This window comes from Hyalella azteca, unplaced genomic scaffold (genome assembly GCF_000764305.2).
Source record: "Hyalella azteca isolate HAZT.00-mixed unplaced genomic scaffold, Hazt_2.0.2 contig10992, whole genome shotgun sequence".
Classification (NCBI taxonomy): Eukaryota; Metazoa; Arthropoda; class Malacostraca; order Amphipoda; family Hyalellidae; genus Hyalella; species Hyalella azteca.
Genome location: NW_025941005.1, coordinates 1 through 288,358, shown reverse-complemented (window position 1 = coordinate 288,358; position 288,358 = coordinate 1). Strand labels below are relative to the sequence as shown.

At 38.3% G+C, this 288,358-nt stretch overlaps 6 protein-coding genes across 13 annotated transcripts; 2 read left to right on the top strand and 4 right to left on the bottom strand.

Moving 5' to 3' along the window:
• Positions 1-5,779: 5,779 nt before the first annotated feature.
• LOC108669798 (ETS-related transcription factor Elf-4-like) lies at positions 5,780-9,858 on the top strand. Its single transcript, XM_018157207.2, has 6 exons — positions 5,780-5,852; positions 6,965-7,076; positions 7,596-7,791; positions 8,046-8,396; positions 9,005-9,242; positions 9,749-9,858. The coding sequence occupies exons 1-6, from the start codon at positions 5,800-5,802 to the stop codon at positions 9,846-9,848; spliced, it is 1,050 nt and encodes a 349-aa protein (XP_018012696.1). The 5' UTR covers positions 5,780-5,799; the 3' UTR covers positions 9,849-9,858.
• Positions 9,859-16,986: 7,128 nt separating this feature from the next.
• LOC108669823 lies at positions 16,987-51,407 on the bottom strand. Its single transcript, XM_018157240.2, has 5 exons — positions 51,304-51,407; positions 31,575-31,675; positions 26,443-26,571; positions 20,156-20,296; positions 16,987-18,720 (listed from the first exon to the last, which is right to left on the bottom strand). Exons 1-5 carry the CDS (start codon positions 51,304-51,306, stop codon positions 18,714-18,716), a joined length of 381 nt encoding a protein of 126 aa, XP_018012729.1. The 5' UTR covers positions 51,307-51,407; the 3' UTR covers positions 16,987-18,713.
• Positions 51,408-68,052: 16,645 nt separating this feature from the next.
• On the bottom strand, positions 68,053-76,821 carry LOC108669819 (E3 ubiquitin-protein ligase RNF185-like). Its single transcript, XM_018157234.2, has 4 exons — positions 76,448-76,821; positions 73,873-74,004; positions 71,763-71,971; positions 68,053-69,587 (listed from the first exon to the last, which is right to left on the bottom strand). Exons 1-4 carry the CDS (start codon positions 76,669-76,671, stop codon positions 69,505-69,507), a joined length of 648 nt encoding a protein of 215 aa, XP_018012723.1. The 5' UTR covers positions 76,672-76,821; the 3' UTR covers positions 68,053-69,504.
• Positions 76,822-152,772: 75,951 nt separating this feature from the next.
• Positions 152,773-258,783, top strand: LOC108669814 (voltage-gated potassium channel subunit beta-2). Of its 2 annotated transcripts, XM_018157223.2 has the most exons (13): positions 152,773-153,027; positions 154,186-154,251; positions 161,316-161,324; positions 231,325-231,378; positions 232,737-232,915; positions 234,234-234,441; positions 238,472-238,599; positions 239,070-239,276; positions 239,625-239,719; positions 241,185-241,253; positions 243,246-243,461; positions 244,387-244,533; positions 252,264-258,783. In XM_018157223.2, the coding sequence occupies exons 1-12, from the start codon at positions 152,933-152,935 to the stop codon at positions 244,486-244,488; spliced, it is 1,428 nt and encodes a 475-aa protein (XP_018012712.1). In that variant the 5' UTR covers positions 152,773-152,932; the 3' UTR covers positions 244,489-244,533; positions 252,264-258,783. The 2 variants fall into 2 exon arrangements, with proteins under 2 accessions (XP_018012712.1, XP_018012713.1); XM_018157224.2 differs by lacking the exons at positions 241,185-241,253; positions 252,264-258,783 and having other exon boundaries at positions 244,387-246,406.
• Positions 258,784-259,591: 808 nt separating this feature from the next.
• On the bottom strand, positions 259,592-278,383 carry LOC108669816 (gastrula zinc finger protein XlCGF57.1). 6 transcript variants are annotated; one of them, XM_018157229.2, is made up of 6 exons: positions 278,191-278,383; positions 277,031-277,178; positions 276,572-276,658; positions 274,276-274,363; positions 272,256-274,001; positions 271,857-272,114 (listed from the first exon to the last, which is right to left on the bottom strand). In XM_018157229.2, the coding sequence occupies exons 2-6, from the start codon at positions 277,148-277,150 to the stop codon at positions 272,026-272,028; spliced, it is 2,130 nt and encodes a 709-aa protein (XP_018012718.1). In that variant the 5' UTR covers positions 277,151-277,178; positions 278,191-278,383; the 3' UTR covers positions 271,857-272,025. The 6 variants fall into 6 exon arrangements, with proteins under 6 accessions (XP_047738614.1, XP_047738613.1, XP_018012719.1 ...); XM_018157228.2 differs by having other exon boundaries at positions 272,046-274,001; XM_047882658.1 differs by lacking the exons at positions 271,857-272,114; positions 272,256-274,001; positions 274,276-274,363 and adding an exon at positions 259,592-261,727.
• A 5,911-nt stretch (positions 278,384-284,294) lies between these two features.
• LOC108669826 lies at positions 284,295-286,674 on the bottom strand. Of its 2 annotated transcripts, XM_018157243.2 has the most exons (4): positions 286,431-286,674; positions 286,099-286,202; positions 285,597-285,727; positions 284,295-284,919 (listed from the first exon to the last, which is right to left on the bottom strand). In XM_018157243.2, the coding sequence occupies exons 1-4, from the start codon at positions 286,461-286,463 to the stop codon at positions 284,861-284,863; spliced, it is 327 nt and encodes a 108-aa protein (XP_018012732.1). In that variant the 5' UTR covers positions 286,464-286,674; the 3' UTR covers positions 284,295-284,860. The 2 variants fall into 2 exon arrangements, 1 of the variants encoding a protein (XP_018012732.1); XR_001930684.2 differs by lacking the exon at positions 285,597-285,727.
• Between the last annotated feature and the right edge of the window lie 1,684 nt (positions 286,675-288,358).

The following is a 288,358-nucleotide window of genomic DNA, read 5'->3' as shown; positions in this document are numbered from 1 at the left end:
GGTCTGGAACCAACAGTGCAACCTCGACCAACAACCCTCATTACAATAATAATGGCTGTACCCATCCACCCAAATCATCCGCTATTGTTTTTTCTGCCTGGCTAACAACTACAAATTTTCTTTAATCACGTCGCGGGCAGTTAACAATCTCCCAGAAGGATGAGCTTGGAGAAGGATATTCCTGACAGTACCAGGATCTTCATGCAGTGACGTCATATAGACGCAATGTGTATGGCGTATTAGTACGGCATCCTACGATTGTTGTCCCCGGCTGTGATGATCTGTTGTCAAGTTTACAGTTTACCATATACGTTAATGGATTAATTGATTTTAACTGCAGAGATTCGTGTAAACTGCGAATAACTTGTGTACGCCGATGTTTTTTTTCATTAAAATATTATATTCATAGTGTATGTCGATGCATTTTATTAAGATATTAAATTCATATTCGTTCCCTTTCATAATATATTGCTTGCCAAGTATACCATTGCAATGTGCAGATGACACTTAAATTTCCATTGTGGCTATGACCGCTCAGTGTTACCACCTAATATGTTGCTATAGCTTATGTTATTAATCCTACTGAATCCATATATTTCTCTATCGTTCGTTACTGTGTATGATTACAGAATTTATGATACCAAGGTAATGTTACTGAGTGAGTATTAAAGTTGTTACTGTGAGCTGTGTAGTCGTTCACCGTGCGACGGTCGAGGCCCTCGCTTATGTAAAAGGGAGCGTTTCCTTTCACACCACTCGCCTAATATTTATATATATAACCCGAGGTTGGTTCGGTAAGTTTTAGTGATACGAGGATAAATGAAGTACAGCGTTACTGTTCATTGATAGTATTGTTTAGAGTATTATTGGAATTAGAGTATTGTTTAGAGTATTATTGGTCAAACAGTACAATACAGTTTATTGAAACTGGTAACCAATAAGCAATAACAAAAAACTTTAATAAACCACGGTAACAATAAACTGTAACCATACTGGTTACAGTTTATTGAAATAAAGGCTTAAAATTAATGTCGGAGCTTCAACACTACAATCATGGCAAATCTATCGCTCTCTACTCCCGACTCTAGTTGATTTTACTATCCTTTTAACATGGGAAGGAGTAAAGGCTTACACACGACTGTTCTCGCCTAAGACTGCAGTTCCTGGTTAAGTTCAGCTAAGTTTTTCAAATTTATTTATAAAATATAAAACGTTTATAATTTAGGTGCTTGGGATCCTGTTGCATGCATAGATGACGTCACAAGAGCGGGAGTCGCACCCGGGTAAATGGAAAGAGGATAAAAATGAGGACGATTCTATGGATATATTCCAATCAAGGGAATTACCTTCCAACAAGTTATTAATGAGGACATATCCAAGCTCGAATGACGGTAATAATCATCACCTGACATTTCTTCCCTACCGGAAGATTTCAGATCGTCCCCGATCTTCGCTTACAAAATCAAGAAAACATCTAATTCTGATTCCATGCTTCTCATACCTTAAGCATACTGTAATAAAAGTCGTTAAAATAATTGATTAATATAGGAGACAGTTCCTTCACTATGATGATTAATGCAATAGAAAATGTCATGAGACTCACTGCACCTGTACCTATTATAATACAGCCTTTTAGATCGCAGCCTAAACAATAATTAATAAACGACCTAATTAAGAGTCTCCACGTAACGTTGTAGTGACTTGATAAAAAATTAACTATATTGTACCGTGCATTGCGGATAGAAATTTCGCGAAACAAGCTTCAATGTTGCCAATTGTATATCATGAACATTTTTAATTAGTTGGTTAGTATATAATCTTACATATAGAGACAAATTTAATTAGTAACAACACCTCAAGAAATAATAAAATATTCGCAGTTTTCATTTGTTAATAATTGCAGAGAATGTAATCGGGAGGCAACTCAGTAATTGTTATCTGTCCCAGCAACGTCTGGTAATCATGCAAATTCTAAATAAAGTTATGAGTCCTTCCTGTTAATAAAGTCGAATTATGATATGTCTTAGAATATCAACAATAGAAAATATTTTTCTATGCAATGCAAAATGTTCCAGACGTTTGGCCCTTTGAATGGTAAAAACAGCGTCAATTTTTATGCATTAGTTTTGAAGTTGTATCTATCTCACCGAGGAGAGTGATGTAACGAATTAGTTATTTATTTCGATAACTACGGAATATTTTTTGCAGGCCATATTAAGCCATATAAAATATAACTCAGTACTCACTGCAGTGAATGACAGAGCGCGAATTTTCTCGTCGGCGAAAACGTGAAGTCACGGACGGACAGACGGACAGACAGACAGACGGACAGACAGACAGACGGTCAGACAGACGGACCGACAGACGGACTGACGGACATGGCGAGCACCGTAGCGCCTTTGTTTCTATAAATGAGCGCGAATGCGCTTAAAAGGCTAAAGACGGCTTAGAGCATTTCTACTAACTCAAACTTTGATCGTCTGTTACTTTGTCTGCCTTGCACACTGATATTTGATTAATAATTTATTATTAATCCATTTCTGAGGAATAGTCAATGTATGAACATGAATATCCGCGATATAAGAACTGGTTATAAGACAACGAGTTTTTTCTAGATACATTTTGCCACTTTGAGCTAATTGTATTGCGAAAGATGAAGGCGTTCAGTGCGCTCAGCAATATTTTTCTAATAATACTCTCAGTTTGATGACCAAAATATGATTAATTATATAAATACAGTGCGTGCAACTAAGCCGGAATTAATTCGTGGAAAGATTTCCCTCTTGTAGCCCTATGTGTTTGCTGGCATTCCAGGAGACTGTATCCGTACTGGCATTGTCAACTACATGCGCGAGCCACCTGAATCTGACCCGAAATTAAATTACTCCTGTAATAGGCATAGGTGTTCCTTAGCTGCGCGAGGAATTGTTATATTGATTCGCAAACTTTGAATATGCATATGACTAGCTAATAGAGACGAGTTAATTTGTTCAGAACCGCGAGACTATTTTCATCGGTACATAATTTGCATGTAAACTGACTGGTCGGATATCAGCTATTTCAAAATCGTTAAAATCGTTAAAATAAATAGTTTTTAATGCATTTTTACTCATTCGAATAATAATTCGCATGAGTAAAAATATTTATTAATAATATTTTCAATGGTCATATGAATTCTAGTTTCGGAAATGAGCCAAAAGAAGTCGTACAGGTGAACCTTGCTTTTGCGAATAGCTTCGGAAAACATCAACGACTTGGCACTCATTCAATTTAATGCTAATCTTAAATCCCATGACAACTCTAAGCTCTAAACAGCGTAAAGATTTTTAATATAAAATGTAGCGAAGATTACTTTTTCGCTGAACTCGGACAAAGAATAAGCACGTTTGGTATAATAAAACGCAGCTGAAAACCCAGCAAAAATCTCAATTGTATATTAATTTCCTTCGACTAAACGGGATTCTAATAAAATGATGTGCGATAGCTGAAAACACAACAAACAAACGTTCGCTTTCCCTTATTGCGTCATCAGGAATTAAGTATCATACAGAAACAATTTCCTACAGTATCACGTGCATAAATTAGTCAAATTAATACTGGGTAAGAAAAAAATCGCGGAATTTAGTCTTTAAAATAAATATGTTATGTTATGTTATGTTATGTTATGTTATGTTATGTTATGTTATGTTATGTTATGTTATTTTATGTTATGTTATGTTATGTTATGTTTTGTTATGTTATGTTATGTTATGTTATGTTATGTTATAACTGTATTTAGTCTTTAAAATTAACGTGAGTAGACGAGCAATTCAACCAAAGCCATCCTTATTGCGCCTGGCAATAAGGACAACTGATCAGCGAGCGAGGAAAGTCTTCAGACTGAGGAAGGGGGAGAGTCGGGGTATGGCGGTGTAGCGAGAAGGAACTACATCTAATATCTTCAAGGTCTCGGTCAACTGACCCTACGGTTCGTGCACGATTGAAACGACTAAAGATGAAGTTCAGGTAGATGTTTACTTGCAGAAATTAACGACACTTGAGTGGTCCAAATGACGTAGAACGTTAAAAAGGTGTTCCACTATAAATACAGCAATGATGAGCAAAGAAAACTGCGTTGTAACACATCCACGCGACAACATTTCTTCTCGCTTCGAGTCACAAACAAGCGCGGAACAGCCTCCCTGATAGCATCGTTGACGCTCCGAGTATGAACGCCATCAAGAACAGACTAGACGAAGCTATGCAGGAGCATATGTTCAGTCTTAAAATGCCTAGCAAATTACGGACCAGGCAATAAGTCCAGCAACTATCTCAATCAATCGTCAGCTATGGAAAGATCAGGTTCCAAAGGCCGGATCCCTTGTCACGAAAAGTACAAGAACCGGCAACAGGCCGTGGGCCAATTTCTTCAGTGCCGACACTTCTATTCTAATAATGGTGATGATGAAGTGACTACAGACTATGCAGAGTCCGACTACTTCCGAACACAGTTCGACTATGCATATTTTTCTCTTCACTCGTCTCGAGGAGTGCGGCAGCTTGAACCCTTGTACACGGGATTACGTATAGTGGCTGTCACTGAACGGCGCTGTTTTGTCGGGCGTTTTCTCAAAAATCGTGAAGAGGCCAGGCTGTGTGGCCTCTTCATAGCTTAACACAGTTTGGCTGTTTAAGTGGCCATTGTTTTGTGGCTTGATGTTATCTGGCTCACTGATTCGATTCCATGAAATTAAAAGGCACTTAAAGTTTAAGCACATAATTTAACGGGCTACTATGCCCTCTAGCATGATTACGTTCGGAAAGGAATAAGTATTGAATTATGGATATGGTCAGTGCAGGCCTTTATCATGCATCCCAATTCGAACAACTTTATTAATTTCCTCTTCAGTAATTAAAATAAATAATCGGGATTATAATACTTATACTTATAAATGATATATGGAAGCTATTCGGGTTGATTAAATGATTCAGTTCTACACATCACGCACGTTCCGCTTATGGGACCGAGTACCGAACGTTTGTTCAGGTCGTCTTCGTACGAACTCTGCCGGCACAGTGCAAGCCGCGGTATTTTCCCCTAGCTATTCCTTAGTTGTTCGCACTTCCGTTACTTATTGCAGCAGCACGTCTCGCATCAATGTCAACATGTTGCGCTTTCACGAAGAAAACTTTACCGTGTGAAGGCAGGATGTGGAAGATTTGTAGTGGTATATATTCATTCCACATTCGGAGAAGTTATTTTAAAATCTGGAGCTGAGTCTGAAACTCATACATGTGTAATAGTTATGATTCATACAAACAAAACTCGTGTGGGATTTTATATATTATAAATCCATGTGAATGAGTGGTCAATATTCATATCTTAACATATCTTAACATATAACATTTATGAGAAAATTATTAACAGCACGAAGCTTGGCTGCAACGTTTTTTTCAACGCCATTCACGATATTTAAAGTTATGAATGAATGAGTCTTGATTCTCTAGTAAAGTTCCCGACCAATCGCAATGCAGGAGAGGACTTGCCCCGCAAGGTTACGACCAATCAGAGGCGGCGCTGCTGTGACGTCAGACAATGCAACCGTTCCTACAGGATGCTAGGTCGTAGTTCCTGTCCTACCGTTCGCGTCTTCGTTATCTAAGATTAGTTCCTGAGATTTAGCAGTATAAATGGTCGTGTATAGTAACAGTGCCTCAGTCGAGCACTATCTTTGGTTCAAGTGACATGCCCTCTTGTGAGACCTGCCTCAACTAAGACATATCAACCCGAGACAAACAATTAAATATTTTTTAGACATCATGGCTGCATTTAATAATAATTACTGGCCGAGCGACTTGGATGATGTTGAGCCGTAAGTTGTATATTTTGATATCAAAAACATTTAAAAATATTTAATTCATAAGTTGCTGTCATAATATTATTATAAAATTCGTTTGTTTCACATTGTGCTCAATATTCTTCATCGAATGTCAAAGAAAATATATTTTCTACGGAACGTTAAACAAAATCCTAGAATTTATCAGAAAAATGGTTCTCTGATTGTACGAATTTTCAAATGGCCTCATATAAAACTGCCAGCAGGTTCTACAGTTCAACACATGTTCATTGCATTACGATTATTATTGCACCATTGTTTTACTGCTAAGTGCTATTATGTTATCCTGTGTGCAAAAAAATTATTATTTTTTTGTGGTCTGACTCAAGTTTTCTATTGCCTGTTCTGAGTTGTTCACGAGAAATCTTCAGTACAATTATTCAATCATTACAATTAATTGGTAATTAAAATTAATCATTACAATTAATAGATCTTTACAATCACTTGAACCCTTCGCTCAGGGATATTATGGGATATTTAATATTTATCTAATATTATGGGATATTAAATACGGAAACAACACAATCACATTCGTAAAAATCTTGACCGACACATGAGTGGCTATTGATTTAGCGAAACATTAGTGAAAACTTTTATACGATTGATTGTTTTTAAATAGCACTGTTTGTTCACAACAAGGTTACACTCTCATGTGCATCTTAACTCTTTGGGTCCGGATTAATTTAACGTCATTAATGCTATTCGTATATAATGCATGGAAAATAAAGGTCCCGTCAGTACATGTAGAGTTAAGAGTTAATTGAAACTGGTAGCATTAAAGTCTTAGCATTAAAATCTTATGTTAATTAGAGAGTTAATTAGAGAGTTAATTAGAGAGTTAATTAGAGAGTTAATTAAAGAGTTAATTAGAGAGTTAATTAGAGAGTTAATTAGAGAGTTGATTAGAGAGTTAATTAGCGAGTTAATTAAAGAGTTAATGAGAGAGTTAATTAGAGAGTTAATTAGAGATTTAATTAGAGAGTTAATTAGAAAGTTAATTAGAGAGTTAATTAGAGAGTTAATTAGAGAGTTAATTAGAGAGTTAATTAGAGAGTTAATTCAAACTGAAATCTGCTATTCATCCCCAGGTTCAGCGATGCGCCGAGAAAGCTTGATTTCGGAGAGTCCTCGAAGACCTCGTCATTGGGACGGATGTCCATGAGGTTCAAAACGAAGAAATTGTCGGAATGGAACAGGGAGGTGAGATCTGAAAATTATAGGGAAAAAGATTTCATTTAGGGTAAAATAAAATCGGGTAAAAGTCAAAAAAGGGTAAAAAATGATAGGGTAAAATATCCCCCGGAAAAATAATAGGGTAACAGAAACAAGATATCTATAAACCTGCTAGTGGCTTGCGCATCAGTACAGGCAAGATTCGATAAAAATGTCTGAAATCTGGGGGTTTTCCCTGCTTTCGTTAATCACGTTTACAAATGTTTCTACCATTCCACTATTCGCCAGTCCTAAGATTTCAGAAGTGACAGTGATGATTTTAATACAAATAAAATCAAGCTAAAATAATACTTTATTACAGTGAAATTTATTAATTTTTATTACAGAAAAAAATTAATTGTGTTAATGTATATTTTCAATTCAACTAAATTAATCTGGAGAATGGTTAAAAAACATAAAGGATAAATGAAGCAACTTAAAATTTCCCGGATTTCTGTTCCGGATGTAGAAAAAAAATAGCTTATACTAAAATTATTCCCTCTCCAGGATATCGTTGATTGGGTCCTGAACACATGCAAAGTAAATCACATCGAATCTGATGCCGTGAACGTCTTCGGTATCGCTACCCTCACCGGAAACCAGCTAAAGGAAATCTCTGAAGACCGACTGATCGACATAGAACCTGTGTATGGCAGAGAGCTTTACATGGCATTGCGGCCGTACCAACACTGGCGGACATCAGGTAATTAAATATGCAAAAAAGATCATTTTTTATTCGGGAAATACCCGTTTTGTTTTGTCTATGAATTAAAATATCGGTATTATAGTCATAGACAGCAAGATTTCATAACATTGTCTGTCATTTTGCAGGTGGGAGGCTGATTTCAGAATCAAGTGTGTTTAGTTCCATTTCTGATTCTCCACACATTTTCTTTGATCAATACTCAAACAATGGATACAGTGAGAACTCCTACAGCAACAATATGTTCTCGTTAGACGATTCTCAAGGCTTATCCATGGACTCTACAAGGAATAGATACTTTGTCCCAAGCCCCAGCAGACTTCTGGAAGACTTATCGTTATCGAACTGCGGCAGACTCTCACCATTCCCACAATACGATCCCCCTCTTGAACTTCTAAGGAACGAAGACTTGTCCATGTTAGACACATATGAAAACATGGACGACCTCACTCCTGACTGGGATTTTCTAGGTTCTGGCACCGCTCACCAACAAGGATCAAGTCCTTCGCAACTCATGAACTTGGCCCAAGTTTCCGCAGTACAAGGCGCCTCAGCAGTCGACTCACCAACTCTACCAGCGTGCAACTCTGATGCGACTTCTGGTGGTGAGTCGTGGTTCTTCATTCAGATGCAGTTTTACTTTTATTGCATAAGTCCTAGGTCTTGGTTCCGAGTTCTAAATGACATCACCCAACTTTAAGATTATAATTGGCTATCCTCCAGATAGAACTGTTCATTGCGCGTTACTTAATATATCTTAATTACTTAATTAGGAAAAGACTAAATCACAACGTCATTATAGGGAAGAGTTTGATAACAATGGTATACAGTTGGATTATTATTTTTTATGTCTAGACGTTCGAAACATCGAGCAGTCTGACCAGTCGCTCCACTTTTACTTTCGATTGAACGTTCTCGGGGTTACTTAACATAACTTTGCTTTAGAGTTAAAATTTGGATACAGTACCATAGTTCGGCCAACTTGATGAATTAATTGGTTTCATAATCGGCCATGGAACCCAATCTTTTAAAAGGCCTTATATCATGCATCGTTTGATTATGCCATGTTTTCTCTACAATAATTACCTTTTCGAAAAATCAAATTGATGTTGTTGTTGTTGTTGTTAATTATAATGAAAAGAATTTTTCGATAAAATAATTCTCCAGTTTCATAAAAAATTTATCAACTAAATCACACACTATTTTCTCGCAGCAGACAAGAGACGCCGAACCCGAAGCAGCACCAACAAGCCCCGAGAAAGAGGCAAGAAAGTCTGGGAGTTTCTCTTGGACTTGCTGATGGACCCTAGCACCAACCCCTCCTTGATCCGCTGGGAGGACGAGGCACACGGCGTCTTCAGGCTTGTCGAGCACGAGCTTGTAGCTCAGAAGTGGGGCGCTCGGCGAGACCGTAGTGATCTCTCGTATGATTACTTCGCTAGAACTATGAGGTGGGTCTAGTAATAGATATATATGAGTAACTAGATATGTATGAGTAATTGGATATTTATGAGTAACTAAATATTTATGAATAACTATACATTTGTGAGTAACTAGATATTTGTGAGTAGATTAATATTTTTAACTATATATTTATGAGTAACTATATGTTTATGAGTGACTAGATATTTGTCAGCTACCAGATGTTTATGAGTAAACATTTGTCCAGCAATTCATAACCAGAAGTATGAGGCGAGTCAAACCTCATCGATATTAATGAGAATCTTAACTGCAACTAATCGTAACATGATGATAAAAATGCCTGAGAGTGCAATGCATAAGAAAGCTCCCATATAAGATATTCTAGGCTGAAAAGATACAACTATTACCTAGATATAGTATGACGTGAGTGATTGTTTAGTTTAGCGTTAACTCTAATCGTTCATATTTCCGTAGGTTGAGCTCTAGCAATCATTAATATTGGCTCCCTGAATGATAACAATTGTTTTTTTTCCAGGTATCAGTACACTACAGGAATGCTGGAATCTGTTCCAGAACGCAAACTTGTCTTCAGATTTGGACCGAAAGTTCTTAAGAAACTCAACCATCAAATGTAAAAATAATGATCAAACCATGGCCATACCACGTTGGTTATTAGGTGGGATGAAGTTACCGTTTAATTTAATACCTCAATTCCAGGCTTAGCTTTAAATGCACTTTTTAATGCAAAGTCAAACTTTAGTATATTCATCTCAGTTAACTTGCCCGTTAAAATATGTATTTACTATGTATTCGAGTGGACATGGAAGTTTTTTATGCATGGATCACTTGCGGGTAAAACCCTAGAGTAAACTTAATGCGTAAGTAAAGTTTACTCTTTATCATAGATGCAAAAAATCTGATAAAATCTCTAAAATAATTTAACTAAATCCGATGCAACGATTAAATCCGTGCCTCGAGCTCTTCGTTGCTTTTTAGGAGGTGTATTGAAACAATGACTGTGAATTGTAATTTGACAGCGAACTGTAAAGAATTATTTATGAGTTATTATTACGTCTCATTAAAGGTTATTACTCCTTACAGTTGATAGGATGACCGTTAGTATTAAGACTACGATTAAGATTACGGCTGTTAACAATTATCTCCTTGTTATTATTACGTCTTAAATAGTGCAGGGCACTTGATAGCTTAAGGAAGGCCAATAAAGATATTAAGTTTATGACTGTAAACAATAATTTCTTTGTTTTTATCAGGTATGCTCTAAGTCATTACTCTGACAGTCAATAGCTTAGGGAACACAAGTATTAGGATTATGGCTGTGAACTAGTCAGATAAGTTTGTTATACTCTATGTGTTGTGCAATAAAAATATTTTATCTGTGCTCATGACTTTTAAATTTCCGAATGGTTCATAAAACCCATAAAACATACTACGTCACACAATTATTTTCAGCGACTGCCCGGTGATAATAATGTAAATAAGTGCAATTTTGTTTACATTTTAGAAGAGAAATCAGTTTTCCGAGCCAATAATGAGCGATAAAAAGCAGTTTCTATCTATGTGTTTAGCTTTGTTGGTCAATACTGATTTAAAGATTACGCTTGTCTATGTTATGCTTATGCTCGAATTGAAAGCCGTAAATACTTCGCCGCTATAATAAGCGATCGTATTTAACTACAAATGAAGTAAAATTTCATAAAGTTACATGAGCTGATGCAATTTCCTTTGGTTGCGCGTGTTTCTATATTGCAATACACATAAAATCATGAATTTCCGAGGCATTAACCAACAATATTGTGCCGTTTCCTTTTAAATTGCAAAACGTTTGTCAATAATATACATCAAGTCATTAATTTATTTCCGCATCTAAAAATCCTTATTGATTTACATATTCTTATTAATTTTCTTAATATGTCTTCATATAAAGGCCGGTCATAATCTTGTTATCCTTGAAACCGAACTTAAATTCAAACGTCATGATAAACTTTAATAAATAAAAATTTAAATTGGACATTTGTTGCTGTAATAATTTAGCCATGATGCTTGGAATTGGACAGGTTTTATATTTTTAATTTTGTATTTTTGTTTTTTAGAGGAAGTTTGGTGTAGCCTTGGCTGAATTGTGAAAGCGAATGCCTTCCTAGCAATGAGGAAACTTTTGGCTTAGCGTTATAATCAATGCAGACAAGAAGCATTTTTTTCCATTTCAATAATATTGCAAAACGTGATCCATAGTCAAGTTGTATCTCGAATTCGTAAAGAATTATAATCAAGCGCTGTCTACCTCAGAGGCAGCAACGATAAAATCGCGTTCGGGGAAACTCATTAAAGAAATAAAATCAATCAATTAAATCAAATCCTTAACTTCTTTCATGCTAAAAACGTTGGTTTTGAAGCCATAGATAAAAAGCGAATAATTTGCGACATTGCCAATGAGAAAGTAATTCGCGTTGCGTGAACTCTCTGCAAGCCAAAGGAAATCCTTATGAACGAAGACCTTTTCCTCATACGACTTTTATTATACGGACATTTTCAGCACACGTTTTGCAGCACTTCTTATGTAGTCAAGTTCTCATACTTTATTGAGGTATACACATTTGTTTTTAAGGTCAATTTGATGTCACTTGGTTCATTTCCAGCGCGCCTACAAACTGCCAACTTTTCTGATACTTTTATCAGTTGGCTTACTTTGTCAAAAAAATCCTTAAAAATGATCCGGTAAACATATAGCAATCATCTCCCAAAATGAAAATGTTTGAAATATCTATAACTTTATACAAAACTTTTGCCAATGGCTGCAGAATTTGTTAATTGTTAACAGGTAACCTCAATGCAATAGCTAATAATAATTAACGAAACCACAAATGAAGAGGAGCTGGAAAAATCAACGGCTGCGCCGAGATTCTCCCGATGCGACCTTTGGCCCTCGAACCTGTCGGAATAACGTATGCAACATCCTCGTGCATACGTTACGTTACGTGCTACTGGCGAAAGCTGAAGCCCTCGTTATAAAGAACGAGTCTTCAGCTGTCAACCTACAAACTTCCGGATTCGTTCGAAGGTTGAAATTAGTTACTAAGTAATTTTCAGTGAAAAGCATAAGACTATAAAAACAATACCTCGAGCGTGTATTTATATCATATCGGAATCTCATTTTTAAGCGTTACAAAGACTTAATTAACTTAATAATGAATGTTGTATATACAAAACGTCGTAGTATATTAAAAATGTTTCGTATACGAAACATGAAAATAAAAAAAAAACCTCTATTTGCCAAGGCCAGCAAAAAATATTAATGGAACCATCGGAAAACGAGCAAGGAAATCAATAGCAATAAACATTCTCTACCAAACCTGCTTATGTAAACATGTATATCTAATGCATCAGAGTACAGCAAAAAACAACGTCAACAAAAAACAACAGAGTGCAGCAACTTTTTCAAACAAAAAAGTGCCAAGGTACACAAATATAGATGCTTTATTGTGATAGCAATTCAGCGGTTTCACTTAGCAATAAACAATGCTTGATTATCTATAGCCGCAGGCCAGGGAAACTGAAGAGCTTATAATTATCCTAAAAATTGTTAATTCTGCATGTGAATAATACACCAACACGTTGCTCACCCACAGATCATTTAATAAAATAACGATTTGAATTAAGTAAAATACTCTTGACTTATTACAGCTGTTTCTTACTGAGCGTTACCAGCAAAACTATTCTTTTGTAACTGGAATAAATCAGAAAATATCTCATTAGGAAAATATCAGTTCACTGATGTGAGGAACTTACAACGAGCTTTGCATGCCTGGCGCATCTGCTGTCATCTGCGCACAAATACCGTATGCGCATTTTTTAAGGGAATTATTTTGTAATAAATTAAATTTTTCACGTACAAACAATAAAATGTGTGGTAAAATTTTGCTTGCAGAATTGGACTGATTTTTTTCGCTTCGGGACACATACACTGACGTCACTGAGCGATCATCCTGCATGTCTGCATAAGGACTTGTTATTAAGATCTATATTTTCTCAAGGGGTTTGATCCCTGAGTCCACCATTAAAGGTATTCGCGTTTTTCGTTCCTGTTGTTCCAATAAAGTATCATTGGTGCTGAGGTGTTCTTTCCAACCTTCACAGAGGAATTCTCAAACGTTTTTACTTCCATGCTGCTAAAAAGTGAAATTTAAATAGAATAAATAACCGTTGTTACTTAATGCATTTTTTTTCAAATTACAATTAAACTATTTCAAAAACAAACATTAGACCAGTAATGACTTAGTTATAGCTCATGTACCATAGTTATCATATTCTAATATCTGGTGGAGGGCTGCTATTCATATAGAAAGGGTATCCACAAGGAATGTGACTTCGCCAAAATAGTGATGCACTTTTTGCCCCAAAGTGGGTCATCTTGATTCAATTTAACCAGTAAAAAATATAACTCAGTACTCACTGCAGTGAGTGACAGAAAGCGCATTTTGTTGTCGACGAAAACTTGAGGTCACGGACGGACGGACAGACAGACAGACGGACATGGCGAGCACAATAGAGCATTATTTCCATAAATGAGAAAATGCGCTAAAAAGACGCACCAATGCTGAACGCAGAGAGTTTGTCAATATTTCGACAATTTGACACATCAATTATATTATCTGTGCGTGTTATTGTTGATTGAAAATAATTTCTTTTGGTTTAGCTGCAGAAAAATTTCTAGTTTGCGTACTCATGTCTTGCTTCAAAGTTTTAATTAAATTATTACGAGAATATTTATGCCACGCTTGATCTCATCGTCACTGGAGTTCAGCGAGTAAGGCTCTGATAAAACATCTGCTAATCAGAAGTTTGCGTAGAATTTTTCCATTTAAGATTTAAAAAGAATTCGTAGTACTTTTCGATAAACTCTGAAAGTGTTTCACAGCTTGACTTAAGTTGGTGATATTTTACCATGAGAACTGTGCACAAATTGGGCGCACGTGTATTTTCCAACCGGGCTAATATGATAGAAAAATTTGAAATTCATTTCATTGCAATTGTTCTTTTTAGGCATAGGTAACTAAATGCGGGGTAATGTAATGATCAAATATTATGTTAAATCTGACAAAGAGATGGTTTTTAACTTCTATAAAATAATGCATTACAGCGTATAGACATGAAAAACGTAATAAAATAACTTAGGAACGCTTTGTTCAAATTCAGTACGTACCTTTAACCTTTGTATATAAAAGTGAAGTAAGTAGAACATGGGCGGAAACCACTGATCTTTTCATTTTAGCCCCGGAAATTTTGGCCAACTCGACGGTGTGATTAAGAGCTTTGTTTCCTAGGCGAGATGCTGTTCCGAATTGCCTGTCAAGTGAGCCTCATTGAGAAATCCGAGTAAATCGCTCCGTAGATTTATTCGTTTGCGTACCTGATCTCGAAACTTTTTTCTCACACCAGAACAATAAATACGCGGCGCCGGAACAAACGGTTTAGAAAAACAATTCAATTTAGTCATATTAATTCTATTTTTTAAACTTATTCACTGTTTCAATGATTTTGAATCCAAGTTCGCGCGAATGTTGAATTTACATATAGTGTGATCTGTGTTTTACGGTGAAATTGTGAGCTTGTTAGCGAACTTAGTTACTAAAAATTTTATGAATATGAGTCTACAATATGCGTTTCCTATATATAACGATGTTGATCACAACTAATAGATATCGCTCGCTCATTGAATTTAAGAGCAATTAAGGTTCAAGACCCAAAGAATAAAAATAGCAACTATGCTTATCCTAACAAAATTTAGATGCGAACCCGACTCTTAAACAGGTGCTGCCCAGGGGTCATAATTCAAAAAAGTTAGGAGATCTTAAGTTCATCAGCCAATCATTGACGGCCTTTCAAGCAAAATCCATCAATCATAGACAAGAAAATAAAGCGTAACTACTTACGTTCACTTAGCGAATTTTGAAAGTATGGCCCCAGGACTCGGGGAGCTCCTAAATCAGCCGCTATTATGATCGCTTCGGCTCTGGGTTTGAAGGGGAGTTTCTCGGCAGCTTCCAAGCTCGGTATGACTCGGTTCGGCAAATCCTTCTCATACTCTCACCCAGTAAAAATTTTCAGACGCGGCAGCTTCTGATTTGGATTACCAGAAGCTGGGGCAACTCTAAATGTTGTTACCCAGTGAAAATTTACAGACGCGGCAGCTTCTGATTTGGATTACCAGAAGCTGGGGCGACTCTAAGTTTTATTAGGGCAGGCAGCGATAAAGTTGGAAAGGAAATTCTGACCAGAAGTTGATGTCGATCGGGTGCACAAGCAGAAACAGGATAACTTTAAACTGTGAGTGGCGATTACTGGGTAGAAGCCCAGACGGTACCCGAATTTTGTTAGGAAGTCAACCCCGGAAATTACAACTCGTGATCTTGGCATGAGCTCTCTGAGAAATTTAATTGCATTAAGGAAGGGAATAAATGCTGAACATTTTGGGGTGGGGAAAAAATATTACAAGCTCGCTGGACCATTACTCCAAGCATTAAAGAACCCAAACTTTCGCAATTCATGTTTGAAGGCTCAAGAGAACTGCATTCAACCTTCAAAAACATATTTCCATTGACAAAGTTTCGATAAAAGTTTGAACTTGGAAGTAGTAAGTTAGGAATAGTTCCGGAGCAGGGGCAAATATTAGTATTGGAGCCTTATTATTTTAACCGATTAAACTTCAACATTGCAGTCCATGTGAAGCAGTCCATGAAGCTGGACTGCTTCACAAAATTTGAAGCAGTCCATGCAACTTTATATATGAATTTCCAATGTTGAAATTCAAAATTGCGATTATAATAGAATAATATTATCATTTTAATTTATGCTAATTAATATTACATGGATGATGCCAAGGTAATTCTGAGCGCCTCGAGGTAATGCGTGGAATAAACCATGGAATTCCTGGATGAAATGTTTTTCTTTCAAGCGACTTTAATCTTTAAAGAAGATGAATTTCGTCGCTTGAAGAACTTTAATGTTCTTCAAGCGACTTATTTGTCTCCCTCTAGTAGCTTCTTTAATTTGCCTGCACTCGATCAAAAAATCAAAAGATATTTTTTTACAAATTTGCCCATGTATGACCATAAATTCTTACGAATGTTTATTTTAGAGGCCAAGATGAGATTTTTGGCATAAACCGGGTTCTGTACACATTCAAATACATTTTAATTTCAGCGAAATTATCTGGAAAAACAGATTAACTTCGATAATATTTTGAATAAGATGAATTTTTAAAATAAAACACACAGTCAGCCTTACTCGTTTTATTTTCAATAAATATTTCTTTTCGTAATTTTTGATCACATTTTGATTGGAAAAAGGCGGCGCATGATATATCGGTCTTGAATGTGAAAGTGATGGGTATTTGGGAGATTCCTTATAGTTTATGACTTGAAGATGTTTAGGGCATTTTGTAGAGGATAATTTCCTGTGATTATTGAGAATGCGTAAATGAAAACTTTATTCTCGAAGCCTCATTGATAGAGACATAAAATAAAGGGCTTGTGAATGATTATTAATCAAATGCTGATTTTAAACGGCACTCGAATTACTGCATTATGATGTATAAATATAAAGCATGTTATTAATAAGTTAGAAAGCAATGAAGACGTTAAGATTTGATCTCATCTGAATAAAGATCTCTATTATGAATAACAAGTCGAATTCTCCAGGCTTCTTCTCAAGCAATAACTAATTATTTTGCTTTGCTTATCCCCCAAAATCTAGGAGTTTAGCAAATTTTAGGGTCTGCTCTTGAGACATACTGAGTTCAAGTCGGTAAATCCGGTACAATTTTTAAAGGTTAACAAACTTCGCTCTCTAAACAGTCACTTCATTAGGACAAGTTCAGAACAATAATTCTATTTAGTTTGCAGACATCAGACGTTCAGAACGCTACAGGTCCAAGTCACGCAGACTGCAATCATGAACTTCTTATGAAAAATTAAATACTCAAGATATTGCTGAACTGTTTCATTCTGTCAGATGCCGATAAAAATTCAAATCCCTCACATTAAAGGATTTCTTGCGAAGCTCAGGGCAATTAAGGCTACGGAATTTCTTTCGCAGGCTAAGGCCTCGGAATTTCGCCTTAAGGTCTTCCTCGAGCCGCTGCAAATTTCGAAGAAACCGTGCCTGCTTTTTCGCCACACGCTCAACACTTATTATGAACTAAGTCAAATATGATGGTGGAATTCAATTAGAAAAAAGCTAACGAGTTGTTTATGAATTTCTAATCGCATTTGGCAATGATTTCCATGACAAAACCCATCCTTTGTATTTCCAAGGAAATACAAAGGATTGAATCCTAGGGCGCTAAATAGAAACGTATGCAATAACGTTATGATAACATATCATGTACATTGAACCATGTACACTTTTGTTCTTCTTGTAGTTCTAGTTGATACTGCACCAGTTCTTTGCCGGGTGAATAGTCATAAAAAACTGCATCCAAATTCAAACAAGATTGGAAATAAATTTTCAATTTAGGGGCATGAATCATCACTGCACGTTTCAAACTCGATCAACAGCATCCAAACATGATACTCATGTGGTGAACTAATATCCAAAACCGGTAAATATTTTAATTCATTTTCACTAGCTGCAAAAAAAATTGACAATGAAATTCTGTCGGATAATATTTGTGATTATTAGGCCGATTTCCATATGCATTGGGGACTGGAACAGATCTTGACAAGTATCGTTTGTGTCACTGGCTGTTAAAATTGATAGAAACTTGCAACGAAATTCCTTTTAAGTGCCTTGCATGTCATGTATGCTAAAAATAAACGTCTGATAATCATAGCAACAAATTCTAATGTTTGATGAAAACAAAAGAAAGACAAGAATAATAGCCCCCAAAATATCTGGACAAATTCATTGATGAATGTTCTTAAATATGCCTGGAGATTTTAAAAGCAGTTTAAGAGGTCGAAGTGAAGAATGAAGCATGTGGAGCGAGTGGTGGAGTGATTGGCAGGTGGAGCGAGTGGTGAAGATGTCAGCTAGTGGAGCAAGAATTGAGCACGTGGAGCAGATGGTGAAGATGCCATCACATGGAGCAGGATGCATCACGTGGAGCAAGAGGTCTTCACGTGTGGCAAGAGATCATCACGTGGAGCAATAGGTCATCACGTGGAGCAAGAGGTCTTCACGTGGGGCAAGAGATCATCACGGGGAGCAAGATGTCATCACGTGGAGCTAGAGGTCATCACGTGGAGCAAGATGTCATCACGTGGAGCAAGAGGTCATCACGTGGAGCAAGATGTCATCACGTGGAGCAAGAGGTCATCACGTGGAGCAATGTCATCACGTGGAGCAAGATGTCATCACTCGTAGCAGGGCGCCGGCTATATCACTACTTCTACAGGAGGTACAGGGTGCGGGGAGTTAAAGTTACACAACAGATTTTGTTTTGGCGAAATGGAAGATTGGCACTATAGGCGACGCGCGTTTCACCACCTGCAATGGAAAATAAGATTAATTCATATTTCTAGAACATTTGGTCAATTTACGATTCCAAAATGGAATTTGGTGTAACTCCTAAAAAACATAAAACGCAAAAAAATTCTTAAAATTACCGTTGAAAAGATGATTTTAAATTATTAAGCACTCACGAATAGAAGGCATTTTACAAATTATATTTATTTTATCAGAATTTTGAAACACGGAGAGCAGTCTAAAGGTCCAGATAATCTTAACTGAATTTTTTAATTAGAATTATATTCCTTAGTAAAACCCGTAAGATGAACGACTCCATATTACATGAGCAAATCTTCGAGGTCGTAAATCATATGTAAAAAAATTAAGCTATATAATATTTCAACTTTGATTCTTTTCGAATTAATAAATTGGAGGCATAGTTTTTACATGCAAAACAATAATCATTCGTCACGTGTGAATAATAGTAAATAAATAATGTCTAATACTGAAAGAGAATAATCCTAAATAATATAAGAAAAATAAATAAAAACAAATGAATAATGATCTATCCGATGAATTCTGCCATTAACGTTATTCGTACCATATTTTAGGCTGGGCACCTCTACCCTCCTACACCACGGTGCCCCAGGCTGGGCATCACTACCCTCTTACTCCACGGTGCCCCAGGCTGGGCACCACTACCCTCCTACACAACCGTGCCCCAGGCTGGGCACCACTACCCTCGTACTCCACGGTGCCCCAGGCTGGGCATCACTACCCTCCTACTCCACGGTGCCCCAGGCTGGGCATCACTACCCTCTACACCACGGTGCCCCAGGCTGGGCATCACTACCCTCTTACTCCACGGTGCCCCAGGCTGGGCACCACTACCCTCCTACACAACCGTGCCCCAGGCTGGGCACCACTACCCTCGTACTCCACGGTGCCCCAGGCTGGGCATCACTACCCTCCTACTCCACGGTGCCCCAGGCTGGGCATCACTACCCTCCTACTCCACGGTGCCCCAGGCTGGGCATCACTACCCTCCTACTCCACGGTGCCCCAGGCTGGGCACCACTACCCTCCTACACCACGGTGCCCCAGGCTGGGCACCACTACCCTCCTACTCCACGGTGCCCCAGGCTGGGCACCACTACCCTCCTACACCACCGTGCCCCAGGCTGGGCACCACAACCCACCTACACCACCGTGCCCCAGGCTGGGCACCACTACCCTCGTACTCCACGGTGCTCCAGGCTGGGCACCACTACCCTCCTACTCCACGGTGCCCCAGGCTGGGCACCACAACCCACCTACACCACGGTGACCCAGGCTGGGCACCACTACCCACCTACACCACCGTGCCCCTACCCAGTGAAAATTTACAGACGCGTCAGCTTCTGATTTGGATTACCGGACTGGGTGACTCTAAATTTTGTTGGGGTAATTACGTCGGTGAATTACCCCCACTAACTTGGCCATGGAGTCCTGCTGGTCGTCCTGCTGGGCGTAGGAGCTGAGCACCTGCTGCAGGTTGCTGTACGCGACAGGGTTACGCGACAGCTCCTGCAGCAGCGCATCCGACAGAGGGTGGAGGGATCGCTTGCGGCGGCCGCTGTGTCCCAAAATGAATTTTTTTTAATTAGTTTTCATACAACATATACACTTACATCACGGTGTAGGTGTATATGTTGTATAATGTCACAGCGGCCGTTTGCGGCGGCCGCTGTGTCGCAAAATGAATTGATTTTTTAATTAGTTTTCATACAGCATATACACCTACATCACGGTGTAGGTGTATATGCTGTATAACGTCACAGCGGCCGCTTGCGGTGGCCGCTGTGTCGCAAAATGAATTGATTTCTGAATTAGTTTTCACACAGCATGTCATTGAAGTGAAGTTTATCATTATGTGCTCAAAGTAATCAAATCTCACGGGGAAGAAAGGGAGACTTTACTGACTGTGTTGCGATGAGAGACCAGTGTTTTTAGTGGACGTTTTATGGATATTTTGAAAAAGGGAATTAAAGTGCATGCATGAAGGTAGATATTGTTGTGAAAAAACCGGTCGTTTTAGTCTCTTAATGTCAGTTATAGAGCAACAGAGAAATTCTGACAACATTTGCTGCACAATATTTTCCTTCCTCGTAAAAATTTATGAATTTAGTGAGCCAATTTTGTTATCCGAAGAGTTTAATCCTGATTTCCAAAAATAACTTCCCATCACAAAGGTGAGAGACATTTAGGTATTGAATGCATAACTCAATTCTTGACTGAACTACCGTCGCATACAGGAATTCGGCATGAATTAAACTAGCATGAAACGTCTCACTTCAAAAGGCTGTGCTCAGTACTCCAGTTTTCTTGGACGTGAAGTTATAAACATGAGTGAAAAGTGAACGTGGAGTGAATGTGCATGGGCTTTCAAACGTCCAAGCAAGCAAATAGGCAAACATTGAGGCAATTCTGCCGACTGTTTACTCATTGCAACATTCAAGAGGCAGGTGAATTGCTGTGCAATAATTTATGCTGCTGAGAAAACGAGTGCGTCTCAAGTTGACTTTGGAACTCTGGAAACTTACTACGTCCAAATTTGCGACTTTAATTTATGTTTGACTTTCACATTACTCGGAAATTATCATTTCCAAGCTGTAAGTTGGAAGTTCACGTTCCATAAAATCATGTATTTGATTGAAATGACGAGGAATTGTGTTGATTTATATGATGTTATTGATGTATGAATAAGTTTTAGCATGCATTGAAGAGTTTGTAAATGATTTAAGTTCTACTGTGTAGGGTAACATGGGGCAGCGAGCCCACTGCGGGTCATGGGCCCATAGCGGGTTTCTCGCTAAGTTATATCAGATATTGGTCCGTGTTCTGTACCGCCGGTAGACAGTTTCACTGGGATGAAGTGTACGGATTTACGATTTGCTAAGAGTTTGCGTTATTAAGTTATTTGTGAATAACTGTTTTAGCCAAGATAAATTTTTTTTGTTGCAAAATAAAACTTTTTTGGTTACTGTAGATGAAGCTTTTGAAATTACTGTGAATTGTATTTGAAAGTAATATTTATAGGGATAATTTTGAGATCAAGTTTAGACTATTAGCTTTTAAAATAAAAATGTTGACTCGATATAAATTGAAATGATACCTAGTGGGGCAACGGGCCGCGCGTGTAACGGGGCAAAGCGCCCATGGTGAAGTCTTGTGTTATACATCATTAGATTTGTCTCAATGACCTTTTCAAAACTATGACTAGCTTTTTGAATTACAAATTACACTTCATATCGCATGATTTTTTTATTTGCCACCTCAAGGCAGCAGGTTTAGTTTCTAGTTATGCGTATTTATGACCCCTTATCGAGTTATTGACTCTTGCCTTGCCAAAAGTTAATTTCAGTCAACACAAATGAGCTAAAAGTTGATGAGTTTTTATGGCATTGGCTGAAATCACGATTAGGTACTAATTCTCTGCACATAATATCTGGATTATGGACGAAACTGGAACGAAGTTTTTTTAGTTTCATTCAACTAAATATATTTTTTCTAGTCAAGGAAACATTTTTTCATGTCAAGGACAAATTTTTTATCGCAAGGACATATTTTTCAAGTCAAGGATATATATAATATTTTTATATCAACGAAATATTTTTCTTCACGTCAGTGATAGATTTTTTAAGCCAATAGTATATTTTTCAAGTTAAGAATATGATTTTTCGAGTTGTTAATAAATGAATGAATGTCATATTTTATTACATTTTTCTTATTTTTAGCTGTAAAGTGTTGCTTTATCATTTTTAAACAAAAAATATGCAATTGTGGTAAAGGGACCAAGGGTGGGTGCCTTGCCCCAAACCCATGGGCCCATTGCCTCAGGGGTTAGGCAATGGGCTCATTTTGACACCTTTTACAAAATAGTGTTTCATTAAAAATTGAATGAATCTATAGGTGTCTAATTCACATCATACATTCCTCATTAGTTGCACCTTTAAACAAAGCAAAGAACCACCACGTATCAATTAAAACTTCATCAAAAATTTAGTTTAAAAAAAGTGGGGGGGCGCTGCCCATATTGCCCTACTAAATTTTTAGGAATGTTAAAAACGTTCTAGAACTCGCAAAATTTCTTCGCAAAAATGGGCCCCAACAATGCATGCAATACATTTATTGATGACGAGTTGGCAATCGGGGGCAAACAAGGACACGACGACATGACTGGAACTCATTCATTCGTTTTGACTGGAACGCATACATTCGCCTAGAACGGAACTAATTCATTCGCCTTGACTGGAACTCATTCATTCACCTTGACTGGAACTCATTCATTCGCCTTGACTGGAACTCATTCACTCATTTGCCTTGACTGGAAGCCATTCTTCCGCCTTGACTGGACCCCAACCTTCCGTCTTGACTGGAACTCATTCATTCGCCTTTGTAAGATGACAATGTTGATACCATTTGTCCCTGGATATTTCCTGATTGATGTCTTCCTTGTTGAAAGATAAGATCCTTCACATGCGATATGTTCATGAGCATTTCCTTGTATTAGCCTTTCCTGTTTATCAAATCACGTCCTTGGTGACGTCAATTAGCGTAGCTATATGAGCTCTGCCCAAACCAGGAAACTCAGTCTCGGGCCGAGAACCGTCGTGTATACGCCCATACTCCTGTCCCTAACAATCAGGACAGTAACTCTAAATTAATGTCAGAGTAGAAGATACACTCTAGACTTATCCCTACTTCAACTGGACGCCGAAGACATCTGTGTTAAAGCTCCAACTTATAAACTTATTAACTGATTATCCTAACCTGTAAGCCGAACTATAATCCTAAAAGTATATTATATAATCGTTTTCGCTGTCCCTCTATATCCTCGGATCCAGCTACAACCGAACCACCCTCAGGTCATACTTAATTACAATTCATATAAGGGTTGCATAGAAAAGCAACCTGTTACAGTACGGTTACCGACCAGTTAACAACACCGTACACTGCATGGCGCCCGAAATCGTAACCTTTTACACCTTGACTGAAATTCATTCATTCGCCTTGACTGGAACTCATTCGTTCGTCCAGACTCATTCGGGTAATGAATGAACTCATTCAGGTAATGCGCGTTAGACGGCAATTCGATGCTGCGACATCACATAGGATTGCCCAGGGCGCACATAAAAAGCTGCTACAACTGCTCTTAACGTGCCAACATCAATGTCTCAAATAAATATTTGAGATGCTATTGTTGTCGATATTGCTTAAATGAATTACTTAAAATTTGTAATTGAAAGTATTCATAATTCAAACATACCATATTAGTCAAAAAGTACAGAAAAGATACGTCGGCATGGCTGTAAAAACTCAGATATTGCAACACAGGCAGCGGTGCATATTATTTGCATTTTTTGTATTTCGATTCCTTCTTCCATTCTTTAGTATCTGCAGAAATAAATCTTACGATGCAAAATACGCAAGTTAAGGACGATCATATTAATTGATGGAAATTAGCAGTGACCACGGAAATGGAAACGAATTTAATCAATAAGGCCAGACTGGGACTCGGATCTAAGTCTTTTGTACATCAGGTAATGCAAAATGAAATGTATTGTTGTCCCCAGTTGAATGAAAGTGCAGCAAAATAAGAAAGTTCAAAGCACAGCAGCCTGTATCAGAAAATTCATCTTATGTTTCGTATAACCATATATAGCTATGCAACTTATATTATATGGGATGTCCAAATAATTAATTCTTACTATTATCAATTACTTGCGCTCAACCAACGTTCAGTCTTTTAATCAACACGTTACTTAACAAACTATTCCAAATAACATTGATTTGCATACAAAAATGATTTTCGCATGTTGCATCTTTACAACTGCGCAATTTCAATTTTAAGAACAAGGTTGCTACGTAGCCATGAAGCATCACCAAACTGTTCACAATTTGTGCATTAATAATTTCCTGTTACCTTACTTCTGCAAACCAGCAAGCACAACAAAGGCACTTGTAGCGAGAACAAACATGGGGTAAAAGTTGTAGCGAGAACAAACATGGGGTAAAAGTTGGCCCCTAACAGCAAGGCTTCCAGCGCGATACTTCCCCTGAGATGCTTTCATTGCGAGACAAAAGAGCTCCTAGGGAAATAATCGATCCCATTTGCTCCCAAGAACTCCAAGGAAACTCGCCGGGTGGAATTTTTCCCCGATAAATAGGGAAAGGAGTCTTGTTTTGGCACGGTGATTAGTTGAAATTTCTTCAGGCGACGAACGTTTTATTTATTTTCCGGTGGTATTACCAGCAGATGTTCGCTCGTTACATTTCTCATGTTTCGTGTAGTGCATTTTTAATCCAAGTAAATTTTGTCTTAAATAAACAAGCAGCTTTAAAAATTCCAATAATTTCTTATCTATCGTTGCTCATCCTCCGATTGGAGTCATCGTGGCGCCAAAATTTTATTTATTGAGAATCAATGATAAAATGTACTGTAAATTTTGGTTTTACATTTACAATGCTTCACACAGATTCGAACTCGTTACAGCACTAATTTTAGTTACATAACTTCGACTTCAGGAAACCAATGTTATATGCTATCCTTCTGTTCGCAAGCTCGTATCTTCTTCGCAATTTCTCGATCGCTGATTATTTGTTTGAAGGCCGGAAGACAAATATTGGTTCAAAGGCTTCTTTTTTTCGCTGCTGTCAACCTAGTGCGTCTAATCATCTAACAAGCAAGAGAACTCAAGTTTTTCGCAATTGGCATTTGAAGTTTGATGCTCATTTGTAGAGGATGAAAATTTTTTTTCTTTCATTGCACGAGTCACTCGTCAAAGAAGGTAAGCCTCGTCAGTTAGTTGCTCAAAATTGCAATAATTCGCCTTCATAAGAACTTATAAGTCGTCGCATCTGTGCAGGAACTTTATTTTTAATTGCATAATTCTAGTTGACTTTCAATTCTGTCAAAGATTCGTCATATCAAGAGTAAAATCAATGACTGAAACTCGCTGTTAGAAAAGATGACGTATTTCTTTCGCGTAACGTCTTTATATTCCTGCTTCTTTCTTTGCGCAGCGTTAAAATTATTATTGTATTTTACTTATTTCAATTAATTTCAGTTTGATTTATGTAATGTTTGAAACACGTAATCACGGGGGAAGTAGTTGTAAAACAATTTAATTTTTTTTCCTATTTTTACGTCCTTTCTAAGAGAAGCCGTTTTCGATTATTACTCAAACGTAGCTGGCATATTTAGTCCTAAGGTCCAAAGATTTCAAAATATATTTTAAATTCCTATCAGACTCTCGCTGCGAATATATCACTATAAATTATTGCATATATATAATACCATACACGAAATTTAATGAAAATGTTCCAGTCCCATGGTCACTGTGCCGTATTATCTCTTGCGCTTCTAACCATGTCATACTCATATCAGTGACTCTATACTACTGAACCATAAAATTTGTAGCGATGTTGGCAGCTGACTCATAAAGCCATCAGACCGCAATATAATAATCCAATAACAATATAATAATCCAATTTCTTTACACATAGCGCAAGCAAAGAGCGGACGTAGCACTGATACGCCCTTTTCTACCGGGCCAAACTGGATCAATCCACACAAAGGTGAAGAAAGTACATCGATATTTGGACAAAGCCTCCCTCATGTCACTGAGTGTAGACCAACAGGCAGCAACACCAAACAGACTTTATATAAATTACTAATAAATAAATTGAAATAAATTATTGTTATTAAGTTATTCTCACATGGCATGGGGGTCGATGAGTCCGAAGCCAACAGGCATCTCAGCCATCCTGCGGCTGTTGACAGCCATTGCCAGCAGCGTCTCGAGCTCTGCCAGGCGCTGGTCACTCACGCGCTTCTCTAGGGCGAAGCTGATGACAAAAATATTAATAATTACGTCATTGTCGAAGATAGAAGACTAATATTTACGAGCTAAATGTTATTTATGATAAATTGTTAGGATTAAAAATTGTTATTTGAAAATTAGTCGCTTGACCAGCGCTTGTCGCCAAGCGCTGGTCACTCATGCGCTTCTCTAGGGCGAAGCTGATGACAAAAATATTATTAATTACGTCATTGTCGAAGATAGAAGACTAATATTTACGAGCTAAATGTTATTTATGATAAATTGTTAGGATTAAAAATTATAATTTGAAAGTTAGTCGCAATTTCAATTCAAAATTTTTTTGAGATCAGCTCCAATAATCATCGAGAATGTTTCGGAGACATCGAACTCTCGGATTTAATAAAGTAAAATTCATAAGGGTACAATGAGGCTAAAGCTCCTGTAGCCTGTTGTCTGCACAAGATAGCCTTCGCTGCCGAAGGCTGGAATAATGGAATTATTGGCGTAGGATGAAGGAACGTTCCGGCGGATATGTTGAAGTCATCAATACATTTTCATGAAACACGTCCAAACAGTTACTTATTGAAATAATAATAATAATAATGACAATAATATTTATAATTATTACCATAATAATTATAATAATAATAATAATAATTTTGGATAAATTTGTTGATTATATCTAATAATTAACTCTAAATTTTCAAAATAAGTGGTGCATAAATGGCCAGAATTGTTCAAAAAATTATAGTAATGTTTGGTCGTTGGTTGAACTTGAAAGAAATTTTGTAATGTCTTGAAAGCAGCAGAATAAGTTATTAAAAATTACATGAGGTTTCCATTTCTTCCATGTGCACTGGAAATAATCATCTCACTTACTATCATATAATGTTGAGTTGTTAATAAACTAATGTCGCTTCACGAGCTATTCATTTAAGGCTTAAAACAGCTATTAAAAAATCTCTTTGTCTTTTCGCTTCGTAAATTCGAGCAAAACGAAGAGTAAATGCAAAACACTTAATTTGTAGAGTATTAATTAACTAACATGTCATTATTATCCGCACTTTAACATAACAAGTTATTATACATTATTATTATTATTATTCATAGTGAAGTTAGCATTGGCAAGGAGTACGTGTTGTTGGTAGTTTCATGTAGTGCGGCTGCTACGAGAGACGCTTACTAACATGATACGTTCCTAAAACTAATACATTAAATATAATAATCTAATAAACATGAATTATAATGAGTAAGCTTTATTCATTGCACTTTACCAACCCTACATTCTGAAATATGAATGGGTCATTTGCCCAAACTGCGACCCACTTCATACGCATAGCATTTTTACGAACTTTTGCCGACTCAAATATGAGTCAGGATGACCCACAGAAGTGCAATGAGTGCATCGCTGCTGGGACAAAGTCTCACTTATTTACCCGAGTGTACTCAGTAATTTGTACCTCGCGCACGACACGGCAGCTCTGGAATGGCTTGGCCTCATCGAATGGGAATTCAATCGAATATGTCAGTCTGCCCGCCATTGAGTGATGAACGCTGCCGATGTCCAGCGTTAAATTTATTTTGTCATTGGACGGAATTCTGCTTTACTGAATTTAATATACATCGTTTGCTTGCAATTTAATAGATATTGAGCATCCGGTCCCTCGTTCATATTGAATGAACGCAGCAGTGCGGATATTTTAATTCTGAAGTATTGGTTAGTATTTGCTGATATGCTTTTGTTGTCGAGCTCTAATTTTTGAATTGTTCGAAAAAAATTTAAAGAAGATGCGCTCTGAATAAATTATTTTAAATGTTATTCTATTCATAATTATTAAACAAGAAACATTATTAATTATTAAACATTTTAATTAGTCAAGTATTAAGTAAATATACGTGCGTTAGTTTAAATGCCGCTGCACTGTTCAGGCTGCGTTTACCAGATTAACGACAGCATCACCAGGTTTAATAGGAGGCTCTTGAGGAATCGATCTCGACTTAATTGTTACGGTCTGACTTGAGAAGGTCGTCGCTTTGCCTGTTCTTGTTCATGACAGCTCCAGTGAGGCGACATGTTTCTCACAGCCAAAGCCTTGCTCAGTGATGAATAATAGATGGATAATCCAGACTTGAATTTCCTCGGTTAGTTCTCGGAAAACCTTAGCAGCACTTTAAGAATTTTGTATGCTGAAACATAAGACGAAATAGCTTTGCAATGTCCTTGAATTTGAAGATTTTCATATTTGCTCGTCGTGAATGACAGCAGTAATGCGGGAAGAGTTTAAGGTGAGGCAGATCAATATAAAAGTGCCTCAACAACCTGAAATTTATGTTCTTTATTTGCAATAAAATCAAATTATTTAATTTCCGCTTTTACATAAAACTGAACCGGGATATTGATGAACAGTGTCGTCATTGTGCCTAGCAATAAAAGATGACAACGTTTGGTCTCAAATCTTTTGTCATTCAAAAGTGACCACAGAGTACCCGAATTTCAGAGAAATCTTGAATAATTCAATGCCTCTCAATAATGATTTTAAGGGACCCCTTGATATTGTTCCTCAATAACTCATAAAATTGCGTTTCATGTCCATCAGAATTTTAAAAGTTTACAATTTTTCCAGTTTCGATACCAGGATCAACATAGATTTAAAATCCACTTCAACTTTAAACTCTAACAACTTAACTTAGGAACTTTGAAAATAATCTAACTACTGCAGATTCTCACATCACTTGATAATAATCACTCGCGTTGTAATATTACAAGTGCAGTGACCCTGTTGTGGAACGTCGCTGGCAATAAATTATTCAGATCCAGCTGTAGGAGTTCTGGCAAGACCTCCACTTCAAAAGGAATTCATCGCGCTCGGCTTCATGACGCTGACCGCTGGTCACAAGTTTGCTTGGCTGCGCGACTTGATTTGTCTCATACGACGGCAGTTGAACTTTGATACTGAATATCTTCTCCATATACGCTATATGTATTCATTGTTGCTTCCCCATGAATATAGAATTTATAATTCTAATAACTCGGCGTGATGGCTTATGAGTTAACAAGATGACAGGCTGAAGAGTTAATCGCTTAGAAACTCAGTTCGTTTCAAGATCAAGTTTACTCACATCCCAGCTTCACATGGACAAAATTTATTTTCGTACTGTCATTATTAAAACTCGAGACAAGAGATTAAATCCAAGATCTCGATTTTAAAATATAACAATACCATTTTTATAAAATTTTCTTTACATATTTCATCATATTTCAAAACGAATGAGAAATTTACAGATGGCTCTATGGTACAACATATGAGCGTAGTACTGTTCTTTTAATAAGTTTTATTTCCTAAAGAACATTATCATTCAAAATTCATTTCAAAATTAATCAAAATGTTCGCTAAATGTTGCCTCTCTTCGTTCCAATATGGCCCAAATGCCCCGGATTATTTTGCATGGCCGGAAAAGCTTCTGAGTTCATCACGGCCGTAGGCAGATACTGGGGAAAAAATGACCTGCGCCGAAAGTCTAAGAATTCGAGCAGCCAGGCCAACAACAAAGGGCTGCCGAATTTTTAATCGGCCAGTTGATGCCGGAAGCTCGAAATTATTTCACTTCAAAAGAGACTGAGCTATCACGATAGCCATTATTATGAAAGAACATCTTTTGAGAAATAATAGTTAACTTTATTTCTTCTTTGAGAAGATTGGATGCTTTAAAGTTTACACCGTAATCGAGCGTGACCTTCATCGTACATTGCATATCATTAAGAAGCTCCAAGCCTGTCACGGAACTTTAACCGGAATTCAAAATATATTCACGAATTTCTTTCCACCTTTTCTTTTAACCTCAGTCCATTCTGTAATCAGAGGTCAGATATTATTATGATCGAATTATTCTAGTTCATATATATTAAATAATTCACTTTATGACATTATAGCGGAATGATTCCCTGATCTGTAATCTAATATACTAACTTAATTACCGAGTTTGAAAACGAAGCGCTGCCTCCTTCGAAGCCTTGCGCGTTATCGGCGCTAAATTTCGTTAGCACTTCAATCTCGCGTGCCGATAACCGCTCGTGCTGAGCTCGCGTGTTTCCTTCACAATATCCACTTTAAGGTTCAGGTATATATAAAATATTCTGTAACTTAAAATAATATACAATATGGAAATGAACACTCGAGCCTTGGATTTATCAACGTCATTATACGTGACAATAATATTTATCAAGGATGAAGTATGAGGTATTTTGTTTAGTATTATTTTATCAGTATTTTATCAAATATTAGCGGTATTAGGTAGTAATTAATCACATAAAATTGGTAGTAGACAGTATTTATTATTTGCTAGCCTTAGTAGCCATTTTTCATACGAATCTAAGCGGGAACTGGTCACCATTTTTAGCGCATTTTCTCATTTATGGAAAAAATGCACTATTGTGCTCGCCATGGTCGTCCGTCCGACTGTCTGTCTGTCCGTCTGTCCGTCCATCTGTCCGTGACCTCAAGTTTTCGCCGACGAGAAAATGCGCTCTCTGTCACTCACTGCAGTAAGTACTGAGTTATATTTCTTATGATTCAAGAAAACATATTTTTTGGAAGAATACTTTCATTTTTTTTCATTCCTGTTAAGTAATTTCACACAAGTGCAGTCCACGTTCCTTCGTGGTTTTACTATCTATTTAACATCATCCATTCCCGATTGCTTGAATTGATAGCAAATTTTTTTCGCGTTCTATTCACAACTTAATCCTCATTTACAATGATAACATATAATTTTATTTCTACGAACTGGCGATGGAGCTGGACTCCGAAACGTTTTCTATAAAGATATGAATTTTTGTGGACTATTCTTTACTTTTAAATTTTTAGTTAACTTGCGATTTTAGCAAATAAGTGGCATCAATAATTTTATTGATCATATACTTACTATACCAATACATAAATTAAATTAATTTAAATGAAATTAAATTAATATTAAATCGCTTTCAATGCAATTTTACTAGATTCACCCAATGTCTAAGTTGAAACTCACCCTGACTGCGGTCTGGCTGCGGCAGGCGGCAGTAGCAGCGCACAAATGAGCGCCGCGGCGACGACGGCAGCGGCGCTGGTGCCGGCAGTGCTGGAAGAAACCTGTAACCCCAGATGTGTTACTCGTATGCACGGTCATTCATATTAGCAAATCATTCATATTATCGAATAATTCCCGGTGCCGCAAATATTTAGTAAATCGTGTTGAAAAAATTATCTTATTAGTTGTCATTAAAGGGTGATTTAGTGTCGACTATGTGATTATCAATCTCATCATGATTGTAAAACAAAAGTTGCGTGTCGCATAAAGTTTTGTTCGCTGCATATTGACGGACTATCTAAGCTAAAGAGCAGGTTACTCATTCAAATAGATTATTATTTAAAGTTTAGAATACATTCAAACCTCTAGAAGTATTGAACTAATTGATTTTGGAAATACCCATGTTGCCGGCTCACTTGCGAGCGAACATCATTAATTTCAATTTTCAGTACGGGGACTTTTCGGGACAAACCTCTAAAGATATTTTTGTCCACTGCATGACCGACCATTCATTGCCACCATCACCTGTTAAGATATCAATCAACCTCGATATATACTGAAGTATTTGAATTTATTCGGCCACCTTCTGTAGTTGAATTTGGTCTCCTGCCCTGAAAAAATTTCATCATTGCACGAATAAGAACAATTTTCAATGAATTTAAATTGATTTGCGATCTCGCTTTTGTTTACTCGTTTGTGTGAGGAAGTTCAAATTCATCGCAAACTAACAATAATCGCAAGTACAATGTGCCTGAAAAATACCCTCGCCATGCAGTACATTATTGCATACATACACGATCGAAAATGGAAAAAAATCGAACAGCCCGTGTTTGCAAAAAAACTCTATCTAGATTTATGCTTTTTGATTGCCAGTCCCGGTGTTTTATGGCCAATTTGCCTGTTTCCGACCGAGTTGCCAATACTGCCACAGACTGGGCTGAAGTATGTCGCTAATGTTTGCCGTGAACTCAATTGTTGGAAATGTTAACGTTAGTTGTTCATACTGTGAGCACCGGCATATCAGATGCGGTATTAGCGCTAGAAACGAGACCTCAATTTAACTCTGCTAATTTAATTGCAATTCAGCGTCAATAGACACATAGGGATTCATGTTCCCAAGACCAAACAATAATAATTTTAACTTTTTCAAGTTACAAAAGTTAAAAAGAAACTCATTTTCAAAATTATTCCTAAATTTCAGACAATTCTGTGGTCAAATTTTTATTTAATATACTTCTTTACATTGATTCTTCAATGTTGTAAAATGAAAGTGCCTAAGTAACAGAAAATGACTGCATCAGATTAAATCTCCCGATCCTCCAAAAAAAGAAGTTCCTATGGATAGCTGTTCTTCATAGATTTTGGCATCACTTTCAATCAATGAATTTTGGTCGTAAAGCTCATGAAAAGTCTGTAAAAGGTTGGCAAATCACATTTCGGAATCGAATCAAAGTTTAACAAACCTTATTCCATCAAATTTTTATTACCAGCTCTCCAAGCATCAGCTCTGTCCTTTAATGTAAGTTTTTGCTCTCATACTAAGGATGATTGGCGCAGCATTGACTGCATTTCCCTACAAACGAGCAGGTGGAGTGCCTTTTAAAGTGCCTGTTAAACTCGTAAAAAATATTGGCGATCGGACCCTCGTGCCTCCTTGATGCGTGGTCACGAACTGCTCGATGAGGAGAGTCTTGGCGTGTATAACGAGTCGCATGTGGACAAAAATTGCACAGGTAAATATCAGAAATCTTTTCATTGCTCCTTTGAAGTCTGTTGAAAGAACCGAGCCTCTAAACTCTAATCAGAAACGTGGCCTGCAGCAATATTTTCAGAGATCAATGCTACGAAGATCTTCGACTTCTAAAGGATCGTTACATGTAAATTCAACTAAGTTTGGAAAATTAAAAAAATATATCTACTTACATACGACGTATGCAAGTAGTTCATTATTAGCTACTAAGTCTTTGACCACCTTGGTGTAGTACTAGAAAAGCTTGAAAAGCGTAGTATTGAATGTTATATGATAAATTTATAAATTTGTATCATCATTTCTTTGTCTGATTTAAGCAAGGAATGAACTACTATTGTTGTTTTCAATATTCAGAATGAATTATGCGTTGCTTCTGTCAAGAATCGTAACATTGTAAAAATTATATGAGAATAAATTTTGTACTCTGTCATCTTGATCTTAGTTTAGATTGACATCTAATAACCGCATTGGAAATTGAAATAGGAGAGAACCATGCTAATAACACCCCATTAAAACTATTGAGAACGGAGGAAACTATAGCTATTCTGCGCTCGAAATCTAATCAAGATATTGTGTTAAATAATTTGGGCTGCATAGAACGTTCTGAAGGAAATTGCGGCCATTATCTCTTGAAATGAATGCAGTCGCCCACCCCCACCGTATTAAGACGATCACGGCCAGATTAAAAACGCTGCGACTGTTTCATTATGGCCGACATGATGGAATTTAGAATCAAAATTTACCTTAATTTTTCACATGGACGAGCTTAGTTGTGAAAAACAGCGATTTTATGAAGTGGGCGATAGTTGAATATAATCTTCTTAATAAATGATTGTCAATAAAAATACTCCTGGAAAATAATGAGATAAGTGACTGTAAAATGAAATGAAAGCTTACTTTGCAATAATAAAAAAGCGTTTATCTCAATCAATTCACTGTCGAGTATCTTTCGTAATTTTTGGGTGCATTCCTTCTCATTAACTAATTTTAAAAGTAAGAAAGAATGGTTTTCTTGAATATAATTCGAGCAAGACCCAGGCTCGTGCGAATGCCAATGAAACTTATTCAAACTCTGCAATATTTGTACAGTTCTTATCGGCCAAAATACGACGCTATTCTTTTCTGCACCAAGTGTCCTGGCATGCAAATCTCTCTGTGGTTGCGTGCATATCCTTACGCGATTTTGGGAGCCTGCCACAGCAACGCACGCCACCTGTTAATGCAAAAGGGTGGCGGACAGCTAATGCTAAAAAAAGGGTGGCGGACAGTTAATGCAAAAGAAAGCTGTGGCTACCGAGCTGTCCGCGTGGTGTGCTGGTATATTGGCCTTTGCTTATGCTGCAAGCGACACGCATATTTATATTTGCTGCTTGGCTGGAGCAGAAATAACCGAGCGAGTACGCTTTTCATGTCTAATGTATGACCTAGAATAAAAGATATGGGGGAACTGTTTGCATTACAGGACTATGTATTTCTTAACGTGGACGATACAATATCTGAATTTCCAAGTACAATGGCTTGGTCACTTTCACAGCTAATAAGCTTCTCTGCAAACGTATGGTAGTCTTTTACTAAAGAAATGGCAAGTATAAACTCGCAATTCAACTAGCCATTTTTGCAAGAACTGTTTCTAAGCCAACAACAATTCAATTCAGCACCAATCCAAAAAATAATAATTTCATATCCTGGATCCTCAATTGATAACATGTAAATTTGGAAAACATTCATGCATTGCATTGGAGATGTTTTTAAGAGCCTTGTCCTTTACACGGCTAGTAAGAAAACGTGCTTGAACGGCTTCATGGTTGCTGTTTACCACTAAATTTATAACGGCCGAGATTATAAAGGCCCAGTCAGAATGCATGCAGTTCATTGGATTCATATGTGACGGGAAAATTTAATTGTGGCGGATCGACGATGTTTTCGATCATTTTCAAGTGTATTTGGTGATGGGGAGCGAATGCAGGGGCATATTTTGTTTGGTATTCAGAGGGTCGCAGGTAATTTGAAGATTACACATGCTTGAATTAAGTAGCATAAGCAGAAAGATTTTCAAGTTCAACTTATGCCGGGACAAATGATTATGCTATATTGTTTCTCCATTTTGATTTTGCACATTTTATGTTTGCAAGCTAGTTGGCCCAGCGTGGCTCGGGCTACATTTAAAATCCCTGCAATTTTAGCTTCAGTTATCCCAAAGCGCCTAATTTTCAATTTCTTGAATCCCGTTAATAGTAGTAAAGCTAATGTATCAAAATTATAGAAGACCCCTTATACTCACATTTCAAATAAAAATTTTTATTTGACTTTTATTTGACTTTTGTTTGAAATTATGCAAAAAGATTTCATTGTTTAAATTAAATGTATACACACCCATTTATACTATCAAATTACGGTCAGTTTTGAAATGCTTTACCATTCTTCCACTACGAATAAATTTTCAGGTCCAGCTAATATCCTTACATGGTGAATATCCTGGATACGCACCCGAACCGCCTCTACATATTCGTGAGGCTCCAAAAACACACAAACTTTGTTAAATATACAAAAGAAGTAGTAGGCAAGATCTAGAAAGTTGCGAAAAATATAACCGTACACCATACATATGTTCTTTGCAAAAGATCGTTAGAAACCCCAATGTTGAAATAAACAGATTTAGAACACCGCAGAAAGAAAATTCGGAAAAAGTTAAATGTTCTTGGTATTCTTTTTCTTCTAATTTCGAAAGAAACCTGTTGTAAAACGGAAGCAGAGAAAAAATGCTTTCCTTGATCTCCGAACCGGAAAACTTTCAACACAAGCAAGCGGATCGACGCCATAACAGCTCCATTCGGCCGAATAAGAGGACGGTCCATTCGGGGGCTGAACTGTGACGTCAACAAAGAACAAGTGAGGAATTTGTCTGCCGAGGAGACACATGTCGGCTGGAGTTCAAGCCTGAAGCCTAGAGATGTAAAAATCCATGGTTGGGTCATTCAAGGCAAAGAAATGACTGGAAACAGGAGAAGAAAGTAAAAAGTGGTGATAATTCAACACATTATAACTACTTATTGCAGGAAATATTAATATTATTTGAAAAAATTGTTAAAAGATGTGATTATATTTACCAGAGTACGGCAAATGATTTTCCTCTTGATGCGTAAACCCCATTCAAAGTTTAGAAAATAGCAGAAAGAAAATGTCTTCAACCTTACATCGTTCACCTATAAAAAATTTACAAACATTCATGTAAAGTTTACACAGTTGTCTTCAATATTTTTTTCTATTGTATCCATAAAATCTTAAAATAATAATCTAGAGCCTAGCTAACTTACGGAATGTTTTCCGCAGACTCTTCCCCACTCATCAAATCTTCAAAGAGTTCATCCAAGCATCAAATCTGCATCACAATCGAGCGTATAAAGACGCCCACTCAAAACTCAAGCCTCACTCAGCCGGAGCGTCTTCCCTCGCTAAGCTCTCCATCTCACAATCGCAGGTAAGCTATCCTCGCCTAAGCATTACAAGGGGCATTTCCGAGGCATATTTAGGACGAAGCAATTACATCAGAAAATTTAACTCGCATTTAACTCTCATCATTACTCTCATCGTTACTCTCATCATTACTCTCATCATTACTCGCATCATTACTCTCATCGTTACTCTCATCATTACTCTCATCATTACTCCCATCATTACTCTCATCATTACTCTCATCATTACTCTCATCATTACTCTCATCATTACTCTCATCATTACTCTCATCGTTACTCTCATCATTACTCTCATCGTTACCCTCATCATTACTCTCGCGTAGCCTGCATGCTTGCTTCAGATGTTTTAGTTACGCAAAATATACAAATGATGTTAAATAATTTAGTTCACAATAAGTGAACTATGATAGATTATATACTTGGTTACCGCTTCAAGCTTTAAGAAATATATGACCGAAAATAATCTAAATTTATGTTTAAAGTAGCTATTGCTAGTTTCCTAATCAGTTTTAACCAATCATTCTCTTGAATGACTTCTTCATCTCTGTTATTTGTTCTTTACCGTAATGACAAGATAGTCTTTGTGTTAGTTTAAATTCTAATGAAGGCAGAAACTTCTAATATTGCTGCACTTAAAAACCTTTGCTACTGATTAATTTTTAATTCGTACTAAATTGGTCATCTACTCAAATTAACGTGCAGCTCTAGGTTCATTTTAGGCTTAGCCCTTTACAGATGAAACGGGAATTTCGCTCAGCCAATTTAGTTGTTATTCTCTGCTCATGACGGCTTAGTAGCTGGAAAATAATCATCCACAATACGAATAGTTGCGGCGTTTTGAAGTGAAAACAGATTGAGAAATTCATGCATAAATCAGACTACAAACATTTTTAATGTATGGTCCCTATGCTATAGTATTTTGAATTATATAATAAATTTCAGATGTTTAGTCACTGCAACGTAATATGTATTGAAACTATATTTAAAAAAGACTTAGTATCAAAATTCCCTGGTTGATGCCTGATTACTGACCAAAATATTTACAGAAATGATTTAAATATTTTTACAGGCACTGGGATTATAAATATACTTGAATGTTAGTGCCAATTTCCGTAGAGTTAATGAAAAACTGCAAACCGACCACCACGTGTTTCTACCAATTTGTTGTGTTTTTTAAATCAGGACGTATTGCAGCTTTGTGATTTTTGGGCCATTTTTTTCTCAGAGAGATTTTGATGGATTCCATATAAGGAATTTACGTCATTTTCAATTATATTTGTGAGGTATTCTCAATTTACACTGTGCATATTATTTGAATTTTCTTGAGACAGCGCAAAACGCACGCGTTACATTGACTGAATATTATCATTGATCTTTGGCTAGAACCTTTCATGGCTGTATCACTTGTTGCTCAGATGCTGAAATAAAATTTGATCTGTCGATTAAACATGAAGTTGAATATTGGTAAACTTTTTGAAAGTTTCGTTAGACATTTTAGGACTCTAAAATGCCCTGACAATTTAAATGATTTTACATCTATTTGTTTTCATTTTTATTATAGTTAAAGCTTTACCAATTAGCGAATGATTGCGATTGGCGTGCCATCTATTTTCTTATTTGATTTCCAAGCTCATGTACAACAATTTTAGCATTAGCAACGAATTTATAAAAAATAAATAAATAAAATACAATATAGAGATAAAAAAAACAGATAATAAATGAAAATTTAACCCTTATTAGCTTCAATCACAGGCAAAATTTAACCATCTCGTCAAGTTATTCGAAAACACGTGGGAGAGTTTGGACTCAAAGCTTATTTTCTCTAGATAAATTTTTCCAAAAATAAAGAATAAGTGGCTCTTCTAGCCCCAGCTAAAGCACGATCAGGAAGTTCAGAGGAGAAAGTAAAAAGTTTTCCCTCTGAATTATCAGATGTCTAATGTAAGTTCAATGAAAAATTATAACGAGATCAGATGTTTTCTCCTGCATATCTCTTCTTGATCCGAATGTTTTTCTCAACAGTGATCCTCCAAAGACATTAAAATATTGCTAACTTTCTAAAATGGAGCAATGTTTTACATTTAATATTGTTTTCAATTTCTGTACATACTTTTACTTGTTGTTTTGAGAGCATACATCAAACGAACTGTTGTTACTAAGAAATTTTCCTCACATTCTTTTTCATATTTAGTAGGAGTTGAATTCACAGAAACCTAGCCCACTTAAAAACATTTATTTCTGCAGAAAACAAAAACGTATTCACAAGACGCGAAACTTCAAAGGGCTTTCCCGAACAAGCCATAACTCAGACCAACTGACGTCTCAAATATCTACGTTACATTCCCGTTCCGACATAGCAAGTATCCCCCAGTATTTCTGTGGTACATACGACAGCAAACACAGCCTTGCTTCTCCACGGAAATACATTTCGATACGCGCCTCGTCCTGGAACGAGGTTAGAGCTCACGCCCCTTTAGCAAAACGAGTTACGTGGATGTCAAATGTGGTACAGATTAACGTTTTCATGACAAACTCACATCTTTTGACCCTGCAGATTATTATATGGTTTTGTACAGTATGTAGGATATTATCTTTATTTTTGTAATTGAATGAGAAACCTATTCCTAATGTGAGTTTAATTTAGACTTCCTCTTATTAACATAACTTCAGTTTAATCAATGAAATGAGTGCACATACATATTAGTAATATAATTAAAATTTCTAATTTTTTTCCGGGACCATGATGCCAAGCCTATTATCTGGGTTTGAAAAGTGAAAAAACAATTTGTATTGAATAAATAAACAAGACTGAATATGAACGCGAATCTCCTCGGCAGAAACATTTACGATAAACATTTATTCAATTTTACAGACATGCAATATAGTAATACAATAGAATGTATAATGTGCTTATGTTAACTTGATAAAATAAAACTGGCACTTGAAACCTTGTAAAGATGGCTACTGACGTCATGTAAACACAATGTTACTAAAACGTGATGCTCATTACAGTGAAAAATTGGACTAAATATAATGAGGGTCTCAGTCCTGAGCCCTGACTTGTTAGCCAAACAAACATGCATATAATTCAACAACACAACATTTCTGCTCTCATTACGGCTGCGTGATTGCCGGATGCCAACTGGCTTGGATTTACACGAAATCCTTCACCATCGAAATCAAATTTAATCACTATTGACTTGTAGGTTATGAAGAGTATTTAACTCTGAACTTCAGCCCACGAATCATCCATTTCTTAACAGAATTTAATTCCTGACTGAAAGATATTTTATGAAAAATCATTGATGAAGTCAAACATTTTTAAGTCGGCTAACTTAATATTTAACTTTCCAGCTTTAGCCATACATTACATCCTCCCAAATTATTTGCACCAGACACGCATAAAAAATGCTTCATGTATCTAAACAGCCTTTTTCATAGTTTCAAGAGACAGCTACTAATGCTATTCCTCGTATAAACGATGAGAAATATTAAGATTTTGTTAATATTTATGTTAGCTTCTGGTTTTTCTGCTATGTCCTGAAAGTATGATACTTATTATTATTATGCCTCGGTTGATGCTCAAATGTGTTGACTTATAACACTAATTAATTTCTAAAATTAAAAATTTTGCGGAAAGGCACTAAAAACGATTGAACTATAACGAGATTACGTTTTCCAAATTAATTCATTACCTCTGTCAACTGTCCTCTAATTGGAAGTCCACATAGAGCCACAAAATTAGGCAGGCAAACGCGGCCAAAACTTAAGCGTTTATTCTTATTGTTTCAAGGGCACCAAATCCAATCACGAGACTACGAGCTAAAGGTGAAATTTTGCGTCGCCGTTTCGAATTTCGAATCTCAGTCTGACATTGATTGGCCTCGTAGCAGTTCCTCGAACGCTAGACTGCCTGTTGCGGAACGGATTCGAACTCTAACTTCAACTCAATGCGAACATAGTAATTTTTTATCAGTGTTATATATATATTTCTGTAAATAACAATGGTTTGTTCACAAGAATTTGTGTTTCGATATTTCAGTGGATTAATTTAATATTAGATAGGTAAATATTTTGTTGTGTATCATTTCAGATTTGTTTGTTCGAAGCCACGAACTGTACCAGCCGCAGCTAGGCGATGGACCGCTCAGATGAAACTATGCATAAATTTTACGCTGACGGCAGGCCATCACAGACGTTCGTGGATAATTTCAATCCTAAAAATCTTGATTGCCTGAAAATATTCCTCTATTTACAAATCTCGTAAATGATATTGAGGTAAGACACCTGGTGCTGTAGAGCCATAGGAGCGAGGCCAATATATCATTTCATTTCATTTCTAATTACACACAATGTATTTTCTAGTATTTTTAGATAAAATAATCTGCACTAAGAGATCAAAATATCCCTCTCATTCAATTATCAATTGTCTGTGGTATTTACCACAGGAATATTATAGCCTACATTACAATATAATCTTCACTGGGAGGCCAATAGATCTTTATCATTCAACTCCCAATTACTTACAGTATTTATCCCAGTACTTTCGGACGACATTATTTGCACTAGTAAAAACAATATACCCCAGTCATTCACGTGCCAATTGCTTGCGCTATTTATCCCAGGAATTTTTACGACATAATCTGCATAAGGGTGACCAAGATATCCTTATCATTCTATTGAAATATTTATTATATTGAATGTAATATAATCTATATTTATTGCATTATGATTTTTATATTATATTTTACAAGATTTTTAGACGACGCATACTGCACTAGAAGACCAATATATCCCTGTCATTCAATTGCCAATTGTTTGCTGTATTTATCTGCGTAATTCCAACAACGTAATCTGCACTAGCTCGTCTCTTGTGCCCTCGAACAGCGGATCGCATTGCGACGAGGGCACTCGAAGTTGTGGGTTGTTTCGCTTGCAAAATGTCCACATTTTTGACCGGAATTGTACGCTTCCGAATGATATTAACTTCATGCTCGGACTGCAGTGCTCGCTACGCCTCTGCCTGGTGAAGCTTACTAACTGTAATGGAGGGATGCGTAAATTGTGGACAGTCAAATTTGAAGGATGAAAAAAATGATCTAATTATTTCAGGTGCATTTGCCTACACAAGGGCTAAAACTGTCACATGTTTTTTAGCTCTGATGCAGTAATGACTACATATAACGAGTAATGTTCTTCCCTGTGAAATTATGTAACCCAAATTTATTTGTAAAGTAGCCAAAACATCTTATGTTTTAATTATCCTCCCTACGTTTGAACAAAGAGGAAAAGCTAGGAATTCAATGTACATATATACCTTAAAAGTATCATAGGCGCATATCGTAGTCGCGCCTTTGTGCGATACATATGATTTATTTCAACTATGACTCATTACACCTTGAATTTAAATACTGGACCAACCACTCGTATAGGAGTGGATCATCACTAATGGATTCTGATAAGTAAAGTCAAGTTTGAAGTGCAGTGAAATCAAATTTTAAATCGTGGCACCTCTTCAAAAAGATAAGAATAAACATTCGGATCTATTGCTAGAACGTCATTTGCAATTGCAGTTTTATAACATCATTATGTTGGGTTTTACTAGCTAATGATCATCATTCAGCAGGAATAAGAATTTTTGACACCCGATAATCCAACAAAACGTCGTATTTTTTCCGACAGGAAGCGCGCGTTTCTCAGCATCCGAGGCAATATATTATGTAGCCGCCATTCTTCTGGAATATTTCGAGCTATGAAACCTTACGGCAAAGCGAGGCTTTAAGTGAGCGCTCTTCAAATCCTGGACTTACAAGTTGGAATCTCTCTGGAGGATATTCAGAAGATGATTCTCTTGAAAAGTTCGGTGATTAAAGACGCGAAGAAATCCTAAGACTTTAACTGCTGACGATAAAATAGATGCCTTGACAAACTTGTTAAAATTCGTCATAAAAAGATATTAGTAGCTCAGGCCTTGTTCAATATTATTTGGAAAGAAACCCTGAGACATGAATCCTTTTTATGAGGAAATTATAAAGACATGTATTCGATTTAAAATACGAAGGTATAATATTGAATAATCGTAGCGATGTTTCGAGTGTCCAAAGACGTCAAACGTTACCTCTCAAACTTTATTTAGAATCGTACAAAAGAATTGTTCCTTTCAAGCATCGAAAAAGTTAACCCAGAAAGTGCAGGAAGTTTATTTTTAAGCATAAGTTTCTACGAAGAAGGAAGATGATGAACTCGAGAATTCTTTTAAATTTTCAAAAACTTTGGACACTTTCCTTCGAGGTCGTTATCCGGTTAGTAAAAATCCTGTAATTTTATAACGAGGCGTAGGTAGGAATGTTTCCATGTGGAGAAATCAGCATTTGCAAGCCTTTCCTGAACAATATTAAATTCTGCCCATAAATTTGCATGTTAATAAATAACTCAAATACTGAGGACGCTTCCGTTCATGCGAATGCAGTTAATTTTTAACTAAAATCTAAAAAATTTGATTAAATTTATAATAGAATATATGGATAATTTGTGCATATATGTCATTCATGACGAGGTTTACGTAAGTTTGGCAGTAAATGAGATTTCACTATAATATATTCTAAACGTTTTCTGCTGAGTGGAAGGAAAATTGTAGAGGAATTTTCCATCGGATGACTTTCTTCTATTGCCTGGTGCAGTTGAATAGAACATCATGAGCGACGTTCACTTATTGATTAATTTAAATTTTGTTTGAGGTGTCAATTTTACTTCGTAAAAGTGATTTTACTAATATAAAATGTAATTAAAAGGTTACTACAATATATATTAAATAGAAATACTTGCATTAATATATGAAATGAAAATGGTCTCTCTTTTTAGCGCATTTTCTCATTTATGGAAAAAGGGCGCTATTGTGCTCGTCATGTTCGTCTAGCTGTCCGTCCGTCCGTCCGAGACCACGTTTTGGCCGACGAGAAAATGCGCTCTCTGTCACTCACTGCAGTGAGTACTGAGTTATATTTTTAACTCTGGTTTATTGAAAGTCAAGACTCTTCCATTTCTCTGTTGTCTAGACTGCGGCTCATACGATCGTTCTGCCACCACCAAACATATTCTACACGCACTCGCCAACAATTATAAACATCTGGATATGAATAGTCCAAAAAATGAACGTCTATATTGAGACGCGGTTTTACTCAAAACGTTCTTTGAGGCAGCAATGAATACAACATGTACGACTTGCTTTTCAATAACTTGTGCTTCAATATGCCTAGAAAATATCAGTTCCTTGTCGACATAAACTCCGAAATTTTTTTCCACACTAGACTTTTCAATCATTACTCTCTCGTTGCAACCATGCACGGCTTCTCGTGCTGCAATATTGTTGTTCATTATTCCTGTCGTGTAACTTTACACTTGTCAGCATTGAAACACAGCTGTCATGCAACAGCCCAGTTAACTTAACTATCAAGATCATCTTGCAGTTGCACTTTGTTTGGCGCATCCTTAACTGTATTCTAAATTTTTATGCCGTCAGCATACATCGGGCACACGGTAGCTTATAACAGATCGTTAATAAAAGCAACAAACGTAACAGGCCCAATAACGCTTCTTTGTCACGTTAATACTAACACGTACGTACCTTATAGAAAATCTGTGACCCGTTGGAGTACATTTTCCTCTGTTACAGAGTACATTCTTTATCGCTCGGAAGCGATAATTATAGGATCGGGATATCACCAGGGTATGAAGTTTTATTCATTTTCGCGAGAAAATTTTGAATAATTAGAAAACATGAAAAGAGAAATTTAAAGATAATTGTGCATTTTTTTTCGACATATTTTCTTAGCAAAATTCAAAATTTAACTCCCTTCAAACTTGAAAAACAGGATTTGAACGAGAATTTCCCCGTTGCATGTGGGTATGACTGGGTCTTCCCATAATATTAAATGTATGTATACTGTATAATAAAATAGTTCAGGGAGATCAAATTTTAAAATCCAGCGGAATCTAAATCTCAGGGATTATCTCCTCCGGGCAACGCCGGGCTAGCCTGCAAAAAGATTATAAGAGGTACACCAGCGTTTGTTTCTTCCTCAGCCATAGAATTATAATTCAGTACCATTTTTAGTCACCAATTAGTGACATATTTTGACTTTCGAACATTCATCACATTCATTTATTACAAGTACATATGTAATTAAATCAAATTCGACCAATAAGAAGCAGTTTTTTTATTTATTCGTTTTTCACCCATAATTCATGACTGCACCGTTTAAGCAACTCAAAAACCGCTCAAACACGATAAACATTTGAAACTTGTGACGACCAAAAGATATGCTTTTGATATGTGATATATGTAATTCAACCCATTCCCATATAAAGAGTTACTTTAAAATTTGATAGCAAGTTTGCAATTCAACGAGGCCAGATAAACCAAATCGTCTCTCTGAATGACAATGCACTGTAGCGGTCTGACTTTCTGACTGTCGTTCTCACACTTCTTCTCTCTTTCCGACGCATTACTCGAAACTGAAATTGAACATGAGCCCTGTGTTGGCTCACTCTCGATTGAGCCTCCTGCCTGGACGAGCGTGGCAGGACACAGTAAATGGTCGGCAAGTAAATACCTTGGATCTACCTCCGATGCTGCTGTCAACCATTCATTTAAAACAAAGCTCTTTTATTATGGTTAGTTCATTCGTCGGTTATGGAAATTGCTCGGAGTATAGAGTACCAGTCTCAAAACGGTAACGCTTCCGGCGCTGTACGTCGCATGGACTTGGTCGTTGATTTGAACATCTGTCTTCCCACTCATGGAGCAGTGTTGAAGGAAGCTGCAACTTGATGGCAACGTTGGATAAGAGTCCCGGCGTAATCTCGGCAAGCACTGCGCGCTCCTCCGCTAGATTCCCACACTTTGAATTGATTTGACTAAGGCGATCTTCGCTAAAGTGACTTCCTCTTGGCGACAACACCGATGACGTATATGGATGGGCCCAGCCGAATTAAATGTTCAACTTTACATTTCTGGTCTGGTAGCTACGGATTAATGATGTACCGCTCATGAATTAGATTGTTCATTTAATTATGTTGTTCATAAAATATGTTTTTAATGCTTTCATTTATATAGTTTGTTCATTCTTTCTCACTATCCCATTAGGGTAGCTCATATGTGTTGCGCCATCTCCAGTAACAGCACAATGAGCCCTTTCCATTGAACATATTCTATTACTACAGGAAACCAAAAATTCCTATTACGAGTTAATTTGTAAGAATCATTAAACCTTTCACGTAATCATCACACCCGATATATAAATCATTGAGATCCTCGCACATGATACAATGCTTCTCACGCCTCACACCAGTTATTGCATGACCGATCGTAAAAGCCTATAATTGCGCGGAAGAATGCAAAGGTTTTATATCCAAACTGAAAAAAATCCATTGGCTAATGCCTCTGATAAATTTGAAAGCAGGCTTGGAAATGCGACAGGAGAAAATGATTCTATTTTTTTGGATTCCGGTAACCATTACCGTGAAATTCGGTGTTGGAGACTCGCCTCGGTTTCTGTGACAAATTTGGCGAGAATCCAATAATTATATGAAATGAAAGCTGATCATTCAATCGGATTTTCTTTCTAATGACGCTAATAGAATGGAAGATTGTCTGCTTGGAGGTTTTGACAGAGAATTTAAAGTTAATTTGATAAATGATGCGGTAACGAAATGAAACGTTCCGGAAATCCTAAACTCCGCATCTAAGAACCTTGTCGATAGAATGGATTCAGTCAAAGTTCATCAACTTTGCAGAAAATTACATTTGCTAGATCATACATTTTACTTGAAAAAAATAAGCTTGAAAAATATATATATGAAAAATATAAATAAAATATAAATATAAAAGAATGACGGTGGATATTCTTACGGCTCTATTTTCCATTCTAGTTTATCTATTCCAATTTCCATTTTAATTTATAAACGAACTAATTCTATTAATGTGCATAAAACGAAATTATTTCTAGTATGACGTTAATTAGGGAAAATGTTGAGAAGTTTTTGCACAAAGACGAAAAAATACCCTTGCGAACACTAACACGCGTTTCATGGAGGAAAAAACAGGCTCCTATTAAAAAGGTGTAAAATGTTGTCCTGAAAAACACGCAGATCCAATTAAAATTGAGTAAAAAATAAAACTACACCGCCCGCCGCAGAATCACATGACTTAATGAACAATTTCCGACTTAAAAGGACATTTCAGAAACAGGCTTATAATATCACTGCCCCTGTTTAACCTTTGTCGCCTTTTCGGGACAGTGAATGATTAATTTTGATAAAATTCCCCATGTTCTTAACTTTAATTAACCCAATGTACGTTTAATTATTGGGCCTTTCAAATTTTGACTTTGTGGAAAAATCTAAGATTAATATTCCTGTACCAAATGCGCCAACAAGTTTTTTTAATATAACAGCGCAGCAAATTTTTTAATTCCCGAAAAAGCTATAACAAGTCGTGCTTCTTATTGAAAGACTTCGTACTTGGTGAGAGTGCAACATATTAGTAAAACGTTTTTCCTAAATCGCTTCGTTTAAACGTCCGAATTCTTCAAGTTAATTTAAAATAGGTTTGAATAAATCTATTTATTGTAGTTTGATAGTCATTGTTTTGCCGAAATTCTCATATGCCTTAAATAAAGAACTCGCTTAAATATTTATGTATTGAACAATCGTAAATTTGCCGTGGAATACCGATCATCTTGGACTGATGTTTAGAAATATTGCGACGCTAAACTCTTCCATTTAAACTCGCGCTCCCTTTAAAATATTTTTAAATTTTTTTCCAAATTCCCATTCCGAACCCTTTAAAATATTTTATGTCGTAGTTTGGAAAGCAGCTTAGCCAGATCACCAGCCAAAAGATGCGTGAATAAACGTGACAGATTATCCTTCTTGCATCCTGGGCCTGTGCTCGAAAGGATATTTTTAGTTGTTGTCAGAGGTGTTTCGGTGGTTTTAGGAAAATGTTTGAATTAATTCACAGAACTTTAATCCCCTAAAATCTGCCTAAGTCGTTGTTCAGGGAAGTAATATGTAAAAATAAAGCCAATTTAAAAAATTTAACGATTCTTGAAGTAGTTGCGAATTAAATAAAAATCTAAATTAAGTTTTAATTTGAGGTTTCAATTCAGTAACATTAATAACTTTTAATTACCAATGCTATTAATATAAAAAATTATATATTTAAAATGTTGCGGTTAAGGTTATGATGTGTTCGCAAGCTTGTTGACGTTTGCGACAACTTTCTTGAAGACATGAATAAATAATTCATAATCTATGAACACATTTCATTACAGATTCTCTCGATTTTCAATTAATTTGTCAAAGCGTTACTACCATGAGTTTCTAACGTGCGAGGCTATATGCGTATTTCATAGTAATTGCCAGTCATTTTTCATCTCATCAGTGTTAAATTCATACGACGATTTATCTCATTCAAAATATTTTATCATATTTCAGTTATACTGACCAATGAAAATTAACAAAAAGTTATACTTATCGTTCCTGATTACCTTTAAATATTGAAATTAACTATATTTTTAGCTTGCCGTCTACGGAGCTCATAAACTTAACTACAGAATCAAGACCGCAATGAACATTTTACATCATTAATCAAAATGACTTCGGAGTTATGGACATGTAAATTCAAGAGAGTTTGCGTGCCTCCAACGCGCAAACGCTGCTTCATTCAATGAGTAACACAGAGCGCATTCAGTGAATGCTCTGAGCTTTTGTTTACATGAAGCGTGGCTACAGTACTGCTTCATTCACTGAGTAACACAGAGCGCATTCAGTGAATGCTCTGAGCTTTTGTTTACATGAAGCGTGGCTACAGTACTGCTTCATTCACTGAGTAACGCACAGCACACCACATGAATGCTCTAAGCATCGAAGTCAACGAAACAAATTGAAAAAAAAAAATGAATGAAATCTTGATTTAATTGAAAAGGCACCGATAAATGACAAGGATCATCAACAAAAATGACGAAGAATAATTTGCCTAAATTGAGCAGATGGAATCTTTAGCGAGTGTGGCGGTATACAACGATTATGAATATTCATTCTATCTAAACAAATTCGTGAAACATTCTCGATGCATAAATACTAATTATTTAGTAATTTTCTCAGTGGAATAAATTTTATCTGTATATTTTATGTACATATAAAAATGTGACTAAAATGCACGGAAAAAAAGAATGATCGATTTTCAAATGTATCATGGTTCGGTTAAAAGAAAGAGGACTAGTTTCTTATCAATCATAAGCGAAAAAAACATGTTATTGTTAAGAAAAGATCTTTTTTACGAACGCCATGACATTTTATTGCTATGGCTGCTTGCCACGATCCCTGCAGGTCGGTATATCTTCACGTAGGAATTATAAAGAAATAAAACGTCTTTCCTAGAAAGGACCAAGTGCAGGTGTGGTAGCTTGGAGCGACTTGACTTCCGAGTTCAACGTAAAATGTGTGTTTGAAACGGTCCTTCTTTAATTGGCAAACATAAGCTTCATTAATATTAGCGCGACCAGGACGAAATTTGCATTGTAATCTCGAGTAACCCGGTAGTATCCTGTTATTTATCTGAAACTGATAGATAAAACTTTAAGCAGATCCGATTACCTCTGAAGCGAGACTCCTCAGCACACATTGGAAATCTCGTTAAAGCTATAATATAGACTCTAGATCATTATTACGCCAATTAATTTTACATTATTATTCAAGTTTGCTAGCCAAACTATCATCATTCTCATGCAACCTATACATGAGATGGAATAAGAAAACCTCGTCAAACGATGCAACTTGTTCAGCAATTGATATATCAGTCAAGTGGTAAAAGTTAGCTTAGATTTTATTAGTTATTAATAACTAAGTGCATGTTTAAAGTGTATAGTCATTGGGTGAATTTAAATATTTTTACACCTAGGTTTTTAAAACAATCCGTAATTTTTTCTAACTGAATTCTAAAATTGGAATATAAGCGTAAGTATACGAGTGCGACAAAATAAACCCCTTATATCCGCAAACCACCTGTCAATGATTTTAATCAATTTATCCATGGTTATTCCGAGTAATATTTGTTATACAAAATTGATCTCCAGCCACGCAAAAAAATATAAAATTTCCGGCACTTGATGGTTTCATTTCTTAGCTATATGCATTCATCAGAACGTATCGCTGTGGTCAGTTCAACAGATGTAGTTTTCAGCTGCGTCGATGCATGACGACTCTTCGCACATCGATTGATTCGGCCGATGGTTAAGTACAATATAGCAGACCGAGTCTACAATATACAGACTAACAATATAGCAGACGACTGAGTCTACAATATACAGACTGACCATATACAATATTGCAGACTGAGGCTACAATATACAGACTGACAATATTCAAAATAGAAGACTGAGTCTACAATATACAGACTAACAATATAGCAGACGACTGAATCTTCAATATACAGACTGACAATAAACAATATAGCTGACGACTGAGCTTGTAATATACAGACTGACAATATACACTATAGCAGACTGAGTCTATAACTATAATACATCGACTGACAATATACAATATAGCAGACGACTGAGCTTGTAATATACAGACTGACAATATACACTATAGCAGACTGAGTCTATAACTATAATACATCGACTCACAATATAGCAGACCGTGTGCACTCAGATAATTTGAGGAGGCATATTATCCCAATAATGACCCATTCCCATACTCGCAGCGCGAGCAGAGAGCGGGCGTAGCACTGATACGCCCTTTTGCAGGGACAAACTGCGTCAGGATGAACAGCACGTGCAAAAAAAATATGTCGATATTCGGACAAAGTACCATTAATTTCTGAGAGTGTGTAATGACTGAGCATAATCCTTTTTTTATCAATATTAGCAATAAGCTGGTGAAAATTGTGCATTGAAAAATGACATATTCATCTGAATCGCACATGCAACTACATCTTTATTTTCGAAGGCAATTAATATATTTATATGTTTTGCATATGTGGAATCCTTGAATGTTTATAAATAACGAAAGTTATTTTCAGAGACGTATATCATTCAAAAAACATTCAAAATCATGTATCTCTTTCCCCAGATTATAAAATTATGAATAGAATTAAAATGTTGCAACTGTAAGGTCCATTCAACCTATACTATTTCTGTTTCTAATAGATTGCAATCGTTCCTTATCAATTTATCAGCTGGTGTATCATATTCACTATAAAATTCAGTGCTGAATACACACGTTAAAAATATCTTAACATTTCCATTTGATCAGAATTCCGTAACACTTTTGATGTTTTTTGACAAGTCGGATAATTTTTAGCAAAATCCTTTTTTAAACAACAATTACTGCTAAACAGAAGCTCTAAGAGGCGAAAATTAGGTATTTATTAACTGGTGAATTCAGCCTCAGTACTCACCATCCTTTCTAGGTCCGTTTAAGTTTTCGAGGATGAACAAAAATTAGCGTTGCAGTGAAGACAAAACTCCACGGGATGCAGACAACACGTTTCGCTCGGCGTTGCTCGTGCAAATGGGACGCAATCGTAGGATGCCTGCGACTTTATATAGATCCTGGACACCTGCGATGACGTCACCAGGTCGAAGGCGGATCTCGACCTCCATTGGCTCACATACATGAAACAGGCAGCCATTCACGGACACGTCGGCGAATTTGGCCAAGTTCAATGATAATTTATTTGTGTATAAAATTTTATCTTGTATAAAATACATATAAGCCATAGCATCATGCGTTTCCGATGAAATGGCAAAGGAAAACGATCTATATATATTTTTATGATACACTATGCATAGGGAACTCCACTTATAAATTAAAAAGTTATAATCCACCTATAAAAAAACGAAAATATATTTGCGAATATATTTACGTTGACAATGCCGCTTTATACGGCAATTCACACGCTATAATTATCGCCTGTAAAAGTTATTCAACATGATTTAGCGTGCGTCATCATTCAATGCAATTAACATTTCTTCGGTGCACGTCCCAGCTTCTTTTTACAACACTTCTATTTAACTTCACTTTTTGTTGTTTATTTGTCTGCTACAAATCTCATTATCGATATTTACCACACTACTTTCAGTTCAATCGATTTGAAATTTTGTGCACTTGCGTAAAGTCGGAGAAAATGCACCAATCAATTGACAGAATAAATAACTTATATGATAAGTGTAACATCGAAGACACTGCCCTCTTTAGAAGTGTTGTCTTTAAAAAGTAATTTTTAAACGCATATAATTATGTATTGCTGGCAATCCAACCTAGTTTCTGCCATGCAATCTCATTATTACCTATGGGGAATTTTGATAGACATCCTCTGCAATAACGTATCTCTGCAATAACGTATGCAATAACGTAACGCCCGTATAAAAACTGTATGATATATTACGAAATTGAATCACGTGATTCTAGAGTCATGTGATTTAAATTTTCTTAGAAATTTCGTCTTTATTTTCCCCTTAATTTGCCGCATTCTCTGAATCTTTCTTAAATACTTATCAATTGCGTTCGACTTGAATTCATTTTACGAGGTGGCAATATGTGTCGTTATACTAGAAATTTGATATTAATTTGAAAAGCTTGGTACCGCAACACATTCCGAGTGTGGCTGATAAAAGCTTACGACCGCGGTGAAAATAAAGTCAAATTCGTGCGTAGTCGATCGTCTGCTTTGATGAATTTATTCAAAAAGCTCGTGTAATTTCTCATTATATAATGAATTTTTGCCTCATTAAGTCCCAAGCATCTCACGAGTGGCGGAAATATTGAAACTGTTCAATAATTTTCGCCAGTTCGGAAGGGCAAGATTTAGAGTTAAAAATTACGGCCCATTGACCCTTGATTTTGCTTTTCAATGAACATTTATTAATTCATCATACGAATAATGAAAAAATAATAATGAAATGAATAATTATACTCTAAAGTCTGTGCACACTGAGGGAGGCGCCTGTCTTTTGTACAATTAAAGAGAGAATGAATGTTTTTTTTTCAACTTGGTGCAATTTTATTACAATTATGAATCGAAATAAATTCCAAAGGTTGCTTTTATTAAAATCTATTCAATAATTTGCCTAATCAATCATATTCATGTGTTTCTCTCAAACACTCTAAGAGGATAATACAAAATCATTTTCAATACAAAATTATGGATAATATTATGCATATTCATGCCAACCTTAAAAATAACTTTATGATTTGGAATGTCCTCAAATGCTTATTAGTGTCGGCTGCAATGCCATTGTAGTTAAATAATTGAGCGACCATAAATTGAACAGAAAACGAAATAGGGTAAAAAATTTGCACTATTTGTGATTGTTCTCTTTTAGGCGGTCAGCCTAAATAGAGCAAGCGTTGTGTTGGTGCAGGTACTAAAATGATTTTTTTTTTGCAATTAAATAAATTTACATTCCAACATAAATGTAAATCTCGCAGTGGATTGCAAATAAATGCCAATTATCTCAGCTGCATCAAATCTTTAGGGCTTACAATACTATATTTATGTTATCATATTTTGTAGATTGGCTAATTCGATCGTTGACTTTCGCACTTTAATAGTTGATTATGTTTAACACCAGTTTCAAACATTAATGCTTCAACAATGTTTCAGTAAAAAATTTTCATATTGTATATCAAATACTGGAAAAGCTTGTAAAGAATTTCTAAAAATCTTCAAGTTTTTGGGTTTCAAATGTGCACGCGGAGATAATCAATAAAATTTATAAATTGAGATACTCATCGAAGTATCACTACTCTAATGATAGTCAATTGGACCTACTAACAATATAACATATTCTTCTTGTTTTCCTCTTGTGTAATTTTTCCTGCAAACGTAAGATCATTCGAGTAATCTGCATCACACACCATCAATCGGAATACCGAATCTTATAGGCGTTTTTGCAGCGTGGGTGTTAATAATCGATTAAATTCGAAAATTCATGCATACATTATAATTTTACGCTAGATATGTGGAGACTCTGTTACCACAAACTGAGTCTTTTGTAAGCTTATAATCAAGCCTGAGAATGCGAGGGTGCTTATAATCTAGCATGACAAGCGTGGGTTTTTATTATTAATTTAATTATAAAATTTGTGCTTACATTTTAATTTTACGCTAAGATTCGTAAGAACTCTGTAACCACAAGCGGAGCCTTTTGGACGCTTATAATCAAGCTTGACAAGCGAGGGTGTTTATAATCAAGCGTGACAAGAGTGGGCTTTTATAATTAATTAAATTCGAAAATGAGTGTATACGTAATAATCTTTCACTAGATACGGAGAGACACTGTAACCACAAGCTGAGTCTTTTGGATTCTTATAATCCAGCTTGACAAGCGAGGGTATTTATAATCAATCGTGGCAAACGTGTGTTTTTATAATCAATTAAAAGCTAAAATGAGTGCACACGCTATAATTTTGCGCTACATGTGTAGAGACCGGCCCTGTTGCCCTGAGCTCAAGTGTAAGAATACACGTGTGTGCAAAATGGACAATGCAGCTGCTGGAAGAATTTACTTCATCAGCGAAAACGGCCTCTCCGCGACGAGTGTTTAAGACTTTGCTGAGCGCTGTTTGCATTCGCGAATCACAAGCGCGTTTTGAGGAGCTTTTTAGCCACGAAAGTGGAAAACTTGGGGTGCAAAAAGAGCAATTTTTCAGACCGGTATGACTAGAAACATTACCGAAACTTTTGAGGGGCAAAGTCTTGCCTAGCGTTCATTTCGGTGGCGTTAGTGACACGTATATGTGAACTTGCCTGGATAATGCTTACTATTTTTCTGAATTAAGAAATAACTACATTTATATACTGAAAACAAAGTAACTATTGTTACATAGAATACATTGACGACACACGTGTCAATCTTAGCAATAAAAAGTATAAATTGGGATTATTATTTGAGGATTAAATTAAGCTCTCAGTTCAATTAATTTTTAGCGACAATTAGCGTTATAATTGTTTGGTACAGCAAAAACTTTCCATGAAATTACGTTAGATGACAAGTAAAAATAATAAGTCAGTTTGAATATCTAAGCCAGGTCCAAAATGTCCTCTAACCCATCATTCATTGTCGTAAGCTTCAAGCGTGTGATACTTCAGCGGACCGCGTAAATTTGATTCTGTACCAGATTGATGCCGAACAATCGATGAATGTCAGGGGTTATTCTAAGCCAAAACATTTGATCCGGTGGGCTAATTGGGAAAAACGTCATTTATAAATGTCGGGTTAATTGAGACTGCCAAGTGATAGTTCAAACAAAAGATATGGCCAGTGAATATATTTTTGTCAACGAGTATTGATCGACCGTTACTCTGAATTGTATCGTTAAAGCCATTCTGCGTCGCATATTAGACTTCGGCCACGCCTACCGCAACTCCAGACCACATTTATATATTCTAGGTGCGTAGGTGCCTTCACATAGAATTAAATATTTATGAATAATATTTATAAGCCCAAAGTTAAATTTTATTCTTTAAAAAAAACTAACGATAAATTGAATGCTAAATGGAAAATTGTGTCTGGGAATAAAATAGAAATATTTTTCTGCCGTGTCAGCTTTTCCGAGTTCATTATCGTATTTCTCTCTTAACGACGATTGCTTCTTGCCCATCAATCGCCAGAATATCATTATTTTTTCGTATCTCTCATTAGAAAAATAGCGTGCAGTTTCTTCTTCTAGAGAGGAGCACGGAACGTTTATCCTTCACTCCAGCACTTCCACAACACGGAACGTTTATCCTTCACTCCAGCAGTTCCACATCACGGAACGTTTATCCTTCACTCCAGCCCTTCCACAACACGGAACGTTTATCCTTCACTACTTCACCCCAGCACTCCCACATCACGGAACGTTTATACCTCACTTCAGCACTCCCACATCACAGAACGTTTATACTTCACCCCAGCACTTCCACATCATGGAACATTTATACTTCACCCCAGCACTCCCACATCACGAAACTTTTATACCTCACCCCAGCACTTCCACATCACGGAACGTTTAAACTTCACCCCAGCACTCCCAGATCACGGAACGTTTATCTTTCACCTCAGCACTCCCACAACACAGAACGTTTATACTTCACCCCAGCACTTCCACATCACGGAACGTTTATACTTCACCCCAGCACTCCCATTTCACGGAACGTTTATACTTCACTCCAGCACTTCCACATCACAGAATGTTTACACTTCACCCCAGCACTCCCACATCACGGAACGTTTATCTTTCACCTCAGCACTCCCACGTCATAGAACGTTTATACTTCACCCCAGCACTTCCACATCACGGAACGTTTATACTTCACCCCAGCACCCCCACATCACGGAACGTTTATACTTCACCCCAGCCCTCCCACATCACGGAACGTTTATACTTCACCCCAGCCCTTCCACATCACGGAACGTTTTGAACGTTTATACTTCACCCCAGCACTCCCACATCACGGAACGTTTATACTTCACCCCAGCACTTCCACATCATGGAACGTTTATACTTCACCCCAACACTCCCACATCACGGAACGTTTATACTTCACCCCAGCACTCCCACATCACGGAACGTTTATCTTTCACCTCCGTACTCCTTCATCAAAGAACGTTTATTATTTGAAGTCCCTATCAGGCGACGTACATACACGCACTCTACATCACGGAACCCTACACCCTACGTTGTGCTGGACCGTAGTAGATGGACCGTAGTAGAGAGTAATGGTGCGGTATGGTGCGGAATTGAGTGGTCTGATGCAATATGATGCGGTAAGATGCGGTATGATGCGCTATGATGCGGTATGATGCGGTATGATGCGGAATGGTGCGGTATGTTGCGGAGTGACGCAAAATAAACCGGCATGGTGCGGTATGGTGAGAAATAATGCGGAACCGTGCTGTTTGGTGCGGTTTGGTGCAAAATGGTGCGGTATGATACGTTAGGATGCGGCATGATTATGGTGCGAAACTGTGCGGAATGGTGCCGGACTGGAATAGTGCAAATAGTGCGGTATGATGCGATATGGTGTGGAATAATGGTATCCATCGTGGAGAGGCGGCGATCCATCGTGGCCTGGGACTGCTATGTCCCAAACAAGTACCAAGATTACCAAGAATGGTGCGGAATGGTGCTGGGCTAGAAAAGTGCGTAATGCTGCGGTAGGGTGCGGAATGATGCTGTAACGGAATAGTGCGGAATGCTGCAGTATGATTCGGAATGGTGCGGAAGTGTGTGGAGTGGTGCTGTATCGTACGGAATGATGCTGAACCAAAATTGTGCAGAATGCTGCGGAATGGTGCAGTATGGGCGGTATGGTGCGGACGGTGCGGTATGGTGCGGAATGGTGCTGAATGCTTCGGTATAGGGCGGAATTGTGCAGAATGCTGCCGTATGGTACGGAACGGCGCAGTATGGTGTGGTATGGTGCGGAATGGTGCGGTATGTTGCGGAATGATGCGGTGTGATGCGGAATGGTGCGGTGTGATGCGGACACGTAAACAAATGGCGGGGAGTGGCTTGAAGTTAGCTGCCAGAGCTCAGTCCTGGGCCTCTATATCCTGCCTGGATCAGTGGCGTAGCCTTCCCATATTGCAGCCCCTGTTGGTAGGCCTATTTTCTTAGGCCTGTTTGTCTGCATATGCGTCTTGATGACGCGACATAATTCAATTGTGAATATTTGCGTAGTTCCTAAGTGCTTCCGCTTAAAGATTAAGTGCTTAAAGCCGCTTGCAAGAGAAATAAATATGCTTGCATTTATTACCCGCACTCGTTTTGTTTCAGAACAAACAAAAATTATCGTTCTTTTCTTTGATACTCGCATATGAGTAGTTTCTTTGCTTAATTTCTAGCCAAAACAGAAAGGAACTACGGATAATTATTATTAGCAGTGTGAAATCACATTTTAGGACTCTAAATGTTAATAGAAATTAAAAATGTTTTGTAGGTCAACCAATTTATCCGGTAAGCCTCCCATGAAAAAGCGAGGCAATTTTCCAACACTCGTCGAGCGTTCGATGGCGTCTCTCTGCCGCCGCTTGAAGGCTCTTCAACAAATTACTTCGCAATTGCTGCGGGCGTTGCATTCACAGTTTAAATTAACCATAATTCACACAACGATGATTGAAGAGCTAAAATGCATTAAGAATTTTGACCGGTTCGTTTTGAATACCAATATTTAATGAATTAGTTCAGAAGTTTTGCGTATCATTTGCGCTAAAAAAATATATACATAAGTTGGAATTAAAATAATTTTAATAGCCGGATGAAGAAAAAATTACTTTTAAATTTATGCGACATGACCTATGAAGCACAGCAAGCACCCGGGATCATGATGTATGATTTAGGTCATGAAAATTAGCGTGTTTAAAATAAGATAGAATAAAGCATCACTGAGGAAAATCGATAAGGCAACGTTTGAAAACTACTCACGTCACTCAAGGAATAACTCGAAAGGATATCATCGAAAGGATAACTGTGAAGGAATGATTAAAAATAGAAAGTGAATTATAGATCGAGGTTGAGCGCATCTGAATTTAATTTCAAAGTTACGATAGGCTTAATTGTGATTTGCATATTTTTTTAGTCTCGCGGTCGAAAAACCGAAAGTCAAATTATAGTCAAATTATAAATTATACAAAATTATAGATAATACACTACGTCCCATACAACTTCCAAGTATTTTTTTAATCGAGGAATAATTTTTGCTATACTCTGGTTTTCTTGACTGAAATTGACCAATGCTTATTTGCGCATTCACTGTCAATTCAAATCAGATTTACTAAGACCATCTTTAAAACATCACAGTCCTGATTATTCAGACTTGACCATCAAGGCCGGACCATCTTTAAGTATCACAGCCCTAATTATCAGGCACGATAAAACATGCATTTGCAATATCTAACTGTGAATTAGTCACGGTGTCATATCAAGCAAAAATAGAACTCTGCGATTCATGCATGCATCCACAATATGGGGATGAGATCACTGTACAGTGAAGATACGACACCATGTTCCAGTCCGGTTAGAGGATATATTAAGAAAGCAAATCAGTGGGTTCCTAGAATCATTCATAAACAAGGATGAAGAAGAGGATGTGAATAACCAATGCACTACAAGCGGTAAAGTGTTCAATTTTTGTTGCACGGAAGAAGTATTTAGAGCTATTTGTCAACATCTCATGAAGGACAGAAGCTGTGCAGTTGGTTAATGTTTTTTCAAGATTTCACATCAGAAAATCAGAAAAAGAATAAATAGTCTGGAGAATAAAGAAGGCAGATGTTTCAATAATTCATTTCATTCCGTGAACGACGCTCGACTGGCAGGTCGGGAATCCAACACAAAAGGCCGCTCTCATCGTAGGCGACACCAGCAGTGAATGATAAGGTGAAGTCATAATAAAAGCCTGAATCCCATTAAAAATTATATAATAAACGGATATTTCCAATTATAATGCTCAAAAAAATATTTTAAATATTTTTTATAAATATTTCCAATTATAATGCTCAAATTTCCAATGCTCTTTTCTTTCCGGATATAGATAGTCTTCCAATAGAAAAATGACACAGGACTTGCTGGCAAAACCTCTAAGAAAGAAGTTAAGGATTCCGTGCAGATTGCATGGTGGAGAGCCGAAGTTGTCCTTCCAGCTTAGGCCCTCACCAGGGTCCAGTGAAGTGCTCTGATGAAATGCATTAATAATTATTTTATGAAATTTCAACAATCGTGGCGCTCCGGCATACAATCATGTAGTGTTAGCTCGAAGCAGTAGACAAGCAAAGATCACCCCTTCAAAAATGTAATGTACCAGTGCGTAAGGAAGGTTATTTAGAGGTAAAGAGCACACATAAAATATTCCTAGGTCTGTGACTCCATACAACTGACATATTCTTAGCTAAATAAGTTATAATCTTCAAACATCAGCTTCATTTCGATGCATTTTTCGAAGAAACTTTACAGCCCTACTCAGTAAAAATGTTTCGACACAAGAATCGAATAGGTATTGATTGTGTAATTTTAAATATCCAATAATTTGAGAGAGTGAGAAGCCCCCAAATGTAGCAAATTCTTCCGACACCCGAATTTGCCTGATCAATTTTAGCAGCACAAGTGCTTCCAAAACTTTTTCATAAGAAAACTAGATTAGGACAATTATTAATTATATCAGCATTAAATATCTGACTTGCACATAAAATGGTACACCTCATACCGGAAATTTCAAAACTTTATTTTATTACATTACTCGTCGGGGTCATTTACCTGAAAGTCTTCTTGTGTGTGACATATGCTGAAATGAATTGTTTACTCAATTTCAAGACTCAGTGTAAAATGAGATGCTCCGATGCTTGTTCTATCTCTCATTTATCTGTACATCATGGCGCTTTGATGTCAAATTCATCTAAGACTTAATTAATCAACCGGATCAGAAGACACGTTCCGAAGCGCAATTTCTTGTCAGGTAATTTCCTTTTGAACTCACCTTTTTACATCAGCTAAAGTGCGTTAAACACATTTGTTGGTGCAATAATGAAATACTTAACTTACTTTCTTTCAAGAATTTATGCATATCAACCAAGCCTTGCATGAAATTAAATTAAATCAAAAGAAACCGTGAATTTAAATATATTTTCGGTTTTACGCAAAACGGGTTCAAATAAACATTTAGTGCAAATAAAAAATTCATTAATCGAAACCAGTGCAATTTTGAGTGGAGAAATTCAATTTGTTGGATTCAATTCAGTACAAATAATTATTGCCAGTGTACTCGGCCGAATTAAACAACGCAAACGTTATTCATTAAAGACAATATCTCTTCCGATGAAGGGAAGCAGGTCAGACTTGGATATGTCAGAAAAATATCCGGCAGAATTTACAGAATTCAAATTATATGCAAATGTCGTGCCTAATGTCAGTAAATAATAATAAATAATTTAAAAAATAAAATAAAATAATAAATTAAATAATAGATAAATAAATTAAATAATAAATAAATAATTTTAACTCTATTATTAATTCAGGTTTTTATAAATAATTAAGATTGTGAAGTGTGAGAAATGCTTACCGAAAGAACGAGCAAGAAGCAAAAAAAATAAATAAAATTAGGAAACAGTGCCCTATGTTCAATACCAATAGTGAATTATTCTCATTCACTCAAAACACCAAAATGTTCTTGTACAAAACCAACAAGGGACTGAAATATGTATGTTGTTATTTGTTCTAAATCGGATTGAATTATATTTTATATTATTTACTCTCGGTAAAATTTTGAGTGCCAGAACTGGATGCAAATTTTCAGTTTGTCAATGTCATACCATGTGTCTCTATGCTACCGAAAGACGTTACGTGCTATTTAGGTATTGTACAGTTATTTGAATAAGTTGAATGATGAATTTCATCAGGTGAACCTTGTCATCCTACAGTGCAATGGTGAGCTTTCGAGGATTCCAAATAATTAATTTGAGAGCTTTCGAGGCTTCCCTGAAGGACCTTCTTAAGGATGGACTTGTGAGTTGGTTAAAACTTGACAAATGAATCATAATAGATGAAACGCTGTCTTGGTAAAAATGTGATCCTGTAATAAGTTGAAAAAAACATAATGATCGTTGGTTATCACCCAACAAGCAGAAACATTGCTTATCATCGAACACGCTTGGTCAGCGCACTCTTTCGTAGCTTCCAAACTTTATAAAAGGGATTATATAATAGCTGCGCTTTTAAAGACAATCGCATAATGCACATAGCAGACTGAATCATATCGGAAAAAGTTTCTTCGTTTGTCATTTTTAAATGGCTGTCTTTTGTGACTCATAAAACTTGTCATCTTATATTTCTCTTTCTAATAATAGCATTAATTATTCATATTGTAACTTTATACACTTTTTATAAAGAATTCTATGGTCTTTCCCAGCGTGAAAATCTGGATGAGAGCCCTGTGTTTAATTCCGGATGAACTCAAAATAATGTCCGCGCGATGAACTTCAAAATAATGGCGGCTGATACCGCTTGAATCCGGTACAATAATTGCTGAAAGCAGCAAAACTACGCACTGATTTTCCAGCTACGCCGCAATCAGCGGATACAGCTTACTTTATTAAGAAACAAATCCTGTAGATTATCGGATCCAAACCTACTTCCCGCTGAGCAGTTTGCTTGTCAAAACTGAGTTGCTGGAGCACCCAAAATCCGGCGCAATTAGCCTGGTCCGGAAATTGCGTGCTGATCTACGGCGCTGCATAGGGACAACCATAGGAAATGACATGATGATCTACTGCGCTGCATAGGGACAACCATAGGAAATGGCATGATGATCTACGGCGCTGCATAGGGACGACCATAGGAAATGACATGATGATCTACGGCGCTGCATAGGGACAACCATAGGAAATGACATGATGATCTACGGCGCTGCATAGTGACAACCATAGGAAATGGCATGATGATCTACGGCGCTGCATAGGGACGGCCATAGGAAATGACATGATGATCTACGGCGCCGCATAGGGACGGCCACAGGAAATGGCATGATGATCTACGGCGCTGCATAGGGACGACCATATGAAATGACATGATGATCTACGGCGCTGCATAGGGACAACCATAGGAAATGACATGATGATCTACGGCGCTGCATAGGGACAACCATAGGAAATGACATGATGATCTACGGCGCCGCATAGGGACGAATGAGATTGTCAGTGTCTTAATCATTTAATTGTTTCATCAGTTGTTTAATTAATTTGAAATGAATCATTTTCTAACCTCGACGCGAGGACCTCGTATATGGGCGGAAGATAGCCTTTGGTTCTAATGAACAATATTATCGAGGAGGGTATTTATCTAAATATTTTATTAAAACTTTCGAAAATTTTCAATTTATCTAAATTCATCAAGGTTCGTTTTAAATGTAATTTTCAGGGCCTTATATGTCTCTGCAATCGGTGTAATGAAAAATTTACATATTTAATAATGAAGTTTGGGTGATGGGATCATGACACTAAATAGTAAATAATAGGTTAGTTGGAATCGTCGCAATACAATAACCTTTAACTTAGATATATGATCAAATGCCCAACTGAATGTCTAGTTTTGCGGAAACCTTTTTGCAGAACCTATCATTTTTTGCGGAGCACATCAGCCAAAATTGCGTAGTAATAATTAAAAAAATTTTCAATAAGGATTCAGCAAAGATAATGAAACAAATGTCATTAATGTTCTTGATTATATCTTTAATTTTTTTGTTATATGCTAGGTTCTTTTCATCAAATTTTTTGTATCATCAATCATCAAGGATTGCCGGGGGAGTATGGATAAGTAATTGAAATTTTTAGGTTGTATTATAATGAATGTCTAATCATTTTTGTTCCAAATGAAGGTAAAAATTCCCAATGAAAAAATTACTGTGTTAGCTCGATGCTTCCAGCGTTTGCCTTCCAGCAAAAGACGCTTGCTGTCAGCAATGATATTGGAGCTCAACAAAAGGGATGAAAGAAAATACAACTGTTACCACTTACCACGCCCAGTAAATTTCATGCATGCACATTGCACAACCTTTAAGAAATTTACAGACTCAGCACGATCAGTGCTAATTTTATTTGTTGGTGTGGCGGATGATGGAGGTTGAACAGATGATTTATCAGAGGAATGAATTGTACTTAGGTTCTTAAAGTCATCCACAGTTATGAAAAAGTTTATCCACACGAGAGAGACCGGACAAAAACACAACACACAGATAAGTGAGGCAACTTGAATTCATTGTGGATAATAAGCCTCCTTTAGATTGACTGAATTAGGCAGGTAGGCTAGTCCGAGCTACACTACTACATACAGGCTATGGGCTCAAACCGTAGGTCGTACTCTCGGGACAACGTGAGGTTCCAGACAGTCGGTAAGATGAAAACTCGTGGATGTTCTTTCTCTGGAGAAATTTAGAATTAGAGCAGAAAATGATTTCAACGTTGGACCTCGCATGAATGGAATAAGTCATCAGTCTCTTCAGCTAAGGAACTTCCCTGCATGCGCGTATTTGCTTAGCTCCCCCCATGAATAAGGAGCAGGGTGGCCCAGTGCTTACAGTTCAGATTACCAAGATTGGAGCAGAGAGGCGCGGGTTCGATCCCAGCTCTGTGCGCCAGTTTCTGGTCAGAATCGGCAAGGAGGCCGGGCCGTTAAGCACAGCAAAATTGAAGCAGTGAGTTAGGCGTTTGAGACCGCAACAAGCTGTGAATGTTCTGCGATGTTAAGAATCGGCGACAGGCCTACGGCCTAATAAACGCTGAAACCGCTATTATTATTGTAGTGAACTATCCCCTTGTTGATGCAGTAATCATCATTCATTGCACTGTTAATTGCCACCAAATCGTCACAGGTTGAAGGAAGAGAGCGTCTTCTGAACATCCATTCACGTTGAATATCTTGGCAAATCGCTCTTCTCTTTATTTAACCGTATTATCATTGACATTCTTTTTGGGAAGGAGGAAAAAAAATTTTTTTAGTCCGAGCTGCTGCCTTCATCGTACTCGCAAAATCCATATCGGCTACAAAACTTGGATCCGGAACGCGGAAACACGCGCACGTCGCACGGAATAATTGAATGCCAAAAGTTTAAAGTTGTCGTGCATTTTTGAATGTGAAATACCGAACGGGATTCTGAAGAAAACAGACCCAATACTGGACTTTAGCCAGCTATAAATGAAAAAAAGCACAGGAAAATTGAAAACTGTCGAAATTTATTTTCTGTGAATGGAAGAGCAATGAAACGAACCACGAAAAACCTAACCGCAACACGGCTGAGACATCATCCACAGAAGCATCATCTAACTGCCTCCATATTGCATTCCGTAATGTAGTACTTGATAGCCTCCGTAAGAATTCAATGGAGTGAATATATTGCATATATTTGTTGCTACACATACACATATGTACACATATGTATATGTGTAGAATTCAACTGCACATATGACATATGTGATGTTGATATAAATGAATTCGGGAGTTCACTATTATGATCACTACGGACGATGACACTTGTGAAAAAAATTTACTCCCAGCAACACATTTAAATCCAAATATATCGAATAAACAAAGTAGAACTTTAGAAATTGTGATTGATATTTTCAAGATAAATTTAACCTTGTCACTTGATCAGTACCGAAATTCTAGCTAAAAAATATAATAAAAATTTAGTTACAGATTTTAGATCCTATATATATGCACTAGTTAATTTATAACCCCCTCCTGAATTTTGCTCTATGGATAAATATCCTAAGAATATCCTAGAATATCGAAATCCTAAGATATTGTGGAAAATATTGAGGCAGGATCTACCTCCATGAACGAAAAATAAACGTGCACACCGAAGGCGGCGGGAAAATAAACGTTGAAGGCGGCGCATCAGCGTGACCTTGGACTACGAGGTCCTAAACTCATCATAAGGTCATAAGGCAAGTACCTCGGCTGCTACGATGATCATTATTTTATTCTAACTTATCGGTCAACACCCAGGGTAATGATTACACTTTTGTGTAACGTGCCATCGAAGTTCGTTTGAACCTGACGCCAAGATTACTGCTTTGTAAAATAATTAATAATAATAATAATAATAATGATAAATGCGCATGACGTTGTCCAAATAGAACTGCACATTGTGTCCTTTTGTGTGTCATCCTTTTCCAGTTTGGCCCGGCAAAATTCAATTCTACTTCCGCTCTCTGTTAAAAGAGAATAGAAGTGTCGGCACTGAAGAAATAGGCCCATGGCCTGTTACCGATTCTTGTACTTTTCGTGACTTGATTCAACAAGGGATGAGGTCTTCTGAACTCGATTGTTCGTACTGTGGGTAAGCCAGTGTGTGGCTGTTTGGACAATATTACCCATTCGTTTTCATGAGTGTGTATCCAAGCTATTCTGGTATCAACTCCATGTATGTTGCCGGTCAACGCCCACCGACTCACCTGTTGCAAAGATGGGCGTTATTCACTCACTTTAAAGACGTGCAACAAGGATAATCCCAGGATTAAAGGGCAAGTCTTATGAAGAAAGATTGAAGATTATTAAGCTTCCCAGTCTCCGTTATCGTCGCCTGCGCAGTGACCTCATTGAAGTATACAAGTATACTCATGGGTTGTACAAGGTCCCAGAAGGATTACTAAAATTTGAAACAAGAACCAACACCAGGGGCACAGCTATAAACTAAAAAACTGCGGTGCAACTTATCCACGCGACAACATTTCTTCTCGCTTCGAGTCACTGACATGTGGAACAGCCTCCCTGAAGATATTGTTGACGCTCCGAGTATGAACGCGTCCAAGAACAGACTAGACAAGGCCATGCATGAGCATATGTTTAGTCTTAAAATGCTTCGTACCCTACGGAACATATGATATCTAGAAGCGATTTTCAATCTACCGTCCGTTGAAAAGATCTGATCAAAAGGCCAGTCTAGTCAAGAAAAGTACAAGAATCGGCGACAGGCCTATCCAGGCCTATTCTTTAATGCCGAAGATACTATACTACATGTCTTTAACAATGCAGATATCAACGACAATCATTATGCGGTTTAACAAAATGTAACATAACTTGGATGATTAAACGTTCGGGTGCTTGAACTTGACCAGAGATCATAGAATATTTGCTTTCCATAAAATATTATATACCATTTATATTCTCAATACCGGACTACCGTGAAAATAAACCTATTTTTCTTACATACGTCACAAACATCATCCAAATCAAGACCAAACAATTCACATCGTTCCCTAGAAAAAGTCTTGCCAATTCGGCTCAGATGTTTTTTCTTTATCTATTAACGGTTTCGTTGTACTGTTAACCTTATTGATTAAAAAAATATATCATTCCCTAATTTTTCTCGCAAGAATGGAGTAAAACATCTGTGAAGCCATGCATTTCGACATTCTATGCATACCGTTCTTCTCTTTCCCCATGCCGTATCGTCTGTAGAATCCAGTATTCCAGTTGGTTCTTTTTGAGATTGCAAGCAAAAATTCTTCTGCAAACGTTGAGCTGAAGCGTTTAGTACATGCCAATCTTCGCTATGCTACAGAACTGATATACGGATCGCAGAAACGCTCGCGCGTTGCTGAAATAAATGCAAAAACCGAAACTCGAAGAGCATTTTTGACCTGTAAACGCCAAGCAGGATTCTGGGAATAGGAATCCATGGTGGATTTTTCACTCAGGTTCGTATTTACAAATCCTGACAAAATCCGGGAGTTAACAAGTGAAGCCCGGAAGTAGAAGGAAACTAAAAACCCTGGTCTTCAGAATATAAGCGTAAAATTCCTGTAAGAAGCTACTATTTTTATTGATGCTCTTAAATAAAACTGAAGAATATTATGTGTAAACTGGATCAACGAAAAAAATTTCAGGGATTAGAATTCCACACATAGAATTTTTTCCACATATAGTAGATTTTTCTAAGAATTTCACCTACCCTTCTACAAAAGTTTTTAGAGCCGCTGAGTAGAACCTAGAAGCCACTGTAGTAGAACCTACTCTGCAGCTGAAGTATAATCAGCTCTGTAGTCGAAACATGGCGTGAGGAAACAGCAATGTGTGTTCAAGATCAACCCGAGTGATTTCAAGTACATCTATTATTTGGGAAACTTTATTATATTCATCAAGTCAAACCCTTAAAAAATACATCTCAGTACTCACTGCAGTGAGTGACAGAGAGCGCATTTTCTGGTCGAAGAAAACGTGGTCATGGACTGACATGACGAGCACGAAAGCGCATTTTTACCATAAATGAGAAAATGCTCCAAAAAGTTAATGCCAGTAAACCCAATTCTTGGGATTCCGCGCCGTGTTTATCATAAACCATGGATATATTTTATGGATATTGAAGGATGTTCACGATGTTTACATGACGTTAATCAGGTGTCGCAGAAATGTAGTTTTTTCTTCGAATTGCAGAATTCTCAGAGTTTCGTCTTCCCGCTGAATAATTGTCACGGAATAACGACCACTGCTATATTTCCAAGCTGATTCAGATTCCTCTGATGGACTGACATTAAATCAACAAAATTCCTCTGATGGACTGACATTAAATCAACAAAATGAAGCGTGGCGTCTGGGAGGCATAAAGCCTATACCGATCATCTATACATACTGCGTATGGGTTAAGGAAGTTAAGATATGATACACCATAAGTATAATGATTTCTATTATTTTGTATGCTATAAATTTATTCACACATTTAGTAAAATTTGCAATGATGTATCCGAAATTTGGATAAAGTTATAGGTATATACAAAGAAACCATTAGTAAACACATGAAACCTGAACAGATAAAGTGCAGAAGGAATTGAAACAGGTATGAGCTTAGCAAACGCTCTATAGGCCACGACAAAGTGAACATAATATGCAGGTTAGTTCAATCCTAAAGCACCTCTGCCACTGGCCTTACCAAGCCGTAGACAGCCTCATGAAAATAATAAAATATTCATCTGGGAAAACAAACTACAAGGATGCAGTCAAATAATTATTAATATAATAGCTTATGATGGTCAATATCCGACTTTGCGAAGCGATACTAGGGTTTCCCAGGGCGAGGATAATGTGGATGTGGTGAACATATTCTCACTACACAAATTAACACTGAACGAACAAAAGTGCTGACAATTACTATTGCAGAAATCACAGGTGCAATGGAATCCAAGCGACCACACTAGCTTGCTCGGAATTAAATAATTTTCGATACAGTTTTGGGCATCATGATATGATAAATACCTACTCATTCCAAGTGTTTGACAGTGGAACATTGCAACCAAATAAAAATGATTAAATCATATAGAATCATATTCTCATGAATCGTTCGCATTGTTACAAAAGTAATGTACACTATACACCTCGATTCGAATTTAGTAAAGAAATACCTACCTACACTATGTAGCAACTATTTGGCTGTCAAGCCCAGATAGCTACTACATACCAAGTTCACTAGCCGATACCAGAATTTATGTCGCAGTATTAACGCATTACTACAAAAAAGTAAGCTGTCTATGGATATGAAGGCAGAGGGATCTACAACTGCATGATAAAATTGGAATGATTCAACACCACACATTAAAAGTTCACATTATGATTCCACCTAATACAATACAAAGTCCAATAAATACAATAGCTTACGGGAATAGGCTTTACAAGACACACTGGACACAGGAATCAAAAAAAGGAGTTCTAAAGTAACGGGACTTCACAAGAATAATGTTTGCAAACGAGTAGATTTGCTTTACTATCTGTGTTTGTGAGGAGCATTTCGCATCGACCAAATGAACTAGAGATAAATTTCGTTCGAATCCTGAGCGCAAAATGGCAAATTGTAACCAAATAATTTGCTACAGTATTGTAATCCCTGGGCCAGCATGTCACGTCAGTTGCCGATCATTACGTACGTCATCCATTTCTTCAACAACGTTCTTTAACGACACTCGTAGCAACAATATTGAACTGCCTCTTCGATGAGAGAGCTACATCGGTTTATATAAACATTGACGTGATATTACTTGAAGTTCATGGCTGATATTTTGCTGGCAATTTAAGTTTAGTAGAGTCTCTTCAGTTCGTTGATGACGAAGGTTAGTGGGCGCCAGGTTGAGGGCTAGATGAATATGAGCCACAGGACGAAGAATATCGCCATACCCATGAAGACCCGCGACAAGAACACGTCGTCTTCACTCTGACCTGCACGAGCATAACACGGTAATTCATATCGTGTTTAATCAGAAATTTATGTCTGGCCTACCTCATTCATAACAACAGAGAATATATGTAACAGAGCAATAAATACACAAATGCGAAATACATGTGCGAGTAATGACCTGAGAAACATGGATTTCAATTTTCATCGAGTCGAGTTTAAATCAATGAATTCAATGGTCATTGATTGCACGTGTTTAAACAAGCAAATTCAACCAACTAATATCAATATGGGCAATATTGCCTTTTATATAAGGATAATATACAGAATTATATATTATCATTATTAAAGGGTAGGTGATATAATAATTTAATATATAATTTTTGACCATACAAGTTGGCACACCGAGCGTCTTCACTGACAAGCAGTGTTAGTAAACCGATAAGCTCACAGATAACAAAGAGAAGTCATGATATGCATAGTAAATGCTCATTAAAATTTGAATATATTTTACATATAAGGCTGCCAGCTACAGCAATTCCCTCGACACTCAATAATTTACTTATGAAATGCCCATACCAACTTCTATCTCGTAATGGTAAATATTGCTCTCATTCAAAGGAGTTAAATGGTAAGTTTTTAAATATGATTTGAACGTAAACATTGCAAATAAAACAACTCAGTAAAATAGTAACGCCGCCATAGTGAAACAATCGTCCGCTTCAAGTTCACTTCACAAAACATAAAACCAGAACGTTGAGAATATTAGTTTAAAACAAGATCAACGCCTACGTTCCTGATCATCACACGCTGCTGGTCAAAGCGCACTGTAAATACTTCAATAATTAGGTAATTTATGCAGATTTGATCAATACCGGTACAGACACGGAAATATAATACATGGACAGCCGTCGTGTTTCCAGATACATTATTATCAACATGGCGGGATTTCTTTAGTGTTTCACGTGCACATTTTTAGGTGCGCGAAATCCACGTGGTGAGGAATAACTTGATTGAAATGTTAAGGAAACGTGATCGACGACCGAATATGACAAGCCTATTGTGAGACAGCTTGGTGATAAAGAGAGCCTGCACTAGCCGAATATGACCTGCCTATTGTGAGGCACTAGAGAGCAGGACAAGCTTACACTAGCCGAATATGACCTACCTATTGTGAGGCACTAGCAGACTATCCTACCTATTGTGAGGCACTAGAGAGCAGGACAAGCCTGCACTTTGCTCTTTTAAACACTGCATTCCCTCTTTAGATAAAAATTACATTGCTCTTTTAAACACTGCAGTCCCTCTTTAGATAAAAATTGCACAAGTATTCTGCCTATTGATAATATTTTTTCCTGGATAAGCTACTGATTTTCAAATTTGATACTGTGTGCGTGTGTATCACCACTGTGCTCAGAAACTCATCATTATATCTCAGATCCCATGCTCTGAAGAAATAATAGGTACCCATTTCTGTCTGAAATCATTCATAACAATGTACCAGCGATTGAATATGATAAAGAATGGTATCCACAATTATTGGTCCTTCATCAAAAACTTTGGGCATAAGATACATAGACCTAGGTAAATATCTGGTACTACGAGCAACATCTTGTACAGAAAAAACACCAAAGTTTATTGAATGCAGTGGACTGTATATACCTATATTCCTAATATGAAATTTAAATCCTTCAGTGGTATTTTCCAGTTCACTGAAATAATAAATTATTATTAAGTATAATCGTGTTGTCAAACCTAGAAGGTGATTTTATGGTTTGGAAAAAATTTAAATAAACGAGGAAATAAACTTAATAAGATAATTTGAGGAGCAGGAGAGCAGAATAAAATGAAAAAAAGTCACAATTGAGATTATCCACAGAGCAGCAGACCAGCTTTGACTCCTACAATAACGTTATTTGCAGCAACTTAATAAAAACTCACAATGTATTATGGTACTATATACGGTATATTGACTTTCTAAGCTACCACTACAAGAGGTTTCCTGATTTTTTTGGAGCTGCAAGATTCATGCTAAATGAATCATCCTTACCTAAATGTAAACAAAAGTACATACCATACGGTATAAATTCACATCAAGTAAAACTCTAGAGCACAATCTAAACACCAATAGCAATCAACAGAAACTCAACATGCAGACATGATAGCAAAGCTGGTAATTATGCCTGGTATGAGATTAGACAAACCCCAGCCCTGCTCACCAGGAGGCATCTGAGCGTTGTTCCCAAGATTGAGGCCATTGTTCATGAGAGTGAAGAAGCCAAATGGAAAAGCTCCGATGCCAAAATGGAACTGGAAATTACCACCAGCTCCTCCAGCCCCATCTCCCCCAAACCCAAAGCCATTCATAAATGAATGTTGGGGCTCAGGCTCCGTCCTCTGGCCAGCTGGTCTAGGAGGCGCTTTATTTCTGGAAAATAAATTTCACTGTTGGCATATTGAGGAGTGAAACGAATATATTATACTCATTAGCTTGTATTAGTAACTTCATTACGTTAAAATCTGTCTTCTCTGCAGTAAACTAAATGAATCAAGTATACCTAATGTCCATGCTAAATGTGTATCCTACTAAATGGATGTAGTATATAGTCAAATGGGGTAAGACAGGATCGCAGCCTTCATGGGGTAAGAAAAGACCAGCCCATGGCGTGCATTCTAATTGCACTGAATTCAATTTGACAAAGGAATATGTTAGAACAATCATTGCCGGTCATTTCAGTGTTTGTGGCAACCCTCTTCTGCAAATAATGAATTTCTGACTAATTTTTAAAAAAACCTATGTTAAGAAGGGTCACAAAATAGTTAACCTTGTTTGGGAAATAAGCTCTGTCTAGTGACAAAAAATTTTTTGGCCAGTTTTGTGGATGTAGGCAGGTAACCTCAAGTAATAGGCAACTTTTTAGACATACTAGACATTCCTACCTGCTACCATCACTGCCTGACATGTATTCTAAAATGGGGTAAAAAAGGATCGGACATGGGGTAAGACGGGACCACTAAATGATCCTGTTTTACCACACAAGTGGTCCTATCTTACCCCACAAATGGTCCTGTCTTACCCACAAATGGTCCTGTCTTACCCACAAATGGTCCTTTATTACCCTACAGTTTATCAAAAATAGTTTTTAAATGAATATATTATTGTGTAGTACATGGAGTATTTTGGCCAAAATTTTTATCTTTTGCTCAAACTTCATTATAACTTGTTAGCTTTTTTAATTGGAGAAATTTGGTGCACTATTTCAAATTGCATCAAAGGGATATAGAAAATTGGGATGTCTATTCCCATTAGTGAGCTGCAGAACTACCGTGCAAGATTGGCTGGGGAAAAATCACTGTGTGAAACATGAAAAATAATTATGATCACAACTCTGTGAGAGGGCATGAGCTATGTTTGAAGAAGTGCACCACCAATGCAGTTAGCAAGAAAACACATGATGTCTGACACTTAAGTTATTATCCATTGGTTTTATTACCAATTTGATCAATTTTTCAGACAATGACACTAAAGGAATATACATGAAGCATTTAGCAGTGCTCTACAATGAACCAAAGCCAACCCACTATTACTATGCTTAACGAAGTTTTCTCATGACAAAAACTTCAATGTGACTGATATTAGAGTTGACTTCCCATCACACAAAACAGTAACAAGTGGTTGTTTAATCAAATAATGTGTTTCTAGATGGATAATATTGAATATCAGATTTGTACTTTTATTAAAAACCTTGTAACATAAGAATTACCAGTTGGTCCCATCTTACCCCAATGGGGTAAGATGGGACCAGCTCACTTTTTTTAATCTGTACAGAAAACTATGTTAGATGCAAAATGTCTGAGTTGTAGCTTAGAAGCCCATTGCATAACTACACCTTGTGATAGGTTTAGGGTTTTTTAGTTATTCATGGTATAGATGCTACAGGCTTGTTAGTGATTTTGGTCCTGTCTTACCCCATCTGACTATATATATATATATATATATACCGTACACAGAGTTGTAGCAAAATTAATTTGCCCACACACGTAAGTGAAATGAAAAAAAATAAGTTATGGCTTGTATGACTTTTTCATATTTTTAATCAGAAACAATTCCACTCAGTTACTTAGAATTTAATCCCCTTGACCTCATGTTTCAACCTACTGAAGATTAATATAAAAATATATACACAATAAATGCAAATAACTACTTTAATGTAATATGCAATACACATGTGTTCTAAATGACACTATTATTATACCTACCCGGTACTCTGAGGGCCCTGTTCATTTAGTACTACCAAACAAATAGCTTCGTTCAATAACGAGACACACCTTGGGTCACTGGAGGAGTCTGCACCACGCCCGTACAGGGGGATGACTTTGTCTCGGGAGATGGCAGCTTTGCACACCGGGCAGGTCTTGTTGTTGGGCCGGAGTTCTAGCCATTGGTGAAGACATGGCCAGCTGAAAAATGGGGCTTGCTAATTATTATTGTTAAAATTCTACATTAAAAATTTTGATATTTTGACAAGTGTTGTCATTTAATTCCCACTAAGTGTAAGAACTATTTTGTGACCATGTTTCCATAAAATTTACAATTTCAAAATCAGTTTGGCTTAGCTGAGTTTAGACTTGGAAGTGAAAAAAAATTACAATCTAACAGAGAACTCATAAACTTTTAAGATTTTTAGACAATTTAATAGGGAATTTTTCTAACCTTCCAAGCGTTAAACAAAATAGAAACAGATCAGTAACATTTTTTAATAAACTTCATTGATAATTCACATGCATTAAAGACTGTAAATTCATCATAAAATATAGATGCCATTCAAAACAGATTTCAACAGTGGTCTTTCTCTAAAACAGAGTTTCTGGTTGTCTGAGCAGATGAAAGCATACCTAGGTAGAGGGCTGTAAAAGTCTATGTTGATATTGATTGATATTTGTGTGGTGTCACAAGACATTTAGATTGGTCATTCATGTTGCATTAAAATCATCTAATAACATAAAAAAATCAAAGTTTGCATTGCACTTGGCAGCTTAGTAAAAAAATTCAAAAGTACTTACAACAGTCCCAATAGACTAAAGCATCAAAAGTACTTACAACAGTCCTAATAGACTAAAGCATTCAGTTATAAATGTCAACATCCCGCCCACATTCATTGCCATCCGCTCTTCACTTGTTCTCTCATATTTACTTCTCTTCATTGATCTCACTTCCCTCATTCAACGATAGGTACCCCCATCAAAGACTGTAGCTCTCTCTCATGTATGCAGCTTTTTCTCCACAGTTTCCTTCTCATTTCCATCACACATAATACAATTGCCCTCCTCCTCTCATTCCACCTGTATGCACGTCCATTCACACCCAGATACCCTGCCCTAATACAAAATAGGTCTCCACTCTCCACCTCTGCTCCCATCACACATATTCATATTTTTGCATTGCTTCCATCTGATATACACAGTTTTAGAGTGTCATTTCCTTCCATTCCTTGCTTCCACACCTTCAGCCTGCAATCTTTCTCTCTATAATTTGATTCTCTTTTCCACTCTTTTTCATCACATTATCCAAGCAATGCTCCGTACTGTGATCATAAATTGGTCCATAGACCCAGCCAACATGTCTGTGCAAACTTAATTATTTCTTCTCTTTGGCAAAAAATTAATATAAATTCCAGAGGAAATCCTTTTTGACTCACTCAAATAATCAACTTTCACCAAGTGCACCATAACTTGACAGACTAAATTATCAAAGGAGACAACTAGCATCTTGTGGGAATGAATTGTGTCATACCAGCATGCAGCATGGGCACACATATTCATCTTTTTCACAGCATTGAAATCCATGCAGAAACATAAATGTTTAATATCTTTTGGGCTGAATTAGGCTCCTAAGGACTTGAAACCCCACTTCACGGAGGCCTTTTGCCTTCAAAATTCTTGACTTCACGAGCTTCCGCAGCTGCTGGTGCAGCTTGCTGTCAATGCTGCCCCACCCATTTTTAACCAAGGTGATCCATTTTAATGGATGGTCCATTGTTTAGTACATAAGTACCTTGAATTATTAATTGCTAATTTTGCCCACATGTTCAGGCTAAAATTTATCATAAAAGTTGTATCCCCATATTTCCATGCTTTGTTGCAAGTGAAATTCATCACAAGAAATGAAAACTTTCAAAGAAAACGTACAAAGTCATCACATGAATTCGCCATTTTTTCAGTTCTGTCATTGGTGGCACTTTGGAATCAATGAAAGTAATTTAAAAACTTCACAGTTCTAATCTTCATAATTTTTTATTTAAATCAATTTCAAAACTACACCTATGTCTAGGGGGAGGTGTGATGAGTCTACAGGGTCAGATTATTCATTCTGAACAGGATTCAGTGAATGTAAGTGCACTGGCTGCTGGGTTTATACTGTGGCAAGGGGCCTTGCCTAGTGATTTTACGGTAGTGAAAGTAATAGGTTGAGAACGCAGCAAATTGGCACTTGCCAGAGCGCATGACCAAGAGGCCATAAGGACTTCTCTTCCCAGAATTAATTACAACGGAATTGTAATTAATTTTAACTCTTCCAATAGTTTTACTGTCTTTGACAGACTGATTTTTTTAAATACTAAAAACATTAAATTTATATCTGTAATTCATAAAAATCAACAAGCTTTTTCACCATTGATTTAAAAAAGTATGGCCCACTATTCCAGAATGTAACTGTCTGCTTGTAAGTTTGTAACTTTGTTAAGAATGGTATCTTCACACTGCAGACTGCACTTTAGTCTTTATCATCAGTCTTGCTGCCCTAATAAGAGTTGAGAAGTTATACTCTAACATTACCTATATCACCCTATAAAAAGTTTACTAAAATATAAATAAGATTTCTCACCATAGTAGATTTACAACTCACCAAAATAAATGACCACAAACAGATACCACTGCATCTTTGGCAGTGTCTAAACAAATATTACATTCAAAGCTTCCACTAGATTTTTCTTGATCATCTTTCTTCTCATTGCCTCCTTTGTCATCTTTGGAATCTTTGTCGGGTTTTTTACTAGGGCCAGGTTCAGCACCACCCGGGCTTTCACTCTCTACAGGCCTGGCTGGGTTTAAAGGTTCATTTGTGGCCATGTCACACAAGGTATTTTACTATCATGAATGATATCTACGTACAATACAACTCATAATAAAGGTTATTGAGTAGTAAGTTGAGTTCAAACTAAGACTTGCGAGTTGTTCAACTTTCAGAAAAATTCATAGCTAATCGCATTTCTGTATCAGTAAGCAAAAGAAAAGAGTTGGTTATGTTGGTCAGTTGGTGCAAGAAGGTTTTAATCAAATTTAATATGCCCTTATCAGACCAAAAGTTGGGTGAACAGCACTATAATTCTATAAACATTGTCAACAAGCATTAAAAATAATATATCAAAGGTTTCAACTTTCAAGCTCCTAATCTTGAGTCGAGTGATGTGCTTTAGCAGGTTTTTTTTTCTCAAATTTGCAGGGGCCTCTGGAGACCAGTCCAATGCGGCCCCATGACCAGGTTTTGAGTTATAATTGTTAATCACATTAATTAATCACTTCAATCACTTTAATTACGTACTTCAATTGATCACTTTAATTAATTGGCTCTTTATCATTAATCGTTAAAAATCCGGCCTAACTCAAGCTGCCTGCCTGACTCGAACTCTAACTAGCACCTGTTGAAGAGAACACTCCACAGTGGAGCCGTGGAACACTGCAGGGCCGTGGAACACAACAGAGCAGCGAAACACGACAGAGCCGCAAAACACGGCAGAGACGCGAAATACGGGGCTGCAAAAGATCTTTTGTAATAATAATATTATTCATGAAATCAAGGGTTTCAAGCAGTGTCTTAATACTAAATTACGTGAAATAGAAATATTAAAAAAAGAATATATGCACAAAAAAAAAATGGGAAGGAATCAACAGTAAGAAAGTAAATAAATAAAATAAAATTCCAAGCCCAGTTAGTTGCAATATCCATGCCCTGAACTGAGCCTCACATGAGTAGTATGCACAAGCTACTGAAGGTCCAGCCTGGGGGGGGGGGCGCAACATGGAGCTTCTTAAGATCAAGTTGTTTAACAAATTGTGACTGTTAAGTAGCCGCTGTGCTGTGTACAGAAAAGAAAACATAACTCCTGTGGGCTTTCTCTGAAGGAGCAATATTTGAAAACTGATTTACAGGCAAGCAGTAACAGTCCTTACAATGGCAGTCTTGGTACATTAAATTGATAACAGATACTGATCCTAACAATATTCTGGTCCTACTTAACACCATACCGTACTAATCCTAACAACCTACATAGACTGGTACCGCTTGTCTCAAATTAAGCACTTATAATAGTGCTGGGATTAAGTGAATATTCTGATAGTGTTAGTTCCCCACACATTTTAGTATGGTTAGTTTTACTACTGAGATCTGGGATTATAATATTATGGAAGTTAATTCATAAGGCATGCAAAACACCCAGAGCAATCAAGTATGCACCAACTGCATCAATTATTAAGTTCTGGATCAAGCAGGGGTAGGGGCCACCTACAAGTATATTTTTAAGAGTTACAGGAATATTAGGATTGGTTAGCAGGTTGGTTAAATTGGTGCAGAGGACACTGTAGCAATAAGTGTTGGATGGTCTCTGGGGAACCACAGGAGCACAGGGGACTATTTACAAGCTCAAAACGGGCCAAATGAGCTCTCACACCAGCATGTCCAGTGCGAAGCCTAGTAAGAGCTGTTTCAATGGCTTGGTTGCTATGAGAGGCCCATGGCCATTCACCTACCCTGTCTTTAACCAAAGTTAAGAAACGACCCTTCCCTGATGTATTTACCTCCACAATCCATGACTGATTCCAACTGGCCAGAATTCCATCATGCACTAATCTTGCCATTTCTTCCCTTAAGCTGGGGGTGAGAGTACAGTAACCAAGCTGGTGAGCATCCCTGGCTGCCCGATCAACAGCCTCGTTGCCGAAATTCCCAGGTGACCAGGAATATACTGAATTCGCACCTCATGGGAGGGCAATAGTGACATGATTTTATTTTGCATATCAAATATTAAACTAAGGTAGGATTCAGGTTGCCTATTTCTAATCAAGCAAATTGATGATTGTGAATCAGTAAAAATGACAATATTCTCAGAGTGGAGGAGGTTCATTTGTGACCAATATAATGCTTCCTTTATTGCAAACAATTCTGACTCTATTGCCTGAATTTCAGGGCAGAGTTTCCGACTTAGTAGTACCCCTTTGGAGGGTATGGAAAATGCAGCAGAAGTAGAGTTGTTTGGAGTGGCTATGTGGGAACCATCTGTGAAAATAGCTGTGTGCCTAGGATATTTGAAATCAACTTATTTTGAGAAAATTTGAACAGCAGCTTCTGAGGACATGTCCAATACTGTTGAGGGAGAAAAATCCACAGTGAAGAAATCATCAGAATTGAACCATGGGGGATAAGGGAGATTAAAGGAGAGGTAAGCAGAGGAGGGACATGGATTAGTAGTGAGGTCAAGATTGCCCCTGTATGGGGGACAAAACTGGGCAATAAGTTGGTTCTCTGTGGCATGATATGTGGCACATTTGGGTTGAACAGCTCAGACACGATAGGACCTTGGGGCAGCTGTATCAGGCGAAGATAATATTTACACATTATTTTTTTTGCGGTGAAAGGTTAGGGGAGGAATGTTAGCCTCTACCTCCATAGAGGAGACAGGGGTTGTCTTTCAGCAGCCCAGGGCTATGCATAGACAGTGGTTTTGGATAATGTTGTGCTTTGAGAAATTTGATTGAGCTGCCGACCCATAGAAAGCTGCTGCATAGTCTAATCGACTTCTAATCAGAACTTTGTAAAACTTAATTAATACAGCTCGATCGGCATCCCAGTGCCTGCTTGAGATACATTGCAGCAAGTTTATGATTGGGATGCAGTTTAGCTTTAGTGAATTTATTTGTGGTTCCCTATCAGAGTCGAGGGGCATCCAAGACAACTCCCAGGTACCTGTATTGGTTGACAAACTCTAGTATGCAGCCGTCTACCATCAAAGGCACTGCAGTGGCTTGTTTATTGGTGAATAACATGCATTTTGTTTTAGCAAGGTTAAGGGTCAGGCCCCACTGCTTAGTCCAACTATAGAAGGCCCTCAACTGTGATTGCATCTTCCCAGTGGCTGCAGTGATGTCATGGCTGCTTGTAAAAAAGGTTACATCATCAGCATAGTCTGCCACATTCACTCCCAGCACCGATGGAAAATCCCTCATTATCACATTAAACAAGAGCGGTGAGAGGATAGCACCCTGGGGAACTCCTGATTTAATGCCTCTGGTAGCAGAGGTTTCACCCCGAACCCCACACTGGCTGAGTTTGTAGAGCAGGCCTGTATGCCACACAGTCAAATGCATTTGATAGGTCACAGAACACCACCAGGAGGGTTGACCTGGTAGCAGGTGGCAAGAGCAGCATGGATTGCAGCCTACAACCTGGCAACCAGATTGACTGCTGCTAGGCGGCGCCGGAACCCTCCCTGTGAAGGTCAGAGGGAGCCATGTTGTTCTAGGTGGAAGCACAGTTGTTTGTTTATTAGCGACTCTAGCAATTTTCCCAAGCATGACAAGAGTGATATTGGTCTGTAAGATGCAACAGAAGTCAAGTTTTTAGCTGGTTTGGGGATAGGAACTATTAAGGCCAATTTCCACACTTTTGGTATTGAGGCAGAGCTGAGACTTTGGTTGAAAATACTGAGGAGCCACCTCCTATAGTCCTCTGGCAAGTGAGAAAGGTGAGCATTATGGATGCAATCCAATCCTGGAGATGTATTTTTTAGCAACTTGATAGTATTTTGTAGCTCGTAGGAAGAAAAAGGCTCATTCAATGGTGATTCAGATTCATCACTCAGAGCCAAGGCCAGGGGAAGGACAACCAGTGAAGGGTAGGGAGAAGGGGCTGGACACTTGAAAATTTTTTAATAGTGGAGAGAAAGTGCTTGTGCCTTACTAAGGGAGTCAGTTACAATGGAGTCTTGTAAGATGAAAGGTTGAGGCCTTCTGACAGATGGTGTACGAAGACGCTTTACTTTTTTCTACAGTTGAGATATTGGGGTGTTGGAGGTGATGGTGCTGCAGTACTTCCTCCATGAGTTCTGTTTTGCCTGCTTGACCTCCCATTTCACTCTAGCTTCACTCCTCTTGAAGGCAATAAGGTTTGTAGGAGATGGATTAGAAATTAGAGCTCTCTTAGCAGCTCTCTTGTCTAGAACAGCTTGAGCGCAGCTCTGTGTCCACCAGGATTTATTATACTTGGGGGTTACTGTTGCCTTGGACTGGGGAAATACCTGGATGCTAGCTGACACAATGTTTTCAGTGAAATTGGTAGCACTAACCTCAATGTCTGCAGAAGGAGCTGTACCCTTCTGATGCAGAGCAGTCAGCCATGCACCCCATGAACCACCCTCAAACATCCAGGATGGTCGCGCTCTGTCCTCACTGTAGAGGCCTCAACACCAACACAGGTGACAACTGGGTAGTGATCACTTCCAATATCGTTCTCTGTGTACACAGAAGCTAGTGGCAGAAGGTCAGTTGAGATTATTGAGAAGTCAAGGGTAGAAAAAGAGTTGTGATAGACACTGTAATATGTAGGAAGTGATGGTGGAGTTAGTGACGCTAATCTGGTGTTGTTCAGCAGGACATTTTTTAGGTTTCTTCCTCTTGGGTTTGGAGTTTTGCCTTGCTCCCAAGCTGGACTGTGGGTGTTGAAATCCCCTACAACAAGACATGAGGGCTCTAGCTGTGAAAAATAGTGATCAAATTCTTGTTGTGTGACATTTTTGTTGGGGTTATACAGATTTAATATTGAAAATGGCACATTGCTATTTTTCAAGTAAATTTTTATACCACATACTTCCAAGAAGCCCTGGGGAAAAAGTTGCAAATCGTGATCCAAGTAGGTTACATCACTTTGGATAAGCACAGCAAGCCCTCCTCCAGCCTTTTGAGCATCTCTATGCTTATAGACAGCACTATAATTGATGAAGGTTGGCTCAAAGTTTGGTGAAAGCCATGTTTCAGAGAGACATACAATATGTGGTTTGTTTGAGTATATATGCAGTTTGAGGTTGCTAAGTTTATTTCCAAGACTATGACAATTTCACTGAAGTATCCTTATTTCTTTGTGGGAAGACATTCTTTGGATTGGACAACTTTATGTTTTTCAGAGGGCAATGGGTGGTGGGTAATTTTAGATTTTCTTTTACTTTCACTCATCTTCTGGTTGCCAGTTAGTTTTGTCATTTGTTTCCTGAGCTGCTTTCCTAGGGTTTCTCCCAATTATGGGAGATGGCTCAATAGAAGTTTCATTCATTGTGGTATCCATGATCACATGGGACTCAGTTTCTTCAGATTCCTTTGCAGTACTTGATCTTACAGAAGTTTTGGCCATGGGGATAGGGGATGGGGGTAAGTCTGAGTTTGTTGACACTGTTGTGGAGTTAGGATGAGTGCTGCCAAGTTGTAGGGCCTCCTTAGTGAGGTCAGTGACTACTTTTGTAATGTCCATATTGTCAGTTTTGGTATAAAGGGCAATAATTTTTGACATTAGTTCAATAAATTTTGTTACAGTAAGTCCCTGCAAAGTGGGTGTAGATTTCTGGGTTTGGGTTCCAATTGTCACAATTTGGGGAGTGTGGAATTGTTTAGGCTTTACTCTCTGAGCCCAGGTTCCCTGCTGGGATGAGGGAAAAAGCTGGTCAGGTGGAAAGGTTGACTCAGTAGAGCGAGTTAGTATTTTCCTGTATTCAGCAGGGTCAGGAGTGAAAAGTGTGGCTGTACTTTTGGATGCATTTAGTTGGAGGTTGTTTCTGATAGTCCAGTCGTTTATCTGTTGTAGGAATGGTTGTATGCGTTGCTCTGCAATTTTGTAATTGTGGTGTGATGAGAAGATGGTGATGTCGTCTGCATAGGTAATCATGTGTACATCTGTGGGCAGAGTGGGGAGGTCTGAGGTGTATATGTTGAATAGAGTGGGTGAAAGGATGCCCCCTTGTGGGACGCCTGTTTTGAAATTCTGCTGTTTGGAAGTGGTGTTATTGAAGAGTGTGTTGCCTTTTCTTCCTTTTATGTAATTGGATATGTATTTGGTTAATGTTGGTGGGATTTGAATATTTGAGAGTTTGTCTATTAACTTGTGTAGGTTTACTGTGTCGAATGCTTTGGACATGTCTAGTGCTATTGTGATGGTTCATGAAGGTGGTTGTTTCTGATTGAATCCGTGGGAATCCGACAATACCACAGTCCCCACCATCACACACCCAAAAATACTAGGAATCACATTCGACCCAAAACTAAACTTCAATACGCACATCCAAAACACACATTACATGGCAACCAAAACAATAAAAATTCTAAAATCTCTCACATCAACAAACTGGGGAAAACAAAAAGAAGTCCATCTCACCACCTACAAAACCATAACACAACCTATAATAGAATACGGCAGCACCATCTGGTCCCCCAGCTTAGCACAAACTCACACTAACAAGCTACAAACAATCCAAAACACAGCACTCCGCATTGCAACAGGCTGTACAGTTGAGACTAACCAAAGCCACCTACACACAGAAACAAGAACGCTTCCAATAGACCAGCACCTCAGACTCCATGCATCCCAACTCAGACTAAAAGCTCAAGCACCAACCCACCCACTTCACACTCATACTCAACCTTACAACCCACCCAGACTTATGAAACAAACAGTTTTCACAAACAGAAACTATACCACTAACATACTCGTAGAACCAGATCAAGCCACAACAGAAACACTAAATAGATGCAAGAAACAAATCCACACTACAATCACAACTAACTCCATAGACAATCTACCAAGTAATGCTGTACTTTCGGCACCAGCACCAGCCATAGACGCTTCAGAAACCCAATTACCCAGGCACACACGCCGTGCACTAGCACAACTCCGTACAAACAAGTCCCCCCCTACTACACCAATACCTACACAAGATAGATCCAGCCACAAATCCGCCCCCTCTTTGTCCACTCTGTCTCAGACATGAACACAACACCTGCCACCTGTTCGGCTGCTCTGTCATGCCTTTGTCGCCCCTGGTTTTGTGGGACTCTCCCATCGAGGCGGCGGGGCTGTTAGCGTGCTGGGGAGAGAGGTTGGGCTGGCCACAGGAATGGGTGTAGGCCCTGTCCCGCACTTGTCGCGGGACGGGGAGGGCAAACAACAATAACAAGTAGAGCGAGTTACTTCATCAAAATGAGACATGTTGCTGTTGGATGACATTTTCACTAGTTTTACAACTTCTCAATAGGAAACCTTGTTTTCAACCCTAATTCTTTCAACTGCCTTAGCCTCTTTCATGAAACTACATCCACCATAGCTGGCTGTATGTTGACCTCCACAGTTACAGCAAAGTGGGCTGCCTTGGTGAGTACAGTCTTTTACATTATGGGCAGCAGAGCAGACAACACAGCGTGGGGGTTTTTTGCAACTGACTGCACTGTGACCAAAGTCTTGGCACTTGAAACACTGCCAAGGTTTGGCAATGTATGGATTCCCTGTAAAACGCTGATATCCAAGGTTAAGAAAAGTTGGTAAAGTACTTGAGTTAAAAGTTACTTTGAACATTGAGGTTGGAACCTTATCTTTGCCTTTCAGAATTCTCTCTGCAGTGGAACCACCATGTCCACCAAAGCCAGCCAATGCCAAAGCCTCTTCAAGATCCCCACCAGAGACATCACTGCCTATTGGTCCAATCACTCCACTGGACTTTGTAAAGTTGATAGGAAGGCGGCACTTTATTTTCCATGAGGCAAGCTGATTGACCTTCAGCAAAGAGGGCATTGTGTCTCCAGGCTCTTTCTCAACAGTAATGACAAGAATCTTCCGGCCAAGATTCTTGCTCATTCCAGCAATTCCTGCTCTGCCAAAGGGAGAGCTGGGTGGCGAGTCCATAGTGGCAAAGCAGCAATTTTTTTAGACTCTTCATCAAGTTCATTTTTGAGTCCTATAAGTAGACCAGGAAAGTACCTAACTTGGATACCAGCATTTTCATACATAAGAAATTGATTAAAATATCAAGTAGATGAGGAAATTAAAATGAACTGATTCTAAAAAATCTCTGGTTTGCCACTAGCACTATGGAGCTGGCTAAAGCCTTACTTGAGGTCAAATCATTGGAAAAGAATTTCTCAACTGGGTGGGTGTCAGCAACTGGTTCAATAATCACAACTTTGCCCAGAGAGTTTGTCACATCAGCCATCAGGCTCTAGCTCTATCTCAATCTCCTGCTTAGATCTCAGAGAGTCCCTTGTTCTAGAGCCTCTATTCCCTGTACTGGTGGAGTGGTGGTAGCATGTTGCAGAGTAGGCGTTGGTGGGATTCCATCTTCCGACATGTCTGAAGTCAGAGAGTTGATCTGAGCCATTGACACATGCAAAACCTTCCAAATTACTTTTCTTAGTGTAACAAGATTTTTTGTTAGATGTAGGCTGCTCGGCACCTGGTGCTGGTGGGCAACTCAATAAAGATGGGGGGTTAGGAGTCTCAGGAATGCAGTAAATGCTACTGGTACTGGAATTGTTGGCTACTGGCGATGGAGGTTTCAAAGGCACAGAAGCAGGCAAAGGAGAGGGCCGGTCTCAACGTCTGAGTTGGACATGGACACGCCCCCACCCCTATGCCGCTTATGGCACCGCATCATTGTAATTAGGAGCTCAAGCTCTGAGGCTCAACTTCTCCTCCACTCACACTTGACTTACCTATTTATAATACTGATAGATATATTTGAGATCCGATTTTAGCTGATATCTAGGTGGACACAAATCACAAATCTAACTAGTTGTTTGTTTGATGCTTATTGGAGCTTTGGAGACGCATCCATGCAGCTCCACGTCTGCAGGGGGATTTGGTTGTTACAGAAGTCCCAATATCCCACGTTTGCCCAGGGATTTAGTCAGTGCAGCAGTCCCAGCAACTTGTGCCACATACAAGAAACCAGTCTCTAGGTGAGGGTCCAGCCTGGGCAGCTCAACCTGGAGCCTCTTTCAGCCAAAAATGACTATCACAAAATAATGTTTAATGCAAATGTGCAAACAAGACGGATCTCTTATGGGCAGGGCTCAGAAGGAGGCAAGGGAATATTTGTTTATCTGGCGGAGACAAATAGAGGCACCCTTCACACAGGCAGTCATTACAGTATTCAATTGACCTGCTCAGAGAAACCTCTACTTGAAACTCATGGATGCACCACAGGTGCGTTTGCTGAAGGTATAATATAAAGTTAGTTCCACAGAGTGTTATTTGTAGTTAGTATACTCAAATTGTTAGAGATTCAGGCAGAAGTACAATATTATATCTGACTAACATTAAGATAGGTCAATATATATTAGGTTCCATTTATTTAGACTATATTTGCTTCAGGGCAATGATTTCTATAAGGTAATCAGTGGTGGCTTTAATTATCTTCACCTGGGTTTCAGGTGGGAAAGGGCCTCCTCCTAGCAAGTTCTTTACAAATTGATCAACATTCAGCAAGGTTAGTGTGATAGACAGATTAGTTCGGGCCCACACTCAGGATGATGTATGTTTTTGGTGAATTTTCCCGCGCATTTTCACTTTATTAAGCTATTGCTGTGCACAGTTGGCGTAATGTAATGAAAATTGATTTGCTTTGCGCACGTGTTCGCGCAATCCCGGCCATCAATTCTACGTCGCGCTGCCGCGCAAGAGCAGTTTGTGGAGGAACAGACGTAATACTCATATTACTCAGTACAGTATGCCTTTAATTATCTTTCAATTATATATGATTTTTTTGATACAGAAATTTGGTGAATGAGAAATCTAGAACTTTATTTTAGAAGAAATTTTCTCCAAAGTCATATGGCAACACTGAACACCGTCTGTTTACCTTTCGTATGTATAATAGCCGCAGTTTACTATTACCGTACGTTCCGTATCCGACAAGGCGGACAAGCGGAAAAGTCAGAAGTAACCCGGACATGTCTTACATTTTATTATTGTCAGTTCGACTCGCGTAGTCAATATACTCGCGTATATTGTTGACTAAAATAGTAGAACTATTTTAGCTTTCTAAAGTACGGCGCACGGCGCATTTTTTTACCAGCATAGTACGACGCACCGCACAGGTTGTTAAAATGACAAAATAAATTCCCACACACCTGGCACATCTTCCTGAGCTGCTGAGCATGGGTTCAGGCCTGAGCATGCAGATGGCAGTGGAGCAGTACCGTTGTGATCTATTGTTTCTACACACTGGCCACAGTTGCACATAGGGTTATGAATGATTCTGAACCTAGCCAAGTGTACTCTCACTCCAGAGTCCAGCATGACCCATCCGAAGTCTAGCAAGTGCTGTTGGCCTGTTGCCAGTTGCCACATGTCTATTTTGGTTAAGTGCCCAAGGCCAATTGCCTACTCTATCTTTAATTTGGCGGAGGAAAAGGCCCTTTCCTGAAGCTTCAGTGATATTAACCCATTCCTGCTGCCGCCTGCCAGTACTCAATAAAATCAAGCTGGATATTTCTTACCGTCTCTTCCTTTGACCTAGGAGTGATTGTACGGTACCCGGGTACCGAAGTCCGAAAGGAGTGGGCAAGTGATGCTGCCAGCTGCATGCATAGTGGCAATTGGCAAAGCAGAGAGTTTTTTAGACTCTCCCTCAAGTTCATTTTTGAGTCCTATAAGTCATAGTGGCAAAGCAGAGAGTTTTTTAGACTCTTCCTCAAGTTCATTTTTGAGTCCTATAAGTAGACCAGTAAAGTATCTTGGATACAAGAATTATCCTACATAAGAAATCTGTTAAAATCTTGAGTAAATGAGGAAATTAAAAATGAACTGATTCTAAAAAATTTCTGGTTTGTCACTATGCTATAAGTAGACCAGTAAAGTATCCTGGATACATTTTTTGCGGGAACTCATCGCAACTGATTTCCGGACAAGCTTCGCTGCATCGTAATCCATCCAACGTACCGGAAACCTTACTTTTTTTCTAAATAGTTGGCTGAAGACTGAGAAATATATTAAATACAAGAATTTCAATCTAAATGTGTCGGCAACAGCAAGATCTTCTGAAGGCGAAAATTTTGCCGATAATGCGTCGCCATAGGTCTTTAAATCTTTGTTCACTCTCTGCACAGTGGAGAAATAGCTGCTGATGCAGAAGTTGAAGGTTCTGTAATGCGAGAACCATCAGTGTAAGCTGTGGTAAAGTTTGTAAACTGGGTCCGAAGAAGGTCTTGGGACTTGGAAGTTGGAACTTTGGATTTTGGAAGATTTGTGAGGCCATGTTGGATGTGAGAGCAGTGAGGCCTGTCACTGGAGTTGATGAAAAGATTGTTAGCTAGGATGTGTTTATGGATATTGAACCAAGGAGGAAGTGGCGACAGTAAAGAGTGTCTCAATGGCATGGGAAGGAGTAGATTATGTTGAGTAAAGATTGCGCGAGACAGAGAAGGCAGTAATGAGGCAGATGCTGGTGGATATGGATCATTTCTTTCAGCGCAGAAGAGATTGCTAGTCTAGTGATGGACTCACACAGATGGAGGATATTAGAAGTGTGGTAAGTCTGTGATAGTATCGACGCAGTAGTTCTTGATGATGGATTGAAAGTGGAGGGATATTAGCTTCCACCTCGAGTGAGCAAACTGGAGTGGTTTTTCTACTTCCCAAGGCAATTCTGAGACAGTAGTAGTCTCTCAGGTTACAACTCACTTGGTCGTACGACATAACACACAAGGACATCCGTACCTACAGAAACAATTTCATATTGCAAAATAAAACAACAAAAATTTAATAAGAGAACAGGCTGTATACATATTATTGCATTTTCAAATGTCTTAAACATAGTATGTTTACGCTTACAGGTGCATAATCATTCTTTCCTATACTCAAAGGACCTCGAATTGGCAAAATAAAAAATAATTCGGTTATACTGTCATTTGAGAGCGCAGCCGTTGGTGACAAATTTAAATCTCATATCAACTCTGCAGTAACGCTCAGCGTACACAGCTACACTTAGACTCCATGGTTCATGCTAATAAGTCATGGTCACGCTAGAAACACTGCAATCTATGGTTGAACCATATAAGGTTCCGTTTTTCAGTTCAGCTTCATTGTTACGTCACGTAGATCGAGAAACGTAAACAAACCCGTCATTCCCATGACGGATTGGTCGACTGATTTGATCGCATTTCGGTGATTGGTTAATGCCCGTGACGTCACTGAGATCAGTGACATCACAGGCGAACAACGAGCTACATCCACAAAAATGGGATTCTGATGGGTCAACCTTATACTAGTTCAACCATGACTGCAATCCACACCAGTTCAACTACGGCTTAGGGCCATGGCGCCATGTGTCGGCAGCCAATTCTCAAGTCGTGTAGTTCATGAAGGCTACATCCCAGCATGCCCTTACCCCCTTACCTCCACACCTACTTCGACTCTCCGCATTGCTGCAGTCATTGGCCGGCTCCAGGGTGCCACTCGCCACCGGTTGCTCCACTCGACCCACTTCTCCACCTTACTGCAGCCATTGATGATTGAATATAGGTCGAAAAAAGGTAAGGTATGGAAGTAAGCGCATGCTGAGGTGTAGCTTTTATGAAGACTAAACTCAATATTATTCTGAATCAAGTAGTGGATGCGAACTTAGGAGTCAATGGCTTTACAAATTTCAACTTTATAGGCTACTCTACTCAGTAGCAGACAGGAGCACGGGAAAGATTATGAAAGTGATGATGTATGAGGCAATGCTGGCCACTAACATGCACTGTATCGATCGCTATGCAATTTCTGTCACTTGATTCCGTTTTTTCTTGATAGGTACTTTTCCTTTTTAAATTAGAGCATTTTTATTCCATCATTTGAATTAGTGAAATGATTTGAATGAGGTGCAAGAAGGTGAGTTTCAGTGAAATTAATCCATGCCCATTCATAAATAAAAACATTTGTAACCCCTAAAAAAATCTAACTTTTATAAATACATTTGAACCAAGTGCCGCTAATTTTGATGTCCGTTGATCTCGATGCCGAGGTAAAGATGCTTTCCAAAAACTGATCTTGCTGTGCGCTGTGGAACGTGAAAGGTAGCACGGCCCTTGGGAGTATTTCCCAATTGTGCAAATCTCAGGGATGTATACCGAACATAACCGGGAATTCAAAATCCAGATGAAAGGTCGTGACGCAGTTTCCCGTTACAGTCGATGAAAGGTCGTGACGCAGTTTCCCGTTACAGTCAAAGGTAAGTCCAAAACATAAGAACTAAGAACAATTAAATGCTCAGTGGAATCGCTCTTCTCTAAAATCTTTCAGGTAGTTTAATTTTTGCAATAGAGAGTCTGACAGCCATGGTCTTGCACAGATATCAGAGTTAGCAAAATTGATCGCAAAACCATGTTAAGGTGGCAAGTAGCTCTGAATTCTAACTGAATCATTAACTAATTCAACTTATATAAAATAGTTGAAACACTATCTCTTCATTGACACTTAACTAAATTCATCCATTTACTGGTAGGAGCAACTGAAACATTGAAACGTGGTATAGCATAGAAATGTGGTAGAGGAAACTGTGCTTTTAAGTGCCAGGAATGTTTTATGCAACTCACCAGTAGAGGGAGCTATGCTCATTGTTTGCAGTTGTAAGCTGGACACAATTCAAGTGCTGTTAATAGCATACCCAGAAAAATGAATAGGACATTCTATCCAAACAGACACTTTTCTGCACGTTGCACAGATACGCCTTTCCACTTGACAAATTGGGTCTGGATGACCTCCGCAATGGCAAATATTTCATCATTCTTTGGACAAATTCTCTTTCATTCCTCTTAGTGTAAGTAATACTTCAATACAGAAATGGACAGTCATTGACTCTTGGCTATTCGCCCCGTCATTGGCGGTGCAAAGCTCTAAAAAGAGAAGGGGTCACGGGCCATTCACTGACGGCAGTTTCAATCCGTGACTCTTGTATGGCCTTTCTAAAATATTTTTGGCGTTCCATTCAGGGCTGATTTGTTTTCAGAATTGCTAGTCCACAACTGCGCTTCCCTTCAGGACAGCACGGGCACCTCGGGATACAGGTCGATTCTTGCCAGAGACGACTACCTAGTACCTACAAAAAATTTTAGTATCTAGATTTTTTCCTCAACGGGTCGTGTTTTCCAGGAATCTTCTTCCGGAAAGTATCGTCCCAACCAGAGTTTAGAATGCAGGCCCGACCCTGCATTAGGTGCCGCCGAAGAATAGTAGTTTGTAAAGGCCCGTTCACACTAGGCTAGTATGGAATATATCTACTTGGCGAGCCGCGACTGAATTTTTCGAGCCGTGGTTTTATGGATTTGCCAGCCGTGATTCCATTTCTACGAGCCGTGATTCTATTTCACCTGTCTCTTATACACATCTAGATGTGTATAAGAGACAGGATTTAGGTAAATCTGGTGACCAATGCTCAATACTACTGNCTAATTAACTCGTCAATTACTAAAAACAATTAGCTCGTCAATTACTAAAATAACAATTAAACGTCAATTGCTAAAAAATGCAAACGCAATGAAACTATAAATTCAGTGATTAAGATTATGAGCTCATCGTGGTAAACGGATGTTTTGTTTGAGATTATAGTGTCGAAAGTTTGATATTTTAGCAATACGTAACTTAAATTCATTACCGTAAGTTTTCCAAGTCCCGATTTTTTATAAGAAGTAAGTGTCAGCGTTAAAAGTTGTAAAATTCGTCTGTAATTCTGCGCGCTGCGTTGAGATTCTATCATCAGTGACGCAACAATTGCGATGTTGCTCAGGAGTCAGGACACGCATAATAAGTTTCTGACCGCGTGCCGGACTTAATGTTATTTACACAATGAGTCATTCGAACATACGAGCTCGATAATGAAACCTATAATTGAGTAGTGTCTGTAATTGCCTGATTTGTGCTTAACACACAGAATTGTGTCGTTCAATACCTGTTTTTTTATATAATATGCGTTATAATTCGTCCAAATCTATCCAAATAAACGGATGCACTTAGAAGAATTGTAGGATTATCTCATAGAAATTAGTTCCCTGATCCTGTCTGATCAACAAACTGGGTATTGTTTCATATATTTTAACATATCCAAGTTTTGAATTTAAAATACTCAATGCTGTTTAATGCCATTAAAATGTTTATATAGTGATTTGAAAAAGATAACATTTATTATACTCCTTTATTAAAAATTGACACAATCATAATTATATCAGTTCAGGAAATACTATTAAATGATATACAACAAGTACCAAATATTAGTGCTATTTATTTTAAGTTATCATGATGATTATGATGGACTGACATTTGCAATACTTTATTTTGACCAAGTTAAAGGATCATTAAGTCTTCACCACAAAATAGTATCTCTGCTTCATTTGCCAAAACAGTTTCGAAAGCCATAGGCAGTAACACTGAACTCAATAATTTATGTATTCCTTTCCTGCAATACAGATGCATTATTCATACTACAGGTATATATGTACCTACTTACTTCACACTAGGAACAACCAATGTCGTCCAACATAGAAATAACTCAATAGCATTCGTCAAATATTACAAAGTATTTTGTTTACCATCTTCTAAAAGAATATTGACCTCAGAAATTGTGCATGGAACTACATCATTCTCGTACTTCTAACCTTACAGAACCATGGGCGCCAGTGATCGAGCCATATATCTAACCACCGCCTTCCATCATCGACTACGTTGGCCAACACGTCCATTTGTCATCGAAATTCATATTATAATTATCCACGCGTACACTTTAGGCAATATCTGCCTTTTCTCTTCAATCGCGGGATTGTGTAGTCCTTAAGTAGTAAGGTTAACGGATCATCAAGATTACGCCGTTAATTATATACATATGTTAGCAATAGCACAGCACAATAAACATTTTATCGTCTTAGCATAGACAGGGAACATTTTTAGGAAATTGTTTTCAGCCTTGCAGTTCTTTCTTGCCATTCTATTAACATGGACATAAATGCCGCGATTCACAATGGAAATTGTAATATACATTCTTTCACAAGCGATATCTTAGTTTTACCAAACTAAAGCCTAGGACTAATATTTTTAGTTTTAATACACTATTAATTAAAAGTTTGAATCCCTTTCTTCACTCATCAAGTTTGTTAAATAATGCATGAAATAATAGCATTTCATTCATATTTCTACTACCTAATTATTATCTCGTCTACACGATCTGTATAAACACTCACATAATCGTCCATTATATTACATCGCCACGCTGAAGGTATAGCTTTAGAATGCTTATTCGTAAATCGTTTCGTTCAATGCACTTGACCTATGTTACCAACCCTTCCGTCTACTCAGTGTTCAAGTTCAGTTATAATTTTTACAAATATATTTTATAATGCTATTGCGACACCTTTCCTAGCGACAATTAAACATTTTCCATCTTGCGTTTACATCAAATACAGTTCATTAATTTACAAGAGAAGATGGGCTCGATATTATGTCACCACTTTATTTTATTAACAAATATCGCAAATAATTTGTTTATTTTTGTTCTAAATTGTGCCTCCTCCTTGGCCAATTATTCATTTTTCCTTCATTGCCTCTTGCTTGGCCGATTATTCTTTTTCATCATTGCCTTTTGCTTGGCCACTTTTTCCTTTTTCAGCCTTGCCTCTTCCTTGGCCAATTCTTCATTGATGTTTACATTCACTACTCGTAACACGCGACGTCCGTGCAGGCCACGTTGAAGGCCGTTCTTCATATTCCATTCTCTTTGCAATTTCTTGGAAGGAAATGGCTCCAACGACTGCTTTTCTATGCAGTTGTAAAGGTGCCAGCGCATTTTATTTCTATCATATTCAATGAGGCAAGGATTCTGTCCAAACACGATGGGTGTGGCGAAGGCGCATACGAAGAGTCCACAACTGCTACTGTCCTTTTGCTTTTGTACCGACAACTGATACACTCGCACCGTTTCGCATACTCGCATGTATAATTTTGCGAGGAATAATTTTACGTCGTCTGACGGTTCTGCGGGCAATGAACAAAGTAGGTTAACAGAGCATATTCCTTCGTCTGCATTGACGACATTCTCTGATTGGGAAATGTTAGTGATTAATTGCCAGTGAGAACCAGAACCTTGGGCCCTTTCGTACCCTTCCTGAATAACTTTTATTTCACAGCTTTTATATGACGTATTAATAATTTGTATGAACAACTGTTCAGGATGGTTCAGTGCGGTTGGATTGAATACATGGAGCGGGGTTGGCACATTAATGTCGGGAGCATGGGATCTCAATAGCGGGGTTATAAAGTCGAGTTCGTCGCTAGTTAGATATTCACCAGGGGTTAAGATTCGTACGATATTTTCTGCAGTTAATCCAGACGATGTGCGTTCGACTGGTTCAAATGTATCGCTTTGATCGTCATTAGTTATGTCTATACTTTTAGTTGCTTTATTATATTCTTTCGCCTTTGACATTTTCTTTTTACCTGCAAAATTGGCTACTTTTATGTTTAATTTAGCTAGCACGGCTTTGATTTGCCCTGTTAATGGACTACCTGTTCCAAAATTTTCTTCATTTCCGTTACCGTATTTTTTTCGAGTAATTAGTGGTTTGTCGTCCTGTAATGTTTCCTCGACAGGTGTTGCGTCAACTCGTGAGCTTGAATACGTTACGACGTCAGGACTCTCTGGGAGGTTATTTGTTGGTGACTTTTCATCATTTTTGCTAGTAGCAGATTCAAGTTTCATTCTCTTCACTGCATCAAGTCTTACAAATCGCTTCTCGGCAATTATCTGACCGACATCGCTGTGTTTTCTTTTTGTGGGTTTCTTTCGTTTGCACCATTTTTCACGTGGTTCGGCGTTTACTTGAGTGTTTCCTTTTCGTTTTCTTTTCTGGTGATTCTCAGAGGCGCATTCGGCCACACGAAGTTTGCTCTCAGTGTACATCGTTTCAACAAATGCACTTACTGTGGTTTTCTTCCCCCGCAGTATCTTTTTCTTTATAATGCCGTGCCAGGACTCCACCAAGCCATTTGTGATCCTTGGTCTATACAAACTGGACCACAAAGGTGCCAGACTCATAATGAAGGTCAGGAAGTGTTCATTTAACTTTTGTGAAAAAAGGATGTTCTTCTTCTCGCCAGACGTAGGCACCGATGAACGTACGTCCTCTGCTATTTTGCTGAAAGTTCTTCCACTGATTGTAGTTTGGCGCAATGTCTTGCTGTCGGGATGTTGAAGCTCAATTTCATCTACGTTAATGTCTTCTTTTACTTCCTCAACTTCTTCGTCAACGTCCAAAGACTTGACAATTTTTTCAACGTTTTCATGCAAGTATTCGCTCTGCAATAGCGTTGCCAAATCTTTGTAAGCTTGGCACAGGATTTCTTTCGTTGTAGCAGCGACCATGATTCCAAAAAGAATTTTAATTGGATCTTTGTCCCGTGCTCGCAGCAGAGGTAAATGTCTGTTGCATTGGCGAGAGACATCCTTCGTGAAGTGCGAATGGCAGAGTTTGATGATAGGCTTAAAATTGTCACACGGATGTTTTGTCCATAAATTGTCCAAGTATTCGTTTAGTGAGCCGAAATTGAATGCAGAAACTATAGCGTTTATGTTTGCATAGCTATGGTCGGTTACTATTACGTCAATAATTATAGGTCTCCCATGTACCTTCTTGAAGTTATATTGTAATTTTCTTATCATCGCGTGGAATTTCTCTTCTGTGTTCACTTGACTAAGCTGGCTTATTGCAGTGAGTGGAGTCTTGTTGTTGTCACTCTGAAATACAAGTGCCGTATACAAGAACGGATGTTCATGTTTTCCACTTATAAGGCCACCTGTGCTGTCCATATGAACCACTAGGCGAGAGCATTTATCGAGTTCCAGTAACTCACCTTCACACTGCATTATTACGGTTTTTGATTGAGTATCTATTTCTTGCATCCACCCCTTTACGCATTTGCTCTCTGTGTCTCCAGCATGCAGCGTTCCCACTCTTTGACACAAGTCGATCATTGGGTTTGGGTCATAGCTGGATTTTTTTTCTAGTCTTTCCTTCATTTTTTGTATTGCGTCACGCGACAGAATTTCCTCAGAGTTGTTCATATCTTTGTCTCGTTGATGTAGGTGGACGTGTAAGGTACCATATTCCCTTGCCTTCAAAGCCATTTCAGCTCGTTTTAATTTTGCCAATTCACGTTTATTTATAGGGTGCGGCTTTGCAGAGGATTGTTTTTCTAATAGAACAAGGTTCATTATATTTGTATTTTCATCGTGGCCTTCGAAATGTACTATTCTTTGATGCAATACACACCCCTTTATCGCACAATTGATGTAAAAGGAATGTGATGGCTTTATCCGTGTACTTTCTTTACTTCTATCCGTTGTCTTGAAGCCACTGAATTTTAATACGCAATTTGGCTCAACGTTTTTCAGGGCCTGTAGCAGTCGTTGGTGTTCGGTAGTGTTCGACATGAACACTTTAATTTTTTGCGATTCTGGCTCGAAGCACAAATGAAGTTCTTTTTTAATACAAAATAGCGATGACGGGTACTGGGCCAGATAATGGACCGTTATTTCCTTCATTGTTTTGAAGGTTGCGTCGGCTGTAGGTGTGTCGACTGCAGGTGTGTCGGCCGCTGGGGCGTCGGTTGCAGGTGTGTCGGCCGCTGGTGCGTCGGCAGCTGGTACGTGGGCAGCTGATGCGTCGGTAGTTGTTGCGTCACTTGCGGGTGCGTCGGCAGGTGGTGCGTCTTCGTCATTACTGACATCGTCTTCGTATTCAGGAGCATCATCATTTGATGAATCATCATCGTTTTTTTGTAAATATTTTTCAGATTCACTCCAATCTTCATGTTGACTATTATCGCACGAATTATTCTCTTCACATTCTTCATCGGTGTCAGTATCTTCATCTGAATCCTCTTTGTTTTCATTGCCACTGTTTCCTGAGCCTGAATAAGTATCTACTTGGCTATGGTTTGCACAAACCCGAGAACAACTGGCATTAGTTAGTCCGGAATTGTTTTGTGGCTTCACCTGAATAGTGGCCATTGGCATGGACCCCGGACGGTGGTATTCGTTGAGAAGCACCCCTCCAGCCAGGCGTTTCTTCAACTTCTTCGGGAACAGTTCCTTCGTTTCCTGTCATAAAATTCAGAGCCTATAATATACATAATAACTTCTACTAATTTCCTGTGTAATATATTGTTGGAAAATGAGTAGACTGCATAAAAAGAAAATATTTCGTTTCTTCTATAATTAAAAGCTTCAAGTGTTATTGCTATTCATATTGAGCAATTTCCATGTCAAATTTTACATCAAAGTCACTGGGAAGTTCCTTACTTACCTTTTAATGATGAAAATGTTTTGCTCGTGTTTAAGTTAGCAATAATTACGCACGAGCTGCCGGCGAATCAACTAAGTCATGATATATTGATTTATTTTGTTTATACGTTGTGAAGTGAGGTTCGTGATGTGCTTCACTACTCGTTACTAACACTGACCTCAGTCTTGTCCTTTAATTCTTTTGAAGGACGATGTAGGTAACGTCTTTGCAGGGGCTTTTGCGCAGGAACACTCGTCTGGATATCCCCATTTTGTGCATCCTGAGGACAATAATGGCTCCGTGACAATGGATACACAAGATCGTAGTCGGTCAATGCCGTTTTTTGGGTTGTCCAATGGAACACTTATTTTCCATTGCACAGTTTAAGAGTTATGGCTCTGGTCATATTCAAATAAAGAAGTTATTCTGCATACGCGATTAAAGAGCGTCCGTAAATGTACATTATCAGGTTTTAATATAAAAAAATACGTTCGCACTCAAATAAAAATCACACCATTTAGGTATATCGCCAGTTGAATAAAAAAACATGCCTCACAGACTTAATTTTTTTTAATTAGTCATTCCTTAATGGTTAGCATCGTGGTGATACATCAATTATGATTCACCAATCAAGTAAGCAAATAGCTGCAACGAAGAAATATGAGGTATTATTGAGGTATCAATTCATGAATAATCTATCATCAATAAAGTTTTAAAACTTTCCTTCAAATAATTATTTTCAAGAAACAACGCATGATATCCTAAATTTATTGCAACAATTTAAAATAAAAGAAGTGCACTACAAGTCACTAAGCACCGTGCAAACATTGCTTACCTGCACCTCTACTCTAGATGTTTGTCTGTCGTCCTCGTGGACGGAAGAGGCCGTTGGGCGCGGGAGGCACCTCCCAGGCGCCTGAGTGATTTTAATGAGCAACTGTCAATTGCTTATAGATCAATTCACTAAGAATTAGTTAAAAAGGGGGATTTTATTTACTATAGTAACATAAATTATGCTAATCGATTACGTTAAAGAACTGCGGCTTCATGTGTACATCGCTGGTCGTACGTATATGAATGTATACACTTTTCTAACAAGATCAGTTGTCACTTTTTACAACACTTCTCTTTAACTTCACTTCATGTTTGTCTGTCTGTCTGTCTGCTACAAATCTTGTAATCGAAATTTAACACACTTATACTTATCCTATCGATCTGAAATTTCGCACACTTGTGTAACGTTGGAGACAATGCATGAATCAAATGTAGAAATACCGTAAATGATTTTATAAACGAAAAAAAATTTATTTCCATTATTAAAAAAAAATTTTTGTCAGCTACAAATCTTATAACTGATATTTGACATACTTTTATCTGTCTAATTGATCTGAAATTTTGCACACTTGTGTGAAGTCAGAGGCAATGCATGAATCAATTAACAGAATGAATAATTTTGGAAAAAGTATATATTTAAAAAAATTTGCAAACGATCATTACACATATTCAGAAATATTGATTTCAAGTGCTAATGGTACTGATTAATGATAGTGATATTAATAATACTATATTTTCATTTTCAGAACAAATAACGAACAGTGTTAATACAGGTCCAAACCGTCAGTAATACATCACTATGTAAATTTCATATAAAACAATTTTGTGTCATGCTAAGTTTTATTATGTATCGTATGTTATTAAGATAAAATAATTGTAATGACCACTCGAAACCTACCACGAAAAGGCATTATTAGCTACACTAGCTGCAAATAATAATCATAATACGTAAATAAAAATCCTTTTCACATCTGTAAGTCAAATTTAAATTTTTAAACGCAATTATGTAATGTATGCTTCGTTAGCGTAAAATTCGTAAACCTAACATTACGTGCATTCAGAGAAGAATAGATGAAATGGCTGAAAATATTGAAGAAACTTTGTGTAACATGCTTAAGGCAACGGAATTTAGTTTGCAGTTAGATGAGTCCACTCTGCCAGGCAATGAAGCTCTGCTTCTTGCATGTTCGTTTCGTTAGAGATGAAAGCTTGGTTCAGGAGCTGTTATTTGCGAGACAGCTTGAAACAGACACAAAAGGGGAGTCAGTATTTCGTGTCGTTGATGATTTCTTCAAAGAGAAAGACATCCCACTTTCTAACATTCTTGCTTGTGCAACAGATGGGGCACCATCAATGGTAGGTCGTCATCGTGGCTTCATTAGTTTCTTGAAAAAAGCTGTACCTGGAGTACTATAAGTGCACTGTGTAATCCACAGGCAGCATCTGGTCGCAAAAAGGCTGAGTGGTAGACTTCACAAATCAATGAGTACTGTTATCACAGCAATAAATAAAATCAAGGTACATGCCCTCAATTCCCGATTGTTCCGACAGCTGTGCACTGAAAATGATGAGGAGTTTGAACGTTTAGTGTTGCACACAGAAGTTAGATGGCTGTCAAAGGGAAACTGCCTGAGACGTTTCTGGTCACTGTTTGACACGGTTGTTGAGTTCTTCCAAGACTCAAATCCTGTTCTATGTGATGAACTAAGAAACATGAAGCATGACATTGCTTATCTGGCAGATATATTCACAAAGTTCAATGAAGTTAATTTGCAGCTGCAAGGTAATGAGGCTAATCTAATTAATGTCAAATCAGTTATCTCCACCTTCCTGGCCAAGTTACAGTTATTCAAACGAAACATAGCTCGCCATGCGCTCTGCCAGTTCCCGAGCCTCTCTGAATTGGATATGGAAAGAAGCATACCAGACGATGACCTTCAAGTGTATTGTGCACACCTGGATGAACTGCACAGAGACATGTTTGAGAGATTTGAGGACATTTTATTGCTTGAAATACCAGACTGGGTGATCAATCCATTCCTAAATGTCGACGGAGAAGAAACCGGACTGGCAGAGGAAGAACTAATTTCAATTCAAAATGACATTGAGCTAAGGCCAAAGTTCAAAAAGTCATATCAAGATTTTTGGTTGCAAAAAAAAAAAAATCTCTGACTGCTATCAAGTGCTGTGGAACAGGGTCAAAATGTACTTTATTGCCTTCCCAACATCATATTTAGTAGAACGGGGCTTCAGTGCAGTCGCCTTGCTTCTTTCCAAGCAAAGAAACCGACTGAAGATTACTGACCGCGGAGATCTACGACTTCTACTAAGTGAGCTCCAGCCTGATGTCGAGAAGCTCGTGTCGCTGCACCAAGCACATCCATCACATTAATTTAAGTGTGAACCAATGAAGGTTACTGGTGGAATGTTTATCTACCATTCTATATTGATAAAATAATTAAAACTGATAAAAAATATATTGCATTACTAAATTGGGTTTTATTTGTTAAATGCACATTTGTGTTCAACCTTCCTCTTTTCAAGTTGCAGCATACCAAATATCAAGAAAGAGGCGTTTGTTCTTATATGTGTCTGTGGGGGGGCGCTAGGAATTTAACTGGGGAGCCAAGGGGGCGCTGGCCTGCAAAAGTTCGGGAACCACTGGGTTAGACAGTGCAAATTCGATACTAAGTATTAACACCCTTGTAAATTCGAAGAATTATTGCTATCTGTCGAAGCGAAGCATAATCACGCATTAAAAGCATTGGTTTGTTTAATTCGCTAATTAAACAAGCGAAAAGCCGTGTCTCATAGCAATTTTATTTTTATTTTCATAAATGTAATTTGTAGTTACTAATATAATTTCCCTGTTAACTTAATTTCATCCGGGGGAAATAATAACTCACAAAGTACATTTTTTCCAAGTCCTGAAGCGTTTCAATAATTTAATAACTACTCGGGTATCATGAGTTATCCAATTATATTGGCTACCTGTATCAATGATATCAGATCGAAAAACGGGCATATTTCAAAGTCGATAAAGAAATTTAGAAAAAAACATCTATATCTTTTGTATAATAATGAAGTTAGATCTGTCTTAGAGGCAATTTATAACAGCCATTAAGAATATTGAGTCTCCATAGTCGATCTCGTGGCCGTGGCACTGGATAGCCAGTCATGTCCCTAAACTCGACGCCCAGACGACCACATCTACGGCGTCCGTACTCCGTAGTTCAGTTGGCTGCGAACGCTGCTGTGAAGTGGTTGTGGGAATGGTGCTCTTCGAAGTGAGCTTTGGTGTTCCTTCTTGGGTTTTTAAACGTGTTGATGGCGATAAATCTTGAATGCCTGATCCCGACGATCCATTGTGAACCATAAATTGTTATGAAGGCCTCTACTCTAGTAGGCAAACAAGTTGCATTTACTTTTATACCTGTTGAAAGTTATTCAACTGGTAGAATTGTCTAGGCACGTGAGCAGCGGATGCTGATCCGCACTTCAAACTAAGCGATGGACATTGAGATGTGTCATTGTCGTGTCGTGTGAATTTGACCTGGAATGATAGCATTGATAGGTGCTGTTGTGGATAAAGATTCATGCAGCTTTTCGGGATCAAGTGTAAAGGAATTTAAAAATTATACGCCTGCAGTTAAATAATCTGGCACGCAGTGTTGAACTATGCAGTGTTAAACTATGGAAGTTTAAATGTGTAGCCTAGTGATTATAGTGTGATTAAACGTAATATGAATTTGTATACCTACTTCTGTTTAATTTAAAGAGCATTCCAAAGAAAAAATTTATTAATGGAATTTATTCATCTGCATAATTAAGTATTCATTGTATTGGTCATGAAATTCACACGTATTGTGTTTGCTTAAGATAAACTATTGTTTAAGTCATACGAATCCAACCTATCACTTTCTATCGGCTATGAAATTAATAATTACCGAAATATCTAAACAAGGGATATCCAAACCAAGATCGCTATGCGTTCACCATGCTACGTGCGCCAGTAGAATAGGTCGCCAGTCTCGATGCGCTTCAAAATTGTTTACGATGCCTCAAAAAATTTTCACGTTTCCCGATTTGTTCACTAATTTTCATCGACTGAACAATGATTAAGATTGAATTAGTTTGCAAAGCTTATTTCATCCGACCATGCTGAGAGCTTAATGTGGCTAGCCCCCAGCCAGGCAATGTACCTAATTAGCGCTGAACTAAACTGCGCAACTAGGCCTACAATCATAATCCTGACGTCGTCCTTAGCTAATTCGCTGGTGCGCGAGTTCCGTTGTGCTCAGTTGAATAAAAGCCATTAATACGATTAGTTATAATCATTACAATGAACTGACACAACAAATATTCTTCATTGAGGTATTATGTCAACTCATCATAGCTCGCAACTGCAGAAAGAAAAATAGATTCATTATAAGAAGTTTGTAGCTGGATTTTTATCGTCTAACAGACTGTGTCGTATCAGTCAACAAAGACCGTTTGCAGTAGTAAATCAGATTGGTAACGAATAAACCAGTTACAAGTAAGAAGTTGTATAGCTTCAATCGAGCTCGCAAGCGCCTAAATCCATTTCAAAACTCATAAACCCATATTCAAATTCTCGTCAAAACTAAACTTTATCCTTACCATGTTACAGCGTGGCAAAGTTGTGCGTGGAGAATCCAATCGCCGAAGTCTTCCTGTCAACATCTGAGTAATTCAAGAGTCGTGCTTTGCTTGTACAATTTTCTTTAGTGGAATATTTCTTTCGGGTTCGGTATGATTTCCTTCACTCTCCTTGTTTGCGAGCTTCTGTGAGCTAAACTGCTTATATTGGTGTGTCATTGTGAGAAAAAGTGCAGAATTCTGGTTGGGCGGCCGCGTTTTACTAAAAATCTAACTCGAGTTTCATGTAAATAACTTTGTCGTGCAAGAGGCATCCATTCCTTGCATACGCCATGGATGATCTTCACATCATCCAGCCTTGATCTGCAGGGAGGATCCTCAGCCTCCACAGATCGAAATCTGCCGTAACTGGTGAGTAGCTTCAACATTTTTCTATCTTGGGAGTCTAGCAATACTGATTACTGAGCCGTGTCGAGGGAATCATTATCTTCCACGCTCTGGAGTAATCAGGATTTGGCTCTGTATTAGGGCTAGTCCCCTCTAGTCTCTGCGGTTGGTTTGAGAGTTGAACGTTTGTTCAACAATTTCATAATTTATGGTTCTTCATTAGGTTGTTGTCCACAATATTGACTCTCATTTAATAAATATTTTCAGCATTTATTTTGATTCATGAATTTCCGGTATTTCGTTTTCTTGAATTACAAATCGAATTTTGTCTTGTCACGCAGTAATTCTGACCTCATAATATATTATAAGGTACGTTTATCGATTAAATTTGCATTTCACTCGATATCTTATAAATCAGATGTATTATTTATAATTTTATTTTATTTTTGTCATATTATCCAGTGGCGTTAGTCCTGGTTTATTAAAATCTTTAATACAATTTTTATGTGACTTTGTGCTAGTTCACACCTCATATTTCTGTATAGTGTTGTTGTTCTTTGTGTAGCCGAGCCCTGAGCCGTGACATTATTAATGGATTATTGTGGCACGACCTTTGTTTCGAAGCTTATGTTCGACGGAATATTGACATTAAATTATGCATGTTATGACACGACGCTGCGGGTTTGTGCATTATCTACATAAGCGATGTTCGGTGTAACGGTAAATTGAAACACTGGTGATCTTTCAGTTGGAAATTTAATATTGTCTCTGCTGATTTCGGTTATAATTCTATGCGTTTAGTTGGTGGTATATAAATTGCTGGAAGTATATATTGCTGGAAGTATATATTGCTGATAATATTTATCGCGAGAAAAGCGAGGTTTTAAATGTTTTAAATGTTCAAAATTGTTGAAATCTTCATTTTCTATCCTTATTTAAACATCTGACATCCGGGCTTCGCATTTTCCCCTCGCGTTTGTGAAGAATTTTGCGCTTTTGATGCGAATACTCTAGATATTTTCAGGCTGCGACTGCGTACTCCATTACCGAACGGTATTCCAGGACTCCTATTTTTAGGATCCCGTCTGTCGCTCACTAAATCTTTTCCGGCAAGTCGGAAGTTTGTGCTGCGCCGCCTTAATTTCGCCGGACAAACATCTAGACAAAGGAGAATACTGCTATATGTTAAAGTACATAGACTCTGGCAAATAATCTCGCGTCGGCAGAGTTGAATTCTGGAGGGGGTAAGATCTTAACAAGAGCACCATGTATCACATTGATTTAATCTGAAACTTTATTTTTTGTTTAGTTGATATTTGAACTGATCAAGTTAGCACGTTAGATCGATCTAGTTCTAGAATATATGAACCACTATTACACTATACGTGTCAGTGCAGTAATGTCTACCAAATAAAGTGCAATACATCCGAACGAGAAAGTTAGACTAAACAGTGATCCGACCCCGGCAATCATTACGAAAACGCAAATTATTCATTTGATTCCGAATAAAAATTCTTGAAATTAGAAGTTCATTGATTGACATCATTCGTAAGCGCTTACAAATAAAGATGTTGCCTTACCGTATTTCTTTGATGCATTCACGATAGGCTCCATGTTCCTTTGATGCCTTCACGATAGGCACATATTCCTTTGATGCCTTCACTATAGGCACCATATTTTTTTGATGCCTTCACGATAGGCACCATATTCCTTTGATGCCTTCACGATAGGCACCATATTCCTTTGATGCCTTCAAAATAGGCACCTTATTCCTTTGATGCCTTCAAGATATAGCACCATATTCCTTTGATGCCTTCACGATAGGCACCATATTCCTTTGATGCCTTCACGATAGGCACCATANACTCCAGTGCTTGGAAGTGTCCCAGCTGAGAACTCCAGTGCTTGGAAGTGTCCCAGCTGAGAACTCCAGTGCTTGGAAGTGTCCCAGCTGAGAACTCCAGTGCTTGGAAGTGTCCCAGCTGAGAACTCTAGTGCTTGGAAGTGTCCCAGCTAAGAATGACAGTGCCTGGCAGTGTCCCAGCTGAGATCACCTCTCAGCTGGGCGCTCTCCCTTCATAACTCTCACTAAGCCCCGGCATTTGGCGAAAATGCAAGTTTAATTGCACGTTTGTCCCTTGTCACCTATGTACATTGTCAAGACATTGTCTTCCGTTTCTTCTGTCATTCAATCAAGTTCTACGTAATTTAATATGTTATTTTTTTCAGTATAAGAAGCATCCTTGCCCTCTACTCTTAAGTTCTTTCCCTCCTTTTTAGCGCATTTTCTCATTTATGGAAAATATGCACTATTGTTCTCGCCATGTCCGTCCGTCTGTCTGTCCGTCCGTCTGTCCGTCCGTCTGTCCGTGACCTCAAGTTTTCGGCGACGAGAAAATGCGCTCTCTGTCACTCGCTGCAGTGAGTACTGAGTTATATATATTTTTTAATTTTCCAGCTAATTAAGTGAAGCGCACGCCAATAAAATTCTTTTTTTTTTCTACCATTTCTCGTCCAGTTAATCTCGCAGTCTCTTAGATACACTCAGAGAAACCTGTGAGAAGGTGTTCAAAAGGCGATGTATTTTTCGATCTTATATGGGTTATCCTGACCCAGTTCTGCACGGCAGAAGGGCGTATCAGTGTAACGAGGTGCAGAAGGGGTTTGAAATTTGGACAATACGACTCATTCACTTGTGTGAGTGTAATCCATCACCTGGCAAGGGCGACATGAGGGGACAATCTCATGGCGAGGGCCCGCCACTGACTGCATGGCTGTAGATGATACCGTGTTTTTTTTCTGTTCTCATTTAAATAATCAATTTTGTTTAGAGATGCATTTGACTTTATATAACATCTGGATATAATGATTTGATTTATTTATTTATTCACACAGGAGCACACGTTACAATTAAAAATAAATAATTAACTTTTCGCGCAAAGAGTTTACTTGACCTGTGGTTGGGTGATGTGATGTGGATGGTGTGATGTGGATGATGTGATGTGGATGATGTGATGTGGATGATATGATGTGGATGGTGTGATGTGGATGATGTGATGTGGATGATGTGATGTGGATGATGTGATGTGGATGATGTGATGTGGATGGTGTGATGTGGATGATGTGATGTGGATGATGCAGTCAGAGACTGAAGTGCTTTTTAAATGAGAAAATTCCGGATGGCTCAGAAATGGTCAACAATTTTAATAAATATATCAACGGTTTCTCGCTAATTTGAAATTTAATTTGTTTCAGTATTCCAGAACCCTTCTTTTCACTATACGTAGAAGAAAGGCTTAATAAAATATTCCTTCTAAGTTTTATATTCCTTCTAAGTTTTATATATTCCTTCTAAGTTTTATGACCACACGTTCATTTGTGTGATTAATTGAACCTGTCGTCAAGCTTAACTAGATACCCCGGCTAAGTTTAAATTGTGGTCGTCTCTAAATATTTACATCTTGCCTTTTATAATTTTTTGTGCCCCGTCGCTGCGAGGTTAGGTAACTAATGGGTATGTAGTAGGATAAAATTTTTAATACAATGGATTTCTAAATCTTCTAAAATCTTGATGAACTTCTATCACTTGTCTACTTCGGCTGTGTGGCATTTCCTGAAAAATAAATGATACGATAGCACTAGTGTCGCTGTATAATGTCTATAGCAACACTTCCATTTTGTTTGTCGCCATTAATGTCCGTAGTTTTTATTGGATTAATTTTCATTTTTTATTGGATTATATTGGATTTTTATTTTTTATTTGGATTAACTTTTAACTTATTAGTTAAAAGACGAGCTCGCGGCGCGTTAAGTTGGACCAGACAGCGAAGTCGTCGTGTTTGTGATGTCTGGGGATGACAGCACACGTCGAACTTTGGTGTGTAAACGAAGAAGAGGTGGGGGAGAGGTGGTGGGGTGTGGGGGAGAGGTGGTTGGGAGTGGGGGAGAGGCGGTTGGGTGTGTGGGGTAGAGGTGGTGGGGTGTGGGGGAGAATTAAGTAGGGAGGAGGAGGGGGCGGCGCTCCACTTTAAAGCAACAGTTCTGCAACACGACACCGCTGCTGTCCCAGCGTCATCTCCACGACGTCTCTTGAGCTGAGCACGACTGTCGTTCGTATGCTGAAATCCACTATTCCACTAATCCACTATTCTGTAGCATTCTTGTGTACGTATTCTAGATAATTTTTAATTATTCACGAGCATTCTTGCGACTGCGTGCGCTTGCATTGTGGAAAACCATAGCCACATGACTGCTTCTACTGTTCTGGAGAAAACTAGATTATTCTGGAGTATTCTACAAGTTATTAGACTGTTCTGGAGTATTATATTGAGTATTCTACTATGCCGTTCGTTCTGCGTTTATTAAAAAACTGTGAAAACTTATGAATATTTGCAATTACTAAAGTTCGATTCAATTGATGTCATGTAGCGCCAAAATAAGATTTGTACGAGGAATAATTATGTTTTTTCTCCTCATTGCCAAAATGGATTTAGTACTCATTTTTCACGAGTCCAAGCTCATTTTCTTTTTGTCTCAAAAATCCTCAGAAATGTATGTCAGAATATGATTGATATATCAAATATCTCGGCCATACTTTCTATCAACGGAAACTTGTGCGCCTGCGGTGTGTTTAGGAACTGAAATCGGACCTGCCCGGCCGACGCTCAGCTGAAATCGGACCTGCCCGACCGACGCTCTGCTGAAATCGGACCTGCCCGGCCGACGCTCAGACGAAATCGGACCTGCCCGGCCGACGCTCAGCTGAAATCGGACCTGCCCGGCCGACGCTCACAGCGGCGCGGTGCATTTGCCTACCGATTAACGGCTAATTTTTAGCGCATTTTATCATTAATGGAAAAAAATGCACTTTTGTGCTCGCCATGTCCATCCGTCCGTCCGTCCGTCTGTCCGTCCGTGACTTCACTTTTTCGTCGACGAGAAAATGCGCTCTCTGCATGTCACTCACTGCAGTGAGTACTGAGTTATATTTTTTGGTTAAGCGTAAATTTGTGTCGCGTAGCTGCCTTCTAATTCTTCGGGTTGCTGCCGATTCTTCATCGGCCCTTACTGCCGATTTTGTTCGCCTACTGATACTGCCACTACTTTGTTGAATCCTCATCTGCTCAAAGATATAATTTGAATTTGATTTTTTCCGCGGTGTGTTTTGAATGAAATTTAAGTAGTTTCTTCCCTATATTTGCTATTGCCGTCATTGGCATCTTAACTGGGGAACTGATGGGGCATTCGAGGGCTAAACGAGCCCCGTTGGTGGCCGCGGCGACCGTTATGGCTCACCAACGACCGACATGAGGGGGCGGGCGGCCCATCACGCATATATGGCCGCCTGGGCCTATACTTTCAAAAAAAAGTTAAGAGATCGTAAGTTTATCAGCCAATCATTGACGGCCTTTCAAGCAAAATCCACCAATCGTAGACAAGAAAATAGAGCGTAAATACTTTCGTTCACTTAGCGAATTTTGAAAGTATGGGCCCTCGTGAACTCATACCCGACACCTATTTCAGCAATGAGAGGCTATTGATTTATTTAAATTTACGAGAAGTTACTCGTAATTATATAGCTGAAGTGTTGTTCCAAAAACGTCAAAATAAATGATCGTTCAATGCACACAAGATACAAAGTTAAAATTCAGACCTCACTCTGCACCGGTAGTAAGAGGAGTATATATATACCGTTTTTAATTGGGTATTCAATGCTAGACGGATTAATGCCTTACGTCAAAAAACATTACCCGGATTATTTTAATGACTACGGAAACGTTTACTTTACTTGGTGTTCGTGATGTGATGCGGAAGCAATGACACTTTCTTTATTATTCTTATTGTTGTTATTGGTGCTTATAAATCATGCGAAAATATAGAGTCGCGTTTTCCTCATTTTTAGCGCATATGCTCATTTATGGAAAAATGCCGCCCTATTGTGCTCGTCATGTTCGTCCGTCCGTCCGTCTGTCCGTGACTTCACGTTTTCGTCGATTCTGAGAAAATGCGCTCTCTGTCACTCACTGCAGTGAGTACTGGGTTATATTTTTTATGTGTTTGAACTCTAGCTTTCATCCTAACTGTCGGGCTAGGGATGTCTGTACAATACCCCGGCTCCTTGTTTCACGACACTATAAGCTAAGAAACAATTAAAATCAGTTACAATGCATTGTGTAATAAGTTTGTTTTTATGGCCTCGGACGACGGCAAGACAGGCTTATTGTGGCTAAAGTGACAGAGCTCTTCATCCGGTTATTCTGGGCCTCAGGAGGCTCAGAGTTGACGTTCCTCCGGGGCTTCTTGGTTCATACGTTGTTCAGGCTTATGGGCCTACCCGGCCTAGCCTTTGTATTGCTCATGTTCCGTGCTCTAGAGGAGGTGTGTGACTTTTCAGTACAGTTTACGTTCCAGGTTATTAGTTATTACAACACTTAATTAATTAATTATTACAACACACCTCTCAGGTTGATCATGAAGCTAAGTGAAGGTCTACTCTCAGGTGTCGTTGCTGGACTAAATTTGTATTTTTTTAAAGCAACACGTTTTAGGGGCTCTATTTTTATGAATACTTAAACAGGAAAATTATTTATTAGTACTGTATATAAAAGCATTTTAATAAGTGTTGTGTTTGGCTGTCTTGTCTTTCGAGTTCACATTCGAATTGAACTGTATATATATATACCTTGTATGCTCTATCTTTAGGAAGTGGTCTCAGCACTTATGAAATTCTCATATGAAAAAACTCTCATGATTAAAATTATTATATATAGGTATCCAGGATATTTTTTGGTGTAAGCTGAGTTGCCAAATTTGCCCTGGCAGTGACTACCCAATGAGAAGCAACTTCCTGGAAATAATTACGGATCATTTGATTAAGTAGGTAATGCAGATCAGTTTCCAAAAAATATTATGGTAATTATAAGGATTTTTTTGAGCACAATACATATCCGAAACTATTTCTTCTGAAAATTCTCGAATATTTATCTGATACAAACATGGTACTTGAATACGGCCTGCAATTACCGTGGACTTTTTGCTGTGTGGAATCTATTTCCTTCTATCGAATTCCATCCTAGAAAAGAAATTCGGCGGTAGATATTACCTCTGTCTCATATGGAATTGGGGCCAAATTGCTTGCATATACACAGTTCCAATATTGTATTTATATAAAACATAAATACGATGTTTCATGCATGGAATATTCTGCTTTAGCCGTCGCATACTTATCAGTAAATAGCAGGTATTACCAGAGGAGTAATACTGTTCGGTTTTAACAACCAACGTGTTCAGAACGTACTATTGTTCTTCAACCAAAGCGGATAGCTGTAGCGCGGTGTGTCGTGTTTCCTCTACAGCATTTATTCATTTAACCCTTTACCGCCGTATGTCACTCTCCGGGAACATAACTTTCAACTTGAATTATACGCAAACTATTGAGTGTAGCAACCTGAGGACGTTTGTACGCAGCAGAGAACATTTTAAAGTTGTCTTATGTGGCGGCAACCATCAGTGCAAGTCACTTTGCGCTCACTAGAACCTATCCTTTTTGGGAAGTGGGCTTGTGACAATATTGCTCCGGTTACTCGTGCCGGGCGGTAGAGGGTTGATAACTCTTAACCGTCAAAGAAGTCAATCAAATTTTCATCAAGAACTGCAGCTCCTGGAAATTTCGATGTTAGATGCGTTCATTCTTGAACTCAAATATTCCCTTTGAAATATAGAGTGAAAGAACGACCATCGTTTGTCTTTTAGTTAATAACGATATTCCTTTGAAGATCGATCAAAGTCGCAACATACAGGCAAGGCACCTCTCTGCCCTGAGTTAAGGCACCTCTCAGGCAAGGCAACTCTCTGCCCTGAGTTAAGGCACCTCTCAGGCAAGGCAACTCTCTGCCCTGAGTTAAGGCACCTCTCAGGCAAGGCACCTCTCTGCCCTGAGTTAAGGCACCTCTCAGGCAAGGCACCTCTCTGCCCTGAGTTAAGGCACCTCTCAGGCAAGGCACCTCTCTGCCCTGAGTTAAGGCACCTCTCAGGCAAGGCACCTCTCTGCCCCGGGTTAAGGCACCTCTCAGGCAAGGCACCTCTCTGCCCCGAGTTAAGGCACCTCTCAGGCAAGGCACCTCTCTGCCCCGGGTTAAGGCACCTCTCAGGCAAGGCACCTGAGTCTAAGCGCACATGCCTGCGACTGTAATGCGAACCTTTAGTCCAGAGTCGTGACGATCTGCTAGAGATTAACGCAACTACTCGGCCCAGAGTCCAGGCCATCTGCCAGAGACGATTAGTACAGTGCAATTAACCTAATGTCTGTTTAGCAATAATCATTTACTCACGTCTCAATATTTGTATGTGTTCTGTCTCTAAATTAGCCGCACAAACGCCAAGCTCAGGCAGTTTCGCTTGATCTCTCGCAATTGCTTAGCTTGATTCTGTTACGAGAGGATCTGGTATTGCTAGTTGCTAATGCTCTTTTCTAATTAACAGGGGGTACTAATGGTTCTACTGCACCTCGTTTGTAGTAGGTACTCATTTTGAAGCCGTAGCCTTAATGTAATGAACTCTGGTAAAGGCTCCCTCACCGTTGACCGCTGCTGCTGCTGTTGTTCCAATGTGACTCACCATTGATACAATAACATTAGTGTAGAACTGTAGATAGTAAGGCTACTGATGTCAGTCTTGTTGTTACTGTTACTTCCGTGCATGTTTGCTGTTGTTGATCTGTAACACTTAGTCGTTTTTTCTTCTCGTCTGCTCTTAATGAAATCCAACGAAGTACGGATCACGCACTCTTAACTACTTTTTGTTAAATAAAACCGTAACCAGTTTGTACAGATTATAAATGATCAGTCAAAGAAAGACTTCAGAGTCAACAACCCAAATGCATACATGAAATACACAGTTCGTGGGAAGCTCCGGTCCGCATTCCAGTTACCTACTAGCGTAAATGTTGCCGGGAAATTGTTTCCGCATTCCACTTACTACCGTAATGGTTACTACCAGGGTTGCCCGTTGCCGTTATTTTATTATCTTACGACAAATTGTCTCTGGTCATCTACTAGTCGATACTGCCATTGCTATTAATGCTGTTAGTGTCGCTACTGCTGAACTACGTTGCCACTTAATAACCGTGACATTGATGTTGCTGCTGGTATCACGGCTGCTGTCCTGTTTTTTTTTTTAAATTTCCAGAACACTTTCAGCTGAGAAGATTGCCTTTTTCGGTTTATATATTTATCGTACTCATATTTTACTTATTTTTTTCAAATTCTACTCTCTATCAGAACATCCATGAAATTGATTTATATAACAATTCATTTAAATACAAGAAGAGCTGCTCGTGATCATGAAGATTCGCTGGGCATTGATCAGCCGTCCGTGCAGTAAGCGCGTTACTCAGTTGGCTGCGTTCAGTTAAGCGACGCCCATCTTTCAGTTTGGCTTTAGTGAAGCTCTAGCTTTAGCAGGGATATTGTCTGCCCCTTGCCCAGCCTCTAGTTTAAATTGCATATGCCTCTTCCATTTTCAGCATTTTCCATCCAGCATTTCCATTTCCATTCAGCATTTTCGTACTCTTATTATGTGTCTTTTTTGCTATCGTGAAAAATATTCAGGATTAAAAACGTTGAAAGTAACCGCGTGCAAAAAGTTAAGCGCGTGTGATCTGGGTTACGTAGCCGATGTTGGGGATAACTCGTAAAAGTCTTCGACAATCGCTACCGTGTTGTAATTACTGTATTAACAGTTCGCTTCTGCGGTCATTGGAGCCTCATTGGCCGGCCTTTACTTCGATTATCTAGACTCGTCCATTTGAGAAGCGCTCTCAATTACACGGCTTAGGCGATCGTAGACCAATTGTTTCCTTGATTAAATCGTCGTTGCTGCCCTGGACAATTGGTCGCCAGACTGCAGGCAGCTGCCGCCCTGTTTTTAAATCCGGATAAGTGTTCTCAGTTTAGGCCGTGCGAAGGCATTTTCAACTTGGATTTTTTAAATTCCATTTTATGTTCGGGTATTCACTAATAGGCCATTTTATTGTGTTTTTTCTTCTTTATACTGCTTTTTGTGTTTTATTTCTATAAAGTGATTGTTTTCACCATTCTTTACCATACAATTTATCGAATCTATTGCAGCGCTTACATTCCTTCCAGACTATTTTTTGTTCATAATTAATTATCTTATATTCCATCTCGCTTATTGGCTTAGATTTTCTATATATATTTTTGGAGCTTCCGTCCCTATTCATTGGACCCAGGTTTGTTTCTAATTATTTTATCTTCCATCTCGCTTATTGGCTTGGATTTCCTATATATATATTTTTGGAGCTTCCGTCCCTATTCATTGGACTCAGGCCTGCCTCTCTGGGCAGCATTTCTTCACTACGCCCTCGGCGCCAGCGTTCTGACGTCACAGTCACGTCGCTACTTCTGCCCCTTGTTCTTCTTGATTATTTCCTTTGATGCTCTCACAGAAATGAGAGATTTTGTTCCTTATAGCGATGCTTGTTTTGCCCTTGTGTGAGTCATACTGATTCATTTTGGTTCGGCAGTGTGTCAGTGACATATACAGGAAGTGGGTCAACATATAAACAACATCAGCCATTCATTTATGAGTGATTGTTGAATATCTTGTGTTTTATTCGTGTTGATAATGAGTCTAATTTTTTATGGTACTTTGAAACGGTTATGATGATCACATATACGCTACACGCTGGAAGAATTGTGTTAGGCTGGGACTTATGGAACTACTAGAGCTTTTCTTCAATGACTTTATAATTTGGTTGTTATAATTATAATTTATTCAATGACTAAATAATTTGCTAAATTTTAATTAACAACAGTAATACCCCGCAGAGGTCGTGAACACTTACACCAACTCCACAGATCATTATTACACAAAAACCTGAATCGATACAGAAATTTGTTATCATTGTGGATTTTTATTAATTCCTTTCCGTTTTAATTTCACAATGAAACAGTCGACCAACTATCAGACTCTGGGTCACACAGAGGGGCTGGGAAGGGCAGGACTATTTTTAAGGCTATTAACGACAGCTTTAATCTTGAGGTTGATGAACCCTCGGTTAGGTCAAGGCTGGACCTCAGGACGCATACAAGAAAATTTTAACCGAGCTCGAATATATGGTATTTTGTTGATATTTTTATTAATATGTTGGCGAATTATACGTTGTTGTACAGAAAAATCGTTTAAAATTTATCGCTTTCTAGCAAAAACAATTTAAGTTTTTCGTCGCTGAAGTTACACTTTTGAAACTTCGTTGTGGTTTGGTTTACGCACTTCATTATATTCTATAGATTCTCGCACTCTAGGTTATTCAGAGCGAGTGATAGGGGATCTTCAGTAGATATCAAGTCGCTGTTTACATAGCGATTTACCTCGTGCCCTTTTGTGGGTCAATTTGACACAGTTCGGCCCTGCAAACCGGCGTATCAGTGCTACGTGCAGAAATTATCACTATTTGGGCAATATGACCAATTAATTTATATGAGTGCCTGTAACCACAGTACGGGACTCCAGCCTTCAGCTCTGTTTTGCTGGGCTATTAAACCTGTGCCTGATGCAACTATGTGAACCTGTAAGTGTGTTTGTGAATGTAACTGGTGATACACTAGTTCAATGACTCTCCATAACTGAATAATACATTAAAAATTCTCCATTTATCCCTGAATAATACAAATAATAATACGGAGATGACATTCAGAATGTATCCTATGTATGCGTGGACGGATTGGTTCCGGAAAAAAAGACCTTCATCTGCTCCTGAAGACAGATTCTAATCTCGAACAGAAATCCTGTACGTTTCCGCTATAAAATATTAATTTTTATAGTACAGTGTGTTCTGGTCTACACTTCAATTTATCTACACTTCAGATAAATTTATAAAATGAATCTGATGTGCTAAAAAATGCTTACTTTTCTTGCCTGAGGCACACTTGAACTCTAAAAGATTTCCTAATACATGACCTGGGCGCCGGAACGTTTATTGATACTCAATGAATTACATGAAACTTTTCTGGCTGAACCATTCATATGCCTGAGCTCCGTGCGAGTTTAGCTTGCAGCGCTGCAACTTGAACGTAACGAGACCATGACACGCGAGCCCATCGGAGGGAGAAACTGTACACTGTACAGCTGATGACTGTACCAGTAGATACCGCACAGTTGATGCCTGTGCCAGTAGATACAGCACAGCGGATGCCTGTGCCAGTAGATACCGCACAGCTGATGCCTGACGCCTTTACTGGTAAATTCTGCACAACACCAGCAAGTATGTACTGTACAGTAAAAGTGAGGCCATCCATCCAACTCCGTGAGGCCATCTCTCCAACTCCGTAAGACCATCCCTCCAACTCCGTGAGGCCACCCCTCTAACTTCGTGAGGCCATCCCTCCAACTCCGTGAGGCCATCCCTCCAACTCCGTGAGGCCATCCCATTAACTCCGTGAGACCATCCCTCCAACTCCGTGAGGCCATCCCTCTAACTTCGTGAGGCCATCTCTCCAACTCCGTAAGACCATCCCTCCAACTCCGTGAGGCCACCCCTCTAACTTCGTGAGGCCATTCCATCCCTCCAACTCCGTGAGGCCATCCCTCCAACTCCGTGAGACCATCCCATTAACTCCGTGAGACCATCCCTCCAACTCCGTGAGGCCATCCCTCCAACTCAGTGAGGCCATCCCATTAACTCCGTGAGGCCATCCATCCAACTTCGTGAGGCTATCCCTCTAACTTTATGAGGCCATTCCTCCCTAAATTTGCTCAGACGACGGATGTTTCACCATTTTCCGGGAATTCGATACTTGAAAGTTCAATCCCGATAGCATAACGAACTTTTTTCCTAAAAAATGGTTATCCATCATTCCGCTCTTATTTGCTTAAGCTAAAGTCAATATAGTTCCTCTGCTGTGAACCACGCTGCTTTACATGCGAGTAGCGGGAATATTTTTCATTTGCTTATATCGATATTTCATAATCTCATTTTCAGCCAATAGGAAAAGGTAGTACATAATTCATTATAAACCAGGTCTTTCTTCTCTGTTGGTTTTCGTCTCCTGAAAATTCTGCCCTGTATGATGATTCTTCTACTTTTCCATTCGATTGTTTGTCTTCTATTATAACTTTTCGTTTGCCTCGCCTCATGCTAAGTGGAAGCTCGAAGGTGGATCAAGTGTGCCGTGTAATGTCTTTCTGTAGCGGGAGGTCTTTGATCCGCGCTCCAGCAAATTTCCTCTACATCGCAGCTCACAATTCCATTTCCGCAATTCCAGTCCATCGCATCAATGGCGTAGTCTAGATGACATGTGCTTGTGATGTACGAAACATGCTCCTGGATACTGCGGATCGTCTAGATCGACCCATAATTCTGGAATACGTCGAGTTTGACTCACAATGCTTGAGAACTTCGAGATCGACCCATAATCCTGGAAAACGGCGAGCTTGTCTCTCGGTGCTGGAGACTGACGAGATTAATCCACAATTCTGTAAGACATCGAGTTTGACTCACGAGGCTCGAGAACGCATGATCAACCAATGCTTCTGTGGAACGTTGGGATCAACATATGATGCCATTGATAGCGCTGGGTCCTATATAATGATGACACTGTAGCGGAGATTATTGAGTTCGATCTACGATTCTGGAGAATGTCTATTATAACAAGGTCTTCGCGTCCAGTCTTTTGTGTGTTTGAAACGCCGGTGTCATGGCTCATTTCATAATGCAATGACAGCATTACAGTGCCGCTGTAAACGATTATTTAAGTTTGGGCTTGAATTGATCTCGCTGTGCCACGTTGAATAATCGTAATAGACGGGCATATAGGAATCCATTGATCAACAGCTAACGGATTGTTTATATGGCGTTGTTTTGCTTTCTTTGCCGAGACCATCCCATATTTACATGTATATATATACCTATCTAAAGCTCCGAATTTTCTGTACTATAATTGCTACTACAAATGGAAATCTAAAACAAGAATCATGACTGATAACAATATGTGAAGTATGTTTTCTTTCGTGTAGAAAATACTTCCTGTTTTCGCAAGGTAAGTGAAGAATCTTGACTTTCTTCGTATGTTTCTATCACCACTTGTTACCACAAAAATCAAAATAATTACTTCATTAAAGACCAGGTTCTCCCAGTTTCCTGGGATCTCTTTTCTCATGTTAGATTTTTGGTGAAAAAATAAATAGTGATATTGAAGTGTTCGAGTTCCTAATTCAGGAACTATATTACGTTACTCACCAATATTTATCTGTCCGTAGATGCCTGTCCTCGTTCGTTTTTAACTTGATGGTTAAATAGAGCTTACAATTTCTCCGGTCATCTGACGCTGCTACCCACCAATGAAATTCTATAAGCGGTTTGAATTTTTAATTGATGACATCTTGATTTATTGCTTACAGTATAGTAGTTAAATAAATTAGACGAGTCGCGTTCGCATGAAATAGGTCAAAATTCCTCTCACCTGAGAGCTAAAGTTGGGCACTAGCTTAGATATTTGAATGCGGAATTTTGGGCACTTGTGAAGTACAATTATTGAACTGCTATACAACAGTAGAATAACGAAAATTTACCACTATATCGAAATTATGGTACACAACTATGACGTATATGTGGGCTGCAATAAATTGAACACAATTTACTCTTTCTGGTCGAAGCGGCTGAATTTGGGAAAAATCGAGTTACAAAATGCTGTACTAAAACGAAATAGGTATGCTGCGAAGCGAAGGTCATGCAATTATATATTGTTAGTGGTCTGTCCATCAACCGCCCGACCTTCTCGGGAAGGCCGCGATTTCTTGTCCTTCCGCTAAAAATGAGTGTTGTCCTTTGGTCGTTTCCTCGAGTTCTCTAGTGCGGCAGAAAAACGAGTAGCTTTCTGATCGCTTCATGGAACAAAATTTGATCGCTCTGTTGTTGCGCCATTTTCGCTCCAATTTTTATAGTGGAAATCTTTCGCACAGCAAATATGCAGTGCCGTACAAAAAATTCTAAAAATATGTATGCCGTACATTGTGCGTCAATCGTTGCTCCCTTCTCGTAGTATTTGTTCTATAGAGCATGCAAAACTCTAAGACTCGTAACCGATACATAGCTCCTTTTTTGTTGCAAAATTTTTCAATCGAAATCCGAAGGCTCCATCCGTGGGTGGCTGAGCTTGAAGTGCTATCGCTGGTCGATAGACATCCGTGGGCGGATAACTCTCCGTTGACTAAAACGAATCTCGAATGAATATGTTTTATCTTTTTTTCCACCTAGCTGATTTTTTAAAAGAAATATTCATTCCAAATTCAAGGTTTTCTTTATATTTTTTCGTTTCCAATACGTTATTGGGGTAGTAAATTTCTTTCTCAAACAATCCATTCTCTGAGCCTACCCTACTTGACTTTTTCTTGCTTCTTATTGTTACTTCTCCTCATACTATGTATTCCTTCCTCTGCCTAGTCGTGATGTTGAGCCTCATGTCTGCGTAATATGTAAAATCTCAACTCCTTCACCTCTCAGCCAAGTCATGAGGTTATTCCACTTGACCATTTAATTAGACACTCAAGTTCCGGCCTCCTCTTGGTCTGTATGCTTCAGGAGGGCAGCGCAGAATGCGCGCACCGCTGCTCCGACACTCGGCTGCTGTTGATGACGATGGCGTCGGAGAACACGGTGTTGCTTCCTGGGACCATACTTTCAAAAAAATTTAAGAGATCGTAAGTTCATCAGCCAATCATTGACGGCCTTTCAAGCAAAATCCACCAACCATAGACAAAAAATAGAGCGTAAGTACTTACGTTCACTTAGCGAGTTTTGAAGGTATGGCCTCTGATTATTATTATTTATTATTATTATTATCATTATTATTATTATTATTATTATCATTATTATTATTATCACTGTTAGTGGCCTGCTGCTGCGTGTTGGCCTCCTGTTTGCTGTTGTTTTGAGTTACAATTATTTTACTTTCTTTCTGCATTGATGTACGGCGAATTTTCTGATTCCATAAACTTTACCTTGCACTTTTCGGTGTCCGTCTCAACACAGCTTATATTGAAGTATATATGCTTCACTTCAATTAATAGAGAAGCTTCCTGCATTCAGAGAAATGAGAGGTGCTATGTCAAAATAGGAATGTACTTTTTCCACATAAGCGGGTCATTCTAACCAAGTTTGGTCCGCATCGGTGATACGTTCGATCACTGCTCGTGCTGTTGGTAGGAAAGTGGTCACTATTTATTCAGTTTGACCCCGTCATTTTTAGCGCATTTTCTCATTCATGGAAAAAATGCACTATTGTGCTCGCCATGTCCGTCCGTCTGTCTGTCCGTCTGACTGTCCGTCTGCCTGTCCGTCCGTGACTTCACGTTTTTGTCGACGAGAAAATGCGCTCTCTGTCACTCACTGCAGTGAATTTAGCGTTCTACAACATCCTATTCCGGGCCCGATCTGCGTCGTTTGCATAGAATGTCGTGGATGATGTCGCAAATATCTTTTTATTTGCATGAAGATTGCAGCGGATGAGACGCAGAGATTGGTCGCAATCTTTATCGATGGGCTATTGCAATCTGATTGCCAGACGGCAGCAGGAATCCGTCCATGGGACCATACTTTTAAAATTCGCTAAGTGAACGTAAGTATTTAAGCTTATTTTCTTGTCTATGATTGGTGGATTTTGCTTGAAAGGCCGTCAATGATTGGCTGATGAACTTACGCTCTCTTAACTTTTTTTTTAAGTATAGGCCCTTGTGCTGACGTATGAGAATGATCTTGATCAACAACAACGCACGTTACTTGGGCGCCGCCTTCCACCGTACCAAATTTACAGAGAAATGCGTGTAATGAAACAAATACTTTATTATTTTGGTAATGGGTTTAAAATTTTTACCTGTTAAGTTTTTTTTTCATTGTGGATGGTAACGAGTATACATTTTTTACATGTTTATTAGGTTTCATTTTTTTGTGGATGAGACATAGGTACCAATTTTTCGCACACTAGAGAATAAATTGTTTAGCTTTCTTTACCACTTTGTTAGAAGCAAATTAATGTTGCATTATTTGTTTTTGCGCGCAGTGCGGTCGTCTTTTTTTTTTGTCCAGCTTGTGCGGACAAGTTGACGTTGGGTTCTGCGCGAGCAAAATGGGTAGATGCAATTTTAAGCAGTTCCGAGCGGTGGTCGGCTCCTTCAGTGACTAATTCGAACTACAAATTTTGTGCCGCCTGCCAATCAGTGTCATCATGTTCATCAGTCATTACGTATTTCTCAAAACTTCCTATAAACCTGGTTCTCTATTCCTTATTTTGTGTGAACGCCGTGTATCATTTTCGTTTTGTTTGGTTGCATTAACTGTGCTTAATTTTTTGCTCCTGTAGGAAGTTGGACATCGTTTTAAGACCACCACAAGTTGTATATTTTTAAGCAAATTTTGATCAGATTTATACGACAAATTTATATCAGATTTATATCAAATTTACATCAAATTATCTATCGAATTTATATCAACTATATATCAAATCCATGTTAAATTATATATCAAATCTATATTAAATTGTATTAAATCTCTATGAAATAAATCTATTTACAAGAAATGGGCATGTGCAATTTGCGTCGGCAGTTTATTATACTGTTACGGTTTTTTGCCATACTAATTTAAGTCTTTATTCTTCTTTCAACACGCAGTTAAACCTCTAACTATTCTTACTGTCTTCTTCCGTCCAACTTCTTACTCCTCCTACTGATTTACTCTGAATTTCTATAATTAAATTCTTCATTCGCTTCATCAAATAGAATTCATCAATTCACTGGGCATTAAAAACCTCAGGTTGTTTTAATGTATTTATATCTTTGTACCAATTCTGAAATACGCGTGTCGTTAGTTTTGCCTGATCGATCCTTAGGCAAGTCTGATAAAATTTGTATTCTTTCTAGTGTCAACATTCAAGTTTCGGGTCCTGCAGTGGATGCGCCTTTTCCCATTGCGACGATATTTCTTTTACGTCACGTGTACGTCGTCTGGCGTCATGATTACTTCACTGCGCTAAGGAGACTTGACCTGAAGATCTCTTATTTTGCCCAGCTCGGAACTAAGCCTGCCTTGGTGCCAAAACCATCCTAACTTCTGCGCTGTGACCAGAAGAGCAGTTTGCAGCCTTTTAATGAATTCAAAATAAATGAAATCTTAACTATATGTGGATGCGCCGTTGCTGCTTCCTCCCAAAGTTCCTTGTTCTGTTTTCATTAATTAAATAAACTTTTAAAATTCAAAACTCGACTGTGTAAAATCCTTACAATATCAGTCTCGCGTCAATAAACATTTATTCAGTTTTATTTTGCATATCTATACCAAGAACAATTTGGTTCCTTTAGAAGACTGCCGATAATCTCTTTGCGCTTCATCCCTCTTTCATTTAAAACGAAACTTCTGCCACCCTCGAGTGAGCATCAAACGCCGATCGCTTTCTCTTTTCATTTATCTTTGAACTTTTTGTGGAGAAGACAACTTTGAAAAACACAGGTACACAATTTGAATATTTATTGTATACCTGTTTGTGGAGCCTCGATGTGAGTTTTTTCTGTGTTTTAAATGAAACTAACGTTTGATATATTCTTTGTCTTTACCTTGCCAATTGTACACTATTGTTTTATTAGTTCTATCTAGATTGACCACGGATCCCGTTTGATTGAAAATACTTCTCGTTTCCGACAGAATTAATTTATTCTGTTGAAAGAGTTCCCAAGTTTGCAAATTTTCTAAATGTTTAATGTAATGCTAGCCGAGCCTTAAACTTGCCTTCACGATCGAATAGGTTTGAAAGGATACTGATGAATAAAATAAACACATTATTGACCTACAGTCTTTCAAGTAAACAAACTAATAGAATAACGGGCTGTAATCTTTTAAAAATGCATAAAAGATTATAAAACTTGCAAATTTTCTAAATTAATGTTATTGGGGCTTTCCGAACTCCCAACTTGCCTTCACGATCGAATAGGTTTGAAGGCATACCGGTACTCATGAATAAAATTAAACACATTATTGCACCACTGTCTCTCAGCTGAACGAATTCATTGAATAAAGGGCTGCAAACTTTTAATAATGAATAATAGCTTTAAAAAGTTAACACTTAGTGCGTGCCTTCCATCTTGGTGTGCCATTGCGGATTCAAGACTTGAGTCTTTGCATTTGAGGTTTCCATCTGCTCAGGCTCCAAACGACAAAAAACTTTATTAACGCACATCTTCCGAACCTCGCCTTCAATAAAATTTTAACAAAAATTACAATTTGCAATTTCTAAAAATAGAAAATTTGTATAATAAATATCATCGTTTAATAATTTTACATTGCTACTTCAATAATTAAATAATTAGGATTCCTATCTCTGACATATCATGAGCAAGTTAACAAGGAACAAAAAATGCATCGAACTTGTTCTTCTTGTGCAAGTAAACTCTAATAAAGGCATCTAAATCGCAGTAAACTCAGTTCTTACGTATCCTGAGGACGAATATAAGCGACAGATTGCAGGGCTTGGCATATTACGTTCTTCCTCCAGTATGGATCCCTGTAGACGATTGCAGCGGAAATTGTGCATCCTGATTGCACTGTTCCGGCCCTCCTGTTCTGTTCCGGCCCTCCTGTTCTGTCCCGTCGCTATTGTTGTTCTGTTCCTGCGTTCCGGGTGTTGTGAGAAGTTACAATGTATATAAATATAATCTGACAAATTATGTAGGTACATATAATAATCTGATAAATTTTGATGTACAATGTGACAAATTTTGTTCGACATGTTTGTTGGAATTTATTATTCTTGCACACATATATTACTTTTTCATGCAACGATCACATCCTTTACAATGTTTTAGATCTGTACCGTATTGTGTGCATGAAATGTCTTTTTAGCAAATCATTCGGTATTAATAATTTCGGCTATGGGTCCACTAATCATCACATATTATTCACTTGCATCCAAAATCTCAGAATTTACGTGTTCCGTGAGTCACCAGTAAGCATGCATACAAGGCAATTATTGGTTTCGTTCTCTACTGTGGTTGTTAGTGAAATACTCTGTAAGTTACAGCTTTCAGTCACTGATGTTCACATTTTACATTCTGTATCATGCATCATGATTTAAAATTATCTCCTGAAATTCATGTAACAATGATTGGTGAGTCGCAGCATTTTTTTAATATTGAGTATGTTCATTTCCGGATGCCTTTTCAGTTTTCAGTGACACCTGGGACCAATTTCGTTGAATAAAGTATCTGATTTAATTAGGTACGTCTAACTGTTATCAGGATGGATAATTAAAAAGTGGTAACTCTAAACTAGTACTTATTAAAAAGTGATGTAGGGAGAATTATTAAAACGGGAGTAGAAATGGTAGCTAGAACGGCACGATCGCCAGTGGGCAAGCGAGTGTCGGAGCCGTCTTTGACGTGCATTATTATTTAAACTATTATAGAGGTTGGGCTATGACCAGCTCATGGGATCCCTGAGGCACTTATATACACTTACTACTATGACGGCACGGAAGGTGACGGGTGTGATGCTACTGAAGTTATGGACGGTGACGTTTAATTATTATTATTATTATTTTTATTCTACGAAGGAACTTTCGTGGCGTCTGGTTCAAACGAACTTCGAGGGTACGCTGGATGGGGACGGATAAAAATGACTGGAACTTGATTCATAGGCTCTACGAAATAATTCCGTCTTTAGGCGTTGACGAAACACCTGCAACGAAGGAGCCGATGTTACGGAAGCCGGCAAACTGTTCCATTCAAGGTTCTGGCGGCGGTGACCGGGAACGCTCTGTTGCCGATAGTAGATAGATGTATAGATGGAACGACATAATTGCGATCTCCTGGTGGAGGCCACTGCAGCTGCAGCTGTCAGATTGCCCCGTCCGTTTGTCTGCAGCCTGCTGGAGCGGTCGAACCTTCCGCTTCGAAACCCGACATTCATCGCCGGTTCGACGATGAATTTCGGGTCTCGAAGCTGGGGGTTCGACTGCTCCAGCAGGCTGTCTACCGGTCGGAGACTCGTTGGGGTACCCGAATTAGCGTGCAGGAATGAGGCCATATCGAGTGCGCAGGTCAGCTCGGTATTGTGGAGTTGCACCAGTTCGTTCGGCGACAAGGTCGTGACGACTGTAGTTTTTCGCGTAAAATATCGCCGTCGAGAGCGCGCCTCGGACGACAGATAACGATTTTTTTATGCTGGCACCGGGCGAACACCGGGCACTGACGAGCCGATGGGTCATCGACGCGATTCAGTCGATCGTTTATGTAGCCGGTTATAAAGACATGATCGGGGAAAGCCAGAAGTCTGGTGAAGACATCGCCTAATTCGAACGAAAAAATCGTGCGTTGTAACCGATCCAAGACGATATATAGTGACTGCAACGCCTGTAACGAGTATGGATCAAGGGCTGCAGCAACTGACCGCAGGCCGAGTAGTCGCTTCGCCGAGTAAGCTGACGGCGCCCTGAATAGCAGCTAAATTCGGCTTGGGTTATAAAACAGTGAAGACACTATCGACACTGACACTACTGGCCTAAGAGATGGAGCCAGTAGCGCTGCGGTCAGTAATGACCAGTTTTAGTGGCCGCCACTACTGGCCTCGAGTGCCGGACCTTCACCGTGCTGGTTATTCATGTCAATGAGATGTCTATTACTCATATTCTGTGCTATCTTTTGGTTGCTGGCAGTTTCTCGCTATGACTCTACGCCAGGGAAGAGCACGTGGTTCGAACAGCCCCGTCCTCACAGAATTGGCCCACTTTGTCCAAATAGCGATGCACCTTTATATCCTTGTGTGGGGCATCTCACCCACTTTTGCCTGGCAAAGTGCTATGCCCGCAACGTCCGCTACGTCGGCTCTAGCGGGCTGGTAAAGTGTGTCCATATTTGGATAATGTGACCCACTAATTTTCGAGTGCAGAGGACATTTGCTCAAAGTCCGCAATGCTGTAGTTCAGCGCTTAATTTTAGTTGAAAGTCAGAATTTGATGAGCTTGCGGCGCGTGACTCACTGTAATAGATGCAACAGCGGCGGCGGCGGTGGCACATGTTTCGTTGGCACTACTCCGCTGGCCCGACTTATAGCGTCAGTGTAACTGCATTTACGCATTTAATTCTACGCTGTATTTGATCATTTACTGGAGCATTCGCCAGTTCAGGGATGTTGCCGATCTTTGTTCCGTGGCTAAAAAATTGAATATTTTTACTGTCGTAGATTCTTTACCATGTTCTCTTATGAATTTGTCATTATTTAACTATTACATTGTCTGTCGTTTCCGTCGCCTCCACTGTCGACTGCACTATCGTCTGCACTATCAAATGCACGAATATTAATAAAAATTCTTATTATCATTAGGTCAAAGGTCGTGGCGTGGTATTATCTTATTTAAGTCAAATTTTAAAGAGCGAATGGTACAGGAAATTAGCAAATTGTCGAGCTTATGACGGAAGCTCAGCTTGAATCACTCGTGCTGCACCGAACACCAAACTTCGCTGCACGAATATAATTGTCGAGCTCATGATTGTCGAGCTGATAATTGTCGAGCTGATAATTGTCGAGCTGATAATTGTCGAGCTGATGGTTGTCGAGCTGATGATTGTTGAGCTAATAATTGTCGAGCTGATAATTGTCGAGCTGACAATTGTCGAGCTGATGATTGTCGAGCTGATGATTGTCGAGCTGATGATTGTCGAGCTGATGATTGTCGAGCTGATAATTTTCGGGCTCATAATTGTCGACCTGATGATTGATAATTGTCGAGCTGATAATTGTCGAGCTGATAATTGTCGAGCTGGTGACGGAAGCTCAGCTTGAATCGCTCGTGCATAGCTTGCTGCCACGAACACGAAGCTGCGCTGCACGACGCACGCAGCGCGGGAAGTTAAAGGGCAAGCACTGTAGTCGCCTGTCCCGCGGTAAGCTAACAAGCTCATGCGCACAACTGTCACCTTCATGTACACAGTCGTTTATTGTACTTGGTAGTGCAATATACCTATTTACCTATTTAGTATTTATAATATATCCACCGTTGTGCATTATACCTGATGCTGTCTATCATATACACCGTCGAATGTTATACCTGGTGATTTATAACTATCGCAGATACCGTCCAATATTATACCGGGTGATGTATAGTTAGCACGTGCACCGTCGCACATATAGTTGGTGATGAATATCGATGTATGTATATCATATTTAACGTCGTATATAATTCCTAGTGGTGTATATATGTCACGCACACTGTCGTATATTATACCTATGATGTATTTATATCAGATACATCGTCATGTATTAAGCCTAATGATGAATATATATCAAATTCACTGTCGTATATAATGGTTATTGATGTATAAATATCATATTTATTGTCGTATATTATACCTGTTGATGTATTTACAGTTGTTAGACAAAATAAGGAAATGCCTGTGAAATCCACAAATATATATTTGAGTATGGTTTAGGTCCACCTTTTGTGACAATAACAGCCTCAATTCTCCGAGGTATTGATTCATACAAATTGTGAATTGCTTCTAAAGCAATTTTATTCCATTCTTGAGTTAAAACTCCCTCCAGCTCTTTTAAAGACGATGGCGGTGGGAGTCGATTTCTAACTTGCATCTCTTAAATTCACCATAAATGCTCTATAGTATTCAGGTCCAATGATTGTTGGTGCCAAATGAGATGCTCAACTTCATTAGTTGAGATGCTTCATTGGCTCAACTGCCAATTTTTATCAATTCCAGCTTTATGGATCTGGGCATTATCATGTTGAAAGATGGCGTTACCCACCGGAAACAGTGCTTGAAGCATTGGATGAACTTGGTCCTTCAAAATATCTAAATAGTCACGGATGTTGATTCGTCCATGAAGATAAATCATTGGTCCGCCGAATTTCCAAGAAATAGAACCCGAGATTATCGCAGATCCCCCGCCATGTTTTATGGCTGGGAGGAGGCAGTCGGGTTTAAACGACTCTTTTGGCTCCATACGTAAACTCGGCTATTGGTTGTAAATGAGTTAAACGATGATTCGTCAGGAAAAAATAACATTTTTAACGATTTAAAACGCCACGATTTCCTGCCTGCTAATAAACGCCACGATTTCCTGCCTGCTAATAAACGCCACGATTTCCTGCCTCCTAATAAACGCCACGATTTACTGCCTGCTACTAAACGCCACGATTTCCTGCCCCCTAATAAACGCCACGATTTCCTGCCTCCTAATAAACGCCACGATTTCCTGCCTGCTAATAAACGCCACGATTTCCTGCCTCCTAATGAGCGCCACGATTTCCTGCCTCCTAATGAGCGCCACGATTCCCTGCCTCCTAATTAACTCCACGACTTCCTGCCTCCTAATTTACCCCACAACTTCCTGCCTCCTAATTAACCATACGCTTTTCTCCCTCCTAATTAACCCCACGACTTGGTTTGCAGCGTCAACAATGTCCTTCCCTCGTATGGCGTTCACGTCAAGTGAGGACTCGCAACTCTCGCTACGTTGCAACTTTTGCATTTAAAAGAAAAATTCTTTTAATTCTTTAGAAGCTCTAGTTATAGATATGCATGGTAATTAATTTACACGAGTGTACTGCTGCACCTGTCTTTTATTTTCTTGTTATTTGTAATTTATTTCTCGAGCAAGCATTTTCAGCAACATTTTGACGACAATATAAGCACGACAAGGAGATTTTGTCGTGTTGAAAATGCCGCTTTAAAAATCTCTGCTGCGATTGTAATGTCTGTATTATAATTATATAATTCCCTTAAAAAAGCCTTGCGTCTGCATATATAAACAATTGTGCAGGTTTTTCTGACTTTCATTCGTTTGAAAAATTTTCATTCTGAAGGATTTGTTTTGACTTTCTTTCGTTTTAAAAAAATGTAATTATGAAGGATTCGTTTGTTAGCAATACACTGGCTTTTCATTTAAATGATATCATTTAATAAAAATGAAGCTTGGACGCACCTGCTGCCTGCATACCCTTAGAGCACACTCTGAAAAATGAATGCTTCTTATTGTCTAAATAGTGACAAACTTTTTACGTGTAGCCTTGATACGTCCGCCCTTTTGCCGGGTAGAACAGGGTGAATCAGAATTAACTGACCCTTTTAATTTGTTAATAAATAAAAAACTAAGAACGTTATGAAGTTGAAATTTGTTTTATTTATAAGAAGAACATTTTTATGATAAACCTTGTCTTGAGACCGGGCGGTAGTTACTGGGTCAAGCAGGTAACTTGTCTTGAGACTGGACCCCGGTTACTGAGTCTATTAATTAGGTAACGAGTCATGAAGTCAGACCGTAAGTACCGAGTCTAGTTTGACTAGTAGCCATTAACTGGCTATCAGGATTACGATTATTTTGTGATAGTTTGATTCCAGAAACACATCACGCTCTCTCAGCGATCCATTGCGAGCATAAGTCAAGGTTTGGCGAAAATTTTTGAATACAAATTGATGACAGTTACTGTAATTGTTATTAATGTATTCACATCAATGTAATCACAGAAATGTAATTATTGTAATCAATTAATAATGATTACATTAATGATAATTTATTTATTCAATTATTGCCATTTATTAATGACTAATGTAGTTAAATTATTAACAATGAATTTAATCAATAATTGTCATTAATTAATGACTAATGTAGTTACATTATTAGCAATTAATTTAATCAATAATTGTATTTAATCAATGACTAATGTAATTATATTGATGACCGTTATTTTGATCATAATTACCATAATTATGCAAGATTACATTATTGAACGCTTATAAGGATTAATTTGTTGACAAGCTTGGACTCGAGAGCGCCACGCGTGTGGGCAGTGAATGCTAACCTCTGACGTGTCACAGCGCATTGCGCAATTTATGATTAAACTTGAATTATGTTGTCTTTACATTGAAGCTAAGGTTTGTCAGCCACCGCGCATCAACTTATAGTGATCGTTTGTACTGATCGCGTTGGCTAAATAGTAATTCTATAACTTTAAATTTTTCGGGGGACACTGGTATAGGGCATTTTAGTTAAGAACTTACTGACGCAGCAGGTTTGACAATAGTTAATACAATTTGGCGCAAATTGGCATTCCGAAAAATTTTCTATAATTACAGCTTCAGGATTTACTTACTCGGAAATACTTTTCAACAAGCAAATAAAATACTTTAAAAAAAAAAAACTTAAAAAAACACGTTTTTCTTGTGGACTAAAAAGTAGAAAATAAATTATGGCTCGCCCCAAAAAACGTGTGTCGGGCAGATTTATTATTAAAGCGAAAAGCACACTATAATATATCGATTGCAAGATTTGATCATCACAGACAGACAGACAGACACGAAAGCGAGCTAAGAAAAACGTGGTAAAAAAGTGGATATCGTAGATGGTAGAGAATCTTCTGTATTTAATGCCATTCTTTCAACTAACTACCTACTCTGGTTATCCTCCCAACAGCGTACAATTTCAGTATTGTAATTTGACCTCAACAAACGTTTTTAATGAAGATATGGTGAAATCCTCTTTCGTTTTCTTTGCAATTAAATTTTTGGTTTTGCGAAGATCATATGGCAATTTTTTTTATGCCTGGGCATGCCAATTTTATTTTGATATGCCAATATGTGAAATTTGTTTGAAAATTTTTGCCATGAAATAATGTTAAGCAATATTCTACGGTTATTCTGCGAATATTCTTATGTGATTCTTTGGATATTCTGCAACGATTCTATAACGGTTAACGTTACGGTTGTGTACGTATCCAGAGTGATCGTGCCTGTACCACTACACGTATCCAGCATGACCGTGCCTGTACCACTACACGTATCCAGCATGACCGTGCCTGTACCACTACACGTATCCAGCATGACCGTGCCTGTACCACTACACGTATCCAGCGTGACCGTGCCTGTACCACTACACGTATCCAGCGTGACCGTGCCTGTACCACTACACGTATCCAGCGTGACCGTGCCTGTACCACTACACGTATCTAGCGTGACCGTGTCTGTACCGCTACACGCATCCAGCGTGACCGTGCCTGTACCGCTACACGTATCCAGCGTGACCGTATTTCTCACAAAGCGTCGCTGGATTATTGCACCGTGTAGCCTCACTAAACTTTCTTCGAGTATTCAGGCACTTCACACAACTTTAGTGGGGTTTTGCCTTAACTATTTTATTTAAGTTTTCCTCAAGTTTTCCCCACGTATTCAGCGAGGAATCCTTCGCCGCTCGGCGTGTGAGGTTTAATGTCTTTAGTCTCCTCCCGCGCGTGAAGCTGCCGACACTTTTCCTAATTAGTGAAAGATTTCTCGCTTCAGATTTTCGCTTTCACGAAAAAATTTTCCAGTTTCCAACGACGGTCGCTGCCTGAAGACGGTGTCTAGGTCCGTAATTACACGCATCGTTCGATAATTCTCTCGGCGAGCGCGGGAGTGATTAAATTACGATCATGGGAGTTTATTTTATTTTGCTTTTTTACTCACTGAAACAGAATTAATTCCACAAAAATGATGTTTTATGAAATTAAATAAAACTAATTTTATTGCATTGCAAATTAGTAAGTCAGTTTGGCGTTGTTTTTCCGCTCAAATTTGTTGTAAAACTGACTTTACTTTGAAATTATTACCTTAAGGGATTTGCTTGTGCTATTTTTTCTCAACGTTTTGTTTTTTGTTCCTTTGAATAATTTTGTTCCTTTGAAAATGAAGTCTTTTCATTCGAGAGACATTTTTGAGAAAGCGTTTTCAAGTTGATATAGGCAGTTCACGCAAAAAAAATACTGCTATATGCACTACGATGCATGTAGCAGTAAAAAAAAAAGTTCACACACAAAAAATATTACGATGAGAAGACGTTCAAAACCTGATGAACGTTTTGTTGATGTTTGCAACATCTAAACTTTTTCGGCTTATGAGTCGTCGTACATTTACAGGGGAGATTTACGTACTTGATAATTTTGTGGCTACTGTTTCTATGTATTTACACATTGAAAATCGTTAATGTAAATTCTTACAGACACTACATTTGTTGCGTAACAAGTTCTATGCTATATTGTTTATCATTGTACCGAGCAGCAACTCTTCCCCAGTCTGTGCTGCAAATTTTCTTTGCAGCCTCGCGCTATGTTATTGACCTGGGAAACTTGCAGAGAATTAATTTACTAGTTACACTTTGGACGTGGTTAACTTGCAAAGAATTGTTTTTTCGAGTTTATTTAAATTTCAGGCAATGCACCGCCGCTCATCGTATATAACATAAAGAATATTTTTCTTGGAACTCCTTTGCGCGTTTGTTCATTCCTAGACTCGCTCATTTTTTAGTCTTCAGGGCAGAAATGAAGACTTTGGGGCTGTGCAACTTGACATGAGAAACAAAATTTATTGTTGCATGCTTAATATATTCATTTCATATGGCTTTCATAAGAGATTGCGACTTCAGGCTTCTTATGTATTCTCGTAGCCTTAATGGGAGATTATTAATAACAAGCTCTATCGTATCCACTAGCTCATAGACAAATTTTCATTATACTCGCATTTTCGGGGAATTGTTATACTAAGAACTTTCTGTTAGCTAAAAGATTTCAAATTCTCTACCTGATTTGCATTAATTGTCTTGTATTCATTTTAGCGATTAAATAAAAATTTATCACGCTCGTGGAATATTATAAAAATTTTCAAGCATTCATTGATTACCCAAAGCTGCTCTGTTTTTGATTTACAGTGACATGCATCAGTTCTGGTTTAAATATTTGGAATAAGTTCTTGTCAACTACGTACACATTTTCCGTTTGATTCGTCGACTTTTCTGTATTCGTTTGATTCGTCTAACACGGCGCATTGCGTGCTCGTGTCGCCTTATTTGTAGTGGCGTGACCTAATTATTATAATTATACTATTCAATTTATGACTATATATATTTTTATGGTTAGTCTAGATCATCTTGTGACCTGCCAGTGCGTGCTGATGCCTCGTCTGCTTAATTTACTTGACCTGTCGCTCGCGTGACTGCCTGTAGCATTGAAAGGGAATTTGTGTAATTTGATTTGTTTGCCTCCCTCTGATAATTCGTTCATGTCTCATCTTAAAAATTAATTAACATATGAATATTTGATGGAGGCTTATTCAAAATGGCTTACTTTCTAACGTTAGCTTGAGATACGCGATGGAAGATATCAGGGTTTTGTTTTTCCAAAGCCTTCGCTAGACCGCTTGTTTTTCTCGCGGTGTTTGCCTCGGTCATTCAAAAGACACTAGTTAGGCCGTAAGCCTGATTGGGCGGTCGTTAATTGGAGGCGATACCTCGTAGCTCGCTCACGTGGTCTCAATACGTTAGTTAATTGAGACGTGATCTCGTAGCTCGCTCACGTGGTTTCAATACGTTAATTGAGACGTGATCTCGTAGCTCGATCCCGTGGTTTCAATACGTTAATTGAGACGTGATCTCGTAGCTCTAGCTCACGTGTTTTCAATAAACTCGAAGCTTCTTGCATCAGGTCTAGCGTCTCAGTCACACGATGACCGCGGTAGTGTGAACGTGTCGGTCTGAGCTCCGTGGAGTTTCGTGCGAAATTCGGCCACAATTTAACGGGAAGACCAGCATTTGTTTGGCGATGTTTCATCCCGCTTGGTGCTTTCCCTGAACATGGAAGCTTTAATTATAGGGGACGAGAGCTGAAAGTCTGGCTTTAATTATAAAACTACAGGAAAACTCGCTTTCAGCTCTTCGCTTGCAGGCGGGATTTCGGTGACCGCTTTTTTTATGTAATTTGTGATTTGAAGGATTTTTCTTATTAATCATTAGGATGCTTGGTTTTTAAGGTAATGAATAATTCACAAAGTGTGAGTTATACAATATCATTTTGAACGAGTTTAATTTTATAAAAAAGAGGCCAATCTAGTTGGAAATTACCCTCCTTTGATATTGTTTCTGCTATGTTGTGCTATTATATGAAAATATTATTTTTGCTTTATTTTGAACAATATGTCTTATATTAGAAAATAAGATTATTTTTTCCAAGGTGAGTAGTTGATTCGTTTTGCTAATTTCTAATAAACTAGATCGACTTATTCTCTGATGTCAGATTATGGATTATACCTGTTTTATTGAAAGTAATACGTGACATGAAACACTCGAGTGGAAAATTCTCGAAATGTAGGTTCATATTTTTCATTGCTTTCTCGTGTGATATTTTAGGTCGTGCTGCGCCAAGCGAGCTGCTATGCTACAGTTAGGATCTAGAACAATATACACGTGCTTTACTCTATACGGCGTGATAACGTTATTCGACTTCAACTTATCCAGAAGTTCAGATGCAGTCTACACTCAGATAATTGTTAGTTGCTTTGTCCTAATTGCGATGCATTTTTAGCGCATTTTCTCATTTATGGAAAAAATTGACTATTCTGTTCGTCATGTCCGTCTGTCCGCCTGTCCGTCTGTCCGTCCGTGACTTGACGTTTTCGTCGACGTAAAAATGCGCTCTCTGTCACTCACTGCAATGAGTACTGAGTTATATTTTTTGAACATGTGTAGGTTACTCTGACAGAGCTTGGCCCGGAAAAAGGCATGTATCTGTGCTACGTCAGGTCTCTGCGCGGGCTGGGTTCAAGATAGTGTATTTTTAACCCTTTAATTTATCTGAGTATAGGTAAGATAACCGAGGAGATTATCTGTCTCGAGAAGATGGAAGCCTATGTAGATAGCAACTCTCAGCCGTGAATAATACGTAATGTACAAGTCTCTGGCTTTATGAATAGATTTACTACAAACGTTCCAGCAAGACTGGAATTTGGGAATTTGAAAATTCTTTACGTCCGGAAATTATTTTCCGTCAACAGAAGGAACTTTTTGTTAAGGCATGACTACTGAAACTCTACAGAGCTGCGAAGGCTGCGGCGTGGACGCCACTAATGCTAATTTTACTTGCAGCTGCCGATGGCTGCGAAACTTCCAGCGAGCGTGTTGCATTTAAGATTAACTTGAACTTCATGTTTGAAACTTTATGGAATCTTCTTAGTGAGGAAAGGGAAGGAGACATTTTCAAAGGCTGATGTGTAATGCATTCCAGGACGTAATACTACATCAGGAAACACCACACGGGTGCGTGACACACTTAATATCGACAATCAATTATAATAAATTTTCCAGAATTCCTAATGATTATGAACTGAAACTTGTTACAAGATTGTTTAAAAATTTACATGTTTACTCTTATCTTGAATTTTATTTCTGGTGATAATGAATGCAGAGATTGAACAATAATGAATTTTCAGAATTCATAGTGATCTTGAACTGAAATTTTGTGGCCAGATTGATTCAAATTTTATATGTATACTTTTATCTTGAATGTACTTCTTAGGGGATATAGAATACAGGGATTGAGAAAGAAATCAATTCACCAACTGGCAGCAATGATACACCATTTGAATCAGTCCCTGTTGAACTGTTAGAAGAACAGTATTCTTCACTGTAATCTACGGACTTACCAACCAGGATTTGAATATCTCACCTTCGGTCGGAGTTTCGGGTCCGTACAATCAAAATATATCACATACACGTACAAGTAGAGACCTAATTGTACGTAGCCGCCAATTTCTCGTTTACGATTGGTAGATTTTGCTTTAAAAGTCGAAAGTGATTGGCTGATATTGTTAAAAACTCTGAACTATTTTTGATAGTAGTCATAGTACGACCCCCGTTCTCTGCTCCGACGACTGGTGGGAAACAAACGTTCAGCTGTAATTCAATGCATGTAATTATATCAACTAGGGGAGCCTTGTTCATTGTCCTCAGCCCCAGCGCTTGGTTTTTAATCTCGCTTGTCGAAAAACCTGAAGTTTAATTTCATGCTCCTGCACACGGTGTGGATCGCTCGCTTAGATCAAGTCAACAAGCCGGCATCCGGGGTAAACTGATACTTCCTAGTGCATTGCAGGATATTTCTGCTTATATTATCGTTGATCAAGTATAATTGTGCGCGTTTCAAGCAGAATTGTGCGTGTTTTACTTATTTATTTCTAGTACAAGATAACTATTATATGTTCGATCCATTAATAAACTGATATTTGTACAAGACCCAGAAGGCGTCTTCGCATAGAATCCGCTCGAATTCTTATAATTTAATTGCAGTAGTAATTGTCTTACTTGAACGAATGGTGTTCGCTAAGTAATTCGTGTTCGGAAACAATTGTGTCATCTGTTCGTTATTATTACCTTGTTATACAAGACGATATGGTGAATTGGAGATCATCGTCATTATTTTATTTTAAAATTCTTGATGAATTACAAGTTGACGAATGATATAAATACCTTGTTATAACACTGCTGTAGTCACTAGTCACTAAGCTGATGAATGATATAAGTACCTCGTTATACCGCTGCTGTGGCCACTAAGCTGATGAATGATATAAGTACCTCGTTATACCGCTGCTGTGGTCACTAAGCTGATGGATGGTATAAGTACCTCGTTATACCGCTGCTGTGGTCACTAAGCAATAGCCTATAGATGGCACGCTAACCATTTTACTACGGGGTTTATACACTCAGAAAATGTAGAGGGTTATTTTGTCCAGAGGGTTTTTTTGTTTTGTTTTGATCTGATATCTGCACGTAGCAATGATACGCTGTTTTTTTCTGTGCCGAACTGGGTCAGGATGGCACACTCAAGGGGCAAAAAGAGCATTGCTATTTTGACAACAACTTACTTATTTATTTGAGTGTACATCGCCGGATCTGCTGACGTCTTAATTATTTATTTGAGTGTACATCGCCGGATCTGCTGACGTCTTACTTATTTATTTGAGTGTACATCGCCGGATCTGCTGACGTCTTACTTATTTATTTGAGTGTACATCGTCGGATCTGCTGACGTCTTACTTATTTATTTGAGTGTACATCGTCGGATCTGCTGACGTCTTACTTATCTATTTGAGTGTACATCGGCTGATCTGCTGACGTCTTACTTATTTATTTGAGTGTACATCGCCGGATTTGCTTGACAGCCTCGTCGCATACAGGCTTTGGTGCTGCGCAGCTACGAAAAGAACTTCCTTCCTGTTGCTATGCGTGCAAGTCCATACTTAGAAAAATAAATGGTTCATAATGTCGAAATGGCGAGACATTTTCTGCTCGCAGCTCTAATAAGCCTTTTTGTTGGGCCTACCTGGGGCAGCACCCAAATGCACAAAGTGCATTGAAATTTAGATAAAATCTCACTTATTTCAATGACTGCACGTTGAAAGGTGCCTCATCTTAGAGGTTACGTTAAATCTTGTAATAAACAAAAATGTTCTGTTGACAGTAATCTAAAGTATGAGCAAAAGTTTATAAGCTAGAGAAAAATTATTGCAATCAAACAATAAATGATGAAGCGATCTGGGTAATTTTTCAAATAATGAGAATATTCTCATTATTTCTCCTTATATCACATCTTTTTTTCTTTTATCAAATCGAGAAGTTCTTTTATCATATCGATGCCCTAAAGTTTAGGGCCTAAACTAACGAGCTCCACAGAGCGGACTGTTAATATTTATAAGAAGAATATAGAATAGAATAGAGTAGAATGATGTATCAGATTATAATAGACCTTCTGAATATGTTTCTGCAGTTAGTGGATAATGAAGACGACGCAGAATCTTTCCGTGAGTGACAATACTCATTTAAATTTCAGTTCTTATGAATAAAACGAAAGAATTCGGTCATCTGACAATCAGTTAGAAATTATGGAAAGGCTGCTCCGCGTATCTTGAGTTACAATTTCAGTTACAACTGAGCTACAGCAGGTCTCTCAGGATCGTATGACTTGCTGCTCTGATAAAAGCACTGAATATGCTATGTCTGTTCATGAAATGTGAATATAATGACAGAGAGTATGCGACTGGGATTTCCGTGTAAAAGTGATGGAAATTTATCATAACAGATGAATTTCTCACCTCGACGACTTGCCCTTACAACATGGCTCACCATGTGCTGGGGCTCCAGATTCATTCTTCAAATGGTCCGTCAGCGATAAGAACAACTTTTAACTTTGTAAAGGAACTTATAACATCATTGATTAAGTCAATGAAATAATACTGAAGATCTAAATCAGAGTAATACGTAGCACCGTTGCGAAGAACGTTTTTCATTGACCGATAATTATCTTATTAAAGTCATATGTTAGTAAATTTTGCTTCAATTTATTCGAATATATTATCTTGTTACATATCATAACCTTGAATTCCTTTTTTTTCTCGTAGTGATATGATAATTTTAATTCGTTGTTTTATTGTTATTTCTTTGAAAAAGTCATGAATTTTGAACCGCGAGCCCTGTATCAATTATGTCAGCTACGGTGGCTCTAAACCACATGTTCCTTATAATAATAATAATCCGTGTAATTAATGAAATAATTCAGTTAATTTATTAAGTTTATCTGTAAATCGACTTTTTATCTATTTTTTTCTAGTTTGATATTCCAAATAGTATCATTTGCTGCCAACAGATGAATTGTAACAAATGGTACCACGACTATATCCTTGCAGAAATTTCAGCGACGAATTTAAATGATGTTCAATTGTATATAATCTACCTTGATTCCACCCTTACTACTTAGTCCTAATTATTTATCCCCACACTAACGAGCTCCATTAGCAATGCTAAGGTTCAATTATTTATTTTGTTTTACATCACTTTTCAAAAATGGAAGACCTAGCGAACCATGCAATATAGTGTCTTTGTTGACAATTCGCCGACTCACCTGTCGGCAGTTCGTTTTAACTACCGCTAATTTAGTGATCATTTTTAATAGGGTCTCCTGAGAGGTCTTAAAGGGGTCATTCCCTTTGAAATAGCGCCGTGTAAGCCATTAGAGATGATCAGATTATTACCTTGTTGCGGCGGTAATCAAATGCGCTCAAAAGAAAGTGATCTCTAAACAATTTATTTAATATTGTTACAGTTCTTAGCTTAGTAGGAATAGTTAAATAACTCCAATTGATTATAGGATGAACAAATGAAGATAGGATGAATGAAAGAACGAATGAATTTCTGCAGTTTGAATTCCTTTGCTGAAACCAAAATTATTTGTAGTTATTTTTAACACGACCGAGTTTGTAAGTGTGCTGGGACGACGCTGCATTAAACGTACACGGGACTGTACGGCAAATTTGATTTGTGAGAGGTACAGTCAATCACAATGTTGCAGACCTTCCGCATTTTGCGAGTTGTACTGTCGCTCGCAATGATGCAATCCTTCCGCATTTTGCGAGTTGTACTGTCGCTCGCAATGTTGCAAACCTTGCTTGTTTTGCGAGTGGTACCGTCGCGCGCAATGTTGCAAACCTTCCGTGTTTTGCGAGTTGTACCGTCGCTCGCAATGTTACGAACCTTCCGTGTTTTTTTATTCTCAGTCTGGAGGCTGCGCCCAAGAAGTTGCAACCACTGAAAAACTTAGCGGACAAATGCTCGGGCACAGAGGGAGTGGATGGCCTAAATGTATTACGCTTACTATCAACTCTAGAGAAAGAAGAGCTTAGCTCGCCTTCAAGCCTCCTTTATTACTGAATAATGATAAATAATAATCATGTGTCGGATGTTTCAAATGAAGAGGCTTGGCTGCAGTCTGGGTATCTCACATGTGAGAATTTTAATGATTCTAGAAACTGAGTTTTCATACGCATAATTATTCTCTCGGTGTAATTCTATTTCGGTGCATGATAAGCTTTCAGTACATATTTAAAAACATTCAAGACAAAAAATTGTCTGAAATGCATATAATCGTTATTAACATTCCTCTAGCTATTGTCGCTATGGTAAATTATTGCAAATTTTGTTGGTATGTTTGTTGTAATGATAAAGTAAGCATTTCGTAATGATTCTTTCTTAATTTGCACCTCGATTTAAAGTTAGTCAGTCGAAATCTTCTCGATCGATTACACGTTTAATGACGGGAAAAGTTCAAATTTAACTTATTTAAAATATATAGAAATTAAAACAATTAAAACAGCGACATGGGCTGATGGGCAATGTATACATGATGATTTCACATTTGTAAATATTTATAAGATTGAAACCTGCATGCGCATCATACATATACACTGTATTTAATGCATTGGACTTGAATGATCTCATTGTCTTTACGAAAACAATTATGTTATTAAGGTTTATGAAGTGATATTGCAAAGAATTGGAGTAAAAATATTTACGTAAATATATTCTTGGTCACATTTATGTGGATGAAGGCGGACTTTGTGTTGCATGTTCCCAGGTCAAGGGCGTCTCTATCTTGACCACCGTATGGACCATCAACTGTTTATTGCTGCATTAACGATATCAGATGCGGGTATATTTCGCGGGCAGTGTGATGAAGAGTTGACGCTGCAGTTGTGCAGTCTGCACTCGACCAACGAGACTTATCATGCTGGCCCCACAGACGCTACACTCTCCAGACCTGCTCTCGTAGCGTGCTGGCCCCGCAGATGCTACACTCTCCAGACCTGCATGCTGGAGTTCGTAATGCTCCGACTCGCCAATTATTCAGAAAGATATCACTTGTACTTGACTCGTAAGAGGCAAGTTGTTGCTGCGTGCACTTTAACTTAGTTAGCTAAAACTCGATGTTTATGCAGATCCGAACTCTAATATTGCAATAGCAACGCTGCTGGATCCACCATAATGTTCAAATGCTATGCATAAATTGAAACTATTCCTCAGTTTGATTTTTTTACGAGGTTCCAGAATTTTTATGCTCTTCCAACGTTACGAGTAACACAGGGCCAACTTACGTGAGAGTTAGGTTTTCATTTTGTGTAAATTTTCTTATTAAGCTTTGTGGCTTCAGTGCTTCAAGCTTCGTTTTTTTGCAACGCTGAAGTTACCGAAGCTCGAAGTTTAGGTGTCTTAGTTCTAGTTCGTGTCAAGAACTTTGTGTTGTTCTTAAACGCGATTGAATCGTTCTGATAAGTCTCTGTATGGATATAATATTCCTGGCGTGCTTCACTCGTTATTGCTGTGATGTTGTTGAAAGATATCCTCTCCTTTTTTATAGTGTTTGAGTAGCTACATAGGTTTGCGGTAAATTAAGTTAGCCTATTATTCATATTATTCAGCAAATTATGTGAATTAATTCTGCGATGAAAGTTTGACCATCTTGTTGAAAAGTTTCAAGTAGCTGAAATTGAAGAGAATCCTAAAAACGCGCGTCACACGACGGCGATCTCATGAATTGCGTAGATAAGTAACGCACACACGCAAGATTTGCGCCCTAGCTCCGGGAGAAAAGTTGGTCCAGGGCAGAGCTGATAGCAAGTCCTCTAATGATTTATTTACTCCCTGTATTAGAAAAGCTAGTGCGTTTGTTCTTCTATTATAATAATAATAATATTCTCAGCGGATAGACTCGATGAAATCACCGGTAAAGGGGTACGAGCGTGTCGTTCGTAGCTGATCAGAATTGGATTATTTAAAAAAATGCACCCCGGTCGCTGGAAAATGCCATGCGTAGGTAGGCTTTGATCTCTTCATGACTTGATTTTTTTCGATTATCAATACAAATTCTCATCCCCGATTTTCTGCTGAAGCGCTCACTATATCATGTGTCTTGATGGGATCACGGAAATATCGTTAGACTCAGCAGCCAATTTTCTTCCGTGTTTGAATGGCAGTTTCCATTACAAATGCCATCGATGATTGCCATTCCAGTAGAACAAATTCAACTTCAATTTCCAACGAATGAGGTGTTGTGTTTTATAAACTATCAACTTCAGGTTTTGTAAATTTACGTTCCTGTACCTTTGTTGTCAGATGTTCTCTGCAATTTTTACTGCAAGTTTTAAGGCTGGTATTCACGTAATATGAGCCAACGGCTTTCAAACTTTGGTAAAACATAACAAATTCCGAGTGTTTTTTCCTCCATCTATCTCATGTGGCAACGTAGCGCTAGCTTTATCATTTGTCAGCAGCTAGAAGCTAATTTTGGCCTCTAGGTTTGCCCAGCGTCCATGGAACAAAAAACCAACACTCACGTGTATCGTGTTCAACGCCGTCGGAAAAAATGAGTCTCGCTCCACCGGCACATGAAAATTTGAGCGAAACTGCGCCGCGAATGCAAATTGCTCCTCTTCTGTAGTGAAGTTAATAGCGCACTTTATGTTGTCGGGATTGTTTGCTTACTCCTTGAGGCATCCTACGGTTCCTTATAATGTACGTATAACCGCGAAAGGCCTGTGAAACAGTCTATAGAAAGCATCACTAAAATCTGAACCAACTAAAATTTCTCCCATGCATTTTTGTCTGCCGTATTGTTCATGAGGTCGTTATTACATAATTATTATGAGGTCGCTATTACATAATTCTTCAATTATTTTGAAACGATAAATAATTTATTATTAATTATAAATTGTTGGCAGGTTTACGCTGGCGATGCAGTTTGATTGATGTCTTGCAGGTGCGACGGTTGCCGCCATCAATCTTTGGTGACATCGACGTCCAACATGCATTGTAGCTGTAAATATTGAGCTCTCAGTCCATTTTTTAGTATCCACATTTTTTATATCCACGGTATATCAAAGTTTGGAGACAAGGATCAGAGACAGGATCAGAGACGAGATCATGCGCGCCTCTTCTTTGATTATCTAAACCTCAAACATCCTTCAATCAAATTCACTATAGAATTAGAATCCAACAATTGCTTGTCGTTTCTCGATTGCAAAATCACAAAATCCGGTTGTTTCGATACGAATAAAATTGTATCGATACGAATAAAAATGTTTCGATACGAATAAAATTGTTTCGATACGATTAAAATGGTTTCTATACGTATAATATTGTTTCGATGCGAATAATATTGTTTCTATACGAATAACATTGTTTCGATACAAATAATATTGCTTCGATACGAATAATATTGTTTCGATGCGAATAATATTGTTTCGATGCGAATAATATTGTTTCGATGCGAATAATATTGTTTCGATATGAATAATGTCTCGATACGAATATTATTTCAATACGAATAATGTTGTTCCGATACGATTAAAATTGTTTCGATACTAATAATATTGTTTTGATACGAATATTATTGTTTAGATACAATTAAAATTGTTTCGATACGAATAAAATTGTTTCGATACTAAAAATATTGTTTTGATACGAATATTATTGTTTAGATACAATTAAAATTGTTTCGATACGAATAAAATTGTTTCGATACGATAAAAATTGTTTCAATACGAATAATGTTGTTTCGATACGAATAAAATTGTTTCGATACGATTAAAATTGTTTCGATACGATTAAAATTGTTTCGATACGATTAAAATTGTTTCAATACGAATAATATTTTTCGATACGAATAAAGTGAGTTCGTAGAGAAAGTTGACTCGTCCTATCTCTTCATTATTACCCGGGCTGCTGTTCGCTGAGGGCTACGGTGACTCGATCTCACACTCTGCCGGTAGTCATGCTGCCGTGTTGGCAGCGGTCGAGTGCTGCTTTCTTCTGGGCTGACAATTCCCCTCCCAACCCAACCCAAACCTAACACGTATAACCAAACCACCTATCCCTCCAACCCAAACCTAACCCATATAACCAGACCACCTATCCCTCCAACCCAAACCTAACCCATATAACCAAACCACCTAACCCTCCAACCCAAACCTAATCCATATAACCGAATAAACTAACCCTCCAACCCAAACCTAATCCATATAACCGAATAAACTAATCCTACAACAAAAAACTAACCCATATAACCAAACAAACTAATTATGCGTAAAGCGCCTATCTTTTCCTCCCACTGAATTTTCCATTTCTTCCTCACTGGTCTGGCTACTTCGCTCCATCTCTTGCAATTTCATCAATTTCCTAGATGCACCGCACCAACAACACGCGGGTTATGCCTCTTGACGTGAGGCGGCTATACTTTACATTGTAGGTTCAGTTTACCTCATAGGCCCAGCTGCGCTGCAAATTTTAGCATATGACAATATTATTGACAATATTATTAATTATGATGAGCCAAATCCTCCACAGCTATATGCTATACTCTGTCCCTCAAGACCTGATTTGCTTTGCTGCTCGGGATCAGCGTTTCTTTGCTAACAAAACCCGGGACGGGATAAAGTTTTCAGCTACTTTCCACCCGATTCAAGTCTAAATAGTAAGCTAAGATTCGAAGCAAAACCAAAAAATACATATTCAAATAACTGGCACAAAGGTCGTCAGGCTAGAACCTGTTGTTCTTGGTTCTCGTCTTCGATGGTGCACCTATCCGCCAGCACACAGATCCGGTGCGGTGGAAGCTCTAATTTAGTTCTATTTTACTTGACTTTATAGTATTTAGTTATTGTAGCGGTCATAGTTATAGTAGCAGTTATAGTTATATTTTTAATAGCAATGTATAATTATAGGACTAAGTTTAGAGTTGTAGTTATTTTTATAGCAATTGCTTTCAAGATTTAGTTGTGATTATAGTTATCGTCAGAGTAATAAATTTCAAGTTATGGTTAAAAGTTAACATTATAATCAATTTTAATGAGTTTTATGCAACTGAAAAGGTTTTTTAGGATAAATAGGAGAGCATCAGGCACCTCTCGATCGTGGGCTCAGAACTTTAACAACTTATACAGCACACTTCTACGACCTTTAGGGCGCATGCCAGTACTATAGGGCAGGTCCCGCGCTCGTGGTAAGCTCCAGACGTCGTATGATAGATGTCTGAGGCTAGAATGTGAACGCTTAAAGTTGAATAGGTATATTTAAAAAATATTTTAAGATACGTGAACATCATACGTGAACAGGTTGTTGTGTGGCTGAAAATGGAGAGAGACCATATGAGTCGTCGAGGCTAGGCATATGATCAAATCCATTGAATATCTATTTATAAGCACATTAATTCACTAAGGTTAAAAAACAAGGTTTAATATAGTGAAATATAATCACTTAAACTAAGGATTCTAAAATTTAGGTAGCAGGCGAATCCACGACCGTATAGGCCTACTTAAGCAACACAAATGAAGGCGAAGGTGCGACCGGCAGAAGTATGTGGTCACGTCTCATTAACAGGGGTTGCTTAATTTCATACATCTGCTGCTGCGGATCTGCTTTGCATTAATGCCCGAAACCTTCGATCAAAATGACCGAGTACCTTGCTTAACACTTTTCAATTTTTGCCTAAATACTTGCATTAAATTTCCCCCATTTAGACTAAATATATTTTTCGTTCATGTGAGGGCGCTAACAACCCTAACGCCGCAAGGTAGATGAAGCTACTCCTCTTACAAATTTTACTCCGCTATCTCAGTGCCCATGAGACAGAAACTTCTACGTCCTCATTTCCGGCTCGCTAGTCTATTCTTCGGTGGAACTGAAGCGTCTGTAGACTCTAGGCTCTATAAACTCCAAAACTTGTCTCAGCGTCGCCTTGGGATCCCAACTTAGTTCGTTTAGCTGCATGGCTGGCCCTTGCGTACGCAAAGGAAATCCGATGAGCAGAGGGCATTCATCTCGTGGTCCGATCCTGTACATTCAGTGTGAATGCGCAGTGGCGTTCACTCTCTTGGATGAATTGGCGTTCACTCTCTTGGAATTTTGGATGAAATTAATCTTAGAATAATTCACTGTGAATGCGACTGCGCAGTCGCATCAATTCACTCCCTTCATGATGAAGTTGATTTTGGATGAAGGTAATATTAGAATAATTCACTGTAAATGCGCAGTGAATGCGACTGTGCAGTCGCATTCATTCTCTTCAAGATGAAGTTGATTTTGTATGAAAGTAATCTTAGAATAATTTTACCATGTTTTTTTTTTGGCGTTTTGCGAGTCTAAAATTGCTAAGTAAAACTGCGCTTGTCGAACTTCGCTCGTTTAGTTATCCAATAGCGGTTGTTTAAAGATTATCGGCATCGAAGTTTGAGAATGAGATTTGGCCGTGATTGAAAAAAATATATATATGTGTACATAAAATTAGCCATTCACGCATACCTGGATCATTTCATTGTGAATTGCTTGTGTTTACCTTTATTTCGAGATATTTAAATATTCATTTAGCGAAGTTAATACTTTATGCACCGCATATGCTACACTCCGTGCTCCTTGCTCTAATGTAGGCAAGCAGTTTGTTTCAGGTCGATAATTTGAGAGAGATGATACTGCGAAAGAAGGCATGGTAAAAGGCACAAAATTATTGGATCTCTGTTTATAATGTGCCTTTTGTGCCGTATATTGGATCTCCGTTTATGATATTCGAACACATATCGATAGTCTCGAGACCTACTACATTTTAAATAACAATTTGGCTCTAAAAACGTAACGCTATAACCACATGAAAAAGCAACACTTCAGCAAGCAAAATTCTCGTTCCCCACTCCAAATTATGAGTAGACTTTACGACACGTACCAACCACCGGCCACGAGTGGCCACAATTAGCCTGGCTGAGATTTCCCAGTATATTGTCGGAGGTCTGCTGCTGCCTCGCGGAGCAGTGCAGTGTACCAGCGCTATCTTCCTCAGTGTGGCGAGAGCGCTGTGGTTGAGTGCACCCAACATTTCCTCTTGGTTCCACCATGCCTCAGTGTGGCGAGAGCGCTGTGGTTGAGTGCACCAAGCATTCCCTCTTGATTCCACCGCGCCTCAGTGTGGCGAGGGCGCTGTGGTTGAGTGCACCAAACATTCCCTCCTGATTCCACCGCGCTCTAAAATTCCGTCTTACTCGCTAACTACCTCGATTCTTCCTAGTATTTGGTAGATTTTCCTCCAGAGTCGATTCAGTATATTTGCGCTAATCTGCAAAAGTTTGCGTGCATTTTGAAACTGTTTAACAAATTTCCTTTGCAGAAAGAGCACAATTTTAGAGATTATTCACGAATGTATGTGGAACTTTCTTGTAATTATTAATTTCACATGTATTTTATACCACGGGAAATGCATTCTAAACATTAAGTAGTCATTTATTTGGTGTGTTTTGTTTGTAGATTAAATCACGTCCCAAATCGATATCTCAAACGTTATCTTTTTTATTCAGTTATCTCCTAAGAACTTTAAAATGATTTTCTCGGAAAATTCTATTTATCGTCTGCATTTATGTCAATAATTAGTTTTTGGTGTATAGTTAGACCCTTATAGTCGATTTAGAAGAACCTCAGGCAGCTTTGTGCATTTGCTAGTTCTTTTTGTTAAGGAGTCGGAATTGCGTCTTTGGTAAAATTACATTAGTTAGTAGAAGGATTACGATTCATTTTGGGAGACATTTTTTTTTATAAAATTACACAGTTCGTTCAATGGTGGCTCTTGTGTTCGCTTTTTTTGCAGGATATCACATTTCGTTCGATTGCGACCCAAGATGTCGTTTCTCAGTCTCACGGACGATTACTGAAGTGAATGACATGAACTTGACCGCGGGCAATGGTCTTGAATGCGTTGGTCGGCGCGACTGCAGCTGTCATTGGCTTTTCACGAGCCACGAATATTTCAGTGCTTGACAGTTCTCTAAGACTTCACTTATGAAGAATATGCGTGTGAATTTTTTGACTCCCCACATCTACAAGTGTTTTTTGGAGCTCAGTTTGTGCCATCGCTGTTTTCCGGGGTATTGCTTGTAAATCTCAGCCGACTACAATGATAATTTAGTACAGACTCACTATGAACCTCGATCGTCTCTAGAGCTTGGCTTCATTATCAACCTTTTTTAATATTGCTCTTCTATTCCTACGCAATCGATTTTAAAACTCATAGATTTATTTCAACATAGCATATGCATTAAAAATATAAAGCTCATGGAATTCGTTGTACAGAAGCTCCATCTATATTTACTATATAGTGTAAAAGAAATCGGCGAGAACTGCTACAAATTATCCCTCACGGCCTAATTTTTATCGCAAGTTACTCGCCTTTTATTGATGGGGTGCCTTGCGTCCGGTGTTACTGACGGCCAGAAAAAGCGCGTGATGAATTGCTTTGGAAATAATTGCTGCGTCCAAGTTTGGCGTTTTTCTTAGGGCGTTAGTCTTGAGTAGCTTACTTATAAAGTCTCAAGGTCTTAAGCTTGAAAAGACGCGTTCTGGGTCACATCGGAATCGTGGCCGACTGTGCTGTAGCTTCTGCGAGTGTTACTTATTTTGGCAAAGAAATAAATTAGCCGATCCCGATCGGTCTTCAAGCTTTAACCCTCGTCTGCTGATGCCGTCTACAGGGCCTTTGTACATAAAGCGCGAGAAACGGCATAACCTATTTCCGGTAGTTGATAATTTATGAGCTTAGCCAATATCTCTAAGGAACCGTAAGCAGTCGTCAATGCTGTTCATATCTAAAGGCCCGACTAGTAGAGTTCTGAAATCTGTATCGAGTTAAACAGACCGTACTATGTGGGAAGTGTTAGATTTTCCTTATGCAGAACACATGCGACATCACCTGGCATTAGTGAAGGAAAATTAATACTTTACTTTAGTAGTTCTTTAATTTTTTTTCATCAGGAAAAAATTAATGTTTCTTCAAAGTCTAAGCAAAACCTTGGTAATTCGCAAAGAGGATTGGAATGAGACAGAGTAATGCATAGGTACGTTTTAGTGATCCCACTAATATGAAAACATTTTCTGATAATGGATTCAAGAGATTATTCATATCTTTTATGTGTGTCTAAAAAACACCTAATGGGGAAATTTAGTTAGGCTGCAAAGTTATCGGAAAATATTATTATTTAGAACGACTTTTGTTATTTAGTTTTTATAACTAGTAATAATAAATTTATTTTTTTTTGTTATCTGACTTCTAGATTCGCGATAGGAATGCAGGCAAATTAAGTTTAATGTAAGTAATTCATACGTTGCCGTGCAAGTAATTCATACGTTGCCGTGTTTCTTACTTTGCCGTGCAAGTAATTCTTACGTTGCCGTGCAAGTAATTCTTACGTTGCCGTGCAAGTAATTCTTACTTTGCCGTGCAAGTAATTCATACGTTGCCGTGTAAGTAATTCTTACGTTGCCGGGCAAGTAATTCTTACTTTGCCGTGCAAGTAATTCATACGTTGCCGTGTAAGTAATTCTTACGTTGCCGTGCAAGTAATTCTTACTTTGCCGTGCAAGTAATTCTTACGTTGCCGTGCAAGTAATTCTTACGTTTCCATTTAAGTAAATCTTTATTGATTTTCTACCGTGTTCTCGTCGTGTTCTCAGTCCTGCGTTCAGTCTGGCAGCGACTGCGATCACCGCTCGCACCACCGTATTTCTTGCCAGCGTTGTCGAGCAGCTTCTTTTTATTTTAACTCTTAAGCGTGTTGTCGTGCGTAATATTTTATTTACTTTTACTCATATCCGTGTTGTCGTGCGTAATATTTTATTTATTTTAACTCTGAACCGTGTTGTCGTGCACTCGCTTGTCGGTGAGTCGAGTGTTGACTGCCTATCTGCAGCCGCCTCTTCTCGGCTGTCGCAATCTCTTTCAAGTTTACATTTTTAAAATCTTTACTGAAGAAATTCGCTTCATAAATATGAGTTTGTATGAATTTTGATGGTAACTATTAAATCGCTCGCATTATTTTAATTTGGGAAGAACTACGACTCTGTGCTGTTCTGTGGAGGACTATTTTTTTGGAGGGGGACAAAGGTTAGCTCTAACTTCATCGTACACATTGCGTTTTATGTAGGCCAATGAGCCTGCAAGTCTATTTTCTAGGCCCCCCAACAAGTCTTAGTTGTTCTTAGCTACTATGTACTTTCTAGATGTTTAATGAACATGTTAGTATTTTTTGTTTGCCATGTTGATGACTAAATCCGTTCCTAATTTTTCGATTAACGAATTCAGCAGTTTTAATTTCTCTCGTGAAAGTCAACACGCTGCCGCCTTCGCCTTTAGAAAATGCCAAGGCTGCTTGCTGGCACAATTTTCACGTCCTGGGCGGCTGGCTCCGGCGCAAGAGGCGTCGTCAAGTGCAAGCAATTGGCTCTTGTTTGTTGGCCGTGTCGCGGCGACCGTGTTACTTGAGCGCCACCACGATGTTGCCCGGCACTTTGCTGGGCCGTGTTACTTGAGTCGCCACGGTGTTGCACGGCACTTTGCTGGGCCGGTGTTACTTGAGTCGCCACGATGTTGCCCGGCACTTTGCTGGGCCGTGTTACTTGAGTCGCCACCACGATGTTGCCCGGCACTTTGCTGGGCCGTGTTACTTGAGTCGCCACCACGATGTTGCCCGGCACTTTGCTGGGCCGTGTTACTTGAGTCGCCACCACGATGTTGCCCGGCACTTTGCTGGGCCGTGTTACTTGAGTTGCCACTACGATGTTGCCCGGCACTTTGCTGGGCCGTGTTACTTGACTCGCCACCACGATGTTGCCCGGTACTTGGGCCGTGTTACTTGAGTCACCACCACTTGACACTTTCGCTCGCCGCATATACAGATGTTGGCATCGTAGTTCACAGCAGCACGCAGCTCTTTCACTTGGCTTCATTGCGGACGATTTCTGCAGAGGAGTCGCCGGCTCTGTTTTAGTTTATGGCTCCCATAGACTAGACTCCGCGCTGCGAGGAGAGAACCGAATTCATCTTCAATTGGAGCTTGTATTTCCTAAGTAAAAGCAAGCTCGTGTTTCTTCAGTTGTAATGCTTTATACCCGTTGCTGAATTCGACCTTATCTTATTTGGCAATTCGCAATTTTGCGTTCTTTTATTATATCTTGGCGAGTCTGTCCGCTAAATCAGCTCATTTGTGTGACCTAAAAGGAAAAACATTCAATGTGTTGCAAGATATTCTACATAATATATATTTGATCCTGCCCGCTCCAACTTACCACTCGTTCGTTTTCTCTGTACACAACAGATCAAAAAATGGGAAAATTATTACCACTCGCTTTTTACCCATGAACATTTGATATAATCATTATGAAAACCAACTAAGTGTAATCTGTAGTATGGCTCAACGAGATTGAACTTTACAATGCCAACGTTGCGTCTTGACTGACCATTATGTGTCACTGACCATTAAGTCACCATTAAGTGACTTAATGGTGACTCGCAGTGACTTGACTGACCATTAAGTGTAACTGCATTAACCCATTAATGTCCCGAATCTGCTCATGTTTGAGGCGATGCGTGCCGCGATGTAGTCAACATAACTCGCCGCGCTGAACTATATGACGGCCCTCGCAGCAGCCCCGCTGAATCTCAAGTTCATTCATATTTAATAAGTTTATTTTATTAGTGTGAATGCTGCCCAATGAGTGGTCATGCGCCAGCCTGCTGTTGGATTGATGCTAGCCTAAAATAACCCGATGCTGGCCCATGATTTGTCTGACGCTGGCCCATGATTTGTCTGACGCTGGCCCATGATTTGTCTGACGCTGGCCCATGATTTGTCTGATGCTGTCCCATGATTTGTCTGACGCTGGCCCATGATTTGTCTGATGCTGTCCCATGATTTGTCTGATGCTGGCCCATAAGTGACCCGATGCTGGCCCATAATAAAAGGCCCGATGCTGGCCCATAAAAGGCCGGACGCTGGCCCATAAAAGGCCCGATGTTTGCCCGTAAGTGTTCCGATGCAGGCACACGAGTGGCCTGATGCAGGCGCACGAGTGGCCTGATGCAGGCGCACGAGTGGCCTGATGCCGGCGCACGAGTGGCCTGATGCAGGCCCACAAGTGGCCTGATGCAGGCCCACAAGTGGTGGGATGGCGGCCCACGAGTGGCCTGATGCAGGCAGATGCTGACACTCGTCTGGATGTTTGCCAGCAGCTGCAGCTGCATTAATAACATCTGCTGCCAGCACTACACATGCAGCTGCGGAACCCAAGCCTTCCGAGCGCGCTGTTCGTGCCAATAACAACGTTCATGCCAATAACAACGTTCATGTCAATAACAACGTTCATGTCAATAACAACGTTCATGTCAATAACAACGTTTATGTCGATAACAACGTTCATATCAATAACAACGTTTATGTCGATAACAACGTTCATGTCGATAACAACGTTCATGTCGATAACAACGTTCATGTCAATAACAACGTTCATGTCAATAACAACGTTTACGTCAATAACAACGTTCATGTCAAAACAACGTTCATGTCAATAAAAACGTTCATGTCAATAACAACGTTCATGTCAATAACAACTTTCATGTCAAAACAACGTTCATGTCAATAAAAACGTTCATGTCAATAACAACGTTCATGTCGATAACAACGTTCATGTCGATAACAACGTTCATGTCAAAAACAACGTTCATGTCAATAACAACGTTTATGTCAATAACAACGTTCACGTCAATAACAACGTTCACGTCAATAACAACGTTCACGTTAATAACAACGTTCATGTCAATAACAACGTTCATGTCAATAACAACGTTCACGTCAATATTAACGTTCACGTCAGTAACATCGTTCATGTCTGTAACAACGCTTACGTCAATAACAACGTTCACGTCAATAACAACGTTCACGTCAATAACAACGTTCACGTTATTAACAACGTTCACGTCAATAACTCTTTCCATGGGTCTATAATTGAGGCTCAAACTGGTCTAGGCAGCTGTGGTCGCCTGTTGTTCGAACCTATAAGCCATATTTAACCTTAAACATTTAACTATGTTGAATAACACTTTGTCTAGTGATACATAGACATAGCTATCCGTATCTTAAGTTCTGGTAACCATTGTTGCCGTGAGTGACGAGAGCGTTTTTTTGTGTTATTTTATCCATTTATATCTCTTGATTCACTCGATGTGAAATGGCGTCAAAGAATAAATTCAACGTATTAAACATGTGACATGCCATCATTCGTGTATCACGAACAGAATATTAGCCTCAAGGATAAATCTTCAAATTTCTTATTCTCATGAAATTGTACGAGAATCATATAAAGAAGAGCACTGCAGCCGTAACATAAGATCAGCTCGTTACCTTGAGCCGCGGCGCAGGCATGCAGGTCTGCTCTCTGGATTCTTTAAGTTTGCATGCTCGAAATTGCTTGTACCTTGGCTCGGAATTTCGCATCCCTAAAAGACTCGTAATCAAGTTTAGAAAGTCTGTTACCATAGGCTTTTTCTTCGTCATACCTACGCATCGAGAGGAATTCCTGTAGTTTTACGGATGCGCGAAAAGTTTCCCTTTTCTTTCTTTACAATGAAGATTAGCATTTTACATTAGATTAGCATTTTACAACGAAAATTAGTGTTTTGCACGGCGATATATTAAGTTGTCACTCGTAATTTCGATGTTGATGGCATTTATTTGATTTTTGTGTATGAAATATCTTGAATTTTACGAAAAAATTTTGTGAACACCTGGAATTCATTTTTGTGGGGAACTTCAAAGTTCTTTAGGATTTTCGACTCCTGAGTTCTACTGATCGTAGAAGTTTGCCCGCAGAACTTACCTTACCGGCTACGTACTTTGATAAACTTTCCCCTAACACGAAAAATACCGTTTAACGAAACGTAGGAATTGAGCTAATGCGTGTAACTCCGTTCACACTACGAGTGCGCGTGAAAATTCCAAAGTTTTTTGTGTTAATCTAATTTCTAAAACAGATTTTACCCGATTGTGTAACTCAAACGTTTTTGCTGCGAGTGTAAACTGTTTTACCCAAATTTATGTTTTACCCAGTTTCTGACGTAACTTCCTTGCATTCCTACCAGTACCATCTTTAAGAAGTAAGCACTATTTATTTTTATTTATTTCCAAAGTTCAAGTCATTTTCGTGAACCTTTAAAAATGTGAATAGATTCCCCAGACAAATGTTCCCACGACGCTCTTTTCAGATTATCCTACCATACTTCGCATAAGAGATTGTGTCTGTGGATTAGAATAATTAGATAGTTATATAATTTAAATTATATTGTCATTGAATTACCTTCGAGCTTATGTAGGGTACCCTTTGTAGTTACATTATTGAATACAATAACTGTGTGAAGTATAATCATTGTGAGGTATTCTCTAAATTGTACACTGTGAGGTTTACACTACCGTGTACTGTGAGGTGCAGACACTGTCACATCCACCACCAAGTTACATTATTATAGTTACATTATTGAATACAATAACTGTGTGAAGTATAATTATTGTGAGGTATTCTCTAAATTGTACACTGTGAGGTGTACACTACCGTGTACTGTGAGGTCTGTGAGGTGCAGACACTGCGTTCACATTCACCACCAAGATGCTGAGCTCAGCTATGGGAGGTTCGGTTCGGCTCAGCCAACCTGATATCAGGAACCTGATGTACTCGCCTGCAGATTTTCATGACGATCCCAGGTTGGTTTTTTTTTTAGAAAAAAACAGAATTGAAGATGTATCTTAACCAGAACCCTGAGAATATTAGACCTCACTTGATTTTTGGGATTATTTCCCGAAAGATTTTAGCGCTCAACTCATGTGAACTGAACTGAGTTTATCAGTCGACAATTAATCACAAAAATATGATATGAAAGGTCAATTTTTCGGATTTTTTTTGCCACAATTTCTATGAACAAACGAAGTTATTTTATCATATACGTAAAGTTTGGGATGAATGTAAATCCGTCTAAGGCATTTTAGGCAATCTGTTTCGCAAGCATCAACTATCATAGAAGAGTCTCAGGCATTTTCTTTCATTTCGCTATGAACTTTTGATTCAAACTCAAGATGCATCAAATAACGATTCGAATGATTTTGCTTAACATATTGATTTATTTTTGGTGAACTTTTTGGATCAAATATCGGTCTCTCTTGCCTCGAAAGCTTCATCCAAGATCCTGTTGATGAGCTCATAATATTTACATGTTTTATCATATTCTGAACGCCCGTGAAATACATGAAATAAAGATCCTGTTGATGAGCTCAAAATATTTACATGTTTTATCTTATTCTGAACGCCCGTGAAATACATGAAATAAATCGAGCGTATTTTTCTTTAGAATACTTATTTTTATGTGCCAGATTTGAAATGTGTTTATAAACTTTTTAGTTCGCCTACTCGTGATTTTTAATTGATTCTACTGCTTACATAGCTTCCTTTTGAACCACAGCAAATATGCCTCCTCATATTTTTCCCATTCAGAAGGATTGCCGTTGTTAATTTACAATGGCACTTTGAAGATTTACGAAAGTGAGAAAAGTGGAATTTTTTGTACATATTTTGTATTCAAAAGCAGTTTCATTTTCAAGTATCAATGCTGACAATTATATGTTTATTAATCAATACTTTTTTACTAGTAGCCAATGACCGCAATATATTTATTTATTTTTACCATTCTCAAATGGACTTGTTTTTTTATATTCTAACTTTTTATCTAATTATCATTTAATTTTAAATACTTCGCTTTATAGTGCTTAATATCGTTATACTGCTCAATATCTTAATTAGTATATTGTTATTGTTATTTAGCAGACAAAATATGTTTCTCATTGTATGTTATCTTCTCTTCCCTGGAGCCTGAGTCACTCGGACATTAGCAAGCTATTCGTCCCGGGCTCCAAGGATGACCCGAGACACGCCTTGTGAGTTCCTGTTCAGTGCAGTGAAAATACCACGCTTATACAATCTGGCTTCTTATAATATCCAATGGTGAAACCAAGCTAACCCCTCGCTTCATATAATATCAATGGTGAGGGCCAAGCTAACCCCTCGCTTCATATGATATCCAATGGTGAGGGCCAAGCTAACTCCTCGCTTCATATAATATCCAATGGTGAAATCCAAGCTAACCCCTCGCTTCATATAATATCCAATGGTGAGGGCCAAGCTAACTCCTCGCTTCATATAATATCCAATGGTGAGGGCCAAGCTAACCCTTCGCTTCATATAATATCAATGGTGAGGGCCAAGCTAACCCCTCGCTTCATACATCCAATGGTGAGGGCCAAGCTAACCCCTCGCTTCATAAATATCCCAGTGAAAATGCCACGCTATAATCTGGCTTCATCAAATATCCTAATGTTGAGGCCAAGCTATCCCCTCGCTTCATCAGATATCCCAGTGTTGAGGCCAAGCTATCCCCTCGCTTCATCAGATATCCCAGTGTTGAGGTCAAGCTATCCCCTCGCTTCATCAGATATCCCAGTGTTGAGGCCAAGCTATCCCCTCGCTTCATCAGATATCCCAGTGTTGAGGCCACGCTATCCCCTCGCTTCATCAGATATCCCAGTGTTTAGGCCAAGCTATCCCCTCGCTTCATCTAATATTCAAGTGTAAATGCCGCGCCTCCTCGCTTCATCTGAGATACCATCCTACAGGCCACGATATCCCCTCGCTTCATATAATATACACTACTGAAAGCCAAGTTATCTCTTCTCTTCATAAAATATACAAAAATTTCCAATGGCGAAGGCCAAGCTTTCCTCTCGCTTCATATAATATCCCAAGACGCACGCCTGGCTGTTAGATAAAAGTCCTTATCATCCACTCACCAGCGTTTAAGTTCTATCGAGTTTCCAAAAGTCAATGATAAATTTGTTTGAGTTTTTATTTTATAGCAGGTGTGCTGATTACGTGTTTTATTGATTAATGGTTTTTAATACGTTGGTGTGCAAGTAATTTATTTTATATATTAACGATTTTAATGGCATTCAAGTATGCTTATAATTTGTTGTGGGAAGGGAGGAAGCGGAAATTATCTTAAATGAAATCAGAATTTTAGGATAATTAACTGGCTGTTTGCTTCGAAAAAAGTTACGGAATAATACCGATTCTCGGAGAACGCAGATAATAATTCAATTGGTACTGCAATAAAGCGTCAGCTTTTACGAAAAATTGTTTCGCTATCTTGCCATGTATCTGACCAAACCCTCCCTCTTCACTAAGTTACAAAAACTGCCCCGTCACCGCAAGACGATGCTACAACAAAAATGTTATTAGGATGCGTCAACCTCTATCGAATTTTATTTTCACCAAACGTTCAATATTAATGCATAGACTTGATTTAATTTATGTTTAATGTGAAGAACAAATTTGGAGATTTCAAAGAAGTGTTTGCGTTTGGTTTAAAGGCTTAAATGAATTGGAATAGTTTTGTTATTTATATTTGTTGCGAAGAGCAAGAATGGAGTCCAATGATTTGAGAGACATTTCTCTCTTGCCACGCGCCGTTAGCATCTTCATTTGATTACGACGTAGCAACCATTGCTCTTAATTTAGCCCGATGCATTTGGCTCGTATACAATGATAAGTACTTAAAGCTTTACTTATTTGACTGTTCAGTGTAGCTTTTTGCGACGAAGGGGATTCTTTCAGTCTAAGATGCGCCGTAGTGTTTCATCGTGATTTTATGTCCCAAAAAAATATCGGTTGATATGCGACAAAACTTTCTTGACTTTCTCCGTGCGTGTTGAATTTACAAGAGTTCAGCCTGTACTCTCTATTCGATACGACTTAAAAAAATAAGTCAATTATTTCAACATAGTTTTCTCCTTCCATATTATTTTTTTTAAGTATTCCCTTATGACGAAACTGTCTCACTGCGTACAATTTGTTCCACCAGTAATCACGTACTGCGAAGTTAATTAAAGTTAGCGCCTATACAGTCCTTAATTATAGCGGAATTAATTCCTTTTTAAGTGGCGGTCGTTCAACAACCATTTCGCAAGCGGTCTGTGGAGGAACGTCTCACCGCGGCCGACCGCCCTCCGCAGCCATCATTGTAGTCAGGCCCCCGCTGCATTTCAATTGAGTTGCAGCAGTCGCCGGCCACTGCCCTGTATTCGTGAGACATTCAAGTGGCCCTTGAAATTCCTCATCATTTTCATGGCTTTGCCGAAGGCTCTCAAGTTCAGGGCCCATACTTTCAAAAAAGTTAAGAGTTCGATAGTTCATCAGACAATCATTGACGGCCTTTCAAGCAAAATCCACCAATCATAGACAAGAAAATAGAACGTAAGTACTTACGTTCACTTAGCGAGTTTTGAAAGTATGGCCCCAAGATATTTACGTCTTTGCGGCTGTGCTCCTTGGAAGCTTAACTGTTTCATGCCGTCATTGTTTGCTGCCTCGTTGGTCAGCATTATAAGTTATTCGTAACTGCTGCTATCTCGTAGTTTATAAGTATTTTTCATGTCTCTATTTATCAAAAGATTTGCAATCTTTCTATTTATGCAGGAATTAATAGATCGAAATGGCTTCGAAGCCAGTGGGGAGTCGAGGTGATAAACCTTTGGTTTCACCGTGTCACGAAATATACATTATTTGAAGATGGGAAGCTTTGCGTGAATAGTTCTCTACCACATCTGCATTGTTGCCACTTAGCTTTTTTACCGTTCCATGTATTCACTCTCGGCTTGGATAACTAAAATAACTCAAATTTCAGGAAGCGATTCAATTAATAAGAGATTTTTTATTATATTTCGTACCGTGTAGCTCGCGTCTCCATATCGAATATGTCTTCCCTGCCGTACGCCTTGGTCAGAGCTTGCATGCAAATGGAATAATTTGGCTGGCAAAAAAAAATCAGTTAAGCGACTTTCTGAATAATATTCGTGCTGCTAGCTTGGCAGAACTTCTGTGAATGAGACACATGCTCTCGTAATTTCGTTAAAATATGTATTTGCTGAACGAACTTTACGTAAGTTCTCTCTATAAGATCAATGTCTTATTATTAATTATAAAAAATGAGTGTTAGAAATTATAAAACTTTTCTCTAATATTTGGTGTTTTTTATGTGCGAGAATCTGCGTAAAATCAGCATACCAGTAGCTGAAGTAGTTTTTTTTCTTGCTCACGGAAAAGTATCAAGTCGAATAAAAAATTATACCCAGCTTGCATGTGCAAAATAAGATGGCCCTAAGATTTATGGAAAATCATAAAGTGACAAAAATTTTATATGCAGAAACACAGAAAATCAATTTTTAATAAATGTAATTAATTATTGCGGAAATGTCAAAACGCCCAGTGAATAGGTTCAGGAAAAATGATGCTCTATTTCTTCATCTTATTATTTTTTCTTATTTATCTTATAATTTTTTAATAGGTATTGCTCTATTCCCAATCAAAATGGTGATTAACTCACAAAAAATATCCATGGCAAAACAGCCCAAGCATTTCTCTGACCAGTGAAGTGTTTTTTTCATTCTCTCTGCGCACGGTTGCACCGCGGTCTGTCATCCCGCTCTTGGACGTCAACATCTAATTAACTAAAACTACACAAGTCCCCCTTAGAGACACTAGTTTTCCTTCTAACTCGCGCCGCCAATAAAGAAAACCACGCCCGTTGTTAGATTCCTTTCTCACGTTACATTAATATCTAGAGGTGTAATTTCACTTTTCCATTGCCATTCTGTAAATAATTGCATTATTTTTTGAGTTTGGCAAGTAGCGGTGGCTAGTGACGCGCCAGCTGTCACTAGCCACTCAAGTTGTGACGTCACACGACTCGTCGGAGGTGCTGTAGCCTCCCTTATGCCTGCCCCCAAATTTGAAGGAGGCAAACCCTAAACGCAAGAGCTGACTCAGCCACCTCCGATTATGAGAGCTGAATTTTCCATCTCTGATTCCGAGAACTGACTCTGCCACCCGCCAATTGTTAGAGCTGACTGTCATCATCGAACCCCTAGTGCTGACTCTGCTTTCTAAAAGTCCCGGAGCTGACTCTGTCACCCCTTAATTCCAAGAGCTGACGCTGCCACCCTCAAATCCAAGAGCTGACTCTGCCACCTCTAATTCCAAGCGATGACTCTTCCACCCTCAAATCCAAGAGCCAACTCTGCCCTTGCCCAATCCAACAGCTGACTCTGCCACCCTAATATCCAAGAGCTGACTCTGCCCCCGCCATGTCTAAGAGCTGACTATGTTTGCTGTCAGCTCTATTTGTGGTGTTGCCTTTGCTAATTCCTGGTGGCGGGATGAAGCAAGGCTTACTGTGTCCTTGACTGGAGATTAATCTTGCTCGAGTCTACAGCTGCTGGGAAGGTCAATGGAATTTACGCTGGACTTACTTGCGGCAGTGAAGAGCTACGAGAATATTAATTCTACCCTTTTGTATTATTATTCAATTGTATCCAATTTTACAGTGTTCTATAAATGTTGACGGATTTACTATTGATATGTTTTCACTTAAACATTTATTTATGATTATTTTATCATTATTACTAATAATAATATTAACATAACATAATAAATAACATTATTAACTGTTATCAATTATGAATAAATGTCTTTCGCAAGAAGTTTCAGATTTTCTTGGAGCGCGTGCTACACTCTGAATTAATTCGAAAAATCTTATCTCTTAAGAAATATTCATTCTTTCCAAATTTTCATTGAAAATTGTTTGCAACTTTTGAACATTATTATAGTCTCTGGCCTGAACTTTGTTTCGAAATATTGAGAGACTCCTTGCATACACATTCTGGCTTTCGGACTTGAAAATATTGTTCCTCTTACAAAAAGATGAGCGTTGTTTTAACTCTTATCAAAATTGATCTTTATAATTAATTTGTGCCGCCCTTCCATTAATTTTTTAACTTAATCGCTCTCGCCGGGACGCACAATTTAGTCCAATTATATTCATTAGGACATATTGGGATGAGCTTTCTGTGCGTAGTTCAAAATTGAAACAAACCAAATAAAAAATGGAACTGAATTGGAACTGTGTCAAATTTTGGAAAAAAAGTTACCCATCTTCCCATAAGTTTAATTCTTTTCACGATTTGCACCGGTCCGGAAGTTGAATTGTTTTCATGCGGTCGTCCGGGCACTATTGAGCTGTACGACAACATCGTCCTCAAAGAACTGCACTGCGGCACAAGCCGAAAACGTTCGACCAGACGTACGACTTGGAAGAGAGCTCGCCATGTAGGCTCTCCTAAAGCCGCCTCTGCTCCCTGAAGAATACGAGTTTCTAACTTTGGATCAAAATCAGTCAAGTAGAAGTCTTTTATGGAAGAACTTTTATATCGGGGCTGTGATGCTTTGTCGGATGTGGTCTTGTATAAGATCAAAAGAATTTTGACCTATATTTAATATTATATAAGATCTCCTGAGCATTTTCTGTCCTGACTCTTACTCATTCGTTTACAAAATGCATTACAGTTTAGAAATTGAAACATTCGAATGTTGGAATTGCCCTGGCGACATTCACGAACTATATACATGTTCTAGATGCTAGTGGCAACAAGGAACTTGCACGAGTTTTCATGATTTGAATTTGACCAGAGTCATTGCATCATTGATGTTTAATATTCCGAATACGATATTTGTAAAGATGATAAACGCGGAGAGATAAGTCATTAATTCATTAGTTTTTTAAAAGTTATTAAAAAAATTTAAAAGTTAATAAAGGTAAACTTATTTTATTTTATAAAATAAGGATATATAGTGTCTTCGTGAACCCGTTGAATAAAATGCTGTTAGATTGATTTGCAGCGTTTTTTTTTGGGGGGGGGGGGAAATCGCCTGTTTTTGAACCCAGCTTCGGTCTTACTTTAGTTACAAGTTTCCTGTTCAACTGATCTTCCCCGCAGTCTTAATCATACGCCATCAATCATTATTTGTTGAATAATGAACTCGACAATCGTTACTAATGAGCGTAATTAATAACGTCATCAGGAATTTAAAAGCAAAGAAAATACCACAAAAATTCACCATATCTTTATAAGAGAAAACGTTTCGGAGTCCAGCTCCATCGTCAGTTCAAAACACAAAATTCTGTTCATTTTCTAGGACTGAACTTTTTCTGAACAGAATTTTGTGTTTTGAACTGACGATGGAGCTGGACTCCGAAACGTTTTCTCTTATAAAGATATGGTGAATTTTTGTGGTATTTTCTTTGCTTTTAAATTCCTGGTTAACTTGCGATTCAAGCAAACAAGTGATTTTAATACTTAATAACGTCATGTTTTGCCTATTGTAGCTATAAATGTTCTGCGCGCATGATGGGACAGTTTATTTGAGCTAAATAATAAACGGGTGAGCTTTGATTGTTTATTAACTCTGAAAACGTGATTTTCTCCCCTGTTTCTGATTTTTCATTATAAAATTACCATGCAGATTTTCATTTTTTTTTCAAATGCCACGCTTTCAAATATAACAATAAAACCTTAATACGTGCATTTTCATTTTTTTATTATATATATTATGCTGATACTGAAAACAATTTCATTTTCACAATACTTATTTAGTATAGCAGGAACTGTAGTGCACAGTATTCAGTTACTATAGTCCACAAATGTCTTAGTGTTTTGCTGTAGCAATTAACAATGTTGTTTTCTAGATACCGTAGTGGTGCGCCGTAGTGAAATACTTCGCTATGCAAAATAGTGGTAGAGGCTTACTAGTCTGGTTTCTAGTGAGCTTGTATTTAAGTTCTAGTATTTTTAGGTCCAAGACTGTGATAGCAGTTCCTAGCAGTTCGTCTGTATGAGGTAGCCTCACTCAGAGGAATGTATGGGCCAAATTGTCCAAATAGTGAATCACTTTCTACACGTTGCACTGATTCCTATATTTTTCAAGCCATATTGTGTCGGGATGACCCACGCAAGTGCAAAAAGTTGATCGCTATTTGGCCAAAGTCTTACTAGTTTCTCCGAGCGCAGTCGTTGCATGAATGTTTTCTAATGAGACGCTCCCTCCTTTGCAGAATGTCACTGTAAGTAAACTACGAATGCTGTAGACGTTCATCTTCGGGTTCTGCATGAGATGATAGTGAGTTATGTGCGTGGTCCTGCTCCCTCATTAACCAGGTCACCATTTAAAATAACTAATGAAATAATCCGACATTCTTTGCCATAATTAAGGATATTCTTTTTGTCTGAATGATTTGCACTGATGGGAAATTTACATTAATTCATCCGCGAAGAGATTCCAAATGTTCAACCTTTTTGAATTCCAAAGCGGATTTGAATTAGAAAAAATATTTTATTGTCAATCTAGCGTTGAGTAAACATCGAAAAATATGAGAAAGTCGAATTGCTATTCTCGTGTGGGCTTTTCGCACGTCTGAATGTAAACTTCGATTTCTTCGTTGGCGTTCATTTTACAACGCAAGTTATAAACCCTCACCTTTCGTGTGTCTCGTGACACCATCTTGAAATTATTTTTGTTTATAATTCGTTGTCGTGGCGAGACTTAACAAGGCATTTGAATGATTGTCTTGGATTGCTTCGTAATGCATGGAGCTTATTTTCGTTCACTGCTATTAGTCTTTCTGTCCGACTTCTGCCGATTGTTTCTTCTTTCGATTCGCATTAACATTGGGTCAAATTAATTTTATTACTATAATTCTTTTGTGTTGTTTGCATATCAACCGACGGAACAAAAATAAGGTAGTTACGTTTTTTATGCTTGACAGTTGTGCAAGATATCGACAATTTGTTTTACTTTTCTTAATGCGATTCTTTGCTAATCAGAAATTAAACGTTCGAACAATAAATAACCCATGTTGATCTTTACACAGCACAAATTATACAATATGTTTTACTGTTTTTTGTGTTTCGCTGAACATCCATTCATTCTCTCTGCAGTTGGTAGCTTATCAACTGCTGATCAAGATATAAATTTCTAATCATTATAGCCACGCAATCCGTACGTGGGCTTTTAAATATAATTATTAATAATAATAAATTAGCAATAAAAAATAATATTAATATTATTAGTAATAAATTAATATTTTAAATAGAAATATTAGTTTTTAGTTAACACACAGACGGTAACTTGATGCACATTACCTCGACACGGGTAACGTATCTGATGAGTATTGATGATACAAGGAAATAGCATTACGCGTATCGGCTAATATCTCCGTTATGGCTCACGGCGCCAGCAAAGAAACTTAGACCTTAGATGAGTAAATTCTGGCTGACGTTAATAGCGGGATTTGTGAAGGACCTTTGCGTATTGTGCATTCGAACATATTTATGAATATGGTTTCTAACATTAAATTACGTTTGATGATGGTTAATATTTTGCAATAAGATCTTGAAGAGCTACGAGGACGTCTTGCAAATTTCTTGCTTAACATTCACATCTCGTAGTAAATGACGTACCAGAAAGCATGTTGCTGCACCTGCTTCTATCGCGTTCGTTGCATTAGCGACTATTTATTTACAATTTTTACAAAATTTATTCCAATTGCAATTTCGAACAGTGTTGCTCAATTTCAATGTCTGTAGCAAACAGTATTGCTGTATTCCAATTTCTCTAGCAAACAGTATTGCTCTATTTCAATTACTCTAACAAACAGTATTGCTCTATTTCAATTTCTTTAGCAAACAGTATTGCTCTATTTCGATTTCTCTAGCAAACAGTATTGCTCTATTTCAATTTCTCTAGCAAACAGTATTGCTCTATTTTATTTCTCTAGCAAACAGTATTGCTCTATTTCAATTTCTCTAGCAAACAGTGTTGCTCTATTTTATTTCTCTAGCAAACAGTATTGGTCTATTTCAATTTCTCTAGCAAACAGTGTTGCTCTATTCCAATTTCTCTAGCAAACAGTGTTGCTCTATTTCAATTTCTCTAGCAAACAGTGTTGCTCTATTTCAATTTCACCAGCAAACTGCTGCTTTGAGATATAGCGATAAACTAGCATCACTTGATTAAAAATCGCCTCAGCGTCGTTCTTATTATAGTTAGTCATCAACGAAGCACTAATCGCGGGATTGAATTCTGCTCCTAATTTATTTCTCAACTTGTTCTTTGATGTGAAGTCTCGCACGCGCGAGGCTCGAAATAGTAAAGTTACGCCTCCACGAGTGGCTAATGCTCTGAACACTCTGACTGATGATTGGCTTTGCTGGAAACTCTTCTCAATATAATAATATCTCTAGAGAGGAGTATTTCAACGATTGATATTTCATTGCTTACTAGACGATTGCTTCATTGCAAGAGTTTGCGTCATCTTTAACAGTTTATTACCTTGCATCTTGCCAGTTGAAAGAACTGCAGTTTTCTATGCATTCGAGCTTAGAGAAAGTCGAGAAAGATTACAAGTTCATATGTTACTAAGTGCGTTTAACGAGAGTTTGGTACACATATGCATAAAACGACCACGGCCTATAAATTCCTAAATTCCAGGATGAATTGGATTCTCTTTGTGATCTGACAACCAAAGAATTATAGGAATTTAGAAACAACATTTCCATGTGCAGAAATTGTAAGCCGAGCCCGGCAATTGCACGAGTGTTGTATCAGACGGACCTGATCTTAGCGAAGTTTTGTTCTCGCTACTAGAGCAAGAACTTGCTAAATGTCGTCCATTGTCTCATGAATTCATCTAGTGATGGTCTTACAAGGACAGCTAGCAGGGTCCCAATCTTGGCTCTGTAATGGGTTTGACCTTGTGCCCTATGACCTAGGATATACTTAGACTTTGAGGAATAAAGTAACTGCAGTGAGCACAAATATAAAATATAATGTAAAGTATATAATACTTCACTTTCATGTTGAGCGCTCAACGTTGCGACTGCATTTCGTTCTCTTGTTTTAGTTAGAGGCATCGTTTCTGGAACTCGTTCTGTGCACGAGTCTTGAGGATGAGCTATAAGCTATCATTTAGTCGTAAATGTGACTTAGAAGTTTGTAAATATTGTCTCCGATTTTAGGTTTTAATTTTTGATATCTTTATATTGTATTTGTACAAAGATAAGACTGCACTGAAAAATTTTATAGCTGCTCCTTTTTAAATACTCTGATGCCGGTCTGCTCAGCATAACGCGGTATAGACCAATCGAATCTTCATTTTATCATTAAAATTAATTTACCGATTTGCTCACAAGTAATTTAGGTACGTTCCTGACGTGCAATATGATGGTAAATCAATGGCCAAAACTTCAGTCTAACAGCTAGAAACTTACTAGCCAGCCATCATCCGTTACATTTTCCTAAGGAGTTGCCTCTGCGTTGATCCATTTCAGCCTAAGTTATGTCTATACTTTTACCATAAATTTAGGCTCAAACGGTTTAAGTTTTCAGCATTACCCCTCTCATCTCTTCTCCTTCCCTCGTCGTCAGTCCTTGCTTGCTTGTTCAGTCACGCTGTCCCTTCATGTTTATTTCGATGATTATTTATACGCATGAAGCGTTTACCGTCTGACAGACACTCAGCCCAATTTAGATCGTATTTTTTTGTCCACGAAACCGTCATAACAGTTACGGTTTTGCTCCACTCGAGAGTCATAATACGTAGCTGTGCCCAGTGCCAGCGTAGGGGCAGTGCAGTGTGCCGTATACCAGCTTCATGGGCGCAGTGTGTCATAACATGGCACCTAAAATGTGTTACTCATGCACCCGTGTTGCGATATAATACGGCGCTAATACGATGATCGTAACTCGTACACGAGACTCGTGTGCGTATTGGATTGTGCCCGCCCAGAAGTTATCAAGAGTGAGATCGTTTGGATACGTAACAAGTCAGAACTGAAAAATTTGCGCGACTTTTTTCTTTATGTGAATGCAAAATAGAATTTGGAAAGTGAAGTGCCCAAGAAAAGTTCAAAAAGTATTGCGCTTGTGATGCCTAATTTGTTGCTTATCGGTGGCCATGTAGAGTTGCCACTACGTTCCTACGAGTTTTGGAAATTCACTTCATTTTCTGTTCATTCATCGTTACCTTAAACACAAAATGCACGGTATACATATATATTTATTTATTTATTTTTTCAAAGTTTTTAAGCTCCAACGATTCTTCAGATGACGTTGGTTGATCAAAATGCAGGTTTTAAGAAGTAATTTCAATTTATTAAAGACGTGGAAAATGTGACAACATTGATTTTCAATTTATAGAAAGCATTGAATAATGAAATTTTTTCTGAAAATAAGTACTTTATACATGTAAATATGATACAATACAAAAATTTTGAACTGTGAAAATAACTCTGAAACAGTCTCAAAGCTCGGAAGCTCCGGTAGTTATAAAATGGGATAGCCAGAGTCCAATGCGTAGAGATGAGGGCTTCAGCTATCGTCGGTCGCATGACGTCGGGCCACTGCTAGATGACGATGCTGGTGGGTTCCTCCAGCACAGCGGGAGTGACGTTCTCGTTGAGTTTGACGTTCTTGTCAACGGGTATAGAGGAGCCTGTTAAGTTCTTCGTGGATCTTGAGATGAAGTTGCCCGATTGTAATACTTTGAGACCGGGCCATACTTTCAAAACTCGCTAAGTGAACGTAAGTATTTACGCTCTATTTTCTTGTTTATGATTGGTGGATTTGGCTGGCTGACGTCAATGATTGGCTAACGAACTTACGATCTCTTAATTTTTTTGAAAGTATAGGCCCTGGTCTGGTTACGAGATTGCCTCATGTGGCAGGATAAACGGCTGCTCTATGTCGTAGTAATTACTCCAATTACTTGTAGTAATATAAAAATAACATAAAGAGAAAAATAACAATCACCTTGTAAGAGCTCCGATACTCTGAACCCGAGTCAAGTTCAGCCTGCACTTGCACTTGTTTACAAGCTGTAGCTTGCGACAGTTTATTCGGAGTTAAAGAAGGCGAGAGGAGATAACGTCTCTGAGTGTGGCTCGCAGCCAACACCAGCAGGAAGATTACTTCTCTTGCTCACTGCACTGCCTTATTATACATGAAATAGAAAAATGCGGTTAAATGAAGAGCTACTGCACCGCCTTATTATACATGAAATAGAAAAATGCGGTCCTTATTATACATGAAATAGAGAAATGCGGTTAAATAAAGAGCTACTGCACCGCCTTATTATACATGAAATAGAGAAATGCGATTAAATAACAAGCGTCGTTAATGCGCTGCCTTATTATACATGAAATTGAGAAATGCGGTTAAATATTGCGGTAAGCGACGAGACTAAAGTGATATAAAGTGATAGCTATTTTTTATTTATATAATATAGTGAGTCGCAAATTCATTGATATACCTATGCTTGAACTACAAAAAAAGATAAAACGTTCCGAAAATTGAAGTTCATTATGCCTAAATTGTTGACCACGATTTAATGAATTACAATTAAATATACGGAATATAAAAAGCGACGCTAGTGTACCGTATACTGGTATACAAAAGAATCTTACTGAATTCAGTATGGTTCACTATACTAGAGGCCTTGTGAAATTAGAGGAAGACGTGAAGGAAGTAATAGAATTTCGTTGTTGAAACTTACGACGAAATTTTTTATGTGAATAATATTTAATGTTACGGCGACGCCTTGTTTGTAAATTTCTTTCCGATCGTCAAGTTTCATGTGTGTTCAGGAGACTTGAAATATTTTAATGCGTGTGTTTTTTTGCGGGTTATGAGACGCAGGTATCTGTTTGAAGGTTTTCTTATTGTCTTTAGCTTATATATATATTTTTAACGTTGTAATCTTTCTTTTGACAGTGTACTCTGTAGATGTGATAGATATTGTAGGGCTCCAGAACTAAAGTATCTAAAATTATATTAACTAAAATTAGAAAAATCAGCAGATAGTCAAATTCTAAATAACTCCTGTTCTTTTTGAGGGATAAAGTGAGGGAAATCATTCTTTCAAGCGAGAAATTAATTGTGATATAATCGTTCTTTAATGTGCAAAAGTCGATATCGAGTGGATAGAGCTTACAATTCTGCTCCCCAAATGCCCCATGAAACACATCCTGTTATTGAAACAAATACTTTAAGCGATTTATACCTTCAAGTGCATTTTCTGTGTTGCGAAAACTGAATGATGCATTTTATGAACAATGGCCTTAGTCACACTTATTTATGCATTTAAATTCATTCCAAATATGTAAAATTTATGACTTGAATTTTGGTACAAAAGTGTATTTGACTTTGGTAAAGTGAAGTCTAAACTTATTTAGTCGAAACGAAGCATGTGCCTTATTGTGTGAAAGAAAATTTAACATTTCTAGTTTGAAACCAATATTATGGACCTTTTTTTGTACTCTGAACTACTCATTTATCATACCCTGCCCTTGTTTTCGTTCTTATGCGTGATTATCATAAACATGGAAGCTGAAGCTACAGTATAAACAACGTGTTTTCTGCCGCAACTCGTGTGTGAAACTCGAGCAATGCTACACGACAAAATCCCTTTCTAATGTTGAAAATTTAGTGCGTGTGAAGTTCTCTTGGCCCTTGGAGTGTCACCTTCTTGATTTTTGGTGTGGCGGTTGAACTGTTGGGTTGAATACTTTATCAAGAAAGCATCGAAGCTGCAGCACCTAAAACGCTTTTCCCAATCCCTGTCCACCCTCCTCCTCTGCAGTGATGTTCTCCACTCTGCAGCCTTACCCTGAGTATCACCACAAACACTCCCATGAAGGAAGGTGAGTACTCTACAGAAATATTGTGCTCACTCTTACCTAAACTTATTTTTCTTATACCATTATATTCAGTTGTGAACAAATGAATCTCATGCTAGGTCTCACTCGTGATGTGAATCGTTGCAAAAACGTTTAACGTGAAACGCTATTGATAAACTTATTAACTTTCTTCCCAAATGTCGGCGCGTATAAAGTCTTCAATGAATTTTACTTCACTTTTGAAATAATATGAAAGCGAATCCACGTAAAACTATTTTCGTTTTTCACTCAAAAAAAATTGGGTTTCTTCTAGGATTAAAGCGATATATTTAATGATTCGATTGGTAATGACCTTTTTTCTTATTTTTCATAATCGCGCCTTTCTTAATTAGAAGAGCGTACTAGGTAATAGCTATGTAATATTCTATGGTGAGTGTATTGGACCCTGATTTTCCTTCAGCTAACCCTGCATGTAAAAACTCCACGGTATTCGCAACTAACATTAACGTTACTGTCAGGGAAAACGGCTGATCCTCGATTGATTTTGCTCACTTACTGATCTAATTTGATAGCGAGAGCGAACTGGTTTTGAATATCGTATTTTAAATGATTTTGATTACTCAATGAAAACGTGTATTTTCTTATTTTGTCTGAAAATGTGTTCTATCATTTATTGACCGCAGATGATTAATTATTATGATTATATTGCAGTGTGCCATGAATATTTAGCTATGAGACAATTTTTCCCGACTTGCCTACGCTGAGAATTCTGTGATGAACTGACTTCATTCTCAGCAAATTTTTGTATTTGACTACAAAAAAGAATATTCGTGCGTTTAGAAATATGAAAATGAATTATTTATTGTTCCTGAAGGCTATGGTGGTATGAGATTGAAAAAGTTATTTCAATTGTCCATCGAATCCTAACAAATTAGGCTGTGTTATTCATGTAACTTGAAATTTGCTCATGTATAATTTATGCACAAATGCTTGTGTACGTCACATACATTTATTGTTGTGCAGCACACAACATGGCGCGTGTTGTGCATCACACAACATGGCGCGTGTTGTGCATCACATAACATGGCGCGTGTTGTGCATCACATACATGGCGCGTGTTGTGCATCATATAACATGGCGCGTGTTGTGCATCACACAACATGGCGCGTGTTGTGCAGCACACAACATGGCGCGTGTTGTGTAGCGCATAACATGGAATGCGATAAATAACATAGCTAATGTGAAATTATAAATAAAATGCATAGGTCGCATTGCCGTAATCTGGTGATTGGTCGGCGCGTGCGTTCGCTTGCCTGTAGCCGCAGGCTGCAGAGCGTGCCGCTCACCTCTCATCTTAAGAGTCCTGTTCAAGGTCTCTTATAGTATTCCATTTTTAGCGCATTTTCTCATTTATGGAAAAATGCACTATTGTGCTCGCCATGTCCGTCCGTCTGTCTGTCCGTCCATCTGTCCGTCCGTGCGTGACTTCACGTTTTCGTCGACGAGAAAATGCGCTCTCTGTCACTCACTGCAGTGAGTGGTACTGAGTTATGTTTTTTTTTTCTTTTTACCTTAGTTTCGACACCATTTCTCAGATTTTTTGAACCAGATGTATGCTTTTATCAATTTCGTTTTCTCGTCTATTTATACCACAGTATTGGAGAACTATTCAGTAAAGAAGCTCTCAGTGACCCCAGATATTTAACCAAAGATCGTAATCAAAGGATGAATATAACGATAAATTAACGATAAATACAAGAAAACAGAATATAAACCGTGTGTCTTGCTAGCCCATGCCTATTCGGAATCATGTCACAGGTTCGAAACCTCTCTGAGAAAGCATGAATAAAGACAAATTAAGAAGTTGTATTAATGTAGCACTAACCATTGAATAAATCACACATAAATAATAGACTAATATAAATAATTATATTCTAAAGATCAGCAAGAAAATCCACTATATCAACACCAAAGATAAACGCAATAAACAATGCAAGCACTAACCTCTGTGGTGGATCACATAGCAATGACGAAGTATAGGTCGCTAGAGGCGGCGATCCATCGTGGCCTGGGACTGCTACGTCGAAACAAATACCTAGGACACTTAAGATACAGGGCGGGTCTACACGAGGTGACGTAATAGTTCACTCAAAAACCGAAATGACCGTACACGCAACCTATAGCTATTGATGAAATTATTATATTGAATGGCCTTCCCTAAAAACAGTACCGAAATGTTCATCACAATATTTTTTTCCAAGGGTCCGACTCCTAATTTAAATTTGTGTGTAGGAATTAGTCGATTATATGAGGTCATTAACATTTTAAAATATAACCAGCGCTTTAGTTTCTTTTCTGGAACATTTTAATATGATGAATTAAATTATTTACTTGATAACACTGAATTCCTAATCTAGGCTCCTAATTTTCTAGATGAGATTCGATAATAAGACTACCTGTTTTTCGATATCCGCATATAATGGAAATGAAAAAATACTTTATTGCACCTTTGTTTTCCTCTTAAATGTGAGCTTCGTTAATAAGTTTGTATGTGCTTGATTTAAGTTTTATTTTTGACAATAACATTTTTTTTACATTAACAGGTCAGACCTCTTGATAAGTTTCTCAAATAATGTGATAAATATTATTATAACCAGAATTTTTTATTTTTCAATAATCTTGACATTTGGTGGGAACTCTATTTATTTTTTGCATTATTTTGCAGTATTTTGTTATCGTTTCGCTTCCAAAATCCGTAGAAAGCTTTGACAAAAACCACCGTCCCGCAGGGCATCGCCATTCGCTTTTTTCCTCGACTGCTACTGGTTCAAAATATTTCATTGGTAAAACAACAGAGGATACATAAGCATACATAACGCAGATACATAAACAACAGAAAGTAATCGCAGTAATCAAATTGTATGAAGTGTTGTATGAGCAGAGCTTTAGCGATGCTTCCTTCACTGACCTTTCTTCTATCAAGTTCTAAAGTTCAATAAAGTGTTACTTCTGCAGTTGTCTTCGGGCAAAGGTTTGCACCGTTCGTTAACTTCAATTTACTTTCATGAAAATCTCCAAAAATCTTTGAAATTTCGACACTCGGCCCTGGAACGTGTATATACATATAAAAACATTGAAATAATTTTGCTACATAAAGTAATCGCATTAATGCTGCGCAATCAGTGGCATTTCAAAGCTGGAAATTATCCGTTGAAAATCTTCCGGTCCATGCATACCTTCAGGCTCGGGAAATTTTCGTTCCGTCGACGGATTAGTTGCGTTATTGACGATTTAGTTTCGCGGTTTCTCAAACAATCTTCATAATAAAGAAATTTATGTGTTCAATGTACGTTAAATAATCGAAATTCTCAACATTGAGGTACACAAGTTTTTGTTCAAGTTTGAAGCTCTACAAATATATACAAGTTACCAAATTTCATCTAAAATCCCATTACTGTATTACAAACATTCAGGTACGACATTTACCAATGAAAATCGAGCCTTGAGTATGAGAAAGAAATAAGTTGGAGCATGAAGCGACTTACAGAAATATTTCGCTCCTAATGCGCTTAGAAAACGAGCTACTGAAGGACTAAACAAAAATGTTACGTGGGTAGTCTGTGTGCCATATCGATTACAGTGCAATTGTTCACTCTATTTGATTTTCGAAAATGGAATATTTGTACTTTGAAATTTAAAGCGAATTTCCATGTATTCAAATGAACCCTTATATGAATGCGCGTGAATGGAAAGTGGAATGGTGGCCTTGATTATTCGCAACTTGGACGTTCATTCCTGTCTTGAAAAATGAAAAAAGAGCCAAAAATAAAAGTTTGACTCTTGACCTGACTGACATCAAGAATAAACTTCCTTTTATCCTCAAGCCTGCCGTTGTTCTAAACATAGCGGCGAGTTGACTGGTTTCAGGACAGCAATTTTGGAATTAACTCGTCATTTTAATTTGAATGATTCAGAGAGTCGCGGTGAGATTCATCTATTTGTACAACGCTCGTTGAGTCAATTTCGTTCACGTCCAGCAACTGAAATTCTAAGCGTCGAGATTCTGCCGCGGTATATACGAATGTTTCAAAGCATTCAGTGTGCATTTTTAATTGAATACGATCGGTGGTCTGTGTCTGTTATAAATTTGTTTCTCTTTAATCAGAAAACTATCAGGCTCACACTGCTTACCTTGCTTCATGAATAAACGTTTTTCGAATTTTTTTGTCTAAAATTAACTACATGTAGCTATGAAACCTATATTTCATCATGAATAAACGTTTGTCGACAATTTTGGTTTAAATTTACCAAATGTAGCAATAAAACCTGTATTACTTACTGACTTTCATACTCACTCTTGTGGTCGCTGCATCGCTTCTTCAAGCTTCGACTCTCAGCCGCTGCAGAAAGCCAACCCGTCCCCAAGAAACTGCTGATATCAGCATAATATTTGAAAAGTGTGGCTTCCTCCATCATCATTGATACTTGACTCTGAGTTTCCTCTTGATTTAATAGAGGGCCGGTAAAAACGTCATGTTTGTATCCTCAGGCGAGAGAAATGATGCGACTCTCCTGGATTTTTCCAAATTGGATCAGGTTTAGGAGCTCCGGTCTAGATACTTGATAATGCGATAGATATTTCGTTTCCATTTTTTTTAGTATTATATTAGACGTAATCTCTAACGTGCGAAGATAAATCGATTGGCTTGATACTTACTGTTCTGCTAAACTACACAGACAATGTATTACAAATTTTTTAATAGATTTTTCTTGAAATGGTTAAATGTACCTGTTACAATCAATAAGTCGTCTCACTTCAATGAATTAAATTACACGTACGTTTGAAGGTGGGTCTACACTATGTCTAGGAGGCACGAACGTAGGGAACTCCAGATAATCGAAGTGGGCTTTCAATTTACCAATTCAAACAGCGGCCATTGTCAGCTGGAAATTAAGTGAAGTTAAATAATAGTACCAGCCTACAGTTGAAGTATTATCGCAATGTTTCCTGGACTAAAGTAGCTTCGGGTAAACCTGTCTGACATTTTGCTCTTTGCCCACGGGATCCTTGTGGACAAAAAATGAACAACTGTCAGGGGCGAGAATCCCATGCTTCACAATAGGGCTCCATGTTCCCCTATGGAACCATGAAGCCTGATTGTGAAACGACGTCACGACGACCAAGTCAGTGTGTGTGGCGTGCTCGTGCAGGCAGGTTGTGTGGGGCTTTCTGCTCTCGCTGCCACGCTTCAGCGCAGTGACTGTTCCGCATTTGCGACTGTTTACATCAATGATTTTTGCCGCTGCTATCGACTACTTAGAGTTTGAAGAGACTGACTTTCTTGCTGGTAATTAAAAGACTTCATCCAATATTCGCGTGATTTTACGTAGACTTCCTCTGAGAACTCTGTTTTCCGCAGTGCTGAATTTTTCAAACTTCCATCATGTGCTTTATTTTTCCATTTAGACAACAGGGAGTTTTACTAGTTGGTTTTTACGTAGATTGTATTGAGATGTTTTAATTAGTCCCACAGTATAGTATTTGATACTTCAGTGAACGGAAAGTTTCTAATGGTGATTTTCGTTCATCATATACTTTTTATAGAGTCTAACTAGTGTCCACTATCATTGATTTACTTTTGATCGAGTCGACTAGTTTCCGCTATCATTGACGTTTTGATCGAGTCTGAATAGTTTCCATTATCATTAATTTACTATTGATCGAGTCTGAATAGTTTTTACTATCATTGATTTACTTTTGATCGAGTCTAACTAGTTTTCACTATCATTGAAATTTTTGGTCGAGTCTGTCTAGTTTCCACTATCATTGATTTACTTTTGATCGAGTCTGTCTAGTTTCCACTATCATTGATTTACTTTTGATCGAGTGTGAATAGTTCCACTATCATTGATTTACTTATGATTGAGTCTGACTAGTGTCCGCTATCATTGATTAATCCTTTAATCGAATCTGACCAGTGCCAACTGTTGATAAAAATGTTATCCTCTGTTAAATTCTCTCCCCTCTGCTTGAAATTTCCTAGCATGATTGTTATAATCTAATTCTAGATTAATTTTTGTGAATTGTTTCTTGCTGTAGAACCGGCGAACTTGTCTTCAAATTTTTATTTAATAAAATGTTCCATTGGTTCCTTATTTCGATATTACATAGTAAAATGCAGGGGTAGCTGTCAGAAGCGCCACCTACAGTAAAGCGAATGTTTCGCTGCGGACTTTCAACGTTTGCAAGTCTACGGAGTCTGATGCCAGGATTCAACTTACTTTCTATTTCCTAAAGTCTTAACGGGTTTAAAGTTTACGGATTTTAATGTCAGTATTCAACTTACTTTACATTTTTCAAGTCATTATTGTTATTAAAGTCTACGAAAGCTGATGCCAAGATTTAAATTACTTCCCAATTCTATAATCTAGGAAGCGCTTAGTAAAAAAATCTTTGTGTCCAATGGTGCGTTATATGATTGATAACGTTTGCTCTTGACCTTAAGTTATTGTGAAGTTTCTCACCAATTTAATCTGATATTTAATATATTTTGTCTCGCTGAAATATGAAATAGATATATACTTGAATTTTTTATTTTTTTTTTCGACAAACTAGTTTTTTTTCGACAAACTAGATATCGTTGATCGAATATCAAATATTTCTTCCAGGTCTGGCATTTTGAAGTGTATGTTTTTCTCACCAAATCAAAAATTTTTTTCGTCAAGTCATGAAATTGTTGTTGTATTTTATTATTATTTTCCGCGCTTGACGCGAGCTAATTTGTTCATGTACTAATGTCATAAAAAAACATGAAGATGCCATCACGCTTGCCAGCTCCGGCATATTCCAATCTAAAATCAGCGTTTTTGCAACACATTTGCACAGTACATTGCTTGTCCCACACAGCCAGGGTATTCATTTCTCGAAAATTCGCTGTGTTGATAACCCAATCAACAGATTATTAATTATATGCAAGTTTTTTTTTTAATTTTAAAATTATTTATTCTGTCAATTGATCCAAGCATTGTCTCCGACTTTACGCAAGTGTGCCAAATTTCAAATCGATTTGACAATTAGAAGTGTGTTAAATATCGAATATAAGATTTGTAGTAGCAGACAAATAAACAAACAAACAACAAGAAATGAAGTTAATGAAAAATGTTATACTATTATAATAATCTCAGAAAATGCGATTAATGGTTACCAGGATACTTACCAGGTGTCCTAGAGACACTTTAAACATAAATAAAGACAAATAAATATTGTTATAATCCCATGTTGATTGTTTCAAAGCGTGCACCAAATAATTATCGTGCTTTGGAAGACATTATAGTCTTGTAATTCATAGTTGTATGCGTAAAATAACTTGGTATGCTTATTATAAACAAGTGACTCGACAATATTTGAAGAGTCAATGCTGTCTCGAAGCTGAGCCGGTGAAGAAAGTTACTCTGCAGCCTCAACTTTCCTCTGAGAGTATTGAACTTTTCTCGAAAAAGTTCGGTATTCGTAATCCCTATCAGAACGTAATCCCTTTTCTCAGAGAGAAAAGTTTTATATCGAGCCGTCGTGTATCTTACAGAATCTGTATATATCTTGGGATATATACAGAATCTTGAACATATTTATTCTTGATAAATGTATTCAAGAGTTGGAGAAAAGTTTAAAGGCGAATAAAATAACGGAAAGCTATACTAATTTTTTTTAGAAAAGTTTCGGAGACCAGCTTTTTCGTCAGTTTGAAAATCCTAGGATACACGCACAGTAAATTTTCGCTGCTGAAATTTACAGAATTTTGTGTAAATCTAGATAGGCAGATAAAAAACACTTCAACGGGAAAGAAGCAAAGGCAGACAGACTGATATAATTACTATTTCAAGCGAATAAGAAACAGCTCTTCAAGTTAGGCTGTATTCAGGCTAGGCTTCTGTTGGAAGAGGTAATCTGATAGTTCCATTGAAGAGGTAAATCCTAATATATCCAGATGTGTGCCAACTGATAAAATAAAAAGTAATTATATTATCGTAATAAAGTTGAAGCCGTATACGTTGTATATATTGAAAGCATCACATTTCCAGCCTCGCTCGCTGGAGAAAAAAAAGTTAGTTTCCCGTGCTTGCCGGTATTATCATTTTCTCGCCGAGGGAATGTTTACGAATATCGATTTAGTGTTAGAAATTCTCGGAAACTGATCTAGGAGCAGTGTTTCTACATGCCGTTAAAAGATGTTTCGTTCAAAAGTAACATCGTTTTCAACGAAATTATTGTTCTTATAAGGTTGCGAGATATTCAAAATCACTCTATTCCCTGTAACTTGTTAATATGAATAATTTTCATAAAAGCATGTATCATGGCGAATAATTCTAAGAGAAGTTATGATTGTGCGCAGAGAGTACAACAAATGACCATGGAAGAGAAGGAAATTAATCATCATTCATCCCTATCAATATTGATGTTTTCGCCTCGAACTCACATACTAAATTGTGTACGCATTTAATTGACATCATCGTTTAAATAATGATTGTAGATGTTGCAAGATGTCCAAAGCACAAAAAATAATGTATTTCAAGTTGGACCAGACGATGACTGCGATCGAGCTCGTTTTTCGGGCAACTCGTTTTATTATTATTTTTTTTTTTGAGCCATCCTGCATTTACGGTCGTTTTCGAGGTAAAGCCATGAAGCCTGGCGTGCAGTGCCTTCGTCTTCTCTGCATAACAAAGCATTGAAGGTATTTTTGCCGAGATTTTTCTCGTGTCGGCCGAACTCATTTATCGTCTTTCTTGGATCATACATCGCAGACTGCGCCATTATTCACCGAGCTTTGGCGCATCAACGACATTGGCAGCAGCCCTCTTGTGTTCAAACTACCATCACTGCACTATGCAATAATTCCCACGATGCTCAGAAAAATAAGGTATATATTTGCCTATTTTTCTAGCGCCAGAATCCTGGCTAATTTAACAATGGATGAAAATCTTCATGTAACAAAGGTTATTGAGCCGCTAAGTGCGGCCTATCGGTGAGCCGGTAGGTTTCGAAACTATCGAGGCGTCCATTTTCGCTGATCAAGAGAATTAACAAGAAAGTGTTGCACTCTGTTTAATTTTTCTCAGCATTCACGGTGCGATTGAAGTATCACTCGAACTCTTATTCCTTTCCTGGCCCAAATACTGTTAATCTGACCTACTTCAAGCTCTACATAAATGGGGGATTCATTTTTTTGTATCAATACGCTGATGCTTATAAATAAACTAATTTTTGTCTACTTGCCATCATCTAAAAATGCATATTAAAGTAAATTTACAAGTAAAGCAGATGATGTATATGAATTAGATTTTAATTTTCCAAGTATTTGCTTCAGATTAAGCACTCCCGATAGACATTTTTCTGGCAATTGCTCGGAAGGATTTAGCATATTCTTGCTCAAGTACTACGTTAATCAAAAGTTCACTTGCTGTTTTCTTGTATATCTTCTCGTTATTGATAGTCGTTATCTCTCCTTATCCCATTAATTATTCATCAGAAGACTTCATCGCATCCATGTAGTGCAACGATGTTGTTGTCGAGCGGTGCAGCAGTTTGCTGATCTGCCACGGTCTAATTCCTTCTGTTCGAAAAGGTCGTACACGAATAAGGTCGTACACGAATAAGGTCGTACAAGAATAAGGTCGTACACGTCGTTCTTTGGGGACGGTCTGCAGTGCGCCGTTGGGTACGGTACGCATTTTTTAGGTGCGTTCTATTTTTTGCGGAAAAATTAAATTTTTCCAAAACTTCGGAACTGAGATGCTAAATTTATTCCCCTATGGCATTTCCCAAGGTATATGGTTCCCAAAATTATTTCATCACCATCACTATCATCCAACATCGGTTGGAAGAGATAGCTTCGTAAAGATTTGGAAGGATTACTTCCGAATCAGTAGCGCAGCTAACCTGTTTTCCCATTCAAAAACTAATTATGGATTTTATGCATTATTTCTTTAGCCCAAGATCATCAGTTAAATATTATCCGAGTCTAAGCTGCTTCGTAATCATCAGGATCCTGCCGGCACTTTCCTATCTTTATCGGCCAACTCCCTCACTGATGACAAAACTCTACGGACGCTAGTACCAAGCTTTGCTCATAAACTCACATTTTTTTGAGCTATGAAGTTTATTGCATTCATCAGGATCTACATTATTCGAAGAGGAAACATTGTATGCAATTATATAAGTTACAATGGATAGTTTTATTGAGCTTCCACGATTTCTCGGAAATGTCATGGTTTAGACGTCATCATTGTGTATGGAAAGTATATATGCACTTATGCTTCCGTTTATTATCTTGTCTTTTATAGAGTAAAATGAAATAGAAGGCTTACTGGATATGGAATCGTTCATTTTACTCCCATTAAATGCTAACGAAGAGCCTCCTTAGCATAGTCATTGTATACTTTGAATGATTCATGTGTTATTATGTATTTTTGTATTGATATAATATTAACTACATCGCTGTATTTTCCTACCTGTTAACTTATCATGAAATACATCGTTTACTTAATGCCATGGTTCAAAAATCTCTTCTTCGTTGTGCATCATATTTGTTTCAATAGAACATCTTGAAAGCCCATTTATTTTGTGAATTCATGCTTCGTTAGGTTTGATATCGTCTGTGTGAACGGGATCGTTTTTTTAAAGCGTGTTGCCAGAGTTCGGGATTTTCTTCGAAACTCCGCGATTTAACCCTTAATTTTGACGAAGCGCGCGTTTCATTGATGCGATTTGTCGACCTGACGACACTAAACGTCTGAGGCGCTAGAGCTCATTTCTTGTCGAGGCATGAAATGACCAGCACAACGTTACGCTTTGCTTCCATCGCGTTTCAAATGTCTTTGCGAAGTCAAACAAACTCAGGCTGCATCGAAAATAATAACACTGTAGAATTCTCATCATGATGTTCATGGATTATTGACCAAAATGAAAGTAATCATTAACAATTTTTTTACAGATTTTGAAGAGTATTCAATCGCAAGTATAATTAGTTCTTTGAGGAAATATTCATTACTTAAATTCTACGGTATGAAATATATAGTGGCGCATGCTATCGAGTCGTGCTTTCATATATTATGGAAATCTTATATAATCCTATCCTGAACACATACTTCTGGCAATGCCTTTAAGTTTAACCGGTAATAGAGAATGGTCCCATTCCGTAAATATTTCGCACCTCAAGTATGAGGTCATGTTCGTAATTATTACAGAAGTTACACCCGTTGAGATTTACAAAGACCAAGCATGTGGGAATCCCACTTGTACATTAATCGTGGTCTTAAATTTTCGAACCTATTTTTATTTTCAAATTCCCGAACCTATTAGCCATGCGTTTTGCTCATTGCGCGACAAAGACGCTTCATAATATGGCGCGTGCTCCCCAAACCTACTAGTGCTGTCTGTAACTTACATAGATTCCCGTTTCAAAACCCTAATAATTTTTCTGTCCCGGACAAAACATTCCCTTAATGAAGACGGTTTGAAGATGCTGTCGTAAGCAGTTGAAGCTTGAAGCAATTTCATCACTTAAACCTGAGTTGCCTTCGTCACTTTTTTAATTGCGCAACTAGACGGTCTCATTATCCGTAGAGTTCCTTAGTGGCTAGAGACAAGCTTCCTGGTTACTCAGTAAGTTTGTTCTTCTAGAACATAAATTGTTCGGACGAATAATTTAAATTGTGTGTGATGAATAGTATGTTCCATTGAGGTTGCTTAGCTTCTGCTTTATTTATTTATTTATTTAATTATTAATTTACTCATTTTTTATTCGTCTATTTATTTATTTATATGTTCATTTTATTTTTATACATTTTTTCATGTCTTCATATGCTAGTTTCCACCCTCTACACTAGAGCTAATCAGCTACGAATTCTTGGCTGGTTCCGTCAAAGATTCGTGTTTTCATCCGTCAAAATAAATATTTCGTTCTTGCGGAGATGTAATTTTTTCCCTTTTCATTAATTTCTTTTTCATTATTTTCTTCAATCAGAATTTGTAGTGCCCTTATTAACACATGTGAATTTACCCTACACTAAATCACTCCGTATGATTCCTTACATTCGCAGTCGAATATGGCACCATTAATATATCCCGATTTTCGAGCCTTGTCCCATTCATTGCCGATTTTCTGGCGTTAAAAGAGGACTGGCGCTGCTTGTGACATGCGTCAAGGCTTTTGTGAATGATGACGCACGGATAATTCAGCCGTTCAGCTTTCTTCGTGTTGCTAAAGCCGTGTACGCGAATGTCTGAAATGTTATTACATTATCAAGCTAACGGATAATTCAGTCGTTCAGCTTTCTTCGTGTTGCTAAAGCCGTATGCGCGAATGTCTGAAATGTTATTACATTACCAAGCTAACGGATAATTCAGTCGTTCAGCTTTCTTCGTGTTGCTAAAGCCGTATGCGCGAATGTCTGAAATGTTATTACATTACCAAGCTAACTTTGAGAATTCCGTTTGTCATAATGGCGAGTCGGCGTGTTTCCGTTTTCATTAGCCAAATGACCTTCAAACATTACATTTTGAATAAGTTTGTCTGTTTATTTTAGCTCTAATCCGTCGCACAACTAATTTTGAGACCTTCAATCCGCATTAGTTATTCATTAATTTTCCGTTATGAGTTTAACTACGCTAACTAATCAAATTAGTCTTATTATAATTTCAATTTAATTCTCTGAACATCTGCTGCTGATTACAGAGAATTACTGCTGCCGGTGATGGAGCGCCCGATAATTTGACTGCCACAGCAAGCCGGAGTGCAATATCCCAAGCTTCTGCAATCAGCATTCGCCTTGGACATTGCGCAGTGGCGCGAGTGGAGACTATGGCTCTCGATTTTGTTTACATTCACGCGGTCGTTGTTGCTTGCGTTGTCGAGCCACTGGTATATCTCCTTTAAAAGTCTTTCGTATAATGCTAAACTGTTGACTGCTGCGAAGAGGAAGCGTTAATCCTTGCAGCTTTGGCCAAAACCACGCCTCATCTGCCTCTGGGGTCTTCACGTCATACCCGCAAGACTGTATACCGATCAGTTGACGCTGAGGTATTCTGGCAGTGGAGCAAGGGAACGGTTCTCTGAGAGTGAGTTCTTGAGAATTCAGAGTGTTCGTGGAATTCATTGATTGTTATTCGAATATTACCCTTGGCATCGATGTCGCTAATTTTCACCGTGCGTATCAGCCGTAAAGTAAGAGTTAACGAATTATTACTTGAGGAGATTAAATTTGAATGAGACTTGACGTCTCATATACGATATAAGATATACAATATACGATATGTTTTTTAATCTATTCAATTAATGATCATGAAATTGCAGCTTCAAATACTGTTGACTGTTGCGACGTAAAATCAAATTTTAATTATTAGAGCTTAATAGATTCCAAGTACTGAAAAATTTTTAGATTGAAATCTTCTCTCTAGTGTTGCTATTTTGCCTCAAAAAATAAACCCGCTTATTGTTCAGCTCTTGAAGTGCATAAACAATCCAATGAGTTATCTACACGTTAAAGATTTTTATTTGCAGTTCAACTCTTTATAGATTTTCGCGCGAAAAAAAAAACATAGATAAGAAATTCATACTGAGCGTAGAAATGCCGCTCCACCAGTCGAATTCTGAACGGCCGACTCCGGCAGATGTCCCAAATTTTCTTATTGAACTTCCTGATGCTTGGGGCAGGAATTTCGGTCGCAAGTTATTGCCACCGCGAAAGACTGGAGCTTCTATTCCCCATGGAGCCCGTCGGAAAACTTGCCCCGAAATACGGGATGTTTGGGTCCAAGAAAGCTCTTAAGATAATCTACAGACGTAGCCGATGTTCTCTGGACATCATTTGTTACCAAGATATAATTGCATTCGCTCTTTCTGCGAATGCAATTATATTTTGAAAGACGAATTTTTCATTAAAACCGTCGGTCGAATACGCAAACGTGTTTATTGTAGTAAAATTATGGTAGTGAACGGAGATGTTACTTACACTAAAAAAATGTACTTTTTCGGGACATTCTTGACTATAATTTTTGTACATTTATCATTTACCCTCGTTTGGTTAAAAATAATGCCAGTTTTATTGAGGACATCTTTTGAGTTTAATCTCTCAAGCTTTCGGATAAGAGGTACAGTAACAAGGTCAATAAGTCTTAAAATTTGGCCAAATGGAAGGTTAGGTAAATCCTGCGACGCGTTTCGCTCATCACTGAGCATCTTCAGGCAACGAGGTCGAGCAGCTGAGTAGACGAGTTGCTTGCGGGTTGGCTGCAGAGAGAAGACTAGTATAGGTAGTGAACGAAGCTACGAGTAAGGTTCTTATACAGTCCGTTGTACACTTGTTCTAGTTATGAAGTTTCAAAGTGCGTTCGGATCCAGTCGTTTGGTTGTTTAGGTATGGCTTTTTCCGTTGGATTAGAATTGCTTCCATTATTTGTAGTCTTTTGTTGTCTGGTTCATGACGAAGGATTTTTGTATTTTGTACCAATTCTTCCCGGGTTAATTTGGTGTTGTGGTTATCCATGGCGTGTGTTTTTGGTCCACCAGAAACTAAATGCATTGTGAGCCGTCTTGATAGGGTTGTAGTAATCATGCCAATATACGAATTGTTGCGGGGCTCGCACTCCCCTGAGGGATGCAGCGGAGTCAGTGACTATGAAGCAATCGTCGACGTACCGGCAGTAGATAGATGGTTTGACGTGGGGATTGGATTCGAGGATCTTGTTTTCCAATGCGGTCATGTAAAAAATTATTATTATTATTGACCCTGTTACTGTACCTCTTATCCGAAAGCTTGAGAGATTAAACTCAAAAGATGTCCTCAATAAAACTGGCATAATTTTTAACCAAACATGTTTAAATGAAGGGCTCTACCCTAAATATACATTTACCCTCGTTAAAAGAATAATTTCTATTGCCAATGTTTAACTTTATACTGATAGTCATTTTAACGTGACCATTAGAAATTTCGACTTCTTTCATTTGGCTTATGAAATCAGGTAAAATTTAATTTTTTTTTTTTCAATAAAATCCGTTTGGATGTATAAATAATCTAATACTATATGTCATTTAGCAATCGTTATGTTATGTTGGAGACCGTCTTTTTCAGATTCCCTCTCGTCGAACAGTTTTTTCTGCGAAACAATTTTCTTGTGTTATCGTTTTTGCAGAAACGAGTTCAAAGACCCTTGAATTTTCATTCCATACCCATCCTAAACTTTGGTGATAATTCGTGATCTTATCCATAGTTTCTTACTCGAGCACTCATAATAAGTTTGCTGTGGTGGTGCAGCATTGTCTTCACATTTATAAGTGAAGATGATCTGTGGACATCAGGTAACTTGCAAGTGAACACAACTCAGACCGTCCATTCCAGTTAAACGGTCCGTTAAGTCGATGCCATCTAGCTAGCCTCTTGGGATTCCATCCACTCAACAACCTTAGAATATCAACGTTATATATGCTATAGTATAACGGAGGTTAATAGTAGCTTGCTTCTCCTATATTCGAAGCTCTGCCTCTTCTATTATATGCTTGTCTTCCTCTAGACATTTGAAGAACGTTTCTACGCTTTATTGACGAACTTAGCGTTGAACTATTCATTTTTTGTACGACGGCAGAGTGATACCAACTACACAGTTTCTGCTACTGATCTACTGATTAGTTGACTCACTCTTCACTATTTCAACGGAAAACCAAGCAGTGCAGTACTTGATTATTAATGAAGAATTATTTACTTCAACTCAGTGGTGTTTTTGTAACGAAATTAGTTGGCTTCCAAGTAAGTGTGGCTTTTCCCGGGAAGATTCTTGGCATCTTCGTTGAGTGGAGGAAACTTTTATTGTAATTGACTGTCGTTTGAAGCCATGTTCTGAAATGGCTGAGGACAGAAGAAGTGCTCATTCATTCCGTATGTGGGTTGTCAACAAAAATCTCTGTGCTAAGAATGATCGGCAGTGGAACTTTGTCTAGCATTGTGGTGGCCAGATTATGGCTATCGAGAACAAGTCTTCCATCAAAACAACGGTCTGTTCGCTTACGCCATAGGACCGCTTCAGAAGTAGAAGCTTTGTGTGATATATATTCTAATACAGCAAACAATAATATGCCTTATCATTCTTCATTAAAATTTTGAAAACATGAAGATTCACTATACGTCTATACCAGAATGATGCACTCTTTTTGAATTGCTTTTAAATTCACATAAAAATTCCTATCAAATCCTCGAAACGATCAAGAAAGCAACAAAGCTCAGCCACTCAGTCAGTTAACGTCATTCTTCAAATCGAATCACTGCGCCAACATTACTTCATTATTCATTTACCCTCGTCGAATTTAACGAAATCACCTTGATTGGCTCCAAATTTAAACATGCTACGCATGTAAAAATCCCTGAAACTTCAAACTTCGTCCATTTTATTGAATCAATTCCTGCCATTGTGAGAGCAACATTCCAGTAGAATAAAGAAATGTGATATTCCCCTTGTAAATATAAAACCATCAAAGGAAAGCGACGCCAAAGACTCTATTAGTGCTACTTCTGATTTTACTATAGACTTGAGTCTGGAATAATTTTACTGGAAACTTGAGACTGGAATAATTTTACTGGAAACGTGAGACTGGAATAATTTTACTGGAAACGTGAGACTGGAATAATTTTACTGGAAACGTGAGACTGGAATAATTTTACTGGAAACGTGAGACTGGAATAATTTTACTGGAACCTTGAGACTGGAATCGCGAGTCGGTAGACTTGAGTCTGGAATAATTTTATTGGAAACTTGAGACTGGAATAGCACGTCGGTAACCATGGACCCGAACCTGACGCTGAACTCGTACACGGAGGGCGACACGAAGAGCACCTTCCTTGATACGGCCAGCAGCGAGCTGGACGTCAGAGTTTCCAGTGTGGTGCTGTGTTCGCTGAGCTCGCCTCAAGAGTCCGACACGCAGAGTCTCTACCGGTGGGTGGTTATAGGTAATTAAGTATATGCATAATATGGGGATTAAATCTGCACCCTTTAAAACTCGCTCCGCAATCGTGGTTATATGCAGCAGTATACTATGGATATTCCTCAACTGTGGTAAGTTTCTCTGGTAGATCTGTGTTGTATAAACGCGTCAGAGTGACAAATTTCTCATACAAGGTTGACTATTCCTAAACGAATCAGTAATTATTTAAAACTTGGGGAGTCGAAAATGTTTCAAAAATTACCAAGTGATGTCTCTTCTGATTGATGCGTTTTAGGTACCGGTGCTCAGTACTTTGTTAGTGTTTTGGTTTCATTTTGGTGGTTGCTATTCTGACTACCGCCGGCATCGTTGAGCTTAAATAAAATACTTTTAAGAGTCTTCTTGTATTTTTTATATCTCGTACGAGAAGCTATTTACCTTTGTTTACAAAAAAATGACAACGGTCCATAACTAACAAACGGGGTTGACAATTGTTGGCATAATTTATTGAATGAGTGACATCCGCCACTCGTCGTGCAGATGTTCGGTCGCTCTGCAGCTGCTACGGAGCTGCAGAGTAAAGCAAGGCTACGGTGCAGAACGGTACTGCAGTAGCTGCCGTCCACTTGGGAACAGCTGAGACTGCAATGCAGTAGGCCACCATTGTATGATAGTATAGTTCTGAAACAGAGGATAGGTCTGATGGACGTTTCGGAGAGAAGAGCGGTGTCAGTGAAAACACTCTTTAAGCCCTCGTGCTCCACATGCATGAGTACTGCTGCTAGCTTTGGGCGCTGTTTACGGTCAGCGCAGTGCGGTAATTAGACGCAGACCAGCGAAGTTTCGCGTCAAAAGTCCGCAAAATGTAAGAGAGCTGTACTACTGGCAGATCGCAAGTCTGTACTCATCGGAGAAGAGAAGGGCGCTGACTTTGTATGTGAGACCTCAGGATTGTGACATTTCCCCTTGAGAGGAACAGAGAGAGCAGACTACCCCCATCGAACAACCGGGTTGCCGTCAGGTTTTAGATTCTTCGTGAAGGTTTAAACTCTTCCGTGGCGGGTTCATGTCTATTCGACTCCTTTATTTTCGTTCGCCTCTGCCCCGCTACTATCAGCCAGAAGCAGGCAACAACATCTTGCATTAGTTTGGTCAAATGAGGGCACATGCATTTTAGTCGCGTTGCTCTTTCAACCCCGGGGCATCGGCGAACTTTGGAATGAGATGCGATAACGCCTGGGAGGTTAAACCAGTCGCGTCCAACGGGACGATGAGGAAAACAGAAATTAAAGTCAGAGCATCGGCTTGGTCATAGGCATCCGAAAGTTTACATATGGATGAGGAACGGCAAAGGCTACAGAATAGCAGGCACAGCTGAGGCTGCAGTGCAGCAGACACAGCTGAGGCTGCAGTGCAGCAGGCACAGCTGAGGCTGCAGTGCAGCAATCAATGGCAGCAGCGGCGCTCTCATGGACGCTTGCCAGCCGCGGGGGAGGGGGGCTGTCGGTTCCAGGAGGGGAGAGGGATGCTACCATTTGCCATCATCGCCATAGTATCGCCCCACCTGCGCCACGCATCATCATATCATCGACAAAATCTTCAGCACGATCACCGTATCACGTGATAATCGAAATAATTATTCCTACACATTCTCTCTATTGAATTTTTATTTAAATTGTGCTGCTGAATTTTACAAAACAAATATCATGCAAGAATGCGTGATCATTCGACCGTGCAATTGATCTTGTCTTTGTAATTTTAAATTCAGTTCATTCCTATGAATTAATTAGGACGACCGTAACGCTGATCTACTCGGTGAAAAATGCAAGTGACAACTTCATGTTTAGCACATGCAAACTACCTTCACCTGATTCTACCTCTACTATAGAGGTTCCCTAACAAAATTTAGTGTCGCCCCAGCTTCTGGTAATCCAAATTAGAAGCTGCCGCGTCTGTAAATTTTCACTGGGTTTTCATGTTTCTCTTTAATATTTCAAGTGTTTCAACGACTATAATGGCTTCCATTATTTACCCATTAGATTTCGCCTCCTAAGTAATCCTGTTACACACATCGAAAAATCACATCGAAGCATCAAGAATATCTTCCACGGTCAGCCGTGCAGAATATTGGCTCTTCATTTGCATTTTGCTCGCTCCCGGTGATTATTTTAATTATCTAAGGAATGCAAGCCGGTGCCTTCCCAGCGCAGTGAGATCAATTCCATTGAGCGTCGCGGGATCGCGGGAGCGTCCTCAGCATCTGCAGCCTGCGCTCCCCGCTGCCCAGGGGGGCGCTGCTCCCCCAAGCATCAGCCCCGCCCCCTGATGCACTGCGACAAATACACCTCGCTGCCCCAGACCCCACAAAGCTGCTCCAGACCCAAGGAGGCTGCCCCAATCTCGTGAGACCCATGGAAGCTGCTCCAATCTCACCAGACCCCAAGCCGATCCTCTCAGCTGCTCCTCTCTGCAGACCCTCACAAGTTCTCCTGGCTGCCTCTCCCTGCAGACCCTCACAAGTTCTCCTTGCTGTCTCTCCCTGCAGACCCTCACAAGTTCTCCTGGCTGTCCTTCCCTGCAGACCCTCACAAGTTCTCCTTGCTGTCTCTCCCTGCAGATCCTCACAAGTTCTCCTGGCTGTCCTTCCCTGCAGATCCTCACAAGTTCTTCTCCTAGGTGCCTCTCCCTGAGGCGGCTAGTTCTTATCCTAGCTGCCCCTGAGCTGCCTCTCCCCCAGCACCATCAGAATAAATGGGCACGTAAAATATTACATCGTCGCAGGAAGAATTGGTTAAAATCTGCATGCATTTCGCACTTATCGTGCCAGTTTCCCTACAGCTGCAACCATCCATTAAACCAGTCGTGCAAGAAAAGTCGAAACTCGAATGGTCCTGCCTTGGTGAACCTTTTAATTATTCTAATAAATACACAGAAATGCTCATTGTTAAAAAAATAAAAATTTCAAACAGACGCCCCTGACCTGTGAACCGCTGCGCCAGAAAGCGCCGTTCCAGTGCAGACCAATGCCGGTAAATCTATTTTGTTTTCATTAAAAACATCAAAAATATTTGGAAAGTTGGCTTTTGATTTGCCAAAAAATTCGAGCGATCGCAATTAGTGCGAGCAAATAATTTGTTTGGTAACCTCTGGAGTATAATTTTTTTCTACTGATATATACATAAACCGTATTCCATAAGATTTTCATACCCTGGTTGGTAATAGCTGCAGGTAGCGCGAGATACCATGAGTAGACGTAGAGTTCGACTTGATTCATAAGGTTCCACATTGAAAGAACATTTGTCATATATTATGAACTAGCCGTATAAAATGAGAGTAAAATGCTGAACTCTGAAATCATTTAATGGATGCTTGTAAGCCTTTCGATTCGTTAATATCATCATTTCCGTAATATAGATTTTTGAGAAATTAATGAATAATAAATAGATTTTTATGATACGTTGCAGATGCGATGAACATGATACTCGATTTAATCTGAAAAATATTACGTTCATCCTACTTTATCATCTCATTTGAAAGTACGAGTATAAATGAAACATTTTAATTATTAGGTTTGTGCCGAATTGTCGGACCATGGGAAACGAAGGCTATGTAAATTTATTCGTTATTTACACTACTATCGTTGTTGATAGTAATTTGTTTGATTTTAATGCCAAGGGGCCATTTTTGTTTGTAACACAACAGTCCCTTGTTCTCAATAGTTTTTAAATCCAACTGGAGATATGAGACGCATGCAATTACTAATATGCCGCACCTTTTACATGTTCTAATATGGCGTCATGGAAGAATTGATTGCTCCAGTAAAATGATCGTTCGAATGTCCGGCTAAGTGATCTCGATCAATCCAGCAAACACGGCCTGATAAAAATATTTCTCATTTGATCGAGAGAGTTCATACAAAAAATGGCTGGCTAATTTGCATGCTATTTTATTTATTAGCGTTCGGCAGCTATTTGTTTAAAAACAATTAAATGCTGCCGAACATAGAATTTTAGAATAAGTTGTTACCTCTGCGGAGCTATTTGTTTAAAAACAAAAAGCCACTCCTCATGAGAAGATAATTGCTCACCTGATTGTTGAGTGTATAAATTGCTAAACGTGTGTTTTTAAGATAATTGTGAATTATCTAACAGATGCTACAGCGTTATAGACTGCAAAGGTGTAATGATGTGGAACACATTTCGTCAATGACCATGCGCACACGCTACAGATGTACTCAGTACAGTCTCCCCATGAGGTAAAATTTCCCGAGGCACAAAATTCCTTTTCTACGAACGAAATCGTGCGATGTGCATTCCGAAACTTAGTTACAACACTCGGAAATGTGTTCGGTTGTTAACGTAACGTTCGGACTCTTTTCCTCAAACAAACATTGATTGGTTATAAGGTGTATGTGGCGTTTTTCATGTTTTTATGGGTAATTTTTTCAATTTTATCGTTGAGCTTTGAATTATGGGGCGATTTTTGATCTTGAACATTCGGTTCATTTTAATAGGGGAACCATATGAGAATGTGTTTCAATGCATGAAGCAATTTCCTTTGAAGAATTGACTCCATACTGGGAGAGTTAGCCGTAATTAAAATTTTGTACTTGAACTACAAATTAACAAAAATTCAAAGTGTAGTATTCAAACAATTTTTTTTAGTATTATTTTTTGAATACTACAAAGTGTAGTATTCAAACAATTCAAAGTGTAGTAAGAACTACAATCTGTAGTTCTTGGCTGTTGAAAGTGTAAGCACACAAGTTTATGCTCACACATACTTCTATAATAATTGATAATTCATCATTATAATTCACTAAATATTAGATGCTGTATACCATAACATTTCCCAAAACGCATATTATTAAACATCATGCCACTATAACATCAAAAGTTGCTTTATGGCAGCCCGTTATCAAAGTCTCACATGGGATCACGATATCAGCAGTTATATTGCACGGCGCAGTGAGCCTGCAGATCACATCTCCCGAGACTGGCCTGTACTTATCAGGACAAACGTACCATGGGTGCCAGCTCACGCGCGCAGCAAACAAACTCTAAAACGCATCACAAATCTCGGCTCAGCTGAAAACCTTTCATGTTGTGCCGCTTTGCATCCCTCGCATGACTGTCGCTCGGGAATTTTCTTCCTGCAGGAGTTTATCGCTATTTTCTGAGCCGCGCTCAAGTTGTTTATCCCTCGCCATGAGAGAGGCGAATTTGGCCTGCCGTGGTGATGTGGCCACTCATTTTTTGTCGGAATTGGGGGCCGTAGCCAAGATACGGCGAAATTCGCTGAAGAGTTTGGTCATTTTCTCGCTCATTAGTTTTCGTTACTTGGAAGATAATTTTTTATTGTGGATGAAAAATTTACCTATTTAATTTTTTACTTTTTGCCTCTACATATTATTTCTTGTGTTGAAATTGTGAGTATTGCTGGAATTGAGCGTATCTTTTACTGTCAGATTGCTCCGAGAGTCACTGATCCATGCAACACGTTCTGATGATGTCCCTTGTAATTTTGATTCGATTATTAAATAACTCCCATAGTGGGAAAAGAGCGGTATCTAATAATTTCACTATCACTGCGGCATGCAAATACTTTCTCTGCAGTGACATAAATAAGCAAGTCTCGTTTGCTGAGTTAAGAGCAGCGGTGTGCCGTATGGCTCCACGGTGCCACAGCGTCTCACGCTCCAGGATGCCGGCCCAGCAACGGCGGTGGAGAGCGACTTTTTTCAATGCTTCTGCACTAATGAGCCAAGTCGTTACCGGCTTGAAAAGAAACATTTCTCAAGATTTCTAGTTCAGTTTTTCGAAACAATTGAACTTCAAAGGGGAAAAAATTCTACGAGATTGTAGAACAAATGAGATCTCAGAAAGTCTAAGTGTACAGCTTTAAGCTCCGAAGTATTTTGTTCTCTATTGGACTTAACTGTTCTCGAAATTCTGAGCTCCAGATATTGTTTCGTTTCAGGAAAATACTTGAATGTCTAAATTAAATTATGCGAAGCGTAAAGGGTCAGATAAATATTTTATTTTCGCTCCGAGCTAAATTAATTTAAACTAATATGTTTTTATTCTTTTGGTCAGTATCGAGTTTCTGGGCGTTGTTTTGTTTTTCGTTATATATAAAATTCTGCGACATCCCTCATTGATGTTTCAATGCGAGTGAAAATATACACGTTGAAAAATTTTGGTATACGATTCGAATATTTTTCTTTCTTAGACGACGCTCAATTTTTTGGGGTCATTTTTTATACTGATGAATTAATGCTCGAGTTTTTTTTTCGATGAGCAAAAAAATTATTGTGACGAAGATCCTCTTGATGTACCGTCTCGAATTATTATTATTATTATTTCCTACTGCAAATGCAAAATAATCTAAATCCTCGTCACTCCTACAGTAGAAACGCGAAATTTCTCTAGTTTAGGTCATTTCTGTGACACTTACATTCTTGATTTCTTTACAAGTTAAGAATTAGCGATTTGTCTATATTAGCAATTTAAATTCTTAACTAAAATAGTCTGAATCTAAAGGTTCTCAGATTCATAACATATTTTTACCAGCGACTTAAATCATTAGGCATTAGCGAAAATTATAATGTTATTACTGAATTTTTCGTTCTTGTTTAGATGTTATTTCAGTTAGCCTAGAATATTTCTTAGCTTCCATCATTAGCCTATTTTTCTTCCTGGATATTTAACAGTAATTACATGCAAACAGGCATTTTTGCCTCGACAATGTAATAATTTAATGCTGCGTTGGACTTCTTCATGATAATATAAACATATATTTCATCAAGGCTTATTACCGAGGAAAATAAATATGAGAATTTGAGCCCGAGAAGAATGTTTATCGCCAGCAGTTGTAATGATTTTAGCTTGTAAACTTTACCGGAATACCTTCATTTAACAAGAATTTAAAAGCATAGAAAACGCCAAGCGAATTCACCATATATTCAATGAAAATGTTTTTATTGATGATATGGTAAGTTTACAGGTATTGTCTGTGCTTAAAAATTCTTGGCGAAGTTGCGATTTTAAGCGGACTAATTATTTGGAACCTTGGTGTATCTAAAAGCAAAGACAATACCACAAAAATTCACCATATCTTTATAAGAGAAAACGTTTGTGTGCAGTGTGCAGTGCACCTCAGCGTACGTCGGTATGACGTCACGCAATTTCTATCCTAGGCTGGCTGAGCATAAGGGCAGGAGTTATTGAACGGAGAACTTACTTGCACATCCACCTCATTCTGCTGTATGTGTTCATGCCCAGCAGTGCAACACCTCTGTATCTGATTGTGATTTAAAAATTTAGCTTCCACATCCGGTGTTACTGATCCACGAATTTTAGAATCCCTGTATATATTCAAAAAGAAGCTTAGTCTGAATGCCGCTTTTAGCTCCTTTCCTCTTGAAATAGTAAATAGATAGGCCGTTTACTAGCGTTATTTTCATGTTGTATTCAATTATTCTCCGTTTTAAAACCTAACAGTGCATTTTACTTTAGTAATTGAGTGTATTTGTGTTTCCAGGACTGAACTTCTGAACTGAATTTTGTGTTATGAACTGACGATGGAACTGGACTCCAAAACATTTTCTCTTATAAATATATGGTGAATCTTTTTGGTATTGTCTTTGCTTTTAAATTCCTGGTTAACTTCTGATTTAAGCAAACAAGTGATTTTGAAACTTACTGTAGTTTTAATGGTGGTATTACCGTCAGACTAGATTTAGATATTTTATAAATTCCTGCCTAACTTGTATCGCTATGTCGATTCCAGTTATTTTTTGAAAATAATTTTCGGTTCAAATGTAATTTTAACAAAAGTATGTTTTAATTTCACTTTAATGATGAGCAATAACACGACAGTTTGTTGGAAAGGATCCCTATATTTAATGAAGATCAATTCTTGAAGTTTTTCGTCGGATAATTGGTACTGTGTTGATTTCCAGATCATCGAGGGCTCTTAGTATGTTTACTGTATGCTCATAAGTTTTCATGTTTATGGAATGTTGAGAATAGTATATGTTTCTTTATGTAAAAATATACAGAGATTATTTTAACACCCGTGCGGGCCAGTCACAATAAAAATTCGTTACAACCTCAAACGCTTGGATTACTGCCTAGGCCTCTCACAAACTACTATTGGCCTGACCACCATGTTCTTTGTCACGTTGATTGGCTGCCTTTGGATCAATCTCCATTGGGATTAAATGACCCGAACTGCAACTTTTTGATTGGCTGTTCCACCAATGTGAGTGGAAACTCGTCTCAGTTTTCTAGTCTGCGGCCATCGCAATAAATGACACTTGGAATTGGGCGATCGAATGCTTATGTTTTTTTGGATCGGAATTTTGAGTATACGTATCGGCTTCAAATTAACTTTACCATCATACGGTAACCGTTCGTAGCATTTGATATTTCTCTATCCGATTGCTGGTAATAGGTGATCCTGTAGTTGTGCATACTTCATGAATGCTTTTTTTAGGCTTTTGGTGCTGTAAAATAAATACTTCAAATTACCACACCTTACGTATATATTGAACTAAAAAATGACGGTCTCGATATGCGTGTCACTTACAACCAACAATTCGGGGCTACAGAGTGGGAGCTTAGAGTATTCAATCATAAATTAGCGCTCAACTGACAGCACTTGAAAGGGCTGGCTGAGTTTGCATTTCCACGGAATATCTGCCCACGTGTCAGGCGTTGAGACCCGAAATTTTGGTATTAAGATTTTATTTCTTGAAAGGATGATGGCGACGTGTTGACCTTACAAGCATGCTGTGCTGACTGGGAAGCACCAGGATTATCCAGTGAAGACAACCGTGATTTCCATGCATGCGGTCCTTTTTTTAATAACCCTTTATCATTATAATATATTATTTGTTCTCAAATTCTCCTATGGAGGTTTCTGAATGTATGTATCACTCAGAAGTTCTCTCTCACCATTCTTCAATTTCGACTTTTTTTGGACGGCCAACTTTAATACATTCGACCACGCACAATATGCCTAACAGCACAAATTCCTACAATTTTAATATATGCTTAGCTTGTCTCTATCAGACATTAAATTATTATTAATTCTCCGTTTTAACGCACCTTATTTCTTTTCGCACGCTCTCTCGGCCTAACAGAAGGTAAGTCGGACCACCGCTTGAGAATGTATATAATATTGTGTTAGAGGCTCTTCATGTATCTACAATATGAATAACAATGTATGGCTTAAACCTGCACGCTGCCTTCATATAAGAACCTTCACGTCGCACAAGAATTGGCAATTTCGCTGCTTTTGACAGGCCTGTCCTTTGATGCTTAACTTCATTTGCATTTTATTGTACTTCAGCCTCTAAAGAGACGTTCAGCCTCTAAATATTTTCCATCTATTTTTTCAGTCATTTGTCTCGTCCTTTTGCAAATACGAAGAAGAATAAAAAAATATATTCGTGATCCCGGAAAATTTTTGATTTTTTAAAACTGAACTTCCATAACTTACTCTGATTAGATCTCATTGATTTAAAGTTAGTAGATGATAGATCTCATGACAGTGTTTAAATGCAAATTAAATTTAATGAAAACAGTGCATAATTCATTTACTAAAAAGTCCAGAATTTTGTTACCTTATTATTGCATGCAATTTTACTGCTACCTCTTCCTATGATGATACCACTGCCTGTGATGTTTTTTCATTAGGCACTTCCACTCTTTCAGTGATTCAATTTGCTAGTGAAATTATAGGTAAAATTGTTAGTGGTTTATTCGTTTGAGCTTCATTTTTTCATATTTTTCCTTTAATTAAATATTTTCTCTTCTTAACTTTGACAGCTTGCAAACCCGTCTGGCTCTATTTTTGAGTGATTACCAAGTATCGGATTATTTTATTGTCGTTGTTTATGTAAGTCGAACGTTTTTATTGTTTTGCCCATTTTTTATTTGTTTGATTTTTAAAATCTGATTCACTTTCTGCGTGATTCACTCTTTGTGTTTGTTCTTCCCATCTGAGTTCTACTCTGCATGGGCCGAACCCCCGCTTCAATCTCCCTTATTATAGTGGTTCCCTTCAGTCCCCAAGCCGCTGTCTTCCTCAGTCCCCTAGCCGTTAACCTCTTCATGCAGTCACCTAGTCGTTGTCCTCTTCAGTCCCCAAACCGTTGTCCCCTTCAATCTCCAGCCGTTGTCCCCTTCAGTCCCCGAACCATTGTCCCCTTCAGTCCCAAGCCGTTGTCCCCTGTAGTCCCCAAGCCGTTGCCCGTTGCCCCTTCAGTCTCCAAGCCGTTGTCTTCTCCAGTCCCCAAGCTGTTGTCCTTTTCCGTCCCCAAGCCATTGTCCTTTCCAGTTCCCAAGTCGTTGTCCTCTCCAGTCCCCTAGCCGTTGTCCTCGCCGTTGTCCTTTTCCGTCCCCAAGCCGTTGTCCTTTTCCGTCCCCAAGCCGTTGTCCTCGCCGTTGTTCTTTTCCGTCCCCAAGCCGTTGTCCTCTCCAGCCAAAGAAACGATACGACATTCACGTTCTATCACTTCATCAAAGGCGGTTCCGCCATGACGGATATTGCTGTCTATAGATACCTGCTGTTATTTCCAGCAACCACTGAATAGAATGCAGGTAATGCCAGTAGTCTGCACCGTTGACCGCTCAACGCGTTCCGCCGCGATGATGGTCCGATCCGGACCTGGTAGAAGATTTCGCGGAACATTTGTGAGTTGTGAAAATTTATGCTAGACTTCTTTCACCAGCTCGTAATAATGTTGTTCACTGTTCACTGTTCAAATTATGTGCAAAATGATGATGTCTTGTGTTGACTGTTGTTCTATAAACTCAGTTTAAAATACAAGCTTCTACTTGACTTTCAGCTGTCACCGAATATATCATTACGATGCGCATTGATTCTGAATAGTTACGGCTGAGAAATAATTTGTCGTTATTAGACTCCAACAGAATAAAACATCCATGTGCCGGACCATGCTGAATTCCGTCTAAATAACGCAATCATTTAGTCAAAACTACCTTTTGACGTCATTGTTGACAATGAAAGTTTGAGAAAAATAATTGATTTTTTTTGGAGGTCAGTTTCTATCTGAACTCGACGTCGTGCCGAGAAAAATATCATTTGCCATCGGTGTAGAATCCTCAGAAATCTCTGAAATGCAGCGGTCCAATTCCGGAGCTGCAATCAACGTTGGGCTGTGTTGCCTCGAAGCTTGCAAATTGCAAAACTGTAAATCGCTGATCTGAATGGAGCAGTAAGCGGACGCCGTGTCGTTGCTAATCCATAATGGTTGCGAACGATACTGAATGTCAAGATTAAACTGTATAATACGGAATGCCCTTAGCATAAAACGTGCTACGTTAAGCCAATATTATAAACAACTAAAAGGTGACATACGATGCTAAAACTCAAAACGTTTAACAGAAATTAAATCGAAGTTAAAGAATAGTGCGGCCAAATTTTTTTGTCATGCCCGAGTACTTCATTTTACATTGTTATTTGCCGGCAGCGCAGTGAACCTAGAGCATCAATCCTGATCAGAATGGTCAGATTTTGGCCCACGTAGCACTTCTTGTGTGTGATGATGATGCAGGAAGCTGTGCGTCATCCTTAATAGGTATCCTTTACGCGGACGTGGTGATCCTATCTTGATGGCTGAGAAGTAGGACTTATATCCTTCCGTGTTGTGACGCCGGACCAAAGCGAGGAAAGCTAAACTTGCCAGAATGTTTGAGTTTTGGTTTAATTGAAATTGGCGACACTCGTACGAAAGTAAAATCATAATTGGGCCCTATATGATAAAAAAATTAAGTTTAGAAAATAAACATCCTAGCGATGTTTGTTGCGCTGCTTGCAGGTTATCATAAATATCGGTCTGTCGATGTTTCGTACTTATATTTAATTCATACATTTTCGTGAGCAATTGTCTTGGCACGTTGTTTCTCTATTAATGATAATAAGTCCAGCAGAAGTAAGTTATTGCGGATTAAGACGAATCTTTTCGTTTATACTTTGATTTTTGATACCTAATTTAACGCTTTCTTGCGAAATTCATATCAGTAACATCACATTTTACCAAATTATTAGTATTATTAATTTTATTTCTTTATTTTACTATCGTGTTTTGCGCATTGCATTTTTGAGTAAAATTTTTGCGTCCTATTATATTTTATGTGAAATTGAGAGGCCTTGGCTCGTGGCATGGTCGGTATTTACTGGTAGTCATTGTTTAGTTGGTATTTTGTATTTTAGGCTTAAGGCATTATTAAGTTCTATTTTGTTGTAATCCGATAGATATCGTTCAATCACTTTTCTTTTTCTGGGTTAAGGTAATAAGGCAATCACCCGATTTTCCTTCAGGTGAATCTATTTAATTTTAAATTTTAACATTAACTTATTAATTAACTTTATAAGTTCAATGTTAAAACTTAACACTTAACTTATGACTTAGGGTGCGTATACTTGAAATATTTAATGACCAGACTCGTGTCATCTCTCAGTCCAGTTTTCTATTGAACGGTTATGAAGTAACTCATCTTAACGTGTATGTATTTGAGATTTTTATGACCATACTCGTATCATATCTCGATTGTACTTTAATGAAGAATAACAGACAAAGCTCCAAAGAAATCAACTCTCAAAATTATGAAGTTATTTACAAACAATTCCGTCCGAGTGAAAAATTAAATAAAAATACTTCAAATAATACAAATAGATCGTCACATGCTTATCGAGAAATAAATTACTGAGGTATTACTAACATGAGCTGTAATATCGTTCATGTGTGTAGTGTGAATTTTGATGCATTGAATTTCATGAATGTTTTTTCTTATTTCAACCTAAACTAGGAGAGGTGAAACAAGGTGAGAAAGTGGTTCTTGAATTGAATTTTTTTGTCTGCTAAGCTTAAGTGAAGCTAGTTGTTCGAAGCATTTTCAAATTTAATCATAATTTTCCATTATTAGTATTTATTACTATGTATTCATCTTTAATTAACCAACAAGTCAATTTTCTATTCTATGAAACATTTAAGCAATCACCAGACAATTGATTTTTTTGTTTCGTTTTTTAACAGTGATTGATTTAATTTTAGCGGGGAAATTCGTTCATTTCGCTGCCGAAATAAAAATTGAAATTCTATAGTAAAATCCGTTTTAAAATAAATCACATTACTTCTCTATGTATCAACATGGAGTTCCATACTTTTTGGCTTTTGTGAGGTTTTCTCAATCGAATTTGTAGTTTCACTGTCAGAAAACCAGCCAATAAAGTCGCCCGCCTGAGGCCTGCCAATCCTCTGATCTGTTAATTCAGTAATCGCGTTCAAAGCAACTATATTGTTTTGCGTTCATCCGCGTTCATCCGCGACATCGCTGGCCGCGCTGCGTTCCACGTAATATCTCAATATAAATAACATTTTACGAAAAACACCGTCAATGTGTTTACCCTCATATTGATACGTTTCATTATTCATATTCCATTTACGTTTTTCATATTTCATTTTCGCAAAAGTGCATAAATAATCAGGTCTCATCTCTACCTTATTCGAACCCTTATTGATATGATGTCATTTTAAAGATCTGCAAAAACTCGAACCATCTAAAATGAGTCCTTATCGAAATTAGCTTTTCTTGAACATATCTTGGCTGTATTTGTAAACAACCGCGATTCTAGTATCAATTACGGTTCGAAGTTAGATGAAGAATAGATTCTAGTGTATTTAAACTTTAGGCGCTCATGAAAGTGACGAATGAGCGCCAGAAATGCAGAGAGAATTCTTAATGGATGACGTCAGTATTACTGCATGGATTGCTTGGTTATGAATTATGTTTAGTGGTACCAGGAATGCCAGACCATGAGCACGTGTGCGATTGCAGTCATTAATGATATCGTTAACTATTTATATAGCTGATGTGAAAGCTCCATCCTGCATGTCGGTCCACACTGCAGGATTTGAATATAGGTTGAATATAGGATGGTTCATGTATTCGCGATCATTCCATTCATCTAACGGACCAGATCCTAAATATGAACCAAATACAAATATAAAATATTGTTTTAAGTTATTAGGTCCCATTTGATCTGTGCACTTGTTCATATATTGTGCGCATATATCATATATTACCTCTACTGAATTCGATCTACTCAAGATTCCACAGCTTGGACCTCACGCTGGTTCTCATCATCGTGCACGATTTGCGTCTCACTTAAATTGCAAATCATGATAACTGGAACAACTGCACCGCTCATTTCTCGCGTCGTCTTTGAAATTTACGTGTTTATGTGGAGTTTGGAACGTTAAAATATTTATGCTGTTTTGCCTTTACTGTTCGAATTAAGAATGTTTCTACCTGCAAGAATAATTTTAGTTGAATGCCCTATTTCTTTTTCAAAATTTCAGATCTATATATAAATAATTTTAACGTTATTTTGACACGTTGAAATGTATAAATAATTATCAGTAAAATTAAGCATTGCAATGCTTTTTATCAGTTGTTTTATTGGAATGCCTGATTTCCGAAGAATATAATTTGTTTATAGTTTTGTTCCGTTAATTGATACTTGAATTTTATGCTGAAACGATAGAGAATATATTTTAAAGTGAAATTAAAAGAAAGACTACCTGTATTGATGACAATTGTCTTCATGTTGTTCTTCTGGGGCGAGTTGTTGTAGTGCGTGCGTTGCTTAATGCTATCTGAAGGATAGTTTTATTATTGCTTGCTTTTTGTGCATTTTCTCATTTATGGAAAAAATACACTATTGTGCTCCTCATGTCCGTCTGTCTGTCCGTCCGTGACTTCACGTTTTCGTCGACGAGAAAATGCGCTTTCTGTCACTCACTGCAGTGAGTACTGAGGTATAGTTTTTTTATATTCTTTGGAGCATTTATTGTAAAATTTTGATGGTTAATACGTTGTCGCAAAATTTAAATGAAACTGTTACTTTTTTTCTCCTTGAGAAAGTTCAACGAATGTTATTGCGCGTTTGAAATTACAAAGTTTTCTTCTGAATTGATCATTAAAATACAGCAAGCAGCGATCTTCACTAAGATAATTGTAAAAAAAATTATAATGCCTTCTATAATCAACGAATGTTGTATGTTTCTTTCCGCATATGAATAAATTTTACCTGTTGAGCTAATTTGGAAGTGCGTACATATTTATGTATGTATTCTATCATAAATTACATGCCACACATGGTATTCAATATTATTGTTTCACATATTTATTACATGGCATTCTATCACATAATATTTCACACATTACATTGCACGAGTAATACATGTTATTCTAATTCTGTGTTGGTAGAAGAGAACGACCGCAAATTTTCGGCCCACGCCCGCGAGTCAAAATTAGTTCAAAGAGCTACGCTCCGTGACTGACGTTTAATTTAAGCGTAATTTGCAAGCGGGACGATGTAACCCGGGAATTGATGAACGGGTACCCAGCTGGCATTCCAGACCAGAAATATAGCGCCTTTACTTGCATGCGATGACTTGAGTTGGTGGCTGCGTCAGGCCAAGCTCATCTGTCATTCATGAATATCACAAGAGCAGCGCCTCTAAATATCAAGTGGCCCTGGAGTGGACGTCGCTTCAGTAATTATTCAGCGAGTTAACAGTGATGAAATTCTGTAGGATGCGATTAGGACATTTCCGTGCGGCTGAACGTGGGTAACCGCAGGGCGACATGAGCGTTGCTATAGTGCATGAAAAATTTCTGTGAGCTGCGCACATAGAAAAATTGATGAGTTATGCTGTCCAAATTGTGACACAATTGCGGCGTGTAGCACTTATACGGCCTTCTGAACTTAACTTATACGACCCGTGGCCAAACTGAGTCAAGATGTACCATATAAGGCAAAAAGTGCACCGTTAATTGTACATAGTCTCATTAATTCCTGTGATTGTGTTCAGCGCTTCTGACTGAAGGCTACAATAATTGCTTCAATAATTTAATTATAATCATTACTACTAATACTTATAATAATTACAACAATATTATTACAATAGACTTTGCTACATCACTAATGCTGAAATCGCAAGCACATTTTGAACGCTGGACTCTGTTAATCTGCCGGCATGCTGCTTCACATGCTGGACTGATTTCCTTTAAAATATTTTACTAAAGAATTGTGCTGTGAGCAATTTACTCCGAAAAAGAAGTTCTGAATGATTAATTAATACCCTCCCTTTTGAAGTTCATGGAAAAATTTTGCTGCATATCGAAATGACGGTGGTGTAAACTCCCTTTACGGGTGCTGAGGTTGCTTTGAGGTATGCCATCGAGCAGCCCTGCTAACTTGAACTGCAAAATATTTAGTGACTGACGACCTGCAATTTACGGCTAATAACTGTGTGCATGGATAACTCAGCGTGCGCTTGTTCTACAGACTAGGGCATATACTTTCAAAAAAAGTTAAGAGATCCTAAGTTCATCAGCCAATCATTGACGACGGTCTTTCAAGCAAAATCCACCAATCATAGATAAGAAAATAGAGCGTAAGTATTTTCGTTGACTTAGCGAGTTTTGAAAGTATGGCCCCAGCAATGTTTTCTCCTCCTAGTGCACCAGAAATCTACAGACCGTCAGCCGCTGTCAGCTGAGGCTAGTCTCAAGGGAGCCTATAAGCTCCCGCCTCAGACGATGTAGTGGAAATCGTCGCGACGCTGCGTCCAGTTTGGCGACTCGCGGCACTTGGGATCTTGGAGGACGCTGAGTAAATTTTGTAAGATTTTTATTGTATTGATACTAAAAATTTGTTAGATGCATAAATTTCTGATTCTCTCATAAGGGTTTCTGCAGTTGTTTATTTTTCGAGTAAATTGTGTCTAAGGAATAAAGTAAATCCTTTCTTCGATTTATTAAAATTTTTATTGTATATTCCCTTAATTATTGTACAAATTCCCTTAATTTCATACACTAAAACATTTTAACTCGCTGTAAAATTTCCCTAGTTATCGTTCAACTCAGGAAAGCTTAGCGCAAAAAAACGAAACATGTTGGCATCCGTCCATCTCGAGAGATGATGGTGTGCGAAACGAAAAAACGAAAACTGGTGATAAATCGTGTGTTTTAAATTCCGGCTCAATAACCGGAGTTCGTTTGTAATCTGTTGATGTAATCACGAGTTCCAATTCTCGTATTTTCATTCGTGTGCTAAGAAACCTGGATTTGTGCTACCGAGCCTTCACAACTTCCCAAGTTGGTTTAATTTATGCTCTCACTTGGGCCCAAGTTGGGGATTTTTTTAGCAATATATGAATGTTTAATGTAATCAATGTCCTCGCGCCCGCCCTCTGAGAGTACGTTCACCATCGGACATCAGGCTCGTTGGACTCAACATTCCTATAGCAATATAATTAAAGCATTGCGTTTTTCGCTTAACTTCTATTATTGGGCTGTGCTTATGTAATCTTGTATATAGTCAGATACAATCCTTCCAGCGCAAGCCAGCTTTTTTAGCTTCCTGTAATCGTAAAATATTATGGATTCTCTACGAAAGAGATTATTTATTTATCTTGTAGTAACCAGATTTTTTGGAAATTTGAATTAATGTTGTTTTCAGGAAGAATGAATTAGTATGAAGTATTTCATCCACGATTTTCGTTCATTTTGTCAAACCTCCTTCCAAGTTGATTTGTAAGTTTCTAAAGTGTTTTTATCGTCGGTACCGAAATTTTCTGGAATTTATGACGATATCATCTTATATCAACTGCGATATAATCTCTTGTAAAATGCGATACATAGCTTAACTACTGGTGAAATCTCTAACAACGAAATGGCAAAGGAAGTACAGTTTATATTTATTCTAGGAATATCTAGAGAAAAATATTTTGATGATTGACAACGGATGTGCCATTACCTCAGAACTATCATTACATGTTGTTCTATTAAAACAATCATTATCCTATGTGGAAGGAAGTAGCATTACATTGCGAACGTTTTTGTTGAACCCATTTAACATCTGGCCGGTTAAGCTCAGCTCTGTTGTTCCCTTGCACTTCCCACCGAAATATTCATCTTACTGATTCATGCGCAGCAATTATGTGCGATTTATGGTTATTCCTTTAGAGCTCATAAGTAACACTAGTTTACTTTCTTGAGGGGGAACTGCTTACTAAAATTGTAACCGCCCAGAGAGGTGAAGACAGGAAAGGGGATGTATTCCATTACTTTCAAATATACTCGGCATTTGTACAAGAGGTTAAGCTTAGGTAAAGCTTCGAACAGCTTATGTTTTAAACTGAAAAAGCAACAGCTGCTTATAAGCGGCTTGTCAATTCCAATTACCGCAAGCCGATAATCTTTCTCTGCCATTTTGATGATGAACATTTATTGGTCTGCTATTTTGGATCAGATTGTGCGCTGTGAAACAATCGTTAAAAACCGTCATTTTGCCATTAGTTTTCTTTTATTTATTCGTCGGTAATTTGGTCCGAGGTAATTAAATTGGTTAATAAATGTATAAAAAGTAAAATACATCCACCATCAAAAGTACTGAGACCTAACGCATCAGTATAGACCTGGTGCGCATCAGTATAGACCTGGCGCGCGTCAGTATAGACCTGGTGCGCGTCAGTATAGACCTGGCGCTGCACGTCAGTATAGACCTGGCGCGCGTCAGTATAGACCTGATACGACTGAAGGTCTACATCATATCCAGCCCTCAGCTGGGTTCGATGATTGCCATTGATCGACGTTGACGTTGATGATAATTAAGATCGTAATTAAGATTGTAATTAAGATTGTTGACGGTCAATTAAGATCTTGATGTGCGCGTCAAGCAAAGCTTATGCACTTAAAAGCTGTTGACATCTCGCTGCCTGAACGTTCATAAATCAGCTAATAATTTTTTCATCCTTATGACAGTCTATTGTGGTTTGTATGGCATTGAATTATTGTGAATTTATTTTTGATTTATGGAAAACGTTTACATTCAAATGAAGTATTTGCTTTCGAACGCTTGTTTGGCATCCATTTAATTTTTTTAACAGACTTTGGCATTTAATCAAGCGTGATATTGGTTGATTTCTGCCAATAAACCAGCACCTACTTCACGTCACACTAGCCTGTAGTTGACTTGGCTTGCAAGTAACTGTCCTGTCGTTACTTCTGCTAACCACAGAAATGAGTTCAACTTTATCAAATAACGTTGCATTTTTTGTTCTAATCTTGATGATCCTGACCCAATTTGTTCCAGCATAAGCCGTATCAGTGCTACATCTGTTCTCTGCTCGTGCTATGGCGTGTTACTATTTGGATACTATGACCCATTTATTTTTCATAGTGCAAGCTATCCCCGCAACTAGGGTGGGCCAAAAGTCACGGAACCATTTCAATTTTAGATAACTTTTTTTTTTATTTTAACAGTTATACGCATTAAATTTTAGTATCATCAAGTTAAGGCGATGGAAATTTATTTTCTATCACAAATTTACTTTATTCTAATCACAAATTTACTTTTAGGAATCTTTATAAACGTTATCGTTAAGTGTGAAAAATAACATCCTACATATGCCTTCTATTTTCTGCTTCACAAATTACAGCTCTTTCATTTGCCTCTGCCATAACCTTTTCCAAAGTTTCTAGGCTTATTTCTCTTATTTCTATTTTTTATTTCTTCTTATATTTCTTATTTCTTATTTTTCTCATTTCTTGTGAAGTTTTCTTTTTGCTTCATTAAAGATAGCGGCTTGTTGGCACAATCATGTGATTGCTTGAGGTTGTTGTCTCTCACATTGATATGCGTTCGATAAGCTCTTTGGGTTTGAATTATTGAGCCTTGATTTTGACACTAATATTTTACTATTTGTGCAGGTTGGGTGGTACTGAATTTCTCCATAATTAATTTCCCGGATCTGAAAAGAATATAAAGAAAATGAAAAATAAAAAATATATAATAGAATAAAAAGGGTAATTTACTTTATGTTCATCCTGTACTTCCGCCTTCAGCATGCCATAGCCAGAGCGCAGTTCAGTGTACGGTATTAGAGAAGTTGAAGGCAGCAGCACATGTTTGGAAGTGGTATCATAGCAATGGTTTCTGCCTGCACGCCACCGCTGTTCTTATTGGACCCGAGCCTCGTATTGAAGGCTCATCGTGATAGTGAACGCGCTGCTTAATAGTAACTCTGAGACTCTTCGAGTAGTCGGTCAGTGGCATAAGACCACTCCCTGTGTTTTGTGAAGTACAAATAGAAATTGTTCGCTGAAATCAATAAATAATTATTGCATTCCGAGCGCTTGGTCTCTACGTGTCACTGTTGCTTGTCGTTAATTCATTGTCACAATATTGACCAGCACTGGGAGTCTGAAATGTTTCTGCAGTAAGAGTACCGTTCTTGCGGCGATCTCGATTTTACATTTTTTAAAGTGTTAGCATAACGACTCGCTGAATATTATATGAAATATGTGTGGGATTTCTTTTCCTTGCATTTTACAATATTGAACACTCGCGATGAAATACAGGGTGTAATGTGTGATCAAGAATTGAACATATCCGCAACTACGGAACCCATTCGGTCCATTCTTATCACTGGTAACTGTCCTCATTGAACATATACCTAAACCTGTATTTAATATAATCTTGAGTTCAAATTTCCGAGGAATTTGCTAAAAGTCATATTTGAATCACGCAGGCCAAGATCGCAAGTCAAGTTATAATTTTGAAAAATTCCTTCTTTTGGTTGAGGATTTCAATGGACACGCTAAAAAATCTCCCTTAGTGGCGATTTCTTACAGGCTGTGTTGATCGTTCGACTCTCCGTGCTGCACATCATTTCTGTTGTGATTACCTCGGGGCTGCTACTGCCTTCAAATCGAAGCTTTATTCTGAATACTGACTAATGCAAACGTGGAAGAGCTCCTGCTAAGGCCAGCGTTGTCGTTCATAAATCGTGACGTTGAAAGCACGTAGGACCGCCCTGGATCGTAACCTAAGAGTTAATTGCTTGAACTTTATTGCACTGCGATCACGAGCTGTCGTTACTGAATCGCTGCTCCTTTGTGCGGGTCACATATTGGTGGGGAAGTGCTTCAACGCATTTACAGGTTATTCACTCAATTTCTGCTGTCGGTCACACTGCCCTCATTGTCTGACGTGAAAACCTAACGTAACTATTTGATATTACATCAAGTTAAATAAATTAATTATCGAAATAGATGTTACCAAATCGACAGTTTATTATTATTAATTATCGAAATAGTAGTTCAAAATTTATAGCTTATTCTGTGTTGTTTCTATCCCCGGACTGCTTTACTTCCAAAGGTTTTTTACGTCAGGCGCTCACACGCTCGTGACTTATTTCGTGAGGTGCTCATTAGGGCGCGGCTGCTCCAGGTTCTCTACATTCGGTACGAAATTTGTGTGGCTGTCGTTAGTAAGGCGTACTTGAGTGTACCGGATCAATACTAGCATGTCTGGTGCCGGGTCAGCGACGAACATTCGCGCCTCAAGCACCCCCAGCAGTCCAATAATTGCTGCGACTGGCCGCGCCTTGTTTATAAACGATCGGGTCCAATGTTCCGTTAACAGTCTGGCCCTGAGTCCCACCGACTGTCGCGCCCAAAACGTCACTGACAGTCGGGCTCAGAATGTCGGAAACAGTCGCGCCCGAAGCGCCCCCAATAGTCGGGTCCAAAGTATCACTAACAGTCCTGTGATTGCAGCCAAGACACGAGTTGTTAAACTTGATACTCTGAACTCCAATTTCTCCGTCCACGACACCCGTATTAACATGGAGGATGTTGCGGTTTCTTGTATGTCCGACGTTAAAATCGATATTGATCAATGTTCCGCGAGCTTGACAAACTTTCTTGTTGACGGCAGCAACGACGTTAACCATGGAAATCAGTTAAAAGTTGTGAAAAATGAATCTTCCTCCGAATGCCTCCACACGAGTTTTGTCCACGAAACTGAGAGCAGACGAAAGGAAATGACACTCGCTCATGGCGAGGCGGTGGATATGATGCCAACTGAAGATTTATGCCAGGAAGGAGGATCGGCATCTCAAAGTTCATCAAAAATCAAAAGTAAAGTTGACTCAATGGAATGCCCATTATTGACGGATCTAGTTGATCGGAGCGCTGAACACCTAATGCGATATATGTACGAAGAAGACGTGTACGATGAAGACGAAATGAAGGATTCTGATGATATTTTTCTGTTATTTCAATCCTCGGATAAGCGACAGAGCCGTGATAAATGTCAAACAAAATCGGGAGAAAGAAGAACGCTCTCGGCTTCTCCGTGCAGTCGGTCGTCTAGTAAAGACACAATAAACAGTTCCTGTGAGCCACTCGCCTCCTCGACAAATGCTCACGTTATCAGTGAAGTGGGCTTCAAGGACTCTTCCTACTGCGGCAAAAAATCTTCTGTTATTTCGTCCTGCGAAAATTCCTCGTTCATACCAACCAATTGTCCGGATTTGAATGGGAGTCCATACAGACGCGCTGCCGTGTCTGTTCTACGGTCGTCGTCTACAAAGAAACTCTGCAGCGCTGACAGCAGCAAAGAGTCTGCAGGCAGCTCTGAAGAAGCTGTGGAACTCAATGACATTTTTCCAGCTCACTTCGTTAGTTTGCACAGAGAAGCGAGCTCGAGCAGTGACTTGACCGACGACAGCGCTGAACAAATTGAGATAGAAGTATCACCCGGGTAAGTCTTTTACATTGTAATGCCTACATAACGAGACACTTGGACTAGAATAGAATAGAAGTGTCGGCACTGAAGAAATAGGTCCATGTCTCTCGTGAACACTCTCTGATGATATGCATGTATTTCTGTGTTTCTCGAATAAGCAATTTTTGTTATTGCATAATCACTCGCATCGTTTTTCCAGGCTGGTTGTGGAATGGCCTTCCTTTCTTGACGAGTCCGTTATTGAGAACAGAATTCCGTTATCTGCCCGTATTTTTGTTATTCTGCAAGCATATCCGCTGAATATCTGATTTGTCATCTGCATTGCCGTCCACTTAAGAAATGCTGAATGTATTCGTGCAAAAAAAATCTACACACTTGTTGTGGAGACCTCAGAAACGAAATCAGCGATGCCTGTGAAGTAAAAATAGCAACGACACTTGAGCAACATATTTTTATCGATATAATTTCAGGGGCTTCCCGCATTTGATTAATTAAATCGTCTTTATTTTCTTAATGTAGTTTTGTTTTTTAAATAATGTTTTGTTTATAACCAGTGTTGTATTACATTAAGCATATGATTTAAAGGTATGGCGTGAACCGACACAATGGCTTCTAAACCCCTTCTGAATATCGATGTTAATTAAGCCATAGGCTTATAGGCGAAATTTCAAAACTCGGTTGCCGAAGAGTTTCATAGGTCTGCACTACATATAGTTTCTGCAATGCGAAACACCGATTATTAGCTATCAACTTGAAATTTTGACGGACATTAAAAAAATATTGCTTCATAATCTGTATGCAAAACATTCGAATTCATATTATTTTAATGACAAAGAAAGTCTTGCGTTACGAAGCTAACTCAACGAACTATTTCGCTTCTATAAGGCTCATCTCAAGTGCAGGTGTCGAACGAACTGGCAAATAAACTGCGGAACAAATAAAACGGGCGACTCAAGGCCTAGACAAAAATTGAATGTGAGACAGCTATGAAATTACGATTACAATAGGTTTATATGTAATGCTTTACTCACCATTCTGTTTTCAATACACTTGTAGTGTACACTGAATACGGTCCGACCGAAATAAAAATAATAGTAAATAACAACCTCAAAGAGAATCAAACATTAGCTCAGTACAATTATGGAGAAATCCTTAACTTTACGATATGAGATCAGCCTTGCCATTCGATCCCAAGCTCCGTATCAACTTTGTTGTAGACCCACACACTTGTGCAGGGCACATATTCTTCCAATTTTTTATTTTAATAAGTATGAACCTATAAATTTCTTTGATCCCTATTGCTATTGAGTTATGGTGGAGCTATATATCTTGAGAGCACATAAAATTGATCATATTTCATAAAATTGATCAATTGATCATAAAATCGACCCAGTCGCCCCATCTTATTAAAAAACGCAATTTTGTCATAATAATTTCACGAATATTTTCTGGCATTTTCACAGCATGTGGAACAAAGTAGCTTGAGCTGGTGGCAGTTACCCGTAAATTAAAAATCAAAAAATCATGTTACATATTTTTTATGGATTCTTCTATTCAACGCAATCTGGAGGATTTATATACGGACAGGCTACGAGGAATAAAGTCACGAACACGGGAAATTCAACTCAAGTTACGTCTTCGAAAACGTTGATGGTTGTAAAATAAGACTTTAACCTGGAAAAAATACCGCTTCTAAGATTTAGTATATGTATACTGTACGTCGTCGTCGAATCCAAACACTGAATTTCTTTCTCATTGTGCACTCTGATCCCAGATATGCACCGCATCTACGGGAAAGGAATGATCTCCGGCCGTAACTCCGCTGTCCGTTCAGGAAATTGTCGCGATATGCGGGCTTTCCTTTCCCCGGCTGAATTGGGAGCCGCAGTTCTTTCAGGAGCTCAGTTGCCTTCAGAATACCTGATTCTGTTGACACGTGTTTGCTTTGAAAAACTTCGCAACATTTCGTATACCTTCGTAATATGAGACGTCATCTATGCTGGTGGTATTTGTGCCTTGATCTTTTTCATGTTGTTTTGATAATGAAAAAAAAATAATATTTGAATTTTACCTCGAGCGTCCTGGTCCAGGTTTTACGAAGTTACATTGTGTTGATGGGCAAGCTAGTCAAATATTTTATATAAACCTGCGTAATTTAAACCTGACCTAACCTTATTTGGCCGTTACTAGTACCTACACTACTCTGCGAATTTTTACTTTTTTAATGATTTATTTATATCATGGGTCTGCCCATTATGATGCCATATTTTATTCATATTTATACCATAAAATTCGTGATAATTAAGTTCAGTTATAGTTTATCGAAAGATAAACAGTACATCTGGGTGAATACTTTTCACCATGATGGTCAGTGATGAGACCGTGAATAATGTTAGTGGGAAAACGCTTGGCTTTTGAACAAACTTTCCTTTAACTGCTTTCCGTTAAGCGATTTTCCCCTCAGCCCTCCGGAAAAATTCGCAGATTTTATACACGTTATAAGTATAATTACGTTTTTCATTCATCAGTTACATTAATTTTCGAATTACATTGACTTACCATAAAGAGAATTTAGGGTTCACCGCAAACGTCATGCTAAGAACGACCTTGTAGTGGATATGATTTTTTTAGTTCAGCAAATATGTCATAAAATTATCATTGGAATTCCGCTCAGCGTTCAACTTTTCTTAGCTTTAGGAACTTTGATTGTTTTCTTTTCGACTTTCTCAGCACAGTCGTTATGATATTTCTACATGAATTTAGAACTCTTCATACATTGTATGGATGGGACGACCTAGCGTTTTTTGTAGCTAAGAAATGCCAGAATAGCTCAAATTTGGGTTCAATGCATGTGTGGTGCATTGACTTCCCTTAAGATTTAAATTAATTGAAAATTTATTTATTTCATGCTAATGAAATCACACAGGATTAATAGAAATTTGTTTGTGAATAATTCGAATAATCTTCATTAGTATTTTATTCTTATTTTCGGTCCTGCATGTGGCAGCTAGGAGTTTCTTTGTGTTTTTTTCTTATTTTGATCGATTTGTGGTGTGTCATTTTGAGGAATTGCGAATCTTTCATTAAAAATGTAATATCGGCTGGTTTCTGGTATAAAAAATTCTTCTTCGAATCCCCTGTGAAGTTTATTGTACAGTTTCCTGCTACTAAAATTATCGAATTTCGTACTTATGACTCGGATTTTGATCTCGAGCTTTTTCATTTAATTTTTTTTTTCATAGAAAACTCGACGCCTGAAGCAATAGCATTGCTTTGAAACGCTTTTCTGTGAACGGAAAATTCATTTCAACATGTTTACTTTTCAAGCTTCAAAGAAATTATCACCGATAACTCATTTACATTACGTCGAAGTAATAGCGTTTCAAGTGTTTAATTGTTCGCCATGATCCAGTTAATTAATTTTATCGCTTCAGGTGCTAGCCATATACCTATACTGACCAAACACTCGCCTTGGCTTCAGTATCACAAATCGATTAATTACTTTTGTGAAGACTGGCACTTTTGAACTGATTACTGATAATTATTGATTACTGATAATGATAGGTTACTGATAATTATTTTCAATATCTCCATCTGCAATGTTTCCTTTAATTTAAACCTAAGAGAATTTTCCTTATTTTATGCTCCAGTACAAACGTTATCATTCTTGCTCCTTTTATATCATTTGGGATCTTCCATACATTTACGTTTGTCTTGAAATGACAGGTAAGGAAGTTATTCATGAGTATCTTCTTAAATTATGATGTTTTATGGTTTCCAAAAATTTCGAAATGAACTGAAGACTATTTTTAGATCATTGTGCTGCAGGCCCTCGGTTCTTTGCTTCGTTTGCATTCGAGTATATGGACGAGCAGAACTGCATCGCTTGAAGATCAAAGCCTCCATTTATTACGCCGCTCCCTGCCTGAATGGTTGATGGGCAGTCGCTTCAAGAAGCAGTTCCCACAACCTGTAAATGTTGTCAACTGGAATAATTGTCATCATTCTTGTCGAGACGCTGTTCTTGTAACCTCTAAATGTTGTCAACTGGAATAATTGTCATCATTCTTGTCGAGACGCTGTTCTTGTAACCTCTAAATGTTGTCAACTGGAATACTCGCCATCATTCTTGTCAAGACGCTGTTCAAAAAGTAAAAATCTACCTATTTGTCTGTAGTTATCCCCGCTGAAAGTATGGATATCGATGATCATTTATTTCCGTATTTGCGATTCTTATCAGCTTCGTCATCATTGGGCCGTCATGACTTTAGTTTTCGACGCTCGTCAAGTCTCGACTACAATTAAAGTGACAAACTGTCATTTTTTTTATTCAGATGTATATCTCCTGTTGAGAAGTTATCAGGATTCTTTGCCAACTTTTCACGTCCCTATAGTAAATTCCTCTATTGTAAATGAGTGATATCAGTTAGATTGCGGTCGTCAAAGGCATTCCAGACTGATGATTGTTTTTAAGTATACTTGAACGGAGGAAAATTAAGCACTGGAAACCGCAAGGATACAATTGGTTGGCTTCAATTTTATAAGAGAATTTCTTGAACCTCGTATACCCCATACGGTATTTGTTTTGTCTTGCTGCTCAATGAAATAGCATTGCGTTAGTTCTATTTATTTCTCACGGTTCTCTGTAATTCTCTTATTGTTAATCGGGGAACTATACGACTTGTTCTAATCATCCAGAAGCTTAAATGAGATTATTGTTTTAGTATTTCCACTTTTTTTATTTTCTATTGCATTCTATCTCGCTATCTTATCTCATAAGACTTTTTTCTGCATTGTACATTTGCATGGAAAACGTGGAAATTGTCGACTATACTCTTCCTAGACTAGACATTGTGTAAACATTGTGAAGATACGTTGTCCGTTATTTTTACATGGCGTTTCTGTTTTCATTTTCAACTAAAATTCCTTATCAAAAGGGAGAGGTTTAGATGAAAAAATCCTTTTGCATGCGTTGGCGTAAAATGTTTCGTTAGAAATAAAATATATACGAATGAAAGGTTCACCTCGTACAGAGATTGAGGCGCTAAATCTTCAAACGCATTAAAATGAGTGAACCAGAAACCAGGTGCATCTTATGTATACGTACTGCACTCGAATGTCTGTGCACTTTGAGCAGTACCTGAGTTTACGCGACTATAAAAAACTCTGGCGCTTGTACAATATAAAGCAGCATATTTATTTAATAAACAAAACAAGTTGCTAATAAAAAATAGACAGGAAAATTTCTGAAGGTAATGGGGGTACGAGCAAGTGAATTTAATTTTTTTCTTTGTCTCGAAGCGGTGGCACTGAGGGTTGGGCGTGCGAGGAGCTTAAGATTCTCATTACAACTTCGCGTGCAATCTCCCAAAATTTGCGATGCGACCATCCAGGCCGAGGCCCAAATTCCCTTCATCGAGGCTAACAAATCTGATCAGGGGGTTAGTGAAGGATGAGATGGCCCTGCGATAGGCGGCTGGGTTGGGCCGACCTCTGTGAGTGTGTATGCAACACCCAGCAAAATGAGCGAGCCATATTGTCAAAGTAGCGCCACAGTTTCTGAACGTAGCAATGATACGTTTATTTACCGAGATGAACTATGGGTTAGGAAAACACACGCAGGTCATAGGGTGTGTTGATGTTTGGACAATGTCTTACTCATTTCTTTCAGTGTTGTGAAGATGAAGTCCTTTGATGCCATCTTGGGGAGAAACGTGAAAGATGAAGCCATTCCTGACAATTCAAAATTCATGGTTGAAAACACTGAAAACCCGTCCGATCTATCAAATGGGTGAATTTGTCCGATTGTAAATTATTTTAAACCGTTCAATAACCCGTATTAATTTTATAGCTTAATAAAGTTCCTCTCAGCTTGAAATTCGCGTAAAATTCTCTGCTTCTCATAGCGACTCTCATTAGTTTTTCATTTGTCAGTTTCTTATCAATATTGGGCCAAGATCTCTAAAGTTGCTTACCATACGAGCGGATGACAAAACGGTTGTCAAAGTTGACTAACCGTCAAAGTTTCTGTCGACAACTTGAATGTTTCTCTTTCCTAATTGGATGCATTAGCTCCATAACAGTCTTCAATATGTCTTCTTTTGACTAATAATCATTCTTGATTCTCAAGATCAGCTTTGTACTGATCACTAACGACTCGAAGTTGAGAGTAGGGCGTCCTTCTTTTTCAGTCCTATTCACATTGAATCGACTATTCGGAAGTTAGTCTCTTTCCTAACTCTATAATGACATTGAATAATGAATTTTCAACTTAGTCCCTTTATCTAGAGGACCAGAAAATTGTTTCCCCTAATTTAAATCTCCTCACTTCGTTTACTGTATTTGAAGCTTAGTCTTCCTGTTCAACTCAGTTCATTTATAATCACGATTTCTATGTGATTCCAATTTTTACTCAATGACAGAGTAGGTATATAAGCAATGATATACACTTGCGTACAGCTGAAACATCAATCAAATTTTAAATTATGAATGTTGATATCATTGCCCAAATAATAAAACTTTCTGCGGTGCAGTCAATAAATTCAACTATGCACAATTTTCCCATAGCAGTGGCGAAATGTACTTGATACGCAAAAGCTAAAAATTCTCCGTAGTGTCATATTGCTGGAATTTTTCTCAAACTTTCTTGTCCTGGGAGTAAAAATATGTAGTTCATTTATGAGCTCAAGCAATATGACTAAAGTCAGTCAGTGCACAATTTTTTAAATTATTCAGGTATGCATTCGGTATAAAAAAGCGTTGAAAAGAGATCCGTTACGTGTCCTAACTTGGGCAAGCAAATGCCCAACAGTTCTCTGTGACGTATCAAAGTTCTGCATTTCTTTGTTTGACTTTCTCTTTCAGCGCTAGAAATTTCTCATAAATGTGGCTGCCTTGAACTTGGGGGAGTCCTTGCAAGTCTCAAACTTGTTTGTCTCGTCGTCATGAAAATGTCAGCTTTGATCTTTATCATGTCCATTCTGGCTATGTGAAATGCCTGCGTCATGGCTTGAGTTCAGAGGAACGAGAATCTTGGATGGCAAATGAAATTCAGGTGTATCGTTAGTGTCTTATTTTTCTTGAGATAAATGTGATGAAGTTAACCTAGATGTGATTGAGGTTAGCATTTCACCATCTCTAGTCAGGTATAATCCACGACATTGTACAATTCATCAAAACACGTTCATCAAATCACATCGCTACCGAAGTTTAGAGATTTTATTTTTAAAACGACAGTTTCTTTAAAAATCTGCACTTCAGAACGATTCAACTGCTCGTGATCAAACAAACGAAGCCTGTGATTAGCAGTTATCTTGGAAGTGATTTATTATGAACGCACCCGTCTTGCTTATTCCCCATTAAATCTAAAAGGACAAAATGAAATAAAAATATGAACATGCGTTGCCGGACGACTCAAAAATCAAATTATCTTGATTTATTATGATGAAAAATCTTATTTGAAAGATTTATTATGATGATCTTTTAACTGATTTATTTATTTAAAATTTCGCGATTTAATTTTCAACTGATATTGATGAAAATACGATGTGATGTTAGTCATGTAGGGCCTACAGCCAGTTTAAACCAGTGCTAGTTAAATACTGACGTCATGTTTATTTTAGTGACATTATGTTTAACTTGATATCCTAAATTGTCTTTATGCTGTCAATAATTACCTGCGAAGCTCATTGTCATTTACACAATATACTGCAAACCCTTTATCGTCATTTTTTATCTTTTTTTTTTTTTTTATGTAGGTTTTCTCTTTTGTGCATGAAAAATAAAGAAGGAAGGTCGATTAATAACACTTTAAAAAACTTTCCCGATGGAAGGATAAATGATTAACTCTAGTTTATAAATTCTGTTTTGAGACCCAAATTTAATCGATCCTAAAAACTTTGTGCTAAAACTTCATCCGACCAAAGAACAATCGTGCCCTTCCCATCATTCAGTCAAACAACTATGTCGTAAATTTATACCGCTAAACACTTATCGTACCTTAAACGTAATCTTCTGAACGAAAATTGCCGTGCCATGCATGCGTCCCGCCAAGTGTATCGTGCGGCGATCATGCACAGTGAAGTAGCAGCGGCTCCTCGACACTCCTGCCATCCTGCAAGCAAGCGACTCCTGGTCACGCGATGGCCGCTTTAGCCCCAACCATTGCAACACTCGCGCCCGATGATTAATTTGTCGAAAAGTGCTGCAGCTTGCGTGCCTACCGCGTGGTCTGTCCTTAGTCTGACCATGCTACACTTAGTTTGACGGGCTGGTCACGTTTTGTTTGAAATGTAACCTTATTTCTGGTACCCTTTGTTTGACTGACAGTCTTGTTTCTGGTACCCTTTGTTTGACTGGCTGCCTCATATCTGGTACCCTTTGTTTGACTGACAGTCCTGTTTCTGGTACCCTTTGTTTGACTGGCTGCCTCATATCTGGTACCCTTTGTTTGACTGGCTGCCTCATATCTGGTACCCTTTGTTTGACTGGCAGCCCTGTTTCTTATACCCTTTGTTTGACTGGCAGCCCTGTTTCTTATACACTTTGTTTGACTGGCCGCCCCATTTCTGGTGCCCTTTGTTTGACTGGCAGCCCTGTTTCTGGTACACTTTGTTTGACTGGTAGCCCTGTTTCTGGCACCCTTTGTTTGACTGGTAGCCCTGTTTCTGGTACCCTTTGTTTGACTGGTAGCCCTGTTTCTGGTACCCTTTGTTTGACTGGCAGCCCTGTTTCTGGTACCCTTTGTTTGACTGGCAGCCCTGTTTCTGGTACACTATGTTTGACTGGTAGCCCTGTTTCTGGTACCCTTTGTTTGACTGGCAGCCCTGTTTCTAGATACAGCTTTATATTACGCTTGGACTTTCTCGTATCATGATGGATGTTTTGTATTTCTCTCAATAACGTTTAAATTTTGTTTGACGACCGATACATTGTGAAGGATTGCCGTTGGCGTGCAACCAACCATACAATATTTGGATATTACACTATTGGTATTTAAAAAAATCTGTAATTCTACTGGGTTCATCTCTTCTAACACTTATCTTAATTAAAATATAAGCACTACAGCAATGGATGTTGTTGGTTGCTTTGAAGCTGATGGTGCCAAGAGAGCGTGCTCATTGAACGCAATGAATGAGCCAACCGATAGGTCATACACTGTCGCAATTCACTGATTTTTTATTTTATTTTTCTATTGAACTACTCTTCGATCAGGCTCAGTTCTGATCGAAGAATATTCAAGACACACTATTCTAGATGTGTCTACTTAAAGATCACTTAGCATCTTAGCAACTTTAGCATCACCATGCATCATGACGTCATCACTAGCATGCTGACATCATTGTGTTCACAATACTCCTGCTGGTATTTTCTCTGATAATTATATGACAGCTTATGACGGCGCTCAATACTTGACACAACCGAGCGCTGCTTGTCAAAGTCCAAGGTCGCGATATCGAGGCTCACTTGTACCTAACTTAGTTCCCCGGCACACGCTCGCATTAAGACAGACTATACACTCTCAGAGATGAGTGAGATCCTGTCTAAAAAGATATTTATTTTGACCTAGCGTGTGTCATCCTGACCCAATTTGGCCAAGCAAAAGGGCTTATCGTTGCTATGCACAAAAAGTATCACTATCTTTACCGCAGTACCTATTCATTTTTATTAGTGTATGTGCTCGTATACAGGGACAGTACCTAGATGCGGCCAGTACAACTTTACCGTGCTGCTGGCCACGTTTATAGGCTCCACTGGCCGCGGAAGGGCCCAATAACCTATTATTACACAAGGCCTTTAGCTGGAAAACTATTCTCCATTTTTATACTCAAAAGCTGTAATGGCCGCAACTATCTGACCCCGCGTTCAAGCATCTTTAGTTAACATTGAAGCTACGATATTATTTGCCAGCATTAAGATTATATTTATAAAATAGTTATTTGAAAATAAACTATCGTCTGCCCAAACACGTCGCCTTATTCAATGTTTTGCTTCAAGGGTATTATGTCATTCACTATCATCTGCGCTCACGCATCACATGCTAATTCAATTCGTTTCATAATAATTATTGATGCATTCTCGCCCGATCAAGTACATCGGATAAAGTTACTCAAATTATTGGATAAAAATCCGGTTACTAATATAGTGGTTTAATTTCTTACGTCTGCACGAACACACAACTTCGTTTTTTGTATTGAGGATACGATTTAATTATGTTTATTTCGCTTGCCAAAGCTCGTTCACTGAATGTTTGATTTTGTTCTTCTCGTCTCACTAACTAAGTATTTGTAATGAGAAAATCTCGAGTACGTGCGATGGAAAATTGAAGCAGAAGCTCCGCTTTTCTTCTTCAGCTTAAAATCCGAGTTCTAACCAGAAAAATACGAAGCTGCAGAAACTTTATTTGTTATACATTCCCCGAAGGGTTTGTGAACGCCTCCGTTGTTTTTATGTCTAATAAAACATAGATTTTTATGAAGCCCTTGAGAGCCTCGCTTGCAGCCGTTGCCGCACCTTCCCTCGTGCAGTTTCACTCATGTTGGGCATATTCCCTCATTCCGGTCTTGTATCATTCCCGCGATAAATTATGTATATAGATACACTAGATTTGATATTTTTAGATATCTTTATTATCGACGAGTAAGAATTCTTAGTCCACGACTTTTCCATTCTCCTTGACTGTTAAATTTTTCTAATACTTTTGACTTGCTAGAAAAAGAAAGAGTTTCTGACATGCCTGAACCCTTAAAGTTGTATATTTAATTTTACACAGTGCACGTTCCATTGAAGAAAAAAATATCATCGAATGACATTAGTACAAAAAGTTTCAAATTACTCTGAAAATAATTTCAGCACTCTAATAAATCCAGCGGTTTTTAATTAATTGCCGAGTCGTATCTATAATACTTCATGTTTCATTCTGTGTCAAGCAAAAATCTAAACTTTATTCGTGGCAGAACCTTCAATTTAATTGGTAATGAATAATTTTTATTCTTTCGAAACTTCATAAAATTTTAATGAAATATCCTTGGAAACCTTAGATTTGTATGTCAAATCCTACATAAGTGTATTTTCCCAAATAGAAAATGCAATTGAAGAATTATTAATTATTAATACCTCGGTCTTTAACAAAACCAACTATAGCAATAATAGACATCTTTTTATCTAAATCGCAATACTTTAAAACTACATTTGAAACTCAATTGAAAAAAATGCATTTGAAACTCAATTGAACGTTATCTCGAAGAACATTAATGTCTCAATTGCTGCGGATGCCCTTGAGCCACATCTAGGTAGCCATGCAACCGCGGTCAAGTATAGGCAATAATTATTTACTATAATTAATTACCGCGGTCAAGTATAGGCAATAATTATTTACTATATTTAATTACCGCGGTCAAGTATAGGCAAAAATTAATTAATAATTATCGAGCGAACGCAGTTTTACGAGCGCTGGTGCGTATGAATGCGTTGCTGTACAACCCTGCGTGGCGCGCTGCCAGCTCCCCTAGGCGCTGACAACTCGGGTCCTACACGGTTGCTCTTGACGTGCCTATACTTCTGTGACCAAAATCGAGAAAATTATGTTTAGATGAATAATTACCTGCATATTTTTGAATACTATTTGATATCTTCTACTATTTTTGGCCTGTTTTAAGCACTCGAATTTCTACCTCCACATATACTACTACCTTTACCGACTATAAAATTATAAATTTGTCTCGAAATTTGTTTGATGAGCTTCAATAAATGGCCGCAGCTTTGTGCTGTGCCGCATGAATACTTAAAACGAATACTTTCACTGACGTGACTTCACGTAAAGAATCTAGTATTTATCTTGGAAGCATCATATTATTTAACTACGTAACTGTGATGAGCATCGTATTTGTTTTTTAAAAACTTGTCCTTGTTGCTGCATTAGCGGGCGTGCAGCAGAAAAAAACACTTTTATACAACAGTATGCCAGTGTACTACAGCAAGATGCAGATATATGCAGCAATATACTGGTGCAGCAGATATATGCAGCAATATGCTGGTGTGCAGCAGATATATGCAGCAATATGCTGGTGTGCAGCAGATATATGCAGCAATATGCAGGTGTGCCTCAGCTGCCAAAGTCGTTCAGTTGTCGGGCTTCTGTCTCTGCCTGCGGCCGCTCTTTGGTCTCTGCCGATCTCTGTTTGGTCTCTCTAATAATATATATTCAGTGCTCAATAAGAAATCAAATCTTGAATTAAATGCGTTTGGTCTTTAGAGGTATATCAAGCCTGTGGAGCGTGTCAAAAACTATCTAGCATTCGAATTTCCTCCTCTCGAGTCTCCACTTTGTCTGTTTTGAGTTGAACTTTATCAACTTTGTTTGCGTTAACAGGAAAACTATTCCTGCTGTCTTAATCATCAGAGAGGATAATTCAACTATCTTTGTTATAATGCCCTGCTCGGGTTAAATTATAGCACACAAATGTGAAGGTTTTTGAGTGGTGTGCTCCTGGTATTTCTTCTGTGCGAAACAAAATATCTCCTGCCTATATTATTGTAGCAAAATTAATACGGTGCTCTCAATCTTATGAGTAAATTAGAGTTCAAACTAAAGATAAACTTTATTGAACAATTTTCGCTAAGTTTTTTGTATCATATCTTTAATGGTTCAGTGTATGAAAAAACAGATAATTCAAGTGTGGTTCTTCCCTTTGCCTAGGAATAATTGCATCAAATTTCGCTGACCAGCTGTGCCGATGCAAAAAAGTAATGGTGATGATCTTTTCAAACAAAATGGCTTCTCTAATTTGGAATAGGAAACTTGCTTCTGTATTGCTTTGTGACGAATAAAATGGTAAGTTCTCACCCAGACATTTGACGCGAGTGTTATCTCCTCTCTTTGCCTGCTCGTGGTCTCGGCAAGACTTCGATGTGGTGGGAGATATGAGCGAGGCAGCTGCATGTGCTCTCTCTGTGAACATAATAAATTTCCCTACCTTTTTTTAGTCTTACACTTGGCACCTTGAATTTGTCTTTGTTACCATCCTGATTTAAGTGATTTGATGACTTGTTTTCGAAGGAATCTACTCTTTTGAAATTGACTCGTTTTCGTCCTATCTTTATACGCAAGAATATAAAATTTTATCCCATCTGGGTGAATGTGCAGATTCGTATGAATGCAATTTTGATGGCAGTGGAAACAATTGATTTGAGTTACTTTGATGACAATTTTAATCTTTGAAACTTGCATCCTTTTACCAAACGATTAAAAGCAACTCTATAAATTCTGGGCACTATTATGTTGATGGCATCAAGCCGGCGAGGATGCGCACCACATTTTGGATGATGTTACCGCTACGAGTTTTTCATCCTCATAAGTTGGCACTGACGTCCACTTGAAATCATTAAAAAAAACAATGGATTGAAAAGCCAGAAAATTTTTGAATTTTCTTCCTCATTGAATTGCAACTTGATATGCGCTTTAAGCAATCAGATGATTTTAATCCATTATTGTTTCTAAACTAAGTTCGCGTCAGTGAGGAGAGAAGGTTCTTCCTGACTTCCACTTGGAAATGATTCCGGCGGCTATCCTCGGAGCCCAAGAGTGAGCGTTTTTTGTCAATTTTCTCAACGTCTTTTGTTTAGCTTTCTCTGCTCGAAGTTCATTAATTTCTATTTTGTTGAACTTCACTAATGCTGCGACGTTTACGAGGTGTGGTTTAATTTAACCATTGTGAAGTGTTGTGCTCTCGATCGCGTCAAACTTGATCTTACTTTGCCTCAAACTTTATCTTACGTTAACTCAAAGTTGATCTTACTTTACCTCAAACTTGGCCTTATTTTATCTTGTGATTTACCAATGCTGACGTAGATCGACGCAAATAAGCGAGTTTTTCGTTATTGTCTGGCCGCTCAATTTCATCCTAGCAATGATCGAAGGTCATTTATACCTTAGTTACTTTTTTATGTTTTTTGTCATACATTAGTGGTGAAAATCTGAATATTTTTAATATTTATTTTAATTTTCTCCACATCTTCACTTCGACATTTCAATACAATATTGGTTAGAGTATGGTTATATTATCACACTCATCAAATCATTTGCTGCATTATTATGGACGCTTCCAGAACTTCTCTATAAATTCCGTTCGCTTTATTTTTATCCAAAAAATTTTCTGGTCTTTAATCTATCAATTTTTATTATTTTGGTTTATATTTATCTGTAAACACTTTATTCTTATTGATTCCTCGAAAAAACCATAACTAATACCAGTATTTTTAAAGAGCTTACCTCCGAATTTACACTAAAAACTGTCTTGATTACTGCCGTGACTGTAAATCAAGACTTTAGCTTCTTCTGCTCCAGGCAGTGCTGCTTCTAATACAGATGCTCCATGCGCTGTCGGTATATATAGTGTTGTTGTTATAGTTTGGGAGCTGGTGGTTTGATAGGGACATCTATGTATATCATGTAATTTTGGTGACATTGCAGACATTATTGCAGGTTATATTGATTGCGGGTTATATATACTGAACTGGGTAGAAATGGGGTCCAGAGGGACATGTGAATTATATTACAAATAACGGAGGCAAAATGGGGTACAAATGGGTAAGTGAATTATATTAATCATTAAAGGGCACAATACCTCTCTCTGCGACATCAAAAAAGCACTGACTTGTGTGGCATTTCTGCCCTAAACTGTTATAAACTATTACCCTTTGATATATAAAATATAATTGAAGAGTCTTATTGTCTCCCATGTCTCACTATACCCCATTTTCCCATACAAGTGTAACTGCAATATAGCTACAAGATGAGACTTCTTTACTTGTTCTAAACTTTGCACCTGACATTTTTAGTTATTTTTTTCTGCATACATGTATTTATTTATTGTCGTTGCACCTGTTTTTCTCGCTGCAACTGGGGTTGCTTCTATAATTGGAATCGCTGTCATTTTCGCAGCGTGCAGCTTTCACGTTCCTGTGACCTGAGACAAATAGCGGCCGCTGCGCCTTCATTGTTCGCTGTGCAATGAAAGCGCCTCGCTGGCAGAACTGAAACGAGTGTAAATGTATCACGATTTAGTGAAGCCTTTTTTATTCTCTAGTAATAGGAAAAAATCATTCTTGGAATGTTTCATTTTCAATAGAAGTACTCAGTTTTTATTTATTCATTCCTGAAAATTTGTTTTAATGATTTGTGTTCATTGAATCTGAAAATATTTCATATTTGATATCGTTTTACGATGTTTTATATATCGGAACGTCGTCTTGCGTTGTTTTCTTAGTATTGACTTTCGATATTTTTAACGTTTATGCGGGTGCGGCTGGGTAAAAGTTGCTGGATTTCTCTTGTATATTTGCCAACTTGATGCGAAGACTTGCCTTTAAGTAAAGCGAAGCCATAGTGATAGCTGTATTTTACAAATAAGAAAACAACCCGGAAAATTACTCAACGAAGCTGAGGCCGAGTGTCTGGCCGGCCATGAGCCCAGTGTGGCTATGCTAGTTAAAGGGGGGTATACCCTAAAATTTTTGGATTTGGCTTTTTCGGGTTTTAGTCTCATCTTTTAGTCTCAAAAGCTGACATTCTACCCTATCCAACGGTACCATTACCATCTCTGTGCGTTGATTTATGCTTTCACGACAGATCACGAAAGGGGGCGGTTGGGGGAGTTCTTTAACAAATTAGATAGGAACTAATTCGCTGCTCAGCACTATAAATAAAGTGTTTGCTTGAGGTGCAGCTTAGTAACCCGCCTGGCGTTGTATGAGAAGGTGCGCATGTAGTCGCTCCCATAATCCTTGATTGGAATCAAGCTCCAAAAACGTTTAGTTTCGTATCCTTACTACATTGAATGCCTATTGCGATGCGCGCGGGACTTTGTCGCGCTCTACTGAAAAGTTTAACTTGTTGTCACTGCAAACCTATCTCCTCCTACAGTTTTGAAGCTACAGCTATGAGACATATACCATTCGATTCGTAATGACCATACCTATCGAGTAACGAAGCCCGTTTTTTAGATTTGTGCAGTTTGGATTCAAAATGGGGGATTTGAAGAAAATGAGAAGTAAACGGAAAAATGCATGTAAAAAACAGGTCAAAAGTAATAAAGCGGGCTTCGTTACTCGATCGATTGGTATGGTCTTTAAGCATCGAATGATATGCGTCTCAATGTTGTAGCTTGGAAACCCTAGGAGGAGATAGATTTCTACAGTACCCCTTTTTTTGTCCATTTTCTATGAATTTCAAGTTTTCTATTAATATTTCCGAAAAAATCATACGAACAAAATGTTCTTGTATTTTGGTTTTACATATATGTGTAAAGTTTCAGAAAGATCCGTTTGTAAATGTGGACGTTTTTCGGAGGATATACCCCCTCCCCTTTATTGCTTCATTCTCAAATTGTATCCTGGTGATTTTAATATCTAGACCAAGTTTGGAATATTCTTATAACCTTTACGCGACGGTGATAAAATCTTTGACTTTTACAGCTTTTTTTATCATCTATCATTGTTTTTGTACAGGCATTCTTGTAGAAAACGGAAACACAATTCGCACTTCTTTATTAATTTCACGGAGATTGATGGAATTCTGTCTGATGCCTGCGGACGAGAATATTCATATCCTTACTATAAAACTTACTGGAAATTTTTTATATTCCCTTGCAAGTACCTACAAGATTTGTGCATATTAGCAAAATAAAAGAATAATGTTGCTCAAGTATTTTGCGAGATTTTTCAAACTCAGAGCTTATCCCGATGTGCTTCATCGCCCTGATGGATGACCAGGGCCGCGCTTGTTCGTGCGCCTAACTTGATTGATGTGAAATTAACGTCCCATGAAATTAATGGCCGCTACCCGGTGTCTCATATCGCTCCGTTCGGAGCGAGCGGATACCGCAATCGATAGATGTGCGTTAATTAAACTCAACACAGTTGTACTTATACTGAATCGTTAATGAACTAAAACTACGTCCTGATATATGCATTTCCTTTCGATCTACCAACGTCATCTGAAGAATTGTCCGACTCTTTGATAATTTAAATCTACGAATTCTCTGATCATTAATCGCTCGCGTATAAATCATACTGAATAGTATATATAGATTAAAATTCTTCATTGATAATCATGTTTTAACAATAGCAATTATTCCATTGATATATTGAGATTTTCGTACTTAATTGAGGTTTTGAACGTTTCCATGTGTTACTCATTCGTGTTTTAGATACGGGCGGAAAGCACGTAAATCCAATATGCAAAACATTTCGAAATTAGGTGTATCTTATATACGATGGAACTTACATGCCTGCCAGTGCTATACGTGAGTCTCAGAGATACGTATAGTCCCCATCATCACAATCAAAAGATGAAAATTATTATTTCCATGTGGTGTACGTGAAATCATAGCTGACGATTTTTGACTAACCTGACACGTTTTACAGAGATTTTTATGTTATATCAAACCCAAATTTAATTCATTAATTTTGTAGCAAATTTTTTCCCATTTAAAAACTGTGAATGGTGCACCTTTAATTACGCGTCATAAAATTTATTGAAATTACTGCTATCGTTTCAACAGTACTAAACCAAAGTTGAAACCACAAAATTTGACCGATTCCTACAGTTGCAGATCCGTACGACACGTAATCGTGAGAAACGTACTACTTATTGTATTGGTTCTTTATACTGCTCTGTCGATACCCGATTTATGTCAGGAGCTCGTCATCTGCTTTCATTTGATGCATTTCCAATGCGATCGTCCATGTCAAAAGTGAGAAAAACGCTCGTAAATTTTAACATATTTGTTTATCGACTTTAATTCGGCCCGAACTTCGAGATCTGACGTCGCAGCGATTTTTCAGCTTCTCCGCGCCTCGAATATTTACCGACGTAAAATTTTTCTAAAAACTGTCGGCTCACTGCAAGTTCTTATTACTTATCTGGAGTCATTGCGCTGTTGGAGTAGGACGTGACCGAGATTTGGAAATAAGTTCAAATTGGAGACGTCTCACTTTTTTCATCGTTTACTTCTTCATAGTGATTTATTTGAGGAACAAATCCGCTGGGTAAATGTAAAAAGAGGTCGTATTATTATACTACCGCACGATAATTCCCTTTCAAATTTATTATGTTGTTGATGATTGAAAAGTTTGATTTCATTGTTCTTCTTGTCTATTTTAATCAAAAATTAAACGGACTAAACTGCAAGTCAGTGACAATAAACTAAAAAGTAATCAAAAAATTAGGCAGCTTGTTGATTAATTGCACTAGACAGAAAATTTTGATCTTTCATAAAGTTTCATTTATTCATCCAAGAACTCAATTCATTACACCGATGAAGATACCCGTTCCTACTTGATACCGATCAGTAGTAATTAATATTACTACATGTATGTACGTATTTAATTTTCTCGTCTTTATCGCTTGTTTGTTACAATGTCGTAGAGGGTTGAAAGCCCCGCCTTGGCATGGCGCCTCTCCAGGCCTCGTAGCCCCCAATTAATGTTCGTCCTAATTTCTTGTCGGGTTGGCAGTATGGCGGGCTGTCATGATGGCGGGTTGGGATTTTGGGTTGTCTGGATATGACGGGTTGTTGGGTTGTCGGCATGGTGGGTTGTATTGTTGATTGTTGAAAAGGCGAAATGATTTATTTTACACATGTACAACTTCAGTGAATTTATATTTATTTCGGTATTTCATTTATCGATACTGGGATCTGGTTGATGTTATTCCAAGTTTACAAGTTTAATGTTATGATATATTTACAGGTATTTATGTGTATGTGTATTTATCTCGTTTATTTACTTTGCTCGAAATCCAACTGAGCCTCAATTATTCCAACGAGTATTCGCTGTCGCCGCTTCCTCTTCGGACTACATACACTCTGTTCAGATCAATCAATATTCTTCGATTTTTCGGCCCCATCTTTTGTCGTCCTTTTTTGTTTTTGTCGTCAATCGTTTATATTTCATTTTTCATTGTCTTCCGTTTTGTTGTCCACCAGTTTTGTCTTCCGTTTTGCTGTCCCCTTTCATTTTGTTGTCCTCTTTCGCAGCGCAGTCCCCTTCTGTTTTGCCATCCCCTCGTTTTGTCGTCCGTTGTCGCCATCCTTTCGTTTTGTCATTCCTTCCGTTTTGCCATCCCCTTCCCTTTTGTCATCCTCTTTCGTTTTGTCGTCCAGCAGATTTGGCTTCTGTTTCGTCGTCTCTTTTGGCTTTTAGACAAATTGAAGATTTTCCACGTCCACTGTTTGAAGTTGCAGAGTCAAGATGTAGTGCAGGACAAACCAAACCCTCCAGGATGTTCCATGATTTCCGCGGGGATTTCTTTCTTTAGCGAATTCGGTAACTTGATCTGTTCGTGGGAAAAAATAGGCTGGTCCGTCTGGCTTTTAGATTTTCTCATCGCACGAGAATAAATTTCGGCTTGGAGTCGTCGTGAGACTTTCAAACTCCGCTACCATATGCAGCTGCCTAGTTTGCGTGGAACCAAGTTTACGCGTGATTTACTGTCGTATCACAGGTGGAAAAATGCTTCAACGAAATCTCGAACTTTGTTTTCATTTCACTTGCTGGCTAGAAATTGTCTCGTGTAATTCCGGTTGTCCGATATTTATAATTCACTCATTGAACATATACCTTCACGTTCCTCTTTTATATTTTGAGTTGATAAATGCAGTCACAGATTAATGTAATATTCTCACCGCTTGTTAATTCACTCTCTTTGTGTATAAAGTCCACAGAACGGCGATGAACACCACCATTGTCTCTTATCCTATCTTCTGCATTTGCCTTAGCCCAAGGTTTCTTATGAAAGGTTCCGATAAGATCGGGGAAAAAAGCCTTTATCCTGGATTGATTCAGATCAGGTTAGTTTGCTTTGTCCCACAATGCAGGGTCCCATCTCAGGTGCTCTTATCTCTTGTTGACCAGCGACGTCTTCGTTCAGGAAAATTGACGACAGGTTAACAATAGCGCCACTAGAGTACTCTGTGCGCGAAGCGGTCAAGTGCTTCCCAGAGTCTCGTGTTGACAAAACCCTTCCTCTTTGCCGCTGGTCTCCTCCGCTCGCATGTTTCGGCTATAATTTTGTCTTGAGCTGCAATCGCCTTGAAATGGTTGAGTTTCTTCTTAAGCGTGTGAAATAATTGCTTTCGAGACAATGGGTATCCGTAATACTGATTGCTATTGACAAAAGTTGTAAAGGAAATTTTTTTTCAATTGATGGAAATTTGATCATGCAAGGTAAATTTCTTCAACTTACTGGATCAATTGTTCATATTCGTCAAGACCTTCATCTCTAGCTGCTCCCGAAAGTGATCGTAATTGTTACACTTTTTGTCAGATTAAATTGAAAAAAAAAGTTCATAATGTTATTGCACTCTTCTACAGTTTTTTTTAAACTCTTCTACAGTTTGTTTTAAAGGACCACGTTCTGAACATAAAAACTAAGTTCGTCCAACTGTCCAAATATTATTTTTCACGCGTCAAAAGTTATTTATATACATTTAACATCTATCTCTTTTCGCGAACAATTTCATATTTTCATCTTTTTATAGTTGTCGTTCTCAAAGGTACGAAATATTCAATATATCTCAGGTTTAATGTAATCTGAAACCCAATGGTAATTTCTAATTTTGAGACGGAAATTTATAACCATTCCCTTAGAGAATCCGTCATTCCGCCACAACGGAAACGTGGTAGACTGGAATAATATCACGGTAGACCTGAATGATAACGCGATAAACTGGAATGATAACGCGGTATAGACGCGAATGGTAACGCGAAAAACTGTAATAATAGCGCGGTAGACGTGAATGGTAACGCGATAAACTGGAATGATAACGCGGTAGACGTGAATGGTAACGCGATAAACTGGAATGATAACGCGGTAGACCTGAATGGTAACGCGATAAACTGGAATAATAACGCGGTAGACCTGAATGGCAACGCGATAACCTGTAATAATAACGCGGTGGCTCTCTATATTGGAATGGTTTGGGAATCACAAGCGTCATCGCCATGGGTGCCGATTGAAGATTCGTGGCAGGAGTCGGCCAGCGGGTGATGGATGGATGGCGTGGTGCGACGGTCTCGGAACTCGACTTCGTGACCAAACTTCCTCTGACGACTGCGGTACTGACGGTGAAGAATGACCGCCTCCGTTTGTTACTCGCAGCTTGGATGCGTGTTGGGAATAATAGTTTCGTTGCCTAAAGTCGAACAATTCTTCATGCATTATCTCTTTTGTGAAATTTTCAGCGGCAGTTCTAGCCGTCTAGAACTCGACACGTGAGTACACATCGATAATGTGTAGGGATTAGTTTAAGTGACTTTAAGCTGTAATTAAATGAGCAAGTTTATTTTTCTTCTCCTATATAGTCGTTTCAACAATCATAGATGCCATTCTATAATCTCTTATTTTGCTCAATATAGTTTTTTTTATCCTGATCTCAATGGTCGTGGTGAGTCTTTTTAATTATTTTTTAATTTTATAGTATTGCTAAATATAGCTTGCCAATTAGGATTTAGCGACGGCTAAGTTTGCATCTAAAATAACTGGCAAACGCTACTCCGTGCGCCGGTAATGGGGATTAGAGCTTTTTTCCAACACTGCTCAAATTAAAGAAGTGTTTCTCATGGAAGAAGTATTTTTGACGCAACTTATGCTCTTTATTTCCGCTTCTTTTGCTCTTATTTCTGTTTCTTTTGCTCTTTATTTCTGCAACTTTTGCTCTTTATTTCCGCTTATTAGACAGTTCCGTGTACGCGCAGCATTGGAACAATTTTTTGGTATAAACTGGCTCTGAGTAGCTAAATACCAATCCTTGAATGAAACATCGTTCAATTAGACCATTTCGCTATTATTTCGCTGTTCGGCATGAAAAACTCGTCCCGATGAATTGTGTGTCCTAACGATTCGTATATACTGCGTGTGTCCAATTCAGGCCATTTGTTGACGATTTTGTTCGCGGAATTTTGATCAAGTGGCCTTTCATGGGACGCCTTGTGAAATGAATGCCGCTGCCTCGTATTTCACTTCCCACAAAGGATGTCTCCGAGCAAAGCTTGCGGTCGTGGTCATTTCGAGACCGCGCTAGCACCTCTCATTTTTTACCTTCTGTCGATAGGTTAGTTCTTATTCATTGAACAATATCAATTGAAACCGCTCATTGCCACTAAGGATCTCATTTCATTTCATCATTCAGTGACGAATCGACTCATTCACCGAATTTTGTACAACGTGTTTGTAACGTAAAGTCGCTTGAGTCTCATACAACACTTGTCATATCATAGAAATAGAATAGTATTTGAGGCTCCAATTAAATGGTGAGAATACCGGGAATTATTCATTAGATCGTTTAAATGATTACCTTCTTCTCTTCCTGGCGTCAACTCGTCCTCGGCCAATACCGTTAATGAACATTTTGCGAGTACTACCATACCCGCAGTCTGGCTTGCTTCCAACTTGTGTTTGCTCCGAAATTGCAGATTAGTCGGAGGATCTGTCCTCCTAAGCGTACAAAAAGTCCGTACTTTTGGGGTCCGATTTTGGGCCGGGCACTCCGGCCAGGAGTGCATGGCATTCGAAATGTTTTCATGGCAACTTCGCGTAGAGTACGTGCATGTGATGGTATTTTCTAACTTGAGCGAGACTTTCAGCCGCTGGACTTCCGTATTCATCATTTAGGACTATTTTAGTTTCATTTAATTGTTTGAAATTTGGGAGACAGTGCAGAATGCCGGTTGAAAGCTGTTCTAGTTTTTGTTTGAATGCTGATGTTATATTTTCAGCGAACCTCATTTTGCTTGTTTGGTAATGGTTGTTTAGCTAATCGATATCATTTCTTTTTCGATGTCCGGTTCAATTCAAGTTTTTAGATTGAGCCTAAAACTCTGTGTCTATTTCTCAGTTGTTTATGTATGTATTTTATGTATTTTTGGGGTTATGGTTATGCATTTTTAGATCGAATTCAAAATTTCTCTTCATTTTGACGTGAAATCAGTCGCATTTAACGATTGCAAAAAATCAATGTGTGCTCGGTATTACAACTTCACTTACTACAAACGTTATTTGGTGCTGCTTCCATGACATAATGGTCTTTTTTAGTACTGCTGTGAGACGTTAATATTTATAGTTCGTTATTTTATTCTTGAAATGAAGTCAGGCCGCCATAAGTTCTTAACTGGCATCATGCGTCTCTCTCGAGACGTCCTCATCTCCGAGGGCTTTTAGTATCATTCTAGAATTTGTTCTCATTTGCAAGGCAATTTCTACTGCTGTTCAAGTGGATTCGTTTTTTTTCTCAGTTAATTAACATTTCCTCCGTTCCCTTAAGTGAATTGAAGCATAAATAATTCCCGGTTGGATTTGAAAAGTTTGCCATTTGCAATGAGAGAAATTGGCCCAAATTGGGAGATTTTGTATTGTGTGTATTTGTGTAATATTGTGCATTATGTAAAATATGTGTGCTCTAAATAATATTTCTATTCTAAACCCTTAATTTTCCCACTCTTGCAAGTATATCCGTTACTTTATTCTCGGTGAAACAATAGCATATGCTTCTTGTATTCTGACACAGTGCTTCTTATTTGCCGAGATCATATATATTTTTTCGTCTAATTTTATTTTGCTTTCGGCAATTTTTTTGGTATCACTAAAATTTAGGCGCAATATGAGCGCAGCTTAAACTCTAAACATTTTCTTTCTCGCGAAAACAATTAACGCTTCAGCCACGCATCTTTTTTCTTTGCTTGAGGATTTTTTCACCCAAGTTAATATATTTTTTTGCAGCTGCAAGGCGCCCTTCCAGAACATCAACGAAGAGGAAATGAGGGACGAGCTGCCGTATGTTTGATTGATTTATTTAACGCTTTTTTTACTAACATATTTCATGTTTACATCGAGTTTGGTTCAGCGTTTTTTGCAAATATTAGTCAAGCTTTATCGTCACCTTATCACAACTTGATTGTTTTTAATAAATAAAGAGTGAATCTAACGTTAATTTCATTCAATTAATGATCATTTATTAATTTCACAATTTTGGCACGTATATAGTTCAAGTCCCTGATTGAAACAATGATGCTTGATCGTAGCAAGAATCATACGGTTACATCGCATCCGTCTGAGGCTAATTTCTTGGTATGCTGTTGTTCAACTGTCGCTATTTTTCACAATATATTACAGCAGAATTTGTTCCGAACCATCCTTCTCGGAGGTCGGATTTAGGACTTCTATTTTTGACTTCTATTGTCTATTTTATTGAGCAAGTTTGAGTGACACACCGACTTATTTCTCTTGCAAAAATGTCACTATACTTCACAGTTTTCAATCCATAAAGATTTGCTTGAAACTTTACATTTTAAATAGGAATAATTTTTCCCCGTCTTGCGTATGATGCCTCTAGTGTTATCGCTAACTGCACTTCGTTCTCTATCTTGAATTTTCACACGGAGTTTACTGATTTTCAAGTTACTTATTCTTCTCAGAAAATCCCATTAATATTTAAAACTTGAGCTTAAAATAGCTAACATCTGAGCTTCCTTCATGATCATCAAGCATATGATTGTCAGCAACATTTTGTCATCTACTAATCTAATTTCCAAATCATCCTTTGAATATTTATATTGTCTCGCAAAGCTTCTGCTGTTTATCTTCGCCACGCAGTTGTGCACAGTTTGTTTCCTTTACTTCGGTTATTTAGTGCTGCGTTACTGCTGTTTTTTGTTTAACTTCCAATCACTCAGGCATATCGAATAGTTTTGATGTAATCGATGAAAACTCACCAGAATTTTAATCGTTGAACTCATTTTTAACCATAATCCTGTACACTTATTGTTGTAAAGAAAAATGACCTCTAGCTGTCTCGCTACAAATGTAATGTATTTTCAATTAATATTTTATTTGATAAAAAATGTATAGCTTACATTCGGTTAATATTATATTACACTTGTTCCTTCACACTCAATTAAATAAAGGATTAAGAGACATTATATAATGGTTGCAGTTGCCGGGCTGCGATCGCATTGTAATCTGTAATCGTGTTGCAATCGCTCCGATCTATATATAAACTTGGTTTACATATAGCTGTAAACTTAACTTTGCATATATATGTAAACTTTATTTACATATAGCTATTATTATATTAAACTTTTTCCTATACACTCAATTAAATAAAAGATCAAGAGACATTATGATGGTTGCAGTTGCCGGGCACCGATCGCATCGCTGGACTGCATGGAGGAGTTCCAGGGGTGCGGCGACCACGTCTCCAGCAAGAGCGAGAGCCATGCGTTCGTGTCGCGCCAGACCTCAGCAGTCACTACGGCCCTCAAGTACAAGCCTCTTGGCAAGTCTGGACTGCGCGTCTCGCAACTAGGACTAGGTGAGGAGCGGGGCATGCAACTAGGACTAGGTGAGGAGCGGGGCATGCAACTAGGGCTAGGTGAGGAATGGGGCATGCAACTAGGTTTAGGTGAGGGGCGGGGCGTGCAACTAGGACTAGGTGAGGAGCGGGGCATGCAACTAGGACTAGGTGAGGAATGGGGCATGCAACTAGGACTAGGTGAGGGGCGGGACATGCAACTAGGACGAGGTGAGGGGCGGGGCATGCAAGTAGGACTAGGTGAGGAGCGGGGCATGCAACTAGGACTAGGTGAGGAATGGGGCATGCAACTAGGACTAGGTGAGGGGCGGGGCATGCAACTAGGACTAAGTGAGGGGCGGGGCATGCAACTAGGGCTAGGTGAGGGGCAGGGCATGCAACTAGGACTAGGTGAGGAGCGGAACATGCAATTAGGACTAGGTGAGGGGCGGGGCGTGCAACTAGGACTAGGTGAGGAGCGGGGCATGCAACTAGGACTAGGTGAGGAGCGGGGCATGCAATTTGCAACTCAGACTAGGTGAGGAGCGAGGCATACAACTAGGACTAGGTGAGGAGCGAGGCATACAACTAGGACTAGGTGAGGAGCGGAGCATGCAACTAGCAACTCGTACTAGGTGAGGAGCGGAGCATGCAACTAGCAACTCGTACTAGGTGAGGAGCGGAGCATGCAACTAGCAACTCGGACTAGGTGAGGAGCGGGGCATGCAATTTGCAACTCGGACTAGGTGAGGAGCGAGGCATACAACTAGGACTAGGTGAGGAGCGGAGCATGCAACTAACAACTCGTACTAGGTGAGGAGCGGAGCATGCAACTAGCAACTCGGACTAGGTGAGGAGCGGGGCATGCAATTTGCAACTCGGACTAGGTGAGGAGTACTAGGTGAGGAGCGGGGCATGCAACTAGCAACTCGGACTAGGTTCCGAGGCAGGGCTGTAGCTTTAGTATCTCCTTCACTCCCTCCCCATCCTTCCGAGCAGCATCAGTAGCTCCCTCACTCGCTCCCGCCCCTTCCTTCCGAGCAACATCCGTAGCTCCTTCACTCACTGCCTCTCCTTCCGAGTACCATCAGTAGCTCTTTCACTCACTGCCTCCCCCTCCTTCCGCGCAGCATCAGTAGCTCCTTCACTCACTCCCTCTCCTTCCGAGTACCATCAGTAGCTCTTTCACTCACTGCCTCCCCCTCCTTCCGCGCAGCATCAGTAGCTCCTTCACTCCCTCCCCCTTCTTCCGAGCAACATCAGTAGCTCCTTCACTCGCTCCCGCCCCTTCCTTCCGAGCAGCCTCAATAATTCCTTCACTCACTCCCGCCCCCGGCAGGAGCGTGGATCACGTTCAGCCCCGGGGTGCCAGAGGAGACGGCCGACGGGGTGGTGACGGCAGCATATGACGCGGGTATCAACTTCTTCGACCTGAGCGAAGCCTACAGCAGCGGCAGGGCAGAGGTGCAGTTTGGCAACCTCCTCAAGAGGAAGAACTGGAGAAGAAACTCGTACCACGTCATGACCAAAGTCTACTGGAACGCCAAGTGAGATGTCTTCTTTTATGGCTTGTGCAAGCATCCGAAAGGTCCATGTAACTGAAAAGGATTTATTCAATAGCGCTTTATGATTTAACTCAAGGATTAGCCAGGCCCCAAAAACAATATCGTACAAATCGCTGCGTGTCCTAGCATTTAACCGTACATTGTTTAACTTAATACTTTATGAAACTTTTTAGATCTCAAGAACGTCCATTACGTTCTTTTGCAAGTTTATTATAAATATAAGGAGTTTACCAGGTTATCCTCCAATTTGCATGCAGAGAAAATAGTATGACCGGACGTTCACTACCTTAGCTGCAACGGATGGCCGCCCAAGGTTGCACGCTGGCCACGAACTTATTAAAAAGCTAGTTTAAAAGAATTGATATTGAAAACACAACTTTCCAGTTCACCACTGAAGTTTCTAAAACGTTTAATCCAATAGAAACATAGCACTTTAAAATGGTCGATCACTCTACAGTTACGGTTACAGTTAGGAGCATCACAGACACTGGCAAATAATTAATCGGCTCAGTCAGGGATAGGGCACACTGCTAGACACCAAGCTTTATGCCAGATCGGCAGTTACTAGCTACCACTAGGGAGGTCAAGGCCTATACTTTCAGAAAAAAATTTAGAGATCGTAAGTTCATCAGCCAATCATTGACGGCCTTTCAAGCAAAATACACCAATCATAGACAAGAGAATGGAGCGTAAGTATTTATGTACGTTCACTTAGCAAGTTTTGAAAGTATAGCCCCAGAGCAGCAAATTCGCCGATCGGCTAGCAGGACACAACTGCTGTCTCATACAAGGAATCGACCTCGTCACCTCGCTCTCTCTCTGAGACCAATCTTCCCTGAAGGGGTCAGAAGTCTAAGTTATTCAACCGGCTTCGATAAAAACCCATACATGTATGTAGTATAATTTATCACCTAGCTTAAACAAATTGAAATGAGTAATAAAATGTCTAAAAAGACCGTGAACGATTCTCATTCGTTATCAATAGAAGTTGTAGTACAAAAATTATTATCAAACCGTCTTAACATCAAAAATGAGTAAATTCTTTTCCACAACTTTTGCATTTCTCTATTTTCGATACTAATTTTTACCATCTTATGTGCTTCAGTTGCTTTCATTCGTAAATGTTTAGTAGTTCCATCAAAACACAAGGCAATCCGTCCACACAGCAGCCTGCCATACAGCCATCTTGCCACTCAGCTGCCTGCCATGCAGCCATTTTGCCACACAGCCAACCTGCCACACAGCAGTTTGCCATACAGCCATCTTGCCACACAGCAGCCTGCCATACAGCAACCTACACAGGCAGGCTGCCTAAGCGATTTTCTCAATCGTTCAGCCTGCTGAACTGGACCGTGAAAGAGAGCCGCTGGCGCCTTCAAAGCGCCCCATTTTCTTCCTTGTTTGCATAATCATCGCTAAAAGAGCTCTTCTCAGGAGCTTTTGATCAGGCGCTCTGCAAATTGTGCCGATGTGATGTGCCTGGCCACAGGCCGCGCACCACTTTCCCATGATCTTATCTCTCACATTCTGAACGTTACCCTACTGCAAATGCTAATGAAATGTTCTATGCATTTTTTGAATTTGGTAAGAATTTTTGGCGACTTTTCTGTTGTTTTCAACTCTATATTCACATTTTCAGTTATCATTATCATCGATGTTATTATTCGAGTTTTAACATACGATCTGTTGCACATTTATAGTCCTTGCCACTGAAACGCTAGCCGCTTTAATGGATCAAGTGATGGTTATTGCACGCGCCTCCGAAGATCACTAACTACTATTATTACACTTCCTTTTTTTACGCCATTATAGGTATTATGTTCCATCATGATAACATATAGGTATTCTGTTATCATGATGGAAAATTCATGCGCCATTATAGTTTATCATGCGTTATCATGAATTTAAATTCATGCGCCATTATAGGTAATATGTTCCAACACTAACATATTATGACATTAGTGCATTATGATGCTTTCATATCAACATTTGTGTCACTAGTACACTAGTGACACAAATTCACTAGTACACTAGTACACATTCCGTGTTGGCCAAGTCGTAGTAATAAGGTAGCCAACAGCTCAGTGGCCAGCAACTGAGTATCCAGCAGCTCAGTGGCCAGTAGCTCAGTGGCCAGCAGCTCAGTGGCCACAATCCACCGTACCTAACACCCTCTACGCTCAGGCAGTCTAACAACAACGGTTCTGCTTTATAACGTCAGCTTGCTTTAATGGCCCGTTTAGAGCCTTTGTGGCTTCGTTGGGATTCATTACGTCGTTTTACGATGCAGACTTACGCAGTGGTGGTCTTATTGCCTCTAACATATAAACGTTGTGTACGGTGCAATTCTCTTGAACGAAACTCGGCTCTAAATATATAGCCCGGATTGCAACATAATTCAACCTCATATTCCGGGTAAGTCCTCTGTTATTATTTTAATGAACTGTAATCCGATTTTTTCTCTAAGCTATTCACTTTAGGCTGAGCGGTCGCTTTGACTAGTTTCATGTGTTTATATGATGCTTATAAACGTCATGTTCACTCATATATGAATAGTATCATTTTCAACTTAAGCTCCTATTCTGACTAGATTTCTTCATAGCTATTTTTTTATTAGGGTATGGACGATTTTCCATGTTATCATCGCAATTTACATTCGATTATTTCTGCCAGTATTTCATGCCGTCGAACGAACATAAAAGTTTAAAGTTTGTACGACCAAACCGAGAAGTGTTATGTAAGAAAATTCCTTGATGATTCGTTAAAATTTATATATTGCTCAGGCCTTTTTTATTGTCGGTTTGGATGCTCTAATGCCCAACATAAAATTAGAATAAACTTGAATTTAGCTTTCCTTGACAAAATCTAAGTACTTTTTTATTCGTACTTACTAAATTGCATTCGTTCACTCGATTATATAGTTTGTGGTTGGTTTTGTAGGATTGAATATGAAGAACTTATGTCTACTTGACCACCATTTCCAGGTAAACTAAACTTTCCTCAGTTAATTTCTTATATAAATCTAATAGATAGTACCCGCACTAAATTCATGCATTCTATCGGAGCCCTGACTCTGGTTTCTATGGTTCTATGTCCTCTATGGCCCTGGACTCGAGAACAATCAATATTGCGGTGTAACAAGTTTAGTCATAATGGCAGCTGCTAACCAATCAAAAATCAAATGGTGATAAGAAAGTCATTGTAATTGGCAATGATTTAAAAATACTGTGAACGATGAACTTCGTTCACTATTAGCCGTGTTCATTTTATCTCGTGGGCATACCGAAAGCCACATCTAGCGTAGCCGCCTTGGCAACATTTATGTCGGACCTTACGTGGGCGGTAGCGACGTAGCGCAAGGTCAGGTCTGAGCGGCTGTGAGTCAGGTAGTCAGTCGTGTCCCGCCAGCCCTACAGTGAGGTTCTAACCTGAACTCACCTCGCTCCGTTGCTAAGTTAGCGATCTTGTGCTCCAACGCTAGTTCTTGTGTGGCTGTGCTCTATATGATCCATCAAGCAGTGTAATGTCCATCGTGCTTGTTCTGTTATTTTTTAAACGTATCCCTTTGAAGTGTGCTTTGCTGAAATAAAGCTAAGCTTTACCGTGTTAACCGAACTTTTAATGAAAGACATCCCAGTGCAATAAAGTGTAATTTAGTTTTAGCAAAAGTCCTTGAACTTTTCACAAGATAGTTGCCGGCGTTTGGCCGTAAGAGCTCCGATCATTTTGACAAGTTTAAGGGTAGCGGCAGGCGTCCGGTGACAATACGAACTGGATATTCATCCAAAGGAATAAAGTTTAAAAACTAATTAATCATCTAGATTGAGTTCTCTGATCGACCATCATTTTTCACGGACAAAAAACTAAATTTAACGTGGAGAAAGATCCTATTTATTTTTGTTGAACGTTCCCCGCATTTAAAATATTTGAGACTTTTGACATATTTTGCATATTGAATGTATAGATAATTTTTTAATAAACCAGCCATTTAAGGTTTACGAACTCTCGCCAGGGGCGACGAGCGCGGCCTGTCACGCAAACACATCGTCGAGTCCGTGAAAGGCTCCCTGGAGCGCCTGCAGCTCGAGTACGTCGACGTGGTCATCATCCACCGCGCCGACGACATGTGCCCTATGGAAGGTAGGGTGGTGTGTGCTGCTGACATGTGCCCTATGGAAGGTAGGGTGGTGTGTGCTGCTGACATGTGCCCTATGGAAGGTAGGGTTGTGTGTGCTGCTGACATGTGCCCTATGGAAGGTGGGTTGGTGTGTGCTGCTGACGACATATGCCCTATGGAAGGTGTGGTGGTGTGTGCTGCTTACATGTGCCCTATGGAAGTTGGGGTGGTGCGTACTGCTGCTGGCATGTGCCCTATGGAAGATAGGGTGGTGTGTGGAAGGTAAGGGCGGTGGTATTAGACGATTTCAGTATTATGACACTCTATTCTCTACAAAATGTTATTAGTATTTTTATGACGATGATATTATTGTTCATTTGTCGTGCACAAAATATTTTTTCGCGGTAACATGAAAGTGAAGTTGATATAATTCTACCTGAAATACTACGCGTAGAAATTGTATAAACATGAATTTTATTTGTTCCATCCACAGAAGTGGTACGTGCGATGTCGTTCTGCATCGACCAGGGCTGGGTGATGTACTGGGGCACCGCGCGGTGGTCGCCTGTCGAGATCATGGAAGCCTGGACCAACTGCCGCCAGTTCAACTGCCCCACGCCCATCGTCGAGCAGTCCGAGTACCACATGTTCTGCAGGGGCAAGACTGAGCTGTACCTGCCTGAAATGTTCAACAAAATTGGTAAGTACCGCATTTCCCGCTGGGACAAGACCGAGCTGTACCTGCCTGAAATGTTCAACAAAATTGGTAAGTACCGCATTTCCCGCTGGGACAAGACCGAGCTGTACCTGCCTGAAATGGGCCGCGACATGTACTTTGACCGCTATATTTATACTTGGGCCGCTACATGTACTTGGGCCGCTACATGTACTTGGGCCGCTACATGTACTTGGGCCGCTACATGTACTTAAACAAGTTTTTATTGAAGTACGGCCCCAGTTCTGTAGTGTGTCACTGTGTCTAGAATTTAAGCAAACGCCCAATGAATGCCGTTGCTTGTCTCACTAACCATCACCGTGCCCGTGACAGGTGTGGGCACGATGGCGTGGTCGCCCCTCACTCTCGGCCTCATCTCTGAGAAGATGGACAACGGCGTGCCCGTCTTCACTCGCCAGAGCTTCAAGGTGACTATCTCGATAATTATATTTTATCAACAATAAAGAAAACGTGTATTTTATATAAAATATTTCGAATATTATTCGAATGTGACTTTAGGAAAATGGAAATAGAGGTAAACTTCAGCACCTTTGAAAGCCTTTTTCTGTACCGAGACACTTCCCCTCCGGTGAACTATAGAAAAAATTTTGTATTAATTTTTGTCTGTGATGGATTCACTTCGTGTTCTTATCTCTGGGAAAATATTTGATATGAAAATTTGTTGTAGTAAAATAATATTCAATTCTGGAATGGAAAGCGTTATGTAGGTTTCTATCGAGTTCTCCGATTTTGCAATGTTGTAAGTCAGTATAATCGAGTTGACCCAATTTAAATTGACACTAAACTATCTACATTAAATTTGAATTATTTATTTGGAACAACATTCCAATTTGCATATATCGTACGATTCTATTTAACTTACTTGTAGTTTATTGCTTACTGGAAGAGATATGCTGGCAAAGATGCTATACACAGTAAAATGAATAAGTCAAATTGTCCAAATAGCGACACACAGTCCTTAAAAACAGCAGAAAACGGACGTAGCACTGAATAGCTTAAGCTGTGCAAGGATGACTCATTTTTTTGAGTATACATATAGACTCATGTGTACGAGAAAGCCAAGCATGAACATTTTTTTCGTAGAATCGATTTTTCTCTCGGCGAATTTTGTCTGCCTATGTTTAACGCTGGTGCTAATGGTAGGTGGAGTTACATCTGTTTTCTTGCGGTTTTGTGTGATATTTCAACATTTATAATCCACTAACCATTACAAACTGTTTGTTCTCTGAGTTTATCAATTGATAACTTTAATCGCGCTATTTAATAGAATTCCTTTTAACGGTAAAGTTTGACTAATCACAATTTGTATAGCGCTATCATTCTTCTTTATAATTTGGTTTATGCACTACAAACTCGGTTCATATGCGCTTTATCTGCCGAACTTTTAAAACAGCCTTCACCTGTGCACGCGTGAACGGGAATTTTGAGAAAAAAGACTGCCCAATTGCATGGGTCGTTCCCATTAGACCAGAATTAAAGGCCGCTCGACGCCATTTGAATCTTTTTTTGAAATTTTTTAGTTTAAGTGTTTGTTATTATTCGGATTCACCTCCATAATGATTTAGATGAACAATATTATACTTTGCTCAAGCCTCCCGCATTTTGAATCTTATCGGTTTGATGTCAGACAGATTCCATGAACACCAATAACTAATTCTCGAACATAATCCTGCTACCTTCCATATTTTAGTGGGATATGGGTGTTGTATGTGGGTGTTATAGTGGTATTACCTCGAACATAATCCTGCTACCATCCATATTTTAGTGGGATATGGGTGTTGTTGTGCTATTAACATCCGGTGTCTTTGGACCTGCGGAGTAGATCTCCTGACGCAGTCACAGGAGAATCCAACTCATGTCTCTCCCTTGCAGAAGAAAATTTCGACAACCTTAGGCTGGATCGAAGAAGATTCGCATGCTTCTGGCAGTGCAAAGGAGCAGGTATGCCTTTACCTCGTGGTTGACTGCCTATTTCCCGCTGCTCTTCACTCCCACCATTCCATATTATTCTCTGCGTTATTATCATCTTTATCTACAGAACTCTTCGTGCATTTTTCTTGCTGCTGTAACCTTGTATGATAAGTCAAACTTCGCGCCTGCTTCCATTGTCAAGTAATTGTATCGCTATGATATTTTCCGATGCTGTGATAGTCGTGCTGTAAACGTTGCTTCGTGGAACTTCACTGTCAGCACACTATGAGTATTTTTTCCGTAAATAGTAACAGATTCAATCATGAAAGATGTTATTGGTTTTATTATTATGGTGTTGGTAGTCGATCCGAGGTGGGCATACCTGAGCTCCGCATAAAAAAAATTAAGTATTTCTGATCCCCCTAATTAAACATAGCGGTCAATCTCATTCGAGGATAATATTTAAGTTAAATAATTTTTCCTTGTAGTTAAAACGTTTTTTTAGTTTGAGGATTACAGGACAACGGTTGTACTTATTTTATAACACGGATACTTTCATACTCGTGATATGTGATAAAGTGTTTCATACCATAGAGAGCATAGAAAACCCTTTTCTATTCCTAATTTTCGCGATAATAATAATGTTGAATTTTGACGAATAACTATCATATTCACAATTAATTGCGAATAACCATCAAAATGAGATACACTCATGAAGCTAAAATTCCAGTAGTAACAATATATATTTTAAACTATTGTGAGTTACCAAACTCGAATGGCCTTTAAGTTTTTGCTGAAAATTAACAACCTCCGCGGACTGCACCTCACTTTTTCTGCTGTGTAGCGACATGTTGGCTTCTCGTCCAACATTTTTTGTAATCCTATCCCTAGCTTCGTGAGTTGCCGTGTCTACGTGGAATGTTTATGTTGTATGTAATGCTTATCGATGTTCTATTTTGCTTCTCGATGTTCATACCAATGTCGTGTACTAATATTAACGGAAATGAATATCAACCTAAAGTAGATGTATTAATTGTATTACCTATATTCAATGTGTTGGGCTTGCAAGGTACAATGTTTTTTAATGATCAAAACGTCCTTGAAGTAAAGTTTCATTGACCTAACAAATAAGAGCTTTTAAATCATAAATGCACTAGTGCAAATTGTTGCTTTATAAATGTTAAGATAGTCAATGCATGAAGTAGACCATCTAATTTTATGGGCGTGGTCTCTGGCAATTGGCTTATTTTCTTTAAAATTAGAATTTCCTCTCGTTTATAATAGTCGATTCCCTATAGTCTTAAAACAGCTGCCCTACGTGAAAAACAAACATTGTTGTCGCGTAATCAGCATGTAGTTGCTGTAGTTGTTGTGTGGTGGAAGTTTGACTTGAGCTAATCAGTCATTAAAAATTTCAAACGTTTGCTATTTTAGATCTTAATATAATGTTCCCCGTTATATGAGAACGTCTCAACTCAGCATTTCAATATTGTTCCCCGGAAATAAGTAAAGATGTGCATTCGATTCTTTTCTTGGAAATTTTAAGCGTTTTTAATGTCATTTTCTGCAGCTGATTTCCCGAGTTCCCTGTTGTTGTAATCTTCTGTAATTCTACATTAGAACCTTATTTATAACTTACCTTGCATTATAATTATGTGTTGAATTTTCGCTCTTCATCGTTACGGTTTGTTGGATTTCTCGGCAACTGCTGAATACTGGAGCAGAACTTGAGGAAGAAGCAGCACGCCTGCCTTCACGTGTAGCTCTCTCTTTTTTTCACCCGGAAATGAGTTTTTATTATTTATTCCTCAGCATAAGGTACACATGACTGACCCACATATTAACTCCGTATACTTATGACCTACCCCAGTAGGGTACACGTGCCCAACCCATCTTTTATTTCCTTATAACCCACCCTAGCATGGGTACACGTGCCTGACCCCCTTTATATCTCCTTATGACCCACCTCAGCATGGGTACACGTGCCTGACCCACCTTATACCTCCTTATGACCCACCTCAGCATGGGTACACGTGGCTTAAGGACAAAAGCAGCAGCGGCGACGACGCGCGGCGCCATCAGTCGCGGCTGCGGGAGCTCGGGTCGCTGGCAGAGCGGCTGGGCTGCACCATCTCGCAGCTCTCAGTCGCTTGGACTCTTAAGAACGAGAACCTCCACTGCGCCCTCGTGGGGGGCGCCTCTGTCAACCAGCTCCTCGAGAACATTGCTGCGCTTCAGGTACCTTTGAATTCTCAGGGGTACCTTTAATTCTCATTTTTTCTATTAGGATATCAAATATTGTATTGGGTAGTAAATAAATTCAAAAATAAATTGAGAACATTGCTGCTTAATTACGGGTCTGTCTGAGGGAGCAACTGCGGCTATGTTTGAGAGTGTGAAGAGATATTTGGAAAACGTGTGGAGGATGAGGGAGAGGAGGAGGATGATAAGAGTGGAGTCTTGAGGAATGGAGGGTTGAGAGAGGGGAGGGTGGGAAGACATATATGACCGTGCCGAATTGTTTTAGCACCTTGTTTTATGAAATTTTAATTTTTTGATGCTAGTAAAAGTTTTTAGGCAACGTGTATGACCGATATAAAGGTCGTGACCGGAGGTCACCACGCACCCCAATTCCAATTCCAACTGACGCCCTCACTGAGCTACAAGAGGATGCGAACCTTGCATTATTCCTATACGAATTTACTGGACTTATCAATAGAAATATTAATAGTTTTCGAACCAGGTGTTTTTCGTTATTATCGAACACAAATATTCCTGCTCAAAGCCATAGTATTTTAGCCGCGCGTACGCGCGCTGTTAGCGTGTCTTACACTCAAATAAATATATGTGTCATATTGTCCAAATAGCGATACACATTTCTGTTTGATCATAAAGTATGATCAGAAATATCCACAGACAGTGTGGAATGATTGGGGGAAATATGGACATAATGATGCACGAATGAGGTCAGAATGATCCCTACAAGGGCAAAATATGTATCACAATTCGGACTAAGTCCCACTCATGTCTCTGATTGCACGTGTCCAACAGGTTGTGCCGAAGTTGACCAGCGAGGTGCTAGGAGTACTGGAGCGCACACTGCCGCTATTATTATATTATTATTATTATTAATAGTATTATTATTATTATTATTATACAACAGGTGGTGCCGAAGTTGACCAGCGAGGTGCTAGGAGAGCTGGAGCGCATACTGGACAACAAGCCTGTGCGTCCAGTACGAGTGTCTACACTAGCCGCCAGATGACAGGAGCTAGCGGCACAGGGCATCATCGATGATGATGATGAGGAGGTCGGTTAGACTGGGTAAACATCATCGTCAAGTGCCAATAATTATATATCAAAACTATGACGAGTTCTACTTCTATAATTATATACTTGGATGTCTGCTAGTTCTATAAATACTTCTTTGAATCTGCTCGATTTTATATATTTATCTTCGTTATTTTGTTGATTGTTCTACTTTTGAGCATACCCGACTGATGTTCAAAGTTCTTTTGAACGTTATTTGTGACGTGATATTATTCCAGAACACTATATGATATCTTGCAAGTTTATTTTTGGTTTCGTGGCTCGTCTGTGTTTTTTGTTCCATCGGGTTTGTGTTTCATGCAGTTTTATCTTTTATCAATATTGAACAATATATTCTTATCTTTTTATGTTGACTTGTGACCTTCTTGAGATTTGAGAATCAAGCGCACGTACTGCCATTGCTAGTCGTTCGGGTTTCAGTAAAAGATCTATTTTCAATTTACTGGTGGTATATATACATCTATTTCCCATGTACGGGTAGTTTATTTACATTTATTTCCAATTGACTACCCGGCTACTGATAGTTCTCATGGGTATGCTTGTTATCTCTAAGTCCGTGTATTAAATGAGAAGAATCTTTAAAATTTATATTATTATATTATATTTGAATCTTTACTACAAGCTACCGAGACCGATCGACGATCTCGGAAGATGCAATATTAAGTAATGGGCTACGTTTGCCTTCATTGCTAATTGTTAATAAAACCTAAATCTTTTTGGGCAAGTCACTTTTTTTAAGTTTGAACACTGGCCTCACAGTACTGCATCACGTTAAAGTTTTACTAGACGAATTTCTTGTACTCTCAATTTTGGGCAGCTTATTCTTCACCATTTCTAATTTTTTTTATTTCAAGATTTTTGAGATCACGGTCGACGATAGCAATGCACAGTCGGAATCTCAAAGTTAAATGCCATGCCAGGAATCGAGTTCCATTTTATGTGCATATTTGAAACATATTCTAGATCAAATAAAAGCTCGATCTTGGTTCAAAAACCCAATACGCTTCACAATCCGTCGTTTCCTTCCCGACTTGTTCTCATTCCCAGGAATTTTGTTCTTTGCTTTCTCAGGAATCATAAATGTCGTAATATGGGCTAGAATGACTAGAAAAGCTAAACATGAACATTTATAAGCTATAAATATATGTAAGTACGAGAACGACGTTCAGATGCCAAAGCAAAGTTATCAGCTAAAATCGCTGAATACTTGAGATGCGATCAAAACCTCTAAAAGGTTGATTAATTAAATTAATAGATCGCATGTAACCAAATGATTTTTATTAATTCAAACTTAGATTTCGGTAAATCCGTAGTTATTTTCCAAATTAGATCGTTTCGGAATTAAATGCTCGTATCGTCCGTCACGAATATTGTGATACTCGATCATGTTTTTGAGCTTGGCAAAATAATGAAGAATGTAAGTGCAATTCAAAAGTTAGATAACAAACTAATTTTTACTGCGAGAAATGCCGAAGTTTTTGTGGAAAAATACATGTGAAGGCCCAGGAAGAGATGAGACAAGCCGGTCAACTGAAGCTATAATTACGTTGATGATTTGGATGTGGAGGCTTAAATTGTATTGAATAGTTGAGAATTTGTAGCACTTCAATTTCATCTTATCTGTAACTTATAAATTTATATATTCGTATCCTCATCAAAATGCATGGGTACGTTTTCCATTTGTTATGCAAGCGTCAGAATAACATTACGAACAAATTTGCATTATTGCTACGTTCTTATTTAGCCAAGCTACATTACTATAGCTGAGGATTTTTCATGGTCCTTGATACCTGATCAGTTGTTTATGCATAATTTTTAATAAATACTTAATGTAAACTAAATAAAATGTTCAAACTTGAATTTTTCTATAGTATAGATTAAATAGTAAAATTTTTCTTTAGCCAATTCTGGAATGGTTTTTACTTCTTCTGGCTTCTGTGTGTTACGAAGAAATGCAATCTGTTATCTTTTTATATTATTCAGGTTTCTGCAGTCCTTTGAATTAAGGAACAGAAATGCTGCCAAAATGTGTGTCAAATGCTGACAGTTTATCCTGCCTTCGGCTGAACATTATCGAAACGCCGCCAATTTTAGTCTTCCGCGAACGCAAGTTTTCAGGAAATACATCATGTCCTTAACTAATGTTTATATAATTACTTAAACGAGTTATAATTTTGACCGAACAACTGAAAACATGAATTACGCTCCTGAATGTAATTAATTAATCAAACATTAAAAAAATAATTGTAAAATTAATCGGGTTTGCTTACATGTCGGTCTGCGTACAAAGAATTTTTAGACCAGACTATGTACTCGTGAACACAGTTAAATTCTCTGTGCGCCTTCATTTCAATCTCGTTTTATTAAAAAGTATTAGCAAACTTACATTTGTATTCAAAAAATTTTATTACGTAACATATGCTACGAGTCTGTCTCAGTTAAGTGACACGTTTCCCGTTCGATGATCGTAATGCTCTCTAGAACTACGTTCTAGACACGTACATTTTAAGATGAAAAGTCTTGAGTATAAGATATACAATTTTGCTTATGTTTCTCTCGATAAATGCAGTTTTTCAGCTCGCGTATATCTATTTTCGTAATCTGTTTATGGTGTCAACATAGTCAACATAGTCTGATGCCTATAACTGTATTGTCGCGATTCATATATAGTACAATACTTCTATTGGGTGTTAACCCTCTACCGCAGTACGTCACTCTACGAGAACATAACTTTTAACCTAAATTACATGTAAACTATTGAGTGTAGCAACCTGAGGACGTTTGTACGCAGCAGAGAACATTTTAAAGTTGTACGTGGCGGCAACCATCAGTGCAAGTCATTTTGCGCTCACTAGAACGTATCCTTTTTGGGAAGTAGGCTTGTGACAATATTGCTCCTGTTACTCGTGTCAGGCGGTAGAGGGTTAAAAGGCATCGCGCGCGGCGACGCCGTTCAGATATCTGTGGCTTAGTACCATTTCCATAAGAGTTTCACGTTATTGCTAAGTAGTTCGTATTCCTAAAAAAAATATTTTGTTTCGTTTTGCATCGGATGCTATTTACCGTCCCTGGACTAAATTAATTAATTAATTGCTATTCCTAAAAATGTTTTGTTTATTTTACATAGGATTCTGTTTCCCGGGCCTGGACTTAATTAATCAGTCCAAACTAAATTTGTTCATACCTTTGGCGAAGCCCCTAATGTATGTTTACGCGAAAGTTAATACTAACCACAATTTATCTCTTCTCTGTTAATATTACCGAATTATTCCCGAGTATCGCCTAAAGAGAAGTTCAACTTGTATTCCTATATGATATTCGTAGATTTTCGTAGATGAAAAATATCGATATTTAATACTAGAGGCTTGGCGATGAAGCGTTAGTTAATAGTTGGCCTGTGAAGGCATCACAAGCGATTCCTTCCTGTACTGATGTCATATCTCCATTTGTCTTGTTGTTGATAACCGTTGATTAGTCTATAGATATTTTAGAGTTAATTATCACCTGTTAATTGCTGCATTGGAATGCAATAAATTTATGTGCCTATTTGCAATGTTTTAATGTCATTTTACGTTATTTCACCGAAATTTCGCTGACTTTAAGGCCGTTGTGCCGAAATGACGCACTATAATTTATCGCAATAGCCATACATTTTTCCTGTACCGATAATTAAAATTATTTGAAGCAATAATATTAATTTAATAACGAGTCTTAGCAATTCAAGAGAAAGGCCTCGCTTGGAACAATACTTTTATACCTCTCGTTTTCTTGTCTATGTTGCCTGATCCTTGCCGACAAATTTTTTAGGTTTTTAACGTTTTATTAAAATATTTTGCCTAACATACAGAAATTTTTGAATAAGCCAACGGGTAAGGTATTATTGGCCAGACTTTCAAAATTTACCATTGCCAGCTGCCTGACTGTGTTGTATGATAGATTCAATGTAAGTGGAAGTTGAAATTTATATTAGGTGGCTTTTCTAAATATTTTTATATTACACAGGATTGAGAGGAACAACTTACTTTTGAATAAGATAACTAATTTCGTTGCATACTTTGAGAAGAAACTATTTGATCTCGATACACAGCTTTATACTTTTTTCTATCGCCCTTTGTGATTGACTGATTGTTCATGCTCTCAATTCCAATTATTCATTTCATGTCTTTCTTAGGGCTCATTTTAGCTTCTTACACTCGCATAATTTAGTTTCCGTTCAATACCAAGCATACTTTTTACGGAGAATAAAGTCAATATTGCTGGTTAACATTGCACATAAGAAAAAGCAGATCTCCACGTCAGGGACTAAACGCTTTTGAATCTCCACGTCTGGTCTAAGTACTTCTAAAGAATCTCCACATCTGGTCTAAGCGCTCTTAAAGAATCTCCACTTCTGGTCTAAGCGCACCTAAAGAATCTCCACGTCTGGTCTAAGCGCTGAATCTCCTAGTCTGGTCTAAGCGCTTCTAAAGAATCTCCACGTCTTGTCTAAGCGCTTCTAAAGAATCTCCACGTCTGGTCTAAGCACTCCTAAAGAATCTCCACGTCTGGTCTGAGCGCTCCTAAAGAATCTCCACGTCTGGTCTGAGCGCTCCTAAAGAATCTTCACGTCTGGTCTAAGCAAGATTCTCCACATCAGTGTCGCAGTGCAGCGATCTCACTCCTTGAGAACTGTTCGTTACGATCATCTTGTTGGGTACTTGCCTTGTAATGCTTTGTAAGGTCTTTCCTTGTATTAATTGCTCGCTTGTAAAACGGGCATCCGGAAACCTCTCACCCAACAATTTCATTTAATAGCAGCAGTTCTATTGGGAACTCCCAGCAACTTTTTTTAACTGTGGTAATTTACACAGTCGATGCTCCAAAATCTTTATTTCAAATGCCAAGATAAATTTTTTAGTTCCACAAATGACACTACAAAATATGTTTTATGGTGCTTCTTTAAAGTAATCTCTAAGAAGGCAGAGACGAAGACAATGCCAAGGAAATTTACAATATCTTCATTTAAACGTTTCGGTGGCGAGCTCTACCATCAGTTAAAAAAATATTTAGAATACAAATTCAATCACCAGGGAAAATCGTAGTGTACACGAACGAGAAAACGAGTTCGATTAACATGCAATTCTTCTTAGTGAATTTGTTATCTATACCGACTAATTATATAAGTTATATGTATACATAACATGTTTATTTCTTGGCCACGGAAATTTCAAGACTAGAGCCTCGTGCAAAGTCAACGATTTCTTTTTAATTTCTTTGTAATGCCATCAAGTGAAGTTCATAAGCTAACCTCTTAAATTTTAATTTTTCTAATTTTTATGTGGTCAACCAAAAAGTGAAGTTTACATGATAACCTCTAAATTTTCATGTGCCGGCTGGCAAGAAATTTTAAGCCCACAATCTTTGGAAGAAATTGAATATGTTAACGCTGTGACGGGGATGGTGAGTCATTTGATATTTCCCCCTTGCAAGGCGTTATTCGCCCGACGTCATCATTGAAAACCGTCATTCCGCTAGGTGAGATGTTATGCTCGTAACAACCGTAGTGATTCAATGTCAGTAACGCTTCGAACGAACTGTAAATAATTGGTTACTATCAATATTTGAATTTTCATAAAATAATATACAGGTGGGGGTCTTCTGCTTATGACCAATCTATTCGACTAACGACTAACCCTATAACGACCAACTTCCGAAAAATACTCTGTAACTTTTGCCATCTGAATAAATTTTTTCCAGAATCTGAAGGCTTCGAACAAAAAATATTCTGCAGCTAAGACATGAACGTTCCATTGAAATGACGTTTAAATACATGAGATTTTTAGCCTGATGTTGGTCATTGAAGGGTTACAAAGCATGCGAGGGTGTAGCTTATTTGCTAGGTAAGGCCTAGCAATCACCGCTCCAGTATCCTGGCTTTGAAAGTCGCTGTCTCGATCGCTTCCGTGTGTTGTAGTGACAAGTTGAATTACTGGAATGTATTGTAGAGCGTGTGATAAGATAATCAATTTGCTGCTCAGCTTACATCTTAACGGTTTTCCTGCATGTATCATATTATTAATAATAAATATTTGAGAAAATTTGCATAACGTGGAAAAAATGTTTCAAATATTTATTGAAACGTAACGTAATCTTTTATGATTTTTTGTAAAATTTACAAAACGTTTAATAAAATTTACAAAATGTGAAAAAAATTTCAAAAATTTGCATTGCCCAGCAACAGTCGGGTGCTAGAAATGTTACCTAGAAGATGAAACATTCCATGGTTGATTCAATTAGGATTTCGTATTCCCTTACTTGACATTTATTAGTTTAAGGGGCCAATTTTCGCAATCTTCTTTAATTTAAATTGATCCTATTCACCTAGTTAACTCCCTACGATTGCGAATATTTTTTCACGAATGTTTTCACGAAAGAAATTTGAAGAATTTGAGTTCACATGTCGTGCACTTGCTTTGGGTACGAATAGAATTGCGTACGTAAGGTGGTTGGCCCGCGGGGCTGAATCTGCGAATTCTGCTTCAATTTTTTAAATATACTTATTTTCACGGAAGTTATAATGCATTGGTTAACTAAAATTGGGAGCTGTTAATAAAATTGTTTGCTCATTCAGTCTTCTTGCTTACCAAAAATCGGTGAATTTTTAGATTGATCAAAAAAATAATGGAAAGTCGTAATTTCAGAAATTTTTCTTTGTTCAATCAAAAATTCGACCCATCTTTTTATCTTCTGTAGACATTTATTGCAATTCATCTCAGAAGAGGAGCTGGCTATCTGTGAATGTAGACTGTATTTAGCATTTACTCACAGCAGCTTCCATTTTCACATTGCTAGGCGGCGAGATGACATTAAAATCATTTTCGGTCTAGCATGGTCATGGTCTATCATCGGTAGCTCACCGTTTCGCCCAGTTACTTTAAAGATTTTAATATTTTTAATCACTAGGTGTCAGCAAACTTTTTGACGGTCTTGAAACATCATGACGGTTTTGTTCGAAAATCAATTTATAGAAAAAAATATTCTTCCCGGAAAGTTTTCATTGATAGCAGTAAACGAATAGGCATAAATATTTCGTCATGAGAAATTGATCTAAACTTGATATTTTGCGTCTTTGATCCTTGGTTTCATAGTTAGATTTCTCGCGTGCTATCAGAGTTTTGATTTTTATTGGAAAGCTGTTAATGAGATCGGCATCAACATGTTTCATCTAAAAATAAATAAGGTTAAAATAATCTATTTCAATATCTTTGGAGGCGCTATTCATGTTTAGTTTCTTAGGATCAATTTCTTTTATTAACATGCACGTCGTGTTGTCTGATATTGCATGCTGTTGTCTTGTTAGTAGTTGATGCACAGTAAGCATTTGCCTCACCTGTTTATTTCTGAAATGCTAATTAGAATTGAAAATTCTTCTGTTAACTAAGATTTGTTTGACCTATTCATCCTATTGTGTGGTTTGATTAATTTTTTGTGTCTATATGTCGATGCAGATCTTTTATCAATAAGTGAGCTTTATGATAAGACTTGTTCTAGATTAAATTTGAGATTGACTTGAAATTAATCATGAGAGTAAATGTAAATAAGTTGTATCGATTTTATGTGGCAGTAAAGATTTTAGATTTTGGTTGCAAACTAATCGTCAAAAATAATTCCCTTCGCACACATATGAAACGTTTTTAAAGTTGAATTCTAATCAGTACTTTATCTTTTCAGGAAATCCAATCTAATGGAAAGACTCCTTTCTGTGCCGTGATGTAAGTTCTTGTGATGTTCGCTGACATTCCTACCCTCGGTTGCCATCCTCAACTCGTCCTACGTCCGAAGATGGCTATATGTCCTGGCACTACTGAACCCATCTCGTGACTGCTGATGTTCCTGAACCCATTCCATGACCGCTGCTGGTCCTGAACCCATTCCATGACTGCTGCTGGTCCTGAACCCATCTCATGACTGCTGATGTTCCTGAACCCATTCCATGACCGCTGCTGGTCCTGAACCCATTCCATGACTGCTGCTGGACCTGAACCCATCTCATGACTGCTGCTGGTCCTGAATCCATCCCATGACTACTGCGGGACCTGAACCCATTCCATGACCGCTGCTGGTCCTGAACCCTTTCAATGACCGCTGCTGGATGGACGGCAGGCAGTTAACATGATAGGACCGTAACCGCGGGTGTAATCACCTTGCACGTCTACGAGTGCAGCTGATGGTTCATCAGGAGTTACACAATCCTGCTTTGTGATGGAGTCCTTGACAGCAGTAATTGCTTCGATCAAGTTTCATGGCAGAACGATTTTTAAAGTTTTCAGATTTGATTATCATACCATTCAATGGACGCTTGCCCGCCGTCCTGGTATTTCCATGATCATTGAAAACTTTTATCTTTGTATTGTTACTTCCATTGCGTTAGCCTCCGTTACGAAAACAACGAAATTTCTTCCCTAAAACTGCTCTCTGCATATTTATTACTTTTTAGAGTTCAGGAACATTTTGAAGAATCCACAAAGGTTGTAAATTCAAAGCATTTACAACGACGACGTCCACTAATGAGGCCACCAAGAATAATGGACAGTTGGCTGTCCTCGCACCACCGATCGCTCTCCACAGAAGCCATGCTCTCTCGCCCCTACCGCTCTGCAGTGGCCCATCTGCAGTTGGGCTCCTGCAACAATATTGTGTCTTTGGATGGGATTAATTAGTATTGAATAGGATAATCTCTGAAGGCGGCTTGCCCGAGAGTGAGATCGTCTCCACTAAAAAGATAATCTTTTCGCATGACGCACATCAATTCTAATTATGTGGTGCGACAGGTGCTAAAATATCTTGGAGACGACTTTCCTGAGCATCGAACCTGCATAACAGTTGTCGCTTGATAAATTCCTGTCGCACAATAAAAGCCCAGTTGCGAGATGAGATTCTCTGATACCTCTATTTCATAAACTTGTTATTTTTCAGGGATAATCACTCGGCGACTAATTGGTTTTAATGTTGAAGATGATAGTGCATTCTACATTCGCTGTCTAGAAATTTTCCTAAATAAAATGACTAATATTTGTTAACAGTTCATAACGATGGGCTTGATCTCAAAACTGGATAATAAGATGAGGGCCAGTTGATAAATTTTATCAATGCTCAATAATCCTAACTTTCATAATAGTATTTGTTTCCGAGTGTTTAGATGAAGTGAAATATAGTAAAGCCAGAAAAATGGCGGGCTTTATCATAATTCACTTTTCACAGAGGTCGATTTATAAATATATTGAATAATTATTCTTGTTTTTAAGAATATCTAAATTTTTCTTATTATGAACCAATAGCGTTCCGTTAGAATGTTCAGCGAGAAAAGGTTGAACTTGGATTGTGAGTTTTGTCCATTCATATTGCTTTCTGATATCTTACTTACCCTGCACTAACTAAAGCGGAGTGACCGCCTGGATTTCTCCATGCCTGTAATAACTCTCGCTTCGTTGGATATCCTCGCTTTTCTCGAGCACATCGTAACTAAAAATACTCATTTTGCTGAAAAAATATAATCGTTGAACGGTTGAAACGTTTCAACAATTAAACGTGATTATATGCATGAGTCACTTTTATTAGCTCAATGCTTCGTGTGAATGAGAGAAACCTTATTACTTGACTCGCTGATATGCGTCACTCACCGTTATTAGTTAAATCCTTGGTGTTAATGTCATTGGATTATCTAGTGATTCTAGTCGGAGGAATGACAATGTTTATTTGGTACCGTCTGTAAGTGAGCTATTCCATCATGTCTTTATTATATTTTACATGTAGCGGGACGATCAGTTGACTCGATGTATGGAGCTTATATATTGTATAAGAGGTGTGAATGGATTAGTCTCGGGTTTTAAAAGAACGTATAGAAGACCTCTTAGTATTGCTTAACAAGGAATACAAATGTCTGATGTTTGCATTGTATTCACCAGCCTTTGATGAACGTTCTTCCTTATGACGTAAGACCTTTACTTCTCTTCATCTCTTAATAATATTTTGCAGATAATGTGTAGTGCAAAATATTTAGAATTTTCAAACACTTCTGTAACACATAGCGAAAGTAGAGCGAAACTAACACTTCTACCTTCCTCTTTCTCTGGGCCTGCAAATTTATGAATAATAATTGCACGACTTCGGCTTCAGTATTACCACTGGGCATTTGATGCTAATCCTAATTACTCAGCCTTGTTGGTCTCGAGAAGCCAAGAAGCTGCGCGTTTTGACTCTTATAAGCTTTTGTCTCGTAGGTTAATGCCGTTGAAACAATGTTCATTACGAGTAAATTCCGTCGAAACAACGTTTGATCAACGTTATTTTTACGTCAACTGTCTGTCTGCCGCTACTTCCGAACAATACTCTTGCATCAAGCCAGCTAGGCGGCTCGTATAGGCGGTCTCGAGTAGCGAGTGCTGCGAAGTCTGCATGTTTTGTTGTTAAGTAATTGCTGTTCTTTTTTAATACATAATTATTAAAGAAGAAAGTTATAAGTACTTTCTATAAGTTATAAAAGTAGCAATAAGATCCTGTGAAATAATTTCTTAACTTAGATTCTAATTCAGTAGATTTTTTGTAGTGTTGCATGTTAGCATTAGACCGTTGATCGTCTTTCAGCATCGCTTATATCAAGTATAAATAAGTAGAGGGAAGATATATTTCTTCCACGTTGTTATAGCTTAGCTGTATAATTAGGAACGAAGTTTTTGATGGTGATGTTTAGAATGCGTCTCTTCTATATATTGGACCTGAAGCTTTCTTCTTGATCGTAATATTCGACAGGTCGTTCATGTGCGTGCCCTTGCCTTTAAATAACAATATAATTTATTGAATATTTTTTGTTTAACCAATTGTTTTGGTAGCCTAGTTCTTTTGGTATCTAGTTCTACCGGGTTGAACATGTCTTTAGGCCGGATACGTCACAATGCAACGAGAATTCTGGTTGCATTGACCCAATCCTCAATAAGTAATGTGATTTTTCCTGGAAGTTTGTGCAAGTGAAAAATTACATCTGCAACTTAACTTCGTATAAAGAATATGTACTTTAGCCTGAAAATGAAGTTTAGCTGATTTTCGTATTCTGATTAATTATATATTTCGTCGATCCTTGGTCGCTTTAGCTTTGCGAATATTGTTCTGTGAGTCTTCAATATGCAGCAGACATTCAACAGCGAAATTCAAATTTCGTGCTTTTTCTATCCTTTGCATAATTCAGAGGATTTTCTGTCACTATCTATCCACGGATAACAACGCTTCTAGGTTTGAAATTTTGTGATTATTCATGACTAGAATTTCGGGTCATCTTATACTTATTTTAAACTCTTTTTAGTAGACTTTATTTTTCTTCATTCTGAGCACTCGACGATTTTTCTGTTCATTTTTGTTTCAACGAAATAGAAAAAGTTTACTTAGATATAATCCACGCAGCTCGCCGAAAACATTTATAATATTCTATTAAGCGTTTTATTAATTTTTTATGTACTGTAAAATAACATACTTGAAGCAGAGAAAAATTAGGTTATGCAAACAAAAAAAATATAATTCATACGATGTACGAACCAGCTATAAAATCTCTTTAGAGTTATTCTTACTAAAGCTTCAGTTCAATTTTCCTGTTGTGAGTTAATGATTAAAAAATTTACGTGTATATTGTGATGAATTTTCTATTTCGTATATATACTCTTACAGCTGTGTTATATGATCGAAGGCTATGCCTTGTGAACATGTACAAAGCATTGTTGTCGAAGGCATGTTTTCAGTGCTGCATATACAGTACGTTACATAGTCAAATTCTACGCAAATCTACATCGTGATTTGTTATACTTTGCTATATGGTGAAATGCAATACTAGATGACTGAAGACTGCTATGCTATACATTCCAGTATGTACTATGCTATGTTTTTGAAGTTCGCAGGACCTGACGGGAGATTTAACTTTCATTCTCAAATCCTGTGATACGAGCACAATTTGATGCGGCATCATCGGTTTCTGTATTTGAAGTTATGGTTTAGTTTAGTGATTCTTCTAAATGGGCACGTCATCTGAAGTTCATTGGTGTGTCATATCTTTTTTATTATATTGATGGTACTTGGCCCACCCTTCAAGGGCAAATTTGTATAATATGACATCCTTATATGTTAATTGTCAGCCGTGTAGTTGGACGAACTGTGCGACTTTGCTGGCCAAGAAAAATTGGCCTGGTAAGACTTTTCGATAATTCTTCTTCTTCTTTATAGGAGAAAAACTATTGCGCTACCTTTTTATAGCTATTCAAATTAATTGATCAGATGTGTGGTTTAATTATTTTCTAGTATCCTATAATAATTTGTCGGAATCTATTGATGCTTCTCTGTTTGTTTGAATTTTCTCTTGTATAATAAATACGAACAAATGCTCACAGTGTCCCCCAGGCTTATTGCTAAATTATGTTCGTGTAAAATGGTGTATATCATCTACGACTGCGTGCTATTTTTTTCTCCAAAAGAATTTTTTAAGTAATACTTTCTTATTATCGTTATGAACACTTGTTGATAGAAATTTTACTAAAATGACTGATTTTTAGAAATTAGGGAAGATGGTGAGGCTATTTCCAACATTTATTTCTTTCTATAGAATTGCTATGGAACGGTTTCGTATTGTTTACGGTTTTGTAAGGCGAAACAGTTCTTATGGTACCTATAACGGTTTCGTACTGTGTAACGGTTTTGTACTGTTTAACTATTTCATACTGTATAATTGTTGCAATGTGAACTCCCTATTGCTTCCATCTTATATTCACCGCTTGCTTAACTAGCTTAAAGTAAGTAATATCGTCAAGAGTTTATTTCGAATATTACTTTTACCAATCTCCGGTCGTGTAATGTAAATTTATATGTTAAATCCATACTCCTCAAGAAACCCACTAATGCTTTTGGAGTTTACTAAAAGTGGATTTTTTGTAAAGCTAAAAGCTAGAGTTCTTGCAGAAAACTGAAAGTAATTGGGAATTTATTTCTAAAATCCTTTGTGATCAAAATTATGTCTAGTAATTTTTGGCACGAGTGTCGTTCGCGTATCAGCAGAATTGTTTGATATTCAATATTGTAGGATAAATATTGAATTAGTACTTGAAATGCTTCTGTCATTTGCCATAGAACTGATCATTGCACATCAAATAAGAATTTAATTACGACTAAAGAATAAGGGAGCTCGTTATACAGGACGTGCAATATGTGGTGCAATAATACTTACATAAAGAATTACGGCTTCTTCGGTTAATATTTTGAAAATGGTTATTAAATACGCGTGTCTTTAATTTACAGAACCATAAAACTGATCTTTGCAACTCATAGCAGGGTTAAATTAGGTTTTTATTGGCTTTCATGGAGTATAGTTGTTTGTGTGTAATTGTAAAATTGTTTTCATATCAATTGTAAAATTGTTTTCAAGTATGGTGATTCTCTCTATGTTTTAACGCCTCCTGAAGTGTAGGATGATTTCCTTCAATTGCGCATCATGTGCAAAACACAGACGTTCTGGTCTCGTTTTTGCTCGAAGTGTTAAGTAGTTTAGTAGGTAATGCAGAGCATGATGTCATGGTTTGCAACCATGTATTTCCCGTTCATATCAAGTTCTTTTCTTTAATTTACTAATTATTAATTTTTCTTATTCGTAGTGTTTTCAGTCTTGAAAATAACCAACATTAACTTACAATTAATGAAAGCTTTACAGTCTTCGCTGTAATTGGTCAGATTTCCTCTTGAAAAGAGAAGTTAACATTTTGTGATATTATAATTCAATTTCTATTCATCTAATGCTTACAAACCTCTCGACAGAAAACAGTACAACGGTAAGAAAACGCCGAACTTATTATCCTACAGTATTGGCTTGGAGAATTCAACCCGAAGAACATTTACAAACCTGAAAGTTATTTTCCAGTTCCATCGGAATCCATCGACAGTAAATGGAATTGAAAAATTTTCCAAAAGTTTCCTTGGGTTAGATGCATCTGACTGATTGAGGTAAATCCCTGGTTAGCCATACTGGATTGTGGTAAATCCCTACTACCTTATCACCGAGGTATTTGACAGAACAATACCAGAGACCTGCTTGGTAGGAATACTGCACAATATTAACAGACCACTTTTATAGTTTATTTGATGATTATGGTCATTTGAACGTATTTGTATTGAACTTAAAAGTTCATAATAACAATTGATATTGGAATTAAATGTGCTCTTCACATTGAAACATGCGCTTCATTTTTTCCTGAGTTGTAGAATAGAGGCGGAATTTTTCTACTTTTGGAGGGATGTTAACTTAGAATCGATTTTTCATGTTACTTCATTGCCAAAGTTTTACACATCATTGTCCGGTTTGGCCTATAGAATGGAAACAAATGCTAATTAATACGTTCGCTGATTTACGTTACTGTGGTCATGGAGATGCATTATCTATGTATTAAAAACGTTCAAGTAATCCAATTTACATTCTATTGTTTGGTTCCAGTTTCTTGTGTTTGGATAAAATGTGTCACTCGGAGTTGTGTTAAGGTCCCGGGGCAATACTTTCAATACTCGCTAAGTGAACGTAAGTACTTACGCACTATTTTCTTGTCTATGATTGGTTGATTTTGCTCGAAGGCCGTCAAGGCTGATGAACTTACGATCTCTTAACTTTTTTAAAAAATAGGCCCAGATTCACAACTGCGAGGCCTCACAGGCTTGGCGGGCTCATATGGGATTCCTTAACATAATATATTCACAAAGTGAGAGTGGCAGCAGAGGATTACAGATGAACGGGGCAATAGAGCTGGGCCTATACTTTCAAAAGTTAAGAGATCGTAAGTTCATCAGCCAATCATTGACGGCCTTTCAAGCCACTCTTTTAAAAACAGTTAAGAGATCGTAAGTTCATCAGCCAATCATTGACGGCCTTTCAAGCAAAATCCACCAATCGTAGACAAGAAAATAGAGCGCACGCAAATACTTACTTTCACTTAGCGAATTTTTAAAGTATGGGCCCAGGTCAGTGGTAGTAATGAAAGAGATCATTTGAAGGGCATTGATTTATGACAAGGCAAGAGATAATACTAAGATTAGCCTCACTATATCAAAATCCTAAAACAAAAATTCATTACATCAGCTAGATGCCTGACCTCAAGTCCTGACATACAAAACCTGACGACTTACAAAAAATGAATATTAAACTCAACTGACTATAACTTGGGCTTAACTTTTAAGAGCCTTACGAGCCTTAACTTATAAGCCTATAAGATAAGAGCCTTAACTTAACTTATGTCAAGAATTTAGCAATTCGTAACCAAAATTAAGTTTTGCAAGTATTTAATTTCACTGCCATTAATCGTGCAATTTAGCTTAATCAAGAATTTCACATATTTAATTTTGTATTTCGAACAATACACGTATTTATTGTGCGCGTTTGAATTTGATTATTTCGCTATACGACATTTCAAATGATACCTATTGAGAATTCGTCTTTATAATTCGCTGAGTCACTCACATCACATATGTATCCGACTTAATACATATGTGAAATTGATAATAGCGATGAATCGAGTTATAGCAGCAATAGGAGTTGGTAATGCATTAAAATGCTTCCTTAGTTATTTCAACAAAGTAGATATGAGGGATCAATTTTCTTAATCGCATGAAACATTCAACATTAACTTTTAGTTCCTGACAAGTAATATATAAGACAAAGTTAGCACGCAAGCATGAAAGGTTAAAGCCGATGTTTACAATTGATATGGTGATATCATGGGAATCTAAATTATGTCGTTGACACCGAATAAACATAACTTAGCCTAACTTAGGTAAGACTAGCTTCCTGGTTAGTTTCGAGTTTATGACATACGAGGTTTATATCTGATACTTATACAAAATGAACATTAAACGCAGCTAACTATCATGGGCTTAGCTTATAAGTGCCTTACTTATACGAGCTTCAAGAATTTAGCAATTTAGTGTCTGTTATAGCAATATTTACGAACGTCAATAGGCATGGGCATCGGTAAATTGCATAACCAAAGTTAGACATCAGTACGACCATGTAGTAATGGAAAATATCACTTATTGCGAGTACAATTCTACTTATACGTACTTGCTCTACTAAGCACTAATGATTCAATAACTTCATTAGTTTGAAAAATAAAAATTTGAGTTTTTTTATCCAGTTACTGATTTGCAATCAATGCACAATAACAAAAAACTGTAAACTTTTTACTACAACAGTTATAGGAAATTGGGGCACTCAAGTGTTTATAAAGTGCGCGACAAGTATGCCTAATTAGATTATTTGACCGGGGAAAACTTGAGTTATTGTTACCGGGAAACTTAACGGTAACGCACGTGGAAAGTTCTTCACGCTCCACTGTCTTTGCAGTACAAAAACCACAGCGGTAAGCATAGGATATATTTATTTATGGTTCAACTTCAATAAATAAAGTGCCCCATACACTAGCGTACAGTCCGGCTAGCTGATTCTGACTATCGGATCTTATCCGGCGATATTTCTCCGTACACCTATCGACCGACGTACTTTGCTCGCAGCGCCGCCCAGTCGTGGAGATGAGTCATCCGAGGCAAGTTGCCGCTGCTGCCATTGTTTTTGAGTGAGCTCGAGGGAGTGAAAAAGCGAAGTAGGAAACGATCTATGTAGTCAAAAGATTGGCTTGTCAATCGACCAATATTCAGCCATATATATTTGCTAAATTTCATTCGAAACGACTATCGAAACATGGCTTGATTTTAAGTTGGGGGGTTGAACAATTTGACGTAGTAGTTACATAAGAAGACGCTGCATCTCTCTCATGCCAAGGAACAGCTGAATAACCACAGAAAGAAATGAAATGGTTATTTGTCAAAGTGTTCTGTAACCCTTTTAAGAGGATGTCATTAATCAACTTGTCAGCAATATCTCTTTGAGAAACAGGCATGCGGCGAAATTTAGCTGCATACGTCTTGGTTAGGTCATCGTATTCATCCGGTCTATTTAGTACAGCAGAAGCCTTTTCTAAAAGTGCTTTGCGTTGGCGCACTTCCTCCTCAACACTAAAACGTTTTGTTCGCTTTGGCGAAATTCTTTTCCGCTTTGTGGACGAAGTCTGAGATTCACTGTACAATAATTTTTCATTGTCGGCGTTGTTCACATCTTCGTTTGGTTCGGCCTGTAGAAGAAATGAAAATATAAATAGATAGGTATTGTTATCTTCGCTACTGCAATGATGTTGAAGAATGTACTATGCACTCCAAGAAATACTTTTAAAATAATCTAAATTCTATTGTGTTTTGTTTCAGTTCCCATCATCGTGCGAGAAATGGCAGAAAATCGCACACGAATTTCAAACAATGTGGCACTTTCCGAATTGTGGAGGTGCTATTGATGGAAAGCACGTGAGCATTGTAAAACCAGCAGAAGAAGGGTTCCACACCCTAACAAAATACGGGGACCGCCTAAGGTTCGGCCGAATAGTTGTTACACTAATTGGTGCAGAGTCATTCTGGGTCTGCTTGGCCATCCGATCGTAATCAGTTTCTGGTCAGAATCTTCTTTCCGACTTTATAGTCGCCTCAGAGTGTGAGAAGAGTAGGCCGAGACAAGTCATATCGAGCTAAAGAACTGCCCAGAGGCTGCCCTTCAAACGCCGAGCCGAAGCGGACATAGAGAAGCTGATTTACATGCGGTCCGAGTTCTAGGCGGTTCCCAATTCAGGGTCGCCACCAACTCAAAATTTTGATAGGGTACATAATAGGGGGTGGATGTCGGCTGCAACGGACGAGTGTCAGATGGATGGGTGATAGGAGGGACGCGATTTTATTTGAATTTTGTGTTTATTGCTGATGAGGCTTTTTCACTTCAAAGAAATGTACTGAAAACTTATCTTCGAGAAAAATTAACGTACGAAAAGAAAATTTTCAACTACAGGCTCCCCCGTGCAAGAAGCTGTGTGGAAAACGCGTTTGGTGTGTTGGAATCCAGATTTCGCATTCATCACACAACCATCAATCTTCGCCCTTCCAAAGTAAATGTTATTGTGTTAGCTTGCGTGGTTTTCTACAATTATTTACGGGCAAACAATAGATCGAAGTATTCGCCTAGCTCAATGCTGGACAAGAAAGATTTTGAAAGCGGCAACGTTGAAGCAGGTGATTGGAGAAATGATCAACCTCAGAGGAGTTTTCATAACTTCGCGGCTCCTACCTATCAACAGCTGCAAAGGAAGCTTCTGAGAGTCGAGATGACTATGTAAATTATTTCCATGGACGAGGAAAGGTGCCCTTTCGAGACAAGATGGTTAGTAAATGATATTTTTTGGCGACAGCAGTTAACGTTGCAGTAACGTTGCACTCGTTGCACAATAAATAATCGGTTGAAACTAATGTATTATCTGTTTTATTAACCTTGCCAAATGACGAGATACTACATGCTTACCTCAACAATACAGACTTCTTCTTCGAGATGATTCTCTTCGCCCTCGTTCAAATTGCTCATTGTTTGTCGAGGCTGCTCCTGCTCTGCGGTGAACTTGAACAATTCGAAGTACCACAAAGTTGGGATGTACGTATCATCTGATGACGCACCACTCTGCGTGCTCTCGCGAATCTTTCTCAATTCTTTCCTGAATGATGCTCGAATATTATCCACTTTTTTCTTAACGAAGTTAAGGTCTGCATTGACTTCTTTTTCCCGCGTAATTCCGACGAGATGTTCCCATGCTTCATCTCTTCTCCATTTGTTGGAATATTCCGAGCAACGAACCTTCCAAAGGCACGGCAACTTGCGGTACTCTTCGATAAACTTTGTTGAAAAATCGGGGCTCATGAATAGCCTGGAGTCCGCCATCGCTGCACATGTCCTACCAGATTTGACGCATGCATAGCAACTGAACTCGAGGGCCGAGGCGAGCCCCACAGCAAGCAGTGGAAGGCTGGAAGCCCTGGCTCGGGTTGCTTTTTTTCCCCACCTCGGCTAGTTTGGCGCCATATTTGGGGGTTTTGAGGTTAGCCGAGTTAGACTAGCGAGTCGGACTCTAAGGTGCATGGGGCCTTTAAGATACCTATTGGCTGTAATATTCATTCTCCACTGATCGGTTTACCAGGCATTTCTCGATCAGACTCCTTGTTGTAGATATTTGTTATCAACAATTCGTCACAAACGGATATGACATAGGAGGGAGTGCATATCCCTTGTACTAACCGTTCTGATAAAGGCGTTGTTGAAGGAATGACTTGTCAGGGGGGATTTCTGACGCGTGGCTGTGATCATCAGAAGCCCTGAGATTTCGCGCATCCCTGAGGGGATGCGCCCCCCACCGGTGTCTGCTCCTATGGAGGCGCCCCACCGCTCGTAAGGACCCCACCGTGGAGCTCGCGTTTTCTGACTGCGGATCTCAGTTGTTGGATCAAGTTATTGTGTAGGTAGGATTACTTGAATCTGCCTTCTCTGTCTCTCTCGTGCGGGCGGCCGACGTCCCGTGTAAGCGACTTCTTAGTTGGTTTCTGTTGCTTTCCCCCTGTCCTTCGTAGTCACTCTTCGTCTCTTTGAGATGCTAACGCTGCTTCATTCTAACCAGCTTCAACAGGCTGGACATCTGAGAGACTGAGAACTTCCGTCCCTTGTGGGTGATGATTAATTAGAGATTTTCCATTATTGAGGCCTTCCGCCTCGCTGGCGATGTTATCTTTTGAACTCCGGCGCGAAATAGCTGAAGTGTTGGCAAATTATTCTACTACTACTAATAATACTGAAGGAATGAGGCGACACAAACGTCGTAAATTACTGAGCTGTCTCCACACGAGTGTTCTTGGGACCGGACGAAGCTTTATAGGAAGCAAGTAAAGAGAGAAATGAACCTGAAAACCGCAAGTTTCCTGAAAATCCGTGAAGCGATCAATATCAGTTTCTAGTGGCTACACGCTCGAGAGAACAAACTTCCGATGTGAGAGCTGAGCACAGATTTTCCGACACAGTCACAAATACCCCGTTTTTTAACTAAACATTTAGTGAAGCGGATCCAACAGAGATTATTAATATTGCTTCACTTTATTTTTTACGGCAATAACTCCCTTACTTGTATGCTACAATCCATTTAAAAAAAATTGATGAAACAAACAACACGAGTGGTACACATACATATATACCACTCCGTCCATGAGCAACAATGCACTACGTGGTACACGTATGTACCACTCTGTCGTCAACGTGTCAAAGATTTTCTGGAGGATGGTTCGATAAAACGTGACTTTAGGTTGATATCAGTAGCACAAGAATATTCACACAGAGCAGCGTAAAGGCTTCTCAGTGGAATGTTTAGAGAGAATATGCCGGTCTAGATGGTATTTAGCGACACAAGAATATTCACACTGCGAGCAGCTAAGAGGCCTTTCTGACGAATGCTTAGTGAGAACATGTCTCGTTAGACTGTATTTAGAGGCACATGGAAGTTTACACTGCGGGCAGCTGAATGCTTTCTTTACTGAATGCTTAGAAATGATGTGCCATCTAAGAGTGCCTTTAGCAACGCAAGAAAATTCACACTGTGAGCAGCTAAGAGGTTTCTCCGACGAGTGCTTAGAAAGAATGTGGTTCTCCAGAATCTTTTTAACAACACAAGAATATCCACACTCTGAGCAGCGAAACGGTCTTTCGGCTGAATGCTTATAAAGAACATGCATCTTAAGATCCTTTTTAGTTGCGCCTGAATAATCGCACTTCAAGCAGCAGAAATGTCTCGCTGAAGAATGTTTATAAAGAACGTGCGCGTCTAGGCGGGCTTTCGTTACACACCTGTATTCACAGTCAGAGCAGCTTAGCGGTTTCTCTTCCGAATGTTTAGAAAGAACATGATTCTTTAGGTAGGTTTCATTAATGCAAGTATATTCACAATGCGAGCAGCGAAAAGGTTTTTCTGTTGAATGCTTAAAAAGAGCATGCGATTCAAGCATACATTTTGTTGCACACTTGTATTCACACTCCGAGCATTTGAAGGGCTTTTCTGTTGTATGCCTACTGAGAATATGTCTCTTCAGATTGCATCTTTCCGTGGATGAATAGTCACAATGCGGGCAGCTAAACAGTTTCTCTTTGCGTTGCTTGGAGCTGGATGCTTCGGAGACGCGGCCCTCGTCAAAAGCGTCTTCTGAAGCTCCATCTTGTGCACTCAACCTTCTTCTCACGACCTGAAGGTAGTAGCAACGACAAATTATAAATAAATTGTAAATCACTAGGCAGACGGGCGCCGATTTTTTGACATTTGAACGAATCCACTGTTACAGATGCAAGCGACATCTAGACACGATAATTATTTGTTTTCTAAAATTGTTAGTGTACCGTCAGCTGGGGTATTATTAGCCTTCAAGTGTAACATAAACTCGTAGGTAAAAAAGTTTTGTTTGGTTTAGTGTAATCATGTGATGATGGATGAAATACTGAGAAGGGCAAGAAGGCCGAAAAATAATCTACTCTATTTCGTGAATTATCGGTGGAGGATCCTATAGCACTGACACTTCAGAATAACTTAAACTATTTAAGGAGCTTATTAGCAAATTTGAGCCACACGAAAACATAAGATATAATTCTATGGAAAATGCATCATCGCTCAATGAAAAGATACAGGTTTCGCTGCGATATTTTCTAAAGACTGGTAACAGCTTTCAGTTCCCAACATTATTCTTCCGCATTCAAGCCACCACAATTTCGAGATTTACTCTCAAAGTTCTCCGATCAATCTTAAGTGAATAGCAGAACTACTTAAGAGATGGCTTTAAGTTTCGGATACCTATGAACGATGTTGTAGGCAATAAATTGGAAGATTGTTAAGTAAGGAGTATAGAAACAAGCTTGTCGTGCTCCAAACTTATGTCGCATCTTATACAAGTACATTAACAACGGACATAATATGATTTTACAGTAAAATTCAATAGTGATTACCTTAAATGGAACTGCATTTGTTGCGTAATTAAAACCCTAATTCGCTTTGCGGCAATATCAATTTGTGCTCGGTTCTCACATCGGCAAGTTTCTACTCTCGAGCGCAAAGTCTTTGTAAGCTGATTACTTTAGCAGCAAGAATTTCTAGGCAACAGATGGTCTCCTCGGGTAGCTGATGAATCGCTGTCGGTTAGTTAGAGCTAATGCGCTACGACCAGCCACTGGCCATTTATTTTCGCTCGCTTCTTGTTCAGCTCCCATTGACCATAAGAATCATCATTCGGTGACAACTGAGTAATTTATGACGTCTGCATCTCCTCATTCTCACCACGGGGTCTATGTAGGAACGGTTAGTTTTAGGTTCTACACTTCACAGGCGGGCACACTTGTTTTTGTAAATAGTTGAGACGAATAAATAGAACTAGAAGGCAGATCGATAAATAACTGATCCATCAAAAAAGCTCAAGTGACACCATCGCTCAAAAAAGGTGACAAAAGCTGCCCGGGCAACTATCGCCCTGTCAGTTTGACAAGTGTCGTTTGTAAGGTAATGGAATCTGTTGCGAGGGATCGATTGATCGATCATTTAACTGCTAATAATCTCCTATCAGACTGTCAACATGGACCCGACTGCTGGACGAAAGGGAGCCAGTAGATGCAGTGTACCTCGATTTTGCCAAGGCATATGACAGTGTCCCACATGAGCGGCTGTTGCGTAAATTGAAGTCTTTGTGAATTTTCTAGTAGGGAGACGACAACGTGTCAGTATTAATTTATCCGTATCAGACTGTGTTTCGGTGCGATGCGGCGTGCCACGAGGAAGCGTTTTCGAGCCTGTTTTATTCGTTGAGTTTATAAACGATCTGCCAGAAGCTGTGTCTAGCGTGTAATCGATGTTTGCTGACGACACAAAAGTTTATAATATAGTGAAGAATACGTCGCAAAAAGTACAGTTGTAAGGTGATCTTGATAGATTGGTTGACTGGGCTGATGAGGGCAGCTGCGTTTTAACGCTGACATATGTAAAGTAATCCACCTCGGCAAGAATAATGAACAGCAAGATTACAGTACGAGAAGACACGGTTGCAGCGACAGAGTGATGATGTCGAAGTTGGCAATGGAAAAAGGCTTATGAGTTAATATCGACAATGAGTTGAAATTTTCTAAGCATAATGAAGGTCAAGTTAATAAAGACAATAAACGACTTGGACTGATCAGACGCTCTTTCGAGTTCCCAGATGCAGAAGCGATGAAGCAGTTGTTTGTTGTCCGAACCTAGAGTTTGGAAACGTCGTGTGGTCACCGAAATTTAATAGAGAGTGTTCAAAGACATGGAATAAGGATAATTCCGGGCTTGAAAGGCAAGTCCTATGAGGAAAGATTAAAAGATTATGAAGTTTCCAGGCCTCAGTTATCGACGTCTGCGTGGTGACCTCATTGAAGTATACAATTATACTCAGGGTTTATACAAGGTCCCAGAAGGATTACAAGAATTTGAACCAAGAGCCAACACCATGGGCCACGGCTATAAACTAAAAAAACTGTGTTGTAACACATCCATGCGTATTTCTTTCCGCTTCGAGTCACCGACATGTGGAACAGCCTCCTTGATAGCATCGTTGGCGCTCCGGGTATGAACACTTTCAAGAACAGACTAGACGAAGCTATGCAGGAGCATATGTTCAGTCTTAAAATGCCTGGCACCTTACGGACCAGGCAAAAAGTCCTGCAGCGATCTCACAATCAATCGTCAGTTTCAGAAAGATCGGGTTCCATAAGCCGTATCCCTTGTTAATCAAGTCACGAAAGTACATGAATCGGCAAAAGAGTGAAAAGACCATGGGCCGATTTCTTCAGTGCCGACACTTCTATTCTATCCTATCGATCATTTGATAATTGGTAGTAAAATAAATAGACCTCTCAAAAAATATAAACTGCACAATAGATGAAAATTTATGAGTAAAATTTTCCTTCGTGGTACCCCTTTTAATCAAATATCCATTTTGTCACTGTGCACAGACTTTAAATAAATAAATAATTGGGTGTGCAAGAAAAGATTCAAATTGTTATCTTATTTACGAGCGGGGATACGAGGCGAACCTAATCGGTGAAAGATTAACCATATGAACCAGTCAAGTCTAAAGGTGCCTGGACACAGGGATAGTACTAGCCGCTAGTTCATCCGGCGCATGAACTGTCTACGCTACTAGCCTCGTGTATAGGGGTTCAGCCGCTTCAGAGGCATGCGCCGGCAAGTGCCCGAGATGCGGCCGAGCGGGACAACGATGTGTTGATATCTTGGCTGGAGAAGTGGCTAGTAGCGCTGATGCAGCCATGGTGAGAGCATCTGTGCCGCTCTTGCGAAGTATCTTGGGTCAAGTGAATCATGGCTTGTTTGAACGATAATGTTTCTAAGAAGAAACAAACTAAGTGAATTCCAGACGATATTCAATTATTTTTGAAATATTCCAAAGATATGAATTAAAGTATAATGTTTTCCATGATGGTTACTCCAACAAAATGAAGGAAGAAACGAGTATTTTGAAACGGAAAGAAGACCTTATTAGTCAGGGTTTAGTTGTTCCCGACGCTGCATTTTCAAGGGCTAGAATAAATAGTATAAAAACGACGTACAGAATCGAGTTGTTGAAGGTGATCCACTAACCATCTTCGCAGACCTCACTCGACGGCTTCTAATGACGCACTGGCGGGCGCGAAAGAGCAAATAGCGTCACCTTCTACTCTCCACGTGTGTACAGGCTTACTAGCCGGATAGTCACCAAGCGAGTTAGCGAGCAACACTTGCCAGATCTACTAGCCGTCTGCACTATCCCCGTGTACAAGCACCTTATCTGAAGTCTCGCAGCTGTGAAGGTGGACCTAATTGTTTCGCTACCATTATTATTTAGGACCTCTATTTTCACTTATAACATACTCCACCGAATGATTCTCAAAATGAAGAGAGGGCAACGAGGCGAAGAAAAGATTCATCAGATTTTTGCAAGTATATTACTTGAAACAAAGCGTGAAACGAAATATGGAGCCAATCTTAGCTCAGTTTTTATTTCCCGTGATAGGTGCATGTGATGGTAAGTTTTTAAGTGTTTCTTCCGTGATAAGGGTTTGGATTCTTTCTTGCAATTTTATATAGCTTCTGACAGGAAGTATTCTCAATTGATTAGCAATATGTTGGCCAAACACATCGTATTCGTCCAAAACTTTCCCTGAAGACGAATATCTATTCGAAGCAATTTTTTGTAGTTTGGCAACAGCACTTGTAATTCTGGAAAGTTTTGCGATCCTTCCCTTATTGGCTATTGGCGTCGCATATCGGTTTCCTTGCACATATGTTCCTATTTTATTTTTTGCTCTCTTATCAATTGGGAGTCGGTCATCACCGAGATAATGAGCATCCTGTTCTTTGTTTTCATCTACGACAGTAACTCCTTCTTGTTGAATTCCGTCATTTTCTGCAGAGCTTGATTTCTGAAACAAATCGAATTCAACAAATAGAAACGATTTGTAAATACTTGCATTATAGTGACTGCGTTTAATTTAACACATCACTTAATCATATATTGTTCCCTTGTTGCAGGTTCTCCAAACTTTGGACGAGTGGAGGAAAATACTGAACAGCTTAGAAATCAAGTGGAATCTACCAAGTTGTTGAGCATAGGATGGTAAACCTATGGCTATCAAACCACCACTCATAAGCAGTATAGAATAATTATTGTGCAACTAACAAGGAGCTACAGCACAATACTGTTGGTTTTGGCTAATGCTCATTCTATATCTGGGCACCAATTGGACAGGCTAAAAATGGCAGCAGGTTTTGATTGTTTACTCTTAACAATGCCATTGATAACAACAGCCTGAATCTCACTCCTAAAAAATTATATTGCAGCAGACGAGCACTGTAGCTACTAGTCGTACCAGCTAAAAAATAAGTGGTGGTTTCTACTAGCCAGATACACTGGCTGCCACAAATGGCACCGTGTAGACACACTTTGATGTAGCTTGACGGATCATGAGCAATTTCCTGTGTGTCAAATTTGTCTGGTATGACACGGCAGCACTTTCTTATTTGGTAAATTAGACATAACTTGATATAATAAGTCGATGGCTATTAACCACCGTGATCAGAGGCGGCGATCCATCGTGGCCTGGGACTGCTATGTCCCAAACAAATACTAAGGATACTAAGGATACCACATGAAATTCACTTGAGTAATCCAAGTATGTTCATTAGAGATCAAATAATCGTATTTAACCAAAACAATTTGTGCTTCTAACAATATCTTGCCTTTTAGAGCGTTCTGGTTCACAACTAGATCAGGAGATCTTACTGTGCATAAAGGGAGCATTTCGCTAAAATCTCCCTCGATTGAAGTATGACAGTAATGTCATGCAAGGTTTATTAAACATTTGAAATTACAAAATTTCAAACGGGCGTATAATGCCCACAGGAAATCTATAAGCTTCAATTCCCCTCTAAGTAGAAACAGTACCTACTGTTGCCACCACTTTAAACTGATACAGTGAATTTTTTTAATTAAAAATCTATCTGTTGATTAAAAATAGTTCCTTATGAGAATAAACAGGCTTATCTGCCATTCATTTGTATTAATTGGGAGTGATAAGCAAACACTCAAAACAATTGTAGCCATTGTGAGCCTCGCATGTAGAGAACAAAATATTTCACGTTCCCTCCCATGTTTGAATTGCAGTGGCATAGAGTACGCATAGGTATCAACTTAAGTATTGAAGCATTATCATTTTATTGCAAGACAGAATCAAGAATGCCCATTCAATTCCCACAAAATTACTACATAACTACATAAGAGTACTACGTTTGTACATTATTACCCCATTAAATGAATTCAGTTTTGAATTGTGAAGTCATTTGTAATGTTGAAGGCAACCCATTCCAACACTCACCGTGATCGCTGACTATAATGAGATTTATGAAAAGATTGTAATTAAGAGGGAAATGCAGCAAATTATATGAATAACGTAAAAACAATTAGAAATTTTGTGATATTACGATTATGGTGGCAAATAATCAAGTGTTAGCTAAAGCTACAGTGTGTAAATTTCAAAGCATGGATATCACCGAAAAGCCCACCCGCAGTTAACCTAGCTTAGCACGAACTTTCATGCTCGTTTCTACTGATTTAATTCACAATTTTTGGAATGAACATATATCAAAGGACATTAAACAACCATATAACATTGCAAAAATGTATTCATGAAAATGTTCTAATTCGACGCACGTGATTACAGCCTTACTTTAAGAACAATTTCTCATCATAATGCGTTGAATAGGATTAATATATAAGAAAAAATCATGTATTCCTTCTGAAATAAATCAATAGCAAGCAGTAAAATGTGCACTAAAATAATATACAAATATTTCATTCCTTCTATCACTATAAATCGGTTATAATATTAATCTACCTCATACGGTATTACATATGTACGAGTCACTAATGAATAACCTGAAATCCTGAATAGTTAAGGTTACAACATTAGCGTCTATTCTTGGTGGAATGCTGCAAAGCAGTTTCTAGTTTTTACACAGCACAAATGTACCTGGCATTTCATGCAAAACATGTGCACTCTTCCTGAACACTTGGGGTACTTGCATCTGAATAGTTAAAGTTACAACATTAGGGTCTATCCTTGGTGGAATGCTGCAAAGCAGTTCCTAGTTTTTTCGCAGCACAAATGTACCTGGCATTTCATGCAAAACATGTGCACTCTTCCTGAACACTTGGGGTACTTGCAGGTGCCTCGTCTCCCCGCGAGGGAGGGCAGGTGTCCAACTCCATCTTTCCGAATATTTTCTTCAGGAATAGGTTTCGTTGCATGTCCCATCTTTTTCTTTTTTGTATATTCAAATTGGACAGTTTCCGAAGGAAGACAGCAACGTTTTTTTGTGATCTCCTTGTTTACATACATCAATGCATTAGAGAGTTTCAATTTGAATTCACAGAGTGAAGTTAGCCGATGACTAGGCATCTTCCGAGACATCTCTGCGCTCCGTAGAAGGAGACAGCTGTTTGCTACTGCCATATCAATCATGTGAAAAACAATTCGCAAGTAGTAATCCTTTGACCGAAAATTCGTTCTATAATAGGCCATGAATTGATCATGAATTTTGGCACCACCCATGTGTTGATTGTACTCTGATACAATATTGGGCAGAGAAACTTCAACATATTTGTTCCGTTTCTTGTCATATCTTGTACACTTTTTGACGGGGTACGAGTTTAAAAAGCTGGATAAGAAGCTAACAGCTTGGCTGTCATACCATTTGAGAGCAGTTATGGTTGTCTCTGATTCTTGCATTTCATGTTCATCAAAGGAGCCTCTGCCAAGTTTTTGCAATTGTTTGTCACTTTTGAAGGTCAGTCCTTGCAATTTTCGCTCATGAACTATTCCACAAGCCATAATTTTTCTGCTGGCTAAATGTTCCACCAGCTTCACTGATGTGAACCGATTATCCAAATACACCTTGAAGTACTTTTCCTCAGGAATACATTCAAGGAGATGCAGTACAGCATTTTCGTTTCCATCCAAGTCAGGAGTACCAGGGCGGTCAACTGGAGAAGTTTCGTCAACATATGATATAAAATCATATACCAATCCGGAACTACCAACCAGAACGAAAATTGTATATCCCCAATTGATCGGCTTTTTATGCAGATATTGCTTCATAGATGAACCTTTAAATGGAACACTTTGTTCATCCACGCAGAGATGTTCCTCTTTAGGCAAGTTCTGGAATTTTTCCCGAAGATGATCAACAAGAAGTCTCACTTTTGCTAATTTGTCAGTAGTTGGGTCCAGTTTACTATTATCTCCCAAATGCAAGCTGTTCTTTATTGCTTTCCATCGTTCGTGTGACATTATGGAAGATATTTTGTCGCTCAGTGCATAACTTGACCAATGAACTCGAGTTTTATCAATCTTAGTGATGGACATCTGCATACAGATCCCTATCCATTGCTCCAATTCTAACTTAGTAACCTGAAGTGGCTTAGTGGGGTCCTTTTGCATTGCATATTGATTGGTCTGACAACACATTTCCTCAAGAAGTTCATCGGTGAAGAACTGTTTGAAATAGCTTAGAGGTGAACTGATGCTGGCATCAGGAACAGGAATATCTTGAAAAGCAGGAGTACTATAGCAAGACTTCTGTTTGTTTACTTTTTTCCAGAAAGCCTTTGTTGGAGATTTTTGAGGCGATTGTAGCTGACCACTTTCAAATTCAATGGAATTTATTTCAACTAGAATTGGTTCATCTTCTTTTTCTTGATAATTTTCTTCTTCGCTTTGCGGCTCAATTGTATCTAACAGACGAACAAAAACTGGATCAAGAAAATAGTCATCATCAAATTCATTTTCATCAGAGTCGCTTGAATAGGAGCTTGTGATGGGTTGTTCCAGCTTACTTGGTCTCAATGTTGTTGAATCAAACGAATTTGATGGAACTTTATTGAATAATCCTGTAAATAAGTGAGCCTCAGTACTTGCTTCAAACATTGAATTGATAATGTAACAATAATAGGTACTAATGAAAAGGTCTCAAAAAATTTGTTTTATTTTCACTGCGCAGTTTAGTTGGTAATTCACCAAAAAAATTAGAATTTTATTACTCACGTAACTAATATAAGATCACTCATAAGATGTGTCCTGATATATCATATATACATATACATCACAAAACAATGTATAGAACACTTGTGCATCAGTAATAATTACTCTATGGTTATATCTCACCTGGTTTGTCTGCCACAGTGCCAAAAATGTAAGGTTTACAGGAAGCAGATGATGCAATTGTCTGCATCCCAGATAAGTTTGGCGTGCACTGAAATTAGATGTGCACTTCTATTGAAAGATGGCATGTAGTGCAAGCATCTAAAAATTACCCAAGCTGATTTGACTCGCAAAAACCCCAGCATCTAAAATGTTAAATAAAGAACTTCAAGTTAAATTTTTTTTTTTTTTGTATTACTGGATCCCATAATTTGCTCTTCAGTTATTCAGGACCTATCACAATCCATCTAGAGGGTTTGTCAAGTTTGTCTTCATTTTCATTTTCTATTTTGGCAATTTTTGTCCACTGTGCTAGAAAAATACAACTATCAAATGTTATTGTATTGTTTTATGTTAGCCTTACCTAAACTTTAGGTTTAACATTAATTTCAGCATTTATGTACATATTTAACATCTTAATTCAACATGTGGGTTATGTTAAATTTTGCATAATTTAGCTTCCTAGTTATAAACTGGCAATACAAGCCTGATCATTTTTGAGCATTGACAATAGAAGAAGCCTCAAAGTTTGGTATAACTTTCAAAGCTCAAGTCTATTTCTTCAAAAGTTATTTGGGAATAACTGAAAATGTTTTTTAATAGCCTGCACTAGACAAAAATTGGAAAGTCCCCTAAGTGGAGATCAAAATATTAGTCTCTATCATTAACATAGGAAATTTGAAAGAATGAACACAGTTTATTCTTTCCGTTATCACAGTTTAGTAACAGCATTTTATAGGTACCTACATAAACCAGACATAAATTTCACAATAAACCAACTATCCCTTTCCAGCTTAAATAATATGAAACTTATTAGTTTCAATAAATAATCAATAAAATGCATAATAAAATTGCTCCCTAATTTCAACCTTAGGGCACAAAATGCTGTTATCTCAGTCATCTCAAATGACCAGGTTGGTGTTTAATGAAATAACCAGGAGGGTGTAATTTGACATCAGTTTCAATCTTATGACCAGAGAGTACCGTAAAATGGGGTAACTTAGACCGGCGGGGTAACTTAGACCACTTTTCATTTTTTTAACAAAAACCCCCACAACTCAAAAACTATTTGACATAGAAAAATTCTGTCAATGGGCATTAAAAGCCTAATACTGAGGCTACATAACACAATAAAAAAATTTGAAAAGTTTGCATATCTAATAGGTTAAAAAATTAAATATGTGACCCACGAAAAAAAAACTATTATTTAAAGCCTGTCAGAGTACCCCCTCCAATTATTTTATTTTTTGGTTAAATAACTCCAGGTTTTGATGCATTGTAGTAGAACTCTTCTAGTTACATATGCAAACAACAAATTTTAGGAAAGTGTCATAGTTTGCAAATGAGGGGTGCTGCCCCCAAATGGGGTAACTTAGACCACCTAATGTCAGCCCTGACGGGGTAACATAGACCGGCTTGGAAGTTAATATAAAATTACCATATATAACATATTTTATGTTTGACAGCCTATTTATGTTTTTTCTTTATGTTTCAGACTCTACAGAGTCTTATATATGGTAATTTTAACTTAATTTCCAAACCAGTCTATGCTTCCCCATCACGGCTGCCATTAGATAGTCACATTTCGCCCATTTGGAGGCGGCACCCCCCATTTGCAAACTATGACTCTTTCCTCAAGTTTGTCATTTGCATATGTAACTAGGGGAGTTCTACTACAATGCACCAAAACCTGGAGTTATTTGGAGTTATTTTACCAAAAAATATAATTGATTTTACCACCCGGTCTAAGTTACCCCAAAAGCTGGGGTAACAAAGACCACCACTTTTTTTGAAATTACATAAAGACTATGAGAGGCAGGAGCCAGCAATTTATGGTGAGTGAAGCTAGAGTATAGACCTGTATTTTGCATGTTTCAATTCAAGTTTAATTTAGCTAGTAAAAAAATGGCATCATTTATAAAAATAAAAGTGGTCTAAGTTACCCCATTTTACGGTACAATAATTTTGGAATATAATGAGTTTTCTATATTTATACAAGTTAGTATATATAGATAAAATCATGCATAAAAATTTCATACAATGATTTGTGTTTGAGGCAGGCCTGAAAACTTCAACACAGATCAGGAAAGAAATCAAATATACCACATAACAGTATTCAAGTTTTGCAGTTATGATAACATTTACCCACCAAGTTTATAACTTTATTTGCGTCAGCATGTGTTGTATTACTTTTGAGGTACTCTTATTATTTGAAACACTTGTGCTACACAAAAACAAGAACAAAGCAAGTAAGACTAACCTTAACCTTATCATCGGAGAAAGCAGAAGTGCTCTGAGAGTAGCATGGTTGGATGTCCTGATCCTCAAATTGAGCTTCCTCCTTGAACTGCACAGTAGATGAGGGATTTATGTTTTGCTGGTCACTCCAACCAATCATGATAATAAGAGACATCAGCGTAGGAATTTAATGTTAAAATAAATGCAAGCATACAGCTAAGATAGTGTGTAAATTCAAGTTCATTATAAATCATATTATTAAGATGATTATGAGTTAGCAAATTCAATACAACAAAACATGATCAATTCAATGCTATTGCAATTTATTCACAACTCCAAACTGAAACTAACCAGATTCTGAAAAAAAAAAATCATGTCATGTACCGTACCTATTTGAAAATTACTTCTAAGGAGAAAAAATTGGATAGGACTTCAGTCAAGTTTAAAAACTGAAGTTGAAATTAGTTTAGTAAATCTTCACCTTAATTTGATCATTGTTAATTGGTTCCTCCTTCACAAACACGTCTTCATCATTCTGAGGTTCTTCCTTAATGTACACTGCATTTATTTCTGGGAGTAGTGATGAGCCACTAGTGTCCATAGCTGGATAGGTTTTGACTGAACTACAACTGTAATAGAAAATATCAGTGATGAAAATCAACATAACAACCATGTTTAAAATAATGCATCAATCTCATGACTGAAAATAAACTTTCCCTATTATTGTAATATATACTACATCACAAGTAATAATATTTGCAGCCCCCATGCACTGCTCTGCTCTGGTCCAATATTAGCAGGGGCAGAAAAATATTCACCACTTATTGGCTAAATTGAAAATCTTGTAGTTTTATTAACAATTGGACACAACAGGTCTTGACATAGGGAAATATCTCGACTATGAATTACAGTTAGCATCTTTATAAGTAAATGATTTTTATATATAGTTTTTATGTCAACCTTGAAAGGATAAACTTAAAACCCCCTTTAACTTTGCATTGCAATCTAGATAGTTTTATAGGAATAGTGAGAGTGAAAGTATTAACATGCAGGTCACGTTTATTGGATTTAAAAACCATTTGACACAGCCAATTAATGCAATTATGTTATGGTGATATTACGGTATGTTATGTTATGGTATAAAAAGTTCTAATGAGGAAGTAAGAAAATACGTTTATATAAAAGAATTGTGTTTGTGATTGCATTAGGAACACAAGCTTAGGGAATAGAAAGCACAGACAAGTGATGGCTCTCAAGATCTTCGATCTTCAGACAGCTGAAAAAAATAAAAGGATGCAAGAATTTAGGAAGTGATTAATTGATAAATGATATAAATGAAATGCTTAGTAACAGGACATAGCTGTATTGGATGAGTCTTGTAAAAAAAGCAGAAAAAATAAATGTAGAAGATGAAATTGAATAATTTCACCACAGGAATCATTGAGGTAACACAAGAACTAAATAACTCAAGTGTATGAGCTCTTGTAATATACATAGATAGGTATAAATATCTAGATAACCTACATTTCTAATCAATTAATGCAAACACAAATGTGAACAGGAGATGAAGCTGCAAACATTAAATAAAGAACAGAAATAATAAGATTGATCAAAATAGAACTTCAAGTTAACTTCACTCACCAAAGAGAAGTGCAGAATAAGGCTTACAAATACTGGTTAACTTCCAAAGGCATTAATTATAGGCTTCACCTTGTATAGAATTTATTATAGCACATTTTATGTTCACTGCACTAGATAAAATTTCATGGTATGTATTTCAGCATTTAATCATTTCATAAATTTCATCATTTACTACTTTGTACTTTGAATAAAGAATTTTGGGCTGTATGTTCACCATCAAATTTCCAAAATTCGTGTGTTGTGTGCTTTTTGCTTTAATCATAAATCTGCCTGACACACGTTTTTTGGGGCGAGCCAAAATTTATTTTCTACTTTTTAGTCCACAAGAAAAACGTGTTTTTTTAAAAAAGTTTTTTTAAGTATTTTATTTTAAAGGTCTTTGCAAGGGCTATCATATGGCATCCCCAAAAAATTCCGTATGCTATTTGTAAAGTGCTAGATGCAATATAAAAGGCCCCTGAATTAATCTGGAAATAGGGTAAAAAGGGACACTTGAAATAAAACTCAATTTTAAACATTTGAAGAATGCAGAGTGTACTCTTGTATTACTATCAGTGCTCTGAACTTCTGAAGTCCTCCTCTTTCATGGTAGATGATGTAAATGTAGAATAAATGACATTTTCTGTGATTTTTACCCGTTTTTCCTTTAAAGATATGATATTACCATATTCATTAATTACCATATTATTAATGTGATATTACCGCATCCATGGACATGCAATTGAGCATTAACAAGGATCTTGTCCATTGCATGCTTCATATCAGCAGATATGTAGCATTTCTTCTGTATCTGTAAGCTTACAGGATGGCTTGTAATTATGCACAATTTAAATAGAGTCGAGTGATTTTACTATAACAAAAAAGATTGTAAAAAACATACCTGAAACAGGAAGGAATATTTTAGTTACAACCATCATATTTTTTGGAGAAATAAATCATAGTTTAGGTTATTATTTTTCATTCTTTGTTGCCCAGTGCTCAATTCTATCTATGACATTCTATGCACAATTTTGTGATGACTGATGCAGTAATTTTTTGCTAAGTGAAATTTTTCCACTGAGCAAGGTAAATGTAATCAAATTTCTTTGTTGTTAATTGATTTTTTTTCATCAACTGGGGCCTTTGCTAACCAAGGCTCTACTGTAAATGCAGTTTTAGGGGTGTCCCTTATTACCCCAGGGGGGGAGGGGTTTCCCCAGGGGGGGAGGCGTTTCCCTTATTACCCCGTTTTGCGGAAATGGCCGCCATTTTTTCTTGGAATGACATATGCAAATTCTATCAATCACATTTTCAAGCCAACATCAGTGTGCAACTTTTATGTAAGTAAGATTTTTCAATACCGGTACTACAAATACTTTTTCTGCTACAGACCTTAGCAGAGGTACTTTTCCAAAATCTCACTTTTCACACTTTTCTGAGATTTTTTAGAGGTAATAAATGTATGATTTCTCAACTTGCTTTATACTGCATAGATAGTAAAAATGTTGAACTTTACACCACTATTTTTAATTTTGCAATATTTTGATTAGTTTAGCTGCTACAACATTTCTACAAAATGTTAAAGGACTGTCCCATTTTACCTCACCCATCCCTTTTAACCCCGCTTGACGGTATTACCTTATCCATACATTACTGTATTATTATTCTGATATTACTGTATCCATGGACATGCCATTGAGCATTGACCATAACCTTGTCCACTGCAAGCTTCATATCAGCAGCCATGTAGCATTTCTTCTGTATCTATAAGCTTACAGGATTGTTTGTAATTTTGCTCAATTTTAATCAAATCAAGTGATTTCACTATAACAAAAAGGATTGTAAAAAAATACTTAAAAATACTTTTTTAAAAAACACGTTTTTCTTGTGGACTAAAAAGTAGAAAATAAATTATGGCTTGCCCCAAAAACGTGTGTCGGGCAGATTTATGATTCAAGCGAAAAGCACACAACACACGAATTTTGGAAATTTAATGGTGAACGTACAGCCCGAGCCATGTTTTTGGGGCGAGCCATAATTTATTTTCTACTTTTTAGTCCACAAGAAAAACATGTTTTTTAAAAAAGTATTTTTAAGTATTTTATTTTCTCCTTTTTAGTCCGTTGCTACACGGACTAAAAAGCATGACTTGACCTACGTATCGATGATACGCAGCGTCAGCGCCTGCTCGTCTATAACGTCAGCGCCCGCACGTCATACTATATATATACTATAGATATATACTTTACTCGATTAAGCTAATTTAGGTCTATAATTGCTAATTTTTATGATTGTATCTGAAATTGTTAGGCGAAAATAGCCTGCATGCCGAATTTAAGATCTCTAGAGCAATCAGAAGTGGGCTTATTTTCGTTGTCAATTTTAACAACAAACAAACAAACGCAAAGCTAAGCTAAGAAAAACGTTTTAAAAACATACCTGAAACAGGAAGGAATATTTTAGTGACAACCATCATATTTTTTGGAGAAATAAATCATAGTTTAGGTTAATTACTTTTCATTCTTTGTTGCCCAGTGTTCAATTCTATCTGTGACGTTCTATGCACAATTTTGTGATGACTGAGGAAGTAATTTTCTATTAAGTGAAATTTTTTTCACTGAGCGAGGTAAATGTAATCAAAATTCTTTGTTATTAATTGATTTTTTCATTAACTGGAGCCTTTGCTAACCAAGATTCTACTGTAAATGCAATTTTAGGGGTGTTCATTATTACCCCGGGGGGGTGTACCTGTCCCTTATCACCCAGTTTTGCAGTAATGGCCACCATTTTTTCTTGGAATGAGATATGCAAATTCTGTCAATCATATTTTTAAGCCAATACTAGTGTGCAACTTTTATATACCGTCAACCGGGGCTACTCGGGACAGGCCTATGACACGGCGTAAAACTGTTGTAGTAGCGAAACTAATTGGAATATCGCAAAACTAAAAATAGTGACGTAAACGTAACTATTTTTCCTATCTATCTAGTAAAAAGAAAGTTGAAAAATACTACATTTACTTGCTTTGAAAAATTCCTGAAAAAAATGGTGAAAAACTATGTTTTGTAAAGTTAAAACTGCTAAGGTATCTAGCAAAAAAATATTCGCCATATTAAAAAATTTTACTTACATAAAAGTTGCACCCAGGTGTCGGCTTGAAAACGTAATTGACAGAATTTGCCTATCTAATTCCAAAAAGAAATGGCAGCCATTTCCGCATGGCGGGGCTACTCGGGACACCCCCCCAGGGCTATTCGGGACACCCCCAAAAACGCATTAAGGGTAGAACCTCAGTTAGCAAAGGCTTCAAAAAATTAGTGTGTCATCAGTCATCTTAAAATTGTGCATAGCATGTCATGTATAGAATTGTGCACCAGGCATTATAGAATGAAAAGTAATTGACCTAAACTATGATTTATTTCTCCAAAAGATAGGCTGGTTGTCACTAAAACATTCCTTTCAGGAAGTTAATGATCACGTGAAGTTAAATTCCATGTGAAGTTAATGATCACGTGAAGGTAATGATCAAGCTAAATTAATGGTCACGTGATGTTAATGATCACGCGAAGTTATTGATCACGGTAAGTTAATGATCACGCGAAGTTAATGATTATGGGAAGTTAATGATCACGTGACGTTAATGATCACGCAAAGTTAATGATCACGCGAAGTTAATGATCACGCGAAGTTAATGATCACGTGAAGTTAATGACCACGCGAAGTTAATGATCACGTGAAGTTAATGACCACGCGAAGTTAATGATCATGTGAAGTTAATGATCACGTGAAGTTAATGACCACGCGAAGTTAATGATCACGTGAAGTTAATGACCACGCGAAGTTAATGATTACGGGAAGTCCCAATTAAAATAATGTGAAATTACGAGCCTTCCTGTAAGCTTACAGAAACAGATACGAAAAAAATGTTATAAGGCTGCTGATCTGAAGCTTGCAATGGACAAGGTTGTTGTAAATGCTCAATGGCATGTTCATGGATACGGTAATATCACATCAATAATACGATAATGTCACATCAATAATACGGTAATTAATGTATATGGCAATATCATATCGATAAAGGAAAAACAAGTAAAAATCACAGAAAATGTCATTTATTCTACCTCTACATCATCTTAAAAAATCGGTTTTCCGATGCCGACCGCCAAAAATGGATTTCAGATTCGTAATCTACACCCCAAAAAACATATAATTAAAAAAAAAAAACACCCTTTTTTTTGGATGTAGTTAATCTGCAATAATACCACTATTCAATTATATCCTGGACGATCAATTGTCATATTCTACCCAAAACGGTCATTTATTCATATTTTCGTTTGAAATTGGAAATTTGAAACAAGAACCAACACCAGGGGCCACAGCTATAAACTAAAAAACTGCCTTATAACACATCCATGTGACAACATTTCTTCTCGCTTTGAGTCACCCACATGTGGAACAGCCTCCCTGATAGCATCGTTGATGCTCCGAGTATGAACGCCTTCAAGAACAGACTATACGAAGGCTCGAAGTCGAAGCTATGCAGGAGCACAGGGTTGCCAGATGGAGCCAAGAGAAATAGGCCAATTTGACTCATAAAAAAGGCCCAAAAAGGTCCCATTTGAAATTAATGGAAAATTTTTAAATTTAAGGTAGTTCTAACCATTTGCAGTGTATGCATTTACTCTCAACTCTCAAGGCTTTCAGACAGCAAAAAATACACCAATTTCATCACGTGTATGAGCTGAATTACAGTCAATGCTACATAAGCCGTCAGCCTGCAGCGAATTGCACGTTACTCGCCGACCGTAAATAAAACCGTATAATACATGATATTGAGGATTCAATTGCCACCTAACAACCATAAAGCTTTTTGTTCGCGTTAGAGAGTTTGGGCTCAGTTTTGTTATTTTGCTAACAAAATAGATAGTAAAGTGGTAGGCAACATAAGTGATGTTTGGCGGGGAGCGCAGCCGTGCACCACCAATTTTGTGCACCAATAAGCCCTGAATCGAACGCCTTGGATCTCTCCGGACATCCACCAATCAGCCGTAAACCACTCTGCTTTGTCTTCCTCCGGCCTCGCATAGAACCTGCCGTGCACCACCAGGCCGCGGATCGAATCTGACTTCCGGGCAACGTTAAATTAAGTAATTTTACGTTCACCGCATTTGAGGTTAGGTTTCAGATAGCATAGTTCTGTTCCAAAATTTGTCGTCCTTCGACAAGTGGCCGTTCGACCGAGGGCTGGTTCGACCTACGGCTTAGATCCGGACGGCTTCAAGTGATGAAGGCGACGTTCCGGAAGGCAGGAATCATAATGGTCCATTACTTCCAGAGGGCCTATACTTTCAAAAAAAGTTAAGAGATCGTAAGTTCATCAGCCAATCATTGACGGCCTTTCAAGCCACTCTTTTAAAAACAGTTAAGAGATCGTAAGTTCATCAGCCAATCATTGACGGCCTTTCAAGCAAAATCCACCAATCATAGAAAATAAAATAGAGCGTAAGTACTTACGTTCACTTAGCGAGTTTTGAAAGTATGGCCCCCAGGAGCATATGTTCAGTCTTAAAATGCCTAGCAAATTAGGGACCAGGCAATAAGTCCAGCAGCTATCTCAATCAATCGTCATTTATGGAAAGATCGGGTTCCAAAAGCCGGATCCCCTGTGAATCAAGTCACGAAAAATTCAAGAATCGGCAACAGGCATGCGACTATTTCTTCAGTGCCGACACTTCTATTCTATTGTAATAGACATTTTTTAAAGAAATAATTCAATATTTCGATTGAATGATACGCAACTCTCCCAATGGCTCAATATTACTGCAATTATTGTGTGCCAATTTACTTGCTAGTATTACGAGTGACCGGTTCACTTTCACGGTTCACGTGTAACGTTGACCTTATTAATGAAAATCTGACGTTCGTTAAAAAAAAAATTGGTTATGGAACAAAATATTTAGACTAGAGGATGCGCTGCATTGCCTCATACCTGATGAGGCTGTCTCATTTGAAAAGGACATGTGTCGAAATTCCTATTCATTGCCTTATTAATATTGTAATAACGCACAAATTCCATGTACATTGATCTTTTGTTGGGACGAACGATGGTCGATAGCAAAGTTACATGATGTGCAATGCTTGTATTTTTATGCATATATGAAGTTCCAACGACATAATTTCAACCTGCTCGCTTTTCTGAGCCACAAAAAACGGACGATATGTTCAAATGTTCACATAACGGATATTTTACCTATATGTAGTATAGAATATACAATTCATTTTATATTATATTTCTTGAGTAATATTCTCAAGTTACGAAGATACAATTAATCATATTATTTGGGTACTTCACTTGACGTGAATGTCGTGAAATTTTTTCCTTGTTGTCTTCACATGTACACGTATTCGGTATCATAGTTTATTCAAGTTTACACCCCACTGACCTCATTCTATTTACTAAAATTCAGCGTCACTTTCCTTGTATGGCCTTTCAGATATAAATATATTGCAATAGTGTCGCCTTTGAGCATGTTTTTTATTAGTGTTCTTTTGTTTAAATAGTTGCATTCATATTTATTGTAGCTGCGAGTATCGCTTTCAACACAGCAACAGTAAGTCGGAGTTGGAGTTGGCATCTTGATTGCACGTAGTTCATCGTGAGCTGAAGCTCTAGCTTCTCCTTAAATCTTAATTACTTCCAACTGCGGAAGCTTAATTCAACGATGAACGATATTGTAGCCAAGCCCAAGCCTGCCGGGATAGAAAATATGCACTCCAGTAACCATTACACGAGATAAAAAAAAGACCTGAGAGCAAGGATAATATTTTTGAAAATATCATCACAGACGTGAAATGTTGATAATTTGTCATGCAGCCATGGTCAGCTGTCGCGACGAATCACTTTTAGTCATGCAGATGCGGGAACGTTCCATTGCTCAATTTGTTACCAATTGACATATACGTATTCAGTCCATTTTTATAGTTTTCTGTTCCTAAAACATAGTTGTTAATCCTGAATAAGCTGATTATTATAAAGTTTATGACTTGACTTTTAGAAATGCCATTTTTAGGCAGGCAAATTAAGTTCATAATGATCATACAGTAGTGTTCACGTGTTCACGACAAATCGAGTGAATCAAAGATCAAACAAGGTTTTTTACAAATCATTAACGTTTTGTTGTCTGCCTTTGCACTCAACTTTTAGTATTTATCTTCAAAGGCATACCAAGGCGAATGCATTATAGGCTTAAGAATTATTGACATTGATTACTCACCACCGATGTAGAGCAGAAAGACGCCTAAACTACAGTTTTTATTGCATTTCAAACTAAAAGTTGCTTCTTGCACTGGCTGCTACAAGTCGCCTCATGTACACACCTTTGGGAAGCTGTATTGTTGTTATTAACAGAAACAAGTACCAAGATTACCATAGAAGTCCTTCAACTCGAGCGGTCGAAGCGACTCCACCTCGTTGGTGACAGACAAACACCTCGTTGCAGTCCTCGTACCCTTCTTCTCGAGCATATTCAGGATCCCGCTCTCCCTCAGGCGCTGCACCCTGGGCAGCAAATTAATATTCACAGTATGAACAAATGCACGCAGGAAACCGCTCTCGTATAGCATCACCCTGCGCAGCAAATAAATGTTCACAGAATGAATGATGGTGAACAAATGCACCAACAATACAGCTTCCCAAAGGTGTGTACATGAGACGACTTGTAGCAGCCAGTACAAGAAGCAGTTTTTAGTTCGTAAAGCAACAAAACTTAATGGCTAGGCGGGCGTTAATCGAAAAAATCATTCAATGCACGAGTGCATTGCACTTATTCTGACATGTTCAATGTTCCTAATCTCTAAGCATAACCATAGTTATATTTTCTTAGTTGTATTTATACCGAGATGGCTCAAATTTTGAGTTAAAATATTTACTGTTTGTTGAACGGGGCCGTGTATGAAGAATTTTTGCGATAGCACATGCAGGGTGAGCCAGGAAGAGAGAAACTGTCTTTGATGATTAGAGGGCACGTGCGGGTCTGTTGATAGAAGGATAATGTTTAATGTGTGTAACAACTACAGGTTTAATTTTTCTAGTATAATCCTCTTAAGAGTTAGGGTGCACATTTTGTTCCAGGACAGTCTTTCCAGAAAAAAAACCTTAGTGCACTTTTGGCGATATTAGGACGAGCCTCTATTTTCGAGTATGTAAACAGTGAATTTCTGTTAAAATTTATACAAAAAAGTCTTTTGCGGAGGACGTTCACCTTTACAAAATAGTAATTCATGATCCCGTACATCGAGGATTTGATGCCAACATGAGCGTTCTCGCCAGATAAAAGTTTTTCGTTTGCGCGAGGATAATCCTTCTCCCATGGACTGGCGTACCGATACAGCTTGCCTAATGTAGAATTAGGTTCTGCCTCCTGAAGCCAAAAAAGTGTGACTTTAGGTTTCAATTCGAATAATAAATACCTATCTTCGGATAGTAATATTTGAATTTCTCAGACTTATCCTCATTTCTATAATATTTAAAATTTTGTGAAAATTATTAAAGCGAGAAGATAATTAATTGGACCTCATTCGTTAAAAAGTTGTAATTTCGCTTGAACTAAAATAACAAAGACCAACACGAAAACATTCAGTAGTTATTTTCAGCATTTCGAATAAAATGCGCGAACACGAGAGTCTCCAAGAATATATTAAACCTATTTCGTTGTTAAGATTGTACGATTAAACTACACTTACATTTAGGTAACAATCAAATATTCAAATATTCTTTCCGTTACGTCTAAAATACGACCATCAGTATATTTCAGCGGCAGTCGTCGAGTCGTGAAGTTCTGGTATTTTATTATCATCGGCCTGCAATGACAGCCGTTGGTTATACAGACCATTAACAAAGGCGGAAATGTCCGTGAAAATCAACCATGACCGTCCAACCACGAGAAAATCAACCGTGTAGACTGTAAAACAAGACGTGTGAGTTGTCGCTCCCTAGCTATGATGTCAGAGGATCATTTGTTCGCAGTTACACTGTAAAGGTGCCTGTACACAGGGATAGTACTAGCCGCTAGTTCATCCGCCGCTGGAACTGTCCACGCTACTATAGCCTCGTGTATAGGGGTTCAGCCGCTTCAGAGGCATGCGCCGGCATGTGCCCGAGAGGGACAACGATGCGTTGAGATCTGCGCTGGAGAAGTGGCTAGTAGCGCTGATGCAGCCATGGTGAGAGCATTTGTGCCGCTCCTGTGAAGTATTTTGGGTCAAGTGAATCATGGCTTGTTTGAACGATAATGTTTCTAAGAAGAACCCATCAAAGTGGATTCCAGACGATAAGGCACCAGCTAAGGCAAGTGAAGGAAAGTACCACGAGTGCACGGTCTTTAATTCAAAAATTATTTCTTGCCAAGTCAGCAAAATTTCGCAGATAAGGTGATCAACCTGCGCATAGAAATCCCCCATTCAACCAAAGAAAATTGAGAATGCAAAATCTAAACAAACTTTCAATTAATGTAATTTTTCATAAAGAAATAGAAGTGTCACAAGACAACAAAATTTTATCACTCATTTGCAGCCCCTTCCTAAATTATTGTGCAAGACTTCAACGATTTGACAATAAAAGAGAAAAGTAGAGCAATTTTAAGGCATTTAGTCAACGTAATTTTCTGTTTTTTTTTTTTTTTTTTGAAGTGAGGTAGTTTTTTTTTAATTTGAATACCATATTGCTAAAACTCGTACTTAAAATTTTGTATATAAGGCTCTTAGCATTGAAAATGGGCAGCGGAGTTTTTTAGGTGCGAGCAGAAGTACAGAACTTGATGTCAGCCTTGAGTTTGTTATACTCGTCGAGCAGGGCGAGATAGGACGGGTCCAGGTGCGTGTATGGCTCCAGGTCATGCTGCAGTTTAGCGAGCTCCTGAGACGCGATGCGACTGCGGTCCTGCAGACGTAGTGACATGCCACGCAGACCTGCCATGACTGATGGCGTGTATGTTCGGCACAAGATCTGCAGCTCTACACATCTTTGGGGGGGGAAATATTCTGTTAAAACAAACGTAGGTACGTTATGTACGGTATCTGCAGCTATACACATTTGGGTGGGAAATACAGTTAAAACAAATGTGCCATATACACGGCATGTTCAGCTATACACATTTGCGTGGGAAATACAGTTAAAACAAATGTGCCATAT

Excerpts from the sequence above, each read along its gene's own strand:
- LOC108669819 (XM_018157234.2), bottom strand. The coding sequence starts at position 76,671 with ATGGCCACAAATGAACCTTTAAACCCAGCCAGGCCTGTAGAGAGTGAA. Across the intron at positions 71,972-73,872 it reads GACTCCTCCAGTGACCCAAG|AAATAAAGCGCCTCCTAGAC; the intron begins GTGTGTCTCGTT and ends TTTATTTTCCAG. Across the intron at positions 69,588-71,762 it reads CAACGCTCAGATGCCTCCTG|GTCAGAGTGAAGACGACGTG; the intron begins GTGAGCAGGGCT and ends ATGCTCGTGCAG.
- LOC108669814 (XM_018157223.2), top strand. The coding sequence starts at position 152,933 with ATGCTGAGCTCAGCTATGGGAGGTTCGGTTCGGCTCAGCCAACCTGAT. Across the intron at positions 239,277-239,624 it reads TGAAATGTTCAACAAAATTG|GTGTGGGCACGATGGCGTGG; the intron begins GTAAGTACCGCA and ends TGCCCGTGACAG. Across the intron at positions 241,254-243,245 it reads CTGGCAGTGCAAAGGAGCAG|CATGGGTACACGTGGCTTAA; the intron begins GTATGCCTTTAC and ends GACCCACCTCAG.
- LOC108669798 (XM_018157207.2), top strand. The coding sequence starts at position 5,800 with ATGGCTGCATTTAATAATAATTACTGGCCGAGCGACTTGGATGATGTT. Across the intron at positions 7,077-7,595 it reads TGTCGGAATGGAACAGGGAG|GATATCGTTGATTGGGTCCT; the intron begins GTGAGATCTGAA and ends TTCCCTCTCCAG. Across the intron at positions 8,397-9,004 it reads CTCTGATGCGACTTCTGGTG|CAGACAAGAGACGCCGAACC; the intron begins GTGAGTCGTGGT and ends ATTTTCTCGCAG.
- LOC108669826 (XM_018157243.2), bottom strand. The coding sequence starts at position 286,463 with ATGTACGGGATCATGAATTACTATTTTGTAAAG. Across the intron at positions 286,203-286,430 it reads TGAATTACTATTTTGTAAAG|ACCCGCACGTGCCCTCTAAT; the intron begins GTGAACGTCCTC and ends TTCTATCAACAG. Across the intron at positions 284,920-285,596 it reads CGAGTTGAAGGACTTCTATG|GCTTGGGCTTGGCTACAATA; the intron begins GTAATCTTGGTA and ends CTATCCCGGCAG.
- LOC108669823 (XM_018157240.2), bottom strand. Across the intron at positions 26,572-31,574 it reads GCAGCCAGACCGCAGTCAGG|CTTCGCCCTAGAGAAGCGCG; the intron begins GTGAGTTTCAAC and ends TTTTGTCATCAG. Across the intron at positions 20,297-26,442 it reads CTCATCGACCCCCATGCCAT|CGGCCGCCGCAAGCGATCCC; the intron begins GTGAGAATAACT and ends TTTGGGACACAG.
- LOC108669816 (XM_018157229.2), bottom strand. The coding sequence starts at position 277,150 with ATGGACACTAGTGGCTCATCACTACTCCCAGAAATAAATGCAGTGTAC. Across the intron at positions 276,659-277,030 it reads TTAACAATGATCAAATTAAG|TTCAAGGAGGAAGCTCAATT; the intron begins GTGAAGATTTAC and ends TCTACTGTGCAG. Across the intron at positions 274,364-276,571 it reads TCTCCGATGATAAGGTTAAG|TGCACGCCAAACTTATCTGG; the intron begins GTTAGTCTTACT and ends ATCTAATTTCAG.